The sequence below is a fragment of the Lepisma saccharinum genome, chromosome 21, assembly GCF_977018435.1.
Source record: "Lepisma saccharinum chromosome 21, izLepSacc3.1, whole genome shotgun sequence".
NCBI lineage: Eukaryota > Metazoa > Arthropoda > Insecta > Zygentoma > Lepismatidae > Lepisma > Lepisma saccharinum.
Window position 1 is genome coordinate 17,242,449 of NC_139249.1, and position 272,146 is coordinate 17,514,594.

General features: G+C 37.9%; 7 protein-coding genes and 1 non-coding gene across 12 annotated transcripts; 5 read left to right on the plus strand and 3 right to left on the minus strand.

Annotated features, from left to right (window-relative positions):
* Positions 1-262: 262 nt before the first annotated feature.
* Positions 263-5,034, minus strand: LOC146004467 (uncharacterized). The gene has a single exon (XM_083143322.1). The coding sequence runs from the start codon at positions 4,985-4,987 to the stop codon at positions 593-595; it is 4,395 nt and encodes a 1,464-aa protein (XP_082999448.1). The 5' UTR covers positions 4,988-5,034; the 3' UTR covers positions 263-592.
* Positions 5,035-13,952: 8,918 nt separating this feature from the next.
* Positions 13,953-38,402, plus strand: l(3)73Ah (polycomb group ring finger 3-like lethal (3) 73Ah). 3 transcript variants are annotated; one of them, XM_083142601.1, is made up of 7 exons: positions 13,953-14,017; positions 18,876-19,003; positions 21,560-21,676; positions 25,454-25,606; positions 26,701-26,846; positions 30,618-30,773; positions 35,446-38,402. In XM_083142601.1, the coding sequence occupies exons 3-7, from the start codon at positions 21,565-21,567 to the stop codon at positions 35,569-35,571; spliced, it is 693 nt and encodes a 230-aa protein (XP_082998727.1). In that variant the 5' UTR covers positions 13,953-14,017; positions 18,876-19,003; positions 21,560-21,564; the 3' UTR covers positions 35,572-38,402. The 3 variants fall into 3 exon arrangements, with proteins under 3 accessions (XP_082998727.1, XP_082998729.1, XP_082998728.1); XM_083142603.1 differs by having other exon boundaries at positions 30,618-30,761; XM_083142602.1 differs by lacking the exon at positions 13,953-14,017 and adding an exon at positions 14,021-14,071.
* Positions 38,403-68,497: 30,095 nt separating this feature from the next.
* Positions 68,498-178,182, plus strand: LOC146004510 (uncharacterized). Of its 2 annotated transcripts, none has more exons than XM_083143382.1 (8): positions 68,498-68,763; positions 143,009-143,155; positions 146,561-146,721; positions 155,163-155,316; positions 156,719-157,781; positions 160,207-160,450; positions 166,341-166,577; positions 174,979-178,182. In XM_083143382.1, exons 3-8 carry the CDS (start codon positions 146,571-146,573, stop codon positions 175,041-175,043), a joined length of 1,914 nt encoding a protein of 637 aa, XP_082999508.1. In that variant the 5' UTR covers positions 68,498-68,763; positions 143,009-143,155; positions 146,561-146,570; the 3' UTR covers positions 175,044-178,182. The 2 variants fall into 2 exon arrangements, with proteins under 2 accessions (XP_082999508.1, XP_082999507.1); XM_083143381.1 differs by lacking the exon at positions 68,498-68,763 and adding an exon at positions 121,844-122,178.
* TRNAK-CUU (transfer RNA lysine (anticodon CUU)) lies at positions 114,418-114,490 on the plus strand. Its single transcript has one exon. It is a non-coding gene; the product is annotated as a tRNA-Lys (tRNA).
* A 10,035-nt stretch (positions 178,183-188,217) lies between the features above and the next one.
* On the minus strand, positions 188,218-188,880 carry RpS12 (ribosomal protein S12). The gene has a single exon (XM_083143263.1). The coding sequence runs from the start codon at positions 188,680-188,682 to the stop codon at positions 188,260-188,262; it is 423 nt and encodes a 140-aa protein (XP_082999389.1). The 5' UTR covers positions 188,683-188,880; the 3' UTR covers positions 188,218-188,259.
* A 315-nt stretch (positions 188,881-189,195) lies between these two features.
* Srp72 (signal recognition particle 72) lies at positions 189,196-230,278 on the plus strand. The gene is made up of 12 exons (XM_083142648.1): positions 189,196-189,322; positions 189,572-189,689; positions 194,599-194,736; positions 199,260-199,377; positions 201,221-201,411; positions 211,996-212,266; positions 214,030-214,233; positions 219,384-219,545; positions 223,741-223,899; positions 224,804-224,964; positions 227,810-228,016; positions 230,027-230,278. Exons 1-12 carry the CDS (start codon positions 189,220-189,222, stop codon positions 230,166-230,168), a joined length of 1,974 nt encoding a protein of 657 aa, XP_082998774.1. The 5' UTR covers positions 189,196-189,219; the 3' UTR covers positions 230,169-230,278.
* An 8,102-nt stretch (positions 230,279-238,380) lies between these two features.
* LOC146004468 (uncharacterized) lies at positions 238,381-249,164 on the plus strand. The gene is made up of 4 exons (XM_083143324.1): positions 238,381-238,605; positions 240,871-241,080; positions 243,879-244,052; positions 248,922-249,164. The coding sequence occupies exons 1-4, from the start codon at positions 238,533-238,535 to the stop codon at positions 248,984-248,986; spliced, it is 522 nt and encodes a 173-aa protein (XP_082999450.1). The 5' UTR covers positions 238,381-238,532; the 3' UTR covers positions 248,987-249,164.
* A 4,521-nt stretch (positions 249,165-253,685) lies between these two features.
* On the minus strand, positions 253,686-270,603 carry LOC146003936 (uncharacterized). Of its 2 annotated transcripts, XM_083142448.1 has the most exons (3): positions 270,450-270,603; positions 265,344-265,487; positions 253,686-255,256 (listed from the first exon to the last, which is right to left on the minus strand). In XM_083142448.1, exons 1-3 carry the CDS (start codon positions 270,508-270,510, stop codon positions 254,013-254,015), a joined length of 1,449 nt encoding a protein of 482 aa, XP_082998574.1. In that variant the 5' UTR covers positions 270,511-270,603; the 3' UTR covers positions 253,686-254,012. The 2 variants fall into 2 exon arrangements, with proteins under 2 accessions (XP_082998574.1, XP_082998575.1); XM_083142449.1 differs by lacking the exon at positions 265,344-265,487.
* Between the last annotated feature and the right edge of the window lie 1,543 nt (positions 270,604-272,146).

The following is a 272,146-nucleotide window of genomic DNA, read 5'->3' on the forward strand; positions in this document are numbered from 1 at the left end:
ATTACTGACAGTCGATGGTCAGACTAACTCCCGATCGCTTGCCAGGCACGTGCGTCATTTCGTTTCCTCTCTATGAGCGCATGATTAATAGGACGTCAAAAATGGCAAGAACTTTTTTGGTTACCTTGTATCTATTCATTCAATAATAACAATACAATGTTAATTGATTTACATATTCTAATTAATATTTGTCTAATTTAATATAATTATGATATAATTATTTTAATTTAAACATTATTATTATTATTTCTGAGACATTTGCTTCACTCCCCCCCCAATATATATATATAGATACGTACCTATATATGAGCTAAACGTTTTAGTCCCCCTATACACTTGCAACTGGTTTAGTTCTCTTTTAAATGTTTTGTGCACTAATAAGAGAAATAGCTTGTTCAAAACAAACAATAAGAAATATGCAAATCAAATGCAACAATATAGATAAGCATGCATCTGTTCTTGTACTAAATAATAAAATTTATCATAATTGCCAGTGACAACTATCGAATGTATCAGAAGTTATTTCAATACATGACTACTTCCTGTTTTCATTTTATAAGTACTATTGTCTGTTCCTCCATTTTTTCTCTTGTTATAGATTTTTTCGTCTTCCAGAATTCATATCCTTTTCCCAAATTTTCTCTACCGCCAACTTTTTCTTGTTTTCTGAGCTCTTCTGCTTTTCCACATTTGTATCTTTTCCTCGACTTTTCTGTTTCGCTACATTTCTCTCTGTGCCCAAACTTTTCTCCTTTTCCCAATTTATCTGATTTTTCCTGTTTCTATCTTCTTTCCAATGTTCCTGCTTTTCCAGATTTTTCTCTTTTATCTTAGTTACTTGTTTAGTGCGTGGTAAATTTTTCTCTCCTTCGTTTTCAATATCATTCTTCTCTTTGTCTTCCTTAAATTTTTGCCTTTCCTTCCACATGTCAATTAGCTTCATTCCTTTGGTCTTTGCCCCTTGCAAAAGCATCTTTGAGATTGCAATGAATTTATCCCAGTATCCACTAGTTTCTTCAGTTTCGTTTTCGTCTGTATCCTTTTCATCACCTTCTAGAAGTTCTTCGGTCTCTTCGGTGTTTGGTCTTTTCCTCTTTAGTTGATTCTGCCATTTTATTATGTAGTAGGTGGCTGTCCCGACTATACCTATAACAGCGGCAAATATGAAAAGCAATACCAAGAGAACTAGTACCTCGTATTTCAATGGTTTAAACATTTTAGATGTTAAAGGGTCTTCCATCAGATGAGTTAGGATGTTCGGTGCTGATTTTACCTTCAACCGTAGCCAATTCGTAGCCCATGTAAAGTTGATAACAGATTGCCACACGATACACTCCCATACTCCTTCGTGCGTGTTGTTTACTTTTGGTATGACCTCTACATTGACTGCTTCTGGTGTGATATAGCCATAATCCTTCCACGTATCCCCATTCAGTGTCCACTTCTGCTGAAGCCTGCTGTACAAATAACCCAACACTAAGTTATTGCATATCAGCGTGAAGGGTTGGGTTTTTCGAACATCCTTCGTATAGCTGTCAGTTCTTATACTCACTGAGCTAACGGTAATCATAACTTTTCTCTTTTCCCCAAGTCTCAAAACACAAGCATACACTCCGGTGTCTGACTGGTCGGCTTTCTTGATTGTCAGTGCCTGTTTCTCAATTTTTAACCTGTCAGTATCTTCAAGCTGTTCTCCATTCTTAATCCAGTTTATCTGTGCTGTTTTGGACTCTGATGTGATCCTCTTGACTATATCCTCGCTGCATGGGACAGTTACAGTGTCTCCTGAACTTCCTTGAAGATCGATATGAGTTTTCTGCAGGTTCTTCCTTATTAGGAGCAGCGTGTCTCTGGATATGTTACCGCAAGGAAAGTCATTGCATGTGCCCGTCAAGGTGTCTGGCCCTTCGCAGCCAAGACCGAAGACATTTGGCTTTGGGTTGCTGCAGGTTCTCTTCCTAAATCCTGTTCCGCCACCACAAGAGACACTGCAGGACCAGGGACCCCATTCGGACCAACGCCCATTGCGAGGTTCGCCGTCAATATCTACAGGCTTGCAATTGGCAGACCAGGTCACATTTCCTTCGGCAGTTACTGAAAAGTAGTAGAACAGCAAAGGTTCTGAGTGGTTGTAATTCAATATCTCTTCTCCGTCTTTGATGACGACGAGCCGTGTTTCCTTGAAGCTTATTATGTATTTTGTCCACTTGTGTTCCAAGAGCAGGTTCGGTTTTGCCACGAAGGTGATGGTCTTAGTTGTGGTTTTCTCGTTCCAGATGAAATTCAGGTACTTCCCGAAGTCGTTTATGATTAAAGCGTAGTAAAGGCCTCCTCCGGGCAACAGAAGAAGAGGAACGAGTGCTGCTCCGGTTCCACGAACATACAGCGTCAACTGCCTGTGCGTCTTTTCAGATTCCGCATCCCACAGACCGATTGGAAGCACCTTCGTGATGCGATGGATCGTTGTTTGTTCAGTATGACACTCGTCACACTTGACGGTTACCCCGATGGTGTTTCCCAGAAGGGACTGGAAAGTCAAGTACATTGGCATGAAGGGATGCTTCTTGTCTACATACTCAAACAACGGGTTTTCACTGTCCTCGTACCCCAATGCAACATGACCATGCCTTGCTCTCACCCAGAATCCACCCCATTTCCCAATGGGTATCAAGTGTGGAAGTGTCTTCTCTTCAAGCATGGTTTCCTTATCCTTGACCCCGTAGAACATCTGAACCCTCTCATTCTTGTCCACACCAATCGCAAGCTTGTAATAGATATCACCACCAGTTATCGGGTGGAACATGAAGACTATTCCATCGATCAGCTCAGGATCCCATTCCTTAAGCCAAAAGTATAGTCCTTTCATTTTCCATTGCGGTAATACATATAGCAACCTTCCTCTACCAAGTCCGCGAACTAAAATAATGCACTTGTCTGGTTTCACACAGTCATATACATCACACAAATCCTTCTCCACCAAAGTGTCCCTCGTGTAACACCAGGGACCTCCAATGTTTCTTGAAGGATTACGGCAGAAATTGCTTGCGTTCTTCACTGAACGATCTGCATACAGTGAATCGTTTAAATATGTTTTCGGAACTGAATGTGGATGTGAAACTGTCCAAGGTTGACAATTCCTACCTGATCGAGTTGTATTTATGGTCCCCATATAGTCCATACCAACTCCTGACATCTTACAATCCCTGCTTCGACATCGTCGAATCTTACAATATTCTCTCTCAATCTCAGCCGAGATTGTGAAGCACCAAGGACCGTTCTCGTCTCGAGTTGGGTTACGACAATAATTCTTGGCCGCTGTACGACTACCGTCGAGAAAGAGTTTGTCTTTCTTTAACTTCTTTGGGATACGATGTGGCCCGGTAGCGTGTGTCCAGGACAAGCATGCCAGACCTGACTCCGTGACCCATTCATGTCCCACGTATTCTATTTCTGCCTTCGAAAGTGCGCACTCTGGAGGATATGGAGGTGGAGCGTTGGCAGATTCTGGAGGTGAACAGAAAAATGTCCAATGCGCCGTAGATGCACGAGAAGCTGGGCTGAACCAACGCACCTCTCTAATGATTGGATGCCGCACATTCAGAACTGTTTTCGTGCCAGTATCCCGTACCCAGAACAATTGAAGCCTGTCGCCAAAACACGAAATGGAAAACTCGTGCCAGTTCCAATAATATAAAATCCCCTTCACGTCCGTTTTCCCTAAAATCTCCGTGCTGTTTTCGTCAGTGGACACAGCCACATAAGTAAAATTTTCCTCACCAAGAACAACTTCTAATTTCGGGTACTGAATCACGGCTGCGATCCTAAATTCTAAGCACGCAGAATGAACCGCACGCACAAAAAAGTTAATATCGTTACCTGTGGACGTCTTTCGCAGCTTCCAGAATCTCGTAAATGTGCCGTTGATGGTAATATGCACTTCGCACTCTTCTAAGCAAGCTATGCTCCACAATGCCTTCCCATACAAACTGTAGTATTCTGGATGAACTATTATTTTATCATCGTCCTCGTGGATAAATATCGGTTCCTCAAATCCCTCTGTACCCAATGTCACATAACCTCCCACCCACTCTACCCAAAAATGTGTCCAATTCAACGACGTCAAAATTTGTGGTGTGATTTCATCGATTTCCATTTCGTTGCTGTCAATGTACTTTCGCAAACCCGACACTCTGTTACTGATAATGATGTCATACAGCGGGTCATATGGATTTGCTAAAGATGTCAGCACTAAGTGAACTTCCTCATTACCGTATGCATAGTCCCACAACTTCAAGCTAAATGTTAAATTGTTCACAGAGCTGTTCAACACTGTGTAATGTGACTGACCAGTACCTTCTGAGTATGATTCACAGAGAGGTTCATCACAAAAAGGTATGTCACAAAATTCAGAGCCAACGTCACTTACTCCCTTCTCAACATAACACCATGGACCTCCGGAAGAATCATCAGGATTCCTGCACTTACTATCAGCAGCTGTTCTGGACCCGTTCGGAAACATACTGTTGTCTATGCGTGGAACAGTTTCCTCGTCCCATGCAAGACAATGTATGCTCGAAACAGATTTCATAATACTTCCACTGTACTCGGCCCCAACAGCAGTGATTCTACACTCCCCAAAGTTGCAGAATGGAATGTCACAATACTCTCTTTCAACCTCTGGGTCCATGGTATAGCACCATGGTTGAATATCCTTGGTTGGATTGCGACAAAAATTTCTGGCTAATTTACGCGATCCTTCCGGAAAATCTTCATCTCTTATTGAGTCCAAAGGTTGATGAACTGGATTAGTTGCATTCCAGAATTGACATCTTCGTCTTGAATGGGTCTTCGAGATTGTTCCTGTGTACTCTAAACCTTTATGCGTTACTTTACATTTATTTAGATCAGTAGACTTTTGAGAAACGACTTGATCCAAAAGTCTCTGGAGCAGTAATAAAACATTCAACAAATTCACAAACAACAACATATCTATATCGAAATGATAAATTATGAGTTGCAATGAATTTTTAAGAAATCGCCTTTCAACTGCTTCGACGATTTTCCACACGCACATCTGTTACTTGCCACTACTATATTTGGACTTTGATTATTCAAACCAACAATTCACGTAATTCATAAAAAAACTATTATAAAATGTATTTATAATCAGCAATAATGTATTTGGAATAAGAATATTTGATGCAATTGTTCCTCACTTACATGATGGAAAATTTCTGATATTGGACAATGATTCATTTATGAAATGAAGCTTTGAAGAAATGTGTGCAGCTATTTATGAATAGTTGTTAAAAGATTAAACTGTGAGTACAACCCTTATTAGTTCTAATAACCTCAGTATAATTCTGCTGTGGTCGAACCACAAGCTCAATGTTCACGCTCTATTTAAAAACAAGATTTATACAATGGTATTACTTCATTGCGGGTAGAAGCACATTTATTGCTCAGCTTAAAGGCTTGATATTGCGTCATATTTACATCATAACTGGCTGGCTCCATGTTTCACTCAGACTTGACCGAAAATTGTTTTGTTGATTGATTGATTGAGTTGGCGTTTTGAGTCCACTTTATGCACAGTAAGGCTAATCGGAACTGGACCTACAGTTTAAAGTGGGAACCGAACCACTATGTGCCTCCACCGGGTATCGAACCCGGGACCCCTTCATTACAAGGCGACAACGCTACCACTACGCCATCGGGGAGGCCGAAAATTGTTTTGTATTTTGCTGTTGGCACCATCTGATGTGCATGAATAACAGAATCTTTCACAATGGTAGAAGTAATGACTTAAAAGGAATGATGTCTTTAGAGTATCGGTGAGAGTACAAATAATTTGAGTTGGAGAAGATTTGATAAAATTTTGACGGCAAGAGGCTACTTGTCTTGTACAGTGGGATCTATGAGTAGTACAGTGCAAATTGTCCATGACTATTTTCATTAATATTTCTATTACATCCTATGCGTTTTTAAGCAATGGATTATTATGTATGCTGGTGCAGAAGTTGTCAACAGCTTGTTTTGAGTTTTCTTTACATTCTTGAAGCTCTTATTGGGTCAAATAAAGTGCACGAACATGTTGATGGACAATTTGCACGGTAATACTCATGGATCCCGCTGTACTACTAAATATTAATTTATATAAATGATAGGATCTTTTTGACTGGGCCGGAGCGGAAGACGGACTAACGTATTTTGATTAATTTGAAATTTGGCATACTGAAAGGGCCACTTGAGATAGGAAAACATGCCACTTTGCAGATCAATTTTTTTGTATTTCCGAAATTACAGTGTTGCAAACTGTGCGATTTTGACTATTTTTAACATCTTGTTAAAATATTAACTTTAAATTGCAATATTTCGGCAACCAACCAGGGCACCTATAGAAGAGATTAATCCGGCGTTGGAAAGATCTTGAAGGTCTCTTTCACACGAGACAGGGCATACTCTCTCTTTGGAGTAACCAATCAGCTACGGCTTTGTCGAAAGGTACAGTCAACGGCAAAGATCAGTTGCGTGCATTCAAGGTAAGCTACCGAAGCGCTGCTTCGGTATTCAAATCGAATTTTGCATAACTCCCAGGATAATTGGACTCCCCAAAAGTGTCGAGAGGCATTTTTGCGGAACCCGTGAAAGACTAAACTGCTGCAAAGCAGTGGTATGCGGTGTTTTTATCAAGGCAAGCCTGCCCCTTGATGTACTATTGTTTATTTAAAAATTATATATTCAGTGCTTCGGCTATCTAAATGGTCACGGCACGCTACTGGCAAAGATAATGGTAGGCAAATTGTCCACCGCCATTTTCACTACTTTTTTATTCTACATCCTGTGTTGTTTTAAGGAATGACACTACGTTGGTTCGAAGCAGACATTGTTCTCTGCTTATTGACGTCTTTATTTCAATTCATTGTCATCAGTATTGTGTAATTCAGACCGAATGATAATGGTGGTGGACAATTCGCCTGCTTACAAAGTACAGACTTGAAGTATGGTCTTGACGGAAGTGACGTAACCTAATAGAGTTCGAAAGCACCAAGAACAGAAGTACGGAAGTGCACAGCTCGCTGTACAAATAGTTGCTGACTAGGTCACGTGGTTTTCGCACTCGTTGTTCATTTGTTTAAAATCACGGAGGTAGAAAGCCAGCCACACAAGTTAAATATACGTTATGGTCCCGCAAGTTGTTGGTTAAAGTTCTTCTAATGTGTGGAAATGTATGTGTACGAACATTTGAAAATACTGCGTTTAAAACGCGGGGAAAACAACGAGACGAGAGGTTAGGGACAGCATTAGCACCTTGGGAAATATATGCTAACAGCACCAAACCTGGCCTGCCTAACCTATCCACGTAGGCACATAATAGCAAAAATAACCATGTAAATAGGTTTGGTAAGTTATAGTTTGCTTATTTAAGCTATTGTATGCATACGAGGATAGGTTTGGCACTATTGGCATGTATTTCCTAGTTGCGAATGCTGTCCCTAACCGCTCGTAACAACGAGTACTCAGTTTTATCTACTAATCGTATTTGGCGCTGCAGTCGAAGTGCAATGGGACTGTTCATTGCCAAACTTTTCCGGTGGCGGCGTCACCCCTGTTGGGTCCCTAAATAATTTCGTTCGTCATTTGGTTGCCCTAAGGTTTACATTGGAGCGCGATGGGATGGCTATTCAAACATTATTTTCAATGAAGGCAAGAATTTCTCGTGTAAGTCGATAATAAAAATGTGTTTAGAAATGCTTTAAGATTATGTAGTCAGTCATAAGTTTCGGAAAATTACATTCTCCTGAACCTAAGAATTAATATATTAAAGCGTGACTAAATGGTTGCGAAAAAGAGCTAAATATAGTACGTTCATGCACAAAGATCACTAACCTTGACGTCATTTGGATCGTCTCTAGCTGCCATGGATCGATAATACAAAAATTTAGATTTTTACACCATGCTTTGCTTCTTTTCTGGTTGCGAGCATGTGTAATTCAACGGCGGGCAGGAATCGAAGAAACTACCAACATTATAAAGAAAAATGTATTAAGTGTGTAAGCGCATGATATATATTATTATACACTTTGACTGACATTATTCACTATCCGATAATTTAATATTAACGTATGTTTTCATTGTATTAAGCAGATATTGTTCCCTTGTATTTCCGTCCTTCTTTTTCTTGGTAACAACAATTTTAAAATTATAATTCCTGTAAATAAGATAGCCCTAGAGGTTACGAGACATGATCACAGAAGAGAAAATATTTTTGAAATAACTATTCTTGACGATAAGTGTGTGTATCATATTTACTAGCTACGTGGAAAAGTATGATATCAGGTTAAAAAAAAGTCAGTTATTAAAAACAACTTTAAAAATACAGTCGCACGGAATTATTATACATTATTCTTTACCGGATTCACAACAATAGATCAGTTAAATTGTGAAAATTTCAAGTGACGTAAAAAAAGTGCTGTGCGAATTTTAAGGCTTTTTTGAGTTCCGTTCCGATATATTTTCTGTTGTTGTTGTCGTCTTTTCAAAAGTCTTACTTTTACAGCACTGATTATTCAACTATCATGTTCAGACATCATTTCTGAGGTTAAGATGATATTAAACTTGCAATTTAATGTAATTCGCGATTAAAATTAACCGATATGCCATCTGCCGGGATTTTCAGGAAGTACTCTAAGTAGGATACGTTGTGTTGAAGTCGTTTAAGGCATGGTGAATATGCGAGAAAGTAAGGTCTACTGTTCAGGTTTTTTTTTTTTTTTTTTGCTCTAAATAGTTTTATGGGTCAGAACAAATTAGAAGTTTTCATGTGTTTCCACCCCGTGGAATCAACAAAATGAAATTTGTTAATAAATCAGGGAAAACGTAATTGACAGAAGATTGGTATGGGGGATATAACACTGTAATTCGGCAAGGAAATTACGAAGAATGCACGAGTCTGCTTACTTTATTTATCGAGAGATAAATATATATTTCCGTGAAAGTAAAGTTTTAAATTGTACTTTATAAATAAAGCTTTTTTTTCCGAAAATCATGAAGCGTCTTTTAACCAATGCGTCCATGCATTACCGGTGTTACGTATGTGTGAAATTTGGAACAGGTGCAAGTCGATTAAGAGGGAAGATGAAAATAGTTTGAGAATGAATTAATGTCAAATGTAACCAGAAAAAAAGTGGACATGCTAATGTTACTGTTTCATTCAGTACGATGTCCTTTTTCAGTAAGTATAGCCTGGTCATGAAATCGTGAATATTATTATTAAACCAGCCTTTCTCTTTCGAGAAAGAACTGCAACGATATGTTCGCAATTTTCTCCTGTCCCAGCTTTTCAAGTACAGGTCAATTTCAATTCCTTTATTTTCAAATAATTTCTGAGAACCCCAGTTACATGACGTGCAGATGATACAGCACTGCTTTGGACAACCAGTGCGTATACATAGTTTCGTCTGCATTTTCCGTGTTATTTTTGCCTATCATAATTAAATGCTTCGTTCTCAGTACAGCTTCACGTTTGTTAGAGTAACTGGAATTCACATCGCATTCGCAATATTTAAAAATAATGCGTAATTTAAACGTTTTCTACCATACCAGTCATGACAACACGCTGCTCTTTTGTACTACTGCTGAATGTAAACAAAGATCTATCCTACTTAGGGGTGTTGCACCATCTCCGCTTAACGTCTTATCCCCCACTTAACACCATTTTGCGGTTGTTCAATGTCCGCCTAACGTTACCTAGCACTCAAAGTCCCGTGTAACCTAAGTGGCGGTCAGGCTCCGCCTAACGCGTTAAGTGCCAGGTAAACATGGAAAAGCAGTACACTGTGCAGCCAACAGATACATGCAGCACCTAGTATAATCTGCGTTTACACTTTTATAGTTGATAAAATAGCAAAGTCTCGATCAGCTGATGCAAATTGCGAAAGTTTGCTGCATGTTTTGCATTACCAAATAACAGAAAAAAAAGGCGGATTTGTTAATTATCCCAGGAACGGCAATAAATAAAGCAACGTTTGTAAATATATGTTTAGAAATGAATATTAGATGGTCATTTTCGTGTGTGTTCCGAAAATGTTGTATATTGATATTAGCATTAGCAGTTTCACTGTAATTTCGTATGTAGGATTTGAGTGCATGCGGGTACAGGAAATAAAACCAGGTTAAAGTAATGCGTTTCATGCTTGCAAAATTGTATTAAAATGCCGTTCCAAATAAATGAATGTGTGTTTGCTGTAACAATTTTTTTCAACCAAACGCAATACACGAAATGTACACCATGCATCAGTTACTTTTTCGCAATCCTGGTAATTTGTAATCTTTAAGATTAAAACACGTGTAATATTATTAGAGTCACTTCCGTCGCCATTGCTGTGAATGTAACATTGCAAATAAACAAGTAATGTGTTGTTTCCGAATAACAACTGGCAAAATGCACGTATAATATTTAGCAGTAGCTACTCTTACCGTCCAGTTCATACATATGTACGTACAAGGAACAATTTCCGAATGGTGGTGTGTTTTTTACAAACACACACATTTACAATAATAACCTTGCAAGAAACTACATACCTAGTAGTACATAAGACGTAATACCAATCTTTTAACAAACGTATACATTGAATATGTGTGATTTTGTATGTTAACTTCCAAAATTGGCAAAAAAAAAGTTTACTGTTAACAAGCATCCTTACGATGTTGACATGCATGTACAAGGAACAATTTCCTACTGGTTTTGTACCTAACCTAACCAACCCTACCCTAATATTCATGGGAGAGCATAAGACGTAAATGCCAAAGTTTTTTTTCGGTATTTACTACTTAGAGGAAACGTTTTATGCGAAGTAACATATTTTTAATTACATTGTGCGAGATTTTGTACTTTAACTTTAAAACTGGCAAAGAATAATAATAATAATAGAGACAGGTACACCAGTATCTTTACGGCGTTGATACGTATATACAAGGAACAATTTCCGAATGGTGTTACGTTTCGTAGATACAAGGAAAATGCACCATTGTAATAAACCTTGCACGAATCTACATGCCTGAAGATGCATAAAACGTGCACTCAAGTTTTTTTCTGTTGTTTTTTTAACATTCAAATGCAATACAAATGATCTTGTATTTGATTTTTCAAAATAACTGGCCTAAAAAGACGAGCGGCTAGGGGCAGACCTTGGGAAATACATGCTAACAACACCAAACCTGGCCTGCCTAACCTATCCACGTAGGCATATAATAGCATAAATAAGCATGTAAATAGGTTTGGCAAATTATAATTTGTTTATTTAAGCTATTATATACATACGTGGATAGGTTAGGCAGGCCATGTTTGGTGTTGTTAGCATGTATTACCCAAGGTGCTAATACTGTCCCTATCCGCTCGTCTAAGAAGGAACACAGCTTGTACGTATGTACAATGTATATTTTCCTGGTGAATATTACTGTTTTTTGTAAAGAAATATATACGTTCTTGCATTGCACTAGCATATAACGTTGCACGAAACTACCTATCTGAAAGTATATACAGCCTGGAGTTTCTTCTTTTCTGTTAATAAGAATAAAACATGCGTACATACAATACTACGGTACTTTACATTACTATTTGATTCTTCCTTTTGTGCTAAGATGATAGTAATTCCTAAAATGTACCTTGTACATGGAACCGTTGATTAACGATTTTTTTTGTGCTATTCGAATTTGTTTTGAATACAAAAATTTAATTTTAATCTGCATCGTTAACCAACTTTCACAAAAGCTGCATTATAAACATAGAGTAGTTGTTATAAATAAAGAAGAAACGTATAAGATGGTCAACGTTGATAATACTAATACTCGCTATTCGCTAAAGAAGGGGTTACGGATTGATAAATTATTAACAGAAACGAATGATAAATTAGTAAGAGCAGAATAGAAGATTGCTCTTCTCATTCCGGATATTTACATAAACTCAGATGTCAGCCTTGCACTAAAAATTGAATAAATGTAACTTGCATTTGTTACGACTTCGTAAAATTTTGGTCACTGTTTAGTAGTGTTTAATATTTCTTAAAAAGTAACCGTATGTCTTACTGAAAGATAAGACGAGGAATATTCTTTTTTGCATTATGTTAATTGGAGTACGTGAAAAATAAATTGAAAATTTTGTAAACTTCCCACTACTTCGAAAGATTACGGGTTATATTGTATCATATAACATACATTTGATATTATATGAGAGTACGACACATGCATTACCTACTTCTATCAGCTGTTTCATTTTATTGCAATAAATATTTAGTTTTTTAAAACATATTTCAGTTGAAAAAGCATGCATTTGGAATTGACAAGCAGATATTAGCACGTAATAAACAAACAAAACACAATCGAAAACACAACTTTCTCCAGTTTCTGTTGCCAGGTCGTACGGCAAGCAGGAGAAAGTTCCACCTTACAAGGCCGAGGATAAAAATGCTTGGTGCAACCCACCGCCGCCTAAATCTCCCGCCTGTCGTTATCCAGCACTTTGTAAAGTGGCAGATTAAGTGGCGATGGTGCAACCGGCCCTTAGAGCGGCCATATTGGAAGCGACACTAGCGCTCAGGTGGTAATTTTAATCGCGAATAGCAGCACGTTCGGCATCAAATTCCCCATGTATTTAAAGGGGAGAACAATTGCCGATCAAAAGCGTGGGGACACAACAGGGCTGTTGCCACCTACAATAGTTTGCTTTGACCAGGCCCATTCGAAAGACTTTCACTTCCAGTCCACAATTTGACTTAAAGACCGCACTCCAAGACCATATTCGGAGGATCTTCTCTTCAACTACGGTCTTGCACCTTTCGGACACGCTACAATCAAAATTAAGTAGTGTGTGCTATGCCCTTCGAGAAATGGTAGACATCTCAAGCACCCAAACTGTCAAGTGCCTTTATATGGCAAACTTTGATGCTTTACTAAGATACGGGATTATGGTTTGGGGTAACAAGGGCCACTCCAATGTCCTTTTTATGCTTCAAAAAAGAGCTATAAGAATCATAGCTGGAGTAAAGAAAACTTATTCATGTAGAACTCTTTTCCGTAAACTTAATGTGTTAACTCTTCCCTGCATATACATTTATGAATGCTTAATTTATGTAAAGCAAAATATTTCCAACTTTGCCACAAATGAGGAAATACATGGCCTAAACACAAGAAATAAAGACAAACTCCACATAAAACACTGCCGCCTTAACTTATGTAAGAAAGGTCCCTTAAACTCTTCCATAGACCTTTACAATAAACTACCACAAGATGTGAGGAAAGAACCAAAATTGATGATATTCAAGCACAAGATAAAATCAATGCTTCTGAAGCATGTTTTTTATTCTATAGCTGAATACATGGAAGCAACTTTTACATAAGACAAATGTACATAATGCAGTATAATCACATATTTTTCTTGTAAAATTAAATGTCAAATGAAAGTGGATAATTAGTATCACCTAGAAGTAGGCTGCAATGTTCTATATCTTCTCATGTTATATTTTTTTTGTGATTTTTGACATAATACGAGAGTAAGACCTAATTTTTTACAATTTTTGGCTATATATTTTGTATTTGTAAAATCTATTAATGTAGTATTGTATTGTAATGTAAGTATTGACATGTCCTATATTACCATGTACTGTAATTTGTACACACCGGTAGTCCTTGGACGCAAATAAACTAAACTAAACTAAACTAAACTACGTCTATACAGTGGCATGCTACATGTTGCCTGTCGTCACTCTTCAGTCCATCGCCAGTCCCAGTTGACCTAGTCTATCTGTTCATAAAGATTACCTTATCCGCGAAAATTACATCCTTTGATTCATCTTTCCACGAATGTGTGTGACAATAGTAAATTTACGAATTATTTTCATGTGAACTTCTTTTCTCGGGGAAAGAATTTACACTTTAGTCTGAACAATTGTAGTGTTTCATCTGGCTACACTGCTCACGGAAAAGTGTCTGGCAGAATAATGGAGCTTCGGTGATCGTGGTAGGTAAAGAGTGATTGTTAAAAAACTAAGTTCTAAACTTCATAACTTTGCGAGTAAGCATTCAGCTTCTTTTACAGAATGTACACACTCTATTACTACATGTTATTGTAGGTGTAGTTATGTTGATTTTACCTTTTGTAGTAGTTGACGCCGTGTAATTAGTTAACCCATTTTTCCTGTACGTGAAGTTTCTTGTGCGTAAATTCGTATGTAGTACCCAGTTGTTTCTCCAAAATATTTGTCGGTTTCCGGTAAAATGAAAGCATTGTGATTTCAGCTAGTGGTAATCAACCACATGAAACCCAAATAGAACATGTATGTTAAGGTTTGTGACATAATGTGGCCACATGTGACAGTTGTATTCATTGTATTTTATCTTTGCTACAGTATTCTGGGCAGCATGATACATCCGTCTACCTTCAATTTACACCATGTTTTGCACACTTTTTTTTTGCTACAAAGAAAGCGTCTCAAACGTGGCCGAATGTGTTCTGGATCTTAACTGTAAATGCAGAATTTGATTACAATAAAGAAACTTTACTTTGCCAACATACATGTAAGTAGTACACATTAATAACTCCATTAATGCACGAGCCTCTGATGATCGGAACTGCAGCAAAGAACATCATCTGTAATTTTTTTTTATTATTATTATTCTTGATCATGAAAGTGTTCCTTTACAGTGCTACCATGTAACTTAGGCTTGTTAAAATTTGCCACAGAATTAAAGGTTTTGGATAAGATTTTTTAGGTGCACTTTATGCTCAGATAGGCTAATTGGTACAGGTCAGTTTAAAATGGGATCAAAACCAATGAAGCTGTGGTTCCACTGTGAATCGAATCCATGAACCTTTACTTATAAGGCTCAGGTTCTGATATAGGCTAGTGGCAACTCCTGATAAAAATATCTGAGTGACTATTTTCACCAGATTTTAAACTGCATGTTCATGATCTACAACCTGGCCTGCTACATGGATGTGTGTATTCTTTATTTGTTGATGTGTACGAAGCTTGCGTCAGTGTGCATTTATTTTCGTGAACAAGACAAGCATTTTTCTTTTTTGTATGACATGGAGTTGGAAAAATACCGCACAGTGTAATGATATGCACTGGTGCTCCTCATATGTCGAGTATGAATTGTTATTATGTTCCAAAATGCTTTTGTTGTTAGGTTAGGCAGGTCAGGTTTAGTGCTATTAGTAGGGACATTGAATTTTCGCGATGCGCGAAATGTGAAAAAAAAAAAAAAATAATGCAATTTTGAACATTCTGCACGTATCTACACCCCCAATGATGAAATATGCATGAGTTTTATTTGCGAAGTAATGCGAAATGTGTGCTTTCCACGAAATGAACGCTTTTTCGCGAAATAACCGTAAAATATCATCAAATTAAGTAGAAAACAAGCAGAAACTGTACGTGCAAACTGTCGATTTGTAACGAAACGTTTGCCTAAAGTTTCCTATCACTTGCAGCTGAAGAACGTTTTATCTTCGATCACATCAGGAAGATGCTGCAAATTGGGATTTCCCATGCACATAATCTCAGTTCGAAAACTTCTTCCCCCGAATGTCTACTAAACTTCCAATTTCATTGAACTTGCTAGCTTTCTTTGCCCCTGCACTATGGCCTCTAAATACTAAGCCTTGTCTAGCAAGAAAAGTAAACTATCCTTGTCCCACCCAATCACCGCTACTGGCAATAACAGTTTAAATCTAAGTACTTGTGTATGTGTACAGTACATAAAAATGAAGTAGTTTATCAATTTATAGCTCTTTGTATGTTGTTTCCTCTCATGATGAAAAGTGTGTGCCAATTATTTTTTTTCCACCGCTGGTATATACCGCTGATCTAACATTTTATTTACCGCTCTCCTCAGTTTTTATTTACCATAAATTTGCCTCCCTAGCATTAAAATTACTTTGGTAAATACTTCCCAACACATGATCATATTCCTGGTCTTAGGCACTTTCTGATATTCTCACTAGCTGGTGACAGTAGTAGTCACACCCATTTTTAATTTAAAATAATAACTTACCAGTAAGTTCAACAACATTGCCCATGAATATAACAATATAAGATAAAATACAATGTTATGGTTTGATTCAGGTTATTATTTTGCTGGTTAAAATAGCCACATAAGCTGTTCTCAGCACCTGGTGAAAATAGCCTCGCATACTATTTTCACCACCTAGTGAAAATAGCCATAATGTTATTCTCACCACCTAATGAAAATGGTCCCAGCCTAAAAATATGTAGTACCTGAAATAAACTTCTCGAAGTTCGAATGAGAGAGAGATTACTGTATTTAAAGTGTGTGTGTGTAAACAAATCAACATCATTAAACTTATAACCCTCGTGATTAGTTCTTTAAAGCATTGTGTGACCATCTTATACTCAAATAGATATTTCTGCAGCTTGTGTACTTAACCAAAAGTTTACTAGAAGTAAATGCTGTGACATAGGAGTCCTTGAAAGACTAAGGCCTACCAAGTGATATTTATTTGGATAAAGTATGGTCAGCACATCACATTATTGCAGTTTGCTTGCTTTCAAGACCTGAGTCTTCTACTATTGCTCCTCAATTGTCCTCATGATGCAGGATCGACACCGAAATTTAAGGGGTCCCAATGTGTTATTGAATCAAGGACAAGACAGATTTTAGCCATTTCATTGGAAGTAATAATTTTTATTCTTGTGTATATGTAAGATATTGGTTTGAGTTTGAGTTTTAAGTTCAATTTATGCACAGAAAGGCCTCCAACAGGTATTGAACCGGCAGACCTCTTAATTACAATTCTACGGCGTTACCACTGCACCATTAGGAGGACATAAATAGATGTATCATCCCTCCCCCAGTAACTCGAAGGTAACATTGCTGATGAACATCTATTATGTGTGGTTTTGCATCTTGAAATTTTTTTTATGTAAAACACTGAAGTCTGTTGATTAAAAGAAAAGTTACAATTTTCAATGGTGTACGGTTGATCACCAGACCCCTTTGTTCCTAAGGAGACGGAAAAGTACCAATATATATAATTTTTCTGTGCTTTCTCCATCTTTCAGCATGTTGCTCAGGCACCACAGGTGGAAGCATTTATATAATATTGAATGTATAAGTAATACTTTATTATATTGCCATAACATGCATAAAATGCTATGTGCACCTCCTCAAAGGAAAATTTACACATGCTGCATGTGTAAGTGGAGATGTCACCATGTTCTAGCCCTACAATAGTGAAGAAATGTTTGTGGTTTGGTGGAAGTAAGGTCAGTTTAGGATTTGTGGAAAATTCATATTAGAAAGAGTCCTTTGCATTTTAGTATTTAAGTAAATGTTTTAATTTTTCTTTGAGAGTAAGTCAGTGTGTATTGTTGAAAGGTTACAAGCTTGTGAAGGCATATCTGATGTTAATGTTCTCATACAAAACTTACACAAGGATGAGCCTATGTGATAGTTTATCGGTACCAGTGACCTTCTGTACCCCTGCTAAAAAGTTAAAATATTTGCATGGTTAATGAAGATTTTTGTTTATGAATGTTTTCTGTTGTTTATTTACCTCATAGAGATTTGTTATTGTGGAACAAAGTATGTCTGTTCCTTAGTCTAAAGCAGACCAGCCTGAAGGCTTCGCACGAGTGGATAGAGCATCCAGCGCAACAATCCAAAGCAAGATCAGATGGGATGTTAAATAGTGCTTCATAAGCACACAATATTTTTGTTAATAAATTTGCAAGAAATATTAATTATTTTATATTAAAATGGGTATGACTTAAGATGACCGGACCCCTCTCCGATTTTCTTCATATTTGACATACTTACTAATTGATGCCTGTTAATGATGAATCTGAAGTTAAAATTTGTCAGAAACATCTAGAGAATTGCAAATTAATTGCGAACCATTGACACTAGCCCCACGAACCATTGACGTGTGGTTAGGTTAGGCAAAGATAGTTAAAATTGCTGTTGTGGTAGTATCTGGAATATATATATTTCCTTGTGAAACAAAAAATTTCGTGAAAATACTGTTTCCATTGCGAAAACTAACATCTTATTTTCGCTTATTTTGCAATTTCTAGAAATTTCAGACAACTTTTAACATCAGATTCGTGATTAGGAGGCCTCAATTAGTGAGTGTGCCAAATATGAAGAAAATCGGAGAGGGGTCTGGTCATCTTAAGTCGTTCCATTATAATGTGTTATAAATCTGTTGTTTGTGCTTTCTGTGCCATGAAGCACATTTTATGTTGCATAAAACATCCAAAATCTATACCTAAATTAAAGAATTCAACAAATTCATTTTGCAGTACAGTTGGTCAAGAGACCCCCTTTCATCCTAGAACACATTGGAAATGCTTTTGTAAATAAACCAGTATGCAGCTTCCTAATTTAGTAGAATTGAAAGTTGAGAGTAGTGTGCAATTTGTAGATACTACAAAATAGTATTAAAAGGGCAGCAAAATTATTTACTGAACATGAACGTGTTGTTAATTTTCTTAGTTGCACACTTATTGACTTGAATTTTGTGTATTCTCTTGTATCGACCATTGAATACCGTCAGGTGTCAAGCCAGCAAGAGGCATTTATAGACCACTATTAAAATGTATTAGAACAAATTTACAACATTAAAGTTTTTAAAATAGACAAAAATCCACACCCGTGTCATGAAACAGACTTCTATTCAGATAATTAGTACACTTGGTAAGTTGAATTATTTGAACAGGAAGGTACAAACACTATTACTGACTTCCTCTCATGGTTTTCTGATAACTGCTTTTATGTGTAACTTACTAGTTCATTATTATTGTTCCTTTTCTTTTAATGTACTGTCCTTAATTTGCAAATTGTATTTACAGATAAATACGAAGACACATCCATCAGGAACTGTTTCAACCAATCCCAAGGTTTCGATTGGAACAATTGCCTCAGGAATAGATTAAGAGCAGTCCTCAGCTTTCCGATGGTGTTCATCCTTGCAATAAAGGTTTGTCATTTTATTAATATATTACAAAGTCTCACTAGAATTATATTATTCATAGGGAATGCAGTATACTTAATGCTTTGACAAAATTTTGTATGTGACTTAGTGAAGAGTTTTGTAAGGAATGAAAAATATGCTGTGTTCTAATAAACGGACGTGTGTTTTCGTAACCACTATTTTATCAGGTTTGTCATGATTTTTTAGAAATGTGAATATTAGTTAGTTATTTCTATACTGATATACATTTTTGTGTATTTCAACTTTCTGAATGCTGTGATTTTGTTCTTGGTTACATAGACTAAAGCTGATTTCATTCATGTTTTTATAACATATCAGCTTTTTAGAATTGGTTTATTTACAGGGTGACAATTAATGAACTATATGAAATAAAACGGAAATTAGTGACAAACCACGTAGTACACAAACTGTATTGCACATGTAAACGGCACTACAGACATTCGGATTTAGGTTATGACATGTTCGATATGTCTGCCATCTCTGGCGATGATGTGGGGCAGACGAACAGCAAAATTCTGCATGACCCGCTGAAGTGTCGAAACCGATGACCTCCTGAATGGCAGTTTTCAGCTCGGCAATGGTTTTGGGGTTATTTCTGTACACCTTGTCCTTAACATAGCCCCCTTCCAGTGGCCTCTGGGTACCCCAGAGCCAGAATGTGGTCCCCAAAATACTCCTCCAGGGCATTTTCACTTGCAAATGGCCGACATCAACACGTTGCGTGCACATACGCATACAAATTCCCATCATGCCCTGTGGCCAGCCACGCAGTTTGGACGTAATCACGCGAACCGTTCAGAAATTATGACTGTTTTATTTCATATAGTTCATTGTCACCCTGTAAATGTTGTATTTGGTTTTATTGCAGTAAATTGTTGAGTTTCTCTTGAAAATAATTTATTTCTCTGTACATTTCTGAAATGTAGAGCCACGTTGGCCTAGTTGGTAGGGCATCTGAGTGCCATGTGGGGAGACCCGTGGTGGGTGTTCTAAGGTCGGAATTTTTCTGGCCATGTCTCTGCATAGAGTGGTACTGGGGCTCACCTAGCCTCAAAATCAATGGGCACTTGGGGGTAAAGATGGCCGGAGTGTGAAACTGATCACATCGCCTTCAAAATGGCCGATTGTGTGACCTCACATGGTGCTTTGTGCACAGAGAACTTTTTTATTTATTTATTTATTTATTTAATTGAAACACAACAGGCGCTTCAGCACGTTATGCAGCACGACTGAGAAAAATGTTGCATATTAATTATATTATGAATATATATCATGGTTTGAAGTTGTTAAGTAATAAAGTTGGGATATTTTGAATAAATGTGTTGAAATAACATCAATAATACCTAGAAATTTCAGCGAAGAATGCAGGCTCGATCAGTACTCAAACTTGGGTCTCTGGCATACTGTGTTCTACCAACTGAAGTACCGAGCCAAACCGGCTTTTACCTGCTTTTTTACTTTCGCTGTTCTATAAGTATATCGCTAAACTGAATAAGAACTTTCCTAGGATTATTAATAATACCTGTGTTGAATGTGTCCCTGTCAGTGATATCACAATGGAATCTGTTGCCTTTGGAACACTGACGACATCAATCGTGTGGAAAGAGAGTAATGTCAGTATCTGGTAGACACACTAATGCATTCTTTTTTTTGACATAATTAATGAAATACGCAATATTGTTGAATAAAAGAGCTTAGCTAGTACTACTAAGTCTTAGTGCAAAATATTAATTTTGAGAGCGACTTCTCAATCTTCCTGTTAACATGGTAATTGCTGTTAGAGAACAAATAACTAAACTATGTACTTTGGTATTTTTTTCTTCTGATTCTTGCAGTGTCTGTGTGTGTGTGTGTGTGTTCAAGAAAAGTATTTTTAATATTATGAATATTTCTACAGTTGAGACAGCTTTATACGTAACCCAGTTCTGCATAATTGTATTTTAGATATAAATTACTTTAGGTCCTGGCAAAATATAATTTTAAAATGTGTTAAACCTTATTTGTATGTAATGCATTTTTATGTAATTCTGTGTTATACATACTGATTTTCATAAAATACAGTTGATTTGTACATAACCAAGCTACAACAGTGTCACAGAAGTATGTTTCTTGTTAAAAAAAAGAAAGGTTTCAAATACAAAACAGGATTGGCGGGCATTGCGGCGGTGGGTCTTGAGTAGTGAGAAAGAAGAGTGTGTCAATGCAGTTTCACAGAGAAGGCATGAGGCTGGAAACAAGAGGAGAAAGATTTGCCACAGTTTTTCAGAACATGAAACACATTTTCTTTTGTACGTAATCACGATACGAAAGTACTCATGTTAAAAAAGTGCCTGTAGCTGATGTTTGCCATCCTTTCATAATACATTTATAAAAACAAAACAGCGGTTCCTTCAGTGAACAGTTCTCAATTGCTACTGGTCTGTCATGTTGACTGTACAATTGGCAGTGCTGCAGCCTGTTGTTTTCCATGTTGACTGTATACACTTAAATAATGTTACTGTTGCTGTGATGTTCTTACCGAAGAATATTTTTGTTTTCCAGGTGTCATGGCTCTGGAAAGGAGAATAAAGTTAAAAGCACTAAATAGTCACATTACATGCAAAATCTGCAGAGGATACCTGATCGATGCAACTACTGTCACTGAGTGTCTTCATACATGTAAGTCTAGTGGTTCAATTAAGAGTTAATTTCATTACCCTCTGTGGTGGAATAACTATACCTTTATTTCAGGCATTAGTTAGTTGAGGAAGGGGAGTAATGAAATTCAATCTGCACTTGCATTGTATTAGGGTGTAAGGGGTGACATTTCCTGAGGCCTCCTAAGAGTCAACGTCACTTTCATGTAGTACATCCTCGACTGCATTTTGCAGACCAACCAGGCTGTAATCTGGACCTGCTGCCATGATATCCTCTGCGAGCGTCCCTGCATCCATTTCATCTTATTAATAATCCTAATCTTCGTGATTAGCAGAAATATGATAAATCAGTCAACTTGAAGTGTATTACTGGGCAGTGGCATGTGTGTGGTGCTAAATCACGTGTATACAAAGTGAGTATTCTAAGTACGCAGAGTTTTCTGTTCAGGGAAAGCGAAATGAAGAAGGTACTTTCTACAGCATGTTCAAAAAGTGACGCAACCTTATGGGAAATCTCATGAATTGTTCTTGTTTCGTTATAAGTGCTCAGATACTTATTGTAATATATGTTTGTAAACTGGGGCTGTTCAGGAACTTGTCGTACAGCCACTTGATGGAGGAGTTGCTCTTATGCGTCCCCTACACTTAATTAATGACATCCTGGTATGCGGCTGGAAGCTGGGCATTCTTTGGGGTTTCTTAATGCTTCAAGGTTGGTAACAGAAGAAAAGTTGCGTTTGGTGCCATATCACGTAGTCGCGTGTTCATTACATTCTTTGAACAGACAGAACATACCTCTGAACGGTATGTGACAATGGTTAGATGATTTGTTAACACATTGTCAGCTGAGAAGTTGGAACGCACATGGTTTCAACAGGACAATGCCACAGCCCACACAGCTTGGAACACAATGCGTTACTTGGAAGAGTGTTTTCAGTTCAAGGACGACTGATCTCAGTGGGGTTATGGCCACCATGATCTCCAGACTTCTTACTGTGGAGTTATCTTAAGGACTCCGCCTACGTTACTTATCCGCAACAGTATTCCGGAAGTGAAAGACAATATTATTAGCTGTGTTGGTAAAATCTCACAGATAACATTGAAAAGGGTTTTCAACAACATGGTTCGTCGTGTCCACTTGTGTGAAGAAAAAAAGGGCAGTCACACCAGCACTTAATGTAAAAAATGTGATAAGAAATGTTTTCCCATAAGATTGCGTAACTTTTTCAACACCCTGTATATCATACCATAAATGATTAAGATGTTCTAGTTAAGCAGTTGGTGTTTCAAAAAATTTCAGTTATTTTTCTTCTTTTTTTTTCACCTTTTGTAACCAACCTATGACACTTGGAACCTGGATTTGGTACGTGGAAGTTTTTACTGTCATCATTTGGTACATTCACTGCCTGGTTTTATGTCCTTAGGCCTAAATGTGTAGCTAAAATTGCACAGTGCAAGTTGTATTTACCATTCGGGAAAGAGTGTGTTCTGCACTAGAGAGAGAAGTAAAGTTGCAGAGCAAGAAAAATTCTGCCAAACAGTGTGTACTAATGTGGGTTCATTGAGTTAAGAAAAATGTGGAAAATATCCATGGGATAAATGCTTCTTTTGCATGAAAAAGATTTATCCCAATCGCTTTAAACCGGAGGTTTATCCCATAATTTTCCATGTGGAAGGGGATGGTGTAAGAGCCAAATGACCATAAATTTGGCCTTTGTGAAAAATGTTAGAGGGATGCATGGACGAATCATTCCTTTCAACTCTAGAAGTAAAATGATACTTTTTCAAAAACCATAAGGCTTTTTTTTTTATTTTTACACAGTATCCCCCCCAAGGGTTAACAAGTTTGCAGCCAAAGGGAGAATTTCTCCCCTTCATGCCCCTTTACAGATATCATCTACCGTTAAGTTTCGTGTAGGCATTGAATGCCTTTCACTATGTCAAATTTTGAAGATTGTGCATTTCCTATTATAGAATAGGTAAAATGACCAGAAAAAGAGTGTGTGGTAAACTACACACCGGACAAGAGTGTGTGGTTGTTTATCTACAGGCCTCTGTATGGTGTAGTAATCAAGGGATCCAAAGTTTGATACCCTGTGGAGTGATATTGCACAATGGTTTGGATTGCACTTTAAACTTTGGGTCCAGTCCCGATTACCCTGTCTGAGCATAAAGTGGACTCAAAAATAAACTAGCCACTGTGGTCATGTGGCTTTCACATTCTGATATTAACCGTTTTGACACAACATACTCTATGTGATCAGAAGTATCCAGACACCCACCTGAAAATGAAAAGTTTGGGCCGCCCTCCATCGGGAACACTGGCAGTCAATACAGTGTTGACCCACCCTTAGCCTTGATGACAGCCTTCACTCTTGCAGACATGCTTTCAATCAGGTGGCAGAAGGTTTCCTGGGGAATGGCAGCTCATTCTTCGCAGAGCGCTGAAATGAGAAGAGGTGGGTCGGTGTGGTTTAGCTCGAAGTCTGCGTTCCAAAACATCCCCGAGATGTTCTATGAGATTCGAATCAGCTTGTGCCGTGACATTGCCATGTAAAGCAACAAGGGGCCACACCCCATCCAGGAGAAACATGACCACACTGTAACCCTGCTGTCAGCACTATACAGGCTGGTAGAGGCCATTCATCAGGTATTCGCCACAACCTACCATCGGATTGCCACCTGTGTGATGGTTCATGGGCAGCTGCTCGGCCATAGAAACAAAGTTTCTGCACCTCGCACCAAACAGTCGTGGTGCTTGGAGTAGATCCTGATGCATTTTTGAATTCCTATGTTATGGTGGCGATGGATGATTGGTGATTATGCTGTACGACCCTCTTCAACACTCGATGGTCTCTGGAGGTCAACATGGGAAGTCGGCCTGCACATTTTTGGGTTGTACATGTCCCTTTGTTTCCACTTCACTGTAACATCGGAAACAGTGGACCTAGGGATGTTTAGGAGGGTGGAAATCTCGCACACAGACTTCTTACACAAGTGGCACGCAACCACCTGACCACATTGAAGATCCGTGAGTTCCTCAAACCATCCCATACTGCTGTTGCACGCTGTCTGCAGACTACTGAGATAGCTGACCATGTGTTCCATGCAGCAGATAACAGTACTGTGTCACCCTCTATGATAAACACACATTTCGCGGTTTGTCTGGATACTTTTGATCACATTGAGTATATCTACATTTTCCTGTATTGTGTAGTTTTTAAATGCTTATGGAAGCATGTGTGTGTTTCTACATTGTTCGCCGATTGTTTTGCTGCTAACATTTGATAATTCGGTCCATAACTTGCCCACTTGATGGCAGGAAAAGTGCCTTTTCTTTGTTTTTTTCTCTACTTGTACTTGTGACTTGTGTGCTGTTTATTTGCTAATTTGTCACAATGGCAAAGACGAGTGTTATTGTTTTAGGTTTGCAACACTGTCCAAATTGTAGCTCAGAATAAGGATAAATGTTGTTTTATTAGCATCAATCACTGAAGTTAACAAAAAAAAATATTTTTAGAGAACATTGAATTTTGATGGGATGGTAACACGTTTACTTGAAGTTTATTATGTTCAAGTTTTGTAAGTTTGATTGTAAACTGTAGTATTTTGTATTGGTAGACAAGATTTAAGATCTTTACAGTACATAGTAATGGATAAATTACTTTTCAGAAAGGAGTAAACAAAAGTTTCTTGTCTGTGATATTTCCATTTTCGTGCACCAACATTATGAAAGAAAACATGTGTAGGTATAATTTGTTGTATGAATGTATATGAAGCATTGTTTCTTACTTTCCAGTCTGTAAGAGCTGTCTGGTGAAACATCTGGAGGAGAACAACACATGTCCCACATGCCAGATTGTCATCCACCAATCTCATCCCCTTCAGTATATCAGTTTCGATCGTACAATGCAGGACATTGTATACAAATTGGTTCCTAATCTCCAGGAAAGTAAGTATACTGATTGTATAACTTGTTCCAAGTTTGTTTATGTGAAATGTCGAGGTATGTGTTAACTAGGGCTGAACCGATGTTGATGTATCTGTCGATACCCGGTGCTACTTTCCCGGCATTTTGGTCTTTCACAGACTCCGCAAAAGTACCAGTCAAATTTTTGTTGACTTAATTGTCGTGGAAATATAAAATTGGAAGTTTTAATTTTGTATCAGTTTTGTATGGAAAACATATTTTAATATTCTGATGAATTCTTGAATATTTTAAAGCAATAGTCTTGGTAAATTCATGCATGTAATTAGAGTGGAATTCATACTAAAATTAGTTAATATTTTGAACAAAAATTAATACCCACGTTTGGCGAGCCAGACAACTGCAAGATATATCTGAGAGGAAATAAGTCACTTCACTCTTCTGGCATAAGATCATCATAGTTTGCCCAATAATAATAACAAATTTCAAATATAAGAACATGTGAAATACTGATTACATTGTTTATGTGCAATCTGTTTTTTTCTCTAAATATACTGCTTTTTTATTGTCTGATGCTTAGAGGCACATAATTATGGTAAATAAAAAAATCAGTGAATTTCAGGTTCAAAATCGGTAAATAAAATAAAATTTCGGTGTTATAGCGGTGAAAAATCGGATGAAAACTGGTATATAAAAATATATTTTGGTTTTAAAATTGTGAATATAATCCTAAATTTGATTTAAAATCTACACTTATTACACAAAATTAACATTTTACTTCTAATAGCACATTTATATAGTTATCAGGATATTACGTTTATTTCTGTGTAAAGGAGTCAATTTTTGCATCTCCAATATTAATAGCAGAATTAATCAATTTTCCATGATTTGCATAACTCTCAGGATAATTCAGACCTAGAAGGTGTTGTAAACCCTAAATTTTGTGTTTTCGTTTATTTCACATCATTTTGTGACAAAACAGGGTAAAAAAATGCATCTCACACCTTTCAAAAACATGAAAATTTAACACTACAATGTGTTTTTTGACATTTCGTGTTTTCGTCAAAAACTAAACCTGCATGCCCCTACTGATGGCACTTTTTTTCTTTTTTTTCCAGATGAAATAAAAAGGGAGAAGGAGTTCTATAGGGTTCGCAGCATGCCGTATCCCAAGGATACCCCTCAAAATGCTGCAGACGCAGAAGAGGATAAGACTGTTCCCGACCAACATGCAGAATCTGACTACCATCGACAAGATGAGCAGGTCAGTTGCTTTGAATTTCTGCCTGTTTCTTTCTTTTAAATCAATCTATATCATAAAGGATACATGGTCAATAATTATGAAGTTAGGTTTTTTTCCTAAAATTCTGTGCTTCTTTTAATTCTGGTTTTATGCAGCTTGGTTCAAAATATTCTATGGGGTTGCAAACATTTATTACAGATAAACTATCGAACTTTCCTTGGTGAAACCAGTACCGTAGTTGTTTTTGTGTGTGTGCATTGTTCAGCTGCAGTTTACATTCCTGCTAGTTTGAAGTTTTAAGTTCACTTTATGCATAAATAGGCTGATCAGGACTGTACCTATATTTTTAAGTGGAATACAAACCACTGGGTACCTGAGATCTCTTGATTACAAGTTGATGATGTCACCATTATGCCATCGGGGGGGGGGGGGGGGGGCTACCAAGTGAGCACCATGGCTGCTATATGCATAGTGAATTGTCATGGTTTTTATTGAACTTTGCACTCGCATAAAGCGGCTCACTCAGCCTTAAATCAATGGGTAACTGGGGGTTAAAGGTGTCCGGGCATGATGCTGATCACATCATCCCAACTATGGCTGAGATCAAGCATATTTGGAGCTCTGCCTCTGCATCACTCCATATGCCTTTATGCAGGGGGTACCTTTACCTTACAGACCTATTAATGTGTAGTATCTCCTCCTCCTTCATGTTTGTCACAACCATACAGAAAATTAGCGTTAGCCTCCCACGTTTCGAGCACTATTGCTTTCATCATCAGTAAATGTAGAATTGGTTCACTTTGGATCCTAGTTTTCTTGTTGGCTGGTGTTGTGTTCTTATGGAAGTTGGTTCCAGGAATGACTGAGCTGGAGTTCCACATCCTTGTTGAGATTCTTGCTATCGTGCTTGGCTATGACTTCTTTTACTCGTTGGTCCCAGTAACCGGCACATTTGGCTATTATTTTGGTATCCGCAAATAAAATTCTGTGTGTCTCGGTGAACACCACAACATGACACCAGCCAGTAACAACACCAGGATCCAGAGCGAACCAATAAGAAGGAAAGCGTCCACGCTCTGCCCCATCATAGTCATATATTTAACCTTACACTGGTGTCCAATTCTACGTTCTCTGATGATGAGAGCATGTATGCACTCTGAGCCTTAGAAGTTAACTCAGATTTAGCCTGGCTGGTAACCCAAGAACAGTTTTTCAGATCTTGTTGCCAAGAAAACTACAATTCCTAGAACCAATTTTGCTACACTGTTTTGGGAGGAGTAATATTAATGTAGCTCTCTTGGCCTCTGCAGAGATCGAAATCCTATAGTTGTCCTGTATCAGGACACGAATCCAACACTTCTTCTGAACCAGTACTACAACCTTAGCGACAATGAAGTTCGACCAGTCACAAATATAGGAGTGCGTTGTGAAAGAAGGAGAACACATGCATATGTTGAACATATTTTATTCAGCAGGCTACATGGAACAAAGGAAAACGTAAATTTCCGCTGCAACGCAGCAATGTATGATGTCCACACAAAATAAAACATTTTCATCCATCTACACGTGACATTGAAGTTCGACCACTGTTAGAGGGGATCCTGTTTACCATGGTGTAACGCCGCCCCATTGGCGAATTACTGTGGCAATGCGTCGGGGCATACTGCGGACGAGTCGTTCAAGGTATTCCATATCGATGCGGTGCCATTCCTCCTGCAGGCAGGCGATAAGAGCAGCCACTGTCGTGGGTTCCCTCTGTTGCATACGTCGCTTAAGAACACGCCACACATTCTCAATGGGCGAGAGGTCGGGACTCGATGGTGGCCATGGCAGAGTTCGCACGTGATGGCGAGTCAACCATTCTCTTGTCAGCCGCGCTGTATGAGGCCTGGCATTGTCGTGTTGAAAGATGAGACGCCGCCTGTGGAACAGGTGCCTTCGCACTGTGGGAAGATGCCGCTCCAGTATGCGTGTATAGGCGTGTGCATTCACAATGCCCTCACAGACGTGTAGTGGGCCAACCCCAGATGCCGTCATGCATCCCCATACCATCACTGAGGCAGGTTTCTGTACCCGACGTGCATAACATTTTTCTTCATTCTGTTCCTCCTTCCGACAAATGACTGTTTTCCGTATTTTCCCGTACACAACATTGAAAATGGATTCGTCCGTCCGCAAAACCATGTTCCACTGCCGAAATGTCCATCCCCGGTACATCCGTGCCCACCGTAGTCGATTGCCTTTGTTCAACATGGAAAGGAAGGGTTTACGTTTCGCCTTGTACACTCGGTAACCGCATCGCTGTATGTAACGGCGAATGGTTCTGGTTGACACTTCAATGTGAAAGCATTCTCGAGTCCACAGTCGCAATTCGGCCACAGAAACATGATTGTTGGTCCGGATATAGCACCTAAATATCCGTAGGTCACGCACGCTCAGCAGGTGTTTTCGACCGGGGGCCTTACCTGTCTCTGTGGCACCCGTATTTTGGTGGTGTTTGATGATGCAGTGGATGGTTGACTTGGGTAAGTTCAGTTGGTGCCCTATTTCCCGTTCACCGAGTCCATCCCGTTGCAACTCCACCACTCTTCTCCTCACGGTGTTGTCAATAGGTTTGCCCCTGGCCATGGTGATGATTCACTGCGGTTCCTCGGTGCACAGCACGTGCTTATATACGGCGCACTCCCTTATCGTGTCCGTGACGTCATGCTTCCGTCGAATGCGCCACTATCTGGAATTTTCCGTATGGGTCTGGTGCCTGGTCGAAGTTCAATGTCACGTGTATAGTTCCCTGTTTTCGTTCTTTACGTAACCTTGGCAGAAACCAATGTAAATTAACTAACACCAATTGTTGATTCATTCAAGCAATCAGGATTGAAATTACAGTAGACCAAAGGGCTTCGCCGGTGGATGTACATTCCCCAGTGATTCACATCCCACTTTAAACTGTAGGCCCAAATGCTAGCAAATATTCCTCTGTTCCAAGTCAATCTACTCAAAATAATGCCATTTTCATTTTGAGGAACAAACTACATTTGCGGATGATAGTGAGCTAAGTAAGGAGATTGACACTAACATGCTTGGTGTTTAGCAAAAAGAAGTTCCAGATAATACTGAGATCTGGGTAGTTGCATTGTCAGAATGGAAGTTTTATACACAAGAAGTGCATTAAAAAAAAAATGTCTGTAATTGAGTACTGCATGGAACCACTTTTGCTTGCTCGTACTTGTTCCAGTCGCCCACGCTCGAATGTGCTTTGCTCAAACATTTAAAATGAAATATTATTTGAATATGACAATAATCGTGGCCACATAAATGTAAAATATCCATCCTGCCAGTTTCAGCTCCTGTGGTTACTTAAGTTTCAATTTCACTGGGTTTTTAACTACAGGATCCAAATTTGAGGGCCCACTACCAGAGACAAATTATGGTTCTACGTGTACTACTGGGCTTCGAGAAAGTCTTGCTCATTTTGCCTGTTTGAGCATTATTCGCTCAAGTGAAGAATCTCTCAGTTCCGTATGCTATTCGTGCAAACTATTTGGCACTCGAGCGAAATGCTCTCACTGCAGCATTCTTGTCAATAATATAAAATGTGTGTGGTTACAAGGAATTAACCTTTATCCGTGTGACATTTTAAAACTTTTTAATATGAAATGTTCGTCATTCTTGTTTTCTGTTCATGCCTTATTTTGATAGGTGTGAAGGCGCGGAAGAATTTATATACATAATGTCAGATTTTTTTTTTGTTTTTTGTACTTGCTATAAAAATACTTGTCCTTTGATCTGCAGGTTAATGTGTGTCTGGAATGTATGAGTGCCAACCTGAAAACCCTTAAACGAAGGTTTATTCGATGTTCCGCCCAAGCAACAATAACACACTTGAAGAAATTTATAGCAAAAAAGGTCTTAAATGGAACAGAGAAATACAGAGATGTAAGTAAAAATGTAAGCAATCCTCACTTTGTTACTTTTTTATATATTAATTTTACTTCTTAATTGCATGAATGCCTGTTGGGCATACACTTCGAAATAATAACAACATACACACATTGTTTAACGAGCACTAAGCTTTTCATCTTGTCAACCGATGCTAAATATATATACATATTTGGAATGATGAAATGGTGGATTATAAAGCTGAAATGTGCACAGAACAGCAATATAGCCGTTGTCAAATGTGTTTTTATTATTTTGAAGTATTGAAAATGTAGTGATTGTATGATCTAGGGTGGATGTTTTTCACAGATATGTGTCACTAATGGGGGCTGTTAAGTCAAAGATAATTACAGTGTCAGCTTGAAGTGTGATTATTGTATTAAATTATACATTTTACTGTGGAATCCATATTTACGTTCCTGGATTCTACATTTTCTCACATTATGCATCCAATTTTAATGATCGTAACACAGCAACATGTTATAAAATTTCCTGGATTCTACATTTTCCCATATTTTAAGCTTTCTGGGTCTCCTGGAAAATGTAAAACTCGTGGCTCCACTGCATTTAGTTTTAACCTTGTCTTGTGTCAGAACTTGGTAGTTGGATAATCAGTAGGAAAGTAAAACATTGTCATGGAAGTTGAGAATATTGGGACATCAGATAAATTAATATTTGTTCATCTCATTTGAAGTATTCAGCATTTGTTTTAGTGTTCAGAGTTACTATGTTAAATAATAGTTTATATAAAAATTCATGTGTATGCAATACGTTGTTCTGATTTATTTGGAGTGTTCCCCTGATTTCAATGCCAGTGTCAGAGTTGCTACGTGTCTGGAAAACCTGGAAAATTGAAATTTCAAGGAATTTGGTTTGTCAGGGAATTTTGCAGATCATCTGGAATTTACATGCATTTTGGAGTCGGCAAGAGAAAAAGTTGCAAAATGAACAATCGGTTCACTCTTACTTCTGGATTTGGTTCTTGTGATTCCACTCCCAAAAGATTGTTCAGAAACTTGTTTTTTGTTGTTATGATTCTCAGTCTTGTGCAAAATTAGGGTACCTTCGAATTTCTGTAATAAATTTTCACTTTTATAATATTAGATATTAGAATCAAAGTAAAACTTGCAGTCCAGATATCTGATTGATAACTAAAGTACATTGACATATGATCATAATTATCGGAAAAGTTGGTGAAGATGAGGTTATCGTCTATTATTTTATAGATCTTAGTCTTGTTGGCATTTCCTATAGAATTCCTATATGCAACAAAAATTTCTCCAGATGTTGTCTACTTATAAATGTAAGCAAAGAAAGCAGCATTTTCTACGACGCTATAAATCTGCCAGATAATGAAAATTTGTGTATGGTTTATGAACTTTTTCTGTTTTTGTATTGTGGGGATCTGTTATGGTCAAATAATGTACCTCTGTTGCCTTAGCCTGAAGGCTAGATGCAGGTGATTGTAGCACCCAATACATGTGATGCCAATTGTAATGTTACGTTTTACTATTCAAATTTTCACATGTTCTTGTGTGTGTGTAGAATGAAATTTGCTAAAATAAGTTGTGAAAGTGAATATTCGTAATAATTAATGAATTATATATTTAATTGAAAAACACAAGGTTCAAAATAAAAAATCATGATGATTAACATGTCTGGAAAAATTTCATTTTTGGACTGGAAAACCTGGAAATGTCAGGGAATTTCATAATAAAAAATCGTAGCAACCCTGCAATGTTAAAATATTGCATGCATGCATATCGGAAAATAAAAGAAAATGTGCATATTGTAGAATCAACTCTTTAGAATTATCAACCATGCAGCCGTGGATGACTCAAGGGTAGCGCAGATTTACTACTTCATTATTTACTAGAAATAGCTTCTTTTTTCCCTGAAAATTGTGTCATTATCCTGAAGGTTTATGTAACACTTAATTATTCAGTTTACCCACTACAAAGTAAAGTTGTAATTAGTGCTTTATGTAACATATTTATATAATAAATTTGATGAAAAGGTTACTTGAAAAACATGCATTGTGCTCCAATGTAAAATATATGGCCATGAAATGAATGAAACTTCCTTCAGACGCAACTGTCCTTACTCTTCCGTAAGGAAAGTTTCATGCTCAACAAACAAACCCCTTGTCTAGTTAATAATAAGAACTTTGCTTTCCATAATCAAATAAATCTTAATTGTGCACATTGAGCGTAAAAACAACATGCAAATTACATTCCAGCATGTTTTTTATAGTTTGGTGACATTTTAGCCCATTAATTTTGCAAGTCCTGTAACTGATATATATTTTAAATAAATGCAGTGTTTGGTGAGCATAATTTGTTTAAATTATAATGTAAGGATGGTGCAAATTGGTATTCAATCTGTATTGGCTGACGTAGGCACGTTGAAATATCGGAGAAACTGTTACTAATTTTAGCCTCTATTAACTTGGTGCAAAATTCTACCATTTCTGAAGTAAAAATTTAGAGGTATAATTCATTCACTTAGTTTGGCAATTTTATATCTGGTTAGTAGAATATCAACTACCAATATTGCTGAATTTACATCAATAACTTATCGGTAGCAGCAAAAATTTCTTGTCGGCCCATATATAAAATATTGAGAAGCTGTTTATTGTATTGAAAACCTAACTTTATTGATTATCATTTGTAATCCAGAACTCAAAATCTTCTGTGATAATAATTTGTTTGCATGTCCTTATATTTAATATAAAACTACACCAGGGGACATTTCTGTAGCTGCCAAGGATTAGATATGGTATGAATGTAAGCACATTGATGTTGCACATATCGTAGACAATCAAGAGATTTGAAGTTCTGTAGGTCATTTTGTAGAGCAACGTCATGGAATGTTTGAGCAGTAAATTTCACTGAAAATCTACTAAAGTTATGTACCTTAGAAGTATGTACAAACCACGTGAAATTATTAAAGGGAGAGTAGTTGCACTAGTAACAGGAAGATAGTTGTAGAAATTGCTGCTCCTTATCAAGGTAGAGACACGCACTCGTAGCTAGTTAACACACACTAGAAAAGTTGTACTTTCGTAAAATATGGATGCCCATGAAACTATTGAGAATAAATAGGCAACAACGAAAGCAAAATGCACAAAGAGCTCTAGAAAGAATTTTAAGCAAATTAAATTTTTTAGTTTGGAATACCAAAAAAGTTTTTCAAAACTAATAAAATTCTGAAATAGCTGCCCTGGCGTCATCCACAGGTTCAGAGGACCGTTAATTTGTATCAATATTAATTATTTGAAAGTTTTGATGCTGAATTTAACATGTATTTATGTAGTTGCCTATCTGACAAATTGCAAAATTAAATTTTTGTATTTTATTTTTTATTTTTTTATTTGTATCCATGCAACACAACCACAGGCATGAAGATTCATTGAATTCAAGAAACTGATGAAAGTCAATTTTTTCTGATTTGTGACAGTCATATATAACACATTGCTGATCAATATATTTGCACTTAAAATTCCTTGTCAGATAGGCGATTATACACAGTGTGTCTACAGACTTTTTAGACTGGCTTTCTAAGAAGTATAAATATGTAAGACTTACCATAAGCCTTAGTTAGTCTCCGATGTACATCCCTCCTAAGTCCACACACTTAAGTTGCACGGCTGTACAATTGCTGGATGCCCCTGTGGAAATCTTCTTTCGGGATTGTGTTTAGGTGCCTCGTCACAGCTTCATCAATTTCAAAAATGATGTCAAAACGTTTGTCCCTCAGGTGGAACTTCAACTTGAGGAATAAAAAGTAGTAAGCTGGTGCCAAAATAGGCAAATAAGGTGGGTGGTTTAACACAGTCACTTGTTTTGGTACCAAAAACTGTTAGCACATGGTCGTGTTGCAGGAGCCAAGCACGGGATTCAACCAGCTCTGGTCTCACTCGTAGCAGTTTCAGCTCCAAAATGGTTCTGTACACAACTGCAATCATCAGTAATCATCAGCAATTATGTTGAGTGACTGTGCACGGTTTTCATTCAGTTTTTGGCCCGTGATGGAGTGGTTAGCTCATCACTCTACGATGATGCCAGGTGTCCCGGGTTCGAATTCCAGCCTGGGCAAGGATGTTTCTGAGTGTCCTTCAATGTCATCATATCATCGCTCATCCCCATCTTCGCAAATTAGCCAAAAGTGGCACAAAAAGTGAAATAAAATAAAGCATATCAATCATTCAGTCTTGTCGAACCTTTGAAACATTATTGTCAGTTCGACTGGGGTGAAAGGACAATCCTCCCTGGGAACATCCTCCACATCTTCCCGACCATCACGGAATCTGCAATGCCAAATGAAAACATTAGCACGACAAAAGTCTTCATTGCCGTAAGTAGTTTTCAGAATTTCAACTGTTTCTGAAGAAGTTTGATGTAGTTTTACACAACTTAATCACTACTCTTTGTTCTGTTTTCAAATCCATGAGGAGGTTACAAAACACTGCACTAATTTAAAAGCTTTAACTCCCTCAAAAAAGCACTGAAACACTGGTTTCATTGCACGCTTACCCACATGTGACACTACGTAAGACATGTACCAAATGCCAGCATTTACCTTGTTACAGTGTTGCCGGTCTAAGAACTCGGTAGACACACTGTGTACGTCAGGCTATTGCCACCAATATAAAATTAACATTGACCTGCCGTTGTTCCAGATCGACATCTTGTGCAATGATGAGCTCCTGGGGAAAGATCACACTCTTAAGTTTGTGTGTGTGACGAGGTGGAGGTTTCACGATCCACCACTTAGACTACAGTATCGACCAAGAATAGACTTGTGAACTTTTGTGTATGTTTCAGTGCTTTGTTTATTTGTTGACATTTTGTACAGGAAGATACTTATGTGGTAAGAGGGAGTGAAAGATGTGCGGTTGGAAGAAAGCCATCGGTTTTTATTTCTTTACTTTTGTTTTTGATAATGTTTACCATTTCATGCAAGGAACAGGTAGGTAGCTACATTTTATCATTATGTCCATGCTTTCATTTTGTGAAGTTTTTTTTGCTGGATATTGAATAATTTGTTTCTTTGTGGTGAAACCAGTTGTATTGAACTCTATTTACATGTGAAGTCAGTGGCATATAGTTCATGGCAAGGTAGGAGTGCCTATATCTGATGTGAATATCAGCCAAAAATGGTATACAGGAATTAGCAAAAATCCTATATTTAAACCAATATTGCAAAATTTTGATCATGGGTTAGATATTGATATGTTTTGCATTTTGTATAATTCTCCTCTTAGGAAAATGTAGCAAATGTGTTCTTCTTGTGCTCTGTTTTTAGTAATGATTTCAAATCTCATAACTTTACCACTTCCCATAAAAAATGTGAACTGTTTTCTGTAAGAGTGTAAACAGTATAACTATACAGTAAAACCTCTTTAATACAGACTAATTGGAAGAAGAATAGACTTGTTGATAAGTTGACTGGTTTAACGGAAGTCTGGATTAACTGAAATAACCTAAAAGAACAGTAGCAAGTGCATTAAAACTCAGTTTATAGCAACAAAACATGTTTGTTATGGTGTATTTAAAGGGCATGGGCCTAAATACACTATACAGTACAGTACAAAGTCTGCGGGAAACAGAATTTCATCAGTGGTTGACTGCCTCTTCTTTGGGAAGTTCTCTTGTTGACTGGTAGCCACATTTAACCTTTACACAGCCGAGTGGGTTTTCGAAAGTAACCCCTCTTATTGGCTTTGGCATTTTGATTCCTGCACGGTTGCATGCCCTGATGTTTTACCTGCAAAACAAAAGTTACCCGAAGTAGATTGGTCAAATAGTCTGAGTTGTAACATTTTAGCCGGTTTCGCCGAAGCCTTTTGGCGCGAATTTTAAATTTGTACACTTATTTGACAAAAAATGTCATAACTCGTAGACTATTTGACCAATCTACTTCGGGTAACTTTTGTTTTGCAGTTAGAACAACAGGGCATGCAACTGTGCAGAAATCAAAACACCAAAGCCAATAAAAGGGTTTGGATGGGCCGTGGCCCCCATCTTTCAATGAAAAAAATCATAAAAATGGGGAGTTTTTTCACATATTCTATAATGTAATGCACCCAGGAACATGAAATGACTTTCATTCAGTTGAGAAAGGACCATTCTTTGAAAATAAGGCTAAAGTTTGCGTCACCATCCAAAAATGGCAGTGGAAGAGGGGACAAACTCCCCATTTTTATGATTTTTTCATTGAAAGTTGGGGGCCACGGCCCACCCAACCCCTCTTATTGCCTTTGGCGTTTTGATTCCTGCATGGTTGTATGCCCTGATGTTCTAGCTGCAACACAAAAGTTAACCGAAGTAGATTAGTCAAATAGTCTAAGAGTTATAACATTTTTTGTCAAATAAGTGTACAAATTTTAAAATTCGGGTGGGGAGGGGGATCCTGAGTGGGTGGGTTTTCTTCCACATAACATTTCAAAGTTTTATCTAAACATCTGTCAGCGTTTACAACCTCACATACAAGTATGAAGGTGCTAAAAGCACATGAACTTTTTAATCAGCATGATGGGTCACCAGTGACCCATCGGTCGACTACGCCTATATTTTCTGTGGGTCACATGTGACCCATTGGCCGAGTAAAGGTTAAAACCTTGCATTCTGGTTTTATTTTAATTTTTTTGCCTTTTGCCTGTGCAGATTAAGTGAAGTCTGCCTTATCGGGGTCTGGATTAACGAGGTTTTACTGTATTGTGTGCCTGTTACATAATCATGTATATTGCAATCGGCGTCAAGATCTGTTCAAAAAAATATAAAGTGCATTGGAATAGGTACTTCAACGTATTATTAGATCAAGATGACAGATTGATAGCTGTCTTATTTTTAGACAGCCCAGGATAATTTTGTATCAGATAACAGCTGCTGAAAAGAAAATTAGAAATGGGACTATTTCTCAGATGGATGAGTGAAATCTCCCTTTCCATGGTGTGCAATATATGTTTCATTTCACTTGCAATTAGAAGCACATAGATTGTTACCGGCAACAACATTGATATTGGAACATTTGTATTATTTTGGTTGGGGTACAGGCTAGGGGTTTGGAATTACAGGGTGAGCAAAAATCAGGTTACATAGAAAAACAAATATCTACATGCCAACATATGCGTGATTGAAATGCAGTAGTTATAATTACAGTAAAAGTTCAATATGCGCACCATCTGATGAAATGCATGATTCAATTCAACGAATTGTTCGAATTAAAACGAGTCCATTGTGTATTATTATTTTGTCAAGAATTTTCCAGATTGTAGGAGTTGACTGCTCTTTTGAACTTCTCTAACATGTGTATAGTTTGAATTTTTCTTTGCATTATAAGTACAATTTATCCTGAATACATAACCAACATTTAATGCATAACTTACATCGGAACAGCAAAGATTTTCACTTCATTAAATGTACTTAAATTTATGACAATATCAGTGACGATACGTGCAAAGCTGCAACTTGCAGCTGTTAAGCCTTTTAAGTCCTTTCAGTAGTAGTCACATTAACATAGGTCTCGGGCATATATTTGTTGACCCTCTAATATCATATCTTCTGTACAGTACAGTACAGCATAGTACCAAGATAATATGAATTCAGATAATGTTTCAGTCTAATACAGTATTATAATGTCGGGCCTCCCCCATGGCGCAGTGGTAGCGTCATTGCCTTGTAATCAAGGGGTCCCGGGTTCGATACCCGGTGGAGGCACAAGTGGTTCGGATCCCACTTTAAACTGTAGGTCCAGTCCCGATTAGCCTTACTGTGCATAAAGTGGACTTAAAACACCAACTCAAATCAAACCAAGTATTATAATGTCAGTGATGTAAAATTGGCATCTTTGAAACTTACAGAAAAAAAAGACCAGATGAATCTAATTTGGTTAGTGTGTGTATGGTTAATTTATATTCCAAAATTGAGATTTTGATGTTAGATATAATATTTTAATAATGGTGTTATGAATCTTCAGAATTTAAAGCCAGAACAGCAATTTGAAATATTTGAAGTTTCTTGTTAAGTAAGGAAACTATGATGATAAACACAATTTCAATGTGCAAACTGGATACAAAGATACACCCTTTGAGTATGTCACTAGGAGGAGGTGGTGTGGTGTTCATCTTGCTCCAACTGTCATGTTTCCCCCTATAATGATCCACTTGAATTCCACTTGTGCTTGACACAAGTGTAAACAGTTCTGATTTTTGCTCTCAGCATTTTGTATTCCTTTGTCCCTATTATGTATTTAGAAAGGTTTACCTGACCTACAGAATTAATGAAATATTAATGGTATATATGATAAATGTGGTAAGCCAAGACTAACAAGAACATGGATTGCTCTACCATGCCACTAGCCTAAGTGGTGGAGTGTGTTGACTGTCGGCTCATGGTCTGTAATTCATAAACTGTTGTTTTGAATCCCAGTTTGGGCATGCGAATTTCTAACGTGTGTGTATACGGGTAATCATATCTGGTTCTAAGGAACCTCTGCGTTCACAAATTGATAATAATTACCGTATTTGCCTGCATATTTCAAATATAAAGTAATATGTTTGTCTATTTTCAAGAAAAGAATGCATTTTATTTGTGTCACACATCGCAAGGAAGCAAACATTTAACTCTGAACAGAGAAAATTTCCACCAGAAATGAACAATGTAATCAAAAACTGAGTAAGCCACGTAAGACGCACCCGGTTCTTCAGTGCTATTTTTAAAGGGAAAATATGCATCTTATATGCTGGCAAGTATGGTAATTATAATTTCCAAAGAGAGAAAAGTTTGTAAACGAATTTACTGTCCAGTCATGTCAAGGCTCCAACTTGCTTGAGGTCTAGGGTTTGAGTCCTGGTTTTGCTACACTTTACCTTTACTTGCTAATCATTAGTGCATTTTATAACATTTCATCATTTGTCTCAATCATTTGTGTTACCACACTCATGGTGCATAGTTTAGCAGTAGTGGATTATGCCATTTTTACAAGTGCAATATGCATTAACTATATTTACTATTGGGGATATAATAACCAGAATGACAAAACTTCCTTTTATTTTAGTAGAGGAACGCATCAGCAATCTGAGCTACATAGAGTGATGTTCTATGTACATCAAGACGTTAATTTTCGCTGGTCTTCAGGAGTTTATATAATTTACCATGGGGAGCAAATTCCGAGACTAAAAACTCGGTGGTTAACTTCAAAGTAACCATACATTTGCAATACACATGGATGACTCATTTTGGCTTGTATTTCAACTTGCCTCTTCAGTTGATGCTTATTATTTTCAGCCTGAATCCTAGACTTTGAAAGAATCTTCAGTGCATAATCAATTTTGGATTTTTCTCCATTGCTAAGAAAACACTTCCTAAGTTCCTTTGCCTACATCTTTGATTATATCAAAATCTGACGAATTCCACATCATCTTTGACTCATTATCTGAGTGGGTTTCTTTCTTTGGCACAACATTTTTGTTGGTGGACAATGGATCATCTCTACTCGGAGTTCAATTCACGATTCTTGTCCACCACATTTAGACTAGGCTTACTAGGCACAACAGATAGCCCTTTCATTAGCCTCGGACAGGTTTCAGCCCGTGAAGGTGATTCTGTAGTACCTTGCACATTTAGCACAGCTTTGAGCAGGGTTTTTTTGTTTGTTTTTTACTGCTACTTCTGGCAACTGAGTTTCCTTTTTATTTTTTTTTTGTTTGCTTTTCATGTGGAAATGGTGGAAGATTGTTTTGCAAGAAGAATTTTATTATTATTATTTTATGTTCATCACCTGTAAAGAAATATTAGTAAACACGTATGTGTAGCTGTTGATTGTGTATCAATCTCCTCTAAATAGCAAATTTTTTTCACAAGTTGTGCTTTCTGTTTGTTACAAATCACCGTTTATATGCATTATGGCATTGACATGAAATGTTTTGAGGTCAAATTCTGTATATTTTTTAAAAAAGGAAAGAAAATCTGATGTGCTTTTTTCGTGTGAATGGTAAAATGAAATTGATGGTATATGTGTTAATTGTAATTGTGTTGGATATTATTTTTTCATTGTAAATGTTTTTTGAGTAACTTAATCATTTCAACTCTTCAGAGAGAAACCTCATTATGTCATCATCATCAACAATGTTATTTTTATTAATCGAGTGAGAAATAACTGTACAAAGGAAATAAAAGCATATTGAATACTTCCAGTACTAGTTTGCTTTTATTTTTGGAATGATTTATGAAAAGAATCCCCAAAGGGTTCTATTTATACTAATTTTTTTATTACTTACATGTAATACTGGACATTTTTGGAATACATAAAATGTATGATTGCTGCAAAAGATAATAGGAAATTCTGTATATTATAGAATTCTCACTTTTTTTCTGCAAGACATCTGATACAGCAGCTGCCTAAGATAAGTGAAATGAGAAACACAATTTTCTTGTAATATCTTAGCAACCGATTGTGCCTTCTAATGTCTAATGCAGAGGCATGGCGTGCATGTAGCCGGTGTTACCACAGGTAACAGCAAAATGTAATGAATTAAAAAGTTGTTTCAATAAAATGACAACATTGTTAAATACATTAATGAACACCGTTGCCGTCAAGTAGATATTGCCTAGAACATTTTTTCTGCAGCCGACAGAAGCGAAGAGGGAGGCCGTTCCGCTACCCTGAAGAGGCAACAAGGGAGAAGAGGATGCCAATGCAAGGAAAGAGCGGGGAAGGACTTTGGTGTATTATTCATATGCCTGTTAAGGGGCCCTGTTGCCGTTCAGATCCACCGGAGCAGCCAGTGTTGTCACATCGGATTGACAGAAAAGAGCTAAATCCTGCCTAAAATAGGAATACAATTTCTGTGAAGCAACCAGAGTAGACTGCAAAGCCAAGGCTGGATTGAACTACAACTGAGACCAGTTAGGTAATAGACGAAAATATAGTTCCTTGGTGAGATTCGTGATTTGGACAAACCTTGCTCCAAAATACTAAGTTGGCAACAGTAGTACGTACAGCTGGGTTTCCCTTCCACGAAGGAGCGGAGTTCTGTCGTCTGCTCAGTGCTCACCACACAAACGTCAAACTGACCTGAGAAAAGTGTGGTTCTTCTTCTTCCCCTTCGCACCTTATTGCAAAGAAACAAGAGACAGATGAAGAATTGACAAGGGTCTATCACCATTCATTTGATTTTCGTAGTAACTGTCTCATGAGTGGTAGTTCTTTCTAGGAGTGTTTGTGGCTAAATCACTGTGCTGATTGCAAAACAAGAACCAAATGAACAGGTATCTAGCTCGAAGACATGTTTTCTTTACCGAAAGGGTGGGGGGGGGGGGTTTGTAATAACGTCTAGCAGGCATAATTGTCGTACTGATAGCCGGTAACACTTTTTAAAAAGTCACGCCACGCCACTGGTCTAATGGCAACTTAAAGTGGGTAAGTTAAGGCTTGGCTGAACCTTTGGCTGACCCCAGTGAAGCCATTTTTTAAATTCCATCTTCAAAACTATAATATTCCAAAATTCTGAAAAATTACGTGAATTTTTGTGGACTTTGCTTTCTCTTTTGTGTATATATTCCCATAATTTATGGCTATGTAAGCCTATATGTGTAATATAATAACAGTGCAATGCTAATAACCATGGTACTTTTCAAATATAGAGCCTAAGGGCCTTGTGGATATACTTCGCACAGGGCTCCACGCTTCTTAGCAGTAGTCCTGACATGAGAGATTTTGAAATAACGTAAATGCGAGGTGCATTCAAGTTCTAAGGTCTCTGTTTTTCTTCATTACTAGAAGCAGTTATAGACGTGAGAGTTGTTTAAGAAGAGGCATCCATTCTTGAAGGTTGATGAGGCCAGATGACAGCACGAAATGGTTCATAGGAAGCTAGTGGCGCTATTTAATGAGACATGTTTTTGTTACTGGAAATGACATCACTTACATCGAAAGAACAACGTGTTGTTATCCATTTTCTTTCACCTGCGTGGAGTAACACCCATCGATATTCATCTTAAATTGACTGAGACATGCTGTGGTGGTGTCATGGACGTGAGCAATGTGCGTTCGTGGGTCTGATAGTTCAAGGAATGTCCGAACGTCGTATGAAAACAAACCAAAGGAGCTTCGCCCACGAACCTGACACCAGTGGCTCCATTGCTGAGAAAAGGTATTTTTTGGGACAGCGAAGGTGTTATACTCATGCAATGCTATCCTAAGGGTACCACAGTGATGGGTACAAGCGATGGAACTGATTTGACGACCAAGTTGCTTCCAGCATTGCGAAAGAAACTGCCGGAAATGGCTGAAGCTGTGTTCTTTCATCAGGACAACGGACCTTCTCATTGGGCGGCCATTGTTCAGCCGTTCTTCATGGAAAACAAATTTGAAGTGAATCACATGCTCCGTCCATACTCCCCTGACCTTGCACGTAGTGATTTTTGGCTTTTCCCAGTGCTGAAGGACTTTCTCCGGAGCCGCACATTTTCCTCTCGTGCTGCTATTGCATCAGCAATTTTCCAGTGGGGCAAGCAGACACCTAAAGAAGTGTTCGCGGTGGCCATGGAATCATGGCGTCGACGTTGCAAAAAGTGTGTGCGTCTAGAGGAAGACTATGTTGAGAAGTGAACGAAGTTTCATATCTGTTGTGTAAGTTTTTTATGAAAGAAAAAGTAGGAGACCTTAGAACTTGAATGCACCTCGTATGAGGGTGGATCAAATGAAAATGGAACAGGGGCCACAGAATGAAATCAACAAGATATATTTCAAACATAATCTCCTAAGTGACACAAGTACTTGTCCCAATGTTTCACCAAGCGTTGAATACCCTGCTCGTATAACACCTTTGGCTGAGATCGGACCCAGTTGCGAACATTGTCCAAGTGGAAGTGCAGACCCTTCAATGCCTTTTTCAGCGGACCAAAGTTATGGAAGTTGCATGGCAATAGATCAGGGATATACGGTGGGTGTTCCAGAACTATCAACCCAAACGTCGCCAACGTGTTCTTTGTAACAGCTGACATAGGTGTGACGGTCCTGTGAATCCGCACAATATAATTATATGTTTATTGAAATTATTAATTTCATATTATAAAAAACACTTTATATTAACGTTTAAAAAAATGTATAATTATTACTTTGTACAACGTTAATTATGTTTTTTGTTATTTATTGCACTATACGCTGTATAAACGAGATATTTGGAATTCTAACGTTCCTATAGCAACAAGAATCAATAGTCATTATGTGGTAGTGTGTCTGACAAAAATGGAAATATAGGTAATAGTGAACTGCATATTGCTTAGTTATTTCACTAATATATAGACCTATAGAAGTTGTATCTTCACCTTCGCGTTTTATTTCAAATATTTATGAACTAAATGTGATCGTGCAAATTATTGACTTGTGAACGTCACAGTATAATTGGTGGTCCAGTATTGTGGAACGTTATCAGCACGATCTTGAGTGATGTGTTTTGCGTAAGTGTTAACTTACACCATTGTTCTCGTGAGTCTAGTTTGTACATAAATTTATATTATGTACGCATCAAGTAATCCTTATAATCTGAGATCCAAAACAAGTCTTACAGCTAGATCTATCAATTGTGGTGATGAACCTGATGAATCACAAAATAAGAATGGTGCCATGAATATGGTGAAGTGCTGCAAAGACCCCGATAAGGAAAGGTTGGTAGCTTGTGAAAATTGTGGCCATTGGTATCATTTACAATGTTTGGGTTTGTCCGATAAGCATTGGGAATTATACCAGTTAAATGAAAATTATTTCTGTACAGATTGTGATCCTTCTTATGATCCGTTCAGTATTGAAGCTTTCGTGGAATGGAAAAGAAGTCAAGAAAATGTTCAAGAAATTGACATTCGTCCTTCTGTGTTGGCAGAGACGTCAACGGGGCAAAGTAATGTTCCTTTTCAAATGTTTGATCTACTTGCAGAGTTAAGGAAAATCAGCGAGTCACAACAGGTGGAATTTACAAAAATTAGGGAAACTCAAGATTCTATGAGGCAAACTCAAGAGTCTCAACAGCTTGAGTTTACAAAAATGAGGCAAACTCAAGATTCTATGAGGCAAACTCAAGAGTCTCAACAGCTTGAGTTTACAAAAATGAGGCAAACTCAAGAGTCTCAACAGCTTGAGTTTACAAAAATCAGGGAATCTCAACAGGAAATTCAAACTTCACAGCAACTACTCAAGCTTGACTTCCACGAATTGAGTACATCATTACGAAAGGAATTAGCTGAAGTTGCCGAGTCCTGCAAATTAGCAACACGTTCATTACATCAGGAAATGGAAAGAGAAGTGCAAGGACTAACAGAGAAAATCGAGGAAGTCAACACTACTTGTACAGAGAATTCTGATAAACTTTCTGGATTGAATGATCAGATTACAGAATGCCAGAACAATGTTTCAGGGTTGTCTCGGCAAGTTCAAAGACTTGAAGCCGTTGTGAGCAAGGACGAAATAACTAAGCGCGTGGAAGCATGTGAGGAAAATATTTCTAAGTTAACATCTAATATGTCGACTAATGTTGAATCAAGTAATCCTGTACAAGTTTACAGTTCTCATGTGAATAGTAACTGTCAACCTGGTATTCCTGCACGGAACCTAACCTCTCCTAAATCATCTGATTCTTCAGCGTGTGATGTTTCTGATGATGAACACAATCGCATTGCTTCACAAAGACACAAACGTTCTAGAAATAATCGAATGAGAACTAGTAATACTAACAAGTTATGTCCATCAACCCGTTCTTTATATTCTGATGGTTCTGGTCAGGAAAGAAAGAGGCAAGTAAACCAAAAGTCAGCAAATCCGCAGAATCATCGACGTGACTATCCTGACAATTATATGCGTTTGCTTACTCAAGAACCTCGACGGTTGGTAAGATTGAATGAACTTACTGTTCTTCCTAAATATTCTGGAGATCCTGAAAAATCAAGCCCACGTAAGTTTATTAAAACTTTAACGTCTTACTTAGACTTACTGCAAGTTCCTGACATGCAAAGGCTTGAATGTATTACTAATTGTTTTCAAGGACCTGCAGAAGGTTGGTATAATACTCATGTCGATTCGTTTACATCATACAAACAGTTTGTTGACGAATTTCTGAATCACTACACGTCTTATTCGTTAACTCAGGCTCAATTATCTGAACTTAGAAGTCGTAAATATGATCCTAAATCGACAAGTAGTATGGAAGTTTTTGCTATTCGTACGCATTCAGCATATTATAATTTAGTTGATCGTCCGAATGATGCAGAAGTTATTGATATTTTAATCAATCAGTTGCCCACATCTATTGCACAAACAATATTAGCTGCTAGATTAGTTAAAATGGATGATGTAATTGCGTTACTAAAGAGGTTGGATTTAGTGAATTCAAGATCAAACAAGAGTTTTAATGTTCATGATAATGTACGTGAAAAAAATTTCCGACATGATGGGAATAATTCTAAAAGTTTTACCGACAATAATAGTGCAAGGACAAAACTGAGAGTTCAAAGTGTTGCTAAAAGTTCATCGTTTGTGAACGATGATGAACCTAATGGAAATCAAGGTTCAAGACGTAACGTAAGACCTAATGATACTGTTCATTTTGTTTCTTCTAGCGATGAAAATAAAAGAAATAAGATTCCACGTACAGATGTTCCGTTTGTTGCTGAAAACCAACAATCAAACTCCAGCCAGAAGACGATGATATTTAATAGAAATAATAATTTTGGGAAACCTAACCTAACTAACAGACCATATAATCGTTACAGACGTAATGGTGCAGGAACTCAAAATTTCCGGCAAAATAGAAGTCCACAAAGCTCACGATACTTCAACAATAATGGTAGATTTATGAGCAACAGTTTCAATGCCAGAAACGAGCAAGAACAACAGCAATTTACACTGCGTCCTAACTCTCAGTTCTCTAACAATAATTTCCACTCATTCCAACCATGCAGTGTATGTGCCAATTGCGGATATTCGTCTTCTCAGTTGTCAACGGGAAACAGTTGCAATGCAACTGCAGTGGCGAATACTCCATTAAATGAAAATGCTCCATCTTTCGATCCAAGAGAAACTTCTTGTAAACAGTTCATTTCTTCTGTCCCTGAAGCAACATTAAACGAACGTCGCGGGTGAACGTGGACCAGTTTGCTCGCACTAACATAATGGAGGGTCCGTCTAAATCATATCGTAGTGATAATATAGGCACAACTTGTCAGTATGCTGTATTAAGTAATTCCGTTTTATCTGAAGTTGATCATTGTTATCCACTTTCAATATTTTTTCAATTAGATTGGTACGAAGATGAACCTACTTGGATTTTAAATGATACTGGTATACCTACTCCTATTACTGATCAACCTCTGATCACAGGAACAGTTTGCGGTATTACCATACAGTGTGTCATCGACAGTGGAAGCCAGTGTAATTTAGTCAGTTATGAATTATGGTGCAGTATAAAATCAATTATTCCGAGTGCCAAACTGGATACAGTGGATCAACTTAAGTTATTGCCGTTTGCAGGACATCAGAAGTTTCGTGTTGCTGGTCGGAAGATTATAAGTATTTCAATTAACTCGGAAGTTTTTTCTTTGGAGATGTTTGTATTGAAGCAACTGCATGCTGAATTAATTCTCGGAATACCATTTTTAAGGCAATACAACGCTGTACTCGATTTTAGAAGAAATGAAATTAGTTTGATGGCGTCTACTGGTTCCGAATTGGTTCAACCATTAAATTCTAGCAAAAGTACAACTGATAGGGATTGCTGGCAGATGCAGGAAGTTACTATAGTGAAAGAAGTAGAAAATTTACTTGTCGTTTCTCTAGATCAGATCACAACGAAGGTGCGGTCGTGTGAATCACTCAACACGGAGCAGCAGTCTCAGCTTGAGAATATAATAATAGAATATCATAGTTTGTTTTCTGATCGACCCCGATCTGCATTCGTAGAACCTTATCAAATTGAACTAGACACAAAGGAACCAATTAAGGCACCTATATACCCAGTACCGTTCGCCAAAAGAGCAGCGTTAGAAAAGGAACTAGAAAAATGGAAAGCCTGGGGAATAATTAGAGAGATGTCTTCGCCTTATTTAAACCCAGTACATATCGTCCCAAAATCTAATGGTGAGTGGCGTCCAGTGGTGGATTTTCGTCGCCTAAACCAACATGTAATTTCACCACTTACCCATGTTGAACCGATAAACGAGCTACTTCAACATTTTAAGGGTGCAAGATATTTTTCTTCGATTGATCTCTCCTGTGGATATTTTCAAATACCACTTACGCCCGACTCATATAAGTACACAGCTTTTTCGTATCGAGGACGACAGCACGTGTTTTGTTACTTGCCATTTGGTATCAAATCAGCTGTTTCTGTTTTTGTTGAAAGAATGAATAAGGTGTTTGGACCAGAGACTCATTCATTTCTGATGATATATGTGGATGACATTTTAATATTTAGCCCAACAATAGAGAAACATTTTGAACATCTTGATTATGTTCTACAGACATTGCAGAAGACGAACATGTCCATAAAATTTGCCAAATGCAAATTTTTCCAAACGGAAATTAAGTTTTTGGGTCATGTGGTGTCTGGTTCCGAGATTAAGGTCGATCATGATAAGGACTCAGCTATTCTACAGTTTCCTGTTCCTCAAAACAAAAAGTCACTTCGCAAATTTTTAGGACTGGCAAATTGGAGGAATCGTTTTATACATGGATTTTCAGATATCGCTAGTCCGTTATATAATCTTTTACGCAAGAATGTGCCATTTTATTGGACACCTCAGTGTCAAGAAGCTTTCTTGTTATTAAAGAATGCTCTAATTTCAGCACCAGCATTGAGTCAACCCGACTTTGAGTTGAGGTTTTGTGTTTCTGTTGATGCAAGCCAGAAAGGATTGGGTTGTGTACTTTGGCAAGTTGATAATGATGAAATTCGTGTCATACAATATGGCAGTCGTGCTCTTAGAGGAGCAGAGATTACATATAGTACACACGAATTGGAATGTTTAGCTATATTATTTGCTCTGGAGAAATTTGCTATATATCTTAAAGGAACTGATTTCAACTTATATTCAGATCATAAGTCGTTGTCCTGGCTTAAAACTGCACAATCACTTAATTCTCGTCTTACGAGATGGGCTCTCAAATTGCAGTGTTTTGATTTCACGTTATATCATGTCCCAGGAGTTTCGAATAATATTGCTGATACGTTGAGCAGATTTCCGCCTTGTACTACTTATTCTGCACTTGATGATAAATTATATATCAATCAAGTAATTGTGGAAGATTCACAAGATGATACTTCGTCTATTTGGTTAAAAGCTCAACGAGCAGATGAAAAATGCAATAATGTAATTTCTCACCTGGAAGATAGTACAACTGATAAAAACTTTTCAAAGTATCTTCTTCACAACAAAATGCTTTTTTATAAACCCAATTCAGATGAAATTTGTAAACTTGTAGTGCCACGTGAGCTTATACCTTTCGTATTGCACAAAATGCATGATTTAAATGGACATTTTGGTTATCAGAAGGTTTTAGCAGCTTGTAGAAGGGCATATTTTTGGCCGTACATGAGAAAATCAATTAGAAATTACCTGAAAGATTGCTTAGAATGTGCACGAACAAAGATTGTAGGTCGGCCGTTGCGTAGAGATGAATATCACGTCGTTTCTCACCAACCTCACGATTTCCTCTCTATTGATTTAATCGGAAAATTACCAAGATCACGTACATATGAATATCTCCTCACAATTGTAGACGTTATGTCAAAGTTTGTTATGATTTACCCGTTAAGAAAAGCGACTGCCAGGGAAATTATCAATCGTTTTGAAGAACAATATTTTAAACATTACCCTGTATGTAATGTATTATTATCAGATTGTGGAAGCCAATTTACATCAAATGAGTGGAAAGCCTACATGGATTCAAGGAAAATTAAGCATATTACTACCACTACATACAATCCGAAATCTAATCCTATTGAGAGGTACAATAAGGAGATTGTTAGATTACTGCGATTATTCTGCAATGATAATCACACCAGTTGGTATCCAAGAATAAATTCTATTATTCAGTTATTAAATCATTCATGCTCTGCAGTTACCGGATTATCTCCTAGTGAACTTTTCTTACATGAAGATATGAAGGACTCAATATTTGAAGAAATCAGCTGGCCAGAACAAATTAAATCTTTGCCATGGAAACGCAAATTGTTTTTAGCAGAAATCAGGACTAGACAATCTAGAAGAAGTAGGAAGATTAAGAATGCATTGAACTCGATCAAACTTCAAACAGGAGATTTGGTTATGATAAAAAATAGGCAAGTTAGTTCCAAAATTAACAGCCAGATTCATAAATTGTTCAACTTGTATATTGGGCCATTTCTTGTCAAGGAAATTAAGGACAATAATGCAATTCTTTACACAATGAACCAGCAATATTATGACAAGGTGAACTTTTCAAATCTTCGCGTGTTTAACTGTTCGGAAGAAAAGAGGAATCAACTCTTGTCTGAGAATTAAATTTATGAGAGTAGATACTTGAAAAATGAAACCATTCTGTTCATTATTTTGTACAATTGAATGTTGTATTATGTTTTGATTTGTTATTACCAGTTAGGCACAAATCTGTTTATGTGCACGTTGTTGTCGAATGTCAGATAATACTGTCCATTTGTAACTTTGTTGTAGTTATGTTGATACACATCTGACTGATTTCGAAAGAAACTGCCGGAAATGGCTGAAGCTGTGTTCTTTCATCAGGACAACGGACCTTCTCATTGGGCGGCCATTGTTCAGCCGTTCTTCATGGAAAACAAATTTGAAGTGAATCACATGCTCCGTCCATACTCCCCTGACCTTGCACGTAGTGATTTTTGGCTTTTCCCAGTGCTGAAGGACTTTCTCCGGAGCCGCACATTTTCCTCTCGTGCTGCTATTGCATCAGCAATTTTCCAGTGGGGCAAGCAGACACCTAAAGAAGTGTTCGCGGTGGCCATGGAATCATGGCGTCGACGTTGCGAAAAGTGTGTGCGTCTAGAGGAAGACTATGTTGAGAAGTGAACGAAGTTTCATATCTGTTGTGTAAGTTTTTTATGAAAGAAAAAGTAGGAGACCTTAGAACTTGAATGCACCTCGTATGAGGGTGGATCAAATGAAAATGGAACAGGGGCCACAGAATGAAATCAACAAGATATATTTCAAACATAATCTCCTAAGTGACACAAGTACTTGTCCCAATGTTTCACCAAGCGTTGAATACCCTGCTCGTATAACACCTTTGGCTGAGATCGGACCCAGTTGCGAACATTGTCCAAGTGGAAGTGCAGACCCTTCAATGCCTTTTTCAGCGGACCAAAGTTATGGAAGTTGCATGGCAATAGATCAGGGATATACGGTGGGTGTTCCAGAACTATCAACCCAAACGTCGCCAACGTGTTCTTTGTAACAGCTGACATAGGTGGCCGCACATTGTCATGCAGCAAAACCACTCCAGAGGACAACAGGCCGGGCCGTTTGGCCTTGAAGGGGGTTCTTCATGATCGAAAAAACATGCCAGCATCATTTTGCCAGTACTCTGCAAACATTCCGCTGCCGCAGTTGAAACACTGACTGCCTGCCTGGACGATACTACTGCCTGACCACATATGCACATCACGTGCTTATGGGCGAGTATTTAGGGCCAGTACATTATGCAGTAGGGGTTTCCTTCCGTACCTCCCGCTCTGCCTCTACACAGGGTTGACACCACACACAACATAAATATAACCGAATACATCCTCTGTTCAGTTTTAATTTGATCCACCCTAATACCATGAGCATATATTCTTGGCTACCTGCAAAACCTGATACTCGATACTAAAATGCTGAAAAATGAGCATAAAACTGGTCATTTCAATATGATAGTTAGCAACCTAGCAACACAGCTTCTGGCCGCGGTGGCTCAGTCGGTAACGCGTCTGACTACCATGCTCAAGGTCCCGGGTTCGATCCCCAGCCAGTTCAAATCCGGGAACTTTTCTAACGATGGAAGTGGCCCCGGTGCCCACCCAGCGTCGAATAACATGGGTACCTGGGGGAAACCCTGGGGGGTAAAGGCGGTCAGGGGCGTGATGCTGATCACATCACCCCACTCACGACCGGATCAAGAAAGTGTGCGGCGTTACCCCCACACCCCCTATATGCCTTCATGGCATGGTGCTATGCACATGGGGAGCACTTTACTTTTTTTTTTTTTTTTGCAACACAGCTTCTATGTAAACAGTGAGAATTAATAAAATATGTGTTTGTAAGCCAGGTTGCGAAATCCCAGGGGGAATTCCCCCCACCCCACCAAACTTTTCAGGGGGTAGGTTTTGCTCTAATGATAAACAATTAGTTTGGAAGTTAATATATTTTACTGGAATAATATTGAAAAAAACACAATGAATGGACAACAAAGAGTCTCATCTCTAAGAACACTGAATCCAGCAATACCCAGAACACAGAAATTAGTCCTACTTTTTATTTATTCTCCATTTCTCACCACCTTTCGTCAGCTACCACAAAGGATATAAATATATTAATAAAACACGTAATAGCATATAGGTGTGAATGTGATCTAGGAAACCATTATCTTCTTAATGTAGTATATTAAAATCTTCAATTTGCAATCTAATTTTGAGTAAAGGGCAGTTAATATGATATGTTGTATATTTTATAATATAATTTGATTATTTAATAATTGACACATATTTAATGACACCCCACCAATCGGCAGTGATTTTGCACCCTGGTGTAACCACTTGCAACCAAATCGCATGGATGTAGATTTCCAATTGAATACCCTTATTGGTGATGGAGTGGCTACTAGACTGAAATGATGGCTGTCAGGCTTGTTTTGGCAACTAAACGGTGTTCAAATTGCAACTTAGTTCTCTGTTCGATACTGTGGTAACAACCAATCACAGCCAACGTTTAGTCATGTGAAGATTATCTGAGAGTTTGGCAAGGAAACTTGTTTTTATTCTTTAATTTTTAGTGCTGGTTGTGGAAAGGGGTGGAATAGATTACATGCCTGATTTATGCATATTTATCCATATTTTTCTTTTTCTTAAACCTTTAGTTTTGGTAATTGTAAGTAAAATATCAGCTCTAGCTATTCTACAACGTTCTTCCTCAAATTGCTTATCCATCATTTTAGTTCTCTCTGTGCAGAACCTTGTGGAAACAAGAAGTTTGCCAACAAGTATGGTACCCGGGTTCAATACCTGGTGGAGGCACAAGTGGTTCGGAACCCACTTTAAACTGTAGGTCCAGTCCCGATTAGCCTTACTGTGCATAAAGTGGACTTAAAACACCTACTCAACTCAAACAAGTATGGTAACGAGTATCGTGTGAAGTGATTACTAGCCTAGTGTGATTCAGGCTTTAAACAGAGTTTGAGGGCCAGGTCTTCTTCGCCCCTTCTGTATTGCCTGGAACCATGTGTCATAGTGAGATAGTCCAGATCTTGGACTCAGCAGTATTTGTGTAATTTTTGTATTTGTATATTTTTTTGTATTCGTATCTAAGATTTTGTGTAAAAACTACTATGTGTTTGTATTTAGCAAATTGTAATCCCTATTGTAATTGGAGCATTCGCTCTGTCATAGGCGACTGGTTAATAAATAAATATGTCACTCAGTGAGGGTAGGTCAGTCAGTAGGTCACAAAAGTTAGATACTGACTTAAAGACCGTTTTTCTTTGTCAACATAATCTCCACCCACCTTGATACACTTTTCCCATCGCCTTATCAGTGCTCCAAAACAGACTTCATAAAAATGTCTTTGGGCTACTGTCTCAGCCAAAGTTGCATCTCACGTTCATCATCCACGAAACGTTTGCCACGAAGCTTTTCTTCGAATTGCAGCATGAAGCTCCAACAGAGCTTTACAGAATGATGCAACATTCACATCCCAGGCCAAGGAAACATTTCCTTGTGAATATTCTTTGCAGAGAGTCATTTTACCCGCCAAAAACTCAACAGCAAACTGCTCTTTTAATGTACGCTCCTCGAGCACGTTCGCCATTTTTAAACTGAGCTGCCCATGCGTGCATCTGCTATCCAACAACTGCTAATTGAACAACATCAAGCTGGATTGTGCTGCCACCTAAGACACCTTTAGAAACTACTCGCTACTACTTTCAGCTATCCTACTTCAGCTTGTGATCTATTTACTGAGTTACCCTCGTATGTACCTAACTCGTAATTGAACAAGTTAACGATATAACTAGAAATACGATCCTTCATTTGATGATTCAAAGATTTCTTGGAGAATGATGTTCTTGACACATGATTTAAAGGTTTTATGTGATTAAAACACTACTTAAAACGTTTTGTTTAATCATTTTGCTAATTCTGTGCGACTGCCAGCCAGCTGGTCATATCGAAAGGATATGACAATGCAACGGCGTAACGCACTGCTTATTAAAAATGCAATTTAAGTTTTGAGAAATCTTAGATCTGAACGAAAGAAGTATTGTGCACTTGGCATTAGTATTCCATTGTGTTCTGATCTAGATGGTGAATAAAATGTATGCATTGCAAGTTGCAACATTCCCTTCGCTGGCGTCATGTTCACAGCGAAAAATCGTGAAGACCGTTCTTTCGTTTCAGAGAAAGGAGCGCCTAATTGTACTGCACAAAGCCATACCGGGAAGGGGAAAGGGAGATTAACGCTCAATTGTATTGCCTGCATAAAGGGAATGTTGAATATAGTACCGAAGTGCGGTTTCGAGTTTATGGCAATCACTGCCATAAGAACATGCAAGCTTTCCGAAATTTACCTTCTAATTATGTAAATACAACTGTAACAGCGAAATTTGAACTACTTCAAGTTTTAGGTTTACACAGAATGTGAAGATGCACAAAAGCAGTGACGTGCCCAAAGAGGCGAGTGTCAATATCCTGTTTCACTCGACGTTCCTAAAAGAAAAAGTCAACTAATCGAATCTTAGAGGCGGAGATTTGATTTAGGAGACGCTGCAGATTCAACAGGTGGTGTTGCATTTGGTGATTTTGCTCAGGTCTCCACCACACTGGCGTTTGCAGGGCGGGAACTGATGAGGGTACAGCCATGGACGTCCGCAGGATTTTTTCCAGGGAGGGGCAAGGAAGGTATTTTTTTTCCAGGGGGGGTTCATCCCTCAAAAAACATTGCTTAAATTTGAATTTATCATGTTCGTACAATAATTAACACACATTATTGTGTCTGAAATTAAATTATATGTGAAATATGTAATTTTTTGTTCACTTTCGTTTTCCGGGGGGGGCACGGCCCCCTTGCCCCCCTTCCGGACGCCCATGGGTACAGCCCCTCCCTAAATTTTGAGAAAATCTCAAAATTTTCAAGTGAATTCAGTAAAGAACCGAAGAAACCAAAGTGTTAAACACGAAGTGATGGGGCTTCGCATTCTGATCTCGCACAGGCCCCGCAATATGTTGCTACGCCAGTGGATTACAATAATAATCATCTCTTCCGCTCTGGAACCCTAAAAAGAGCTAATCCCTAGAGTAGTGGTTCCAAAACGTTTTCGTTTCAAGGCGCCCTCAGTGTTTCAAAATTTTTTCGCGGCGTCTAAGTCAGAATGTAGGCCTATCTAACACTTGAAACGCTCAGTTAGTGCCTGAAGTTAGAAACAAAACACACATTTAAAATTCAGAAACATTTTGTATGTGAAAAGTACAAAGTAAGCACATATTTGGAACATTTGGTTTGATTCTATAACCATGTGAAGACTAACTAAGTATCATTTCAGTGAATATATTGGAACATTTCGCAGCGCCCTTGTAAGCTATCCACGGCGCACACTCTGGGAACCACTGCCTTAGAGCATAGTTGTCTCCTACTAAAAGACTGATATAGCTATTGTTAATATAAAACAGTGCGGTACCCAACTCTCAAAATTCACCCCTCACGACAGTAATTTCTGAATCCGTCACTCGTGGCATGCATGACTAGGGTGGCCAGACAACTTTCACTATGCGTTTCTGTATGGCCTATGTATAACTCGAAAAGGAACTGACCGACCTTCGTGGTATAGTGGTTAGCACAACGCCAGTGGTCCCAGATTCGAATCCTGGCCTTAGCATGGGTGTTCTTTGTGAGTGTCCCTTCATCATATCATCGCTCATCCATCTTCGCGATTAGCCAAAAGTGGAAGAAAATCGAAGTAAAATAAACCTTAGAAGGGCCCTCTCAATTGGAACATTTATTATTGTTTTTTGTTACAATGGTGCAAAATGTTTTTTTTATGATTTGTTCAAATTCGCACAGTCGTTAGCACAAGCTCTTTTTGTGAAAATTAATTAAATGACGATTCCCAGAAAATGTGAATTTCGATCAAAAGAGAATTAATAGTTTTTAATCGTTAACGCACTTTTATGTAGAAACTGAAGTGCTAATACAGTCTGCGCATTGTAAGAAGAAAATTGAAATAAGTTCACATTCATTGCCTATTTTAATGTATTTTTCTAATTTTAGGGTGCCTTTTTAAGTGCCTATTGTCATCATTTCAGAGGTTTTTAGTGCCTATAAATCCGCACCCTACTAATGACTCAGTCTGGAAAGTGATCGTATTCAACTCCCAAGATGCTAGGTGAGCATTGCTCAAATACTTAATGCGCCCCAAGTGATATGATGATCGTTATGTGTGGAAGCATTCTCTATGCAGCACATTTGCTATGGTATTTCCAAAAAAGGAGGACATTTATCGATTTCTAAAAAATCCGCCTGAACACCGGACAGACACCTAAAAAGGAGGACGTCTGGTCACCCTAGATGACCGCCATTACAAAAATATCTGGCGATGCCAATGGTGTAATCTATTCACTCAATTAATGACGCGCTTACAGAAATGCAACTGGGGATTCAAAGCACGCAGCCGAAAGGTCATGAAGCGAAAGTAAAACCGCTACTGATTTCGGGTTTTAGTTTCCTTCCTCCCACCTTCTAATCCGAAGGAACGTGAAAGTTGATAGCCAGGCGAACACGTTTGCTGCATTCGAATGGACTGGAATCAAAAATGCCTGCGATCCGAAGCAGTGAAAGTTTTGACGAGATGGTTATCCTTTGCGAACTCCTCCCAACCTTCTGACAAAGAATTGCTGTCTGTAATGTCTCTTCCGTGGCAGCAGGAAGGAAGTGGTTGAAAAGACAGACAATCCACTTCGTGAGGGAGTTTGCCATTACAATGATGGTGAGAAAGGAAGTCTCATCAAAAGGAATAAGAAAAGGGTTAAATTTTCCTTTTAGAGCGATGTGCTGTATTTGTGTCTGTTGTGTTCACCATTTTTTTCAACAATTTTTTTTATACTATGCGCAGTCACGTATCTAGAAATATAGGGTGTTCCCATAAAATGTGTACACATTTTGAATGATTATAACGTGAGTGTTTACTAAGATACAGTTCATTTTCAAATGTACAAGCATGAAAAATTTCTTCTTCCCAATGCCTGTTTTCAAACTTATGGCCGTTATGGTCCAGACACTGCTGAAAACGTGAACATAGGCGCCGACCCCATGGGGCTCGAGCACCCCCCCCCCCCCAATGTTAACGATGTGAGGGCAGAGCCCAGGGGCGGCGCCAGAAATTTTTCATCGGGTGGGCAGAAGCTGTATATTGATAGATTAGGGTGGGCAGGTATAAATATAAGGTCATATATATATGTATGACATATATCGTTTGCATATGTATCCCCTTCTCTCTTACACTCCCGATTTCCCTACACTTCTTTTCCCTTTACTTTTCATCTTTTCTTATATCTCTCTGCTGGTTACCTCTTTCTGCTTTTCACTTTCTCTCGTTCCATTCTTCGACTGTTTCTCTTAATTGGCACACACAAATGTGTGTGTGTTTGATGTCTTCTCTCTTTCTTTTCTAATCTATTCTCGCATCTTGTTCCACTTTTTTGTTTCCGATGGACACAATTATTTAAAGGAAGTGTTTGTGTGTGCGCAGCCATACGTTCTAATCACATTTTTTCATTCATGTCAATGTAGTGAAATAAATGTGAATCGGTTGCATCACATTTTGTCCTTCAAGTGCAAAAAATACAAGGCACATACTCAATTGTATATAGCTACCCGGCGACAGAGATAGAAAGTGTGATGGACAATGGTGAAGAATTAAATTACCTTCTCGTAATTTAAATGCATGTTCCTCATCATATGAATTTTTGGCTGAAACTTCGGGGTTAATGATCATTTTTCTTGGCTTACAGGGTTATTGCAACTGATAAATGTATCTGAATGTATGTTTGCAGTAACGGCGATCGGGTGCCAAAACTTGAGGGCAAGGACAGTTTACTTCTTTGGTAAAATAAATCTTAGCATTAAGAGGCCATAGTGCGGATGCAACAAGTGGCAAAATGTGGAAATGTGGCGTGGGGGAACTTTCACCCCTTGTTCCTCCTAATCGCCGCCACTGGATATTTGGATTAAAATTAATGTCTTATTGGGAATTTACACACACTCGCGCGCGGAAAAAAATTCTTTCTTCATTCTGCATAAAGTATCCCAAGGCTTATGAAAGGCTATTTTGACAAAACATCGCCAAAAAGTAATAATCAAATAATATTAAAAATCTCTTAACAATTGAAGAGATTATTTGCTAAGTTGCTATTCGTTTTCTGAAGTTAGTCTTCGTTACTCATACGGGAGAAGTAACACACGTATCGTTAGATGAACACATGCACTGAGGTAACAAATAGTTTACTTTTTGTAGAACGTGATTTTGGACAAGGAATTCATCGAAATTGATCACCATACCCGGTATTTTATCTCCTTTCCACAGATGACTTGGGTTGTATGGCGCGACCTCTCCGAAAGCGCTCAAATGTCAACCTCTATCCTGCCCAGCATACCCTGGAAACTTTAATCTTGCAGGTGAACGAATCTCTGGCACCTGGAACCACAGTCAAAATAATAATTTGTGGTGGGTTGTATTTTCAGTGTCTGCGTGTATTTGTTTTCGTCCTTCGTCACTTTCACCTAATCACCATTGAACCTCATCGTCGCCATTAGCCAAATTAGCAGAAAAGTGACTTCACATAGAAAAAAATCAGTCGAATCAGCAACAACTTATTCTTTCAAAAGTGGAGTTTCATTAGTTCATACCCTTCGAAAGTTGAGGTGGTAGTTTCAATTTCACATTGTTTCATTCTTGGATCAAAGCAGCTAACTCCGTGAACAATAACGTTGTTTTCCGAAAGTCTCAAATATTTTACTATGCCAACACACGCTCTTAATATCACACATCTTCTGTGGTGATAAAATGACACGTTTCCTGTGAGTTCTTTCTGTATATTTATTTTTCGAATGGCATAATGTTGTCGCCTTATAATGAAGAGGTTTTGGCTTCTATTAACCCCTCCCCTGGTGGAAGGACAAGGCACACTGGTTAAGACTCCACTTTAAACTGTAGGTTTAGTCACGATTAGCCTATCTGAGCATAAAAGTGGATCTAAAAACAAAGAAACAAAATTTTCTAATGGATACTTCGTGACACCTTTTTTCTTTACTTCATCTGCGTGCATCTACATATTTTGTTGACCTTTTCTGCTGAAGCTCTGACGCCTCTAAAGTTTAAACCATTCTCATCGTGATTGATTAGTTATCTGACGGCCTCAAAACAAAGCTTTCCTACCAACCCCTTTCTTCTTCTAATTCTACGTAAGTTAATCACAAAAAAAATCGCATCAATACGTAACTGAGACGCTATTATTAATTCAATAATTCTGTAGCTTTTTCCAAACCCACATAACTGTTACATCAAAACTTATACACCTCGGTATTGTAGTGATTATTGTCATTACTTCTTATTAGTACAAATACGAATACAAAGTTGTTGTTTGTATACCACTAGATATTTGAAGATGACATGTATGTAAAATTGTAATGAAATAAAGAAAGAGACATTTCTGGAATTTCAATGTAGACCTAATTAAAAAGTCGAAATAGTTTATTGTGTTGCTAGAGGGAGCAACGCTAAGATGGGGTTTTTATTTGTTTATTTAGAGATTATTTTAACCATGCGCAGGCCGGGATTTATATATGTGAAGGCCCGGAGCTTATATCACCAAGACCTCACCCCAATCCCCTCCACAGTTTCAGTTATAACTTTTCGCTAATCTACATGAGGTGGTTAGTTATACGTATTTCTACATTTTGTCATCACATCCGAAGTACTTCCTTCTTTTCTTTATGCAGTACTTTTCCAAGCAGTTTCCCCCGGTGATGGCCCAGAGCTGCAGCCCTGGAGGTCACCTTAAATCCTGATCTCATCTTGACCATAACCTGCATAATTTTGCATCTCCCAAGCCTACTCGCTGCTTCTAATCGTAGAAGTATTCAATTGATTACAGTTTATTTTGTTTCAAGTTCTGTAGTAATTCTTTTTGCTTTCTAATGACAAAGTTAAGACAGCTTTTTATGGGATGATGATATATGAACATTTCTAGTATAGAAAATATTCATGAGTAAAATATACATGTAATGAATACCAGAATATACTTATTTATTGAAACATACTTAGTGAATTTGATTGGGTGGGCAATCGGGTGGGCACAGGATTTTTTGGGTGGGCGCTTGCCCACCCGTGCCCACCCCTGTCGCCGTCCCTGGCAGAGCCCCCCAAATAATTTGCTTAAGAAGATCTAATGTATTACTTTGCTTCTCTTGTAAAGTTTACTCTGAATTGTGCCACATGAACTTAACTTTAAATACACATTTGAAATGTTCTAGACCAGGGGTTTCCAACTGGCGGCCCCCGTTGCCTTTTTCTGCGGCCCGCGAAGCCAGTTTGCAAAATACGTTAATTTTATTTATTTTTATTAAAATACGTTATATTTTTACTGAAGGAACGGAAGCTCTGTGAAGAAAGACCATATCACAGGTAGAATTGATTTTGCAGTCAATAATGACTTCCAAATACAGAAATACAGAAATTCAAATACATAAAACATGCAGATCGGGCTCAATTTTCATATTGAACACTTACTATGAAGTATTATTTGTATGGCGTGTCTTTAATTTCTTTCAATTCATCAATAAGTATTGGGTTTTTGTGAAATAAATTGTAATTATACAATTTTCATTTGTAATTCCATTGTTTTATTGCCTCGTTTTAGAAATTTAGGTCATGCGAAAGTACTACATTTTCAGTTCAGTACTTACAATTTTTGTAATTTGTAAGCCCCCCCCCCCCAAAAAAAATGCGGCCGCCTATCAACTGCTGGATATAATTTTGGCCCTCGGACCTTTTGAAGTTGGAAACCACTGTTCTAGACCATCAACGCTGGGAAGGCTGAGACCGCTAAACCATAAACTTTGGGGGGTGGGGGGTATGACCAGAGACAGCAAAACACACGACTTATTACTATATACTAACGTAAGTATATAATTATGAGTATTGTTAACATTTTTACTAAAAGAGTTTCAAAAGACGATGTGCATGAACTAGGGGCTACAAATGGCTCTCACATGACAGGACGAATTGAATTGAATTTAAAATTTTGGGTGCGTCAGCACTAAGGCTATTTTGCACCCGTCACATTATACGGGGTCCAGCCCCTTATCGTTACATATAACAACTCTAACGTTGCAGAACTAAAATCATAAAATATTAAAAATCTTCTGACTTTCGTCAAAAGCTGAGGCTGTAAAAGAGAACTCAGCACAAATAAGGACAAAACACAGGACAACACAAACAAAATTATACTGGCCATAGTGCCAGTCGCCAGAGCTTCATTAGTCTTCAGTCCAGGGTGTACTACGTGGAAGTGAGGTTGATTTTTGGGCGCCTACGTGGAAGGTACCCCTTACACCCCACATGACAGGACGAGATCGTTGATATATTAGGCAGATCTGTTGTGCTCTCCGTGGTAGCATATATTAAAAGTCGGGAATGTGAACAATTGACATTCTGCATTCGAACTGTGAATGAAATTTTATATTTTTGAGGAATTCATGGGCTTTTACAAGATTCCGAACACTGAGGCCAAAACTTAAAAAAAATGGAGGGAGGGAGTCATTCATTAATTTATTTCAGTGATCAGAGCCCCCCCCCCCCAATAATTTTGACAAGTCGGCGCCCCTGAACGTGAAGTAATGGAATCGCGAAAATCAAGGATAATTTATTTCGGAATTCGGGTGGAATCTCGATCAATGACTGTCTTCTATTCGTCGACTCTTGCAGGTTTTGTACCGTAAATGTTATCCTTTATGTATCCCCATGCAAAAAGTCTAGTGGCGTGAGGTCTGCTGAACGTGGATGATATTCTTCTGATTCTGAACCTCTTCGTCCAGTGCATCTGTTTGACACATCTTGCCAACTACCACTTACAAGTGCTGGTCTGGATCATTAGCATTGAGAGTGTAGTGGTAGCCAGCAGACGGTAGGTAAGCCAGGCTCCAATATTGGGCTACAGCGCTATAGGATAACTTTACTTGGTAAGTCTTTGGCCAGGGGGGGGGGTCCGGGCTCCCTGGACAACCCTCTATATACCATATATCGTTGACTGCGTGAGTGCCGCAATTCGTCTATATACAGCATTTTTGCCCAATATCAGTCGAACTGACTGCGACAAAAGTGTTGTATAAAGAAGCATATTGCAACACTACCGAGACTATTACAATCATCATAAAACCTCTTTGATATAATCTTTGTGGTCGACGTTGCAACCAAGATATCACGGTCACTTTCCTTGTATATGCCTATGGGTTCCTGTAGATTCAATAACCAAACATTCATATCCAATTTTTGTATTTTTATCCGTATTTATCTAATTTTACGTCGCTTTTCTATCTCTATAGGCCTATTCACGACGATGAGGACGAATGATGATTGGATGAATTTAGGTTAGAACGGGTGGTGGACTGAAGTTCGCCCCTCCCAAGCACCATTTGAGAATCCGCTACTGGCCGAAGTACACTCTTTTCTTCAGAGGTTTGGGGCCAAATAACTACATTCTAATGCCTGTGTCTGATTAATGAGATAATGAAGGGCACACAAAAATATTCGCTACTTGCGATTTGAATACAACTCTGGATCTGGCGTTCTGGGTTCGAATCCTAGGTAAGACATCATTTCATTAATCATCCACTTGTCAACATCGTTACAAATAATGAGCAAACAGAATAATGTTGTTGAATAACCATCAGTTTTGTGTGAAGTTTTAAAATTGTTTATTATTTATATAATATTATACTATTTTTTTGTATCCCCCTCATGCCCATTCGGTTTCTTGGCGCATTAAGTTGTAAACTTTCAATCGCAACACCGAATTTTCACATTTCGATTGATTGATTTGGTGTTTTAAGTCCACTTTATACACATAAGGCTAATCGGGACTGAACCTGCAGTTTAAAGTGGGATCCGAACCACTATGTACCTCCACCGGGAATCGAACACTGGACCCCTTTTCACATTTCGAGTCCCGATCTGGTCATATTGGTGTCCTTCACCAATTTAATATAATCATCATTCATTCTCATTGTCGCAATTAGCCAAAATGGCAGACGCGTGACGTAAAATAACAAAAATACAGATTGTCTGTCCTTCCTCTCAAAAGGTCATGATTGAACATCTATTCCGGCCGCCACTACATTTAAGAGTTAATTTAGCCACACAACAATAATTACGAATAAGTAAAATTTTAATATAATTTATTCATATTGTGAATGCTCAGTGTAAAGTCGGTTCTATAAGATGTAGTAATAAATAACTGAGTAGCCAAAACAATAAAGGAAAACTGACTGGGATCACGGAAGGTGAAAATCCTTCAGTTAGGTTTAATAAGAAAGATAACGGCAGCATTTGCTTCCTCGTGTTGTCTGAATTCCTATTTTATTGATTATCCCGTTAAACCATACGTTATTGCAACTTTCTATTTGCTGAGACCAATAAACTTACACCAGTAATAGAATAAGAAGTACAGATTGATTTCTTTCCACACTACAACTATCAACATTTGTAAAACTACCCAAATGCGCATGCGCTAACTGGACGAGTCCATTGCCAAAATAAGGGTGGCAGTTACAAGTGGAAAGCTGGCGGATAAGCCCATTCTGTGAAAATCGACTTCGATAACTGACCTTTGAAAGCAGTTGTCGTTTGTTACGAGTTGGAATAGGCAGGGACATATCCAGAAAGAAAATTTGGGAGGGGTCCAGCCAGGGGTGCCCTTGACCATGGGGGCCGGTTATGACATGGGTGTTTGTTTGTGTTAATCGACAATAAGAAAGCTGAGAATTGAATAAAAAGAAGTGATACATGCGAAAAGTGAGAAAAAGATATATACAGGGAAAAGTCCCGTTTAGGGGATTTCCCAGGGGGTACCCATCCCCCCAAGGCCAATGGCGGATTCCCCCCAAAATCATGCGTCCCCCCAAATCATATCATTCGCGCCCTCAAACCATATCATAATCCCCACCAAATATTTAATTACGACAGCGTGTCTACCGAAAGTAACCTTTTCCTTATCCTTACTGAACACTATACTTGATCTGCCCCTCCTCCCTAAACAGGGGTCCCCATCACTCAAGACCGCTCCTAAAGTCGTTCATCATAATCCCCCAAAATAGTTTGGATAAATATGTAATAATTGATGTATATTTTAATGAAATACCATGTTAAACTGTCCATTCTTTTTAATTGTTCGATTTTCGAAAAAACTTAAAGGTTGCACATTGATTGGTTAAATGTAGTAAATTAAATTATGTAAATATGCATATAAATAGTGTTAGTGAATGGGTTTATAAAACTGGCAATTTGAGTATTTAACACAAATTGTTACACAACTTAAGATAAAGATAGAAAGTTCAACCTTGGCAAACCAAATAACATGCTCCAGCCATATGACCGATTCAATTATTGTTTGGGACATTACAGAACCCTGGCTAGAAACTCTTCAGTTCAGGCCGATAATATAATACGGTTTTACGTGGATTTTATCTTCAGTGGAAATTTAACTTTTTAAATAAAACTTTTCCTGTCACAAGAAGTTAGAAATGCGGGTTCGATGTATTTTTGTTCCAAATGATGCACCTGCTTTAAATTAAGCAGTATACCAACACTAGGCATTATATGTTTAAGAAGCGATGTTATTAATGAATATCGAGAATATCGCTTATGTCTTGTAATGCAGCTATAGTATAAAACTTCACAATCACCTCAGCAAAGCGCCAAACACGCAATCTTGGAACACACCACTGCGAGCGAACCGAGCAAGAAAATTTTTACATCAATTTCTTTCCAGGCTTTCAAGAATATTAATTTAATGGGGTGTCAATACTTTCTTAGGTTCCCGAGATATTTAGTCTTTTCGAGCTTCTCTTTTAGCACGTTCGTGATCAATAACGTGTGGATACCATGTAGCTAAATACAGTCCCCAAAATTTAATGTTCGAACTCCCTTTTCACCACAGAAGTCCCTTGACAATCTAAGATTTAACACTTTATCAAGAGCTTCTTATCTCCCCCTTTAAATTTAATACTCAATCCTACCACAAAAATTTCTATGCCAATTGATATTAGAGAGTGGATATTGCCTCCTCCAAAACATTAATTCTCAGTCTCTACACCAGAATTTCCGCAACAGTCTGGGACAATAGTAATACACAAGAATTGGATACCCCCTTAATTTAATGCTAACTAAATCTAACTAAAACACCCACCATAATCTGAGACCTAGAGTTGGATACTGTCCCCCCCAACGTTTAATTCAGAACCCCCCCCCCCAGAACCCACGTGTCAATTAAGACCTAATATGTAAGAGTTGGATATTTCCCCACCCCCCTCCTTCGATAATACCCTTAAACACTTTCTTTTCTTCATCTAATGGATTATATGGTGCATTTAAGGTGTAAAATTTTTACATATATTTTGGAAAAATATATAAATGTTGAATTTTATATCATTTGAAGGGAAAAAAAATCCTCAAAAAATCTCGATGGCCCTGCTTGCGCCATAATTCTTCCCTCTGGGCACCCCTGGGTTGTCCTTTTAAATAAAAACAAAAGTGGTTAGCACAACACGCTATGACGCCAGAGGTCTCAGGCTCGAATACCGGCCTGGGCATGGATATTCTTTATGAATGTCCCTTCACCAGTTTCATCATATCACCACTCACCCTAATCGTCGCGATTAGCCTAAAGAGGCAGAAAAGTGTCGCTAAATATAAAAAATCAAATCAAATCAAAATCTTTTATCCTCTTTCTATCCTTGTTTCTCAATTTCTTTCGTTCTTTTTTCTCTATTTCTCCACTTCCTTCATTCTTAATTCCTTTATTATCTATCTATTTATTTTGTTCTTCGTCTATTTTTTCTGTCTCTTTATCCCTATCATTCAACAATCTCCCTTCCCCCTCTGTCTTTCTCTGGTACTCTGTCCTATCGCTTTCTCTGTATGATTCTGAGTCGACTGTGAATGATTCCCAAATTTACTTGTGTAGGGTATTTGGGGTGGGCGTGGGCTACAGCCCAGTGATGACACTTCCATCACGAAGATCTGGTAACAGTAACGGAAGGCACAATGGCGCAGGGTGTGACTGCACAACCTTGCTTCACACGATTCGAATTTAAATACTCGTGTCGTAGTCTTTGTCTCGTTTCGTTCGTTACCTTGCCGTTGGCGGAATTCGGAGCAAGGCCACACGTGAACAGGAAGTTTTGCTACGACCAGGCGGATGTAGAGGATCTCTGGGGTGTTTCAAGTCGTTTCGCAGGCGCGAGGAAACTGTGAGTATTTCCCTGTTCATTCTAACATTACTAGTACTTCAACTTCATTTATCGTATAGTTATGCCTGGAGGATAGAATTTTACCCTAAATGTCTTATTTTGTTCTGGTAAACGGATTCTAGATGGTCGTTTCATGCTAATCTTACTAGTATCGCAATTTGCTTCTTTTATACAACATTTTTGTTCAATGTCGCTCGAACTGCACCTTTGACAAAAGTGCTGTGTAAAGAAGCGAATTACGGTACTACTGCGGCGAGTGTTACAACGATCACTATAACTTTTAATATACCTAAAATTGACTGTTTTCTAAATAAGCAACAACAATCATAGGTGCCGAAACTCTTGTATAGGTGTCAGGCAAGTAATTGAACTTGAATAGAAATAGTAATAATATTAATATACAATGCTTTTATAAACAAACATAAACCCATTTTATTTCATTTTTTATTATTCTATGTTAATGTTGATATAATTTTCATTATTATTATATCGGGAGACCTCTATTAGATTCACCATATGAGTGAATATGCATTATAACTGTTCTCATTATTATTTTACATATTTCCACATATTTAGATTACTGAAAACCGTGCATATACGTATATAAATTTGTATACATCCCGTTCAAGTGCTTTGGATTAAATGGTAGAATATGAAAAAATTGTTCTTTCATTTTGTAGACTTCATTTTTTCGATTGAACGCATTTTTATTTTTCTCTCCTAATGTTAATAAACTGAACTTTATTTGTGTTATTAAGAATAAAAGTAACGTCTGTTTCTTTTTTAATTCTAACTCCTTCCATGGATGTACTTGTACAGTGGGATGCATGTAGTATTACCCTGCAAATTGTCCATGACTATTTTTATTAATTTTTTTCTTATATCCTATGTGTTTTTAAGCGATGCATTTTTATGTATGCTGGTGCAGAAGTTGTCAAGAGCTTGTTTTGAGTTTTCTTTTAATTCTTGAAGCTCTTATTGGGTCAAATAAACTGCACGAACATGATGATGGACAATTTGCACGGTAATACTCATGGATCCCACTGTACACTGCCCTGTATTGCAAAAGATGCATTCACGTTGTGAGTCACCAACGTATTACAAAATCAGGTCATTCACGCTGTACAAGCAAAGGTGACAAACTCTCGTCTATTATGCGTAAAACTGAATCGTTGTAACAGTTGTCTAATTGTGTTGTTGTACCTAATTTGTAACCAAAACACTCGGCGTTAATCACCGGAAGATGGCGTAGGTTGCAAAATGGATTCTTCGTTTGAACAGCGTGAAAGTTTCCAAGGTTGCAACAGCTGGTTCAAGTCAATTAATCGGTTTCTAGTGGGCTTCATTGAGTGCTGATGCTGTACACTTCTATAAACTTGCACAACAAGTCAGTGGAGACTAAAAAGTGGATCGGTACTGGACTCACAGTTTAAAGTTGGATCCTATTACTGCGTCACTTTTTTTTAGCTTTATTTGATCTGCTTCCCTAATTATTCCTTTTCTTCATCTAACGGATTAAAATTGGTGCACCTGGTAGCGAAAGTGACTTGGAACCAGCTAAAGTAAATGAGTTGCTAAGGAAATCCTGATATTCTGATTTCCCCCTCCCACCTCGCCTCATCGCACATAGTAGAGCATGGTGCTAAGGTGTAAACTTTTATATATATAAGTTAAAATATATATATATGCATTTTCATTTTGATATTATTATAAGGAAAAATCCACCACCCCAAATTTTGATGGCGCAACCTGCGCCATTATTCCCCTGTGTGCACACCTTATCTAAAACTTCACAACGCACAGCCCAGTTTTCACAACTGTAGTTCGGCACGAGTACTGAGGAAATGAAATCGTAAGGGCAAAATCTTTAGCTCCTCAACATACGCATAAAAAAGAGAGACGTTAACTAGCGACATCTTTGCACAAAACTTGGAAACAGGTAAAGAAAAAGCCACAGTCACTAAGATTATCTTCCGCCGAGGTAACTTCGCTCTTGGAAGTGAAAGGGATTTCGCCAACCTCGCGCCATCGCCTGTGCAGCGGTGAAATCTCACTTCCAAACAAGCTGCCAGTTTGGTTTCTTCCTTGTTGTGTTGAAGGTGAAAACATTGGAATGGCGCCGTGCGCCAGTGAGTTTTTTAAGTGTGTGGATTCTTGCACAAGAATTAAACCTAGCTGAACGCTTGGATAAAGGAAGATACGGAATAACACTTGGATCTCGTGAGCAGGTACGTTAATAAACCGTTTCAATCTGTTCATATAATCTTTACTTACATATTGACAGTTGTACTTTGACTCTGAACGAAATTATGCCACAGGAATTCAGAGAGAAAAATGAACCTGAAAACATTTTAACTGTTACAAACAGGAATTTACACGCTGCAGATGTTTACATTGTTATTATAATCGTCAACCTGCGTGACACCATCTGAGCATAATGTTACGTAACGTCCGTATTGCATTTTTAAAGCAGACTCGTATCACACTTCTGCAGCACACTATTTTATAAACGAACGGACTTTCGTGGTTTGTATTCCTGCGAAGCTTAGAATTGCAGACAAACTAGGAAAACAATCATTATGAAAAAACTGCCTTTGTTAGTGCGAGGGTGTGGGGTAGGATTAAATCCACTGGAATGCAATCTACGTAATGCAATTCCTTTATTTGGTGAACTGAGAAATTGTCGAATAAGAATCTACAGTTAATCTCGTTTTTTATTTCAGTATATGAGATCTGGCTTGTAAGTTTTGTTCTTCAGACATTTCAACACCATTTTCAGGACTTGATTTTAGTATATTTTCCATGGGATTTTTTATCTTAAAATTGTACTTACTTGTTTTAACTTTTGTTTTAGACTCATAAAGGAACTGAATATTTCATTTCCTTTTCATTAGTAGAAGCTGTATGTGTTGATTATAGTTAGTCTTCTACACAAAATGAAAATATATTTCAAGAACACACCTTTCTTTATGTAATAAATGTAATCTTAGGTTTAGAATCTTAAAATTACTACCCGTTTAGTGAAATTAGAAGCATATCTAAAAGCAATATTTTTCAAAAATATTGATAAACGTCATTAAATATTAATGACGTTTAAAACTTGGGCGAGTGGATTATGTCGGTCTGTCTTCAGTGGGGGGAGACCTTGGCGATTTATCGCCCCCTCTACGCTTCAATCGTCTCTGTATAATTTTAATTCATTTTAATCCATTTATTATAATAAAATAATATTATATTTTTACACTTCCCATAAAGACTATATGTCATTGTTCATGCACTTCGTTCATATGTATCCTACATGAACAATAAGTTGACATCAAAGCAAAAACTATAATTCACATGCTTACTGGCTGCGCCAGAGGAGGGGTCTGCTTCCCCTTCCACTTTGCCAGTCTTATCCTCAATAATAGTGATTGATTATAATAAGGAAAATATTAATGTAATATAATAAGAGATAAATTATTAAAACTGTAATACTATTCAATTTTGTGGCAGTAATACTGTCTTCTTCTGGTAGCTTCTTGAAATTTGTAAGTTAATTACAGTTACTAGTTTTAAAATATTACCAGAAAATGTTACTATTGTCAGGCAACGAGTAACAAAATTAAAAGTTACTTTTCTGCACGTTTCATCAGTAATGAGCAAATGTTAATCCTAATGCATATAAATTCTATGCGAGCAAACATTTTGCCTGTTTCGCAGGGGCTTATTTTGAAAATTAATTTTAGAAAAAAGAAGAAAGTACAGTCTGCTTGCGAACTCACAGTTACTATTTAAAGTAACAGTTTCTGTAACTGAGTTACTTCTTCAAAATTCGTAACTGTAATTGAGTTACTTTTTGAGATAAATAATTGTAAATCAGTTGCTTTTAAAAACGCTGTTGATATTACGCACGGTGCGTCAGAGCACTGAAAAATCTCCTTCGCAAAGTACACCCTGGAACAGCATTCTTGCAGGTTAACGAGTTTCTGGCGTTTGGATTTGATTTTTTTAGAAGTCCACTTTATACACAGATAAGCTAATCGGGACTTGACTTGCCGTTTTAAAATGGGATCCGAACCACTATGTGCCTCCACCAAGTATCGAACTCGGGGGTCCTTGATTACAAGGAGACGACGTTACCACTACACCATCGGGCCGGCCCCCGTGGCGGAGAGGTTAGCAGATCGCGCTACGACGCCAGGGGTACCGGGTTCGAATCCCGACCTGGGCATGGATGTTTGTGAGTGTCCATTCATCATGTCATCACTCATCCCCATCTTCGCAAATGAGCCAAAACTGGCACAAAAGCGAAGTAAATCAAAGCAAATCATTCAATCACTACGCAATCGGGGAGGCATACACAGCCAGTACGTAAAACCACAGACATAATACCCTTGTCTGTGGTAAGACTCTAGAAGATTGTGTGTTGTCCTGCGTCTTATTTGTTCGTTTTAAATCCACTTTCTCCTCTGATAGGCTAATCAGAACTGAATGTAGTTTTGAAGTGGGATTTACAAGGAGACGGCATTACCAATGTACAATCAACGGCAATAATAATGTGACACCTAGATCCTGAAATACTAGCGTCCCCGCATGGCGTTATGCGTGTTGCCTAACTCTACGCGTTGGTAGAAGTTGCAATTGAAAAATTGCTATTAAAATCCACTTATCGCCGGTAATTGTACGTGCATGTCCTGAGTACCACTATACAGCTTCAGCTTATACATGGCACGGTGATTTTTAGTTCTTTGGGGTGTTATAATTTGATGGTGGTAAGAAGTTGATATCCATAATTTACTGTAGTCCCAATATTCACAGCTTTAAATTACCTATAATTGCTTCTCGTATGGGGAGCAGGAAGCAAATAGGCTCAGTGCTGGCGTATCCACTGTAATTGTGAGTAATCTATAGAATATGTCAATCCATCAGTACACAACATATCATCTCATAGTAAGATCCAAAGCTGTGATGCGCCAAGAGGGGGTTACGTGACCTTTCCTTGAATGAGGATTATTTTTTGCCAATTCTCTACTTTATTTTATATTTTATTTGCATCCCCTCTTCTCTTTTTCTGTATCATCCTTCTAGAGTTTCGCCTTCCATCCTTAGTCATGGAATATATTTAATTTACTTCCCCTTTCTCGTATAGATAATTTATTTTACATCCTTTTGTCTTAGGTTTTTGTCTGGTTTTCTCGTTTACTTTTTATCGCTTCTTTCTCTTTTCTCTCACCCAGTTTGTTTTCTCTTATCTCTTTTTCCTCAGACCCCTTGTCTCTCTCTTTCTCTGCCTCCTTAGTTTTTTTCCTTTATTCCTCTCCATCTTTCCCTCACTGTCTGTTTCTCCTTTTCTTATTTATCTTTCTTTGTATTTAACTCTCTCTCGCTCTCTCCCTCTTTATTACTTCTTTATTGCTCTTTGTTTCTTTCTCACTATCTCTAATTTATTTTCTCTCAATCGTTCTTTTTTCTTTTTCTATCTTCTTCATTTCTCTCTCTAGGTCGCTCACTATCTTTATCATTCTTTCTGTTTTTTCTCTTTTTATCTCGATTCTCTATTTCTTTCACACATACACCCCCCTCTCTCTCTTTAATGCATCTTTATGGTTCTTTCTTTCTATCTCTCTTTTTCTCTTTCCCTTTCTCCCCATGCTTGTCCATCGTTTGTATTTCTTTCTCTGTATCCTTCTCTTAAAACATTCCCGTACTCGTAAATGTTCCATTACCGATCTCCGTGGCTATCGCACCGAGAAAAGGCCCAAGGGTCCCGGATTCGAATCCCGACCTGGGTATGGGTGTTCTTTGTGAGATTTCCTTCATCAGTTTCACCATATCATTACTGATTTGCGTCCCCGCGATTAGCCAAAAGTGACAGAAAAACCAAGTCAAATAAGTAAAATCAATGAATCCTATCTCACTGACTCCGTTCTCTATCTATTTTTCTCTCTATCCTTCTTGCTCTCTCTATCTATCTATCTTCCTCTCGCTGTATGTTTGCTTCTCTATTTCTCTTTCTTTGTATGTAGTTATCGCCTGTTTTTAAACTATTTTTCTCTTCCTTTCTCGCTCTCTCTAACTCGCTTCTCTATTTCTTTCTTTCTCATATTTCTCTCTCTCTTTCTTGCTTCTTCTTGTTAGCATATGCAGATGATGTAGGCTTGTTAGGGGATGATATAAATCAATTAAGAATAATGCTCAAATATTTTTCAAAACTGCTAAAGAGATAGGTTTGGAAGTTAACAAAGAGAAAACTAAATATATGCTTACAGGCCAAAACCAAGTGTTAGGTAATAATCAAAATCTAATTATTGATAACAACTCGTTTGAACCAGTTTCCAAATTCAAATACTTAGGAGCAATATTAACAAATGAAAATTATATTAAAGAGGAAATAAAAAGTAGGCTTAATTCAGGAAATGCATGTTACTTCTCTCTTCATAAACTTTTGTCTTCTCGTTTAATATCTAAGAAACTAAAAGTTAAAATATACAAAACAGTAATTTTGCCTGTAGTATTATATGGGTGTGAAGACTTAGGTGGGCAGGCCATGTGGCACGAATGGGAGAGGAAAAGGAGCTTACAGGATTCTTGTTGGGAAACCTGATGGTAAAGGGACCTGTAGGAAGGCCAAGACGAAGATGGAGGGACAACGTCGAGATGGACCTAAAGGAAATCGGTAGGGATGGAAAAGAGTATATAGATCTTGCTCAAGATAGGGACAGGTGGAAGGCCTGTGTTGCTGCAGCCATGAACCTTCGGGTTTAAGAAGGCTAGAGAGTTAGTTTGTTAGTCTTTCTTGCTTCTTCATGTCCCTTTCTATCTCGCTGCCTCCCTCTTTTCTCATTTTCTTTCTCTCCTTGTTTGTCTCGCTTGAAGTTCTCTCTCTACGACCCTCTGGAAACATTTCTTACTCGTAAACGTTTCAATAAGTCACGCAGTTTTCAATATCTGGCAAGAACCTGTTGATTTTCAGAAGATTGTCGTGCAAATACTGACTAGAAGTGTTACTTTCGCTGCTGCATAGGGTGCGGAAGACTCGAACGATGAACCAGTAGTGCGCAGACATCCTTATCAACATTGGTGCATGCATTAACACGGTTTCCTTATGATTCTGGGCTCGTCAATAGCATACGTGCCGCACGAACCAGCTGGATGGAGAATTCACTTTCACTGGGCGCCGTTATGTGGAAAGGGAAACTCTTCGAGCGGCCGCAGAAGAAAGCGGTCGCCTCAAGCCGAAGCTATTGACACCGCATTTACCGGGAAAGGATAGGCTGTACGCAACCTGCTAGACTCGTTCCCACAGTGGCGTGCCCAGGATTTTCGAAAGGGAGGGGTTATATATACTTTTCTTGGTAGTCAGCCCTCATTTTGTCATATTTTCCTACCTTTGACGTTCTTTTTTTTTACGAATACTGGGTCAAAGGGGGGGGGGGTTATATCCCCCATCAACCCTCCCCTTGGGCACACCACTGCGTTCCCAAACTAGCTTTTTTAATGGTCGTTTTTCTAAGCCTGTGCCTCCAACAAAAGTTGATTTTCCTTTGTTCTTGTAAGTTGTTTGTTAACACCTTTCTCGTTGATTTTTGCCACTGTTCAACCCCCCCCCCCCTTCTTTTCCTGATCTATGTACGGACGCGAGCAAGGTTGCCCACTCGTTTTTTTTTTTCTCAGGGGGTGCAGCAGTGCTCAAAGTGGGATGATACTATCCCCACAGTTAAGAAAATTCTCACAAAACATCACCCGCTAGGATAATTTGCATTGGCATCCCCAATCCACTCATCTCCATGTTCATCTATACAAGCATCCCAAACTGAGCAAAGGATCATCCCTTGCTAGAGTGGACGAGTTGTATCTTTGCGGGTGAACCTTGACCACGACTGGCTGCGCAGTAGCAAAGGGAGGAGCTACCGGCAGCCTTAGCCAATGGGTGTCATTCTCCTTTAACTTTGTAAGAGCTGTCGACCACTCAACGGCGAGTAGGTAGCATCTACGGACTTGTGTATCTGCGCGAATTAGTCAAGGTCGCCCGCAGAGATACAGCTCGTCAACTCTAGGAATCTCCACTCCAAGCACTGGAGGGTAGAGCACAGGGGAGATTCATGACGCGCTTGCGTCATGCGAATTTTTTTTTGGGGGGGGGCAGCATTTTATAGTTTATATACCAGTTTTACATACCTTTACACAAAAAAGGGGGGATCTTTTTGTTTGATTGACTTGCTGTGCTTTTTCTGTACTTAGTATTTTAATTTCAACTGCGGCGAAAGGTTTCGAATGGGACGAGCCCAGTGTTGCCAACAGCACGAGAGAAAAACGGGCTAAATCGCACCCAAAATGGAGCTAAAATTCACATCCAAGGGGCTAGATTTACAAAGGTGCGGCTGCGCACTGAAAAAAAACCCTGGTTCTTAATTCTTGGGTGTTTTGGTGCAAAATTTCTGAAACTCAAGAACCACAACTAATCAACTGTCAAGATGAGAGGCATACGCTCAACCAAATTAAATTTTCTTAACTTAAATAATTTATTTCCCCCTTAAATTGTGGTGCAGTAGATTACACAAAAGCATTACACATTTTCGGCATATTCCTCCTTCATATATATGCACACGTACACTCACACACACACACACGGCCGCACGCACGAACTAGTCTCTGGGTGAGCATCACTGTTAGGAACGATTCGTCGATTCCGCACCTCACTTCTGTGAACTTTCAAGGACCAGGTGCAATGCAACTGAACGAAGATTCGCATTTTCTGGAATCGACGTTATCCGTAATTCGCCTCGGGCTACACAGCATATTAAAACCAGAAACAAGGGGATAAAGTGACAATGTGCACTTGCTACCTGCTCCCCAGGAGGGGTCGCAGGACGAGCTTACAGGTGCAGAGGAGGGTCGGTTAAGTGAATTTTTCTTTGCAGTTTACTGAAATACCAAAAAAACATTTCATTACTGAAAGGGCTAGATTTGTAGCAAGATTTCTCTCTGTAGGGCTGAAAAGCCCCTTGGGGCTTTTGCTGAATTTTGGGGCTGAGTACGTACTCAAAAGGGCCAGTTCTGGCCCCAAAAGGGCCAACTTAGCAACACTGGACGAGCCTTTCGATTGTCGTCAAACAATGTCTGGAGTTTTATTTGTGGTAGTTCCGAGTCGGCTCGTAACTTTCGACATGTGAACTTCAGTTTTAGTGTTGAATGATTTTAAGCAGAATTTGTTACGCTTGTATGTATTGCTGTGCTACAATTTACTATATGATTGTAAAATACTGTCAGTTTTTCTTGTCTAAAGCTTACGCATTTCGAAAATTTATTTTTAAAAAGATAAATCAAATTATCGACATTCAAACAAAAATCAATTACTGCGTGTTTATCCAAATTATATTTGTGGGGATTTGATGGACAATGCTTTTGGGGGAAGCGTCCACGGCCTTGGGGGGATGGGCACCCCTGGTGTCATATCTTGGCCTTCAGTCATAAAATCTCATATTTTACCCTTCATTATTACTGTTGTTGCTGTAGTTGCTGTTTCACAAATCATAACATTGAAATTCAATAAAAAATACATGACGTTGTTCTCATGTTCAGACTTCAGTCCACTATTTAAATAGAAACTGGATTTGACTTCCTTCCTTTCCGTAAACATAATTTTTTGTATCGGGACGAGAAATTTTTTAAATCCCGACAGTCGGGACGGTAAAAATTCGCAATTTCCCGACCAAGTCAGAAACTTTTCGGGACGGGAAATGTTCGAAATTTCCCGAAGCTCTGGAAATCTCGAATTCTGCAAGTCATTTTCACCTTAAGTGATTGTTTTTGCATTTCAGGAATAAAACATAACAATTTCCGATCAGTTCCAGACACTTAAAATGCAGAAAACGTCGAGAATTAACGACTTTTAAAAATGACCATTCGGTATTTCCCGACTGCTCGGGATCCCGAAGTCGGGATCGGGACGGGAAATTTTTTTCCCAATCCCGGTCCCGACTTTTCGGGATCCCGCACACCCCTAGTTCTTTGTATGTTTGTACTCTTTCACGATGCACAGAGGCCACATATTATCCTGTCTTTCGTGGTACCCCTCATCCATGTTCACACGCTACAATTTTACTATTCGAATTATATGAATTTTTCCCAGATATCTCAGGGAGGCAAGTGCCCCCTGGTCCCCTCTGCGGGCGTCCTTGGATATCACCCCACAAATGAATGAAGAATACTTCCTCGTTTTCGGTATTGTATCGATACCGGAACATCACTGTCGTATTTACATTTTTTTAAATATTTTACGTTGCTTTACTGTTCACTTCTTTGTAACTACTCAGTGGTAGTTACCAACTGTATTTACAAAGGCGCCCGGACTCCACCCCCTTCCCCCCCAAACAATTGCCAAGGACTAAAATTAATTCTCTATTCTTATATTGCCTCCTTCGGTTCGGAACAGCTATTTATTCACACGCAACCACTCAAATACTTTCCAACCCACCATAAGTTTTCACGAAAGGCCAATTTGTGTAATTTTGGTACTAAATTAAACTTTATCCACCCCGCAAAACGATTACACGGTACACCTCTCAGATGAAAATTTCTGGACATTTCATACATAGGGAATTTCAGTTCAGTCACAGCAATTTGTGTTTAAGGGCGTTCCAGGAGCACGATAACTTCAAACTAAAGGAGGTTTTTTTTCCTTGGGGGGGGGGGGGTATTTGTCCTCCTTGCTTGCTCCGCCCTGGAAAAAGTCCTGTGGACCTCCATGTCCACAGGGCACTGATGTCAAAGATATATCCAAAAATCAGCCACAGAATATCCATGAAGTATCTTTCCTGGATATCCAATGGATATACACTGGATATCTCTTCGGTAACCATAAGTTTGGTACGAATATCCATATGATATATCCTGGATTGTGTGCTGCATGGATATAGTCCTGATGTCTTGAAAGTTCCCTGGTTTGAGACGTAAGCGTCGTTACCTTTGAATTTGTTTAGGTAACCATATATGTACAGGGTGATTATAAAGTTTCGATCCATTTATGTGAAAAACAGATATTAGAATCAAACCAATAATGAGAATGGATAACCTAACACTTAGTAACACATGATCTATCAAAACTTCTACAGATAATGTAAACCCAACCTCAGAGTAACACATAATCCATCACAGGTTGCAATGTACAATGCTAGGAAAGGTGTTTCGTGTAGCGATGCGTCGCTGGGAGTTTTGTGTGGACGTGAAGGGTGGTCATTTGGAATAAGGCTCAGTTCAACCTGTGATGGATTATGTGTTACTCTGAGGTTGGGTTTACATTATCTGTAGACGTTTTGATAGATTATGTGTTACTAAGTGTTAACCCATTCTCATTATTGGTTTGATTCTAATGTCTGTTTTTCACAGAAATGGATCGAAACTTTATTATCACCCTGCATAAACAGTAATTTTCGCAGATTAATAAGGGGACCACCTGTACCCTCCTCCCCGCTAATGTCACCGGTAGTTTGATAAGAGCGTAGATTACACACAAAAAGACAGTGGGATGTTACTGAACTTCGCCGTCTGCTTGCGATTGTGTGTTAATGTGCTTACGCAACCTACCGGACTTCAAAACAACTGAAAGCAAGGTCAGAGAAAAAAAATAGATTTGTGATACAATCTATGTGTACTGCTGTATATAACGCAGGCTTCATTACACAGATGAGCATTATGAATAGTCTATGCTGGTCTTTATACAAACATGCTTACAATAAAGTACATGTGAACCTATAGAGTCTGTGAACAAGGCGAATATCTATAGATGGCGCTCTAAGCCAAAATTTCATATTACAATCTTTATTAAATATCAGAGAAAGCAAAGTAAGAAAACAATATTTACGATATTTATTCATAGGAATAAATTGAAGAAAACTGGGTAAGAATTTACAATATAGAGAAAGTCTCCAATTTCGTTAATTTTCGGTATACTAACTAATTTTGGCCTCCTAATCACGAATCTGTTGTAAAAAACCGGGGGCCAAGTCTGGAAATTGTACATTTTGATGAAAAATTGTTTGTTAGCGTCAAAAACCATCCCCGGGTGGCCCCACGAACCATTCACACGAGGTTAGGTTAAGCCTGTTAGGTTAGGTTCGATTAGCACTCATTTCACCCCTAAATTCATCGAAAAAATTGGGATCGTACTAGAATTGAACATCATAAATCATTTTCTTGTAAAACAACGGCGTGTTTGGACACAATGACAGGAGATTACATTTTTGTTCGTAAAACTACGCATATACACCTACATATAAAAAAAAATTCAATCGACTTTTTTCAAATTTTCAGACGTGACCCCCGGTTTTTTTCAACAGATTCGTGATTAGGAGGTCAAAATTAGTTAGTATACCGAAAATTAACAAAATTGGAGACTTTCTCTATATTGTAAATTCGCTCCGAAAACTGTCACTTTTGACCTTGTTAATAATTTATTTCTAAACTTTATATTGATATACTTCTAGTAGTTACAATGAGGAATATAATTCTAAGGGCTTCATATTCAAATTAAAATCGTTACTATGTATGAATCGTGATAACAGACAGGAGGATACTTGACAAGTAACTTTTTAAGTGGATTTTAAACGGAACCCTATCTTTCCTAATTTTAACCTTTTTCACATAACATATGAAGTTGCACTTTAAGTAGGCGGAAGAGGGGGAGTTCGTGACATTAATGTCAATAATATTGAATAATATATTGATACTAATTATGGGGAAACAAAAACCCACATATGAAATGCATTATATTACATTTTACTTAGCTATATTTACTTACAGATATTCGAATATCAGAATGACCGGATAGAAAATTGTCTGATTTTTCCGGATTTGGCCATCCTCAGTTGACACTGAAACAATTGAAATATTAGAGGAGGAGAGGGAGGCACTTGCCCCCCTGAGATATCTGAGAAAAGTTCATGTAATTGCAATGGTAAAATTCTAGCGTTATTTTATTACAAAGAATATTGTTTTCTGCGATGTTCAACCTGTCAGTTACAACAATTAACTGCCATGGCCAACAAAATAACGAGAAAAAAATTTTACCAGACGTTCCAATCATGTTGACTGTCTTATCTAGTGGTGTGCAGGATGGAAAAGTTTTGGTCGCGACGGGATTGGGAATGAAATATTAATAATTCTGACGTTCAGGACATAAAATTCTTTATTTACCGACCAGATCGAGAATTTTTTTCCTGGTGCGGTGAAAATCCCGAACTGTACACATTATTTACCCTTCAAGCGATTGCTTTTGCACTTCTGGAATAAAAACTGTTCAATTCAAAAAAATTCAGACACTCTTACTGCAGAGAATATCAAGAATTATCCTCTTTTAAATACTGTGAGATCCTTTGGAATTTCTCGGTTGTTCAGGATTACCAAAAGTAGGAAAATCATTTCCCGAAGTTGGGGTCTGATCTTGATAATTCATACCCCGTCATTTTGAATTACAGTAAAACCTCGTTAATCCGGCTCCCGTTGAGCCAGACTTCGCTTAATCCGGACACGCAAAATGCAAAAAAAAAAAAAAAAAAACAGAATGCAAGGTTTTAAATGTGGCTAGAAGTCAACAAGAGAACTTCACAAAGAAAAGGCTGGATAGTGTATTTAAGCCTATGCCCTTTAAATACAACATAATAAACGTGTTTTGTTGCTATAAACGGAGTTTTAATGCACTTTCTACTGTTCTTTTAGGTTATTTCAGTTAATCCGGACTTTCGTTAAACCGGTCAACATATCCCCCATTAGTCCGGATTAACGAGGTTTTACTGTATTTTTTTACAGTACTTTTCGGCACATAAAAACATGGATCAGAGGTATTGTAAAGGACAGTAGATTAAATGGTCATTATTTGATATCTGTGCATTGTGAACAAGTACAAAAAGACAGAACTGTTCATCAACAAAGTGATTCCAGTTTCTATTTAAATGGTAGACTCGAGTCTGAACTTGTATACAACGCCAATGTAAATGATTTGTAAAGTAAAGGTAGTAGTTGTAATAGTAGCAGCAATGATAATAATAATCTCCCCTATTGCGTAGTGGTAACGTCGTCGCCTTGTAATCAAGGGGTCCCGGATTCGATACCCATTGGAGGCTCACAGTGGTTCGGGTCCCACTTTAAACTGTAGGTCCAGTCCCGATTAGCCTCACTGTGTATAAAGTGGACTTAAAACAAAATCAATTAAATCAATCAATCATAATAATAACTCCTGCGGGCACCCTTGAGTAGATCTACCAAGCGACGCAGTGAAACCTGACACCTAATCCTGCCATAATGAAAATAAAAGTTTATCTGCATGTGTGTGAGAGCATCAAGCATGATTATCATTGCTCTTTTTTATTCCTCATAACAGTGCACGCCACGCGTTCAGTGACTTCGGAGGTGTCGATTATAGCACGCATTTACACACGATCGTGAGCCTCCCTCGCGGTAACTCACACACTCGTTTCTCATTAATAAAGCAGTGTTTTCTTCTGCCGGCGAGTTCAGTGAACCCGACGCTTCAGGATTTTCCATCCGTTTCTTTCCCTTTCACTTCAGGTGCCTGGGTTTTCGCTCTTCGCCTCGCGTCTCTTCGGCCGTGAAAAGGAGGAAGACGCCGGGTGACATGGCGAGCCTTCCTGCTTCGCTACAGTCTCCCCTTTTTGCACTCTCAGAAAGTTCCCGTCACACTGCCTTCGTTTTCCTATTGTTCTGCCCGTTTCGGTGTCGTCGCAGGTGGGAGGCGCAATAGAGAGGTTGTTCTTAACATTTTTATTGGCGAAGTACCCAGTGCTCAAAGTGGAAACTGTTGGTGAGCTTTCAAACAGAAGCGACACGTGCGACTTGGAAACGAAATATAGGAAGGTAGAAGAAGAACGAAATAGAGGATCACAGGAAGAAATAGAGAAGCATAAGAAAAAGAGAAAAGGAAAGAAATAATGAGAATAAGTCTACCAACGCCCTTATTTCGTGAAAACTTTAATTGTCCGCCATTTTTCAATATGGCGAACTTAGCGTACGGATGGGACTTTTGGTATGATGTTAATTATTACTAGGGAGCGGAAGTTGATGAAATGTCATATTTTTTCTGACATCTCAGACACGATGCCCATTAAATATATACAATATTACACTTCGCCTAGAACCCAAAAAAGGTAATTTTAAAGTGCATTTTTTTGCATTTTTTGCCAATCTTCAGGTTTTAGGTCATTTTCTCCGATTTTCGACCGATTTTTTGCAATATTCGGTGTATTGTTTCATCACATTTTGGCACTTCTTTCATTTTGTTAATATTCTTGAGTGAACATAGGTATATATATATATATATATATATATATATATATATATATATATATATATATATATATATATATATATATCGCAGGATTGCAATTTAAGCAAAAGAAATGCTGAACTAGTGACAGTGTTTTTTTAATGCATTTTACACCAATTCATTCAGTGTATACGACTTTACGATCATTAAATTGTTTTAAAATTATTCGGTTATTATAGGTGCCTTTTTTTAAAGGCAAAATTGCATTTTGTTTAATTTCCTTTCATTTCAATTTTTAAACTGAAACTAACAAATTTAAAGCCGAGTCTGCTGCCACGCACGTGTCAGCAGTAACAATAAGCGTCAAATTTGCTGCTGCCACGTAATTCGTCTGCTAAGAGGATGTTACAAATCTTAAGAACAGATTAAGACGAGAGAAGTATATGATTAGTGGGAATAAATGTACAGGTAATTTAGAACCTTTTTCTTTAGAAAGCATTTAGCGATATTATTTTAATGCGAACAGAACTTAACCTAACTACGAGAGCATTTAGGTTTATTATTAGAAGAATGCTGAGGGACCTAATTTAAAACATTTTTGTGAAAGTAATCGCTACAACTTCACAGTATGTGTTACAGACGTAATTGCATACATAGCATGATGAAATCACGATAAAACAAAGACCGAGTCTACTGCCACGCGCATCTTTTTTGAGGTCCCAGCAGAAAAAAACGTGGCAGCAGACACTGCCCAAATTTAATGGTCATTTCTTGCATTTTTTACGTAATTTTTTTCCATTTTTGAGGACATTCTATAAGTCATATACCTATATTTTTTAGGCCATCAACTTCCGCTCCCTAATTATTAATGTTACAAAGATGTTATATACCAAATTTCAGTTGGTTATGAATTAGTTCCTTTATTTAGAAAAAATCTACTAAAGTGACTGCACTGTATTACAAATAAAAATCTTACTCTTTCTCTCCTAGTTTGATAACGCACTACCAAGTTCGTGTTCTGACATCAGATGCGGAATGCCTTCGTTGTTAGGTTATGTCTGTTAGATTTGGCTCTCCTACTGCATAAGTATACTGCAAATGTCTTATCTATGCTAGCATGAAAGCATTCCGAAAGCCGCGATGGTCTAGTCGGTAAGACGTCTGGCTACCACACAGGAGACTTTTGTTCAATTTTCCTGGGTGGCTGATATAAGGTCTTAACTCTTCCGGCCTTGTACGAGAGCAAATCGAAAGGTCTTTGCCCCATTTGTTTTTTCAGCTGAAATAATAAACATGCATCATGTTTATGATCAAAATATAGAAATTGTTCTACGCATTGCACTATTTTTCCGTATAGTCACCACAACGGTTCAGGTATTTGTCCCATCGCTCCACTAGTTTTGGAGATGCCGCTGTTGTAGAATTCGGTTGGTTGATCGTGGAACCACCGCCGGACAGCGGTCTTCGCATCTTCGTCTTAAATGAACCTCTGTCCTGCCAGGAACTTCTTCAGTGGACCGAACACGTGAAAAATCACTGGGGGCAAGGTCTGGATTATATGGTGCATGCTCCAGAATCTCCCTCCCATTCGAATAACTGAAGTTTGTCGATGGTCCTGTTTGGCGCATGCGGCCTGGCGTTATCGTGGAGGATAACCACATTGTCCACATCGAGAATCCCTTGGTGACGTGAGAGTGTACCACAGTAGCTGTCAGCGATGATGGTGTCACCACGTGACATGATATCCAGCAGGAGTGGTCCTCGGCGATTTCAGAAGACTGTGAGCAATGTTTTACGTTGTGAGCGAGGACAGCCCCAACCGCTCATTGTCATGATCTTCTCGGGCATTTTCGAACTCACAACACCACCGCACACTTCTCAAAGCGAGACACTTGTCCCCATAGGTCGGCTACATTTCCCTATGGATCTCGATGTGCGTTCGTCCCTTGCTCCATAGAAACCGAATAACACTTCGCAGCTCATACGACGTGGACGTGTTGAGTACTAATACAATAATACAAACTTAAAATTATTAAATGTAGCTATGTATAGAATCTTTATTTTTTCATTATTTTTTTTCTAATTGTACTTGTATTTGTATTTTATGCAAGAAATTTGAAAACAAAGACGAAAAGAAGGAGGATTAAATTCAGGAAACGGACATCCTGGTTTATTTATAGGTACCAGGATACTGGGGCGGAGACGGGCTTATTTCGGGGGTTCCCCCCTCTTTAAAAAAATGCTGAGTACTACAGCCATCTTTGCAAACAGAACCTAATATTTGGAATACAAGCCTTCCAGACATGGTTGAACCATCATACCAAATTTCATCCAAATCAAAAACTATGACCTGGAAACTTTTCTGAAGTTGGTCGATATTTGACATGGAATGGCCCATTTACCATTTCAATGTATAATATATACAGCACGAAAGGCACACCAAGCTACACCCTCTGTGATTGGTGCGCGGCGTATAAAATAGAAACAACTAATTTATATTCTGCCGTCCTCCTCTGTGGCCGTAGCCTAACGTGCTGTGTTTGGACTCCCGACTGCGGTTCGAGTCCGCCTGGATTCAGTCTCATGGTTCTCGGCCTGTGTATATGGCCGGTGGCAACCCAACATCGTGAGGAGAATGGGGAGCTACGAGTGAGTAGCGTAACCCGGTCAAGAATATCTCCTATAACGGCTGGGGGTTCAACGTGCTCACCACACACGTCACCCCATTCCTAGTTGAAGTTCTCCACGCCTCTAGGTAGGATTGTGGGAGGGAGACTGGCAGTAGGGAGATAGGCCTAGGCCCTTCGAGGGCTGTCGAGTCACGGGCTATTATTATTATTGTTAATTTATTCTTCCGCACGTGTACTGTATACGCTGTAAAGTATGAATTTAAGTAGTGCCATTGATTTGTACCTAATACCTTGTAATAGGAAACGTAATTCTTCTTGGTTGAACAGTTATCGGCTTTTAAAAATGTGAGGTGATGCGTTGTCCACATCTTACTCGGCCGCCATTGCACTCGTGACCTAGAGCTTGCTTCTGATTGGTTACGATACGGAAATAGGACCGATTCCATTCTTGAGAAATGACATGAAATATACCATGGCATCGGAAATACCATCAAGATTTTTCACTTTACACGGTAGAGTTTTGATCATGGCATCAATGTCCAGAAATATGCTTTCGTGTAAAGCGAGCTTTAGACGTTGGCAAAGGTATCATCACCCTGCTTTTATTTGCTCTCCATAAAAACAACAAAGTTGCCATATTTGTTTCAGAAACAGACAATAAAATTCCCCTTATGCATCACTCAGAATTGAACTTTGATCCTTCAGATTATTAGGTAACTAGAACGAAATGTACAGTCACCGTCAATAAAAATAGGACACCTAAATCCTGAAGTATTCGCTTCCCTGCAAGGCGTTGTGTGTGTTGCGCAATTTTTCTACCACCGCCGTAGAGTTATGCAACACACATAACGTCTTTCCAGGGATGCGGGTACTTCAGGATTTAAGTGTACATTTTTATTGCCGGTGAGTGTACAAGAAAAAATCTGCTGCACATAAACTCTGAAATTGCATGCAGTTAGAATCCAGTACATGCCGTAAAGCAATATAACAACAATGACTTTATTTACGTACAATGCATTCAACCGAGAGCAACACCAAAATAAAATCCTTTCATCTGAATAGAATCTTGAAGTTCTTGAACTTCTGAATTCACTTTAACTGCACCCACGTGATACAATTAATTATGCAGATATTCCCAACTCTCCTATTGTTAATCCCAAGGCCTTGAATAGTAGATTCACAATCGGCTCGTGGGACTGAAAGAAAGCAACGCTCGGCGAAAGCGTGTCTTTTGTTCGAGGGTCAGCTTTAGTTCATTGAGCTTCTCCCGTAGGTAACATGATAACACACGGACTGTGGTGTACCCCTTGACTATAGGTTGATGAGGGTTATATTGGATTGGATTGAGTTGGTATTTTAAGTTCCCTTTGTGCACAGTAAGGCTAATCGGAACTGGACCTACAGTTTAAAGTGGGATCCGAACCACTATGTGCCTCCACCGTTTATCGAACCCGGGACCCCTTGATTGGAAGGCGATGACGCTAGCACTGAGCCATCGGGGAGGCCCCGACAACGACGAGGGTTATAGTATTACCATTGACCAAGATTTCTTAGAACAAAGAACTCTAGATATATCCAAGCAATGCGCACGTTGAAATTTTTGATTTGGTGCATCCTGGGAAATATTCTTTCTTTTTGTAGCTAGTAAATACTGCAGCTAATCTCTTTCGTTAATCTTATTCTTCATCTCGTAGTTTGATAATTATTTCCGACCACATCAGTGAAGCTAACGATATGTACGTACGCTTCTAATGGAGTATAACGGTAAAGTTCCCCATGCACATTGCACCGTGCCATGAAGGCACATACATATATGGGGGGTGTAGGTAGTGACCACACATTCTCGATCTCGGCCATTTGTTGGGAGGTGGTGTGATGAGCACCACGCTACGGCGGCCTCCATTAGATCTCCAGGGTTGTCCCATTTGAAGCTGGGTGAAACCCAGAGTCGCTTTATGCAGGAACTATGCGGGAAAAATCCAATCTCAGATAACCCACTTCGGGAATCGAATTCGGGAGATCCGCATGACAGTCAGACATCCTACCGACTGGATCACCGTTTCTTTCTTAAACTGTAATGCCACTATTATTTTTTAGTTAACTAAATAGGAATTCTGGCAAATGAAAATATTGAGAAATGAACACTAGAGAGCGAAAACTGAAAAATTCCTATTAGGGAAATGCTTAAGATAGTGATAATTATATAGAGATGAACGATGGAGCAAAATAAAAGTGTAATCTTTAATATGTTTGTCCCTAAGGGCTTAATTTTACAATATTGTCCATTTACGTCTTTCACCGAGAAGTAAAAGCGGGCATCACTGTAAATTTTTGTACGTTATGCATGTATTTCTTGGAATTGAAGCCAGAAAATGTTCTTTTTTTAATATCTAAAAGGAAACATTTGAAATTTCTATTTGTAGATCAAGTCTACAGTACATTTCATTGCCTTGCTTTTTCTATATTAGAAATGTCGTTACTGTCTTCTTGTTTCCTTGAGATCCATACGTGTGTATGCTCGTACACGTATATGTGTAACACTTGAAACGTATATGTCTGGGGGTTGCATGTACGTGTGTGTGGCATGAAGTGCAGCTTTGCGATTCAATTACTTCTAAATTTTTAATGTTTATTTCTAGTTAGTAATTATTATTTGGGGGCTATTTTTTGGGACTCTGCTCCCGAAATCCTCATCTCACGGCACTCTGTACATAAAATACTTTACACTATGTTCATTACACAGGTATGTCAGGAAATATTTTATATGCGATTTTATATATATAGTTTATATGCCTACATGATTATTTCAACGTTGCCATTTCCATATCTGACGTTAAAACATACTTTCTATTTACAAATCGCAAATATTTTCCAATCTACGTATTTCCATGTTGTTTCGACGTTTTGGAGTTGCAGACTATACTTCCTCCATTCTTTTTAGGTGTATTGACCCTTTCCCCTTACATAATAATGACATTATTGTGATTTATAGTCTATTTATATTGGAATACACAATTCCGTAGTTGTTAACATGCATGCTTTCGCAATCTTCATTTATAGCGGTGGTGCGTGACTGAAACAATGAAGTTGAAATAGTTGAATGAACGCATACTTATTCATGCCTTGCCGAGAAGTCGAACGTTTATTTAATCATCGCCACAGCCTTCTGCACTGTAGAAGACTAGGCTATTGCTGATGTACAGTTCATTTCCTTGATAAGGATATCTTGGGAATAGTAACAAAACCAAAGTCAGTCGTTGTATGGAACAGTTAAGCTGGCATTATGCAAAAAATGGAATTGAAGAGAGAATATTCAGAATAAATAAAAAAAAAGTACAAAATTATATAGTTAGTACGAGCAACGTTTTTATATTCCATCACATTTAAAATTATAAATTTGAACAAGATATGCTACTATTTAGCACTGTACAAAGACGTTAAAACTATTTGTTTCTTATGATCCATTTGGGTATTTTATAAGCTACATTACTTAAGAAATACTTACTATCTATTTGCAAAGACAATACTTGATGTACAGAATCGTTCATTTTAGAACTTCTTTCCTGTAACGTAAATAAATCTGTGTTAAGCATTCGAAGTAATGATATTCATAATGATTATTTTTGTATTTCATGCACAGCAACATGAGAAAGAGTTTCTGTACAGGTTCAGATTTATTAAGGTGTCTCTTGACGGACCATAATTCCACAACCGCATTCTGAAATTAGACGAACTATTGTCTTACATAGATATATAATTTATTTATTTATTGAAGTTTCCAGTACAGCAGCAGCCATTTTAAACCGGAAAGAAACAACAGTAAAACAGTAGACTAGTGTTTAAAAAACACAAAAAAATAAGATAAAATGAACTAAACTAAAATAAACAAGCCAATACGAAGTTAAACAGATCAGTTTCGCAATAGCATTGCTTAAAGATAGTATTCTCATTTTCAAATACATGTACTTACATTCTAGTATTCAGTATATTTTTAATAAACGTAGTGCTTTGTTAAATATTAAGCTCTTGCTCTTGATTAGTTTCATTGTATATTTGAATTTGAATTAGAATTATTTTTTTTTGGGTGCGTCAGCACTGAGGCTATTTTGCACCCGCCAGTAGTTGAAGAATACGATAAGCTCGGTCGGTGTTTAATATTCAAAATTAATTTGCATGTAATTTAATTTTAATCATAATTAATTTGCCCTTAAATAGGTCATGAGCGCCATCCATGTAAATAAAAGCAAGATAAGATTGACAAGCCGATATATTTCGCAGATATGTACTCGATTTCGGAAAAGAAAACTAAAGAATGCAATAAAAACATTCGGCCTAATTATTATCATTGATACCGTTTGTTATCCGAAATTTTCTCACGAGAGTTTTGTTACGTTCTGATGAGGCTTTTTCTCGTTAAATGTAAACATTTTCTGAACAAATGACTGTTGCGTTTTCCTTCCCGCTTGGAAAGCAAGCCGGGCACACTGTTTATGTATGAAGAGCTGCGAGCTCGTCTGCGATGGGAAACAAGATTGTTTTGCCTTGACTCCCCTTGCACTCAAGTTTCCCACGGCTTCTGCTTTTACTTTCGCCTGGCTCGCTTCTCTGGGAGCAAACATTGTTTCGTAACACAGAAGCCTTCTTCTTGGTCTTCCACGTGATAATGAACGAGAATGTATTTATATTCACCTGCCGCCAGGGGCGCCGACTTGTCAAAATTATTGGGGGGGGGGGGGCTCTGATCACTGAAATAAATTAATGAATGACTCACTCTCTCCCTTTTTAAAGTTTTGGCCTCGGTGTTCGGAATCTCATAAAAGCCCATGAATTCCTTAAAAATATCAATTTTTTATTCACAGTTCGAATGCAGAATATTAATTGTCCACGGATGGATATGTCACAAGTTTCGTCAAACATAATAGCAAAATATTAACGACTTTTAATATCTGCTACCACGCAGCGCAAAACAGATCTCCCTAATATATCAATCATCTCTTTCTGAATGTCATGTAAGAGCCATTTGTACCCCCAACGTCTCATCCACTCTCCTAGTTCATGCACATCGTCTTTTGAAACTCTTTTTAGTAAAATTTTAACAATACTCATAATTACAGTAATAAGTCATGTGTTTTGCTGTCTCTGGTCACAGCCCCCCCCCCCCCCAAAAGTTGATGATCTAGATTCTAGAACATTTCAAATGTGTATTTAAAGTTAAGTTCATGTGGCACAATTCAGAGAAAACTTTACAAGAGAAGCAAAATAATACATTAGATCCTCTTAAGCAAAATTATTTGGGCTTTGTCCCCACATCGTTAACATTGTGGGGGCTCGAGCCCCCCCAAGCCTCATGGAGTCGGCGCCTATGCCTGCCGCACAGAAGAGTGTCTAGAGCAAGGGCGCCCGCAGGGGAGGGACAAGGGGGACACTTGTCCCCTCTGAGATTTCTGGAAAGAGTTATTGTAATTCGAATGGTGAAATTGTAGAAATATTTTCCAACAAAAAGTATTGTTTTTTGTGACTTACACGCCGCAAGTTACAGCAACATTTATTATTATTATTAGTATTATTATTGAAGTAGGGTTACATTTAAGCTTTCAGTCTAATCTAATATATAAAAAAGCTTCTTGTCCGACATGAAATAATATGTTAAGTATACAGTTATGCAAATATGTATAGATATACAGGATATGAAAATTATAAATGTATGTAATTTTTAAAAATATATAATAAGTAGTAGTAGTAGTAGCAATAGTAGTAGTAGTAGTAATAACAATAATAATAGCTATAATAATAATAATAATAATAATAATAAAATTTCTGACCCCCCACCCTGAGAAAATATCCTGCAGAGGGACACGTGGTCCTCTCTGGAATATGCCTTGTTATTGCCACCTTTATTTTTATCTGCATGATGTTTGGCAATTTCATTCTAATCCAAATGTATTTTCCACTGGAAGCATAAAAAAACTAAAAAAAAAACGCATATGCGGATAAGTTTGCAAGTAACAAGGTCTGTATTTTTCCAGTTACCGATAATTTATTTTTCTCATTATTTATTGCTCTATGCTTATGTCATAAAGGAATAAGATCATGGAATACACAATGATTTCTTGTTGGTATTTTTTCTCCTTACGTTAACGTCCTTGCTTCCGGCGACTGCGTATTGTTTACAGTTCGGTTAGGGGTTCAGATTTGGGACGACGAAACCGTTCGTCCTCACGTGCATGTTCTTTTCCCTATCTGCTTCGCTAGAGAATGCTCGCAGATACTTAATGCGCATGCGCGTGGCGCACCGCCAGAGACATCTCGCTGCAAAAGTCAAATTTCGTATCCCCGCACAGTGGCCTACCAACTTCACAATTATCACGAGAGAAAAAAGAAATACAAATCCGACTAATCAATGAAAGCAACGAAATAGTATTTACAATTGAGACGTGAAAACTACAATACGTAGATGTTAATATATTTATTCACTTGTGTTTACACACAGTGCGGCGTTCGTATCATCCTTACGACCACCTCTGTTCATGGATATATTAGTCGTATCTGTTCAGCTCATAATATGAGATCCTACAACTTGAATATAATCATGCAATTTTAATTGGACATTATTTGGACTCGGAAGTTGATGACCTAAAAAATCTCAAAAAAATGACCCATAAAATGACCTTAAAATTATTATAAAACGAACGAAACTGTTCAAAAAATTATCTAAAAAAAATCCACTCTTAAAATGAAATCTTCATTTTTCATATATATATTACAAAAGACTACTTTAATAATTTGATATAATCTGTTGTTTGGTAGTTTTAAAACTATCGAAGCAAAGGGGAAATTTATGAATTTAATGCTAATTTAGTTTTTCTTATTTTTTTTACTTCAATTCATGCTAACAAATGCATTTAAAATTCATGAAACAACTTGGAAGGAGAGAAAAGAAACTTCGAAATAAAAACAAAAAAAAGGCTTGAAAATGAAAGAAAAAGGGAAAAAAAGGAAAAAAAAAAAATATTTCCTGGTTGTAACTAAAGTGAAACGGACAACTTTCAGGTTTAGCATTGTCTTCAAAGTCCAGAAAAAAAATTCATCAACTTCCTAGCTGTAGACATTATCCATTGCCTGGTACTTCTAACTCTACTTATTTCAACATACGTTTCGAGACAGCGTCTCTTCTGTCGTCTTCCAGTGTACAATTTTTTTTTTTTTTTTTTTTTTACGGTCAGAATCTGTGATTTTACTATATATCCTGTGCAATAACACGTTGCACGTATAAAAGGACCGTCACAGTAAGACTTAACGTCGTTACCGGCTTTCGTAATCCGTTCTTGATGCGTAGGAAACGTGTTGCAATAAGAAGCTCTGCGTTTGTGATGTGACGTATTGTCCTGCCATCCTGTTTCACAGACATACGCGTGTGACTCTTTCTATGAATATGCGGAATGGATGCTCATGCATTGTTTGTTAATTGTGCGTTATCACTAGTGAGTAAAGAAAAACGTTCGTTTCTTGACCTTGGATTGTTTGATACGCTTCCCTTTATATCAACGTGTGTCGTTCTTAGATTTCATTCTGTCAAGTGGTTGAGGACATTGAAGCGTGTGTGTCCGTGTAGGTAACTTCCAATTGTAATTGGTGTCTCCCGGTTAAATCCTCACTGGAACGCATAAAGTCTCGGTTTTGAGTCTAGTTCATGCACAGATAGGCTAATCGGGACCGGAGCTGCAGCTCTGAATGGAATTCGAACGTCCACCCGGAACCTCTTGATTACAAGGCGACGATGATAGAGTCGAATTACTTTCGGAACATCTCCAGCGGACTGCGCGAGTCTGTCTAGCGAGCCTAGTGGGCGTGTAGAACCTGAGTAAGGGGCTTAGCGATAGGTCTGGGTTGAGATGACGTTAGCGGCTTGCTTGGTTACTTGGCTGCTTCGAGAGCTGTCACTCGTTCCGAAGCTTCAAATGCATAACTGCCAAAGATGTTACGGAAATAATCTCCCTCTACCAGTACGCCATCGGTTTTGATTCCAAAGTCGTCTCCTCCAACTCACAACTAAACGGAAGTGTAATATCGTGCGTAGTGTGAGTGCAATGTAAGATGTTATCGTCAGTCAACGTATGCACACTTACGTCGTTGGTCGCGACCAAAGCAGACGATCTATACACTCTTAAAAATATATGTTTCATGTGCATGTGGTACACCCCCGATAACTGCTTCTTGCAGGCTACGAGTCTCTGGCGCCTGGAACCACGGCCAGGATAACCCTCTGTGGAGTTGTGTTGCTCTGTGCTTGACCTTTGTGTGTTCTGTGTGCCCCTTCACAGCCTCGACTTTTAGTAGGTAAGGAGATTTTATCCTCGAAAACAGTATAGTTTGAGTTCTTCCACTAATATGAGTGTTAAGTGTTATTGATTATTATTAATAGAAGGCAAGAATTAAATAAAATTTAATACTTAATAAAACCATTTCAACAATTTTGTAAGCTATTGACATTTTGAACCACTTGGTAAAGGAATTAAATTGCTACTTTAAAGTAATATATACAGGGCTAGTCAAAATTATGTTACCAATTAAATGGGACAAAAACAATCCATTAGTGTTAACATAATTTTGACTAACACTGTACATATTAACGTATAGCAAATTAATTCCTTTGTGTAAATTTACTATTTTAATTGTTTAATAATTGACATACTATATTTAATGAAATTACGTACGTACGTACATACACATATGTATATATATATATATATATATATATATATAAATCAAATAAGGTAAAAGGAAACACTCACCGGACAGTAGGAAAATTCAAAATTTTCGCTAATTTATAGCATCATCGGTGTGAGAAGAAACAGAAGACGGAACCGGAAGTTGGGGTCCTGCAGAGTTGCCAGGTCCCCATTGAAGAAGAAGCGGTGCGTAGAACGAAAAAAACACTGTTTCGTCACCAGGCTCGTCGTAAACTGTGAGTGTGTCGACGAGCCTGGTGACGAAACAGTGTTTTTTTCGTTCTACGCACCGCTTCTTCTTCAATGGGGACCTGGCAACTCTGCAGGACCCCAACTTCCGGTTCCGTCTTCTGTTTCTTCTCACACCGATGATGCTATAAATTAGCGAAAATTTTGAATTTTCCTACTGTCCGGTGAGTGTTTCCTTTTACCTTATTTGATTTTTACTTAGCCCTTTTGGCCCTCCTTGCTTTTATCCATTATATATATATATATATATATATATATATATATATATATATATATATATATATATATATGTGTGTGTGTGTGTGTGTGTGTGTGTGTGTGTGTGTGTGTGTGTGTGTGTGTCGCTGCCTTGTAATCAAGGGGTCTCGGGTGTGATACTCGGTGGAGGCACATAGTGGTTCGGATTCCACTTTAAACTGTAGGTCCAGTCACGATTAGCCTTACTGTGCATAGAGTGGACTTTAAACACGAATTCAACCAATCAATCAATATATATATATATATATATATATATATATATATATATATATATATATATGAGAGAGAGAGAGAGAGAGATGTAGAGCATGTTTGGAATGGGAGATCAGATAATAGTTTGAAAAAATTGAAAGTGAGGCTTTTTTGTAGGGTATCCTGTTTTTTTTATTTTTGAAAGTATGGTCACCCTATTGAACGAATGAATTAGTTTTAAAAATTTAGTGAGTAAGTTTTTAATAGCCATTTTTTATTATCGTATTAGGGGGCCTATCCTCAATTTTGTTTTAGTTATGTTGCTTATCCCAGTATGCGTGACGGGAAAAGTAGCCTATGTGCTGACGTGCCCATAATATCAAATAAATCAATCAATCGTGTACGTGTAAGGAGGAGCGAGTTCTGAAGAGCTCCTCAACTGTCCCAGGCAGGCTGTATAATGCAGGAAACCCTTGTAAGTTTTGGTTGAATAATTTTCTTTTCATTAATTTTGTAACTTCGGTTGTTTTGTTACGTGATACATGGTTGCGTGCCATTTCTTATGGCAGCATCCTGTGCTACTTCCGGTACACAAAATAAAAGGCGTCGGAGGAGAAATCTTCCCTCCTTTTCCTTTTTTATTCGCAAGGGAAGGGAAAGTGCGAGAGGAAGGATGTCCATTCATCATTCATCTTCTTTTTACGAAAGATGCGTCATGGACGAGTTTATTTTTGCCATAATGTCAGTGATGCGTGATGTAGCCCATATTAATTTGCCATTTATAATAGAGCTGAGTATCGGTATCGGAAAGTATCGGTTGTAATTCATCTACCGATACCAACCGATACTTTTCCGGTATTTTGGTCTTTCGCGGAGTCCTCAAAAGCGCCTTGTGACACTTTTGAGGAGTCTAATTAATCTGGAAATTATGCAAAATTTGAGTATTTTAAAAAATATTGCACCAGTTTTGTGTCAAAAAACTGAATTATATGATAAGATAAAATGGAATTTAATATTCTGATGCAATTCTCAAATATTTTAAAGCAAAAATCTTGGTAAATGTATATACTGTAAAAAGAGTATACTTACACACTAACATTAAATTATAATTTTGAACAACTTAATTATTACAGTTTCCAAGCATCGGTATCGGTATCGGTGAGAGTATCGGCATCGGTATCGGTGAGTATCGGTATCTGTGGGAGTATCGGCATCTGTGAAAGTAGCGGCATCGGTATCTGTGAGAGTATCGGCATCGGTATCGGTGAGAGTATCGGCATCGGTATCGGTGAGTATCGGTATCGGTGAGAGTATCGGTATCTGTGGGAGTATCGGTATCTGTGGGAGTATCGGTATCGGTGAGAGTATTGGTATCGGTGAGAGTATCGGCATCGGTATCGGTATCGGTGAGAGTATCGGTATCTGTGGGAGTATCGGTATCGGTGAGAGAATCGGTATCGGTGAGAGAATCGGCATCGGTGAGAGAATCGGCATCGGTGAGAGAATCGGTATCGGTATCGGTGAGTGTATCGGCATCGGTGAGAGTATCGGTATTGGTATCGGTATCGCTATCGGTGAAAGTATCGGTATCTGTGGGAGTATCGGTATCGGTGAGAGAATCGGTATCGGTATCGGTGAGTGTATCGGCATCGGTGAGAGTATCGGTATCGGTGAGAGTATCGGTATCGCTATCGGTGAGAGTATCGGTATCTGTGGGAGTATCGGTATCTGTGAGAGTATCGGCTTCGGTATCGGTGAGTATCGGTATCGGTGAGAGTATCGGTATATGTGGGAGTATCGGCATCGGTATCGGTGAGAGTATCGGTATCTGTGGGAGTATCGGCATCGGTATCGGTGAGAGTATCGGTATCTGTGGGAGTATCGGTATCGGTGAGAGTATTGGTATCGGTAAGAGTATCGGCATCGGTATCGGTATCGGTGAGAGTATCGGTATCTGTGGGAGTATCGGTATCGGTGAGAGAATCGGTATCGGTGAGAGAATCGGTATCGGTATCGGTGAGTGTATCGGCATCGGTGAGAGAATCGGTATCGGTATCGGTGAGTGTATCGGCATCGGTGAGAGTATCGGTATTGGTATCGGTGAGAGTATCGGTATCGCTATCGGTGAGAGAATCGGTATCGGTGAGAGAATCGGCATCGGTGAGAGAATCGGTATCGGTATCGGTGAGTGTATCGGCATCGGTGAGAGTATCGGTATTGGTATCGGTGAGAGTATCGGTATCGCTATCGGTGAGAGTATCGGTATCTGTGGGAGTATCGGTATCGGTGAGAGAATCGGTATCGGTATCGGTGAGTGTATCGGCATCGGTAAGAGTATCGGTATTGGTATCGGTGAGAGTATCGGTATCGCTATCGGTGAGAGTATCGGTATCTGTGGGAGTATCGGTATCTGTGAGAGTATCGGTATCTGTGAGAGTATCGGCTTCGGTATCGGTGAGAGTATCGGTATCTGTGAGAGTATCGGCTTCGGTATCGGTGAGAGAATCGGTATCGGTGAGAGTATCGGCATCGGTATCGGTGAGAGTATCGGTATCGGAGAGAGTATCGGTATCGGAGAGAGTATCGGTATCTGTGAGAGTATCGGCATCCATCGATGAGTATCGGCAACGGTATTTGTGAGAGTATCGGCATCGTTTGAAAGTGGTACCGGCTCAGCCCTAATTTGTAATGCTTCCTCTTCTTCATTACAATCCAGGGGTTTCGGGTTCGATCCCCTGTTGAGTGACATTGCAAGTGGATCGGATCCCACTTAAAACTGTAGGTCCAATCCCGATTAGCCTATCAGTGTGTTAAGAGTACTTTAAACAAATCAAATTCAAAGTCGTCGTCATATATTTTAAATTTAAGTACAACCATCCGAGATTGTTCTTTCATTATGCATTTTATTGTCCAAGTCTCCATGATAGAGTAGTAGCTTACGTTGTCGCCTTGTAATAAATAGGTCCCGAGTACGATTCTCGTGCAGCTACTGTTTCACAGTGGTTCGGATCGAATTAACCTTTAAACTGTACGTCCAATTCCGATTGGATATCTGGACCTAAAATGGACTTTAACTTTGTAAACTTTTATGTGTGTTTGCATTTTTCTTAATGGTTTCTTATTCATATTTCCACCAAATGCGGGAATTAAATTTCTTTGTTTGGGGAGACAAATAGAGAGAGAAAAGATAACAAGGCACAGAGAGAGAGAGAGAGAGAGAAGAGAGAATAGACGGAGACAAACATTACAGAAAAAAGATACATTTAAAAAAAGACAAAGTAACAGAAAGGGTAAGAGGCGAGAAGATTTTTTTAAAAGGGGAGTCCACTGCTGAGGATTCTTTCTATTCTAATTTATGAATAAGTATTTGAAGCGAAATAATTGCCGTGTTCTATTTGCTTCAATAAATTAAAGTCCAAAGGGGTGTTTGTGACACCACTGCCTCTTCAGTGAGCCTATGGCCGATAGGAAGAAAGAGGGGAGGAAGAGACAAGCGGAACGGCAAAGGATCAGACAAGGAGAAACAAAGGAATTACAAAACAAAACACAAGGTATATGAACAGAAGAGGAGAAAAAGAGAGAGAGGTAAGAAGGGGCAAGAGGAAAGGATGGGAGATGAAAGTGAAGATTGATTTTGTTGATTTTACTTCGCGTTTTGTGCCTCTTGGCTAATTTTCGAAGATGGGGATGAGTGATGAAATGATGAAATTGATGAATGGACATTCACAAACAACCAAGCCCGAGCGGGATTCGAACCAGGGACCCTTGGCGTCGCAGCGCGATGTGCTAACTACTCGGCCACTGGGTCCGGCATGAAAATGAAGAGAAGGAAAGAATGAAATAGGCGGAGAGACTGAAGAGACAAGAGAGAGTTACTTTTAATTTTTCAGTTACTTTTCAATTCTCAATTTGAATAACAAAAATAAAATCAAGTAACTAAGGACTATACGAATGTATTGTCATGCCACCCTTTTGCTTACCACAACTTTATGCACAAAAAGGCTAATCTGGACTGGACCTACAGTTTAAAATGTGATCCGAACCACAATGTGCCTTCACTGTGTATTGAACCTTGGACCCCTTGATGCCATACTCATGAAAAGACGATAAAAATGGCACAAGTAAAATATCACTCCTCCCCCCCGTTATGGTCACCCACAAACCTTACGAAATCCGTGGACACGCCCACAAATTTATTTCGCTTGATAGAAATGCGTCATTCCGTGAATGGGCCTAACTCAAAAGGAGATTGCAACACTGTTTGCATTCACTTTCCCATGAGCAACCATACCAGACAGGCAACTCTCTCGTCCCGAGCTCGAAGAGTCCAACGGCACGCTTGCCTCATACGTGCGCCTAAAATATAGGTCGTAAAAAGCGAGAGCGAGTTTACAACAAGTAGTAAAAGCGCCATCACGAGTAAAACGGCTTGCTTTGCATGTTGCATCGGGAAATGCCGGACTCTTTTGCAAAGACACGAGTAAGTTTCATGTCCCATGCAGCCTTTGGACAAGTCCGTAGCCGGGATTTGTTTAGAGAGAGCTGGGGTGGCCCTTGAACATGGTTGTATGTTATTTACTTGAGTCAAAATGGTTTGTCCAAAGTTTAAATCGCCTTTATGTCCACATCTCAACACAGTTACAACATTTTTGGTTTTAAATTTCTAGGCAAGTCACATTTGCCCTTCATTATACAAGTCCTTACCCATTCATATATCTTATGTATCTGGTGTAAAGAGTTTTCTGTGTGCTGTTGCGTATAATATTATGCGATGCCATGTTCTGTGATACATTTTCCGCAACATAGCAGGCTTCCCTATGTTACAACAATGGTTTATACCGAAACTCGATGAACTTGGAATCAGAGATGAGGTTTGGTTTCAACAAGATGGTGCTCCGGCTCATTATGCCCTGTGTGTGCGTGAATATCTCAATGACACATTTTTTAACAAATGGACAGATCGTGGTTCTGAAATATCCCCGGCGCCTATAAAATGGCCCGCAAGAAGTCCGGACTTGACAACGTGTGATAACTCTCTTTGGGGATACATAAAGGACATTGTGTCGAAACAACGTTATAATTGCAATGATGAGTTGAGGGCAGCTGTTACAACGGCATTTGGAACAATAACCCCTGCTACGTTACGAAAAATGTCTCGCAGAACATGGCGTAACATAATATTATGCAGCGGGAATGAAGGACAGCACACTGATACGTTGGACACATAAAACATGTGAATGGGTATGGACTTACGGGCCACCCTGTAGATTTCAACAACAATAATAATAATAAATTCTTCATTTCCGTTGACCCATATCCTTGGGTATGCAAAAGCAGTGTCGACTTATGGCTTTTTTGGGATGTAGGAAGAAGTTATGATAAACCGAGGAAGGTTTGAAAAATTGTGTACAATGGCTTAACAAACAAAATGGGTTCAACATAGAACTTGAAACTGTTTTAGAAAATTTTCTGTTTACCCCAAACCTTCTACCTATTTCTTGCCATAAAATTTCCTCAAACAAAATCTGGAAGGATAAAGAAAATATAGAGGATGGATCGTGGCATAGTTGTAAAAAGCTTGTTGCTATGTAGACATATTCCCTTTTATTTGAAACATTTCAGCTGGTGAAGTAAAAATAAGATTTGGACCTAATTTTACTTTTTTCCCCCTGAAAACATATTCCTTCCCACTCCCAGGGACTCACGGTTGCAGATTATGCTATATTTTACCATTATGCCAAAAGCAAGGTGCTAGGTGCCAAGAAAGGTTTAGTACCATTTTGCTGGGGTTGGCACCACTGATTGAGGAAACCTTTAAAACCGCAACCTCCCCCCTGCCCCATTTCCACTCCTCACACATCTGTTTGTAGTGATACCAGCGCGGTTCCTCAGGCGGGGCAACAAATCCTGCGTGTCCATTGTCGTTGGGCTGCAGCTGGAGCGAGCGACAGTAGTCAACTCTTGACAGTGGCTAACTTAGTCAATTGTACGTACAGTGGAATTTATGAGTATTACCGTGCAAATTGTCCATCACCATGTTCGTGCAGTTTATTTGACCCAATAAGAGTTTCAAGAATTAAAAGAAAACTCAAAACAAGCTGCTGACAACTTCTGCACCAGCATATATAAAAATCCATCACTTAAAAACACATAGGATGTAAGAGAAAAAATAATGAAAATAGTCATGGACAATTTGCACGGTAATACTCATGGATCCCACTGTACATTGAGCTCATAATTTTATAAAGCGCATTATTATTAAACTCCTAAAGAGAACTGGAAGCGAGTATAAATGAACTGTAGGAAGTTTCTCACTTCCTACATGGAGGAATCGCCCCTGCGATTAATATGTGGGGAGTTGTTATAATATTTTATTCCTGCCAGTTGAAGTTTTTTATTTGAAAGAGCAAGTCAATGTGATTGCATGTGAAACTATTCTTTTTTCGTGTGTTGTACTGATGGACCCATCGAGTTTTTTGCATTCTACCGTGTGTCAGTACGTATGCGAGTATTATACTTTATAAACACGTATATAGGGAATATATAGTCATAGTATATAGTCATAATTTTGTTTTCTCGGAATGATTCTCTACATGAGCTTCCAATCTATACTTTATTGTTCTTTTCTGCAAAATAAGAACTTTCTTAGTGTGTTTGTGTGTGCATGTAAGGATATTATAAGTCGATAATAGAGATTTTGGTTTATTTCAAGTTGATTTGGAGGTGTAAGGGGTGACGCATAGAACACCCTGGACTGCATTTTGCAGACTGATGATGAGGCTCTATCGTCTGAACTCACGGCCAGCATAATCCTCCATGGGGCTCGTGTGCTGTGCTGTTCTCAGGGGTGCCCATCCCCCCCCCCCCAAGGCCAATGACGCATCCCCCCAAAATCATATCATGCGTCCCCCCAAATCATATCATTCGCGCCCTCAAACCGTATTCGTAATCCCCCACAACGTATTTAATTACGACAGCGTGTCTACTGAAAGTAACTTTTTCCTTAACTTTACTGAACACTATACTTGATCTGCCTCTCCTCCCTAAACAGGGTAACCATCACTCAAGACCACCCCTAAAATCGTTCATCATAATCGAGAATATAGCTTGTATTGTAATGCAGCTATAGTATAAAAACTTCACATTGACCTCGTTAAAGCGGCAAACACGCACCCTAGTAACATCCTAAGAAAATTTTGTCATCCATTTCTTTGCAGGCTTTCAAGAATATTAATTTAATGGGATGTCAATACTTTCTTAAGATTCCGAGATATTTAGTCTTTTCCAGCTTCCCCTTTGGCACGTTCGGGGTCGAAAACGTGTTGATGCCATATCGCTAAATACAGTCTTCAAACTTTAATTTTCGAACTCTCTCTCCACTACAGAAATCCCTTAACAAGCCAAGATTTAACACTTTACCAAGAGCTTTCTATGTCCCCCTTTAAATTTAATACTCAATCCTACCACCAAAGTTTCCAGGCCAATTGTAGACTTACTGTTGATATTGAAGAGTGGATATTGTTTCCACCCCAGAATTTCCGCAACAGTCTAAGACAATAGTAATATACAATAATTGGATACCCCCTCAATTTAAGGCTCAATCTCCCTCTAACTAAAATACCCGTAATAATCTAAGACCTAGAGTTGGATACTGTTCCCCCAAAGCTTAATTCAGAATCCCCCCACAACCCACGTGTCAATTAAGGCCTAATATGTAAGATATTTCTCCCCCCTTCGATAATACCCTTAAACACTTTCTTTTCTACATCTAATGGATTAAATATGGTACATTTAAGGTGTGAAATTTTTACATATATTTTGGAAAAAAGATATAAATGTTGAATTTTATATTATTTGAAGTGAAACCCCCCAAAAAATCTCGATGGCGCAACTTTCGCCATAATCCCCCCCTGTGGGCACCCCTGGCTGTCCTTGTGTGTTTGTGACTGTCCATTCAACCATTTCCTGTTATAAACATTCCATCGCGGTCTTCACGATTATCCAAAAGAAGCAGAATTGCGAAGTATAATAACACAAAATAATCTAGTTGATTTGGAGCGTGAAATCAGGGTAAGCACATTTATTAGTTCTACAGGGATATGTCCATTAAGAAAATAAAGTAATACAACATTAGTAAAACAAAACATCTATGGTAGGTATAGGTGGAGGGGCCACAGTGGCGTGCCCAGGATTTTCGAAAGGGAGGGGTTAGGTATATTTTTTCTTGGTAGTCAGCCCTCATTTTGTCATGTTTTCCTACCTTTTTACGTTCTTTATTCTTTTAATGAATACTGGGCCAAATGGGGGCGGGTATAACCTCCACCAACCCCCACCCCCTTGGCCACGCCACTGAGGGGACATTTCTCGTCCCGATTAATATACCTACATTGTTCTGGATTTCCTAAAAAAAGAATATACAGCAGGACTGAATAGGTAAAATGAAAGCTAATCTCCTCTTAAATTCAAATCCCCTCTCATATTATGAAATTTTTAGCTAGTATGATATATCGGATCGTAATATGTCTGATTTTGGGATGGTTCTACATAAATGAAGGGATAAAAACAGAAAGAAAGCACGTTTCCATATTTCTGTTGTTGTATAAGTTGTAAAAATATCGTGATATTTATTCCTCTACGCATTTTATACCTACCTTATTTAATCATTTGTTTTTGTATGCGTGATTTTTCTGTGAAAACTATTAACCTATAGGTTAATAGTATGTGTACTGACCCAATCACAATCATGTAACATCAAAAATTGCCAACATATTTTTGTATGGGTAATAGGCACAAAATAATCATATTTATACCCAAATGAGAAGGCAACATTCAAGTCCACTCGTTGCTTGTAACAATAATTACGACTGAAAGAATAGCTCGGTTGGCAATTTGAAGAAGAAGAAGATGATGATGATGATGATGATAATAACAACAATAATACATTTTCTTTATTAAGCGGGCGAGGTTCAGCCAATGCTCTGCCACCAGCATACAGCAACAGCTAGCTTTAATGGTTATTTAGCTAATACGTGTGGTTCTTAGGAAAATTAGAGCTTGATGTACCGGAAAGGCGTAATCCACTGTTTTTCTTGTTTGTTTTAGCTCTCGTGATTGGGAATATATACTCCGTCCCAGCTAACTGTGGAGCAGGCGAACGAAGTCTCTGCGCAAGTAGTGACGCGTGTCGGCTCCACCAATGAACACGCAAGAGGGAATCGCGTTGCGTGAAGGAGGGGGGAAGTGACTGCAGTTACCAGCCTTTGAGCAGCGTGTACAGCTTCGCTCTGCCGACTCGATTTCCCCGCTACTCTGGCGCTATGCGCGTCCTTACTCCACAGTTAGCTGGGACAGGTATATACAGGAGCGCTTGTATTCGATCACATCTTCTATCCACGCCAAATTCAATGCCAATGTAAACCTCCAATTACGAAGCAGAGCCTACTCATTGTTTAGCGCCGGCCCCCTGGCGCAGTGGTTAGCACATCGCACTGCGAATCTCGGCCTGGGCATGGATGTTTGTGAGTGTTCATCAATTACATCATATCATCACTCATCTCCATCTTCGCAAATTACCCAAAAATGGCACAAAAGCGAAGTAAAATAATGCAAATCAAGCAGTCATTGTTCTACATTCGTGTCACCCATCTTGTGATCTTGTAGCTACAAAATATATCACACAGGGTGTTAAGTGGAATACATATAGATTGCCAGTTAATTTGTCCTTTACTATTTTCATTCATTCTTCTCTATTGTCTATTGTCTCGCTTCCAAAGTCCCGGGGTCGAGTATGGTGATGAACAATTTGCCTCACAATATTTATACATCCGATTCTAACATGACAGTGGCAGCCTAAAATAGATATATGTTGATCTCGCAGTGAAGTGTTTCGTATATGGGTGTCGAGAGTCAAACTAACTTTCTTTTCCTACCAATAACAGAAGTAACGCAATTTAAACAATGCATACAATCAAACAGAAATGAATAAAGATATAACGAATTTAATAGCATGGATATACAGGTCATAACATTTAGGATGAACAACTGGAGCATTATGTTTGAAGGACATTTTTCAAATGACCTGTAGACAGCAGAGAAAATGAAATGTTGGTTGAATGGAGGAAGATAATTGTATGGGACAGAACACAATGGAATGAATAACAGAAGTGAACTGCTAACTGAAACAGAGATATAGACTTTTCATAAGGATGATTTTCCCTTCATTTATTTCTTTGTGAAATTCCAGCATTTATCTGCCAAATAATATAAAGTATTCTGTTCAGTGATCTACAAAGAGCCTTCGCTCAAAGAATATGCATGACAAACTTGAAGGGCCAAGCTTTCTAACCTATCTCTTCTGCTACTACTATCGGTAAAGGGATAGAATATTCACCTTCCTTTCAGTTTTATCCATTTTTTACACAATATTTACTAAATCTCTTGTTAAACGAAACACTTTCACTTACAGCTTAAAGTGAAAGAAAAAATTCTTGAAACTGAAGATCTTTGTACGTTTACCAAATACAAACAGAGATGGAAGAAATAAACTATTTTACAGACGAAAGGAACGTTAAATATTCCATTAAATTCTCTAGATCACTTTTTAGTTGGGAGAGAAGTTTGCTTTTGTTTTCGCTTTCTACTTGTAACAACGAAAAACTTTTTTTGTGCTTATGACCGACTTATGACGGCATTGACAAAGTAACGGTGGAATTTCAAGTGTCATAGAAAAAGTTGGCTTGCAGAGAATATTGATTGCCTTCACTTTTTTTCAACAGTTCTAGGTTTGAGCTTTTTCATCTCAATTTACAATTTCTTCGCATTTAGCAAGTACTATTGGAAGAGCGCATATACAGAGCTGTTGAATTAATTCTGATAAAGTCAGAAATATATCTTCGAGGTGTACATTTTCTAATACATCATTCGATACCCGGTGGAGGCATATATTGGTTCGGATCCCACTTTAAACTGTAGGTCCAGTCCAGATTAGCCTTACTGTGCATAAAGTGGACTTAAAACACCAACTCAATCAATCTAATACAACATTCAAGCGATTCGACATTTTCAACTTTTTTTCCTCGGGGATTACGTGTACTACATATCAAGTTCAAAAGTCGTGATTGATACGTACTTTGTTGTTATATTGTTTGTTAAATACACTATGTACTGATTTCACATTCCTGCTACAAGGCTCTCTCTCCTACAGCGGTCTCTTTACTATAGGCTCCTCCACTTATATAATAACCTGCCTGTAAATACCGATATTTTCATGTCAGAACACAGTTTCCGACAATCGCTAAGAATGTACGCGTAACAATTTCTTTTTTTCGTCTGCCATCTTGTATTGTCTTGTTTTGTTGTTGTTATTTTTATTTTTATTATTGTTTTTATTTTATTCTTGTTGCTACAGTTTCAGTATAAAATGGTCTTTCAGTACTGTATCTGAAACTTTACTTAAATAAAATAAATGATAATTCATTTAACCTTATTCTTGTCATATTATTCTATTTTGTTATTAACTTTTACATACGTCGCTCAAGAGAAAGCTTTGAAGTTAGGCAGAAATTTTAATCACGCTGGTTATGTTGTGTGACCTGTCACATAAAACTCTGTTTTGGACTTTTGAAAACTGTGAAAAATATGAAAACATAAACTGGTTCCTGTATTTTGCACTTACTTTTGTTTTTCGATTCGTTATTCTGTTTGAATAATAACTAATGATTTTATTCCCGTTTATAACCTGAAATGAACGATGCCAATTTCCGGGGGGGACCTGTTCGACCCCTCCCAAGGGCCATGCTTGAATTGAATTGCTTTGGTGTTTTAAGTCCACTTTATGCACAGTAAGGCATACATACGTTTAATGTACTTGAAATTTTTCGTGGTGTAGGCAGTATTGAGCTGCGTCAACCGATACTAAATGCTGAAGTGGGTAAACAAATAAAGGAAAGGTATGTGGCACAAGGATAGGCAGGTGAGAAAGTGGTGTCAAGACATCGCAAGGGATTGAATGTATGCAAGTGTTGGGTGAGGAGACCTTTTTTCTTGGTGTAAGGAAAAGAAAGAATTGCATTCAACAAGTATGACGCCTGACAGGCATTTCGGAGATTCTAGTGAAAGTTCCTAACCGTAGCTTATTCGTCGACCTTGTCGTGTACTTTCTTTTTTGTTCGGCTGCGTCTAGCTTCTTGGTTGTGTGTGCGGGAGCCGGGAGGTCATCTGTGAGTGGCAGAGGCGAGATAGGTGCAGCTCCCCCCGAGGTTGCGCGTTTTCTAAAGAGTAATGAGGTAAAGCACGTTCTATAGGTCGTTGATCTTCGTTTCTTTGATGCAGGCACGGTCTTCGCACCCTTTTCAAGATACCACATGCAATAATAACAATAATTGAATATGCCTAATAGTAGTAGTGTTTTTGTGAGTTTTGCATGCTTTCTATCTATCTCTCTCTCTCTCTCTCCCTCTCTCAAGATATCATTAACAGTTCTACACCAATAACAATACACGCACAGTGAAAGTAAGACAAGAATACAAGGTAACCAAAAAAGTTGTTGCCGTTGTTCTAGAGCAGTGATAAACAAAGAGCAATACAGCGGGCAGTACGTACCTTTAGGTTTCGAAGTAATCTCCATCAGCATCCAACACCTTTTGCCAACGTTCCTGCAGCTGCACAATACCCTGGTGATAAAACTCGGCGGGCTTGGATGCAAAGAAGTCCGTGAGTGCATTCCGCAGGTCTCCCTCATTTGCGAAGGATCTCCCACAAGGTGGTTGTCGAGGGAATGAAACAGGTGGTAATCTGTTGGTGCAAGGTCCGGTGAATATGGTGGATGGCACAGTGTCTCCCAGCCAAGTTGCTGAAGGGTCTCCCGGGTCCTCCTTGCCACATGTGGCTTGGCATTGTCGTGCAGGAACAGCACACCCTTGCGATTCACCAATGCCGGCTCCTTCTGCCGCAATGCACGGTGCACCCTTTGCAACTACTGAGAGTAGAGGTCAGCAGTGATGGTCTGACCAGGTGGAAGGAGCTCGTAATGTACCACTTGCCGACAATTCTACCATACAGAGAGCATAACCTTTCGTGGGTGCAGAGGTGGTCTTGAGGTGTGAGGAACAGGGTCACGTGGCGACAACCAATGTCTGGTACGCTTGGGAGTGTCATAGAGGACCCACTCCACCAGTGAGCAAGCGATCAAATATGGGTGTGTTCAGGTGCCGAGTGAGCAAGGCTGCCACTCGTTGTTCCTTGTTGGCTGCCGACAATGTGTGGGGTACCCACTTGCTTAACTTGTATGACTTCCCTATCCCATGCAGGTGCAGTCTGACTGTTTCAGCGGAAACATGGAACCTTTCTGCAAGTTCATCACACGTTAGACCACTGTCCTCCTCGATGGCTGCTTTCAGGGCCTCGTCATCCAACACATGTGGTCGTCCACTGCGAGGTTCATCCGAAAGGCTCACATCTCCCGAACGGAATTACGGCATTCTCCCCAAATACCTGGCAAATGCGGCAGCTGACAGGCCCACTTTAAAATCATACAACAAACAAACGCGAACAAGCTGCTCCGATACCTCCATTTCTCTTCGACACTGGACGAGCTATGACTGATGTGCGTGCGCAACGTGCCTGTATTACTGACAGTCGATGGTCAGACTAACTCCCGATCGCTTGGCAGGCACGTGCGTCATTTCGCTTCCTCTCTGTGGGCTCATGATTAATGGGACGGCAAGAACGTTTTTGGTTACCTTTATAAGACAAATATAATTATGAAATCTAATTCAGGGGTTCCCAAACTTTATCGTTTCACGGCGCTCTTAGTGTTTTTTAAGGGCGCCCAAGTCAGAATGTAGGCCTATCTAACACTTGCAACGCTGTTAGTGTGATTAGGTTACTTTCCTTTAGTTAAAAAATAAATTTCAAATACAGAAACATTTCATGTGTAAAAAGCACTAAATAAGCACATTTATTTGGAACAATCATATCATTTCAGTGAAAATATTGGAAAATTTCGCTGTGCACACTTTGGGGACCACTGACCTAATTAATTTATATTAATAGAAAGCAAATTTATACGCAATAAAACCATTTCAACTGTTTTGTAATTTTTCTTGAACCAGTTAGTAAAGGAATTAGTGTGTTACTTTATAAATATCTCATATAGATAAAAGAAACGACTTAATTCCTTTATATTTCTTTATAGTTCTCTGAAGTTCACTTTCTGCACGCGTAGGCTAATCGGGACAGGACTTACAGTTAAAAGTGTTATTCGAATCAGTAGTGACTCGTGACGTTTTCAGAGTGTAGGAAGAATTTATGGTAAACCGAGGAAGTTTTGAAAAATGCGTTCAATTACATTCACACGTATCGCTTGTACTATCCTTTGCATTTAGAATGTTAGCTGCAGGCAAGGTAGGGCAAGGGGCCCTTGCTCCTCACTTTGAACTATGAAATATTTATATGTGAACCTATAAAAACCGACGAAAATAACATTAACAATATTTCAGATTTTTCAAGAATTTCGATTTTTTTTCTCCCTCCCTGTCGTCGAGTGGATTCACGATAACAAAAAGTGCTGCTTAAACTTCGAAATTATGCTGAATGTTTCTAAATTGTGCTAGGATTTATCTACTTTTCTAGACTTTTGAACTTGCTTTACTTATTCTTAACAGTTATGTAATAGTATAAATTTTCCCCTAAAATTGTTTATAATTGTGCAACAAACAACATGGGTTCAAAATAGAACTTATAAAGGTTTGAGAAAATTGTTTACCTCCAAATTTCCACCGATTTCCTACCACAAAATCTCCTGACGAACTAAATCGGGCAGGATAAAGAAAATATAGAAGATGGATTGTGGCATGGTTGTAACAAAGCTCGCCACTGGATCGGCATACTCCGTTTCGTTTGAAACGTCCGCTGGTGAAGTAGAAATAAGATTTGGACATAATATTATTTCTATTTCCTGAAAACATTGAATTCGATTTTTCCTCTCCCATGGAGTGGATTTGCAGATTTTACCACTATGTCAAAAGCAGGGTTCTAAGTGCCAAGAAATATCAAACTGTGCTTGGTTTAGTACCATTTTGCTGGGGTTGGCAACGCTGATAGAGGAACAACTTACTGGTTCCTCAGTCCTCGCCGATCTTCGCAACCTCGACACCCCTCCCTTCACTGCCCCTTCCACCCTTCACCCATCTGTCCGTAGAATGACAGCCGTGGTTCTTCAGCGAGCGACAGAAAGCCTGTGGCCATCGTCTTTCGGCTGCTGCTGGTTCGTGCGAAAGCAGTCAACTCTTGACAGTAGCTAATCTAGTCAATTGTAAGTACATTGCGCTCATAATTTTATAACGCATTAAACTCCTAAAAAGTAGAGAACTCGAAATAAGTACAAATGAACTGTAGGAAGTTCCTCACTTCCTACATGGAGGGATCGCCCCTGATTCGAATCACCGGGTACCGAACTCGGGACCGCATGGTAACAAGGCGACGGCGTTAGAACTGCCCCATTGGGGATGCCCTGTCGGTGTTTTTCATAAATGTCATCCAGACATCACTCATCCTCATCGTCGCGATCAGCCCAAAGTTGAAGAAATAGGACGCATTATAACGAAATGAATAGACGCCGAAGAGATTAATGTCAAATTGGAGCTGACGAAAGTAAAGTCCCTGATCATGATATAATAATATTCATTACATTCAGTCCTTCTGCTACGTTATAGTCGCATTAATTATTCTAATTTTTATTATTGTTAACACCTCTAGGTAAGATTGTGGGAGATAGGCCAAGCTCTTTTCAGGGCTGTAGAGCCATGGGTACGGGTTAGTTAGGTATCATATTTTTCATAGACAGCTGCCAATACAAATTAGAACAAATTGGAATAATAAAGAGATACAAGAAAGGAAGAGGAGAGGTACAGACAAGCAGTCAAGAGACGTGAGCTTCTTTAGACGTCAAAGATTGTTAAGCGATTTATTACAGAAAGGGGGGGGGGCGATATCCAACCTCCCCCTCCTCTTTAACTACGGCTCTGCGTTACTCACATGAAATAATTATTTATCAAATAATTATTGGCAACATTGCAGTGCTCGAAGTGAAGTGGGCTCAGTGATTTATCTACACCCCCCTAACACCCCCCCAAATTTTGGTGAACACCCCCCAAGCAGAAAAGTGGAACACCCCCCTACAGGGGGGTGTAAATATGGATGTTTATATCAACAATAGAATGACAATACTTCAACATTAACAGAAAGGAATCATTTGTAGCTGAGGAAGCGTAGTCCAATGGACCTTCCGATCAACTAAAACCAAAGTGTCAAGGAAGGAGGGTGGAATGTGCAGCATCGTCATTTCCTGGAAACAGCAGCACCCTTGACAACTCGCCCTCCTTCCAGGGAGCACATTCCACGCACAGTGTTCACAGTTCAGCGTTTGAATACCTTATATATATTACAGATTCGTAAATTCAATTATTCAACCCCTGAGTCAATGAAATTTACATTTTCTTGCATTTTCCTTTCGATTCTTTCATGTGAAAAATGTACGATAAAAGTAAGGGAAGAAATTCAAAGATACAGGTTTGACTCCTTGAAGTGAATTCTGTTACTATGGTTAGCAACACTATTCTCTGTAACTTGGCGAGAAGAATGATTTTGGAATGGTAGAGAAAAGAACAGTCAAAATTAGGTCAGTCTCAGTGTAGCATCTCCGTTCGTGTGTTGTCGTTCTGTTTAGTGTATAACAATGTCTGAAACTTTACTGCAAAACTGTCTGAAGAAGATAGAGAAAATGAAAAACCAGACAGAAAGAAACCGAAAGTGGTGAGTAGAAAATCAGTGAACCGATATTCATAAAGTACCAATATAAAATTTACTCACCGAGTATTCGATATAAAATGGCAAGTATTTCATGAAGAACCTAAGTGATTCATTCAGGTCTATAGTTGATGACCATTTTTGTGGCTCCACGAGTTCTTACCTTTGTAAAAGAAATTATATACTATTAGAAAGAGAGTTGTAAAAGAGGGAGGGTCCACGTGGGGTGCTTGCCTAGGCGCTAAGTACAAATGTGGTGCCGAACAAGCAAAACAGATAAAAATAGAAAAACGTTAACGTCGTGGTGCCCTGTGAAATTACTGGCACCCTATTAAATTAAAGTTATTGTCAGTTTGCAAAGATATAGCTTTAGTAAAAATTGTATTTCTCTTTGTATCTAGTCGGTTCCCTGACATAATGATATGTTTAAGTTTATTCAACTTTTCAGAAGAAGCAAAGGAAGTGGAAGCAGGCCCGTAACTAGAGGAGGCAGGGGGCAACTGCCCCCTGAGAGCCTGCTTTGCCCCCCCTGTGAAAAATACAGAACGCCTAGAATTCTCACTAATCTTTACAATTACTCTAGCAACATAACAAAGACACTTATTGATTTTGTGATTTATGAACGTGTGGGGGATTCAGTATAATGTCGTATCAGGATTGGGAGGGAAAAATTTCCTTTTTGGTAACAGTGATTCATGTGGTAGAGAGGGGGAGTGGATATCTGATTTTTGTTACTTAGCGTTGCTTTTCTTCCACTTATAGCTAATTGCAACAATGAATGATGACGTGAAATTGATGAAGAGACACTCATAAACAGTGTCGTAACCACAGGGCGGCAGGGGGCATTGTCCCCCCTACCGTCCTGACCTTGGAAGGAAGTCCATTCTAGGGGAAGCAAACATTGAAGTAAAAAAAAACAAGACTAGAAGAATCTAAGAATAGCAGGACAATTGGATACTCAAGATGGAATTAGTTTTTACGAGATCCTTGAATTTTTATTCGAGACTGCCAAGGGCACTTGCAAGGGGCAATTACCCCCCTCTCGATTTCAAAATTTTATACAAATAAAAGTACATTTCGTAAAATTTTCTTGCTCGCTTCGCTCGCAATGCCTTCTATTCTTATTGTCCAAGTTCAAAGTCATAGCTATGGGGCGGTGGGAGTCGGTCCTGGGAGCGAAACGTTCTATATGAAAAAAGAAATGTTAAAGGGAATGTCATGGTGCCCCGTAAAATTATTTGCGCCCTATTAAAACAATTTCTTTCTATGAAACTTAATATGAAATATTAATTATGACACTGTAATCCAAGAAGTCATTGATCAATCAAGGGATTCCTATTTGTTTGTCAGGTGTCAAAACATGTATTTCAACTATAATATAATACAATTCACACAATATTTTGCAAAATTGTTAACGTAACCAGTATGCAATCATTGTCTGTAGTGATGCAAGAGTCTCCCCTTTGAAGGAAATAAGAGTCCGTGGTGGACACCCATATTTTAGCAAGTACATAAAAAAAGTATTACAAATTTTTACATAGTTCATCAAAGTGTAGATAATATGTAACCATTATTATTTAATTAATTCGATTTTTCTTGCCTAACAGAACACAATGGTGTTGTTGGATTTTCGTTAGATTGCTTTGTGCGGAAAAATCTTGCATACTGGAAACTAGAGGGAATCATTATGAAGCATGATTTATAAAGGGCTGCCTTAATCAGTTCTTCAGAGAGGCCCATTAATCGTCTAAATATCAAGTGTATACAGTCCCTATTAGCCTATTTATGTTAAACTTTATATTCTTTGCCAATCTGGAGAGGTCATTATCGAAAAAATGCCATTTGATGTTGATCGAAGTTTTTTTTTGTCCGTTGAAGTTTCAAGATATCATCCCTTTTCTGTTACTTATCTCTTTTGGAGGAGGTGTCAAGTGGCTCTGTGTACCCTGCTATATCTGCCAATGCGACCGACACAATATATTAAAAATTTGCCCCCTTCTAGGATTGACTTTGCCCCTCCTACAAAGAATTCCTGGTTACGGGCCTGAGTGTAAGGAATTAAACATAAAAGAAATTTAATTTTCATTAAGTCCCACAATTTATATCTGACCATAGGCGCACCAGTAGGTCACGACGGCCCTTGCCACTGCCTGCTGGAAAACGTGGAGAGAGAAAATTTGTTTGGTTCATTGTGCTCTTTGTGTTGGATAGTGAAATAAATGCTATTCAATTTTTAAATAATTGAAAATAATAAAGCATTGCCTCAATTTAGAAGTGAAACTTCCTTGTCTTCCTTTTGCAGTTAACATGCCATGCGTTTATTTGCACATGTTATTTCGTTTCCCTTTAAGGCAAAGAGGCACGTGGCTCCTAATTCCCTGGAGTCTCTCATTTAGTGTTTGAAAGATAAACTCTCAAAAGCGCCAAGCGTATTTTCTAAAGTTTTGTAAGGGTATAATGCATATGCATATTATTAATTAAACACAGCGACAGTATGATGTTTACTCTTTACAATCTTGCTTTGCTCGTTCGGCGTCCTCTTTACCTCACCACATGCCCCCTGCCCCCCTTCTGTTCTAACAGAAAATATGCATGTATAATTTTAATAGTTCTATGTAGCGAGTGAGTTCCAAATTCTGCTGGTATTTTCAAATCTCTGTTTAAACGATGATTCACAAACTGAAATAAAGTAATGAAACTCGATATATTTAGAGCATGACCATGAAGACGTTAAAATGTAGTGGAAAGTTTGGATGCACATTTGATAGATACCTGATATTGCTTTTGAATTAAATCGGTCAAGGAATTTCATATTGAAGTCTTCAACGAACGAGCAAAGCAAGATTGTAAAGAGTAAACATCATGGGATACTGTCGCTATTTTTAACTAATAATATGCATAATCAGTTTGCAAAGAAATAGTTCTAAAAATTTTATTGCTCCCTTCGCTGGCAGTGTCATAATTTATTTAAGTCATATTATATCTGCATTTATTACTACTACTTCAGACAGGCAAGTGCGTACACACCTATGCAATTCATTCTCACTGATATTTCAATTGGGCACCCCAAGATGAACTCAGAGTTACACCTAGGGCAAGAACGATACAAATACAATTAAAAAAAATATTGCGCAAGTGTTCCTAATTTCTTATAACTAGCTTAAGAATTGTATGAAATGATTCCTGGTAATATGATGTTAAAATTTTGTGTTTTTTAATGTCATCCCTTGTGTTTTGTCTAACGATTGATTAAATCAAGTACTGAACATTATCGGAAGGAAAGCAATACTCGAAACGTTAAACTGAAATGTTAACATTAATCTATTTTCCATCTTTTCCTGTATTTGACATATTTTTTCTTCTGAAATGTTACGTGAAGGGAAGGGAGGAAGGGGTTAATCTCTAGAAACATCCATGAAGAAATTGAATTAGGGTGAACATTTTTAAAACTGTCCAAAATATGCACTTAACTTCCCCAAACTTACACCCCCCCAAAATTTTCCAGCACTCCCCCCAAGGGAAAAATCCTGGATAAACCCCTGAGTGGGCTGCTTATCCCCTCACTTGTCTCATTGCAACCATATTAAAACACAGGAGCACACCCCAGTCATACCAAAGGGTCGACCAAACATTTCCCCAGCTTACAATTTGCACTCCTCCAAGCACTGCACCGATTGAGACTTTGAGACCACAGATATCATTGATAGAACTAGGTGTGCGAGATAATAACTAATCATCTGTGCTAAATGAAACTGTGCCCGGCTAGCTCAGTCGGTAGAGCATGAGACTCTTAATCTCAGGGTCGTGGGTTCGAGCCCCACGTTGGGCGATTGCTTTTTTTTTTTTTTTTTTTTTTTACTCTATACCCTACATCCTTAAACTAAAGTCCTCCTTCTCGGTCTAATTTTCGAGATAAACTTTTTTGAAACCAAATATTGCCAAAATTAAATATGCATGCAGTTTTCATTTTATATGAGAAATGTTACAAATCCTGCATTTTCTCAATATTTCCTAGCAGGAGTGAGTTTAGAGAGTGATTGCGAGACGTTCTCGTGCTCAGGAAGTCGAAGGTTCAAAATATGTAATTCAATGATACGCAGTTAGTACAGTTGAGTTCAAAGAAACGTGTACCCAAAATGTCTACCACATTTTCAGTTTGGTTTCAACAATGTGAGAATTGAAACAAACCTGTTAACTAAACATACTTCATCACTAACAGCACCGGTACAAAAATACTCTAAAGTAAGTGCATAGGATGTAAAATTATTAAGTGAAAATATGGCGCGCAAGTTGCATACACGATCTTTGAACTCGACTGTACTCACAGCATATCGTTGAATGTCGCACACGCTACTCCAAAAAGTATACACGGAAAGAGCGCCGAGTCCGCCTAAAAATGGAAATTACGCCGCGCATGCGCACTTCATCTCTCGAGGTCTGCGACACTAGCGACGTCGCACCTTAGGTACAGTGAACTAACATGCGCTCTACTGTTAACAAATGAATGCAGCATCGCGTGAGTGTATTCGAATTTGAAATAACGATTGTCTGGTTTCGTTGAGCTGCTACCGTTGACGTCGAACTAGAGTATCATAGTTCGTTCTAGTTCGGGTTAATGTTGTCAAAAATTGAAACTATGAAGATTGATAATTATTTGAAGCAGTTTGTAATGATGTTTGACCGAATATGCTGGAAAAAAGCGATGGATATACATACTATATAAGAGAGAGGTACGTATTTGTGTGTGTAGTTGCTTCTTCACGTGTATTTTAGTTCCTATGTAACAACAAATTAAGCAAATATATGATATGGGGATATATATACTTTCATGGGTGGAAAATAAAATGATGCTATGCTTTGGTGTGTGCACAGACAAGTGAGACCAAATTTATCATTGAAAGAAATGGGAAACCAAATAAACATTACAACGCACACGTGGTATTTAGATAAATTGACCACATAATTATACTAAAATTAAAAGTGCTGGTATTATTTTGAATCTTTCTGTATCTTTAATTTTTGTTTTGCCTTTATTTCCCAAATTATTATTTTTTTAAAGTTCAAGCTTGTGAAAGAGTGGTTGTCATTCACTAAATACATAGAGATATAAAATGTTATTTAATTTATATTATAGTATATACTGTGATTGTAAATGTATTTTTCTTTTTATTAAAATACTAAAATTTCGTGTTTTTTATTACAGATATTCACAGGTGTTGAATGGAATGGAAAGTCTGGACTGCAAGGACACATTTCGCTTTATCTGTGAAAAGAATACTCTGCCTGTTTTCTGCAACAATAATACTGAAAAATGTTTCAGTGTGGTCGATTTTTATCTTGTTAGTGAATCTCCATTGAGGTGAAAGGGGTCAATTCTGTTTATACGTACCGTACAGTGTTAGTGAATGAAGAAATTTTTATATAAAGATGATATATGATTTCATTGAAGATTGTGTTTCCAGACAGTGTATAGTGTTAGTAGTAATAGTATGTACATCAAAAGGGAGTGAAGACAATAGCATACTTTTTATGGTGGTTATGTGAATCTACACAAATGCAGGGAGCATGGTGATGATCTGTTTTGATTAGTGTTTATTTGTGGCTGCTTTGTGGTTTCATGTAGTGTGCTAAGATACGTGGTTCTAGTGTATACATGGATGGAATAATGAATTCTAAGAGAGTAATTCTATTTGGTTTGTTCTTTTTCCTTACTAAGGTGTAGGCATTAAACAGGAGAATATATTGGGGTGGAAATAACACAGGAAATATATTTAAAAGCACAACCATATATTATAATGGAGGGACTTGCTTCATCGCTGTGAAGCTAGCTTTCTGGTTATTTTCACCAGGTTTTAAAACTCTGCATGTGTATGATCTATGACCTGGCTTGGTCCTTTACATGGATATAATTGTTGATGTGAATCAAACTTAAGTTAGTGTGCATTTATATTCATGGAGTTTGAAAAAATACCACCAGGTATTCTGATATGGACTGCTGCTGCTATGTCAGTGAATGCTAATGTTGTTAGGTTAGGCAGCTCAGGGTCTCACTACAGAACATGGGCTGCTTTTTGCCTCTAAATAGATTAACAAAATTACGTATCTTCTACTTCCATTTTCCGGTGTTACTTTTCCGATTACTATTAGCCTATATTATTGCATGTAAAAAATGTTTTTACTGCTGCTAAAAGCAATGCATTTCTCCATTCGTTCGCGTCCATATTGTTTACACACAGTTGCTGTCATTTGTTTTGTTTTTCCTGCTACTAAAATATTGCATTTCTCTTATTCGTTCGCGTCCATATTATTTACGCAGTTACTTTATTTCGACGAGGAATGCCTACAAGGTTAGGTCTGTTAGGTTGGGTTCCAATAGCATAAACACAATGAAAAATGTTTTTCCTGCTACTAAAATAATGCATTTCTCTATTCGTTCGCGTCCATATTGTTTACGCACAGCTACTTTACTTATTTCGACGAGTAATGCCTACAAGGTTAGGTTAGGCCTGTTAGGTTGGGTTCCAATAGCATAAACACAATGAAAAATGTTTTTCCTGCTGCTAAAATAATGCATTTCTCTATTCGTTCGCGTCCAAATTGTTTATGCACAGCTACTTTAATTATTTCGATGAGGAATGCCTACAGGTTAGGGTTGGGTTCCAATAGCATAAATACAATGAAAAATGTTTTTCCTACTACTAAAACAATGCATTTCTCTATTCGTTCGCATCCATATTGTTTACGAACAGCTACTTTAATTATTTCGACGTGGAATGCCTACAAGGATAGCTTAGACCTGGTAGGTTGGGTTCCAATAGCATAAACACAATGAGAAATGTTTTTCCTGCTACTAAAATAATGAATTTCTCTATTCGTTCGCGTCCATATTGTTTACGAACAGCTACTTTAATTATTTCGATGAGGAATGCCTACAGGTTAGGTTGGGTTCCAATAGCTTAAATACAATGAAAAATGTTTTTCCTGCTACTAAAATAATGCATTTCTCTATTCGTTCGCGTCCATATTGTTTACGAAAAGCTACTTTAATTATTTCGACGTGGAATGCCTACAAGGTTAGCTTAGACTTGGTAGGTTCGGTTCCAATTGCATAAACACAATGAAAAATGTTTTTCCTGCTACTAAAATAATGCATTTCTCTATTCGTTCGCGTCCATATTGTTTACGCACAGCTACTTTAATTATTTCGATGAGGAATGCCTACAAGGTTAGGTTTTATTAGCATAAATGCAATGACAAATTATTATTCAGGCTAAGAGAACTAAACCTAGCTACCTAACAACGTAGGAATTTTTTGCTTTCACTAAATTTGTGCAGGAATGTGCACCACCATGTCACTTTTTCCTTCCAAGAGCACCCAACGTGCATGGGTATTTCTAGTTTTTTCAAAGAAATAAAATTTTCCGTACCTTCAAACTTACTTTTCCCAATTACTAACTACAAAACATTACCAAAAAATTATGAACCACGTTCCTCCTAAGCAGCCCATATTCTGCAGTCTTACGCAGCTCAGGTTTATGGCTGTTAGCATTAAAATTTCTTCCATAAATACTTTCAATACCTGATTGTGTAATTTCTGATCTTCAACATCTGGTGAAAATAGCCCAGATGCTCGCCTCGGTGGTGGAAATAATTCTCCATATTGAATATTGAAGACTTTTTTTTAGCAGTATAGTTCACATGTTGTGGTGAAGACACTTCTGACTTTACCAAGATATTCCATAGAAAACTTACATTTGGGGGTGGGGGTGAAAACTAACTAAAACAGCTTCAGGGTAAGTACCTCCATGTGTTTCAGCAAGTTTTAACAGTAGTGGCACATAATGCAAAGTGCACATCCAAGAGCTGTTGTGAAAAGTGAGTTCCAGTGTCTACTTATATTTATTTGGATTTTTTCCATATTGTTAGCCACCAATTTGCTACAACAGGTAGCTGCATGTAAGATTTTTTTCTTAAAAAAATAGGAGCCAACGATTAAGTATTTCCGAGAGGTCTTCCTTCTCACAGATGGCGATACCAACCTTGTGTTATGACGTCAGACGTGATATGCCTACGTTGTCAAGTTTGGTTCTCTTAGCATAAATACACTGCAAATGTATTATTTATGCTCAGAGAGCTAATACTAATAAGCCTAACCTAACAACTTATGCATTTAGCCTAACAATGAAACCATCCCACAGTGACTTCAGAACGCAAGGTTGGTATCATTAAAAACTTACCGAAATGTAAGTAAAAGAAATAGAACCATTACAGAATGTCCTGAAAATAATTGTTAAAATGTGGAAATGTGAAAATAAGTTTTAATAAAGTGAGCAGGGGATCTTCCGTGAGTTGGCATTTTAATGGTGGTGTCATCAGATTTGAACCCACATGTACTTCACATGTGGCCTCTTTTTTACTCTGAATTTACATGATTTTTAGTGAATTACACTTGTTTCACTTAATGAAAGGAGAGGAAGGAATGATTGCTTTTATTTAGGTATTATATAGACACTCCCATGTTCACTAATCATTTTTGCATTAAAAAATCTAGTGATTCTTTTGTTACACAAAAGAATTGTTACACCTTTCACTTGTTTAATGAATATACAAAGTAACACAATATGGGGACATAATACAGTAAGTACACTGTTCATGTAATGCAAATAAGATAACAAAATCATTATTTGTGCAGTCTCTGCAATGCATATGTTCAAGTAAAATATGTGCATACTTTTAGTAAGAATTAGCAGAATCTTACTGAAGAATATGTAACATTCGATAAGTTTTCATAGCTATTTATTTAATTTCTTATGTTCATTTATGTAATGAAGGGGCCACCAAAGTAAACTTTTTTTAAAACAAAGGCCTCCTCCTTGTGGGCAAATAGCCTGTAAATGAAAATGGCCAGTCTATGTATTTGGACTGCTTGACATCTTTATTGTTGCATGATAGTGGTGAAGTCAGTTTCTGCATTAATTTATTCTTGGGCACTTACTCCTTTGATGATTTTTTTTCATTGAACAGTAGAAACACCTGTAAGCGAACTGAATTGATGGTTTGTGTGTTTTTAGTTCCACTTATGCTAATCAGGACTGAAACTACAGTTTAGTAGGATTTGAACCACTGCTTCAACCAGGTATTGAAGTCAGGTCTAATGCACAGGTTTGGCCTTGATTACACTTTTAGGTTGTGAGGATGGGAGAGAGATTTAGCACCAGGTATGTTTTTAAGATGTATGAAAAATTCATGCATTCTTTATCTGCGCTACTCCTGCATGCATATCGTAGTCAACCATCGTTTTTTGTGTGTGTTGTTAGAAAGAGAGCACCCTGTGTTGCTGCATCTCCTCTTCCCTCCCGACCAGCAGCAGACATGATTAACTAACATTCAAAGATGGAAGTGTATGGGACCGTTTTACAACTTGGTTCCAGTATGTTCCAAACAATGTTTGTTAACTACGTAAATATTTTCAAAATACAAAATAAGGGGGATTTTTTACGTAAAAGTCGGTAAGTAGGAAAGTTTTAAAAATAAATTTGATTCATAATGACACTATGAAGTTGATAAGTAACTATCTGAATTATGATTATAGCTCAAATTAATTATCCAGAGTACTAGATTTTCTTCATATAGGATGAGTAGCAGGCTAAAAATTTCCATTTCTTGTTACCAAAAATGGACATTTTGCCAGTGCAATTTTCAGTATCTTGAAGACATTGTGCATACTATTATTACTTTAAAAAATATTTATAAGTGTGAAGAAACAACCTTTTTTCCCCTGTATACACCAGGGTACTTCAAGATTTTCATGCGTACTGCCAATGAGGCCGATGGAACAGTTGGTTGCAGGTCTTGTTGCATTTTTCTTTCAGCGAAGATAATACCTCAAAATAAAAATAATGAGGTTTCATAAGTACTAAAGTAACTTTAGCAAGCCAGAAGCAACTCTCAGGCTGCATTTTGGACAATCCTCCTATGTACTGAATGGTTGTCATTTATATGTTTTATTTGTTTATTTACTTGTGCTTTTCTACTGTTAAACAAGTAAATAAGGAAATACTGGTTTTAGTTTGTAGGAACGATAGGAGAGCATGGTTTCATGCACTAATTGTGCTTTTTCCCCACTCTCAAGAACATTCTCGACTTCGAATTTATATAGGTTTACAATTTTATTGCAGCTGCATGAAGTGTCCGAAATTGTGCCTAAAATTATGAAAAGACAATTTTTCGGGGAGCAACAAAAAAATACATAATAAAACTGATCTCATGGGTACAAATTAATTTACTCATATCATAGTGATAACTAGGGCTAGGATTTTTATGACCTAAAAATCACCAAAATATAAAAAATAAAATATGCTCTTATGACCCAAAATTTTACAAAATATGCCCTTATAACTGGACTGTTTCAAACATCAACATCTAAATGCAGACGTATTTGCACGTATGTACTATTTTTAGTTCACTTTATGGACCCGAGTTGCAATACACAATGAATACTTTCTCTAAATTTTCAAAGAAAAATGCAAAAGATCTTACTACAGTGGAAAAAAACTCGAGTGAAAATGGGAGTAAGAGCGAATCCACTTCAAAAATGACTATATTTGTTGAAAATTTAAAAATATGCTGAATATCACGTAGAAATGGCCAAATATGCCCTTAATAAGCACCTTAATTTAATTAGTTTCTTCATAATATGAATGTCTACATGTTCAGGGAACATAGCACCCTTACCCTAAAAAAATATTGTCATGAAAATGATCCTAGCCCTAGTGATAACTATTATCAAAATAGATAAGTATATCCTTCTTAAAGTATAGACAATTAATTGATTTTAATAATCGAACAACATATTTCAGTCCTTTAATGTTTTGCGCAACACGAAACTACTAAATTCAATATCCAATTGACTGTAGTGTTGAATCTGAAAGACGTCTGCATATAGCGTGCTTGCTGCGTTGCTATGGCAACCAACGTAGTTCGGTACCTAGACGGCGGCGGCAGCACCAGTCCACCTGCCTGTTCCTCATTGGCCAGTTTGTTTCAAAATTTCTGACGTCATCTCAAGCCGTCTGCTAAAATGTTTCCATTGTAGGGATAGGGAGTTATTTCTCTCCCCTAATCTTATTCTCTTTGACGCTACTCGCTTGTTTCACTGGAGTGACGTCACGTTCGAAGAGGAGAGGAAATACCATTGCATGCTGCTTGCTGCGCTTCGCTTTTGCGTAAACTAACCTCCTACAAACGGTTTGATTGTGAAGTGTATTTATTTTTCACCTGGAATGGCGTATTTGTGGTGATATTGTGCTAATATAACAGTATTGAAGTTTTAAAAAAATCTCAATATTGTTCTTTGTGATAGTAGTGAATGAGTGAGTGTGCGTCTTCAGAAGACAATGTGCAAAACAAACTGGAGAATTTCCTGGATGGAAGATATTTGAGTCTTCAAGACAATGAATTCGTTGAGCGTGTGACTTGCGATATCCAGTACTTCCTGCAGAATAACAAGGCCAACAGGTGAGGCATTTTAGAAGACAGTGAACTAACTTTTACTTTTGCTAGCACTAAAATGTGTCGACAGAAAACTAAGTTTATTTTGTTGAACTTTATGAATAGAATGAAAGTGATAGTATTTTTAAATGTCAGGTTGACTAGAAAAATATATCTGTTGAGGCACACGGAGAACAGATTTAATACAGTTCTGTCGAGTATACTAAGTAGTAAATTCAGATCGTAATAAATCAAACTACACCTTTGAGACTAACCATGGTTTCCGCAATTCGACATTCGTGTAAAAGTAAAAGTTAACTTTAAATGCCAGATATAAACATCTAAAGAGTTTCCTTCCGAACGGAGACTTGTTTTTTTCTTAATGCCAGATATATATATATATATATATATATATATATGATAAAATTACATAGCATTCACAAGAATAGGAATTTGTATTATTTTTCGGAGTGATTATTTTCCCAGGTAGTGAAGCTAGCTTTTGAGCTATTTTCACCAGATTTTAAACCCTGCATGTGCATGATCTACAACCTGGCCTACTACAAGTATGTGTGCATTCTTTAGTTGATGTGTATCAAGCTTCGTCAGCACACATTTATTTTCGTATGGACAAGTAATATTTATGCACATTATGAAGTTGGAAAAATACCGCAAGATGTTCCAATATGAACGGTCACATGACGTAAGTATGAAGGGCTATTGCATTCCTTAATGTTTTCGTTGTTAGGTTAGGCAGGTCAGGTTTAGGGCTGTTAGCATTCAAATTATGGTAAATGTCTGTTATATCGGAATTGAGTTTCTGTAGTATCTTGAAAGTTTTTGGAGGTATTTTCTCACCGTAGAATGCTGCACAACAAGAAATAAGCACTTTTGATATAATAACTTGCATTTTGTGCAAAGCAACAACATTATGCCATTGTTTCCATTATGTACCTGCAGATGGCGTGAGCGTCGAAAGTCATGTGGTCTCGCCAATGTTTCCAAACGTGCCTTTTTTTTACCAGAATTTTATTTTTTTTAACTATGCTAACCTAACCTTGCTGGAAATGGTTCGTGGGGCTATCGTGAATGGTTTTTGGGACTATCCGTCAATGGTTTGTGATAACATAATGAACATGAAAGTAGGTATTTTTCGGTTAAGAAGGTTGAAACACTTTTTACCCACTCCAAATCGACAAAATACAAGCATGACACGAGATGATCCACAGCTGTGCACGCCATATTGTATGTTCCGCGACGGCAGAAGGGACCCAAAAGAATTACTCGTAATGTAAAAAATCATAATGGCACCTTCAACTATCTTCTGCAATACACAATTGGTACGAACCATTTAAAACTGAAAATATCGGATAGAAATGTGTCTCCGATATAACAGACAATTACCATTTCTGGTTTTCAGCACTTTCTGTTATTCTCACTGCTTGGTGACAGTGAGAATAGCTTTCATGGAACACTGAAAATAGCAGACACAACCTAAAAGGGGAACTATGATAATAATAATTATTTTTTAACATTTCACATTTCCATCTTCTAAGTACAGGAGAGCATACCCCTGTGAACAATTTATATAAACACAAAATTTGCCTATTCATAAACAAAATAACAGGATAATTCCGGAGCGATTTTACAATACCGGGAATTTCTCCATTTTGTTTGAAATTTGGCATACTCACTAAATTAGGGCTCCTAATCACGAATCTGAAGTTAAAATTTGGCGCTCACGTGTCAAACTTGCAAAATAAGAGGGTCAGTCATCGCAACCGACAATGCACAATTGCTCATTATTTATCGCAAGATTTTCCGTTTCGAATTCTTAAAGAACGAAATATATATATATTCCTGATATTACTACGACCCTACATTTTTTTAACTATGTTTCCTAACCACATGCCAATGGTTCGTGGGGCTAGCCATAATTCAGGAATTTCTATACGTGAGCGCCAAATTTTAAGTGCAGATTCATGATTAGGAGACCCAAATTAGTAAGTATCCGAAATTTCAAACAAATTGGAGAAATTCCCTGTATTGTTAAATTATACCATAATTCCTATTTAGGACAAAAATAATATGTACTTCAATTAGCCTTTCTTGCCTTTTAGATTACACTATTCTAATCAATTATTTACATGGGATGTGTAAGTACTAAGCCACTTATGATCTATATATTTTGTAGATACCTAGTTAATGTGCTGTACAGATTCAGCAATAGTTACTTTTATTTATTTCCCCCCATTCCCCCTTCAAAACATAACATTAACGCTCATAAATCAGTTCAATTTGAACTGTACATTATACAACTCGTGGCTGTCGGGAAGGGCAGGGTTGAACAGGCCTGTCAACCCCACACTTCAAGTCACCAAAAAAGCAAGAAGATTGTTAGTTTTACAGGTAATTTGGAAATTAAGTTCAGTTAGTAACTTTCCTGATATTTTTGGCTGCTCACAAAGAACACAGCCATGTCCAGGCTGGATAAGTTAGTTCTTATTTGAACAGAATAAATGAAGTGAAACCTACATTAAATCGAGAAAATAGAGTATAAAATACAGGAACCACGTTGTACTATCATATTGTACCTTTTAAACCAATAATAAATGGTTCCACAGTTAAAGATTTTTATGGGGAGATCACACAACATAAACTTTATGAGTAAGTCTTAATGCTTTTTGTTGAAAGAGCTGCGTAAAGTTAATAACAAAATAGAAAAACTATATATTTCAGTTCGCTATCTGTATGAAATGTCAAAAATAATAAAGAAAAAGAGTTGTCCTGCATATTCACTTATCTGGTCAAGGATATAATAATAATAATTCATTTGAGAGGCAGGGGGGGGGGGCTTATGTTGATGTTAGCACTGGATCTATAATAATCTGTGGTGTAACAACCCCTTGAGGGCCAATGACTATCTACCTACTGATTACCAGACTTATTTCCCCCTCCCCCCCACAAAAGTGGAACATTATCCAACCAGCTACAGGGTGACATGGGGTCAGCACAATGAACACCCAATTGTTGTCGTAGGTTTCATGATCGGGTTACACTACTCATTACTAGCTCTCCAATTTCCTCATGATGGTGGATGGCCGGCCACTGATGCCATACAGAGGCCGAAAGTAAAGAAAAAGTTGTTACAGTTCTATCAATTGGAACCCAAAGCTTGCACCTTAGTATAGGAAAAGCGCTATTATTACTTACTTCGTAACTTATGTAGTGATTAATAGTTACATGTTATATGAAGTGTAGAGAGGAGAGAAAAAAAAAGAAGAGAGAAGTGAATTACTTGAAGTCATTTTCTGTACTCAGCAGGGTGCATAAAAATTAGGATTTTTATTTAAAAAAAAGATTTTTGTTGATTTTTTAAAATTTGGCCTAAATCTGATTTTTTAATTTTTTAAAATCGGTTGCTTGTATGTTTTTTTTGCACCATACATATAGATAGGGACGTGAAGTTTTAGTTTTATTTTCCCCTGAATTTTGAAGTTATTTTTTACTGTAATTCGGTGTTATTTTTCACAGCATAGGACAAAATTTGGTGTTATTAATTTAAAATCGGTTTATTTTTACTGTTCCTTCTATGCTTAAGATTTTCACATTGCTTTAGTTCTTCAAAATTGAGACAAATTTTAGTTTTAGTGACAAAGAAATTAAATGTAAGGTTTACCTTTGTGAGAAATGACCAAATTTCTTCCATTTGGAAAACTTTTTCATCTCATCAGCCACTAATTATGAAATGTTTATTGAATGTTATCACCCAAATATTTGAAAATAGTCATACATATCACTTTCTCCAACAAAGCCAAGAAAATCCCTCTGGGACCTCAAAATATCATTTTGTGTACACACACACACACACACACACACACACACATACAAAACTAACTCCCCGGAAACACGACAGGTGTTTCTCCCTGAAAATATTCCCATTCCTAACAAATTTCCCTTCTGGGAATATCCCTCCGAGCAAATTCATGAAGAGGTTAAACACTCAGTCATGTCTGCGCCAAACTGCAATAAATGAAGCGTGACAATTTCTATTGAATCGAACTTTCACCAGCTAGACCATAAACTGCAGATCAAGTAGCACTTCAGGTAGTTCTTTTTGAACAGAAGAATTGTTATCCCCAGTTTATATTTCATATTTCGCGGCATTTTTCATATTAAAGTGCAAAATTTGGTGTATTCTGAAAATTGGCATGGTTTGGGTTATTTCGTGAAACCTAAACACCGAAAACTTGCCTCCTTAACTTACCCACTTTATTGTGCTTTCCTCAACTTTTTGGTGTTATCGTTAAAACTAAAACTTCACGTCCCTATATATAGATATCTGTTTTTTCTAGTAAACCGCCCTGTAAAATATTTGAACAGTTTGATTAAAGCAATTAAAAAAATTATATGTAAATAAACATTTTTTGTTTCTCATACTGTACCTAGCCTATTATGGAAATGTTTGTTGAGTGTGTTAATGAAACTATAGTTATTTTCATTAACTTTTCTTCCAGGGATAGTAAACATTCTGGATCTGCTCTGTAAGTGTAACTAAAAATATTAACTTAAATATTATTATAGTCTTTGTACCTGAATTTTGGAGAATATTTAATGGTAGTTTCAAAATTATCAGCTGCCATGTTTATTTACAGTTTAATGATAATTTTTGCTATTTTTGCTTGTAAAAATTATTGAATTTTAAATCAAGAGAAATGTGTGTTTACATTTCCCTTCGTATGAGCTTCACAACATCTGTATATGTATTTTATTTCCTTTTTCCTTTCTTAAAGCCTAATAAACACCATTAAATGATTATGAGATTAATGTACTTTCACCAAAAGTGACTGATATCTACAAAATACTTATGCACATTATTCAATAAATTATTTATTTAAAGTGATTTAAATGAGTATTTTTTTTTCTTTTTCAAAACAATTACCTGATTTATATCAGTCCACCTTGGTTGTCAGTGTGGCTAGTCATGGTAATCTCCCTCTTCCCATACGGTGCTCCTTCAAATTCAGGAGGGAATTTTCTAATTTATATTTCAAATTGGGATATTTTTACATCACTTTCTACTTCTTGAATCAATCACGACTCTTGACGATGAGAATGAATAATAAATTGAAGAAATGAAAATATGATACACATATGCATGAACATTGGCAGATTTAGCGGTAGCGGCATGTTCCCCCTGCCAAAACTGATGAACAAGTTTTAAAAAATATTGAAAGCACTGTATTACAACAAGTGTTCGGACAATGTTTTTCCAGATAAAATAAAATTAAGGGGCTGTTTACCCACCATACCCCCTCAAGAATTACATTGAAATTTGTATTAATGAACAGATTTTGATGTTTTATATAATATAAAATTAGTTCCAGCATGCGGAAAACACAAATAACGGAGAGATACCATCACAAAGTATGACCTGCGTAAGCAAAAACCTGCCATTTCAGAGAGCTTTTGTCGCTTTTTATTATTAAAACCCTTTGTATGCACACTCAAATAGCGATAGGACACGTCGATAATAAGAATTGGTACCAAACCTAGCAATCGTAACCTAACTACGTAAAATTATGGTTGCTGTTGTGAAATGTTGTTTTGGGTGGTAGATTCACTCGTGTGAAGCCTTCGGACTGTTCTTCACGGTAAAGTAACAGACGTACTTTACTTCATAATATTACATTTCTGAGAGCTAAAATCAACCGAAAACGTTCATAAACAACAAAATCTTCATATGCCATGCAAAGTATTTCACTTTCTCTGGGGGGTGCAGAGGGTAAAGGGTACCAAAATTAACAAAGTTAAGCACAAATACTTTAATCGGGGTAAATTTACTAGAGATTAAATATGTCAACACCAGAAATCGAATCTGGGCCTTGTTCGTTACGAGGCAATAACTCTAGCTGATGATACAAAGCGAGGGCATTCTAGTTCAAATATTGCAGAGTTTCGCCTTCGGAAATGAATTCTGAAGTATGTCCCTTCCTGTAATCATTATTAATACATAGAACTAATACTATTTCACAAAATCCTAATAATACCAGCACCTTATCAAAGGATTTGTTTCCTAGTGGGGGTATGTAGAATGGTTCAGATTTCACTTTGAAGATACATTTCTGATTAATTTATCTGTATTTTTAATAATGTCAAAATATCTGCACGTCATATTTCCAGCTTAACATATTATATGCTTACAGCATATTCTGTGTCGCTCACAGAAAAAAATCTAGATCCACCTATGTGCCTGACGAAGCATGTTATGATCACGCATCAGGAGTGGAATTCTTTGAAAAAACTGTGAAAGTGGTCTGAAGGTAAGCATCAGTGTGGTGTGCATAGCTATAAAGCCTGTGTCTCCTCTTGTCCATAATTTGTAAAGCAGAAGAACTAAAAAAAGACTCGCCAATAACTCATGGACAATGACAGCGTTCTGAATCACAAGTAGGGTCACCATTGACCCACTGTACCCCCTTGAGAATTACATTGATTTTTTTTAATTGATAGATTGATTTGTTGTTTTAAGTCCACTTTATGCACAGTAAGGCTAATCGGGACGACCTACGGTTTAAAGTGGGATCCGAACCACTTGTGCCTCCACTGGGTATCGAACCCGGGACCCCTTGATTGCAAGGCGACGACGCTAACGCTGCGCCATCAGGGAGGCCCTTTTAATTGGTAGATTTTGATGTTTTACGTAATATAAAATTGGTTCTAGAGTATGGAAAACACAAATATCGGAGATATTTGATCCCATGTAAGTACAAACTGGTTGTATGCACACTTAAATTACTAAAGGATGCTTGCAAAGATCACACCATCAAACTTAGCACTCCTAACTTGACAAAAATGTTGAAAATTGCTATCAGAACCAAACCTGACGGGCCTAATGTGTCGACATAAAATTATAAACACCAATAAATTTGACACTCCTAATGATATTTTCACTTCTATTCAGTATAAAAGTAAGGAAACGTTTCTTTCTTTAGTAAATCTTTTCTTGTAGCTTTCCAACACTGCTCTAATAGTTCACTGACCTTTGTTTACAATGGCATATTTGTACCGATAATGCTGTCTTATTATCAGTGCTTGAAGTGGAAATTGTTAGGTGGAGGGTGTTTTCTTGAGCCTTGCGTTAGCTGGGGGATGCTTCCATGTTTAACATGACAGTTGGACAGCTGACGGGGTGCTTTGTAAAATTCTTCCTAGCTGCATCCTCCTGTACTTCAAGCATTGCCTATGATTGAACTCCCATTTAAATTGTTTTCATCTGCAAGAAAATTGTGCCCATTACTGGAACTGTCATCTTGCCCATACATTTGCTCCCCCAGCTGGTCAGATAAGAACACAAATTACTGTAAAGAAACAGATTGCGAATAGATTGAATCTGTTGAAGAAACAGCAGATAAATTCCGACCTGTATCAAATTCTGGCAACGGAGAAGGTGTTTGTTACCTTCAGCCTTCAAATCAAGTCAGATATAGAAAGATAATGATACTTGTGGGGCCCAGAGTAGCCAGACACTGGTACGTGACAATATTGAAGTTTCACACATAGTAATGTCTCTTACAAAATACATTGAGAGGGGAGTTGAAAAAGCCATCACAAACAAAATACTGATCTAAAACCTACAGCATTGTTTCATCTTGTTTCTACCAACCCCACTTTGGCCTACAGATGTGTCTTCTGGAGGGGTGTAATTTTTGACAAGGCACCCGGGTCAGTCTCACTTCCACGCAGTGCATGCTGGTAACTGCAATACTACAGGCTGAGCCTCCGGCACTCGGACTCTCAGTCAGTATAATCCTCTGTGGTGCTTGTGTTATGCTCGATCCATGTGATTGTCCCATCATCCATTTCGTCTTATTGCCATTCATTCCAATCTTTGTGATTACTCAAAAGTGGCAGAGAAGCCAAATAAAATTAAACAAGTCAGTCAATTGGCCTCTGGAATATTTGCGGCAATTAGATTAAATACATATTCTAGAAAAAATTAAGATGGATGATTGGGCTATATACAATATGAACATGGGCATTGAGAAGGAGTCCGACCTGCCAGTCAACCTCCCCCCTCCCCTGGAAATTGGCATCCTTCATTTCAAGTTGAAAAAAGCAACAGAAAGCTTATTTTTGTACTCATAATAACAGAAATAAATAACTTCCAATATTCGAACAGAACAACCAATGTAAAAGAAAATACTTACATAAAAAAATGAGCATAGAATACAAGAGCCAGGTTATTTTTACATGTTCTACCATTTAATTCAAAGAATAAATGGTCACATAGTTTTGAAAACTCCAAAAGGAGATTTTTATGTAAAATGTAACACATTTCTTTTTGACTAAAATTTTCTCTTAACTTTTCAAGCTTTTTCTTAACAAGGTGTATGAACAGGGTGGCTACTCGCTGGGAATTCTGGGAATTATGCGTGAATTTTTTTTTCGGTAGATGTGAAAATTGCCATTTTTTATTAATCCAAATCCCATTGAATTTATAAATAAATGCCTTGAGGCAAGTTTTTCAGTTTCGTTTTTATTTGTATCGAAGAAGAAAAAGAAAGCTGCCTGGAAGATAAAAGAGAATTCAATTGGTTTTACTTTGTTGGTGGAGTATAATTTATTAGACAGGTGGAATAGTATTGCAAGATAAGATATCTTGAAGTTGATTAGGTAAATTTGAGTTTGAAATCCTTGTACAGTGAACGGCAAAGATAATGGTAGGCAAATTGTCCACAGCTATTTTCATTACTTTTTTATTTTACATCCTGTGTTGGTTTAAGGAATGTAACTATGTTGGTTCAAAGCGTAAATCTCTGCTTATTGACGTCTTTATTTCAATTCATTGTCATCACATTGTGTAATTCAGACCGAATGAAAATGGTGGTGGACAATTCGCCGTTGGGTGTACAATTAATTGTAGATTAGTATATTATCCCGTAACATTTTGTGTTGTGACTTGTGCTTGTGTAGATATATTTCGAGCTTGAATATGTGAAATGGCAACTGTAAACTCCACCCACACTATTTTATTGAATTGAATTAGACTTTCTGGATAGGATTGCAATTACACAGACCCTTTATATTGTCAATATATTTGTGTGTGTATGTGTGAGAGGTGGTAATAGGTAAGATTGAAATAGAGAAAACATGTGCTTGTACCCTTGAGTTTTTGGAAAGTTCTCCTTAAAAACCGGGAATTGTACTTGAATTTTATCATGATCCTAGAGTGGTCACCCTGATAAAAGTTAATAACAACATATAATAACGGGCATTTCAGTACACGAACTGTATGCTATGTAAAATAAAAATAGTGAAAAACGGTTGTGCTGGATATTCATGTATCTGGTAGCTCGAGTAGACAGTCTTCCCAAAGATATTTATGTTAATAATTATATTTTTATAATTTATACAGGCAGTAATATGAAAAAAATAACTGTGTCATTTTATAATTGTAGTGATATTCCAGTATGGTGCGTTGAGTGTTTGTTCAGGATTAGCCAGAAGTGAAGAAAAGATGAGATAAGAAAATTGTATAAAGAGGGGTCGTGTCATTGTAGTGGCGCCCTCACTGTAATCGCTTTCTTCGATGGTGCATTCTTGAATAGTGTTCATTGATTTCTTATCTCTTGTAATGCAGTGCTACCTGAAACTTACCAATTTGTGCCTTGCAAACACATTTCACCAGCATTGTGGCTGCTTTTAGAACTTCCGTGCTATTGTTGTGCGAGCACAACTGATGTTTTTATTGTTGCTCTTCTTCGTATTCAGGAAGGTTCTTGCGGTGTGAGAAAAGAAAGTGAAATAAGTAGGCCGTGGCCGGGATGTTACATAAAATTTCCTCAGTATTCTTGTACCTCATCCACGCATGAAAGAGCAAGTAATCTGGTGACATAATAATGGCGAAGCTGAGCAGTAATGAAAAAAGAAAGAGAAGTTAATGCGTCTAGTGATGTGAGTGACCGTGATAATGCATTTCGACAGTTATTGGCGGAAGATGGTCGTTCATGAACATGAAGTGCTTTGACTTTCCCTTCAGCTTGTTGCAAATCAGCACTGTGCTTTTCCGTTTAAGCAATGATAGTTTTGGAGCTCGTTGTAGAGCATGTACCGCATAAGTATTTAATCCAGGTCTGTGGTGGTTTGGTTAGCGTATCGCGCTACGAAACCACAGAGTCCCAGGATCGAATCGTAGATAGGCGATGCATGTTTAATTGTGTTTATTTCATCAAATTACCATTCATCCTCACCTTAAAATTGAGATGTAAAATAACCAGGGTTGTTAAAGCTCCAGGATCCCATAAATTCTAATGGGTTCCGTAACAGGACCGGAAAGTCCCATTACCCCCTATGTATTACCAGTGACGTGCGGTGACGTCGACACTTGGGGTAGCAGTCAGTGGCGTGCTCAAGGGGGGGGGGTTGGTGTGAGTCACACCCCTCCTCCCTTTAGGGTCAGTATTCCTTCAAAAAAGAAGAATGTCAATAACAGGAAAAGATTGCAAAATTATGAATGAGTACTAGAAAAAAGTACACGTAACCCCCACCCACATTCGAAAATAAAAAACTATTTGATTTGACTCTAAGCCAGAGATCCTGGGTTCGAATCTCGGATTGGCCATTTGTGTTCTTTGTGTGTGTTCCTTCATCTATTTTGTTGTACCAAAGGTGGCGGAAAAGCGAAGTAAAATAAACCAATTTGAGCAATCAATCAATGATTTGATTTCATTTTTGTTACTTAGCGTCGCTTTTTTGTCACATTTGGTTAATTGTGAAGATGATACGATGAAACTGATGAAGGGACGAGCACAGGGAACGCCCATGCCCGGGTCGGGGTTCTAACCCGGAACTCCTGGTGTCGTAGCGCGCTGTGATAACCACTCCCCCGCGCTTGGTTGATTTGGTGACAGGTAACAAAACACAACACACTTTTTTGTAGTTTCTTCAATGATATTCATTTGACTTTTTGAGTTCTGAGATACATTTTTCATTCCAAATTATTTCATTATTCACTGCAACACATAGGACAAGAATGCGCACTCATCACGGGTTCGAATCCTGGCCTGGATTGTTCATATGAGGTCCCTTCACCAATATCATCATATCATCACTCAATCCTCATTTTTGCGATAACCAAATGTGGCAGAAAAGCGAAGTAAAATAAACCAAACCAACAACAATATGAACACGCGTTCTCTTGCCCAAATAAATACATCCATATTTATGACTGTTACAGGCCAATATATTAGTATATTTAAATAAAACACTACTAAAACGAGAGTCAGAGAGAGCCTGAGCACATATTTGTAATTTAATCATTATATATTCCATATTTGAAAAAGAAAAAAAGAAAGAAAGCATAACATTATTGTCTGCACATAACACGTTCCCATTTTATAAATAATAAAACTACATCCCATATTATACATACACACATATTGTACAACGTGTAAAAGGTTGTGTAAATACGGAGAACATAAGTACTGCAGAAAATTTTACCCTGTGTTCTTTATAGGATTTACAAAAAAATTATGAGAAACCAATCCCTTATCTGTCCTATAGGAGATAGACTGGAGGACCTGAAAGCCTGGGCTTTCAACCATTGCAGCGGGGGGCGTGGGGGCAAGGGAAGTAGAGGTAGAAATCTTCCTTTTCCTTGGGCCGGCCGTTTCTACCTGGAAACTGGCCTGGCTGAAGAAGAGCGAGCTAGGGTATCCAGCCTGCTTTGCCCGCGGAGAACACCGATGGACGAGAAGTGCGTGGAAAAGGTGTTGCATATGAGCTGTGGTGGCTTTAACAAGACAATAAATATTGTGATTTGAATATAATTCGAGATGTGAGATTGATTGATCTATCTCTGCTAGACTAGCTACTCCTCAGTGCACGTCACTGTGTATTACATAGATGTTATTGAATTGTTGTTTCTTATGTGCATTTACTGCCATCACGCCAGCAATGTTGAGGAGAATTTCCCATCGTACATGGCGGAGAATCATACTCTGTTATGAAAACGATGGTGTACACACAGACACTCTGGACTAAATCATAACGAATAGTCACACTACCTCCGAGTTGTCCTCTGCCATGATCTCACATTAATACAATGCGACCATCTATGACGATGTGTACACGCGATAGGGCGTAATGGGACTTTGTGATCACTCTGTAGATGCTAAACATGTACGAATATGTTTCCAGAAAAAATAAATGTTGTTGTCTTTGAAACCAGGACACCTCTTAGCTACATTTCAGCAAAAAAAAAAAAAATCAGGTCTGATCCGAAAAAATATTCCTGGGCCGTATTTAAATTGATTCGGAAAAAAGGTTCCTGGACCGAATTTAAATACTTTACAGATAAAAATGGTTCTTTACGGTCCAGAACACATTTACGCTTGCTGATTTTCTTTCCTGGACCGGAATTTAATTTATTTACAATTCCTGAACCTTTAAGAACCCTGAAAATAACTAAGAATACAATTCGGTAAGGCGTGTGATCACCACACAAGGGACTCAGGCTTTCAACAGTTCAATACAATTGCGGATAGGAAAACGAAACAATTTTAGGGGTGGGAACTCTGATTCCCTTCTTTGAGCCCGTGAAGGATACATTTGCCCTTCAATTTCAAACTTTTTCCTTCTCTGGTACGAGCTGAATACAGCATATGAAATGCCGGAGGTCCTGATTAGAATAGCGGATAGATAATATGAGTGTTCTAGTTTTATCCTCACTTGACAAGAAATACAGTAACGTTTTTACGTTTTTTAGTTTCAGCCACTGGTTAACTCGTCTCGTTGTGTATATCCCGCCGTTGTTGGGACTTTCTGAAAGCACGCTCAAATCCCTAAATTACACCCTATCCTGAAAAGGACCTTGTGTATTTCCTCTTGATGTTTACCAGTAACTAGCTTGCCTGCCAATAAAAGTTATACAAATGTTTGTGTGTTTTTTAGTGATTCCATGACAACGGCCATTTTCTCATGACACAGTACCCACCAACCAGTTCCCCAACTGCGACGCAATTAAGCGCCTTGGGCTTCATTAGCTTTGTGTGACATATGCTTGAGGCGATCTAAATATAAACACAGACTTAGAACAGATGATGTCGCTTTAGGAGTGAGAGGATGTATATATGCTTAAGAGCTATGGCTAAGAAAAAAATGTTGATAAGCTTTTTCTCGTCGATTCTTCCCTCGTTTTTTTTCTCGCGTGTACATTTTCTTCTGACACTGATTACAGTATACCGTCGTGTGTATATATACAGTAGCACAGATTGAAGAAATGGCGTAAAATTCACGTCACGTAAAATCATTTAATATAAATCTACTCTACAGAGGGCGGTAGTTATATCTATCTCCCTTTGCTTCGGACTAAACTGTTGCATAAGTTGTTTGTTTTGATTTGACTTTTTTGTTATTGGCGTCGCTTTTCTGCCACTTTTGACTAATGACAACGATGAAGATGAGTGATAATATGATGAAATTGATGAAGGAATACTCACAAAGAACATGCCAAGGCTGAAATTCGAACGCGGGATCCCTGCCGTCGTAGCGCGCTGTGATAACCACTCCAGCACATAAGTTGTAAACGATTAAGCAGATTTGAACAACATTCATGAAACTATCCTCTGATTGGGCCTAACCTAATTATATCGAATCTATTCTCCGTCCACTGTAATGTAAAAAATAAAACACACGACTTCAGAAATAGTTCCTCTCGTGCCTGTTGATTGCGGCGTTATCTTTCCCCGGATCGTAGCTGGGCAGCTCACCATATAAAGGGCCTCCCTGATAGCGTAATGGTAACGTCGTCGCCTTGTAATTAAGGGATCCCAGGTTGGATGGAGGCATCTAGTGGTTCGGGTCCCACTCTCAGCTGTAGGTCTAGTTCCCGATTAGCCTATTTGTGCATAAATTTGACGTAAGGACTCAAACTCAGAAGGTCACTCAACTTCAAATATAGCAGCTACATTGAGTGGTGTGCCTTTATTACAATCACTGTATTCTTACGAGCAAGATTCCTGCATATCAGCCATTCGTACAGTCATGGACACTGCTAGGTTGTAACGATGCAATTGAATTGACTTTCAATAGAATCGTTACAACCTTGAAGTTTTCGTGACTACAACCAATAGGACTTCTTGTAAGCCACGTTTATTTGTTCACACTGAATTTGTTCTTAACCATGTTGTTAAAGGATAAATACACCCAGGGGTGCTCATCCCCCCAAGGCCCATGACGCACTCCCCCCAAAAGGTAGAACATCTCAACCCGCTGTTTATGCCGAATTAATTACTCAAATTATTTTTGTCACAAAATTTGCGGAAAAATATAATACCAGAGGTGCAACCAAATTTTTTAGTCGTGGGGGGGCAAGTACCAGGATAAACGTACCAATAATAATAATAATATTATTACTACTACCAGTTATCCTCGTAAATTACGCAAAAAGAGGGTATAGTGGAACCACAAGCAAAACAACCTGCGCAGACCCGCGACTCCTGTGCACCATACTCCCGCGAGGAGGGGGTGGGGGGAGAGTGGACCATGCTTCCTTATGGCCCGAGCTGAAGGGAAGAAGGGAAAGCTGCGCGGGGATTTTACGGCCAAGGTTTTTTTCCTTGTGATCGATCTATAGAAGTCTATGCTAAAGCATTTGTTTGGAACAAACTATTTGAAATATTTTTTAAACACCGTCAATTTCACATTTGCTAATAATAGAAATCAAGCACACCCAAACTGTATTTTTGAGTGACAGAAAATGAATGATAAATGCATTCCGAAAATACATGGCTAACTTTCATGTACAACATATGTTATGCAACATGGAGCGACATAAAATAGAAAATACATATGCAACAAGCTAACACTAAATTGCGTACATATTCAAAGCTTATTCAATACAAATATAGAACACATATTATTTAAATACATTACATCACAGAAAAGAAGTAAAATGCGAGCGAAGCGAGCAAGATAATTTTTAGATCCAATTTTTGCAATTGAAAACAATATTGATTTAATACGGCGCAAAACATTTTACTGGACGCAATGGCATTCTCTCTTTTACAACTTCTTTTTAGATCATTCGGCGCCCATGGCCGACTCCCGCCGCCCCTAGCTACAGCTCTGAACTTGACGAAAACGAGAAAATCAGATAATGCGAGCGAAGAAAGCAAGAAAATTTTACAAAATGAATTTATATTGGTATAAAATTTTAAATCGAAGGAGTAATTGCTCCTCTGTGCACCCCCCTGCAGGTGCCCTAGGCCGGCATTGTTTATCCCCCCCCTTGCTACCCTAGAATTGACTTCCGCCGAAGGTTGGGGTGGGGGGCAATGACCCCCTGCTTCCCTGTGGTTGCGTCACTATAATGCAGACATATTTAAGCAATATAAGTTTACTTTAGATACTTTAGGCTCACTGCCATTCTTAGTCAACCTTATTCTGCACAGTTTGTCTGCTCGAATAACCTTGTATTAATGTGAATACCACGCCCCCCCTGCATCCAAACCGATTCTAAAGACATTAGAGGTGGTGTTTCATTTCAACCCTATCGCCGCGATCACCCACAGGTAGGTAGAAAAACTGTACATAAAACTAAAAATCAATAACAAGTCAATCAAACGATACGATCCCCCCATTTTTGTGTGAAGATGTATAGAATTGGTATAAAATTTTGTCCCCCCCCCCTCCCCTGTGGGCACCCCTGAATACACCATGTAGACCGCTTATGGAAATGGTTTCAGCTCCTATTTCCTATTAGCACACGTAAAGAAAATGGAATGGCTACGAAGCCAAGGTCCCGGGTTCGAACCCAGACGACTTGATCATCGGGTGTTCTTCATGAGTGTCCATTTTCATCATACCCATCCTCATCGTCGCAATTAGCCAGAAGTGGCAGAACAAGCGACGCTAAGTAACCAAAAAAGTGGAATTGTTCAACCCTGGATTTTGACCAGCAACCAGTCATGAATTAAACTCCCCTCCCCCAATTTCATTGTTGGCAGCAGTAATGGCCAAACATTATGCGTTTACCTGCCTCAGAAAAGGAACGACCTTCGCAAAAATGGAAAGTGACGTTCACACACAGTTTAATTTGACGAAGTGGTGTGCATGCAACTTCTTTCTTCGCCGCCGCGAAGAGCGCTAAACTGACGGTGTCATGTAAATAACACACAGCTTTCTATCCAGCACTGTTTACGTTCAGAAGATATAACCAGTTATCTCCTGCTCACAGCAACTCTGTAATTTCACTTTCAGCGTGTTGCCAGTGTGACGAAACCGTTACTCGAAAGTTATAGGCCGCCTCGGCATTTAAATGATTTGGGCGTGTGCTATTTTTAATACTTTTTTTTTTACGTCAATAAGATTAATTCTGAGTCTTGTGTTTTGTCTTTCAGTGGCTTCACCACTTGGTACGTGAAGTAAAATTTGACCATTGTGCTGATCTGTACTTGTGATGTTTTAGAAACACGGCTAAATGTTGTTTCTATTTTAACACTTATGGCTGATCGCGACGTTGAAGATGATATTGATGAAGGGGGACTCTCGCAAATAGCACCCCATTCCCAGGCTGGGGTAATAGTCAATGTTGATGTACAATCCAGTTCTCTGGATCTGAAGAATTTCTTTTTTGCTTGTGATGGGGATCTACGACACATATCGAGTCTCGCAGATGGCGCAGAGTGGTAGCGTCGCCGCCTTATAATCAAGGGGTCCCGGATTCAATACCCGGTGTGTACTTTAAACTGTAGGTCCAGTCCCGATTAGCCTTACTGTGCATAAAGTGGACTTAAAACACCAACTCAATCAATCAATCAAACTACGACACATGTTTTACTACCAATCCGGCGCGCCAACCAAAAACTTCGCGACGCTCCCAAAACTTTTGTAGTAGTAATTTTATGTTTGATTATATCTGGAAGCACTTTATTCCGTGAGGATTCGACAGTATGAATTTGTGACAAATAACCTGAACTGTCTTTTAGCAGCCTACAGAAACGTACACAGACACATATTTTATAAATTGTGATGTCACGGACATGTTGAAAGCAGCATTACGATATCCCAATATCCTTTTTAAAAAGACAAATCAAGTGTTGAAAATTCATAAAATTTTGAAGTTATCCTGCTTTTTTTATTTCATTTTTTTCTTTAAACAATTCGACCGAGATGCCCGTACAGTGAAGGCGTGAGAGAGAGGAGGGTGGGGGAAGCAACTACCCAATCAACCAGTTCACCGCCCCCTTAAGCAATGAAAATAGATACGTTAGCCCAAATAGGTATTTTATATCGTGCCTATAAGACTGTTCGGCGAAAGAACAAGCTTCAAAATTCTACTTGTCTTTTCCGTCGGAAGTCAGGCAGGCACACGACCGCTGAACCAGTCGGTTTTGTCCAGTTGCTGTGGGGAGGGGAAATTCTCGTGGTATTCTGCGGTGCCAGATTTTTCGTTTCGAGTCGTTTTTGAAACAGGTGGCACCTTCAAGAAGGTCAAGCACGGCAAAGCCTAATGGTTGCCGCTAGGGGTTTGCGGGATCCCGAAAAGTCGGAACCGGGATCGGGACAAAATATTCCCGAATTTGTCGGGCTCGTCCGACCCAATAAATTCTGTCTCGCGTAGCAAGCGAAGGGTGCATGTTGACAGCAAAAGGTCTCCTGTAGGACTGGACAAATATCAGGCGTGTAGCAACACCGCTCCCCCCCCGGCTTGAAATTCCCACAACTGGAGGCGAAAAGTCGGTTTCCTGAAGTTTATCCCTTGGGCGACCGAGCTTTCATTATTCATAAAATGCGCCAGCCTAAGTCTTCCCATTAATTCTCTGTAGACCTCAGTGTGTGTCTGTAATACTGTTTTGAGACGCATCGCATGTTGAATACAGCACACATTCATGATTGTCCTTGACCTGTTCTAGGCGTGTGAGTAGTACCGGTTAGTGGTCATTGTCAACAGCTGATAACATATAGAGAGTAGATCTGATTAAGTCGAAGCGAAATATTGATAAGCGAGGTTCACAAACTTGATATTTGCCTTGTGTGTTTTCTTCGGAAGAAAACACAGTTGCGCGCGTGTAGAATATATTGATTCATTAGGTTTCAGTTAATATCACATATAGATAATTGTGCCATCAATAATATTTTTTCCGTGTTACCCGTGCGGCTGGTAAGTGACTTGCTAGAAGTGAGGGTGTCGTCTTGATCGCGTTGTAGTTTTATGTAACGCCTGGAAACATGTAAATCAAGGGGATTCGACAATTGATTGAAGAAATGATTTTGAAGCTGGCTTGAAAATCGTTTCTGTTATTTTATTATTATTTCAATATTTCTACCATTTTGCTGTTGCTATCAGTGGTTCAAGAATCAGACACGGTAATTTTGATGGATAACATTGTAATAACATGAACAGTATGAGGTGGTGCGTAAGTGATAGCTTTGTTGCCGTGTAATTAAGGCGTCCTGAGTTTGAAACCCGGTGGGGGCACATAATGGTTCGGATCCCACTTTAAACTGTAGGTTCAGTCCCGATTTGGTCTTTTTGTGCATAAACTGGCCTTAAAGCAAGAAACTCAAACTACAAAGGCATATTTATATTTTTTTCAGCATGTATGATGTAATTTGGAGAAATTTGATTTCTTATTTACAGAGGCAAGAGTAGTTTTTCATACACAAATGACCCGTTACACAGACGTTTACAATATTTTAATTTTTTATTTTATTCTTGGGTCAAATTAACCCCTCACGTAAATATTTAACTGTTAGAGTGATGTAAATACATATTTTCTTTTCGGAAATCAAACAATTTTGGTTCTGAATTATCACTTGCTTAAATTACAATATGTTTTGTACAAATGGACGTTCGGAAAAGGGGGGGGGAAGGGGTCACGCCTTCTACTCAGAAAAAATGAATGTCAACTTAAAATTATACATTTCATGCATATAGTTTTATTTTAGTCACTCTAAATTATGTCAATTGTTTTTAAAAGGTGTTGCAAAAACATGATAAGTTTAAATGAGTTTTTTGTGGCTACACTATTATGGGGGATATGCCTAGTCCCCTCCCCTGGAAAAATCCTGCAGAGGTCCATGTTTGTACATTATTTATTTATTTATCTATTCATACCTTTGGGAGGGTAGTTGTCCCCTTGCCTCTAAAAGTCCTGCCTTTATCCATGTGGAACACAGGTTATAAAGTTCCTGCGAGATCTCCCTCCTCGTATTTCAAGTCAACTGTTTTAGGGAAATTACCGATAATGTAACCTAACTTTGCTTATAAAAACCTTAATTCATGTGACCAATATCTAAAAGTATAACCTTGGCTCAAAGCATCGACAGTTTTGAAATGTGTTGGAAGTTTCATGGAACATACACCTATCAGGGTGACTACTCACTGCGTTAATTTTCCCCTGTAGATGTGAAAAATTGCAACTTTTATTAATCCAAATCCCATATAAATGCCCCAAGGCAAGTTTATCACAGTTTAGATTTTATTTTTATTGAGGAAGGAAAAGATAGCTGCGTGGAAAATAAAACAGAATTCTCTCAATCTGTTTACGTTTGTTAGTGTCCTTTGCAGAACAATCTATCTGACAGACGGAAGATTGTTGCAATAAGATATCTTGAAGTTGATTAGGTAAATTTCACTTTGAAATTCTTAGGCAGTTAACAATTTTTTGTAGATTAGTATAACCATAACTACAGGCACATATTTTTGGTAAATAAAAAAGCAAAATTTCGGTACAAAAACAGAGTCAATTTCGGGTTCAAAAGTGGTAAATAAAATGAAATATCGGTGTCATAGCGGTGATCAATTCAAAAGTGTTATATAAAATGACATTTTGGTTTTAAAATTGTGAATATAATCCTAAATTTGATTTATAAACTGCACTTATTACTAAAAATAAACTTCTCCCTTCTAATATCACATTTATGTAGTTACCAGAGTATTAAGTTTATTCCTGTGTAAAGAGATCCATTTTTGCTTCTCAAATATTTACAGCAGAATTAATCAATTTTCCGTGAATTGCATAACTCACAGGATACTTCAGACTTCAGAAAGTGTCGTGTCGGTATATAAACAGTAAATTTTGTGTTCAAGAGTATATTTCGCATTTTACAGTTCATTTCGTGACAATAGAGGGTAGGAAAATGCACCTCACACCTTTCAGAAACATGAAAAATGAACATTACAGCATGTTATTTCATATTTCGTGTTTTCATCAAAAATGAAATTTGCATGCTTCTACCCATAACATTTGTGATTTGTGTTTGTAGATTTATTTAGAGTCTGCGTATGTGAAATGGCAACTGTAAACTCTGCACCTTAAATTAAATATATGTATACATATGTAACTTTAGTTGAATTGAATTAGAAATTTTGGATATATTGAAATCGCCCATACCCTTTATATTGTTAATATGTTTGTGTGTGGGTGGGGAGAGGCGGTAATACATCAGGTTTAAATAGAGAGAATATCTACTTGTACCCGTGAATGTTTTGAATGTTCGGTTTGAAAACTGGGAATTATACTTGAATTTTATCATGGTCCTAGAGTGGCCACCTTGCCTGTATATCAATGCTGCAAAGTTGTTTCAGGTTTATAGAAGGAGTAAGCATATCAGAATGTTATATGATAGATGAACAAGTAAATTCGATTTTATGTTTATGGACAGGATGTGTGTGTGTGTACACTTCCTCCCTCAGTGGCCAGGCACATTGAGTAATTAAGCCATGTTCTCTCTTCTGAAAGTCCTGGCTTGGGAGTGGGTGTTTCTTTGCGAATAATGTGCCTTTACCTATGTCATTCTATCATCACCACGATTAGATGAAACAAGAATTCTCCTTCTCTCTTTTCAGTGTTTTAATCTTCCCGCCAGTGAGCAACTTCAGACGTTTCCTCATCCACAAAGTTGTAGAGGATGCTTTTTCAGAGCTCAGCACATTCTCCATTGGCCAAGCAAATGATCGAAGAACAGTAGTGTGCTTTAAGGATCAGCTTGCGAGGTAAGATGTGTACAGGAGTGTACTAATTAAGTTATTGTTCTTAGATATTTATGAGTGAAAGAGTCAGTATTAGGGATGGGGAAATACAGTTCGGCCAGTGAAGAAGAAAGTCTCTGGAAAGGAGGATTCCAAATGCAAGAGGGGAATCAGGTAAAAGCACTCACCAAACTACGCTGTGGTATGCTTCTTTTGTTTATTATCGTTCACTGTGTTGTGTTTGGTCCACAATGCGTACAATACCGTTTCGAAGTGGAACAAAGAAAACATGATGTTTTGGTTCCTGTTACACATTCTCCAAAACACCCTCGTCGTAATGGGTGATTCCACAAACCATTCAGTTACTACGTTTTCTAAATTCATTATATTTAATAATACTTTGATATTATTAGTGAATACTATACTTGTTAATATTGTGTAAATTTGTGGTCATTATAATACAGAAGGTTGTTTCACATTGATGGTAACGATTTCGATCATCAAGGAGCAGCACGTAGGCATAGCACAGAGCAGAAAGAGCCAGTAGGACTTAAGTACTGTGTGTTGACTTGCAAAGACGATGGTTGGTGTGTGAGTGAGTGTTTATATGGCACCAAAAATTCCAGTCTTTTGGGAGGGGTACATCTGTGCCCTTTCCGACGTTGGTTATAGTTATAGCCAGACAATTAAACAGTGCCAAATGAAAGCATTCCATGTGTCAAAGAAGGGCATCAATGCAGTGTTGAATCATCGTAAAGCTTGCACTGTACCTGTTGCTGGAACCAGTCAAAGTGGGCCTCGGACATACCGGAAACCCAAGCGTTCCTCCGATGTTGTGCAGAAAGTGAGATCCTTGGTGCGATGTGAAAACCCTGAAACGCAAAGAGTGATTGCACAGGCAGTGCAATGTTTCCCTGCAACTGTAAATCGCATCATAGCTCAAGATTTACAACTTGTGCAGAAGAACAAGGCTCAAGTTCATAAGTTGCGTGCCTCACATGTCCAGGAGAGGAAGACCAACAGTCGGAAGCTCTGCGAACGCCATCTGGCAGGGGACCGCTGGAAGTATGTGGTGTCCCTGGATGAAGCATGGGTGTATCTGTCGGGATGTGGTAAAAAAAAGAGCCATCTACTATCGTCCACGTGATGCAAGAGGTCGATCTGAGTGGGTACGTGAATGTGCTGAAAGTTTTCCACGCAGGTTCATGGTTGTTGGTGGTTACTGCCATAACGGCAAACTTCCACTGCGCAGAGTGGAAAAAAAGTCTGAAATAAATGCAGCCTATTACCAGACGAATATTTTGGAGCCACTTTACAGACATGATATTCCTTCTCTCTATGGCAGCGACACATCTCGTGTTGTCATCCACCAGGACAAGGCTTCCAGTCATACGGCAAAGTCCACGCAGGCATACATGGATCGGATGGCACGTGAAACGGGCATTCATGCAATCCCCTTTACAGACATCCCTGTGAAATCCCCTGATGCCTCTTCCATGGATTTTTGTGGGTTTCCGTTGTTGAAACGAGCCTTGGGAAGCAGACGGCCCCGCACAATTGAGGGTCTTTGGAAAGCTTGTCAAGAGGAATATGATCATTTGGACCAATGTGTTCTTCAAGGCAGTCTCCTCCAATGGAAACTCCGCTGCAGGGCCATTGCTTCAAGACAGGATTATCACGTGGAGCACCACCGCTCGTGGCGTCACGGTTTTTCTTAAGGTGAGGTGGATTCTAACTTTGTTACATGGACGTGAAATGACCTTCTGTATTTGCCAAGAAGATAAATGTAACTGAATAATCTAAAATAAAGTTTCTGGATTACAAACAAGTTAATCTACATACTAATGCGATGTGGTGGACAGATATGTTCCGTTTGCTGATATAGTATATGGATGGCTCTTATTTCATTCTGAATCCTTCCGTAATCCGTAAACACTGCTGTGTGTATTATGTCGGCAATGTTATTACATTTGAAACTTCATTGTTGTTTCCACAGCAGATGATTTTCATGGAGCTAGCTTTCTGCCCAAAATGCACTTACTGCCGTCATCCCTATTTTGCCACTGAACACGTCCAGTAGGCGCATGCACACTTCCACCCTGCCAAGGCAGTGGACAGTATCTGTTTTTCTACATTCAGTTCAAGAGCTTATTTCATTTCCAATAAAAAAATATTCTACATAATGTTTTACTGGAGCAACAAATATTAATTTGGCAAAACTCATTGCATTGCAAGTAATGTCATTTTGAAGGTGAATTTTTATAAGTTTTAATGTGTTGTTTCTGTTAGTTCATGTCTGTTGCCAGCTTTTGTGACTGGAAGTGATCAGCGTAAAGTGCTATAAAGCCAGAGGTCCCAGGTTCCAGCCTCAGATAGTTATGGCATGGATGTATCATTGTGTTTGTCCCATCATCCATTTTATCAGTTCATTATTCATCCTCGTAGTTTACAATTAACCCAGGAGATAAAAAAATGCTGCATAAAATCATTGAGATATAAAGAAAGAAATCATATCTGTTCCAGCTATGTGTAGGTCAAATTATATTTTTACATGACTGAATGTCTGTAGATACTGTCTTATTGCACATAAGTCAATACAGTGGAACCTCGATTTTACGTTCCTTGATTTTACATTTTCCTGTATTATACAGGGTGTTCATAAAGTCCTGATACCATTACAAAAACATAGCTCGGAAACTACATGCAGTAGAACAATGCTGTTGATTGCAAAATGTCTATTATAACACTGATAATGACACTTTGTTTGTTTACTTTTGTTGCAGGTTATAATACAAATTTTACAATCAACGGCATTGTTCTATTGTATGTAGTTTCCAAGCTATGTTTTTGTAATGGTACCAGAACTTTATGAATACCCTCTACATTCAACATTCATGGCCCCAATAGAGCAAAATGTTATAAAATTTTCACCGATTTTACATTTTAAGTCTTTTCAGCTTGGGCCCCTGAAAAACATAAAATCGAAATTCCACTGCACTTTTTGACTCTCTTTGTATTCCCATGTCTAGTTCGTTACAAGGTGCACACTAAGTTGCCTATTTGCTGTTTTGATGTTGCATAATGTATTTCATCTTTGCATTGTTTGCACTATATTCTGGAGTGATGTTAGTGTTTATTGTATGATCATGTGGTACGTGCTAACCAATCAATGAATGTAGAATGGAGCAGGCAGGCGTTGGCTGAATTTTCCGACCTTGAAAACTGCTGTTCTTGCATGTAACATCTACTTGTTTGGTGACAATTTTCTTGCACCTGGCATGACACTGGGATGCACCTGCACTACACCCAGTGTAAAAAAGTTTACCGAACTAGACAAGACTTAAGATTACACATCATAAACATAGCTTTTAAATTTTGAACACCTGTACAACACTGTTTGTTAACACCAGTTTTTGCATGTCATTGCAGGCAGAAGCAAATGAGTGAGTCTCACGGAGCTGTAACATGCCTTTCAATTTCATCAGCAAATCCCATGAGGGTGGACCATCATCTTTCTGCAGGTGTCGGAAGTTCTTCAACCTGTAGAGATGTTGCGGCAGCATCTTCATCAAGCTCTATATCCAGGAGAGGTCAGTTACTATAGCAGCATGTCGATTCATTATTTTAAAGTATATTTACTTAGCATAGAAGAAAAGTGTTAAATACATCTGTCTTTGTTACCACATAGTCATTTTAGATGCAGTTTAATTTATTTGAAACATTAAAGCAATCAAAGAGAAGGAAAGTTAGTTGTTAATTGACTGTTCACAAAATAAGAAAATGTTTTGTAGACATCTTCATGTCTTGGTGATGTGCATGAAGTAGCAGTTAAAAATGCCACGTGCATTCGGTATGCGCCACGTTAGGAGCATCACTTAACCTTTTGCCGCCCAAGGCCTTTTTCACAAGTAAGCCTCTATTGCCCAAGCCGATTTTGAGTAAAATGCAGAGTTTCAATTAAATGAGTGTAGATCGGAGGCTAATTGCCCTAGAGAGATGAGTTTTATACCGTTGTACGCGGAATGAACCAGAGATTCAGACTATATGAAATTTTTGAAAATTCGGAGTATATGTGGCGGGGGGGATGGGGCTAACTCTCAAAATTCCAAAATTTCGGGAAAAAAAAAATTGGTTCCCCCACCCTCCCCCAAGAAAAAAGTACATGACAGTGTCGACATGCACATGGAAATGATCGCTGACATGTAAGGAACACAAAAATATTTGCATTATTAGATTGCAAGAGATTGTAAAAGATACCAGATAGATTACATACTGGTACAAGAAAGATTTCGAAATTGTTTGAAAAATGCGAAGACATTGCCAGGAGCTGACATTAATTCAGACCACATCTTGCTAATAGGAGAAATCAATCTTACATTGAAGAAGATAACCCGAAACCAGGTGAGCAAGAAACCCCACTTAGAGAAGCTAAGGGAAGAAGACGAAAGACAAAAATTTGCAGAACATTTCCAAGGAAACTATAATAAGTTTAAAGCTAGTTGTAACAATAAGGATGAGATGTGGGATGGAATAAAAAGCTGCTTACAGAAGGCAGTGGATGAAACAATAGGCTACAGGAAAAGGAAAAGTGCAAAGAAACCATGGATTACTGAAAGTATGCTGGAAAAAATGGAGGAACGGAGAAAATGGAAGAATGTAAATACAGAAGAGGGAAGACATAATTACAAGATACTGAATAACCAGCTAAGAAGAGAAACTGACAGGGCAAAAGAACAATGGATGAAACAAAAATGTGAAGAAATTGAAGAACTGGAAAAAAGAGGAAGGTATGACTTGATGTATCGTGAAGTAAACTGCTTGGGCTTCCAAAAGAAGAAATGGAAAACAATGTGGATGATAGAAGACGAGGAAGGATGTGAAATCACAGACAAAAAAGGAATATCGAATGTGTGGGGAAAGTACGTTGAAGAGCTCTACCAGAAAGAGAATCGCCCAGACAGTCTGAATGTAGAAAATGAAGACGACGTGCCTGACGATGAGAAAGGATACTATATCCTGAATGAAGAATTTGAGCAAGCACTCAAAGAAATGAGGAATGGGAAAGCAACGGGCACTGATGAAATTCCTGTTGAACTTATCAAATGCCTGGGAGATGGAAAAAGAGAAATACTGCACTTATGCAATGAAATCTATGAAAAAGGGGATTGGCCACAAGATTTCACGGAGACTGTTTTGGTACCTCTGCAGAAGAAAAGCAATGCCAGAAAATGTTCTGAGTACAGGACAATCAGTTTGATATCTCACTCGGCAAAAATTATTCTAAGAATTCTGAACAGACGCCTATACTCGAAGGTCAGTGGCGAGTTAGAGGGAGAACAGTTTGGTTTCAGGAAAGGAAGAGGTACAAGGGATGCAATTGGTTTACTGAGGACCATTGGGGAAAGATATTTAGAGAAAGGAAAGGAGGTGTTTGTAGTATTTGTAGACCTGGAGAAAGCCTTTGATAGAGTGAATTGGGTTAAACTTTTAGAAATTCTGAAGAAAATTGGTGTAGATTGGAAAGAGAGAAGACTTCTAAGCAACTTATACATGAATCAACGAGTTAAAGTGAGAACAGGAGACGAAATGACAGAAGGCTGTGAAATTGGAAGAGGAGTACGACAAGGATGCTGCCTATCGCCTACTTTGTTTAATATTTATTTAGAAGATATAGTGAAAACTTGTTTCCAGGTCACAGGAGGTGTCAAATTAGGAGGAAGAAGAATAAACTGCATAAGATTTGCTGATGACATGGCATTATTCGCTGAGGATGAAATAACCATAAATAGTATGTTAGAAGAGTTAAACAGCAGCTGTGAGCAGTATGGGATGAAGATTAATGTAAAGAAGACAAAGGCAATGGTTATAGGACGGAAACCAAGGAATATTAATGTGAGGGCAAACAGTGAAAGAATCCAGCAAGTGGATAGCTTCAAGTACCTCGGATGCACTATAAGCAGTGACATGAGCTGCAACCAAGAAGTGAAAATGAGAATCGCAATAGCAAAAGAAGCTTTCAATAGAAGAAAAAATGTTTTTTGTGGACCCATGGACATAGGTCTAAGGAAGAGATTAGTGAAATGTTTTGTGTGGAGTGTAGCACTATATGGTGCAGAAACCTGGACGTTGAGAAGAAATGAAGAGAAACGACTCGAAGCTTTTGAAATGTGGACATGGCGAAAAATGGAGCGTGTAAAATGGACGGACAAGGTAAGAAACGAAGCCGTACTGAAAAGAGTTGGTGAAAAAAGATCTATACTGGAGACCATCAAGAAGAGGAAAAGAAACTGGTTAGGACACTGTCTAAGAAGAAACTGCCTGCTAAGAGATGCCTTGGAGGGAATGGTTGAAGGAAGAAAAGTCCGTGGAAGAAAGAGATATCAGCTTATGGATGATATTAAATTAACTGGGTCGTATGCTATTACGAAGCGTAAGGCAGAGAACAGGGAAAGCTGGAGATTGCAGTGAAAAACCTGCCAATTAGGCAGAAAACAATGAATGAATGAATGAATCATATGACCAATGTAACTTGAGTTGTACCCCAAAAAGGCACGCCACTGATTCAAGCTTCAAAATGCAGCGGTACCTTGAAATGACTATAGCTCAGAAACTAAATGCCCTAGAGATATGAAAGATATACCGTTGTACGCAGAATGAATCACAGATTTAGACGATATATAATTTATGCACATTCGGCGTACATATGGAGGGAGAAAGGGGGAAATCCCCTCAAAAATACTTTTTTTTAAAGAAAATTGGGTTTCGCCCACCCCGCCCTCCGAAAAAAAGGATATGAAAAGTTGAAAATGCACATAGAAATTATCGCTGGCATGTAAGAAACAGAAAAATATTTGCATCATTGTCGTATGACCAATGTAACTTGAGTTGTACCCCCGAAAGGAATGGCCACTGATTCAAGCTTTGGGGAATAATCACCAAATCAAAGGATGTTGGCTTACCTTCTTGTTTATTCTAGACGAACACTACGGCTACACTACAAACACTGAGTAATACCGAAGGAAACACTGAGTAATAACGAAGGAGACCGCTCCCGTCGTTGTCCTCGCGATGCCTGCTAATCTCCCTCTCTCTGTTTTTCGTCCCCAGTCTTTCACCCCTGCTTCCAGGGGTCAAATCACCTCGCGTCTGGTAAGGCGGTTCCTTCTCCCCCCGTTAGGTGGCAGCAAAAGTCAGCGGCTTTCGGTGGCTGTCGCTACAAAGCTTCAAAATAGAGCGGTACCTTGAAATGACTATAGCTCAGAAACTAAATGCCCTAGAGATATGAAAGATATACCATTGTACGCAGAATGAATCACAGATTCAGACGATATATAATTTATGCACATTCGGCGTACATATTTAGGGGGAAAGGGGGGAAATCCCCTCGGAAATACTTTTCTTAAAAAAAATGGTGTTTCCCCCCGCCCCCCCCCCCCTGCCCCGAAAAAAAATGTCAAAATGCACAAAATGCAAAATTTATGCAAATTTGGTGTATATATGGAGGGGGAAGGGAGAAAACCCCCAAAAATTATTTTAAAAAATCGTCACTTCACCCAAAAAATGTCCTCGCACTTGGGCACAAAACGACACCTACGCACAACATTCACGGACGAAAAGCTAGAACGTAGTGACAAATGAGTGCCAATTCTTGCAGCTGCTTGAAATTCTATTTTTAGACAATGCTGGGTAACCCCTGTTGCCACTTGTGCTAAAAAAACAAAGGTTCCTTCAGCGCGCTTCGAAATTCCATCCTCACAACGCAGATTCAACAACCAGTCTTCCCCCTCCCGCCCCTGCTTGCGCCCTCACGGAAAACTTTCATTTTGACATCGGATACTGATAAACAAGCTTCCTTCGAATGCACCTAGCAAGAGGGAGTGAAAAGCATTGCTTTAGAACAACAAAGCCGGTCTTCCTTTGTCGGCGGAAAAAAATTGACCTTGAAAAGAGACGCAAAAGAGAAGTCCCTTTTCCCGCCTTTCCCCCTCCATTTTCATGAAGACAAAAAAAATGCAAAAAACCATTTCTGTTAAATACATGTGTTAGGAACAATATAAAAAAATAAAATCGAAATTCTAGCCAAAAATAGAAAAGTTATAACGTAAAAACTACGACCTTGACACAGCGTCTCGATCGAGACGCTTGGTGGCCGGAGATTTACTTTTGGGTATCTTGTTCGAGATGCTTGGGCAGCAAAAGGTTAATTATGCTACCTCTGTTTGGATGCATTTCTATAGCATGGCTAATCTCTAGGGTTATGGGTTCTTTCTTTAAGAATGTAAATCAGACAGCAGAGATATATGCCAATGCATATAGATAAAGAAAATATATATTCTGAAACTTCTACGATACAGCGATTATGTGCATTAAAATTTTTGTAGAGAATTTTTTTTTCTTTCTTCTCTGGAAAGATTATCTTCTTATTATATGGAAAGGTAACTTCTTCTTTCTGCTAGGAAAGGATTAACTACTTCTTTCTTCTATAGAAAAGTAACTTCTTCTCTTTTCTTTTGTGGAAGGATTAACTTCTTCTTTCTTCCATTGAAAGATTAACTTCTTCTATTCTTCCATAGGAAGGTTAACTTCTCCTTTCTTCTAGGGAAAGATTAACTTCTTCTTCCCTTTTCTTCTATAGAAAGATTAACTTCTCTTTCTTTTCTTCTATAGAAAGATTAACTTCTTTTTCTATTCTTCTCTAGAAAGATTAACTTCTTCTATGAAAAGGTTAACTTCTTCTTGCCTCTTCTTATGAAAGGATTAACTTCTTCTTTGGCATGAAGCCCAAATATAACTATCCATATTCAATGTACTTTGGGGCTACAAATATTGATATAGTGCCACCAAGATAACAACCAAAGGGACAACCAAGGATTGCGGTTATACTAGTGCTGCCTTTGGTCCAGTGCGACTAATGCAAAAAGCACAACCATAGTGCTTTGGGGCGACAAAAAGTGCCACCAAGGGGAACAACAAAAAATCTAACAAGAAGTTTCCTTCTCGCCAGACAGAAAAGACGCAGATTTGAATTAGCTGCTTGACTTCTTTATTCTCCTATATGTACAGCGTATGAGGATTATGTCGATCATTGCACTTCTTTTATTCCTTTGTTTGTTATTCTATATTTACAGCGATTTAATCTTTACTCATTATCTTTTATTTGTTTTCTCTAATTTTAATCACTTTCTGGTTCCTCCTGGTTCATTAGTAATTTACTTTCCGTTTTTCCACTTGTGCTGCCATCTATCATTGTTTTCGTCAACTGTTTCCACCTATGTAGGCACGTAACAAAAACTTAATGAATAAATGCAATAACTTACACAATGACTAGTGAAAGTAAAAGGGAATATGACATTAATAGTGGCAGAATGTTTTTAATAAGTATAATATAAATGAAAAATAATACAGTAATGATTTTTTTTAGTTTTTGTGTATAGTTTTGCTTAACCTTTGTCTCATTGCTTTATTCTTGTATGAATATGTATGTTGCAGTATGCATAATTTTAATTATTACTGCCCAGAATATTGTGAGGCATATTTCATGATTAGTTGCACTTTCTTTCAATATTGAGATTCTCATATGCGAGCCTGGGAATCATTTAAAGTATAGATCTGATAGCTTGATGCAGTATAGTAGCAGTCAAATAGTTATGTATTAATATTTATAAACAGGAAATGGATTTATATGTAATTGCATATCGTCATATGATGCTAAAATAAATGTTATATTCTGTTATCTTTGCAAATTGTTTTGGTCTACAAAATCAACTTTTGTGTCCAAATGTCCTCTGGAAAGTCTATATATGCTTCAATTTTGGATTGTATCGTCATTAATTTCTGCCTCCTCAATTGCTGTATAACCTCTCCAATTCTCCTGACATCTTACATTATCTATATTATCAATGCAAAAACCTATATTTCATGCTGCATCGCTGGATATCTCAGTAAATCGGTATGTGAGCTTGAAAAATGCCATTTTTATTTCCCATATTTTTACGTATGTACATTTTTTACGTAGTTTAGCTGTTTTTACGTATCATGTCAATATTTTAAAACATTTTCCAACACATATTCCATTTTAATACTATTACTACATTTTCCCTTCTTGTGTTAAATACCAAATGTTTTCTGTTCATCTGCATTCCGTACATTTTGTGCTGTCTGTTTATTTGAGATATGTGTTATTTATTATCTAGATTAAAAATATATTTGCATATTTAACACTTTTTGGTACATATAAATCCATTCCTTGCTTATAAGTATTCCAAACAAAAATTGTTACATTTTGTAGGTTTGGTGCGTATTACTCACAATTCCAGAATATAAAAAGACGTTAAAAGATTTTTAACGTTAAAACTTTACTTACGTATGCGAGTATGTTGTTCTTATTTTTCTTTCTGTAGAACTACGTTTCGGAGATTAACTATCTCCTTCTTCAAGATCGTCATTCACTAAAAAACTTGCACAAGTTGTATATAGTGATACATGCAGGTTTTTTAGTTTTTTAACATTTTTAACTGAGAATAGGTTTATTGTGAAAGTCTTTTAGTGAACGACGATCTTTTTATATACCTCAAGGGCGAGGATATAATATTTTAAATGTATCCACACCAACCCTTGTCCACAATCCTTGTATTACATTTCGACGTGGTACTATGCTAAGTACCTAGTTTTTTCATACGAACCTGAAGAAGGAGATAGTTAATCTCCGAAACGTAGTTCTACAGAAAGAAAAATGGGAACAACATACTCGCATACGTAAGTACAGTTTTTAACGTTAAAATTTTTTTAACTTTTTTTATAAAAATTGTTAGTCTCCAAGAATTGATATTTGTGGAAATTACTAAGAGTGTATGAGCATCGGTACATAATTGTATAGACTCAGTTGTAATAGATTCGGAATGATAATTGTTTGCATTTTCAGCCGAAGCAACACCCTCCTTAAATATCTACTGGCCTCCACCAGCTAGATGAGCAGAACAAAAGGACACTTTGCCTGTAAAGAACAGTGATGCTATGTTGATCTTGACAATATACAATGCATCTGTCATTCTAACGATCTTCTTAACAGTATAGAATATATGCTCAAGCTTTTGCAATGAAATCCATTCCATATTTGAAATATACTCCCATATTAAATGCATTTTTGGTATTCCCAGTGTAGGCACAAGTGGTTCAAATCCCATTTTGAACTGTAGGTCGAGTCCCAATTAGGCTTACTGTGCATTAAGTGGACTTAAAAACAACAAATCAATCAATCAATGCATTTTCAGTAAATATAAGTCTGTCTTTAGGGACAAAAGGAAGAAATTCATGTTTCAACACTTACAACAAAGTTTGACAATTCATTGTTTTGGTAACAAAAAATAAAGCATATTTTCTATTTGAATTTTGCATCATCATTAGGTCATGTAAGCTTAATACATTGTATTTAGCTAGACGAGCTGCTTGCTTATTGGAAATTACCATTTTTCACAATTGTAAGTCCATATTTAAGTCTGTATATTGATTAAAAGTCCCACGCCGTGGCCGTGTGGTCTAAGGTGTCATGCTTTCGGTTTCAGCTACGGGATGTGCACGTTCGAGTCTTAGGAGAAGCGTAACAACTTTTCTCCTGAGATTTCGGCCTGCGTATGGGACCAGTGGCTACCCACCATCATGAGAAAATTGAGAAGCTATGAATGAGTATCGTAACCCGATCATGATAACTTACAACAACGAGTTGGGGTTCATTGTGCTGACCACACGTTACCCCGTAACTGGTTGGAGACTGGCAGTTGGTAGGTTGGCGTAGGCCCTCAATGGACTGTTGCACCATGCGTTATTTATTATCGTGATTAAAAATATATTTGCATATTTAACACTTTTTGGTACATATAAATCCATTCCTTGCTTATAAGTATTCCAAACAAAAATTGTTACAGTCTCCAAGAATTCAAATTTGTGGAAATTACTAAGAGTGTATGAGCTTCGGTACACAATTATATCGACTCGGTTGTAATAGATTCGGAATGATAATTGCTTGCATTTTCAGCCAAAGCAACACCCTCCTTAAATATCTACCGGCCTCCACCAGCTAGGCGAGCAGAACAAAAGGACGCTTTGCCTGTGAAGAACAGTGATGCTATGGTCGCATCTGCAAAAGAAGGATCGTCGGATCTCATGTCTGAAACAAAAACAAAATCAAGGTAATTATTCTTTGTGTGAAAGATAAAAAGTTGCATATTCTGCACAGATTTCTGCTGTAAAGTGTATGAAAGTTTTGAATGCTGTTATCTTTTCTGAAAATAAAAATGGATACTTTCTATTTCCCAAGTGCAGAATACTAACATACTCATTTTATTTGTGTACTGCCATGTTGGGGGTTACTTCTGTTCTTGTTCTGTTCAGCAACCCCATCCCCCTCAATACCATTCAAATTTTATGCTTTCCACGTGTTTTTTTTTTAAATTCTTTATAATAATTATTATTTTTTTTTTACTTAAGAGTTCTAAATGTTTGTGTATTTTTGTTAGTGTCACTTTTGGCTAATTGCGACAATGAAGATGAGTGAAGATTGAATGAAACTGATGAATAAATACTCACAGTAAATACCCATACCGAGGCTGGGATTTGAACCTGGATACTTTGGTGGCAAGATTGAAAGTCGGCCATTTAATGTACTCGACCATTAAGCTAAATGTTTGTTTGTGTTTCATTCAATATTTCCAAAGGTCTTCATCAAGAATATTGATAACATGTCAAGAATGTTGAAAATTTTGTGAAATGAAGAGTGTCTCAAGTGTATCTGCTTGGTGCTCTCAGATTAAAAAAATGTATATACCGTATTAGCCCGAATATAAGCTGCACATTTTATCCAAATTTCAATTGTGAAAAATTAGGATGCGTCTTATATTCGCAACCTTAAAAAAAATTTGGCATTTCGTCAGTAGTGACACTAGTGATAGCGGTGAATAAGCAAATTTTGTTGCCTAATAAGTACTTTACCAGTAGTTAACAGAAAGCTATCTTTGAAGTAGGTATAGCACACAATTGTAACCTTAATTTTTCAATAATGATACCGGTACTGTATTTTGTAATCTTAATTTTTCAATAATGATACTGTATTTTGTATGTACTGTATTTATGATAACTTAAAATACCTATTTACCTACCTAATTATATTTCCCTAAATGTGCTGGTAAATGGTTACCGATATTTTCTTTTCGCTCCTTCAAATTGTAGGGTGCGGCTTATATGCAAGGGTGGCTTATATTCGGGCCAATACGGTATATCCTTTTTTTACACACTTTCCTTGATCCTACTTGATATCAAGTGCTATTTGAGGTTGAAATTTGGAAATCAGAAATAGTTTTCATTGAGACACAAAAATTATTTCAATTGTAGTTATTCTTATTTTAATATTGTTTATTGGCTTGTACTTTTTAAATTCAGTCAAGTTACAAATTTGCCTCTTCATCTTCCTGTCAGAATAGCTTCTCCCTAAAGCACACCCTTAATTCAACACTAAATAATTACATTTTATCTCAGGCAATTGTGATTATCTTTTTATTTATTTATTTATATATTTATTTATTTTATACATTTTAGACCCAGGCAAAGACGTCCTGATATTCAAGTGTATGTTCCTCGTCCATTGCGTGGAGCCGAAAGGGAATCAAATAGCGTTCAACGCTCTCCGTCACCAGCACCGAATGCAACATCCACTCCTATTCGCAGAGTCGCCAGTCCAGCTCCAACACCGAACATGCCAGCTCCTCCACAAGAACACTCAGAGGAACTGAAAGTAAGAATGCTCGGAAGGAAAGATGCAGCAGTAACTGTCAAGAAACCGTGCGAGGCGGATGGTGAAAAGGATGTGAAAGATAACAGCAATGAAAATTGGGAGCATTCAGAAAGTGACTCCCCGAGATGCCTATTGAGAAGCAAGGACGGAGTGAGCAGTGGAAGTGATTCGGGAAGAACTAACATGAGGAAAAGTAAAAATGATTCCGGTTTTGATGAAAGCATTGAAAGTCCATGCAAAGATAGTGTAAAGTGCAACAGTGTAGGAGATAAGAGTGTGTCTTCGCCACAGAAGATTAGTGAAAACAGTGTGGAATCTGTACTCGAATTAAGTAGCGAGAGTTTGAATTTTGATCATGAGAGCAGCATTGTGAATAATTTTAAAAAAACAACTGAATTTTCACATTCAGAGGGCATTAGAGGTACAAACTATGTGAAATCGATGGACGGTACTGGCCGTGACAGAGTTAGTTTAACGAAAGAGCTAAATGAGAGTGACGTGCAAAATAATGTGAAGAGAACAAACAATAAGAATAAAATAATCGGAGGTCGCTTTTCGTCTGACGTACTAATCATATCAGATCCTAAGCCGGTGTTGAAAGTCTTGCCAGAGAACAAACTCAAAAGCAGTGATACGTGTTCCCTTGAAATTCAGTCGCAGGAAACTCCAATTAAAAAGAAGAAAGTGAAGCATAAAGAGGATGACGTCAAGGTTGTTAAGAAAGTGAACAAGGAAACTGAACAGAAGGCGAGGAAGGACGAGAAAGATTCTGGACAGCAAAGGACAGACATTAATGTGGACGAGTGTTCGTGGGAGATGCTGTTTGATGAGAATGGTGACTGCCTGAACCCAAAGCTTTTAGAAGAAGTAAGTATACCTTATTGTCATATTTTAGGTGTATTTGTTTTATAGGTTAGGTATATTTTTTTGATCATGGATCTAGAATTTGTTGTTGAAGATTAACTGGCTACATTTCCTGTTACTCCAATATGTTTTTTACATCAAATTCTGTACATGTCTAGAATAGGTATGGCGAGATGCACATATTTTTGGTAAATAAAAAAGCAAAATTTCTGTACAAAAACAGAGTCGATTTTGGGTTCAAAACCAGTAAATAAAATAAAATTTCGGTGTTATAGCGGTGAATAATCACATCAAAAGTGCTATATAAAATGACATTTTGGTTTTAAAATTGTGAATATAAACCTAAATTTGATTTAAAAACTGCACTTATTACACAAAATAAACTTATCCCTTCTAATAGCACATTTATGTAGTTACCAGAGCATTAAGTTTATTCCTGTGTAAAGGGGTCCATTTTTACTTCTCAAATATTTACAGCAGAATTAATCAATGTTTCGTGAATTGATAACTCACAGGATACTTCAGACTTCAGAAAGTGTCGTGTCTGTATATAAACGGTAAATTTCGTGTTTAAGAGTCAATTTCACATTTTGCAGTTCATTTCGCATTATTTCGTGACAATACAGGGTAGAAAAATGCACCTCAGACCTTTCAGAAACATAAAAAATGAACATTACAGCATGTTGTTTCATATTTCGTGTTTTCGTCAAAAACGAAATTTGCATGCCTCAAGGTATGGCCAATCCGGATAACATTTTATCCCCAGATATCTATCCAGATTTCAAATATCCAGCCGCGGTGGCTCAGTCGGTAATGCGTCTGACTACCATGCTCAAGGTCCCAGGTTCGATCCCCGGCCGGTTCAAATCCGGGAACTTTTCTAACGGTGGAAGCGGCCCTGGAAGCGGCCCCGGCGCCAACCCAGCGTCGAATAACATGGGTACCTGGGGGAAACCCTGGGGGGTAAAGGCGGTCAGGGGCGTGATGCTGATCACATCACCCTCACTCACGACCGGATCAAGAAAGTGTGGGGCGTTACCCCCACACCCCCTATATGCCTTCATGGCATGGTGCTATGCACAGGGGAACACTTTACCTTTTTTTTTTACCTTTTTTTCAGATGTTAGATATTCTGATATATGGATTATCCATACTGTTTTATGGGCTATCCACATATTCTTTTATACATCATGTTTAAATTTCAGGAGCGAATTTACAATACCAGGAGTATCTTCAATTGCTTTCGGCATACTCACTAATTTTGGCCTCGTAATCACGAATCTGCAGTTAAAATTTGGCGGTCACGTCTAGAAATTGCAAAATATGTTGAAAAGAGTGGGTCAGTGATCAGAGTAAACAGCCTTGATTTAGGAAGAAAACAACTATTTTTTGCAATGATTAGCGTTTCAAAACTATATTTATGATGACCCTTAATTTTAACTATGCTTGCGTAACCTAACCTTACCGTGAATGGTTCGTGGGGCAAACATGTTTTCCACCTTTACGCAAGATGCCATTTTCTCACATGCAAATCAACACTCCATTCAACTGGTCTCACTTATTGCACAACACTTGAGCAACGTTGGTAGCAAGACCGTTGTGTGGAAAGGAAGGCGTCTTCATATCAGAAAACATGGTTTCCATGTTAGTGTATGGAGAATCATAGCGGTAATTGACAAGGTTATTTTGCAATTTCTATATGTGACTGCCAATTTTTAACTGCAGATTTGTGATTACGAGGCCAAAATTAGTGAGTATGCCGAATTTGAAAGCAATTGGAGATACTTCCGGTATTGTAAATTCATACCAAATTTCACTGTACAGATTTTCTACAAATCCTTCAACTCTTTACTATCTGGATATCTGAATTATCTGGATTATTCATTGCATCCCAAGCAGATATCGGATAATCTGTTTTCGGATTTTGTGATGATCCCTAGTCTAGAAGCACACTTATGGCATCTTTTGTGCTGAATTACTTTTCATTCTTGTGTTATTAACATATACATATTTCTCAGATACCAGCCATTTGTTGACTCTTGCCCTAAATAGTAATTCATGTGTACCAGAAAGTCATATATCAATGTTGTATGCATAACCACTGTTGGATTACAAACTAATAGTGTAAATGCTGTTATTCATCATCAGCGTAGAGAATCGTAGATTAATATTAGTAGAAAATTTCTTTTGACACCCGTACATAGGTAACTTATTATATAAGTATGGAAGAATTTGCGCACTGTTTCTAACAAAACTTAGTCCAAAAAAAAAAAAAAAAAAAAGGAATCTCACGGAAATGCAGCTTGTTATTAGTTTGGGAGCTTTATCCCCAAGTGACATTACACATCCACCAGATTTAGCGATTTCTCGCTAAAGTTGGCAACTGTCATTGTTGTCCTGCAGTATGTTAATGTATTTTCTCTTCCAGCTGACAGCAGCGGTTGGTGAGGTTAGCATAGAGAAACCAAAGTCGGATTACAACAACTACCAGACCAAGGAGTGGGTGATAGGAGACGAGGAGTTCTCCCACGTGGTGGAAATATACAACTTCCCATCTGAGTTCAAGACGCAGGATCTTTTGACAGTCTTCTCCCCATTTAAGAATGCTGGCTTTGAAATCAAATGGGTAGATGACACCCATGCCCTGGGTGTATTCAGTAGTTCCCTTGCTGGTAAGTAATCTTTGTTGATACAGGACGAACATGTTGTCTGCATAGGCAAATTATTTTTAAAAAAACGACAAAATGCAGTGGAGCCATGTTAATCTGAGCTATTGGAGACCAGTTGACTGGACTAATTGTACCTTAAACTTGTTGCACCATTCACAAATTGTCTTGTCTGTAGGTGCTTCTGTTCAATATTTTGTATGAAATCTCCCATTATACAGTCACAACCAACTCACAATTAGCAAATTCTAAAATGCAGAACACATGTTCGCCAGGTTTACATTAACTGCATTGTACTGCCACCTAGTGGCTAAATCAACAATTATATGATAGGGCCTATTAAAGAGTGCTTAGTTCTTGTACAGTAAGCGTTTGAAACCCCAAAGGGAATTATGAATCACCCTGTATTTATAGTTCAAGAGTGTATTATTCACAAGAAAAATGACGTAAAAAGTTGTTTGTAGGTTGAAAGGGATGTTTATCATCCTCACATACATTGTGTGGTAATAATTTGTCTGTTTTCCAATAGAGGTGTCAATGCCAATATTGTTGTTAGGAGTCAGGTTTTACAATACAAGTCAACTTGAGGAGAAGTTCAACTATTGAGAACTGCACTGACATTAATTATGCAGGTATTCTTGTCCTATTTCACTCTTTATAATGTATCGTACAGTTCAATACAGTTTCTGCATTGATTATATTGGAGCCGAGTGGTGGAGTGGTTATCACAGCATGCTGCCATGTCAGGGATCCCTTCATCTGATTATCACTCATCCTCATTGTTGCGATTAGCCAACAGTGGCCAAACCTAATTCAATCATCCAATCAGAGCATTGATTATTGCATTTTCTTTCGCAATAATAATATATGGATATCTTAATGTGGCTTTTGATGCACCCTGTACATCAAACACTCGTATATAGCAAGAAAGTGCCGCATTGTGGCTGGGGGATCTAAGGTGCAAGCTTTGGGCTGCTACGGGACAGGTTTGAGTCTCCGGGGGTGAAGCATAACAACTTTTCTCCCTAAGATTTTGGTATGGGATAGGTGGCCGCCCACCATTGGGAGACATTTGCATAGCTACCAATGAGTAGCATAACCCGGTCATGTAAAACATATGACAACGACTGGGGGGTCCACGGTGCTAACCACACGTCTACTCCTCACTCTCAGTGGGAGCGAGGCCGGCAGTTGGTGGGTAGGCACTGGCCCACGGGTTGTTACGTCGTGGGTTATTATACATCAAGAATGTACACATACAAGATAGGTTGACATTATCGTAGGTGCCAGCTGGTGTGATGTACTGTGTACTGGTTGGCATAATGAACTGTGAAGCCAGAAGTCCCAGGCTTGAATCCTGAGTAAGGTATCAATGTATCACTGTGTTTGTCTTATCATTCATTTCATCATTCATCTTCATCATCCCAAATAACCCAAGAGATATAAACAATACATTATTGTCAAACTTTTCATGATGTATAATTTTAAAGTTGGAAGAGCAAGCCTGAAAGTTTTATTTGGCAATGTTGCACTAGATTTCTGCACAATCGTCAAAATTTTCAAAAACTGTATTGAACAAAAAGAGAAAAATAACTTGTAAATAAATACATAATACTTTTTTTAGTGATGTTAGTTTTTTTTAAAACATCAAGTTTTGGAAGAGAGACCTTAATTTTAGAATTTTCATTATTCACAATATTTGAAGTTAAGTAAAGGTCACACTTGTGCCCGTGTTTTTAAGAATAAATACCTATAAGTGATTAATTTCCACTTATATTTTATTGGTTTTGGCACATTTGTTTTTTTTAACAATACACTGTTCCAGAAATAAAAGTGGAAAAAAATCACTGATATTATTTGTTCTTAAGACTATGTATTGCTTATTATGTTTTTTTTTGTTGTTATTAATTTTACTTCTCGTACAGTCTCTAATATTTGTTTCGAGGCTTTTTGCCTGCTTTTATGTGCAGAAATTCAGTTTCTAATAATACATTTGTTTTAAGTAGGTGCCTTTTCATATTCTGTGCCATGCCCAATCGTGACCTTTGTAATGATTTGTTTTTGTGTGAAAGTCCGTACATCTGTATATGTTGGTGAACGAGTAAGCAAGGTATAATTCATGATAATTTCGGTCTTGACCAACATGACTCGTAAATAGATATGTATAAGTAATAGGAGAAATGACGCCAGATGTCCACATATCTTTAATAAAAAATCTTGGAAAAATTCGTTAAATTTACTTTTATGAAAAATGAAGGTTTTTTTTTTGTACAACCTTTGTCAGAAAAGTACCAGGACTGAGCTCGTAAAAAATAATTTATTCAACTTAGGAACTAATGGTCCTAAGTTTTGTCAAAATAGTCCCCTCGGCTATGTATACACAGCTGCCACTGTTTTTGGAGGTTATGGAAGCAAGCAGGGAAAGCTCCATCTAGGATGCTTGTCAGCACATCTGTCACAAAACTGTTTGGATTGCTACCAATATCTTCATGATGCTTCCCTTTCAGCGGTGTTTGCACACGGGGAGACAAAAAAATAATCACACGGTAACTGGTCTGGTAAATATGGGGGATGTTGTAGAGCAGAGATACAATACTTGGCCAGATATTCCTGGACTGATAAAGCAGTATGTGGCCTTGCATTGTCGTGCAATAAGAACCACTGCCCAAATGCCCACAAATCAGGACGGCACCGCAGAATTGCTTGACGCAAATGTTTCAGGACGTCAATATAAAGGTTTTTGTTTATCGTTTGTCCTTCAAGCAGATATTCATGGTGCACCAAACCTTTAGCATGAAAAAATGGGATCAACATTGTCTTTGGATCATCTTGCACTGAATCTCTGCCCTTCCAAAACCTTTTGTGCCATTCAAAGATACGGCTTCTCGATAATGCCTTGTCACCAAATGCTTGCTGTATCATATTCCATGTTTCACTAGGGGTTTCCCAGCTTAACACAAAACTTAATGTTAACTCTCTGCTCGGAATGCACATCCATCACGACACTTGTGTAACTTCCAACTAAAGGTGCCAACGAGCCAAACAGTGGGCTCCTGCCACCTAGTGTGTTTACATGGAAACACTTCCAAGGCCATTTCTATTCAGAACACATACCAGGTGACTGAATAACACCCATTTCTTGTGTTTGAATATCACAGGTAAAGAATAAAAAAACAGTCCTGGAACTTTACTGACAAAGGTTGTAGTAGAAAAGCTCTTACAAGAATGCTTAAAAACCAGTAACAACAGTGGACAAATTCATTACAATAGGTGTTCTCATCCAATGAGAAACATCTGAAAAAGTGACGTCCATTTTATCTGGAGCTAATGTTTTCTGCTCTCCATGTTAAGCTTAGATCTCTGCCCACACGAAGTGCTCTTTGAGTGTCATACCTTGACTCATCATTAAGTATAGATTCTGAAACATATTTTTACACTGGGTTTAGATTACTTTGAAAACCTGTCTTCTTAATTACAAACTTTCTAGTTAGAAAAGTTACATTTTAAATTTGTTGTGCACAAAAGATACTACAATTGGATATATTTACCATTACCAACAGTTCGAGTAAATAATTTTCTAGCAAAATTGTTCATACTATGTAGAAATCTATTACCATAAGCAGTTATTGATATTTACTAGGGCTGAACCAATGCTGATTCTCATACCAATGCTCGAAAATTGTAATAATTAAAAGTTGTTCAAAATATTGATTAATATTAGTGTGCAAGTATTCCACTCAAATTGCATACACAGTGTGTGCCATAATTTTCTGGACTAGGATGAGAAAACAGGAATCACATGTGCAATGACACTCCTTGGTGTATATTATTCAAAATACATCCCTTGTGCTTCAATACACTGAATGCAACGTTCATACGGCTTGTCAAAACAACTTTTAGAAGTCTAAGATGGGAAGAGTGTTGAGATACTCGATTGAAGCTCTCTGAATGTCTGCAACATCATCAAACTGGGTCCCTTTCAGATGGAATTTCGGTTTCGGGAAAAGGAAAGAGACAGATCAGGAGAATAGGGGGATGGCCAAGCAGAACAATCCCCTTGGAGGCCAAAAACTGATGGACAACCATTGATTGGTGACTTGGTTCATTGTCAATCAAGAGTGACCATGTGCCCTGTTGTCGGTATTGTGGGCATACCCATCGAACTCATTCCCACAGATGCTTCAAAACGAAGGTAGAACTCCCCTGTGTCCAACTTGTCCATTGGGAACAAATTCTCTATGAATGATACACATACATCGAGTTGAAGAAGGTGACTAGCATCATCTTGATATGTACGGTGCAGGCGAACTTTCTTGGGTTTTGGGGACCCTTGGCCCTTCCACACTGAACTCTGACACTTTGTTAAAGGCTCATGTTGGAAACACCACATTTCGTCACCAGTCACAATAGTTTTCAGGAAATTGGAATCCCTGTCCGCAGCCCTTATCAGGTCTCGGCAATGTTGAAACCTTTGGGTTTTCTGGTCATTTCCGACATGGTGACCTAGGGAGGTGTTGCTTATGTTGCTGTAACTTTTAAGAGGATCCTTCCCCTAAATTCAGATTTACCAGCAAGAGAGAGAAAACATCAGGGTAATTGGAGAAGGGGTGTTTATTCAAATCATTCAATATGTAAATGCACTACATCAGTCCAGAAAATTATGGGACACACTGTGTATATATCAATTTACCAAGAGTTTTGCTTTAAAATATTCAAGGATTACCATATTGGCTTGAAAATATGCAGCACCCTAGAAATTCGAGGGAGAAAACAGAAAAAAAAGCAATACCCAGATATAAGCTGCACACTTAGGGGAAAAAGGGAAAAAAGAAAATAATCCGAGAGATTGAGGAAAGAGAAATTACCGGTAGCAATTTCATTCTATATATCTAGTATTTGGAGAACAATATGTTCCTATAGAATTTCCCTTCAACTTACTTTTTTGTTAGGCATGGTATCAATCGTTCGTTAACTTCAGTAGTAACAAGTATGTAAATTTTTGTTATGCTGCCAGTTTTGTTACAGACGCTAGCTGTATTGTTGCATTATTTAAAAATGAGAACAAGTATCATTTTTAAACAGCACACATGATATGATGAACTGTTGTGAAAGACAAGGTCGTGAATATAAGCCGCAACTTCACTTTTAACAGTTAAAATTTGTATAAAAAGTGCAGCTAACTTTCAGACCAATTTGGTACATCAGAATAATGAAATACATTGAAGAGGTTTTCTCGGGCAGGTGATTTTCGACTAGGCTTCCGAGAGCTAACGTCACTCGCATCTTCAGGTATTGAAGTGCCGAGATAAGTCAGGGTGAAGTTATAAGTATTTGTTGTGGGAGGGGTCCGGTGTAGGTGGCGTTTCTCCGACGTATATAACTTCACCCTGACTTATCTGCACTTCAATCCCTGAAGATGAGAGTGACGTTAGGTCTCGAAAGCTCAGAAGTACATCTGGAAATCACCTGGCTGATTGCCTGAGAAAACCTCTTCAATATTCGCCACCAGGAAATCTTCAAGAATTGTTTAATTAAAATACATGTTTTGTAATCACAAAAGCCAATTCAAGCAAAACTGGTGCAAACTAAAAAGAAGCTTCGAATTTTGCATAAATTCCAGGATAATGAGACATTAGAAAAGAGTCATGCAGAATTTTTGTTGACCCCTTAAAGGTGAAAGTGCTGGTATTGGTTGATACTGATACATCAGCATCGGTACCAACTCAACCCTAGTATTTATCATTCTCTTGTTTCGATATTTGGTGGATTACAAATCAGATAATGTTTTTACAAAATTGTAGACACTATGACTGGTGCAGAAACATGTGTTTATTGATATAATAAAGGAAATACAATGCTATGGGAAGTTCATATGCACTTTTGGAACTCATTTTAGCATCTGAGGTGTTGGCTTCGCAGCATCCTTTTGTGAAAACACGACCCTTGTCGCAAGCAACCCACGAGTCAAGGATTAAGGCTCGTCGTACAGCAGAGTTCCTGCAGCCGTACCGTCCAAGACCTGAAACTTGCATGGCCATGGCTAAAAGACTGGTAACAGGTGCCCTTGGGGTGCGGTTGAAACAGAGCCGGGAAGAGAGAGAAGCAGAGAGGAAGATCCTGAAGGAAGCCAGAGGTAAATTTCATTCTCATTCTCATCGGTATCCGACCTATTAGTGGTAAGCACAGCATGCTATGACATACAGATGCCAGGTTCGAATCGTGGCCTGGATGTGGGTGTTATTAGTGTCTCTTCATCAATTTCATCATATCATCATCACTCGTCCTCGCCAATCAATCATTCATTCTCATCAGTAGCGAGACTATGCATACAGACTAGCATGGATGTCCACAGGATTTTTTCCATGAAGGGGCAAGCAAGATATTTTGGTAAATTTCTCGTATCGGACAAACGGATTTCTTCAACTTTACAGCAGAAATTACTTACCGACTGCAGTTTCTTTATACTTCTGGAAGTTTGGGGAAGTGTTTTCTCGCATTGTTCATTGAATTTTGACAGTAAATCATCTATTTTTCGATACAAATGTGTGACCAATGCATGGAAGCTGTTGCATCCATTTCCTTCCAGCCGAATATGTTGCCTCTGTGTGATGATGCCGGTCAGTGTTTCCAAACACGTGTTTTTGGAACTGAAGAAGGTACGTTTCCGCAAATGGTTTGTGGGGCTATGTGTCAATGGTTCGTGGGGCTATGCGAGAATGGTGTGTGGGGCTACGCATTTTTTTTCTAAACCAAATTTTAACTATTGTAACCTAAACATGACCCTACCTAACCTAACCTTACCAGGAATTGTTCGTGGGGCTATGTATCAATGGTTTGTGGGGCTACGTAGGTATTTTTGGGTTCAGTGGGGTGGAAACACTGCATGCCGAGTACAGTAGTGAATAGTGACCGTCATTTTGCATGTTAGAGTACAACACACATAAATTTGCCGTTGCGTAGATACCAATTTTCGTTTCGTCTCCCTGTCTCTTAGTATCACGTGTTCTACCCTGCTCGAAAACCTTCGCTATTGTTGCCATATTGTCATTCCATTCCTGGACACACTCGCGCAAACATCATTGAAAACAATTGAATAGCGCTCCAGCTCGCGGTTCACACCGTTCGGCAGGGACGGTAATGTGACAATATAGCACGGCGTAGTGGTTGCTTCTTTTATGCAGTGCATGTTCATTGGCTAGCTAGTAACTAGTGTTGCCAACTGTAATAATGAAGCACTATTTCTGTCACGGAAGGGGAAAGGCAGGTAAAATGACAGTGAGTTTTGTTGGATTGGAAGCACCATATTTTTATTTCATACTAAGTATTTTACCGGTTTGACGTTGTGTGCGTGTATTGCGTGTGTGTATGTGAAAGTGTGTGTTTGTTAATGAACGTTCAATTCCATAATGCCTCCAGTTCTGTCAAAGTTGAAATCAAAAACCTTGCATAGCCAAGCTCGGGAAATTCTAAGCAACGTGCACGAGTTCATGAAGGAGGAAGCCAGTGAAGGTGTTAGCATCCCAATACAGTATTTTGGCAAGAGAGCAGTGGCTGCGACTGGAGTTCCTGAACGAACAATCAGGTCTATCATGAACGAAAGACAATCTCTTGAGATGTCAGAAGGCCCCTCCACATCATTCCACACTCCCGGGAAAGAACGACAAAGACCAGCGACCAAATCATCAGTGGACGCTTTCGATGAAAACGTTATCCGTAGGCGCATATACGACTACGCTGTGCGTGAAAATGAAGTGCCGACATTGAAAAAATTGCATGTCAAATTACAGGTGGACATACATTTTGCGGGAAGTCAAGAGAGTTTGCAACGTTTGCTGGGAAAGATGGGATTTAGGTGGAGGAAGAGGAGGCTGTCATTTTTGCTGCTTAATGCGATGCATATTGTTTTCTGTGTTAAAATTGCCATGCTTTGATGGGTGACCAAGTTCATAGCAGGGCCGGCGGAAGGGGAGGGCGAACCGTGCCACCGGCCAGGGCGGCAAAATTTGAAGAGAAGAAAAAAATAAGCCTATTGAAAGCTGTGGTCGAGCGAGATATTCTTTTGCGCTTAATAGTATTGAAATAGCATAAGAAGTCTCATTATTTATTTTATATTTTGATGTTTTACTTAGGAATATATTGATTTTCAATTTCCCGTTGGGGGGGGGGGGGGTGTTCGAAATGGAGCGGCATCTACCGCCACCGCCCAGGGAGGCAAAATGACTAGCGCAAGCCCTGGTTCATAGCAAAAGAAAAAGCCGCGCAGCTTATCGTCTAGTGGCAGTATATGTACTTGTTATTGTTGTGGAAGCCGGCATCGTTTGTAAATGTAGAACAAAGGCAACCGACTTTCGCCGATCACAGAGAGGAAATAATAATGCTGCTTGAGGAGGAGTGTTGTGGTCCAATTGTCGCGGTTTAACACGTTGGCATGTTATCTGCCGTTGCAGTTCCGTACCAGTGTATACGGGTTTTGGGAGTGAACAGTTAGAACGCCACCAGTGCATTAATGCAATGAAAAATAATATATTTTTTTTTATTTTGTTTGAAATCACTCAAATAAGGAATCGTATGAAGAAGTCTTCTTTGCAGCATTTTTGGTAATTTTACGTATGTGTTAGTTCATATTTTGCGAATTTTTAGTCCATATGTATGTAGCTACATACAAAGCCACCTGTTAGTACATATTAATCCTAGTCCTGGTATAATGCATGACGTTTAAAACTCAATGTTAGATAGACCTGAATTCTCTAATTTCCTTGTTGTACGTAACAGCTGTGCATCGGCGCACTGCAGCGATTTTTCTATCTGCTCCATTAGCAACACTGCTTCTTTAGTTCTGTCGCACATCGCACGGCAGAAATATCTGTGCTGGACTCTACACAAGGCAAGAAGAAACTAAGAAAACTTACTTGATATGTCGCAAATAGAGCTTCTTTCCATGAAATAAGCGAAATGTTTCTCAATGCAGAATATGTAAGTACGAATATTGAAGTGGGGCGTTACCCCCACACCCCCTATACGCCTTCATGGCATGGTGCTAAGCACAGGGGAGCACTTTACCTTTACGAATATTGAAATGAAAAGAACTAGCAAGTTTCAGCCATTTGTCCGATATGAGAAATTTACCGATATTTTTTTTTTCCAAATGAGGTACATATTCATGATCGATGCAGTAAACATGGTTTTAATATTTCATACACGGAGTTTTGTGTTTCCAGGTTGCGAATTTGATGTTTTATATTTTATTTTCCAATTAATTTCAAAAGCTCTGGGATGGAGATGCCACATCCTCTGTTAACCTTTAGCTGACGGACCTCTCGCGTGCCTGTTTTCTCGTTAATGCTGGTGCATTTTCTAGCATGTGCTTTTGAAACTTGCCGTGAAGTACAAATAAATCGTAACTCAAGAACTAATTGTCGTAGACAGGTGAAATTTCTGTTGTTTTCTTAAGGACAGGGCTTTTAGCGGAAATAAAATTTATACATTGTGCTTCCAATTAGTGTTAAATGAAGAAGAAGAAAGTTGAATTTCTTAAAAAAGTTGGAGTACTGCTTGCCCTGTACCCCTTCAATAGATCGAAGTGAATGAAAAATGTAGTATGTAGCGGTGGTACATTCCTGCAAGTGTGCAAAGTTTGATTGAAATCAGACTGATACTTCTTGAGTAAAGAAATAATAACCTTATATAAAGCGCCAGTGTTTCCAGCTTCGTGACAATGTCCAGAATTTCGCTTCTAGAATTGGCCCTATGGACACCGGATGGACCAAATTTAGAGGAAAGCACGCAAAAAAACACTCTATAAGCATATGTCATTCACAATTCACGAGGCGATAGTTTGAAAAAAAAAAATGGAAATTACCAGGTTCGGAAATTTTGCATAATTACTTAAAATTTCTAACTTTGGGCCTTTACCCCTGCTTCCCCCCTGGACCCTTAATTTTAGGATGTTACTTAAAATGTTGCTTTTTACTCATTCTTACATTTAGAATTTAAATTGTTCAAAAATATGCAGTATTTCAGCAGTTATAGCCTCACATCTTCAATTTATCCCATAGTAACAAAAGGAAAACAAAGGGCTTTTTCAAACGGTGCTTGTTAGTAATAGTAACAATTGATGTATTGCTTTGTAATTTCAGTATATAATACTGATGAGCAAAAAGACAGAACTGAAATACAGTGTATTGTTTTCAAGAAATAACACGTTAATTGCTGCCATGTGCTAACACATGGTTGGGGCAAATTTCGACAATCGGACCTTTGCCCCCACATCCCCCTTGGAATCCTTAATTGTCAGACATAGCTTAAAATGTTGCTTTTTAATCATTTTTTCTTGTAGAATTCATTTTTTCAAAAAGATGCTGTAGTTTATAAGTTAATAGCTACTTTTAGAAATCTACCCCATAGTAATATTGCTGGAAAAAAAGAAAAAAGGGGAACAAAAGACTTCTTCAAACTTCGCTTATTAATAGTAGTATTGTTTTGTAATTTGAGTATGCCATACCTTCGTATGTATACTAAAGATAAAGAAACACAACTAAAATATTGTGTGTAGTTTCGGTTGAAATATCGACCACCTGGTGTTAAGAGGTTCACATGGAGCAGTCGGAATTTCGACCGTCAGTCAGCTAAAGGTTTATGAAGGCAGTGAACCTAAAAAAAAACAACAAAAAAACAACATAATGCAGAAACACACAACTCTGCATATGTAGGGCACATATTCTCCCAAAATAGTGTTGTCCCCCCACAAAAAGCATCCATGCAGACTAGTTCAGTGATTACTAACAGAGTGTGCAAAATCTGCTGGGGCTATATAGAGATTTACGCTATGAATACTTTGTAAAATTATTTTTTTCTGCGTTTGTGGCAGTATGTTGGGTGGTCAACTCCAAGATCAAGCCCTAGTCTCCAGTCCCTTCATGCTCTATTGGATCAGCCAATGTAATGCACATTGAATTCTCATTGGGCAACATATACAGTATGTAACATTCTTATTCGTACACACGGATTTTCAAAGAAAATGCTTTAATATCTGAAAGGAAATACACTCTTTTGAAATTGTTTCTTTGCAATTCAATAACTAATATCATTACGAACATAAAATCTTACCCAAATTCTGTATAACCAATGACAATAATAAATTAAATGAAACTGAAAGAGAAACATGCCATTTTTTGTACAACTTTTCTATTCGTACACTTAATAATATAAAAGAAAAAGTATATTCAGAGCAAATTGACTGACAGTTCTAATACTTTGATGCGTATCTTTTGGCTTTAATTACTGCTTGACACCTGTTCTTCATAGAATTAACCAGTTTCCGACATGTTTCAGAGCTTATTTTATTGCACTCTGCTTGCACAACAGTTTTCAACTCTTGTTTGGACTTGACGCCTGCTTTATGGACTCGCCTCTTCAAAATTGCCCATAAATGCTCAATGGGATTTAAGTCTGGACTTTGAGCTGGTGTTTGTAGTAGTTTGGGCACATTCCATATTAGCCAATTCATGTTAACTCGGGCCTTATGCTTACTGTCATTGTCTTGTTGGAATCAGTAGATAGGCGGCATGTCCATTGTTTGGGCACTATGCTTTACATTGTTCTTCAATATGTCCAAATAGACATATGCATCCATGATACCATCAATAAACTGGATGGTACCAACACCTTTGGACGACATACAGCCCCAAATCATTAATGACCCACCATCGTGTTTAACTGTTGGAACTGTGTTAATGTGATCATTGTTTTTATATTTGATTTTCTCCAGACCCTATTTATCCCATCTGACCGTATATATTAATCTTGGACTCGTCTGACCACATGACACTATCCCAAAATTCCTGGTCCTTGTGTATGTGTTTTTCGCGAATGAAAGTCTATTCCTGCGATTCACCTTATTTACATACGGCCTCTTTCGTGGTATTCTGCCATGATATCCATGCTTCCACAAGGCACGTCGGACAGTTTGGTCAGACATCATCTTGCCAGTAACATTTTCTACTAACGGTCGTAACTGAAGAACACTTAGTCGAGGGTTTTCTCGCACTCTTTTTAAAATAAAGCATTCATCACGTTTATTCAACCGTCTCTCTTTTGGTTTTCTCGGCACATTCTGTGTTGAACATTCCTCTCTAAATTTGTTTACTATGTATTGAACTGTGGATGTGGTTTATTGACTGTTTGTCCAATTTTTCTTACGAATAACCTCTAAGGGCCACATTTATAATAACATACTTCAGATGGGAAAAAAGTTCCTTCACCTTGCCCATTTCGAACATGCTGATAGATAGACGATAGGCCTACAACAATACCTACGCCAGCATTCCGCTTGACGGGGAGCGCACCTGCATGTTCAAACTTGTTACGAAGTTGCAAACTACACAAAATCGCCCGAATAGCGGTGGCTCTGTATGCGAGGAAGATTGAAACTCTTGCCTGTACGAATAATAATGTTGCATGAAACAGCGTGTTTTTCTCTTTTCACACAAATTATATGCTCTGTTTATACACTTTAAACATACATTTTTATTGACATTTGTTGGTGAAACCTTCAATAACATTAATTTCCAGGTACATATGAAAATGATTATATTTACTAGTAGATATGACATTCTTTCCTCGGAAATTCTATGTGTACGAATAACAATGTTACATACTGTACTTTGGGAATGTCCATGGGGAGAGGAAATATTGTTTGTTTGTGTTTATTTAGTGCACTGGCTTTTTTGGTTACTGGTTTGTGCACTAGTTTGATGTTGAACAGCCTCAGGGTCTTGTCAAGGCAACTGAATGAGGTATGGTGGTAAGGGAACACAATCCATTTCATTTTATTGCTGCTTGTTTGGATGTCGGATCTGGATCTCTGTTTTACTGCACCATGTTGAGAGTTGGTGCACTGTGTAACCATTATTTAGGTCTATGTCTGTGATTGTGATAACTTCTTTCCTCAGATCATCTTTACTTGTGCGGCTAGAGAAAGCCCTTAACTTTTTGATTGGGTGGATGATAGGCGAGAGCTTGAATATACTGGTTCCATGCTCCTGGTGTATACTGTGGTTTTGTTGCCCCTTCTTTTGATGGTTAGAAGGTAACATTACACTTAACCTTCCAACCTTAGAGCACCCACTCCAGGAATTGAACTCAGGTCTCCCACATAGCAGTCAGACACCCTATCAACTAGACCACCGTGGTTCCTTGATGATCTAAAACCACTTTTCTAATAAAATTCCTATGTGATTTTCCGTTTCTTTATGCAATTTATATGATGTCCGAACTGTAGATTTACAATTTCTTTCAAATTCCTCTCATACACTAGACATATAAAGATAACATATCTAACTGAGACGTGTGCATACACCCTAACACATATCATGGTCATTCATCAGTGCTTCCTAGTCCATCTCCTTCCATCCATGGATTAACACACTCTGTATTGTCGTTTATATTTTAACCTGACTTAACTTCACATGTTTTAAACTTTTGACTATTCTTGTCCCAACTCCTGAAGAAACCGCAAAATGTGGAGAAAGCTTGAGTAACTGAAAAGTGACATGACTCAATTGGACTTCAGCTATGTAGTGGCATGTGGTGTAAGTTACGCTTTATCCAAAACTTGAAGTGTTTAGAAATTCTCCTTTATGCCACAGATCAAGGCATTAATATTATATTAAAGGCTACTTTACATTGGTTGAGTGGGCTGGAGAGGTACCGGGACGAGTTACTGATCTCTCTGCTCGACTCTGACCCTTCTTTGGCGGGCCTCCCCTATGGTGCAGTGGTAGCATCATTGCCTTGTAATCAAGGGGTCCCAGGTTCGATACCCGGTGGAGGCACAAGTGGTTCGGATCCCACTCTAAACTGTAGGTCCAGTCCCGATTAGCCTTACAGTGCATAAAGTGGACTTAAAACAACAACTCAATCCAAACTAAACCCTTCTTTGGCGAGTAGCTGCAGTTGTTTGGTGCTCTTTTTAACAGAATGAACCCATTCAAAATCTGTAGTTGACAAGTAAAAAAAATGATCTGAAACTGTTTACACATTCTAATTTTAAAGAATATATCTTGAAGATATGTCGACAAAGAAACCTGACTTCCTTGGTTTTTATATTTTCAATCGTTCTTGGTTGTATGTAAAATGTAAATTCTTTATTTTTAACGTTACTTCTCCTATGCCAAATGCATAAAGTCCCATCTCCAGCACTATGACCTCATATGCTCCTTGTTTCCTTTGTGTGTTCCTATAATCGACACCACATAAATTCCAGACACACGATACAGTTCTACAAACTTTATGGTATTGCACTCAAGACACCTCATATTCATGGTTGATTTTACTTTTTTAAAAAATACAATTAATAAGCGAACTGACAACTTGACCAGTGTAAACCAGGCTTAACACATGTATTGATCTCTGCCCCTGCAAAGAACCATTCAATGATCTATCCATGCATTACTAAAGCGTACAGTTTCTCATTGTATTCTTGTATGTGAATCAAGTTATAGCAGTCTACCATATTATTTTTTTTTATTTTTCAGAGAAGAAACGACTGGCAGCCAGACAGAGAGAGGAAGCGTGGGAAGGAACAATAGGAGAGAAGTGAAATTCAATTTGGAAAAGTGGATCAATACATTTTCTCTCCATGCATTATAATCCAAAGATAGATATTTTGCATTATTTCTCAAGACATTGGACAATTGGGCATTGTGGCTTTTACATATGAACTGATCAAATGCATCAAGGAAACCATCTGTAAATGAATTTTAGAATTACTTTTTTGTTCACTTCAACTATTGACCAATGAGAAAAGGATTATATATGTATATACACACGATAGTTGTATGTTCTAGTGATAAAAATACATGACTGTTTTTTTTTTTAAATAGTTGTATATAATACAGAAATTAGTTGATGTTTTATGTTGTGAATGAGAAAAAATGTTTTATTTTTCAGTGCTAATAATGACTGGACAGAAGTATCCTCTCTCTACGTTGTTTCATAGTTGTGTGTCATTGATCTTTTCAATGTCATTTCAACGAACTTTTAAAGATATATTTGTATACTTAGGATTTTTCACTAGTCAGGGAGTTTTCTGGTGTTAGACCACTTACGGGGTGTAACGTGACGTAGGTTTTTATCTCTGGCGATAGACTTCTTCTAGTATTCTCTCCCGATACTTTGGGAATGATGTTTGAGTGAATTTTCCAGGTGGTGGTTTGGTGTAGGAAATAACTGTTTCCAATCATAGCTTTCCTAATTTTGAACTTATTCGTTTGAGTTGTCATCATAATAATTTTTAGTTTATGAAAGTGCATCATGTGAGAAATAATATTAAAAAATATCCTATTGTTTTTATTTTTGGTCAGTAGTAGTTGTAACATCTTGTGTATTTTTGAAATTTGCAACTGTAACAAAGTATATTTATTTTTATTGAGAAAATGTGTGAAATGATTGTGTTTTTGTTTGTCTTAATCATTGTTTATTTTAAAGTTTAGCATAAGAGATGTTCAAATAGAAATTGTTCCTGAGTTAAGTAGCAGAGAAAACTGCACAATTCGTTTAAACAAGTTTACAGTTGTCTTCTATTCCTGAGCATTTTTACTCAATCGCTCCTCAAGTATAATGCAAGTTATATCGATTAAATTATATTTTCATAGAATTATTCAGGCAATTTGAAAAACTGTTTTTAGTAATGTTACAATAGAATGGTCTGAAAGACAATCAGTCCAAGGTGCATTAGAGAGTTAAATATCTTTAAATATTGTGCTTTGAACTGCATAATGTAGCAAGATTTGTTAACATGTGTATTTAAAACTTTGCACTGTCAAAGAAGGTGGTAGATAGGATATAAAAACCATGCTCTGCCTATAAAATAGTTCCCAAAAGTCCATCTCGAGTCATGTGGATTCTGTTGCCGTTTCATTTACATTGCACAAAGGGGGCCTCTCTAATGGCATAGTGGTAGCGTCGTCGCCTTGTATTCAAAGGGTCCAGGGTTCAATACCTGGTGGACACACGTAGTGCTTCGGATCTCACTTCAACTGTAGGCCCAGTCCTGATTAACCTATCTGTGCATAAAGTTGACTCGAATCAAAACTTTAACTCACTCCAGAAGGAAGCAAGAAAACTTTGCAAGAATTTTATGCACGGTGCTTTTTCTAATGGCTTTTGCACATTCATCACCCTTGTATACGAAAGACAAGCTCTTCTATTTTGTAAACCTTCCAGAAGCACTACCAACACCAAAACCAACAAATCTTCCATGTCACACACATGTATTCTATTTTGAGCCACATAGTGCCAGTAAGAGGATTATTTACCCTTTTAACAGGAGTGCGGCAAGCTTTGGCAATGACAGTGGATGGTTTCACAATGTGGTTGGATTTTGACACAGTCCTGTACTATTGTCTGCTGGTTTAGCAGAAAGCTGGAACATTTCAGCTTTTCGTGTAAGCTAATGTGGTATAATGGAAAATTCTTCCGAATGTAATTACACTTAAAAATGTAGCTCTTCTACGGTCAAAAAAAGTGCCATTACCATGGACTTGTTTAAAAATCACAATGAAATTCGTACAAGTTACTTCCTGTTTTCTCATCCTGCCTCCCTAAGGGCATAACTTGTAATGAAGGGGTCCCTGGTTCGATACCCAGTAGAGGCTCATAGTGGCTCAGATCCCACTTTAAACTCTAGGTCCAGTCCCAATTATCCTGTGTGCATAAAGTGGACTTTAAAACAAATACATCCTGTATTTCTTTATTTTTACAATCACCTGGCTTTGTCTGCTAAAAAAGGGGTTGTTTGAAGGATATCATAACAATGGCAATTTTCTCGTACTGTATTAGGCCTGTAGCTTCAGCTTCCCCTACATCGTAGCTAATCCCTCCCTGGCATTTCATTTGATTGTCTTTCTCAATCTCTTTCCATGAATTTCTTAATAAGTAGATGTAATAAAATGTTATTTTCTGTTCGCTGATGGACAGTGAAGAAATTATTAATATCCTTATCATCTCAGGTGTCCTGTATATCCATGGTGGCTTGCTGGTGGGATCAAGATTCCTTCTCTACCAAGAGTGACACTTTTACACTTTTTTCTTCTTCAAAATATTGAAAATCATTTTAACAGTTGATTTCCTAATTGATCAATGCCTGTGTGCAATGGAGTGTTAAATTGTATCATTCACATGTCCACAAAATTACCACATTACACATTTGCAGTCAAATTATTCTGGAAGTTATGCAAAATTTATGATTTCCATTGATTTTGCACCAATATTATGTGAAAAACTATTTTCTGATTACATAACACACTAATCTACCACCTCCTTTTACAAAACCATGCTGAGATTGAATATGTTAAGTTTTTGATGCATTTTGAAATTTACAAGGTACATCTATCATGCACAGTGAACTTCATTAATAATTTTGTATGAATTATGAATTTTATGCAACTATATTTTTTTCTTTGCATGGTGCATCACAATGTAAAGTATTTTCATTTATCAGTGTGACACATGCTTTTTCATTGTTTTCAATCTGTATTGTAGAAAATTTCAGGTAAATTTTCTCAGGAATTGTGTACTAACATGTCTTAGAAAAAAATAAAATTATCTCAATATGAAATATTTGACAACAAATGCAAGAAATGAAAAAGTTCCAAGAACTTAAAAGGCCTAGCAATCGTAGCATAATATGTTTCTTGTGAAATACTACTATTGTGTCAATAAATGCATATCAACTGTGATTCAGAATTTATTCCATAACCTGCCTTTTAAGTAAAATTCCAGGAAAGAACCATAAATTTCAACCAGGTACTACCGGGTGATCCGTTTGAGATGTCAGAAAAGTAAACCTTTATACACAAGAGGTTAATGTACTTATCCCCGAGCAGCTTGTAATATAACAGGGTGGGTACTCACCGGGAATTCTGCACGAATTATTGGCTCTGGGAATTATGCGTGAATTCTGCTAATTTTTTTCTCAGGAGACGTGAAAAATTGCAACTTGTATTAATCCAAATCCCATTGAACTTATACATATTTATAAATGCCCTGAGGCAAGTTTTTTACTTTTTATTTTTATCGAGGAAGGAAAAGAAAACTGCGTGGAAAATAAAACAGAATTATCTCGACTTGTTTACTTTGTTAGTGCCCCCTCCAGAACAATATCGGATAGACTAAAGATATCTTGAAGATGATTAGGTAAATTTTAGTCTGAAATTCTTACAAAATTAATAATTTTCCGTAGATTAGAATATAAACCGTAACATTTGTGACTTGTGTTTGTAGATGTATTTCGATTCTATCTCTTGAGTATGTGGAATGCCAAATATAAACTTCGCACCTTAAATTAAATATTTTAGATATATATATACCGTTTAATTGGATTGAATTAGAATTTATTGATACATTGGAATCGCACACACACACACTTTATATTGTTAATATACGTATTTGTGTATGGGTGGTGAGAGGCAGTAATACGTAAGTTGAAATAGAGAAAACATGTGCTTGTAGCCTTGAATTTTTGGAAAAATCTAAGAGTAGCCACCCTGTATAAGCAGAAAGGATGTAAGTTTTAAATGAGTAGAGGTTTACTGACTTCAGCCACATGGCGGCGCTACTGTGCATGGTAACAAAGGTGGTGATCACGTCGCAACAGCACACAGTATGTTGTATCGTATGCAAAATTTTCGAGTATTCCATGCATGCTACTGCTGCCACGCAGCTGAAGTCTGTAAACCTCCACTCATTCGAAACTTACATCTTTTCTGCTTATATTACAACAAGCTGCTAGGAGATACGTACATTGACTTCTTGTGTATAATAAAGGTTTACTTTTCTGACTCTCGAATGGATCACCCGGTAGTTGAACACAAGAAGGTGTTGTTGGGTCGATGGGTAGAATTAATATTATGATGAAACTGTTTGTTGTAGATGGTGCTGTTATTCAAGGAATGTTTGTGCTCCTGCACCAGATACAAAGTGTCGCAAGTCATGGCATAAACCTAATTTCTGGTTCTGTCCATGTGATGCTACACTGGTTTCTTGTCGGGTTAAAAATTATAGATATTACACTTTGGGCTCCAATTAAAAATTAATCAGTAGACCTACATGAAAACCAGTTACATCAAAACTTGGCTTATTCAGTTCTGTGTTAATCTATGCTAACCAATTATTTTTTTTTTCGAGTATGCCATCTACTTTGTATTGTGAGAACAACAAAAGTGCATTTTTTTAGTTTTGCAAACAATCACTGTCTGAAATTCTATAACTAAAAAAAAGGATGGTCTGATGGTGATGAAATTTTAGTACGGTGCAGGCAGAAAGATTTTAAACATTATTAATTTTCAATTTTTAAAATTTGTCAAAAAAACTGTTATTTTCAATTTTGGGAAACAACTTGTTCTTAGAATTGGGTAGTCCTGCAAATACAATATTGGTCTTGTTTTGAAGCCCTTTGCATCTGATTTTAAAATCTATTGTCATTGTTAATTCACATTGTGAAACCGATTTTATACAGATTTTTATTCAACGCAGTAAAGCTGTATGCGGAACATTGCAAGACTGCAAGCATTGACTCACAGTGACAGCCCACAGTTTCCACAGTTCAATGGACATCGCTGTGCGCTCTGTTGCCACGTTTCATGTACATCTTTCCTACATTGGATAAATTTGAACTACCAAATCCTAAGAAAACTTTGTTTTGCAAAATTGAAAATAACAGTTTTTTGACAAATTTTAAAAATCTGAAAATTAAGAAGTATGTTTAAAATATTTCTGCCTGCACCGCATTAAATTTAATCATGATTGTACCACCCGTTTTTTATTTATAGAATTTCGAAGAGAGCGATCGTTTGCAAAACTTAAAAATACCGGCATTTTTTTTGTTCTCAAGACAATAACAAATAAAATCATACTCGAAAAAATTTGGTTAGCATAGATTAACGCAGAATTGAATAAGCTAAATTTTGATGTAATTAATTTTTATGTAGGTCTACTGGTTAATTTTTAATTGGACAGTAATTTGACTGTGTGCAGTTATGGTTATTTTTGTTTTGTTGTGGCAAATTTATTAGAAAGCAGATCAAAAAATTTTGGTGATGCATTAAATAAATGAAAATATGAAATGACCAATACAGGTGTTTAGTCAAATTGAGCAATACGTATGCCAGCGGCACCCTGCATGATGGGAAATCCTGCTGAAAGAAGACATGTTCCGGCAAGCAAGAGTAAACACAATGCACATGAAAACAGACCCGCTGTTTTTAACATTTTTGGTGGTCTTATTGAAGTGGGGATTTTAAAATAAACTTCCAGTTTTGTGAATTAATGCATTTTGTGTGCCATTGTTTGTGTATTGTGAAAGAAGGTCATACCTTCATACAGTTTTGTCAGTGGGTAAGAACATCATTTTACCAATGCAGGTGAAATATAAATCTTATTCGAAAGGCAAGTACTGTGGGTATGTCTGTCACCACCACATGAAGTTTATGCTACTCTTTGTACCCAGATACTTTGTAACGCATATGGTTGCTGCAAGATCTGAAATGACGTTCACAAAAAAAAATCAGTTTATCAATTATTCGATGCATTTGCACTAGGCGTATATTTGTATAGGTACAGTCTTCAGTAAATCTTTTATGCCTAACTCAATACAAATGCAAAAAGTGACAATAGTATATGTTGCTGCATTAAAAAGTACACAATCTTGCAGTTCACAAAATCTCCGACTGATCATTTTCAAGTTTGTTTGTAATTCACTTTATGCTCAGATACATCGGTACTAGACCCACAGTTTAAAATGTGCCTCAATCTGGAATCAAACACTAATTACATGGTGACAGCAATAACCCACGTGCTATTCCAGCAGCCAAATTTCCACAAGAGAAACAATATAATCATTATATTTGTATCTTGAATCACAGCCACAAACACAATAGCATATAGCAGCATGCATGATTTCATGCAATGAATTGTGGGAAAGTTGTTCGCTGAATATCATCCATCCATAAGGCATCTGCGCACATATGTGATCCATTTATTTAAAAACCATTTTAGGGAAAGTAATTTCCATACTCCGTATGGGCTACTGCACACGTGCAAATCCATTCTTCCCCAGCCTGCCTCCGTGGCGGAGTGGTTATCATAGCATGCTTCAATGCCAGAGATTCTTTTCGAAACCCAGCCTGGGTGTTTTGTGATTGTCCCTTCATCAATTTCATCATATCACCACTCCCCATCTTCATGATTTAGCCAAAAGTGGCAGAAAAGCAAAGTAAAATAAATATGCCAAATCATTCTTCCATTCACCTGCATGACTTTCACCTTAGCAGGTCCCTGTGTTCAAGGTCAAAAAAGGAAGCTTTATGCAGAGAATCCAATCACACTGGTGTATGCATGTCTCTTCATTACAATTTGAAACGCACAGATGTATTATGCATACATTTTAGTGAAAAACACAGGCTTGATCAGGACTTGAACCTGGATCTCTGGCATACCACATGCCATTGCTGTACAGAGCTACCGAGCCATTCCTGATCTCGCCTGATTTTTCACAGGTAAAACAGGGACGACACATCAAAATTGGTAGAGAAGTGGTACAGTATTCCAGAGTCCTGGTCCAGCATGCATTTTTTGCTAAGATTTACATATGGCTCTGCTGTATGATTATTATTCTGAAATTGTAAAAACTTACCCTCATTTACTATGCCACACATGTTCCTTCCTTCAATTACCAGGGTCAGCTGGCTCTGTGGCTGAGAGTGCTAAGTGGTAGACGATCTTAGCACCAAAGTTCTCCCAGGTTGAATTCCTGGGTGTTCATTGCAAGTTATCAATTTCATCTATCATCACTTACCCTCATTTGCAAACAATAGAAATACAAATATTAGGAAGGCCTTTATCGTCAAAACACAAGTACTACTTAGTTCATTTTTCCGAACAATTTTTTGATGAACTGTATGTGAATTAGAATGGGATTACCTCTTCCCGCATAACTGCCAAATGGAGGTCTTTATATACAATGTAACAAATAATACACATACTGCATTTGTCTCATCATCACTTGCCATGTTGACTGGAAATGCCACTACAGAGTACAAGGCAAGACACTGTTGTCTTCCTGCAACAGCATTCACAGAAGCCAACACAGTTATCCTTAATGCAGTATAAGGGCATTCCACCAAGAAATTAATCAAGAGGCACCTTTGAATCTCTCATTTTTTTTTTCCCACTTGAAATTGGCATGCTGAAAGGGCCATATATATGCAAAGTTGCAGGCCCATATATTTTGTATTTCCGAAATTAAAGGAGTGCAAAATTTGAAATTTTCACTATTTTGTTATTTTTTAACGTGCAGTATTTCGGCAACCAGGGTACCTATAGACGTGATTCAGAGGGAGTCGGAAAGGTCTTTAAGAGCTCTTTCACAAGATGTACTACATTCCCACATGAGCATGTAAAAGTTCTAAAGGTAATGCAATCAAAATTTGGTAGCCAATTTCTCAAAAATGGGTCTTTTCCAAAACTTACATGCCATACATGCTATTACTCTAAAACTGCACAAAATTTGAATATGTTATACCAATGGGATCCGGAGTTACGTTTATATTTAAACAGAGTTTGTTACAACCTGGCAATTGCTAGACATTTTCGGTGCCAATGAGAAACGAGGAAAAGATTGTCTGCAGGCCAGCAAGGAGCGAATGGAAGCCAGAAGAGAGGTGCTTACACAGATGCTGTTGCAGTATAACTCCCATGTGTGTGTGTCTAGAACAAGCTTGTTTTATGAGCGTGGTGTTGAATTTGTGCATCCCAGCATATCTTATGCACAATCTGACCGCTGCTTACTTCAATGTTGGGGCTTACTTTGTCTACAGCAGCTGTGTGGTTTCTGCTAGAAATGCCAACGATCGGCAAGCATGGGAAATGTAACAGGATGCACCGAACGTGGTATAGGGTAGGTTATGCATGATAATATATTTTGATAGATAAATTTCTGTAATTCGAAGTAAGTGTCTTGCAGAAATGAAAGGTAAATTATATTGTTGGAATTAATGAATATGAAGCTGATATTTAGATTCTTAGAAATTCAGGATGATTCCAAAGTCTGGTCCCATAGGCAATTCTGTTATTACTGCACATCATGAAAAAGGTAAAGGGGGTAGTTATTGGAAATATGAGAGTTTCAATCTAAATTTTTGAATGTAGTATGCACTGGTGAGAGCAGCAATAGCCAAAAATTCTCAATGTGTACAGATGGCTTGTAGCAACTATTATAGACATGTCCACCAGCCTCTGTGGAGGTATGCGATATGTATTTCTCTCACTACTCTAATTAGGACAAATATTAGTGTAGAGTAGATGAAAAAATGTAATAGGAAACAAATTGTCCATTGCCATTTTAAACCTTTAAACACAGTGAATGAATATGCTGATGGACAATTTGCTGACAGATGTTCTTACCTTCTTTGTCCTTCATCAGCATACACATTCTGTGTACTTACATTCAATTTTCCATTAGCTTCTACATGCATGCAGAACAAACAGGCCGAGGTAGCAAAGAGGAATAATTTTTCGAACGGTGATTTCAGAGTTTGTTTCAGTGAATGAAAGAATAGCCACATCGCTATGAAATTCCAGTACACTGAAGTCAAGAAATATATTGTTTTAAAAGACTAAGAACAAGTAAGTGAAACAAATGAAAATTCTAATGCATTAAGCCAAATACATGTAATTTACATTTACATTAATACATTTAATTTAGATCACACATATATGGTGGGACCCTAGCCGAATGCAAGATTTCGAAAGACCTGTGGCTTCGCACGCGCTGCCCATCACTAAACTTACTGAAATAAATGGTTCGCTTTTTATTGCACGCATTAAATTCTGACTGACAAAACGTATACTTCCTACAACCAATACAAACACAGCTAGCACCATTCCCATGTCAAACACGTATTATATTTAGCACAAGCGTGGTCGCAGTTACAACTCGCAACAGGCAGAGGTCACTCACCCTTCCAGAAGGGTGCAGCGAGCTAGCTGTGGCAACCGGGCTCGCTTATCCGCGGACCTGTTTGGTTCTCGCACACACACCCCATACTGTCATGCGCTGCAAGCCCACGAAGCGATCTTTTTAAGGCCTTATGGAGTATAGCACAGTTAAAACTTCACTAAGTGTTACTCGAGAAATTTATGATTTGGAAGTCACATTAATATCTCAATTATATTGCACTTTTCCCTAGTAGCATAGATTAATATGTGCATGTAAAAGAACCTTCAGTGATCTGATTTTTGCAATGTACATTTTACCCAATATAATATTTATATGGTGGTACAGAAAGCATCACTAGTCTATCCTACGCAGTGAGTAAAAAAAACTATATGCATTTTGCACAATAAACAAATTACATTCTAACATGCACTAAGTCTGTTTCACATTTTTTCTTTTATAATATATATTTTTAACGAAATATTTAATATTTTCATGTATTTCTCTCATCTTCACTGCGATGTGTCTGCAAGTAGGCCATGTTTGAAAATAAACTAACACAGATAATTGATGTTAATTTCAATTCAGAACATTTTGGCAATGATTTGCTCTATTTATGTGAATGTTAACATTTCATTATAAAGTTCTCGACAATTAACAGTGCTGTATTCACTCTAGCAAATGCTTGGTTACTAAATGCTGAGAAGTTGATAAGGAGCAAATAGGTTACTTTATTAATGGGACTTGTTTAAAAAGTATTTTGAGATTTATTTTCTTGCTTGAGTGCCGGTCCTGAGACACCTACTGAAGAGAGATCTGCTTGTAAACTTAAAACATAAATACTTAAGAATCACGTAGATATGTTGCAGATATGAAATATGAAAGGTAACAGTTCTGATTGCTTTATGATTTTTTCAAATTATCCTAGCAAGAAGACTAATTATCGTACAATTTTGTCAATCATTGTCGCACGAAATTTGAACCTTTCTTAAAGTAGCGAGCACTGTTTGGATTTCAAAAAAAGTTATTCATGTTGAAAAAAACAACTTAAATATTATCTTATACAAGCATGCACGCTTCCCATGGACAATGTATTTTCCATTGACAAGCGAATGTAGGTATCGTAGACTAGTGGGAATTAATGTAAAAGTAAATCGGAACGTTAGTAGAATGCATTTAGGACTTTGTTTGAATGCTAAAAGAACCACACCTGGCCTACCTAACATAACTACAAAAGTATATATTGAATAAAATCTGGTAAATGTCTGTTATATCGGAGACACATTTCTATCGGATATTTTCAGTTTTAAATGGCTCGTACTTACCAATTGTGGGTAACACTTTACTATACCAGAGACGGATTTCTTCAAATTTACAGGAGAAAGTACTTACGCAAATCATTTTCTGTAGCGTTGCTGATGTTCAGGAATGTAGTTTTGATCCATTTTAATGCGAATGCATGTGGTTTTGTACGAAAATCTATTTCCGACGCCCTATTGCTGCTGCCGCCATTTGCTTTCTGCACGAGAGTACAATACGCTCCGTATATGCTAAATTGAACGAAAGGAGTGCTAATGGAACCTAACCTAACCTAGTAGGCATACCTTGTCCCCGTGATGGTTCGTGGGGCTATCGTGAATTTTTGGCTAATGTCAATGTTTTTTGGGGCTACCCGTGGATGGTTTGTGGGAAATAAGGAACAACAGTAAATACTCGTTAATGTAAGAAATAGACATTATTTTCATTATAAATTCATTATTTCACCTAAATAAATGTTCCGTAATGCAGACTAGTACGTTAGCAACGTAAAAAATTGCAAAATAAATCATTGATAGGTGTCTCTGGTATAGTAAAGTAGTACCCCAATTGTGTATTCCGGAACATAGTTGAAGGTGGCATTATGCTTTTTACACTAAAATAACTTCAATTTTTCACATTACGAGTAATTCTTTTGGGTCCTTTCTTCCGTTGCGAAACATACAATATGGCACGCACAGCTGTGGATCGTCGTGCTTGTGTTTTGTCGATTTGGAGTGGGTGTGCAGTGCTTCAACCTTCTTAACCGAAAAATACCTACTTTCATGTTCATTATGTCATCACAAACCATTGACGGATAGTCCCAAAAACCATTCACGATAGCCACAAAAACCATTCACGTTAGCCCCACGGACCATTTCCAGCAAGGTTAGGTTAGGTAAGCATAGTTAAAAAAAAATTCTCATAAAAAAAGGCACGTTTGGAAACACTGGTGAGACCGCGTGACTTTCGACGCTCGCGCCATCTGCAGGTACATAATGGAAACAATGGCATAATGTTGTCGCTTTGCACAAAATGGAAGTTTATTATATCAAAAGTGCTTATTTCTTGTTGTGCAGCATTCTACGGTGAGAAAATACCTCCACGAACTTTCAAAATACTACAGAAACTCATTTCCGTAAGTAGTTTCTTCTGTAAAAGTGAAGAAATGTGTCTCCGATATAACAGACATTTACCTAAAATCTTAAGTAATTGTATGTGTTCACAGAAGTAAATCGAAATCAAACCATGTTAAAATTGCACTTGTAGCATTGATGAAATCTCAATAAAACAAAAGGAACTTGGGCCAAACCATTTTACATTGGTACTGTCTTGGCTAGTTTATATTTTGTGTGTGTGTTTTTTAGGTAAAATTTTAGTATTCGCCAAACGTCTGAAATTCCTTTATTTTCTTATTTTTTACATTGGTACTTACATATTCTGCATTGTTAAGGATTGTGGAAGGTGGGATTTAGTTTTTTTTCACAACAATAACTTCAATTTTCCACATATCAAGTAATTATCGTTCGTTCATTTTCCGGTTGCGTTACACACAATATGGCGAGCAAATCTTGACTAGCGTTGTCCATGATCTCTGGGTGGGCAGTGTTTCCAACCTTCTTCACCAAAAAATACCTACTTTCGTGTTACTGATTTTGTATCTTTAATGGGTTCGAAACCCCCACGAACCATGCAAGGTTAGGTTAGGCAAACAGTTAAAATTGTCTTGAAAAAAAAAAACTGCATGGTTGGAAACACTGAATCATCGAACGCACGCAGCATTTGGTTCACGTAGTAGAACATAGACACAACAGCTTTCGTGCATTGGAGACACATTAATCTTCAAAAATACATGATTTACCGGCAATATTAGTTCAGCGATGGGGGAAAAACACTTCCATGACCTTTCAAAAGTGTACGGAAAGTCAGTTCGGTAAGTAATTTCTCCTGTAAAATTGAAGAAATATGTTTTGCAGATACTAAAATTTTACCTTTTGTTTTAACACTAGGCTAGTGAAAGGTTTTACTGTTGTTTCTTTCCGGTTTAAAATTGTTTCTGCTGTACTGGAAATTTCAATTTTTTTTAAAAAAAAAACTGGTATTGCACAGCTTTGGTTCAACTGAATTACTTTTCACTCTACTCAAAAAGATAGCGGTCTTGATCAGGTTAATCTCAATTTGTGATATTACAATAGCCATAAAATGCTTAGTTCGAGATTACAGAAATCTGTTTTCAGAGTATATTTATACACCTACCAACTACATGCAACATCTTGACTACACGTGCAAAAACTGTTAATTTACCAGTTAATTATCTTGTAATGTGCACAGCTAATGAGTAAAACAAGCTAATTAAAAGCAACCTGCTATCATATTCACTTGTTTATTGCATTAACAAATTGGATCTGAAGTAATATTTTTAAAATAAATTCATTGAGAGAGTGTCTCACCAAAGAGCAAACCTTGCAAATATGAAAGGCAAATATTCCAATTATTCTTTTATTACATCCTTCATCAAGTACAAGGTTTAACGTTCATGGGACTGCTTCAGATATTCTCGGAGTACATCACATGCCTGAGTTTCTTCTCCCCAGTCCTTAACGACGACACAGGAGCATCCAACCACTTTTCGAGCCTTTCCTGCATTGTCTATTTTGCAAAGACCAGCCCATTCACCAAGCTTTTTGTTGTTGTCTACTTTGATGAGAGGAATCTGGTGCTCATTGCAAAGAGCTGACACAAGCTTCTTGTACATAGGTTCGTCGCAATTTTCAGCCAAGACACACAGCAACGCTTGCCTCTTGTCCAAAGCTTTAGCTGCCTCGTGAAGCCCATGGGCTAACCCATCGTGGATCAAAGCGGTCTTCAGTACTTCTTGAAGAGCCGTATTTATGTCCATCGAACCACCAGTAGCAGCAGAGGGAACATCATCGCCTTCGACATCGGACATCTTGCAGGTTTTTTCCTCTCACAAAATTACACAGTTAGGTATCAACTTAATTCTGTGTGTAATTGCCTGTTCGTTTGCACTAGAATATGCACAGATCACACTTTCTGGAACAAGGAGTTCACCGATAACTTCGATCTTGTCACCCCAACTACAAGTTTACAGCCAGACAGGGATGCGTAAAGGCGGAAATACAAAAACGGAAGTCATTCTACTTTTCAGCACTGGTGCAAATCATCTTCCTGCCTGTTTTCACTGCTTCACAGAGGTTGCATTTCATTTAACACTTTTGCTAGCATAAATGCAACGAAATGATTCCAAAATTCTTGCATAATTTTTTATAGCATAGGAACATTTCATGTAACATTAGCATTGCGATAATCGTGTAAACATTTCAGTTTAAACATTTTTATAACTTTGTGGGAAATGGCGTCACCCAGATTCAGATCTAGTCGGGGAAATGACTGGAATTATCTGGCAACCTTTACTTCCTGTCAATTTTCATGATCTCATTACAGGTGGCAGCAGCAAAGTGCCAACATGGCTGCGACCAAGGAGTCGAAACTTGGTGCATTATATGCCGAATTAAGTCGCTACGGTCAAAACGGCGAATACGAAAGAGCTTTAAAAGCTGCAAACAAACGTAACGTAATAATTTATTTTTCAAATGCTTTTTGCGTAATTACTTAATGTTATGTGACATCGTTCTTTTATATACCATATGTCAGAAAGTTATATTGTTATGGTTGCTAATGCATTTCTATTACCTGAATACGAGTAAATTCACTTAAATATGCTACTAGAATGAAGTATATACAGATTGCATGTTGTTGAGAGACAGATAATTCTTGCTACATTGTTTACATTATTTTTTATCCATATTTTCTTTCAGTACTTCAAGAATTCCAAGATGAAGAACAAGCATTTCATTGCAAAGTGGTGTGCCTCATTCAGCTTTCTCGATTTAGCGATGCTTTGCAAGCAATCACCAAACAACCGAAAATGTCATCGTAAGTAGAGTGATGTATTTCGGATTTTAGTTTGTTGCAATTTTTAAAAAAATCATTGTCATGATCTGAATAATTTTACATTCGTATTGGGTACTGGTGCGATCTCGCCCAAACACTTTTCACTCGTTTCTTTCGTCATTTTTAACATTCGTACTTACCGATTATGCATTGCGAAAGGTTCTTGAAGGTGAGATTTTGCAGTTGTGAAGAAAATAACCTCAATTTATCACATAACAGTAATTATTGTTCTTGTTTTCTTCGTTTGCGTACCACAAGATGACGGCTACATCTTGAATAGCGTGGTGAATCATCAGTGGGTATGCAGTGTTTCCAACCTTCTTAATCGAAAAATACCTACTTTGGTGTTACTAATTTCGGATTTTTCCCAGGTTCGAACCCCAAAAAACCATTCACGGATAGCCCCGAAAACCATTAACTGATCGCCCCGAAAACCATTGACGGATAGCCCCAAAAGCCATTTACGGATAGCCCTATGAACCATTTCCGGCTAGGTTTGGTTAGGTTAGGCAAGCATAGTTAAAATTTTGTTCGTAACACAATGTGATACAGCTTTCAAAAATTAAAAATAAAAGCTAAACAACAGCATGGTTGGAAACACTTCAACGGGGTTACGGCATGAAACGTACGCGACATCTGGTTGCCGGAGAGCGTCGGAAAGATACTTTTCTTGAAAGATACATGAATTTGCAGTCAAATATATTGCACGATGGATAAAAATACATCCACGACCTTTAAACAATCTATAGAAACTCAATTCCGTAAGTAGTTTCTCCTGTAAAAATGAAGAAATTCATTTGTTCGAAATTGCACCGATACCTAGTATTGTGCCAGACCCTGGGTTTTGATACAGATGCACTGATGTGTATATTCTAACTCTCCAGGCCTCCCAAACCCGAAGGTTTATGGCTGCAGCAACACAAGCCTTCCATGTGTTCCTATCCTGGGCAAGATCAATCCAATCCTTACCGATTTCCTTTAGGTCCATCTCAATGTTACCTCTGGCAATGTAAATTATGCTTGAAATTGTTTTGGGTCAGGTACCCTATTCTACACCCTCGAATTTTGAAATTTTTTTTTTTTCATTATGAAGATTATGTGATGCTATTTGTGAATTAAAAAAAATTGGAGCGCGGAAAGAAGTATTTACGACTGTACAGCCGTTTAAAGTTGCGATTTTGTCATTTGAAATTGTTGAGTCCAAATTTCTCACCGGTTCCGGGCTCCGCCCCTGGGGTAATTGGCTTACCGCCCCCTACTGCTACCGCGGCCCCGCCTTTATCTATAGAGTCCCTTTTAAAGGCATGTTAGAAATTGGCCGAAGTCACCTGCCCCCAACACTATTTCTGGGATTTCTCACTGTTTTCCGCATTGACACATGAAGATACAAAAAATGAAGGCTAAAATTAAACCAAAGAAGGTAACTTACCTCTTTTTACCAAGGACAGGTATTGAATTGTGGGTCGAAGTTCAATTTGTAATTCCAAAAATGAAGTAACTGCTACATTGAAAGTCTTTGTTGTCCTTTTCCACAGAATACCAACCTCCACTCCCTTCCCATCATAAAAATTCGAAGTCGCAAATTATCCCATCCCACAAGTCATTTAGAAAAAACAACCCTCCCCTTTACGGCATGCAGTTGCAAAAAAAAAAATAATTATTTCCAATTTCTGAAGTCGCATAAATGAAATCCGATGTCTGAAATGTCCAATCCGCCAATATATCACACAAATATCATATCGCAATCGCAAATGTTCCTAGTGCACAAGTCAATCATAAGAAGAAAATCAGACGTGCGCCTGTGACATCACTCGATCATCCGAAATCTTCAGACTTCCGCCTGTGACATGAATGCATCATTCGCCATCATATAGTTCTGAAAAACCTTTTTGACGTTACGCAAGGAATTTTAATTTCATAAAAAACGTAAGTTTCGTAGCACGTAGATCTGAAAAATTACCGCGCTATTTAGAAACATTGTTTATTATGAAGAACTAATTTTTGTAATGAGAATATTTGAAATGTGCGAAAAATCGAGGGTGTAGAAAAGGGTACCGGAGCCATTGTTTTTTCCATGGTCTTATTTAACCCTGGAGAGCTAAGACTTCGTCAAAATGACGACTCGTAGATAGAAAAAGGTAACCCCCACACTTTCTTACCACATGATGAGCTTGGAAACTGTGAAGGAAGTGGCACTGTATGGGTTAAATTGCTGTCCAGTTGACAAATTATTTTATCTGCGTAGTCGTTCTGATGAGGCATTAGGTTTAGCGGTATGATTGCACAATATAGAAAATGTCTCCAATTTTGTTAATATTTGGTATACTAACTAAATTTGGCCTTCTAATCATGAATCTGGTGTTAAAATGCAGGGTCACGTGTAGAAATTTTAACATTATCCACGGGTAGCCCCACAAACCATTTCCGGTAAGGTTAGGTTAGGCAAGCTTAGTTAAAATTTTGTTCGTAAAACAATGCGATACAGCTTTAAAAAAAAATCAACTTTTATTACCTTTTTTCCTGATTTCCACACGTGACCCCCTTATTTTAACAATAGATTCGTGATTAGAAGGCCAAATTTAGTTAGTATACCAAATATTAACGAAATTGGAGACATTCTCTATATTCTGCATTCGATCTGCTTTAGCGTAACCAAATTTGCTACATCCATTTTTTGTTTCAACAAGAAAAAAAATTGTGTTTTGCAAAAGAAAACTAAAAAAAATGATTTTATTGCTTTAGACAACTCTTGGCACAGTATCCATCTATCAAAGTTCGGAATAACCTGTGATAACCATGAATGGAAAAGAGGATGACAAAAGTAAAATGCAGCCATCGTTCCAAAGCAATATGTGGAGAATACCAAACAAATTGCTATTTTAAATGTAACTATGAACGTTAAATTATGTTAGTAGCCAATTTTAATTGCCGATAAAACACTTTATATGAAGCAAAAGAGTAAGGTCATCAAAATCACTATGCCTTAGCTTTAGCATTACTGATTTTCCACCTTAGCTCTCTCTAGGATTAAGGGTAGGATTTAATATGTCCAACCCATCTTTTTTGTTGATTTGATATGGAGACAAAGTAAGAAGTAAAATATGTTGGAAAGAGTCTGTGAAAGAACAACAATGCTGGAAGTGATCAAGAAGAGAAAAAAAAAATTGCTGGGATGCATGCTAAGTGAGATGGTGGAAGGAATGGTTAGCAAGTTTTAAAACCACGTATTGCGATAATATATATTATCTCGGATTCCTACTTCTTAGTCTAAATTTTCTGTTACGAGAGACAGCCGTTTCATTGTTATCAACGAAAGCTGTGCATTTGTTTTTTTTTGTCATTTACCTGCTTTCTAAGTCATTTTGTTTCATTAAAATGTAAACATACCTTTAATAGCAAAGATTTCCAAACTACCCACCCACTCGAATTACAGATTTGTGTAAGACGACAATGTCTGTTGGTTAGCACAGCATGCTATCATGCCAGGGGTCCTGGTTTCGAATCCTCGCCTTGGCATGGGTATACTTTGTAAGTGTCCCGTCAACAATTTCATCATATCATCTCTCTTGCTCCTCTCGTGTTTGTCCAAAAGTGGTAGAAACGTAACTGTAATCTAATGTAATCATTGTTTCTTATGCTCATTTTCATTTTGACATGAACAACATTTACACCATCTTCAGTTACGCTTCACCTACAACTGTAGTTCTTCTAGAGAATGAACAACTCCATAGACTTTCCCCAACTCGAACAAGATGTAACTACTCCTACTATTTGATGAGTACCCAAAACGAGATCTGTAAATGACCAGTAAAAGTAGCAGCTGTAGCAACTCTAATCTGCTTCTTAACTGTCACATTTGTGTTGGTTTGGTTAATTAATTTATGGATAACTTTTGGTATGACTTAAGATGACTGGACCCCTCTCCGATTTTCTTCATATTTGGCATACTTACTAATTGAGGCCTGCTAATGACAAATTTGAAGTTAAAATTTGTCGGAAACTTCTAGAAATTGCAAAATAATTGCGAACTATTGACGCTAACCCCACGAACCATTGGTGCTAGCCCCAAGAACCATTGACGTGTGGTTAGGTTAGGCAAACATAGTTAAAATTTCGTGTCGTGGTAGTATCAGGATCTAGAAATTGCAAAATAATTGCGAACCATTGACGCTAACCCCACAAACCATTGGCGCTAGCCCCACGAACCATTGACATGTGGTTAGAATAGGCAAACATAGTTAAAATTTGGTGTCGTGGTAGTATCAGGAATATATATATTTGCTTGTGAAACAAAAAAATTTGCGAAAATCAACTGTTTCCATTCTGAAAACTAACACCTTATTTTCGCTTATTTTGCAATTTCTATACATTTCTGACAACTTTTATCTTCAGATTCATGATTAGGAGGCCTCAATTAGTGAGTATGCCAAATATGAAGAAAATCGGAGAGGGGTCTGGTCATTTTAAGTCGTTCCTAACTTTTATGTGCTCCAGATATTAAACACTTGCATTACTGAAACAACATTTTCTGTGAGCTTTCAAAGTTGCATGACGTGAAAATCTCTAAGGATCTGCACAGTTTTGACCACCCCTCCATACAATCGGCATGGATACGTGCTGTAAAAGAGGACATAGGGATGTTTCTGGCAAAATTTGGATCTTGCAAGTTGGTAAAAAAAAAAAAAAAAAAAAAAAAAAAACACTAACAAGAAAATTGGCCCCTCTAGTTGTAGTGTGATTGGTAGGTAAGTTAGTAAATCATTGTGCACCTAAATTATGGTTGCATTTTTTTAAAGTTACCATATATTTTCTATTCTAATGCATGTCAGTTAATATAATAGAAACATAAATGTGGTAATAATGTTGGTATTATTGTTCCCATAAATTTCAGGGACTTGGTCTTCGAAAAAGCTTATGCCCAGTATCGTCTCAACCAACCACAAGAAGCCTTAAAAACTGTGAGTGCAACACCAAACTTATCTATGAAGCTAAAAGAACTCAAAGCACAAATCTTGTATAGATTAGAAAGGTACGTGCTCTTGTTTTTTGTGTGTGTTGGAGAGAGAAAAGGTACTTTAGTATTATATGGATTACCTGGTTAGGTTAGATTAGATTTTGTTGATCCTGAAACTGGGGCTAATACTCCTAAGCTAACCAAACCAGGTAGTCCATGTAATATACTAAAGTACTGAAAAAATATGGAATTTGCTGCATGCAGATAGTGCAGGGCTTGAAAAATCCCGATCGCCATGGCGACAAAAAATTTCAGCCTGGCGACTGTGATCTTTTGCTATAATATGTACGAAATTTTGATGATTCTAAGTTCAAATTGGCGTACATCGTAAGTTAGTAAATGATTTTTTTTTATCAACATTGTGAACATTCCATAGAGTCCGTAACAATTTCTTACCCTTTGTCCCCCAAGACTCCATTTCCTGCTTTCTCAAATGATTTAGCGATGTTTTGAATACTGCGATGCTCAGCATCTTATACAGTGTGTTTCAAATATTGCACAACCCAAACTTTGGAAATGTATATCATGAAAACCGTAAGAGATATTTACACTGGGTTTTCTGCATTATAGAGCCTCATCCTCTGATATATTTTTCAATGCTTAAAATTATCAGTTCACCCCGTACAGAAAATTATATAAATTAATAACTGACGGAAAGCAGCATTCAAATTTTTCCAGAAATGAACTTCTGAGTAAGAAAAATGTGTAAGAAATTATCGAAGGGTCATAATTAGACATTTCATGACTGATGCCATGTCAGTCTGTCATTTGTGACCAATGTTGGTCATGTGCAACATTTGATGACTTTTTGATTGGTGATTTTATGAGTTGAGTGAAAAGTGCCATTTTTGGGACATATCTCCATATATGGCAGGTCGAAATATTGCCAACAGTCGCATGCAACATGTGTCTAAGTATTGGTTCTACATTTACGTGAAAAATCGTAAATCAAGATTTTGTGCCGAAAATGGACTCTTTTGAGAGAATCCTAGGCTGCCCCTGGTTACATTGAATTCTCTTCGCTCATTGTGCCTGTTTTTTTAATTGATTCAGCATGGCTTATTCATTGGAGCAGTGCGTGTGCATCGCTGAAGAGTATTTTACTACTCATGTGCAAGAGGTTTTCAAATAAAAATGCCCTGCTTCTGCTGTACCTCACAAAGCAACTGTTTTACAACCAGTCAAACACCAACAGATGATCCCACAATTTTTTTATGAGTTGGAATTTATTGTTGAAAATCGGTTCCCAGATGTTTTCAGCAAATGAACAATGTTTTTTAAAATAATGTAATTGCTTTTATTTAGATAAATGCTAACATAAATTTATGAACCCAGTGAAAGCCTACAGGATTATCTTAGTCCAGAAACCCGGTATGAATATATCTTACGATTTTCATGGTATACATTTTTAAAGTTTGGAGTGCGCGACTTTTGAAACATACTGTAGTATGCACAATTGCTAGTAGGTGGTTTCCTGGCACCTGATATTCAGAGCTGGCACCTAGCTTTGAAGAAATTTTTTCGAGCACTACTTATATGAAAGTTTGATGGCAGGCTATTGTAGCTGAGGTTTGCCTTCGCTTCCCTCAGTCATTTATGGTAAGACCAGAGATGCTGCCCACCCCATTTCTTCACCATTTTTCTTCCATCAACCTCTTGGTCCTTACCCTCCTGCATAATAAAGTTCTCTGTGCATTTTGCACCATGTTATATGGAGTTAAGGTCCCGCACATTCTTCGATCTCTGCCATTTTGAAGGTGATGTGTACAGCACCATGCTCTGTCTGCAATTACCCCCAGGTACCCATTTATTTGAGGCTGGGTGAGCCCCAGAGCCACTTTATGAAGGACAAGGCTGGAAAAATTCTGAACTTAAATCACGCACCCCAGAAATTGAACCTGGGTTTTCCATGTGACAGTCAGATTCCCTACTGACTATATCCAGTCCCAGCTAACTGGAGCTGGGCCGCACATAGCAGCAGAGAAGGAGGATGGAAATCGACTGGCGAAAGAGCAGCGTTGCCAACCGTAGGGCCCTGATCGTATATGTACGGAGATACGGTCCAGACCTTTGTCCGTATGCGAAATGTATGGCTAGTCAAAATTTCCACTTGCTGTTTTATCACTAATATTTCCATAACAAATTTTTAAACCAAGCGAAGGGACCTGGAGACAAAAATACGGTCCGTTTGCCTGTGGGTACTTTATTATCATTTTCAAGTGTTTCCAGAGCGAAGGAGACAAAGCGGGTAACTCTAGTTGTTCATTATGAAATCCCGTTTCTGTCATTGTTAATTGGTGGAGCCGTCTCGTGTCACTACTTGCGCAGAGACTTGTTCTCTTTTTCCTGGTCTTCAGTTAGCTGGTAAAGGGTTTTGACCTACACCTACATATTCTACACAAAATCAATGTGTTTAACACTGAACGGTTCTGAACGTGCAGTATGATTTTGTTCCATCCTGCTTCTATAGGAACATAACTTTGTTTCCTTCCTGCCAAACGAGCAGACTACAATTCGGGGACTGTGTCACGAAGATCCAGCAACATACTGGCAACCAATGATGCCAAAGCTTGCCGCACCCTATTGTTTGATAGGGTTAAAGGCCTCTGCATGTTACAGCGTTTTTCCATGGTGACATGGCAGATCTTTATTTCTTATTTGGCAAAACAAATAATGCAAGTGAATCATTAACAGCCAAAGAATGGACTTGGAAATTTTATCTTTTCTGTCGAAAGCGAGGGAGGGTCACATGACCTGCTGAACAAATTGGCTTTGTCCAGTTGCCGTGGTGAGGGAATATTCTCGTGGTATTCTGCGTTGCCAAATTTTTCGTTTCGAGTCGTTTTTGAAACAGGTAGCACCTTCAACAAGGGCAAGCACGGCGAAGCCTAATGGTTACCGCAAGCGACTGGATCTCCGATTTCATTCCTCTCCCTGAAAGGTGAGGTAAGGGTGCATGTCGACAGGAAGAGGTGTCATGTACAACTGGACAAAAATCAGGCATTTAGCAACACTGAGTTTCCCCCCTTGAACTGGAGGCGCAAAGTTTGGTTTTCCTCAAGTCTGTTCTTTGGCCGGGCAGACTTTATGTGACTTAACCACTCAGTGGCAAGAAGCTGAGACAGATTTTTTCCTGGCTTGGCAACACTGCCTATGGTTTTGGCACTAGTCGCGTCATGTAGGATGACTCATTCTGTTTCCGTAGCAAGTTGTCACATGTTGCGAAACCACGTTAGTGAGCAGCTGTGTTGATTTACATGGAACGTGTTATTTTACCCCTCCAGGTAACTCCATTGCTTTTCGCGATGAGTATTCAAGATGAGCAGCGACATGCCATTAAATTTTATTGGCGTTTAGGGAAAAATGCTGCGGAAACATATGCAATGTTTCAACAGGCATATGCCGATAAAGACAGACTGAGTAGAGCCACAGTATTACCAAATACTCATTGAGCAAAAAAGAGGCCGCAAATGAAGATCTCCTTCATATTGCACCACGATAACGCACGTCCGCATATCGGGCGTGCTTTTCAGGATTACGCGACGAAGAGAAAAATATAAATTTTCCAGCATACAGCCTGGACCTTGCACCCTGCAACTTTTGGCTATTTCCACTTTTAAAGGCCGCTTTGCGTGGTCGTCATTTCATGACGAACAAAGAAGTGATCACCGCAGTGCAAGTTTTCTTCAGTTCGCTACCTGAACGAATTTTCGAAGACATTCACAAAGTGGCAAGAGCATATGGATGCTTGCTTAGCTGTCAATGGTGCCTATTTTGAAATAGATGTACGTCTACTCGATATGGCTGATTCCGAATAAAAATTTTGTGATTTTTTTGTTTCATTTTAATGATTCTTGGAGGGGTACATGCTTGTCTTTTAACTGCTACGCAGTCACGACATTTTGACCTATTGTGCTCATTTTTGTCTCAATCGTCAGCTAATGAACCAAATTTGCACCCTACTACATTGGGTAGCCAATGGAGGTCGCTGTTTTCCTATACAGGAATTAGTGTCACCTTCTCTGCGACAGCCTTTGTGTATATATACCATTTAATTGAATTTAATTAGAATTTTTGGATACACTGAAATATCACAGACCTTTTATATTGTTACTAAATTTGTCTGAGAGTGTGTGGGTGGTAAGAGGCGATAATAAGTAAAGCTGACAAAGGAAACCGGGAATTATACTTGATTAATGAAGGTACACTCACAAAGAAAAACCATTCACAGGCTGGGATTTGAACCTGTGACCCCTGGCATTATAAGATGCTGTGCTCTCCAGTCCACCATGGAGGTTGGCAAATTTCTAATTAAAGCTGCAATTTAACTCAAATTTAGTGTTTGATAAGTTTGTGTTGCAAGCTTAGAATGCTGGTTCATTGTACTTCAGAGTAATATTATATTTTTATTGTGTATATGTAGGAATTTACAAAAATACTACCTCGACTGTAGTGAGAAGTAGAAAAAATTATTTCTGAAGATTGAAATTCCAATGTTCATTTCAAAATTTACATCCGATCTGGCATTGTTTTCACAGGTACGAGGACTGTTTTGATGTTTATCGGGATGTTATTAAGAACAGTACGGATGACTATGAAGAAGAAAGGGAAACCAACCTTGCAGCTGTGGTAGCCAATATGTGCCTGGAAAGTTCCGTAAGTAGACCAAACAGGAAGGCTGAATGGGAAGGGGTGGTTGCATAATTTGCTACTGGGTTTTTTTACTCAAATGTGAATTCATTCTATGATATTGTTTGATACCTTCTGAGAGGCAGGTAGACAAATACTACCTACCTTAACATGTGTTTAAGTATACAACAACATTTGTGTGTGGACATTACCCATCACCATCTCTTCCACTTTTTGTCCAATGTGGAATTATTGGAAAGTAACAATTGACAAGTCGGAAGCTATGTAACTAGTCCAAATTCCATATTTGGAAATTCATATGAAATCTCTTTTTACTATTTGGAAATTGTGGTGCACAACTTGTGTACACGTATCTGCAAACTTGACTGTGCATCTGAGTAAAGTAATAATGATGGATGCTGTAAACGCAGTTTAAGCATTACGTATGTGAAATTTCGTGTTTCCATGTTGCACAGTTGGATAGCTTTTTTCAGATTAATTTCGAAGGCTCGCTGCCTTCATTCACTAAGGGTACGGCGTCTGGAGCGGAGATAGTACACGTCACTACTTTATTCATTCCCTGGTGGCGGTAATTGCATTTTCTCCCATCTGGTGGTGCTGGCGTGTGTTTCCTGGCTTGTGTTGTCTGCTGCGCTTTCTGCTTTCCGTCGTCAGGTGACTTTGCCGCAAGGTGGTTGAGAGGTTGGGTCGTCTGTTTCTTTGTGATGCTCAGTGTGGTGTAGTGGCTGGAGGGAGGGTGAGGAGGGGGATTGCATTTTTTTTTTCGTGGTCTGGAATTGTGGGTGTGCCTGTCCATTGACTAGGTTCAGTGCTGTAAAAGATGCCATACGAGGCACACTTGTTTCTGGCCTTTCACAATACCTCCGCACCACAAACCACTCCATCTCCTCCACATCCATACTTCACTCAACTGGCTCTATCATAGAAAACACACTGAAAGAAACCCACACCATCTTCCAACAGAAACCAGAACTGAACCTAGACAACGGGCAGGCACACCTGTGGGACAGAGGTTGACAATTGGGTACATTTTGAAAGGGCCATCCCCTGTGCCTCAACAGGAGAAGTTTTACATCTGAAACCCTTTTTGTTCCGTACTATTATAGGATTTGTGTGTTGCAAAGTACAGTAATGAGAATATGTTAAACATTATGTACAGTGTGATATTTGAGATATTGCTCTGTTGGTTTGTCTGACTTTAAGCAGGGTGAGAATGCTGCTAACATGTTTTTGATGTTATGTATTTCTTACTTTTTTCAGTAGATTCAGTACATATTTTTTGATTTGTAATACTTTTATTACCTGCACAAGTTTCACAAGCTGCTACATCCACAACAGTTGTTCAAATTGGCATCCCCCAGCTTCCCTGCAGGCATGACATCGTCGCACAAAGTTTTGGCGTACCCAGGCAGCGAGAATTCTTGCGAGGAGATCCTCTGCAGTCTCGCTTCCTGTGACATTGTTCGAACAACCCTGGCCAGAACTTTGAACAACTGTTGTGAATGTAGCAACTTGTGAAACTTGTGCAGGTAATAAAAGTATTACATCTTCATGCACCGATTTTCGCTTATAACTTTCAACTAAGTCATTTCCGGACAAGGGTTCCTTATCTCAAATACATACATGTGCCCTTCTCCATCATCCCTGAAAGTTTGTATCATCAGCCTGGAAACACCCTGTATATATGTACATATTTTACTGGTTTTAGTTTTAGTTATTACAAATGTTATTTTACAAACAACATATTATCTGTTATTCATAGTGTTTGAAAAATGGATAAAGATTTGTATGTAAAGTATGAATATGCTATTCACCTATCTAATGTATTTTTCATTGTCTTTTGACTCAGACTAGAGAAGTTCCTCAGCTTCGCGAGCATACGTATGAATTATCGTATAATTCTGCTTGCCAATTGATTGGAAGGGGCCAGTTTGGGGCAGCTGAGAAGAAGCTAAAGGAAGCCGAGAAACTGTGCAGAGAAACTCTAGAAGATGATGGAGTAACTGAAGAAGACATAGAAGATGAACTAGGAATAATAAAGTATGTAAATGCTTAGTTTTTTTAGATTTTCTATTAGTTTATTCTTGGTTTCAAGTTTCGTGAATTATTAAAGGAAATATAACAAGTTAGCTAATACAAATGCAGTTTTCAGATTAATTTTAGTCACTCACTCACTCACTCTCTAGCATTCTTAAACCCAAAGGTTTATGGCTGCTACAACACAAGCCTTCCATCTGTTCCATCCTGGACAAGATGAATCCAATTTTTTCCATCCTACAGGTGTCTTACCAGCAATTTTCCCAACAAGAATCCTGTAAACTCGTCTTTCCTCTCTCATTCGTGATTAATGTTACTAGTTTTAAAATTGCTATGAGTGTACAAGAATGATTTTCTCTATTTTTCTAATTGCATTGCAATTTTTCATATCTTAGCAGTTATTGTAATCAGTTTGAACAGGAAATGATGATTATCAGCTCAATGTCACAAGAAATCGGGGACTTTTTATGATATTTCTTTCTTATTTAGTGTTAGATTTAAAATAGCAATAGTGTTTTAAAAATAACAATAGTGTTTTTTCATGTAATTGGTGCAGCATTATTAGAAATAGTCATTCATGGTTGTGAGTAATTTTTGATGACAGATTGTGGCCAGGTTTTGAATGTAAGGTTAATGTGCGTTAAGTTTTACTAAAGTTATTTTCTATTCATCTGAGTGAAAGGTGTGTGAATGAGGTATATATGGTCCTCTGAAAACATGTGTGATTGACAGCGAAGTGCATCTGAGACTCATTTGAGTTGATGATTAAGAAAATGGCAGGACCGTGTGTGAATGTTTGTGTGCGCATGTGTATTCTCCCCCTCATAAAAAGTCTCTGCGATGATCAAATTTCAGTGATCTGAAGCTAACCCGATTCTGTCGAACGTTAAATGTTTGCTAATGATGAGCTGTTTTATGCACTCTGAGTGTGGCTAATCTTCCCGTGACTTGCTGGCTTTGAACTAGCACATGACGGGTTGACTCCATTGGCGTATGGCCTTTGTGATGTCTCTGTCATTGTTCAGTTTCTGATCCTGTTAATTAAAGATCATTTATTGCTGCTAGAATCTGAATAATACTTAAACTCCATACCAGTTAACAGTAGACCAGGCGAACGAGAACAAGTCTCTGCGTAAGTAGTGAAGCGAGACATCTCCACCAATGAACAGTGAGAGAAACAGGATTGTGTAATGGGCGACAGGAGTTACCCGATTTCCTGTAAGCATTGCAAACTTTTGAAGAGGATAATACTGAACGTACATGGCAAACGGACCGTATTTTTATCTCCAGGTCCATACGATTGGTTTAAGAATTTCTTAGGGAACTATTAGGGCTCAGAGCAAATTTTGACAAGCCGTGCATTTAGCGTACAGACTAAGGTCTGGACCGTACATCAGTACATGTATGGTCAGGACCGTGCGTTTGGCAATGCTGCGCTTTCACCACTCGATTTTCCTACTCCTCCTCTGCCTCTATGCACGGCCCTACTCTACAGTTAGCTGGGACAAGTTATAGTTTGATTTTTTAATGGTTTAGGCATTCAAAAAGTAATGATGAACATGTATGGTACACCCACTGGCAAACAAGAAAGAAAGGAAAAAAATGAAACCTAACTCCTGAAATACTCGTCCCTGCAAGGTATATGTGTTGCCTAACTCCACAAGCGATAAGAGGATTTTAATAGCAAATTTCCAATGATAACTTCTAACACTACCATAGAGTTTGACAACACACACAATGCCTTGCAGGCAAGCAAGTGTTTCAGGATCTGTGTCCTATCTTTATTGCAGCTGACTGTACATTCCAAGTTTATCATGTCAATCCGTGAGTATTGTGCGTTGAACCTTGAGCGGACAGCTATTTTCAAATGAAAATATTTGTGTGTGGTATCAATTCGGTTCATTTATAATTGAGGGATGGGACAGATAAGTTAGTACTCTATCGGTATTGGCTGATATAGACATATCAGTGTATCAGTAAAATTACAGATTTTTTTACCGATCCAATATATCTATAAATACAAGGGTCGTTCAAGGTTGACCTGGACTTTTATTTCTGCAGAGGAAATAGGTAGCAGAAGAAACACCAAACTATGTCAGTTTTTCAAAGTATTCGCCGTGCGCGCCGAGGCACCGTTGCCATCGTTCTGGCAGCTCCCAAATTCCTTTGGCGTAGAAAGAACTTGGTTGTTGTCGTAGCCACTGGAGGACATCGCTCCGCAGTGCTTCGTCTTTCGTGAATTTCTTCCCTCCCAGATGGTCTTTAAGGGGTGCAAACAAATGATAATCACTGGGGGCTAAATCCGGACTTTAGGGGGGATGGGGCAGAACTTCCCAGCGCATGTCGGCCAGAGTTGTTGTTGTCACATTGGCCGTGTGAGGGCGGGCATTGTCATGGAGAAGAATGACATTTCCAGACAACATCCCAGGTCTTTTCTTTCGAATGGACTTTCGTACAGCACCACTCAACAATGTGGAGTAATACTGGGCATTAATCGTGCTCCCTTTGTCCAGAAAATCCACATGGATAACGCCCTTCATGTCCCAGAAGACACTTGCCATGATCTTTCCAGCGGACGGCTGCGTTTTGCTTTTCTTGGGGGCGGGGAACCTTTATGCCGCCACTCCATGCTGCATCTTTTGGTCTCTGGGGTTGAATTGTGCAACCATGTTTCATCACACGTGATGATGGATTGCAACAATTCATCACCTTCTGCTCGAAACCGATTCAGAAGCTGTTCACAGACCGTCCTGCGTGTCCACTTCTGATCGAATGTCAGCTGGCGGTGAACCCACCTTGCACAGATTTTGCGGAAGCGTAAGTGGTAGTGAATGATTGTCTCAACACTCCCGACACTGATATTCACCTCGGCAGCAATATCCCGCACTGTTACTCGCCGGTTCTCAAGAATCATTTGCTCAACACGTGCGATATTCACTGGTGTGACTGCAGTAGGGCGAATGTGTCCATGCGCTTCATTTGTCACCAGCTCCCGTCCTTCGCGAAACTGCTCACACCATTCGTACACTCTTCTCTGCGACATCATTTATTCACCATACTGTGCTTGCAATCGTCTGAAAATCTCAGCTGGTTTCCCTTTCCCCTTTACGAGAAATTTGATTACACACCGCTGCTCCACAGCCACAGACACACTGCTTGCCGCCATGTTCGCTGCAGCTGCTGCACATGCGCGAAATTCGTCATGCCGGGTGCTAGTTACTCGCGAAGGAATACATTACGTCACCCGCACGTTTCATCATGATCCGGCTATTCATCGATTTTTTACGTACAAAAATCCCGGTCAACCTTGAACGACCCTTTTATCTTAGAATTTAGTACAAAATTTTGCTATAATTTTTATTGATAATCTCGATGCCTTACTTTTTAAGAAAGTAAATGTCTAAATGTGCAGTTTTTGCATTACATTCACCTGGAAACACATATACCGAGTACTTCAAAAAATGTATACATTGTAAGATGATAAAAAAATTGTATTCCCACCTGGGTAGATGGAATATGGTAAAGATGTAGTGTGATGTTTGCTCAATAGATGGCAGCAGGTACCAGGGAGCTAGCGCCAATACGTGGACAGTTAGTGATTCATATCAACATGGCGGAAGTACCGTTGAACTTTGAAGAGCGTAAGAATATGTTAAAGTGGTACTGGAAATTTGAGAATGTGGTTAATGGATAAGTAAAGTATAAGGTGTAGCGCAGGAAACCAGATAACCGAGACACACTTTGGGATGATATTAAAGCAGTAGTGGTCTATACTCAGAGATGTAATGATGCTGGGGGCCATCAGTTTGAGCATTTATTGTAAACGTTTAGCCCGGAGAGTGCATTGAAATCTTCAAACTGACTTGCAACCTTAGTTTCAGGTAAATACACATCTTTGTATGAAGACGTTTTAACAATTTTTTCTTCTCCTGAATTGTGTATACATTTTTTTGAAGCACTCTGTATTAAGGAGGTCAATGAACCATTCAGGTTCTTCAAGGACCTGGAACTTTATATTCGATTGATAGAATATTGGTTATCAGTATCAGAAAATTTCATATCGGCCCATCCCTAATTGGAGGTGAAACATGCTGGAATGAAAAACAAAATATTTAGTTACTATTTTTAACAAATCCATTTTAAAATTTCAATTTTTTTCTTCTCCATAAATTATCCAATGTAACTTATGAATAAAGTATTACTCTACAAACATTGTTTCTTGCTGATATGTTTACCTGCAGGAGATGTTAAAAAGAAAAACTTCTCTTTGAAGTTGTAGTGCTCGTGCAACGATCTGTACCTGTCCTACCTGTAATTATCAGTCCTTTATAATAAATGATGCAAATTCTTATGACTCCAATGAAATTATGTGTGTGTGAAATATATAATTTTAGGCTGATATTAATTTTCGAGGGGGGAGAGCAGTGGCCCCTCCTTATCTCCCCTCTGCTCACCACATTATAAATACAGAAAATACTTTCCTTTCATTAATGACTTCAATTATCTGTAGACATTTTGGTGTATTACACACACATCTTAATCTTCACATTGAAGTATGCCAGCTTGGTTGCAGAGTGCATTTAGTGGTTGACTGTAGTTCACAGGTTTGAGTCCTGTTGTGGGCATAGGTTTTCTTTGTCCCCCTTCATCAGTTACATATAATCAACACCAGGGGGAGAAAAAGACAGGGTTCCCGGTCACCATCTACGACAGATCTTGGTAATTCTTTTAATTGTTATTGAAGTTTCAGTGAATCGTATCAGGTTGCGTACTTTGCTCAGCTAATACCTAAAAAAACGATCTTGCCCTCGAAAAATTCTTATATTTAAGTCCAATTAGTATTGATACTGCCCGTGTGGAGATAAGCCCCCAACTCCATCTATTAGCTGCCAACCTAAACTATCCATATAATTTTGAGCAGATCTGCATGGTGCTGCCATCTAATGGGTAAATAAGAAATTACACTGGCAGAGGGATACAATAGGAATATAGGACGAAAGAAAAAGGAAGAAAGGGAAGAGTAAGACAGCGAAAAGAGCAGCATCGTGATCTGGATTTTGCTTGAACTATTGCAAAACTTGTGTTGAGATATAGGATTAAAATTGCCAACGTATGAACATGTATGATTAGTTCATTGCTCAAAGTAAGGAGCACATATGGTTTTACCTTTTAAAAAAGGTGTTCTGGTGAAGATAAATACAGGAAACATGATGTGTGTCTGATACGACATTAATGGGGACTGTTGTAAGAATGATGAAGAAAGTGTGTGTTTCTTGTGTAATAGTGTAGCAACCGTACAAAATACGTAAATACAAGAATCTAGTGCAGCGGTACAGTGTGGAGCGTAAGCAAAATACTAAGAAATGAGTGATTTTATCATCTGCCTTCATTATTGATTGAATATCGTAGCTGTCTTTCTGACACTTCGTAGTAAACAAATTTGTTCTTATACTAACCAGCGACATTGAATACACAGCAATCTCCAAGGAACTTAAACTTGCTTATCTGGATACTTGTATTGTCGAATTGACACCCAATATAAATATTAATTATGTAAGTCAGTACTGTTGTTATTATTCACGAATGAATCTGCTTCACCCTGCAAATAGAGGTCAATGCTAGTTCACTCCTACTAGAAGAAATATAAAATAAAAAGAAATACATACTTCACCATACTGATGGTGATACATGCCACCTGAATATTTTCACCTAATGCCTGAATTTTCAAATCAATATACCTAGTTCTGCTATAAGTTCTGATACACATGCCAGGGAGTAGAAATAAAACACAGTACATGTAGGTTGACAACTGAAAGGTCAAGGAGCTTTATTGTGCGTATCAGATGTACAGTAATACAACATTCACTCGAAATGACCACCTTTTGCCTTGACAAAAGCCAAAGTCTGTCTGGCCATGCATCTATTGTGGCACGGATCACCTCCATCGGAATTTCAGCAGCAGCTTTTGTCAAGGTCCGTTTCAGACTTTCCAAATTAGGGTGATGCTTTTGACAGACCTTGCCTTCCAACACAGACCAGAGTTTGTAGTCAAGTGGGTTCAAATCAGGACTGCTTGAGGGCCAATCATCAGCTGCTATGGAGTGGGGCATATTGTTCCTGGGTGGTCTTCGCTTTGTGTGCCGGGGCCTAGTCTTGCTGAAATGCCAATCCTCTCCATGGAACAATGTTTCGTTGAGGGGTTTTACCACAGGCTCTAAGATGGTATCTTGATACACTTTTGCAGTGGTTTTAAGCCCTATCTCGCAAAAGTGCAGCTGTGTGATGTCTTCAAAGCTAACGTCCCAGTACACCATGATCGATGCAGGATAATGGGAACACTGCGCACATTTCTTCTTCTGCTTAGCTTCTTGAGCACTTAACACTTAACAAGTAATCTTGCTATAATGGATCAAATGAAACGATGGTCTGCTACCAAATTTTGTGATGGTATAGTGGGGTTAAGCCACGATCGCGCGGGATGTTTAAGAGGAAGCGGCTGTGCGACGATCGCAACTTCAAGTTAAAGCAAAAACCCACACTATATATCACAAATACAATTTTTGTGTCACCCTTCTCGCACGACAATGCAGGAGTCTACAAGCAACGTCGACGAAAAGCACGAGACAAAGCCCTGTAATAAAAGCACACCCTATATATATATGTATATAATGCACACTCAAATTAGAGGGTCCGTCAACGAATAGCACTCTGTGCCTTCTCCGTTGAATTCATTCACTCTCTCAATTACTATATCCTCCACTCTTATCTTTTGGTCTTGCACTCACGTAAATACAGTATTACTCAATAGTACCTTTGTACCGGTCTATGGTTACCACGTGATGCGTATCTCATGCACGTTTTTTATCTGCTGGCGCACGATAGATTTCTAGTAAGATTAAATTTACAATTTGGTATATTCAATCATCGACAACGTATTGCTTTGCACAAATATCATGTATTTCAAAAACAACAATCAACACGTAAAAATTGCCCGATATCAACAGGGTCTATATAAGCCCAATACTAGTTTCACAAAAGGACGTGCGTCCACGCCCAAATTCCAAAAAAAAAACACGTCCTGCGTGTATAAATTTAATTGACTTCAACCATTCACTTCATTAAAAATACGTATTTAGTATATTGATCTTTCCCTCGACCCATTCAAACATAAAGATTTAACAATTAACAATACACTACAACCCATGCATTCACTACAAGCAAGTTTTCTTTTACCTCACGCTGTTTTACTTTTACATTAACAAGTTTTGGCATTTAAACAACATTACCCCCAATTCTCCTGATTCTTAATGCTACCGTGGAAAGGGGTGGAAAGGTGCAAATGGAACAAACGTCCCGAATCAATTAATAAAGGGGGGGAAAACGAATGTTCGTAAATTTTGCGTTGGCGACGAGGACTTCAATTCGACGCCCCTTTTTGACTATCAACTCAAATCATCACACTCCAGCCTAAGGAACGTATCACAAGATCGGCAAAAACTGCAATACTCGTTCGCTGCACAAAGTGTTCACTTGTTAATAATTGGTAGCGAAAACCAGAATCCTTGGTAAAAAAAATATATTTTTTTTTTTTTCGGAGTCGGGGGGAATTTGTAACGTTTTTATATCCACATATCACAAACGCTACATTTTTGGAAAATTTCACGTAAAATATTAGTTTAATTTTCCGCCATCAGAGGCCGTTGGTCCTCGATGGCTCAGTGACCAGTGCTGCCTCTTTACACGATCATTCTGGCGGTTCTAGGATTCCTATACATCATTTTTTTTTGTCTGTAGAAAGAATTCTTCTGTGGCCGTTTCGACCATGCTGGTGCAAGAGTGCCTTTCCTTTCAGCTGTCGCTTACGCTTTAGGTCTGCTGTGAGGAAATGCCCAGTTGTTCGTCAATAACCTTTGAGTCTAAGGTCTTCATTAATTATGCGGCACATTGTTCTTGTCGACACATTCATCTGCTTTGCAAGGAGAGACTTCTTGCGGCAGGGATTCCATTGAATTCGCTCCCTGATTGCTTTGACGAGAGCTGGTGTTCGGACTTACCGCAGACGACCACTTCTAACATGGTCAGCAATTCCATTGGTATCAGCAAACCTTTTGATCGTGCAGTAAACAAATAATCTGTTAATGCCAAGATGTTTTAGGTCCTTGAAAATCTCAGCAGGCATCATCTTTGTCTTGTACAAGGCAACTACTGTTGCACGCTTCTGTTCGATGTCCATTTTACACACTTTCGAAGCTCTTACTGACTACACCAAGCTTGAACAGGCAACACCTATATATCTACGTGCTTTTTACCATCTGCCACTAGATCGTGCTGGGTTTGCAGTGCCAGCAGATGGCGATCACTTTGTATCTGAACTTAAGGCACGACTGGGTATTTCTTAAATATTTCTACTTTGCTTATGGAAAGTTCCTTTACCTTTGTTCTAAATAATGAGTGAAGTATGTGTTTTTTAATGTTTGCATGCTTTCTGTATCATGTGTATCATTAAATCAGAATAATAAACGTGCCATTATAATTGTTTACACTGTTGAATTTTAAAATATACAGCGATTTTTCTTGCTTTTACCAGTTGAGCCTTATTGAGGAGTGCCACTCTGGTGCAAGAATTAATTACTTTAATCCAATCTTGTATTAATTAATAAATTAAATGTTTTAATATCATATTTCAAAATGTGTAGCTTTTTCTTAGTTGGAGTCATGCCTTTCTTTGACCATATTTTCCCCTCCACAAAAAGCCTGCCTCTTGAGAAAAAGGGGCTTGCACCTGAATTAGTTTTATTTTTTCTACCCCTTATCATTATTTGTGTGTTAGCAGATACCCACAAAGTACTTCATATGTTTGTGAAATCAATTTATTTTGAATATTTTAATCCAACCCTGATAATTACTCATCCTCATCAATGCAGCTAGCCAAATGGGTAAGGTATATCTATTATTATTTATTATCTTAATGGGGTTTCAGTTAAGCCATACTACAGGGTGGGAAGAAAAAACTGATGATTTTTAAAACAATACAACACAGTAATTAAAAAGAGTTTGTCTTTATTCATGTGCTAGCCTTACAGCCATATGTATGCCATTATTATTGAGGAAAGAATAAAATCTTGCAATGGCACACATTTTGGCCGAGACACTGCTGGAGTTGCTCGCTGAAACTTTTATTTTCTGGGGAAGAAAAATCCTGCTGATTGTTGTTTTGTTATTGTGTCACGTCACGTGGTGGGGTCATGGCTGCCATTTCAGTCACCATGGATGCAATGCACCGTGCTTTCATTGTTGAAACGAGTGTCATTGGCAAGATGTTATTTTCCGCACTTAAGGCAAGGAGGGACAATTACGCATTAGTTGTGCATTTATTTCAATATCGTCGAATTTGGTACTGCTATTTAAAAAAGGGCTTAGTATGCAAGAGAGTAGGAATTTCTCTCCACGTTGCAAGTGGAAAGTGTTTATCAAGTTGATATTAGTAATCTAGACACAGTGTTTGAAAAATATGATTAATAAGTATTTACAGAATCCCATGTATTCCTTATGGGAAATGGACTTCAACTTCAAGTTACGGCTAATCAAATGCGAGTTTCGACTTTTCCGTCTACTATGACGTAGTTCAACTTGTCCTTTTTCCGTCCAAGTATTTTTCTACGTCATTGGATGTTTGATATTCCCGAGAGAACAAATAAAATAATGGTCCCATAAACCTAATGCATTTCTCCTTGCCTCATACGGCCATCTTGGCAGTGTTGCCAAACCTGATGTGCATAAAAGAGCTACATTTCACCATTAATAGAGCTAAAAATGACTTTCAAGGGGGTAGATTAACAAAGGCTGCATAAAGTGCCTCCTAGGGTAATTTTAGGTGTCAGAGGGGGTGGGGGCACTACTATTACAGTTAGCTTTAAAATTATGGCAATTTATTCTTAGTTTTCACCGCCTAGATTTGGTGGCATCACCCATCTCAATAATCCAATGATGTTCATATGAAATCGAAAATAAAGGATTCCCGGATAATAATGTCATCTTCACCTTAGCCACACCGCTATATATAAAAATACCTGGGGAGGAAAGAGGGCGTGGTAGATGCAGCCTATATTTGAATATCACGTCACGTGCAAAATGTCCACGCATGGCAAAGATTGGTCTTTATGGGCCGGAGCCAGTGGTGGTAGCATCATGGTGGGGCAGAGGGCGGGTGCCACAGTTCACAGTCAATCGAGTGCACGAAAGAGCCAGATCTGGCTCCAAAAGAGCAAAGTTGGCAACAGTGATCGGCAGCTGCTCCAGCGAGAAAGACCTAGGGAAAATTGTCCCTCCTTGCCTTAATGTTGGTGTAAATCTTTTTTTTTTTTACCCAATAAGGCTAGCACATGAATAAAGATGAACTTTTTTTTTGTGTTGTATCATTTTAAAAATCATCAGGGTTTTTATGCTCCACCCTGTATATTTCCTTGTGAACAGTGTTAATGCATTAAAGTCCATTTTTGTAAAGAGTTGCATCAGATATCGCCTGTGTTTTTGCAAGTGTGTGAAAGGACATTCACATGAATGTTTTACCCCCTTCGTTTGTTACAGAGTGCAATTAGCCTACTGCCTGCAGAGACAGGGAAGGGAAAAAGAGGCACAGGCAATCTACAATGCAGCATTGAAACAGAAGCCGGACGATGTGGGCCTTGTGGCCATAGCTTCAAATAATATCGTTACCTTGAACAAAGACCAAAACATGTTTGACTCCCGGAAGAAGATAAAGAATGCCACCCTTGACGGACTGGAACACAAGTTGACGAGTCGGCAAAGAAGGAACATCACGCTCAATCAATGCCTTCTCAGTGTCTACACCAATCAGGTTTGTTTGAAACTTGACAGTACGGTGGAAGATTTTATGTTTTTAAGGGGAAATTTAATAACATTTTGCTCTGTTGGATGTATAATCGCATAATAGCATGAGTGCGAATTACTCACTTGAGATAAACGAAATAATGTCTTTATTAAAAAGAAAAACCTTTTTTTCCTCTAAAAACACTAAAATTGCTTACTTACGATTAGCGAGTAGTCCAATGTTGATTAGAGCAACGTTTCGGGGTAACTACTTTACTTCAGGCTTTTCTTGGGATTGGAATCATGCCACGTCACTTATTATAAAAAAGCAAGGATTGGTTAAAAGGTGCATATGGTTAAAAAATGATTTGTGAATGTAGTCTAAGCCTTAATGAAACTCCCATATTATGTATCCCTCCATTAAGCAACCCTGGAGGTGCAATATAAAAAGTCTACTCCCACACTGTTAAATGTTACCAATATGGACATCGGTCGGTGAGACGTTTATAAGTATGAGACATGCATAAGTAGTTTCCTCGAAATGTTGCTCTAATCAATATTGGACTACTCGCTAATCGTAAGTAAGCAATTTTAGTGTTTTTGGATGAAAAACATGTTGTTTTTTCTTTTTAATAAAGACATTATTTCATTTGGATGTATAGTGTGAGAAAATGTGAATACAGGGTTTCACTGAATTTGCACTGTGTTTTTTAAAACTTTATGATCTATCTAATTGAAATTAATACAATCAGTCAATATGTAGGACAGACGTGTGATTTTACTACGAATCACGTGTGCTAACCTACTACTCTATGGAATAGAGTGGAGGATAGGAGGTGTTCTTTGAAAATGTATGATAATGTAGTAGCAGCACTAGACGATGAATAATGTCCAGTTAACATTGTGAGCCACTATACTTCTTGTTTTATCAATATTTCAGTACATTCCAGTCATACATACATTCATAACAAAGGCATAAAAAAAGTAAAAATGCACTGAAATATCCTTAAAGTAAGAACTATAGTACTTGTTAACAGTATTTGTATGTGGTGTTTGTGAATTGTAAGTTATGAGAAAATCTGGATGAATGGGAACCCTAACATAACCATAACTGTTATTATTCTTACCATAGCAATGTCAATTTTGCAAAGTACATTGTTATAATGTTATTCAAATTCTTGTAGATAAAGGAAATTTCAAACCTTTTACGTCAATGAGGTTAGCACAGCATACTTCTTACTAGGATTACATGTTTATGGTGAATAAAAGATTAAGATTTCGATAAAAATTCTGGTCAAATTTCTGAATCAAAAGCATAAAAAGGAATTTTGGTTTTAAAATAGAGAATATACTCTAAAATTTGATTTACAAACTATACTTATTACACAAAATAAACATTTCCTTTCCAATAGCACATTTATGTAGTTATCGGAGTATTAAGTTTATGCCTGTGTAAAGGAACCCATTTTGACTTACCAAATATTACCAGCAAAATTAATCAATTTTCCATGACTTTGCATAACACTCAGGAAAGTTCAGACTTCAGAAATTGTTGTTTATCAATAAACTCAAAAAAACTGAAAAAAACAACAACTTGATAGCAAAATGGGCCTCACATCGTTCAGAAACAGGAAAAATGAACATTACAGCTTGTAATCTCAGATTTCTTGTTTCCGTCAAAAACAAAATATCCATGTGTCTATCTATTACCATCTGAGCTGCCAAGTGCCAGTTGTAAAGAATATGTGTATGGTTCTATATAATCGCAGTATTGGTTTCTTCCTTGTTCAGGGTGACCAGTGCCAGCAGCTCTGCGAACGACTGGTGCAGACGTACCCAGATACAGGCTCCGAATCTTCGTTGATCCAGGCTGTTCAGTTGTCGCGGGAGGGCAAAGTGAAAGAAGCCGCCGCCTTTCTTCAGAAGTATGGTACTTCCCACAAGGACCAAGAGCTAGAAATGAAACTAGCATCCGTGCAGCTTTTGCTATCCGAGGTAATCATACTCTATGCTTTTATCCTATTTTTTTTTAGCTGTGTGTAAGGGAGGGGATTGTGATTTAAAGGGACTAGCTTCAAGAGAATTCAGTTTGTTGTGAAATCTGTCATACCACTTTAGCTGCATTTTATGTTTAAAATTTGTTATTAATGATAATTATTCTAATTACATCACTTTTATTCCAATTACATTAAAATATTAATTAATTACACCTATTTTGCAAATTAAAATAGCTATACTTTAATTGTGAAATTTACTTATGTCTCACAATATTAGTGCATAATTAATGAAATTAAGTGTGTAATTTACAAGATATTAAGACTCCATGAAAGTGTCTTGTGGTTTCAGAATGTATCAGTCAGGGTTAGCAATATTTATATCACAGGTATAGATCAGTACATCATAATGTGTGTGTTGGGGGGGACCGGACCATAAGACATTTTTGCTCATGCTGACAACACTGGTCGACATTTTGACAAAAATGTTCGGATGTTTTCAAATCAATAGGTGTTTCTGGAAGTATTTTCAATGTTGATAATGGAAATAACATCCATTTTTTCCCATTACATCAGAATTTTTCACAATTTCACAATCAAAATTCTCATATTTCCCATTATATTACATTTATTACGTAACGCAACAAGAGGCAAATTTCAGATCTTTCAAAATCAATAAGTGATTCTGGAACGATTTTCAAGTGGTATCCATTTTTTTCCCCATCGTGTCAGGATTTTTCACAATCAAGAATCTCATATTCGACATTACATTACACACAGAACGCAACAAAATAAATTTATAGAAGGAAAATTTCGGTTCACAAACCAATAGGTGATTCTTTCTGGAAGTGTTTTGCACATGCCGATTTTTCACAATTTCACATTCAAAATTTTCATTCGCCATTCCATCACACCTATTACAGAATGCAACAAAGTAAATTTATACAAGGGAAATTCCGGTTGTTTACAAACCAATAGGTGATTCTGGAAGCATTTTGAATTCTGATAACGGAAATGACGTCAATTTCTTCCAATAGCATCAAGATTTTTCTCCACGTCACTAAGTTGAATCAACCCACCAGATTGTAACATTGAGTATTGGACATTTTGTGAAGGAAATTTTCATAGGGGTTTTGAAAATGTAACTACATAATCAAATTCCATACAATTTTCATGCCAATGTATCATGTGAAGATGGAAGGTGAATTAAATGCATACAATTCTACATGCATTTATGGTTCCAAATTGGAGGATTTGTATTGTAGAAAATCAATATTTTAGCACCATCTAAACAGAACCATCTATTGGTCAAATAATGGAACTACACATTTTATTGTAAAATTAAGGCAGTTAATATGTTGCTGTTTTCTGAAAAATCTTGATGTGATGCGTAAAAATGTATTTTATTTTTTGAATCTGCATAGTGAAATTATTCAGACAGCAGTCATTTGCGAGACATCGAAACCCATGTCGATGATCCTGAATGCCTCATTCACTTCCTGCAGAAGGTTGTCCAAGAATTCCCATCAATACCAATACTTGAACATTGTAATGATTTAATGTTGCTCAGAATATTTGTAAATGCTTTATTAATCCCCATTGCATTAAACATTCCCATTGCAATCATACCAAATTAATATTGCCAGTGTGTTGTTTTTTTAGATATTCAAAAGTGTAGATACAAGATAATCAGAATATTATATTAGCTGCCATTTAATTATGAAGTCCCCCTTTGCCATATAATTAATGCAAATTGTTCATTTTTCATAATTTCCATGATGATAAGACTCCACTAAATTGACACTTGGAGTTTTGCAGACCCCACGAGATCCCCAATCTGGCTGGGATCAATGATGGAAATTTGAATTGATATGCATTGTTTTTTTTAGTTCATTTTGTGTTGAGAAGTTAAACAGAAATGTATGTACAGTGTAAAATGGGATCTGAACCATTGTGACATATGCCTCCACTTGGGATTAAACAAAAGACAAAAGCATTACCAGCATGCCAATGTGGAGGATTCCTGATAAATATCTAATTGGAACAAATTAATTAAAACTCTGGTTAGGATGTGGAATTGCAGCGAGAAGAATGTATGATGAATTCATCAGATATTTGAAATAAACACAAATATGATTTTCACACCATATCCGAGATTTGAATCAAAGACTGCTCGATTCGTAGCTTGGTATACAAACTTTACAAAATTTACCGATACCGATAACCGATATTCTACCGATCCGATATAAAATTAGAAATGATACATGAAGAACCTGAAATGTTCATTGATCTCCTTAATAAATGTGTGTTTCGAGGTGACTGCAGTGCAAAAGAAGTTTAATATTTAGACAATTACTTTTCTAAAAAGTAGGGCATCGAGATTATCCATAAAAATTACAACAAAATGGCAGAATTTTGCAGATAATTATCGATATATCAGATCGGTAAAATAATCAGTAATTTTACCGATACACCGATATGCCTATATCAGCTGATACCGATAGAGTCAACATACGAGGTTTGTTCAAAAATAAATCAAAATAAATTTATTTACTTTGTACACAGCTTAATCGGATTTATCACCTTCAAAGTACTGTCCTCCATTGCGGATACAGCGGTGCTTCCATTTTTGGAATGCGTTCTGAAATGCATTTTGGGGAATAGCCTGCAGGTCCCGGATCGAATTTTCAGTAATCTCTTCTATAGACTGGAAGTGGCATCCTTTCAGGGTGGATTTTAACCTGGAAAACGAAAGGAAGTAGGCAGGTGGCAAATCAGGGAATTGGGAAAGCTGTCGTCCTCACTTGCTTAGTTTAAAAGATCGATACTGATGTTTTTTTGTTTTTGTTTTTTTGTTCATCGGTCAGCAACCATGGAACAAATTTGACAGCAACCCGATGTATGTTGAGTTTTTTTCAACTAAATTGTATGACATGATGTTTTGCTTATTCCCACTTCTGCTATTTCACGGACGGTCAACTGACTGTTTTCCCGCATCACAGCATGCATTTGCTTAACATGCACGTTATCACACGATGTTGATGGACGTTCAAGCTTTGCATCGTCTTCAATGGATGTTCTGCCTGCTTCGAACTGCTTATGCCACTCATAACTAGGGGCGTGAAGCTTTCGTTTTAACGATAACACTGAAAAGTTGAGGAAAGCAAAATAAAGTGTTTAAAATGCATTTGGGTGGGTTAAGAAGGCAAGTTTTCGGTGTTTCGGAATCGCGAAATAACGCAAAGTATGCCATTTTTCAGAATAACACCCAATTTTGCACTTTAACGTGTAAAATTCCGCACAATATGCAATATAAGTGGGGATAACACTGCTTCCATTCAGAGAGAGTTAACTGAAGCGCTATAAGTTATTTCATGTCTAGTCTAGCTGACGAAAGTTCAATTTAAAAGAGATTGTCATGATTCATTTATTGCAGTTTGGCATAGACATGACTGACAGTGCTTTGACCTGGGGGAAATCTTCTGAGAAAAGTTTCAGAGAAACAAACATTTTCAGGGAGAAACCCCTGTTGTGTTGCGGGGGAAAGGGATTAGGTGTGTAGGTGTATGTGTGCACACAGGCCATATTTAGAGGTCTGAGAGGAATTTTTTGGCTCTGTTAGGGGAGTCAGAGTAACAGGCTGCTGTCTGACTGTGTCTGTGCATCGTCTTGCATTTCCATTTCCTTCTGTGGTGTTCTTCGCAGCATGGCAAAGCCAGCAGTAAATGCATTAGTTTGCTTCTGAAAGACTTTATGCTTCTGATAGAACTACATTATTTTGTAGTCACTGCAATTGCGCAATAAAATGGGAGCAGAAGGATTCCACGATTGAGCACAATGGAAGTAAGAAGCACAAGGAGAAGAAAAGTTGCACATATGCACAGTAAGGCTAATCAGGACTGGACGTGCAGTTTTAAAGTAGGATTCGAACCACTGTGGTGCCTCCACCGGGTATCGAACCTGGTACAGCTTGATTACAAGGTGACGACGCTACCACTACACCGTCTGGGAGAAAAGAAAAGCAAGTGAAACAAGATGGCAACTTTGTGTCGTTGAAGGTTTCGAGAAGGCTAAAAGAAGGAATGACAAGGAGTACATCGCACTTCTAATTAAAGCAATCATTCCATTGGAGTGAATGGAGAAACCTTCTTTCTATTTAGAAGTGCATTTTGTAGAGGAAGTGTTGTGTTGTTAGTAAATACGGTGAACATTTACTACGTACCATCTGTGCGTGGAAAATCATCAATACTATTGTAAACTGAAAAGTGAATTTACGAAAACAATTTTGAAATGTTTATCCTATGAAAGTGAAAAATTGGAAATATGATTGTATTAAAATATTTGGGTGATGTCCTTCAATAAACATTTCGTATATAGTGGCCAATGAGATGAAATAGTTTTCCAAATGCAATAAATCTAGTCATTTCTCACAAAGATAAGCCTTAAACTTATTTGCTTAAATTTTCCATAACTAAAACAAAGTGAAAATCTTATGCATAGAAGAAACAGTAAAAATACATGTAATAATAAAACCAGTTTTCAATTAATAACACCGAATTTAGTCTTAAACCGTGAAAAAAATAACCAATTACAGTAAAAAATAACATCGAAATTTAGGTAAAAATAAAACTAAAACTTCACGTCCCTACTCATAACATTGTTTCCGGCTCATATAGTCTTTCCCATTTTGAGCATTTCTGTAAACATCTTGCCAAATTTGAAACAAAATTTGTTGCACACGCGTTGCTCTGCAAGAATTTTCATTTTCTGCGTTTCAGAAAATTGCTACACGACTTCACTTAACTGTTCACAGGATGAAAACTAAACAATGTAGACTGGTGTCCTCAATGGCGTATTACTGAAGAATCTTTCTATGTGGCGCTAGTAAGTTGACCAACGTGGATTGTTTCATTGGTTCGGTTTCTTTCTGGACATACCTCGTATTGAGGTGTCGCCTGAGATTTTCTTTTTTACCCATACTTTGTTTCCCTACCAAATTGTTTTTATTTACTGAAGTTAGATCTTGTTCTGTATACTTGGAGGATATGCAACAGGAACAGCATGTCTTCCAAAGATGACATGGGCAAGGTCAGAGACTAATGTAGAATTCCTAATTGAAGATAATTTCATTAATGTGTTTTCTGATTTCAGGGTGAACGGAAACAGTCTTGTAAAATCCTGCGTAGTCTAGGAGATTCTACGTACAAGCCTGGAATAGTAAGTACTCTAGTGACCCTCTACCTCGCCGATGGAAGTTGGGAGGAAGCCTCTGTCATCCTCAAGGAAGCTGTGGAATGGTACAGGAAAAACAAGGTCAGTAAATGTAAGATCTCCAAGGTAAACCCAGCATCTCACCAGTAAGCGCCTGAAGAGGTATCATTGAGCATGTCCCTTTTTATTTATTGTACTTACTGTCGTCTTAAAAATTGTAGATACTAAGTTTGGACTCTAATTAAAAAAATAAAAAATACAGTAGACTCGCGATTATTCGAGCTAGTTGGGACCTAGATTACCTCGGATACGGAAAAACTCGGATAATACGGAGATATGTGCTAATAGGTCGTAAATGACGAAACAACACTTACAACTGTATAGTAATTATTTATTACTAGTACAACATAAATGAGAAGATTACTTTTTCCGCTTAGAATAGGCCTACACAGACTTAAACACCACCGTAACAATCGGATACACCGACAATGTAATGAACAAGTGCAGCGGGGACGGTGACCTGACTCCATAAACTAACAGGGAGGTGCTTTATGAAGTAACTCCCTCGGTTAACTGAGAGCCTCAGTTAATCTCGAGTCTACTGTACATGAAAACGAGTTACATCAAAATTTAGCTTATTCAATTCTGCATTAATCTATGCTAGCCAATGGGTTGTCTGATCGTAATGATATTTAGTATGGTGCAGGTAGAAAAGTTTTAAACACAATTTTTAAATTTAAGATTTTAAAAATTTGTCGAAGAACCGTTCTTATCAATTTTGCAAGAAAACTTTTTCTTAGTATTTGAACACGTCTTGTTTTGAAGCTCTTTGCATCTGTTTTTAAATTCCATGATCATCGTCAATTCACATTGCAAAACCGATTTTATACAGATTTTTATTCAGCAGAGTAAAGATGTACATCGAACGACGCAACATGGCACACAGTGATGTCTGTTGAACCATAGAAACTGCAGGCTGTCACTGTGTCAGTGTGTACGTTGTTGACCCGTTCCACGTACATGTTTACTCTCTACCTGCACCATACTAAAATTTCATCATGATAGGGTTATTCATTTTTTATTTAGAGAATTTCAAAGAGCGATCGTTTGCAAAACCATAAAAAAAACATTTTTTCTCATGCTGATAAAAAATAGAAGTCATACTAAAAAAAAGGATTAGCATAGATTAATGCAGAATTGAATAAGCTAAATTTTGATGTAACTCATTTTCATGTAGGTCTACTGGTTAATTTTTAATTGGAGTGCAAACTCAAGTATCTATAATTCTTAATCTGACAGTAGAACTACTGCTAGATCTGTGGTGGCATCCTGGCCGAAACCTCAACACCCCTGAACCTCAGAATCAACCGTATCTGCTCCTACACCCAAAAAACTTCTATTTCACTTGTACCATCCATCCAGACAACCACAACACTAATTTAAAGATATTTGAGTAGCTATCATCCTCCAGCAACTCCTGGTGCTAATGATCCTACATATTAGTTACACATGCAACCATACCCCTTGACTGAATTCAGTTGCTCATTTAAGCACTGGTGAAAGTACTTTTTCACCTAACAACTGTTGCTACTTTCTCCCCTCGACTGGCTACACTGAAGTGTGACAGCATCCTTTTTCTCCTAATTTAGAATGCAGCGAAATATAGAATCACTGTACAGGAGAGTTCTGTTCCCTGAATTGGTTCTTTGGTGTAAATTCAACAATTCATATGTATTTGTGTGTGTGTGTTAATAGTTGCATGAAAGAGAGGGCAGGGGGAGCTAGTAAATCTTAAAAATATGAAAGAAACAGGAAGAAGCGAGAGAGGTTCATTATTTCAGAGCCTTGCTGCACTATCCAGATCCGTATTGAATTTTCCCAGTTCTTGGTTGTATTTACTGTACCTCGCCCTTTAAAAAGACCAAAGGGATCTGATTACAAGATTTCACATTAGTTTTAGGATAAGTTATTACTAATGTTGGTCTCAAAAGCCAAAAAATGGTAACAATGGAACACGATGCAAAACATTCGATACCCAGTGGAGGCACATAATGGTTCGGACTCCACTTTAAACTATAGATCCAGTTCCAATTAGCCATACTGTGCATAAAGTGGACTTAGAACACCAAATCTAATGGAAAAAACAATGCAAAACAGCTTGGCATGGATTCGTGTGCCACCACGCATGGTTCAAATGAGGTGGTGTGTGTATGCAAGTTTACAACAAAACTATATTTAATGTTAAATTGAAATAATAAGTACAGTATGTGTAAAATCATTTTCTTAAAAATATGCAAAATTTGTTTTAAAAAATGACGTAAGAAGGAAAAGATCTCGTGTGACCAAGGGGAGATGTCATTCCTCATTAGCAGAGCATGTGGTCTGGCATAATCGTAATATCTGTAACAATGTTTCCAAGACTTCATCAATTTCATCCAATTAACGTGCAACCAAAGGCTGATCCAGATTTTTAAACTTATTTTTAGAGAGGATAAGGATAAATTAAGCATCAAAATGATCTTGAATTGAAGTCTTTGACTGGGCAATTCACAGCCTAAAGAGAGGGGGGGGGGAAGTAAGTAAGAACAATATACAGTAGACTTGTGATTAACCGAGGCTCTGGGTTAACCGAGGGAGTGGTTGGAAAACACCGCGCTTCATAATGCACCCCCCTGTTTGTTTATGGAGTCAAGTCACCGTCCGCGCTGCACGTGTTTGTTACATTGTCGGTATATCCGATTGTTACGGTGGTGTTAAGTCTGTGTAGGCCTATTCTAAGTGGAAAATGTAATCTTCTCATTTATGTTGTACTAGTAATAAATAATTACTATACAGTTTTAAGTGTTGTTTCGTCATTTATGACCTATTAGCACATTATCTCCGTATTATCAGAGTTTTTCCGTATCCGAGGTAATCTCGGTCCCAATTAGCTTGGATAATCGCAAGTCTACTGTAATTCACTGCCTAGTTGAGATATTAGAAAAGTCTCATAGTGCTTTAGTGTTTTTAGTTTTATTCCTTGATTTAATTCCATCAAGAATATGATACTGTGCACTGAGGTTTTTTTTAAAAAAAATATATATATTTATAGAAAGGCTGTTTTCTATATTATACATGTGTTTTAAAAGTTCTGCTACTGTTTTTCCTTAGGTGTTAACTTTTTCTTTCCTATTTTTTGGATATTATAAACAAGAGTAACATGTAACTTCATGAAATGTTAATTTAACTCTTACTGGGTCTCTAACCTACACTCTGTTCACTCCTTGGTTTTGACAACTTGGCTCTTTGTGTAACTTTATATATTTGTTCATATGCTGCAACATCTTGTTGCTATTGAACAAGTACTGTCTCATTGCTAGACCCCGGATTTTTATGTAATATCAAAGAACAAAATATGTGCATAAATATGTAACAATAATTGATAAAATATGTACCTAAATATGAATTATCAAAAGGATATGTAGCATCAAAAAATATGTAATATTAATAATAATTGAGTATCCAAGCAATTTCAAGACTTCTGATAGATATTTATTTTATTTGAACATATTCAACATCATTTTAAGGACATAAGTTGTTCAAATTAAAATTGTTATAAAATTTATCAACTCAAAAAAGCACATCAACATGTACATATTTAAGAAACCAATTTTATCAACAATTAATGACTTTACACATCGCAAATTATTATATAATATGTAAATATGTAAGACAGCTCTTTGTAACTTTCTAAACAAATTGTAAAAAGAAACATCTACAGACAGAACAATTGAATGATAATACATATCTACTTTTGTACTTTTTTGTACAAGAGAACATATCGTGTAACTCGCTACGTACAGGAAAGTAGCTTTCTTGTCCACCGATGCCAAGTTTGACTAAACGTGAAAGTGAGGTGAAAATATGTAACCAAAAGGAGGGGGGGGGGGGGAAGAAACTCCAGCATCTTTTGATAAATAACAGTTCCATTTTTTTTTATTAGCCTGTCTTTCGACTTGCACTAAGCATCTCAATGGTTAGAAAATATGACATCACATGGGCTACAAATTTTCTTCATGTTTCAGAGATCGAAAATTATGAAAAAAGATTAAGATAGGAAAAAAATTACCGAAATATGTTGTTTTATGTAAAGTAAATTAGCAAATATGTAAAATCCTGGCAAAATATGTAAGATAAAACTTATGGAAAATCATGTCAGTTATATATATAATTAGTTGACATTTTCCTGTTAAAGGTATGTATCTAGAAAGGAATAGAAGATGTAATTACATACAAATCCTGGCTCTACTCATTGCAGATAAACACAGGTGACTTGAGTATGCTGTGGAGGCAGGCAGCCGATTTCCACTTGCGTGGCGGGGAACCAGCTGTGGCAGCTCGTAGTTTAGAAGAACTCCTTCGTCTCAATCCAGGAGATAAGAAGACATTGGCCCAATTAGTTATAGCATATGCACAGGTAACGTATCTGCTTACATCTTGAAATATGTATATTACCATCAGAGTTTGTGTTCTTACTTTTTCGTTCAGGATATCCAGGTTTGATTTACAGGGTGAGTTGTCAAGATGTCTACCAGTCTGTCTTTGGAAAAGTTGGCATGTGAAAGTGTATTTTCTGCTTAAATGGCAGATTTTATTCTATTTTGTAGGGGTGTGCAGGACAGAATTTTTTTGGATCGGTACGGGATCCTGACGGGAATTTTTTTAATCCCGACATTCAGGATGGGAAAAATTTGCAATTTCCTGACAAAGTTGGGAAATTTTCGGGACAGGAAATGTTGAAAATTTCCCGAAGCTCTGGAAATCTCGAATTCTACATGTCATTTTCACCTTAACTGATTGTTTTTGCATTTCTGGTACAAAAACTAACAATTTCCGATAAGTTCCAGACATTAACAATGCAGAAAACATCTAGAATTAATGACTTTTTAAAATGACCATTCGGTATTTCCCAACTGCACGGGATCCCGAAAAGTCATGAAGTCATTTCCCAAAGTCGGGATCGGGATGGGATTTTTTTCCCCCTATCCCGGCCCTGACTTTTCAGGATCCCGCACACCCCTACTATTTTGTAAGACTACTGTAAATCAAATATCTGGTTGCAACAGAATACTTACATTTTAGTATTTTAACTATTTTGAACAATTTAAAAATGCTACAGTGTTCAAGTGCTGATACTAGTATAAAAAAGCAAAAAGTATTATCAGCGCATTGCTATTTCTAAATATACTTTTTATTAGTGATGAATATGAGTGATATTAACATTCCACAAAGTTTACAATTTAGTACACTTACCATTGCAGTGAAATGTTATTCAATATTTCTTTTGAAGATGTTACACATGTATATTTTTCCAATTATAGTTTGATCCAAAGAAAGCCCAAAGCTTGAGCAAGGAGCTGCCACCTGTGGATCTTCCTCAGAACATTGACGTAGAAACCCTCGAGTCAACCAATTGGATGATGGGATCGAAGATCATTAAAAAGACAACGAAAGTAGAGCCATCACCTGGATCTAAAACAGGGTTAGTAACCATGTAGAGGATAATTTAATAATTTCAGTAACCTCTAATCTCTTAACATGTATAGTGGACAGATATACTGCACTGTAATGTGAAAAAATAGGAGCTTACAATTATTATAGGCATTACCACAAAAGGTCAGTCATATTTTTGTCATTGTAAAAGACAATTTAATTTTTTCAAAATTAAATTTTTAGTAAGGATGGGTGTGATTAATTGGTAATCCATCAGTATCAGCTAATATAGACATACTGTTAAAATTACGAATAATTTTACCAATCTGATATACAGTAAAACCTCGTTAATCCGGACTAATGGGGGGATAAGTTGACCAGTTTAACAAAAGTCCGGATTAACTGAAATAACCTAAAAGAACAGTAGAAAGTGCATTAAAACTCAGTTTATAGCAACAAAACACATTTATTATGGTGTATTTCACGGGCATAGGTCTCTGTATAGTATACTTTATAGTAGAAAGTCTGGGGGGAAACATCATTTCATCAGTGGTTGACTGCATTTTTTTTTTTGCCTGTCCGGATTAATCCAAGTCCGACTTATCGGGGTCTGGATTAACGAAGTTTTACTGTATCTATAAATCTTTCAATTTTGTGTCATTATATGACTAGAAAACTTCTTACGTCACGTGCCGGCAACATATTTGTTAAAACACTAAAATCACACACAAACAGCACGATAAAAAACACTTTGGAGTTCTTTCAAGCTTTCGACTCCTTCACGGAGTCATCTTCAGGGCTGGTCGAGGAAAGACTGAGTGCACGCGGAACCTTACACTGTAACGACAACCACGTCTACTCAGTCTTTCCTTGACCAACCCTGAAGATGACTCCGTGAAGGAGTTGAAAGCTTGAAAGAACTCCAAAGTGTGTTTTATCGTGCTGTTTGTGTGTGATTTTAGTGTTTTAACAAATTTGTGTCATTATGTTTAAATATTTTAAAGATATAAACCCACAATCTCCACTCCATTTTATACTTTTTTAAAAGTAGATATCTTAATATGCCACTTTCCCTGCATTGCAAAATCTTGGTTCAAGTAGTAGCATACATTTATGAAGGAGGTCAGTGAACCAATTGAAATTTTATGTCAGATTGTTAGAATCGGTTATCATTATTGGCAAATTTTCTATTGGCACTATATTTATATTGGCCAAATCATCATATCATCCCATTCCTAATTTTTAGTAACTTGGATGCAACATGAACTGGATTAGAGATAGGACAAATACTCGTGTATGTTAATAAGACTGATCTGATATCAATGCTGATGTATCAGAATTTTTTGATATGAGTGGTATCGGTAAAGTTCCCCATGCATGAAGTTCACCGTGCCTTAAAGGCACATTAAGGGATGTGGGGGTAAGGTTCCAAATATTCTCAATCTCTCCCATTTTGGAGGTGATGTGATCAGTACCATGCTCCAGCCACCTTTCTTCCCAGGTGTGCACACAGGTACCCATTGATTTGAGGCTGGGTGAACCACAGGTGAGACTGGAAAATTCCGACCAGAAAGTATTGATCCAATTTTAATCACATATGCTGACGATAAATTCGGGAATCTCGGCAGGCGTACAGAATTGCCACGTGGCACTTTCAGGTGATCCAAATATCCTGGAAATTACACAAAATGCATAATTTTAATTATTTTGGCAACAGCATTATCGGGCAAAATCAATTTTGTGAATAAATATTGATCTTAGGTGAAACTAGACTGATTTGTTATGGTTCCACTTACAAACTATGTATATTAAAATTTACAAATATCTTTTCAACTGCTTGAAATTATTTCAAATTCCAAGTATCCGCTTTGGTGTCAGTATCGGGCCAAAGTGGTATCAGCTCACCCTTGACTCATAGATCTCTAAGTGATTTGATAGGGGCATAATGTTTTATACTAGGCTGCCTCAAGAAATATTTGTTTATTTTCTAAATGTTGCAGTGTCAGTAATTTGGTGTAAAATTTATTTTCTCCGGGTTTATTAATTCAATTTTCAGGTGCATTTTTCATTATCTTAATATTTATTATAATTTATCAAATCATCAAAATTGCAGTCGCAGACAACTCGAGGTAAGTCAGGGAAATCAAGATATGAGCAAAAAAAACAATTGTGGAAAAGATGAAAATACATTCAAAAATGTGCTTGCCAAGATTTGGAAATGAAAAAAAATGTGTTTTAAAATCATATTCTTGATAGGAGATATTCTACATGCAAATATTTTTATAGCTTAATTTTGCTAATTTTTTTTAATGTTGTTGAATAAGCTTCATTCTCTTGAATAACAAATGCAATTAACTCTTAAAACTTTGATATTAACATTACAAAATTTATTTTAAAATTGCTTGGAAAACCTGGAAAAGGCAAGGGATATGTTTTGCTAGAATAAGTTGGAAACCCTGAATCAGTCTAATCCCAAGTTTACAGTCAATACAATGTGGAAGTAACAAATTATTAGAATTTTTTTTAGGTGAATGAAACAACAGTAATAAACTTGTCTTATTTAGAAAATATTTTGAAATGTTCACGAGCAAAATTTGAATTAAATGCAGTCACCAACACTTTCCCCTTCTTTCTCGATACTTGAATTACCTCACCCTCCAACCTTATCAGGAATCGGTTTTTGGACATTAGATATCTACCATTAATGAAGCCAACCATAGTAACAAAAATATTTTGGGTGGTAGCTTGTGGAGGGTAAGGAATTTCCACCAGGTTCTTGTAGTTATTCATGTAGTAAACCCTATTGTAAGAGTTGTGTTCATGTATTTGCACTTGGACACGACAATGGTTTACAAGAAGTTGTCCTATAAATTACATTCATGCATATTTTGCAGGACGCCAGGAGGTGAGCTCATTCAAAAGAAGAAGAAGAAGAAGAGGAAAACAAAGCTGCCGAAGAATTACGACCCTAGCTCGACACCTGATCCGGAGCGGTGGCTGCCTCGACATGAAAGAACAGGATATCGTAAGAAAAAAGACCGAAGAAATAAAGATGTTGGCAAAGGAACACAAGGGGCAGCAGCGGGGGCTAGCGACACATAGTAAGTACTCAAATGTACTTAATTTTGTGTTTCATGTTGTCTTTCACTACTCTCCCATGTAACCATATATGTTTCCTTGATTAGTTTTCCTGTATTTTCTTTATTTCGTACTCTGTAGCATGTTTACACTACACGCTACACAATTAACCTTTAACAGGTGGGACCTTTTCTAGCCTTATACTCTATTGGGATAGTGGAGTGGTTTTCAAGTGTGTAGGGGATGCAGAAAATATGTAGAAAGATAATTACTTTACTTTTATGAAAATTTTCAATTTTTTCCCTCCTCCTTAACTTCATATTGCTATAAAATTTCCCTACATCGAGGGAATTTCCCTCCTGTTACAGCCACTGAGTAATATTGTCTCATCCCTACACTGTGAGACACTAAAAGGCAAGCTTCAAGGTCAACAGTCTCCCTGCTCCTCTCTCTGCCCCTCGCCTGGCAGCATTGCCTCATTTGTCAAGGCACGGGCAGTGCTTTGATGTCAGTGATTCAGTAAAGTGGTCTGTTACTTATACCACGAGTGACAATAATATTGCTGATGAGTATGAAAATATCCCTTGCAGGGCCGGATTAAGATGAAATTGAGCCTGATGCTGCATACAGTTGATTTTTTTTGTATACAACTTAACTTTCAAGGTGAAAATTTTACTACCTGTGTCTAGGCATCCGAAATTGGGGCTCCAAATTTCATTCTAAGATTTATTTTCAGGTTAATATAGCAAAAGAAAACTGTTCAGCTTTCGGCAAATTCTTGTCTGTGGGCCTAATGCTGCAGCTTCAATAGCACCCACCTTAATCTGACCCTGATCCCTTGTGCACCATAACAACGAGGGAAACTATTTGGCAGACATGCGTTCAATAAACAAAGAGTATTATTGCACATGTGTTCTGCTTTTATCAAACATTAGCGTAATTCCAGAAATGGCAAATATTATTAATTTCAAACAAGTTCAACAGTTGACTTGAGACTGGGTAGTATGACTGTTCAAAGCATTAAAAGAACCATAGATAATATGGCACGAAATGAGCCTACTTCATAATGCCATGTAAACACTACAAAAGAGGGAAGAATATAGCCTGATTGGATGAGTTTGAAAAGGAAGTACCGGGTAGGCCTGTTTTTAGTTTTTATGAACTGCTGAAAAACTGAGACTTGATTCGGCATAAAAATGAACTTTTGGGGTTAAAACTCATTTGTGTTACGAATTCTGCTCAGCATTTTAAATGTTTCCTACATTTGTTAACGAGTTTCTGTTGTTCTTTCTGTCATTTGATATTTGACGAAAAGTATAAGAAGTAATTGTGTAAATGTATGAAATTGTAATCCGAGTGAGAGACAGTTAACCCAACAGTACCGTGGCTATGCATGACTGTGAGGCTTGCATTTTCGTGTTCCTCAGTATGGTTGTTACACAGGGTGGGGCATAAAAACCTGATTTTTAATATAACACAGTAAATAAAATGAGTTCATCTTTATTCACGTGCTAGCCTTACAGCCATATGTATGCCATTATTATTAGGAAAAATAATTATTTACACCAACATTAAATGCGGAGAATAACATCTTGCAAATGGCACCCATTTTGGTCCACACAATACTGGAGTCTGTCGCTGAATCTTCTCTTTTTCTGGATAACAAAAGAACTGTGGATTGTTGTTTTGTTATTGTGTCATGTCATGCAGTCATAGGAGAGGAGATGGTGTGGATTCCATTCCTCACTAGCTGCCATTTCAGTCACCGTGGAGCCGTGAAACGCAATGTGCCGAGCTTTCATTTGTTGGAATGCCATTTGCAAGATGTTATTTTCCGCATTTAATGTTGGTGTACATCATCCCCCCCCCCCTCAAATAATGGCATACACATGGCTGTAAGGCTAACACATGAATAAAGACTACCTCTTTTTATTTACTGTGTTATATCATTTTAAAAATCAGGTTTTTATACCCCACCCTGTACATACAACATAATTAATAGTGTGTAATATTTTCTTTTTCTTTTCCTGTAGTGATATGAGCAAACTGCAGAATCAGCAGCAGCAAAAACCTTCCCCAGTTCCTCACAGCAGTCCAGCGCCAGAGCAGTCTGGCCCTCGCCACCAGCAGAGGAAGATTCAACAGAAGAAGAAGAAGAAAAGTGGGAAGTGGTAACGTCGTGTGAACGTTCATTGTAAAGTTTTGGTTCAGAGGTAACAGCATGGGGACACCGGTTCTTGAGTTGGCGTGCAATGTTTTGTTAAGAATAAACTTGTATATAAAAATTGTTTGTATTTGTTGCACTTAAATTATACCTGTCCCGATACCACTCAAAAGCAATACCAATACTTATTGCCATACGTGAAAATTGTAACAAGTGAAAGTAGTTCATGATATTAGTACTTTTTTAAAGTAAGTTTTCCATTATACCATAGCAATCTGACAGTTTGGCTTTAAAATATTCATAATTTTGCATGAGAGAATCATTTAACCTTTAGTTTTGAGTGTGTTTGTACTTTAAGTCCAGTTTATGCACAGACAGGCTAATTGGGACTGGACATACAGATTAAAGTAGAATCCAAACCACCAGGTATAAAACCTGGGACCCTTTGATTACAGATTACAAGGCAACGGTGTCACCACTACGCCATCAGTGAGGCCCATTTAACCTTTAGTGGACGGACCTGTGCACCTGTCTAGCCTCTCAAGATAGGGCTTTTCAAACCTGCCACGATGTACAAAAAATAAATGTTAGCTGAAGAATTAATTGTTGTAAAGAGAAGAAATTGTTTTTTGTGATGTTTTTTCAAAATGACAACAGAGGTGAAATTTATATATTACACCTTCACAATAATAAATGTTAAAGAAAGAATAAAAAATAATAGTATTCTGCAAGTCCCTGTGGCCACCACAATAGACCAAAGAGAATGAAAAAGATTTAGTATGTAACAGTGCATTGTACATTCCTACAATAATGCAGTTAGTTGAAAATGGGCTCATACTTCTTGGGGGTAAAAATGTATATTGATGCTGGATGGACCAAATTTTCAGGGAAGCATGACAAGAAATCACTCTTTGAGGATATATGAAACATTTTCGGAAGCTTTAATTTTTGGGTAATTTTGAAAGTTGGGTCTTTGCCCGCTAGCCCCCAAATTGTTGAACGTTCCTGAGCATGTTCCTTTTTCTCATTGTTATATGTAAAGTGAAATATATGAGTGATTGAAGAGTTACAGCCCATTTTATATCCACCCCATAGTACTCGGAGAACAGACATTTCAATTTCCACATGGATATCTTGTTTTGTTATTCGAGTATGTCGTCGTACCTTCATATGTATGCAAATGAACAAAGTAGACAGAACCATGTGTTTTGAAGAAGTAGTGCATTAATTGCTGCTGGGAAGACAGTTATCTAAACCGTCTGGAGCAGCTTTACATGCAGTGGGAAGAGCTACTCGTGCCCATCTGATAAAGGTTAATCATAAAATTCATATCTCCCTACAGTAGTGTTGCAGAAGTAGTTTGCATAATTTCCGGGATATTTAGACTGCAAAAATGTTGCAGTATATAGAATGACATTTTGGTTTTAAAAATGTGAATATATTACAAATTTTGATTTAAAATCTGCACTTACTACACAAAATAAACATATCCCTTCTAATAGCATATTTATGTTATTACCAGAATATTAATTTTATTCCTGTACAAAGGGGTCCATTTTTGCTTCTCAAATATTTACAGCAGAATTAATCAATTTTCCGTGACGACGTGAACTGAGTGAGGTGGAAAGAGGGATGATCATTGGATCCCACAGGTTTGGGCATTCGACCCGTGAAATTTCCGACAAATTTCAGATACCCCGGTCGACAATGAGTGATGTTATCGTGAAGTGGAAGCGAGAGGGGCTCATGACATGCCGACCCAGACCCAGTAAACCGAAAATATTAACAGATCGTGACCGTTGATGCTTGAAACGTGTGGTGAAGTCAAACCGGAAGGCGTCATTACAGATGGTGGCACAGGAGTTTCGATCGGCTTCCAGTAGTGCTGCAAGTGATCGTACTGTCCGCCGGGAGATAGTCGCACTTGGTTTTCATGGTCGCACAGCAGTTCACAAGCCGCATATCACAGCCAGCAATGCGACCCGTCGGTTACAGTGGTGCAAGGAACGCCGCCATTGGACTCTCGAACAATGGAAATCCATCCTATGGAGTGATGAATCGTGCTACCAGATGTGGCGGTCCGATGGACGTGTGTGGGTGTGGCGTATGCCCAGTGAACGCTGTTTACAGGACTGGATCTTACCCACAGTGAAATTTGGCGGAGGTGGCATCATGGTGTGGTCCTGCTTTTCGTGGTATGGTCTTGGTCCTCTTGTTTTAGTTCGGGGAAACATGAATGCCGATACGTACCAAAAAGTTCTGGAAAATTCTGCGCTACCAACATTGTGGGAACAATTCGGTATTGGCCCATACCTGTTTCAGCACGACAATGCTCCATGTCATACGGCAGGCATTATCAACACGTGGTTCGAGGACATGGGTGTGCAAAAACTTGATTGGCCAGCCAAAAGTCCAGATATCAACCCCATTGAACACCTTTGAGACGAGTTGGAGCGCCGCTTGAGATCCAGGCCATGCCGCCCAAAAAACACCACTGAGCTGTTTGCCGCTTTGCAGGAGGAATGGGGCAAGATTCCCGTCGACACGTATCGCTAATTAGTAGAAAGTCTTCCTCGAAGGGTTTCAGATGTCATTGCAGCGAAAGGTGGCCCTACACGATACTGATGTGGTGCTGCGACCGGATTAACATACTGGTATGGGGTGTCCGGTGACGAATGGCAACATAGTGTATATAGTAGATCCATAACATTATCAGTAATTTTACCAATAAACTGATAACATCAATATGCCTGTATCAACTGATATCCATAGAGCACCAGCTAATCTGCCTCAACCCTAGCTTTCATGTACACATTGTTATGGAAAGAAATTATATTTAAATTTCATACAGGTAATCTTCTCACACTGTGGCCCTGTGGTCGCTCTGAACAAGAGCGACAGCCTCCATTGTCCTCTGGCATTAATGAGCCGGTGTTGACACACGGCTTGACGACGTGTTGTTCTTTGTCCATCGTTGCACCACTCTCGATACATGCTCACATCAGCGGCATGAGAGCAGCCAACAAGCTGGTAACAAGGTACCGTGTCGTCACAATTTGACCTCTATCAAACTGGGAGAGATCTGACGCTGGAGACACTACTAAGAACGAGCCTGTAGACCTATTAAATATATACCATGCTGCCAGCATGTCACGTGTTACTCTCCATGCTCCAGGCATGTTAAATATGCCCGGGTCGGAGTGGTCATAATGTAATGGCTCATCGGTGTATGTAACCTGTGTTAACAACTTACTAAGTTGTATACATGATATTTAAAGTGAATTATCATACATATAAATTTATTGAACTGGTGGTTCTGGACATAATTTAGAGATGAAGAAAGTAATGAAACTGTCGGTAAATGTCTGTTATATCGGAGACACATTAAAATCGGATATTTTGTGTTTCGGATGGTTCGTACTTACCAATTATGTATTACGGAACATAGGTGAAGGTGCCATTATGCTTTTTACATGAAAATAACATTGATTTTCCACATTACGAGTAATTCTTTTGGTTCCTTTCTTCCGTTGCGGAACATACAATATGGCACGCACAGCTGTGGATCATCGCGCGTCGTGCTTGTGTTTTGTTGATTTGGAGTGGGTATGCAGTGTTTCAATCTTCATAACCGAAAAATAGATACTTTCGTGTTTATTATGTCATCAGAAACCATTGACGGATAGCCCCACAAACCATTGACAGATAACCCCAAAAATCATTCACGATACCCCCACGAACCATTGACGGATAGCCCAAAAACCATTCACGATAGCCCCACGAACCATTGACCGATAGCCCCAAAAACCATTCACGATAACCCCATGAACCATTGACGGATAGCCCCAAAAACCATTCATGATAGCCCCACGAACCATTGACGGATAGCCCCACGAACCATTGATGGATAGCCCCAAAAACCATTCACGATAGTCCCACGGACCATTTCCAGCAAGGTTAGGTTAGGTAAGCAGTTAAAAAAAATTCTCGTACAAAAAGGCACATTTGAAACACTGGCGAGACCACGTGACTTTCAATGCTCACGCCATCTGCAGGTAAATAATGGAAACAACGGCATAATGTTGTCGCTCTGCACAAAATACAAGTTTATTATATCAAAGTGCTTATTTCTTAGTTGTGCAGCATTCTACAGTGAGAAAATACCACCACGAACTTTCAAAATGCTACAGAAACTCATTTCCGTAAGTAGTTTCTTCTGTAAAAATTAAGAAATGTCTCTCCGATATAACAGACATTTACCGAAACTGTCTTCTAAATTCTTCAAACAACACAAAAATGTATGTCCTATATGTTACCAAACTTGAAATGCTAATTTTATTGCTATAAACATTATTATGCTAACACCGTGTTCTCGGAAACTTTGGATTTCCAGGATAAATAAACAAAAGTAATGTGTGCCATTTTTGTGGACCCTACAAAACACCAAAATGTTGGGAAAATAACAACCAGTATTGTTAAATAAAATCCAACTGATACTTTCTTCAATACCGATATCACTGGTATTGGCTGGTACATACCAGTACATCAGCATCAGGCATTCTAGATGTAAGTTATGGCACCATATTTCACCATATCAATAATGTTGCTGAGAATTTGTAAGGGCTAATGTGGCTTATAAGGGTGTCATATTTGAATCTCTTTTGGAGTGTCTATTATCCTGTAAACAATTCCCCCAGGCATTTTTTTTCAATGTCTGTATATGGAAGTTAATTGTTCAAAAAATTGTATGAAACAAATAAAAGCACTAAATATGTGGCTGCACGAAGCCTTCTCTTCTCCCTCCAAGAAAGAATATAGGTTGCACCACTGTGTTGAATTAAAATTGAATTATCAATTTCTTCTTCCAGTTATCAAAGATTCATATCATCCTGGTTTAGTTTCCAGAAGCTAATTGCCTTATGTATATAATTTTAACCAAAGAAAAAAAATGGGGGTGTAGTAATATTAACAAAAATTGCCAGCTTGACTAGGACTTGAACCTGGGTCTCTGGCATACCATGCCATTCATTAAACAATTGAGGTACCGAGTCAGCCCTGGCTTCACCTTTTTTCTCTCTCTCTCTCTCTTTGTCCTCGCTGTTTTACCTGTGTGGAATTGTCTTTGCCAGTGCTATCACAATCACAATAGGATCTGTTGCCTAGTTTTTCCCAGCATAGGCAAGGATTGTAAATATACCTTAAGGTTTGTCACACACAGATGTACTATACAGAAAATGTAGCAAAAGATGCAGTCATGCATAGGCGCCAACTCCATGGGGCTTAGGGGGGCTCAAGCACCCCCAATGTTAACGATGTGGTGGTAGAGCCCTCCAAATAATTTTGCTTAAGAGAATGTAATGTATTATTTTGCTTCTCTTGTAAAGTTTACTCTGAATTGTGCCACATGAACTTAACTTTAAATACACATTTGAAATGTTCTAGACCATCAACTTTTGGGGGCTGAGACCGCTAAACCATCAACTTGGGGGGGGGCATATGACCGGAGACAGCAAAACACATGACTTATTACTATGTACTAAGTATATAATTAATATTTACTATTATACATATATTAATCAGAGACATAATGAATTTAGCCAATGACCTGTTAAGATTGTTTGAGAATCCCCTAAAAGAATGCAAATATTTAGGAATATTATTGATGTAAATGAGAAGGCTGGCCATTTTGGACTGCGACCACTTTGCCCTCGTCGGTGGACATTGAGAGCCTCCAGTATGCAACAGATCTTAAGGAACTACGAAAACCTTCTCAATTTTTTTGAGAAATTTTCTGAAGATTCTACTGACGCAGCATCAAAATGTGCTGGATACCTGGAGACAATGCTTCACTTCAAGACATTTTTCTTTCTCTCCCTCTACTGCCATGTGATGGGTCCAATAGAAGAGGTAAACTGTAAGATTCAGTCTCCACGCATTGGTGCTACAAAAGTGGAATAAAAACTAAAATATTTGACTGACATCTTTCAAAGAAAAGTGAATGGATTTTGAGCAGTTCTGGCAGAAATGCACAGGGGGCAAACCCAGCCTCTTTGATGAGCCAGAATTGCCCCGGCAACGTCATGTCCCTAAGAGACTTGAAAATCCTGATGCTGCCAAACCTCACAAGTTCTACACTCCAAAATAGTATTATAAATCAACATACACTGATGTGTGTGACACTGCAAAATCATGTGTTAATCAAGAACATGAATCTACAGGAGTACAAAAAGCCTCCACACTGTGCCAGTGACGACAGCCACAGCCGAAAGATCATTCAGTGCTATTCGCCGAGTAAAGACATATTTGAGATCTACAATGGGGCAGAAGAGACTAAGCAGCTTAGCGGTACTCCATATACATCAAACTGTGCTTGATAATTTGGACCTGAGACCGCTCATTAATGAGTTCATAAAGAAATAACCCAGTGTGTAGAGAAACTTTTGCTTTAATTTTAAATCATGTTCATATGTTTTTGTTGTGTATGTCACTTTATATCTTAGTGTACATGCTATTTTTTTTATTATTGCAAAATTAAATTTAAAAAGTAAAATATTGTAGCAAGAACAAAAAAGTAAAACTATTTTCCTGCGATTTGTGTTAGCATTTATGTAATAAATAAATCTGTTAAATATTGCAGATATTCGGTACTTTATGAGTACGTCAACACTAAGCTCCGCGACAGGTTAAGTTTGCAGCAGATTTTATGTATTTGTCCACTCGAGAATGGCACTCAGCATCTCCTGTGCCAGTCTTGCCTCAACCACCAAGCTGTTCATATCCCAGACTGTGAGAAAAATCGCAGCGTTACAGCTCAACTACATTCTGTGCGCACATTTTATTCTATATACGCGATAAGTTGCTGCAAACTTAACCTGTCGCGGGGCTTAAGGTTATTTGCAACCCGTCACATGTCTGTTGCGGACATTAAAACACACACATGCCCTCGCCGGGACTCGAACCCGAGACCTCTGGATCAAAGCGAGTTGAGTCAACCACGCAACACGCTCGGCTACTGAGGCCGGCATAAAACTGTTCCGTTTGCCTCTTAATGTAAATACATACTTTTCAATAAAAATGTTAATTATCTAAAAAACAAATGAGCAGACACAAAAGACATGAAGAGACTTTGAACCATTTTCTAAACGTTTTTCATGTTACATTTCATTTGCATTAGGAATATAATAGCTGCTTAAAGACTGCTATACGAAGACGTAATTTTTATTTTTAAAAAATGGAGGGAGTGAGTCATTAATTCATTTATTTCAATGATCAGAGCCCCCCCCCCCAATAATTTTGACAAGTCGGCGCCCCTGCAGGCATGTATAGTAGAGAAACTACAAGTGAAATATTCTCTTCAGTATTACATGTAATACTGTAGTGTGTCTAGCTCATCATGTTGGCTCTAAATATAACTTTTCATTTCTCCTGATTAATATTTTTATTTCTTATCTGTTTGAAAATCTAAACGAAGAAGTTTCAAAACACAGTACAGTAGAGAAACTACAAGTGAAAATAGTTTCTTCAGTGTTAATATGCATTTAGTGTGCTTGCCTTAAGATGTCGGCTATAAATATTATATTTCATTCCTCATGGCTTTGACAGTTTTACCCAATTTTTATTTATATCTGAAAATCTGAACACAGTAGATGTCTCAAAAGTCAAAACAGTAGACAGGATTTTCAGCAGGGCAAAGGAATTAGTTTCTTACTCTATAAATATCTGATATACTATGTAAAAATAACAAATTAATTCCTTTATATGTATTAAATAATAATGCAGTTCACAGTGGCGTGGCTAGGATTTTTGAAAGGGGTGTTATGTGTACTTCTGCGGGGGGGGGGGACATAATCAAGAAGTTTTATACTCCATGAAATTAGCGTGGACTGTCTTGTTAAATAACTGTTACATTTGTGAAATCATAAATACTCATTACTTTACCCCTCAGGTCCCAGAAGGTCAACAAAAGTACCATTAACTTGGAAATTCTAATAAACCTGAAAATTTTGGGTGTTGCAAGTTCCCCTTCTCCCCGCCAAAGTACACCTATGATTTCGAACATTATCTGACCAGCATATCATAATTAACGGGCGAGCGACTCTGATCTGTGGAAGACAAGACATTTTAGCAATAAATCATTTTGTGAACATTTGAAGCACAAACTTTTGTCACATGCTCCTAGCTACTGCGCAGTGACAATCACGTTGTATAAATAATAGGAAATCAAATCAGTCACTTGAACGTGGTGGTTGTTTTAAATGGGAGTGCTAGTCCTGTCGGTGGTTGACTGAAGTAACTGTGAAAACTGACGTTTTTTTCAGATAGTGCACAAATTAAAATTGTGTTTACTACTTTATCCTTGATTTGTTTTAGACAAAATGTCTACATATATGTTACCGGTGTTGGATAAAGAAAATGCTGGTTGCGAAACACCATTGTTGAAGTCGTCCGGTAGGTTGACTTTTTGGTAACAGTATGGTATAGTGAAAACACATTTCAATCGTTTATTCCTAATTATTTACATTTGTACTTGCCTGTTATGCATAGCGGAACATTTTTAAACGTAGGATTATGCTTTTTTCACGGAAAAAAGCGTAATTTTTCACATTACAAGTATTTATTGTTCGTTGCTAATTCGCTTTCGTTACACACAATATGGCGGGCAAATCTTGACTCACGTTGTCTATCGTCAGCTGACATGCAGTGTTTCCAAACTTAATAACCGAAAAATGCCGCACAAACTATTCACAGAAGGTTTATAAGCGAAAATTGATCCACAAACCATTCACGGAAGCTTAGGTTAGGAAAACATAGAAAATTAAATTTGAAAAAAAAACAACAAAAAAAAACAGCTCACACGTCATCTTGTAGAACTACCGCGTTGTTGCTACACTATCACTTATTAACCGAAAAATGCCGCACAAAGTATTCACAGAAGGTTTTTAAGCTAAAATTGAACCACAAACCATTCACGGAAGGTTAGGTTCAGTTAGGTTACACAAACAGAAAATTAAATTGGGAAAAAAAAATGCTCACACATCATCTTGTAAAACTACCACATGGTTGCTACACTAACAGGGGTTTACATAATCGAACGCATGGAACATTTGTTTCACGTAGTCGACGGTAATGGTGGCAAGAGCTATCGTGCATCGGAGATACATTAATGTCGAAAAATACATGATTTACCGGCCGATTAAGTTGAACGAAGGGAGAAAACACTTCCACGAGCTTCCAAAAGTCTACAGAAACTCAGTTCCGTAAGTAGTGTCTCCTGTAAATTTGAAGAAATGTGTTTTCACTATACCATACTGTTACCCAATTTTTGAAATTAAAGTTTTTCTTAAGGTATTGACTAAACAACCACGTGTTATTTGATATATGAACTAGACATAGATTTTGATGCCGTTAATATATATCTGCTTAAATAGGAGCACCATAGGTACGGTAACTTGACCTACATTTCGGGAGAAATGTCAAAAGTAACGGTTTGAGCAACTTAACCACATGGATATTGCCTTTTACGGTTAGTGTGGAACATACAAAAAAAGAGGGGAGCAAATGAAGAATATAGAGAATGTCTCCAATGTCGTTAATTTTTGGTATACTAACTAACCTTCTAATCACGAATCTGTTGTTAAAATGCTGAGGTCGCGGGTGGAAATAGGGAAAAAAAGATGATATTAGTGGATTTTTTTACAGCTGTCACATTGTTTTAAGAACAAAACTTTAACTAAGTTTGCCTAACGTAACCTAACCTTACCGGAAATGGTTTGTGGGGTACCCATGCATGGTTCGTGGCAACATATATAGACATGTAAGTGTACCATTTTTCACGTGAGCCCCACATTTTAACAACAGATTCTTGTTTCCTGTTTCAACTTCAATTTCTTTCAATCACCTGGCATCTCTGCTTGCTCTCAGGTGCAAGCTCGACCCACTCTTCAGTTTGGTTCCAGTGCTAACTTCTCATCTGTAGAAGTTATCCACATATGATAGTAAGAGGCAAGGAAGTATATTTCAGAAGGTTACCATTAAGATAGTACAATTGAATTGTTATTACAGTGTATCAATAAACAGTTGGTGCAGTATGTTAATACAGGAAAGTTAATTTTCATGGTGTAGCTGTAATGGAAATATCTATTTAAACAAAAGAAAAGTCACTACTAAGAGTGTGTTGCAAACTCAGACAGCTTCTACATTGATTTCACACTCATTCCAGTTGTACTGATACTTTCTTACTTTCTTCTTCCCCCTGTATGTGTAAAAATTGTAGCATGTGGTAGTCACACCAATTTTTTTTCACTTGCTAATTTTGTTAATTATGTAGTTGAAAAATAATTTAATTGCAGTTTTAAAAAAATTGTGCAGGATGTAGTGTATGTAGTCTTGGAAAGTAATGCATATTAGAAATCCCAAAATAATAAAAACATTAGTCTTACCAGCACTACATAGCTATGCTTTCTGGTTAGGTTTTCATATTTTACTTGAAAAACATTGTGCAAGGTGCTGGTTTCACCCAGTAAAGAAATAAGACACTTGCTGTTATTTGTGTGTTAGTGTAAACAACCCCTGTGCGCTATTGAAAGAACAGAGAAGACTTTGATTACAAAATGAATAAAATTTTAACAAATGTACTGCAAACCATTGAATATAATAATACAATCAATTTGATGCTTTTATTTATCTATTTGCATATGCCTTTTCTCCTCTCAGGAGTGGATGGGGTCATGCAGAGCAAGAAGACAATTCAGCGTGAATCACTGCTTAAAACACCTTTCCGAGATATAAGCAATGCTCGGAGTTCTGGATTCAAGAAGGACTCTGCACTGAACAAACCAAAAATGGCCTTCAAGATTATGGAAGAAGTACCTGATAAAATCTGGCCTGAACCAGAATACATACCACCAGAAGATAATTATCAAGGTTTGTACATTTATCTAATGGGGTTAGAGTTAAGTTTACATCTTACGTCTGACTACCATGCTCAAGGTCCCGGGTTCGATCCCCGGCCGGTTCAAATGCGGGAACTTTTTTAACAATGGAAGCGGCCCCGGCGCCCACCCAGCATCGAATGACATGGGTACCTGGGGGTTAATGGTCAGGGGCGTGATGCTGATCACATCACCCCCACTCACGACCGGATAAGGAAAGTGTGGGGCGTTACCCCCACACCCCCTATACGCCTTCATGGCGTGGTGCTAAGCGCAGGGGAGCACTTTACCTTTCTATCTGCTTAGAATTTCCTCCAGAGCATTTATGTGAATTTTAGTGTGGTTTGTTTTTGCTGTTGGTTAGATATTTCGTGGCCACGAAAAACTATTCACCTCACACCCACAGGCCGTACATCCACATGGTTCAGTTGAAGGGGAGGGGTGGGGGCTTAAATTAAGTATAGCTGACTCCCAATCCCCTGATATCTATGAAATAGTGGCATGTAATTATTTTGTAAAATGGACATGGATAGAAACCTGCTTATTTTTAAATTTATTCTCAGGAGAAATGTGTTTCAGTTTAATATATGTTAAAGAAAAGATAATTGCAAATTCAGTAATTTGTGAAAGAATTAGATAGCTCAATAATGTATGAATTAGATCTCTTGTCTTAGGTAAGGTAATGGTAAAGTTCCCCATGCATATAGAACCATGCCTTGTAGGTATATTTAGGGAAAGGGAGGGGGGGGGTAGGGTCTCGCATATTCTCGATCCTGGCCATTTTTGGAGGTGATATGATCAGCACCCCACACTCTGGCTGCCTTTACCCCCAGGTACACATTGATTTAAGACTGGGTGAGCTCCAATTCTGACCCTGGGAATCAAACCTGTCTCTCCCACGTGGCAGTCAGATGACCCACCGAATAGGCCACAGTGCCTTCTTGTCTATTGTAACTATTTTGCCATAGTATAAGAGACCCTGAACTTGCCTTGTTTTCGCTGTGTAATTATTTTGCTTTGATGTCTAAAATGTATCTATCAGAACTTGTGTAAACCTGATTTTAAATTTTCCTGCATTTTTAGATTTTTTTCACGTGGGTTCCTTGAAAAATGTACAATCGAGATTTCGCCATGGTATATATGTTTTACTGTAATGGAAAAGCAGTCAATGGAAGATGGTGAAGCATCTGTCTTCTGGCTTACATTTGTATGTAGAATATGTGCAGGTTGCAATGTACAAAACTGGAATAAAAAACGAGCATACCACAGTATATTTTAATAGATTTAGTGGTTGATTAGGACCTGTCCGATGCATTGTGACCACTCAAACATGACTTGTAATCAAGGGAGCTCGAGGGTTCGATCCTCTGTGGAGGTATATTAACGTTCCTTGTGCACATTGCACCATGCCAGGAAGACATGAAGGGGAATGTGGAGGTAAGGTTCCACACATTCTTGATCTAATCAGTTTATTATTATTATTATTATTATTATTATTATTATTTGTAGGTGGTGATGTGATCAGCACCATGCTCCAGCCAACTTTACGCCCCATTCTCCTTTATTGGAGCTATTTTTATGCTTAGACAAAGCCGGAAAAATTCCAACCTTAGCATCTACCCTGGGAACCAAAACTGGATCCTTCATGCGGCAGTCTGATAACATAAAGACTAGACCTGTCCAGTTCCCATGGAGTCCTATTGCACAGTCCAATTTAGCTCATCTCAGTTTAAAGTGTGCCAGCCTCTGTACAGCATGCTATGATGCCAGAGGTCCCAGGTTCAAATCCCAGCCTGGGCATGGGTATTCTTTTTTGGGCAATTGTAAGCCACCCTGCATCAGTTTAATCCCATCATCACTCATCCTCACTTCGTGATTAGTAGAGGCACATATTTTTGGTAATTAAAAAAGCAAAATTTCGGTACAAAAACAGAGTCGATTTCGGGTTCAAAAGCGGTAAATAAAATGAAATTTCGGTGTTATAGCGGTGAATAATCACATGAAAAGTGCTATATAAAATGACATTTTGGTTTTAAAATTGTGAATATAATCCTAAGTTTGATTTAAAAACTGCACTTATTACACAAAATAAACTTCTCCCTTCTAATAGCACATTTATGAAGTTACCAGAGTATTAAGTTTATTCCTGTGTAAAGGGGTTTATTTTTGCTTCTCAAATATTTACAGCAGAATTAATCAATTTTCCGTGAATTGCATAACTCACAGGATACTTCAGACTTCAGAAAGTGTCGCGTCGGTATAGAAACGGTAAATTTCGTGTTTAAGAGTTAATTTCGCTTTTTTCAGTTCATTTCGCATTATTTCGTGACAAAACATGGTCACAAAATGCATCTCACACCTTTCAAAAACATGAAAAATTGACACTACAATGTGTTTTTTCACATTTCGTTTTTTCGTCAAAAACGAAATATGCATGCCCCTAGTGATTAGCCAAAAGTGGGAGAAAAGTGAAGCAAAATAAGCCAAATGAATCGATCAGTATAAAGTGTACTTGAAACAACTTTGACAAACATTTCATAATGATTAATTTTACATTATTATGATCAGTGTCAACATAGAAAACTGATTTACAAAGAACACTAGTTATAAGGCATGTAAATAATTGCACATTTAAAAATCTTGCACTTTCCCCACCTAATGTGGCCACACCGGTGATAAGATTAGTCATGACTGGATGCAAAAACCTTTCTTCAGAATATTACCGAAACTTCCCAAATCACATCACATGCCATACAGTGTTTAAAACTTAATGTAACCCTTTTCTTGCAGATAATTTTGATGATATATTGCCGAAGCATGAACGCTTTTCATCTGACGATATATATTATCTTGTCAACTTCTGGGAGAAGTGCCGCAAACGTCCAGTGACGGAGGATGACTTGGATCCTTTAACATTGGATGAAGATTATCCATCATTTGACATCACTGAAACTGGTGATCCAGGTTTGTTTCAGAGCAGTATATGAGTTTTATAAGAACAAACATATGTGGTAATTGTGATATAACCTTACATTCATGCACGTTATTATGTAAATTAAAATTTTGGCAACAAAATGTTTAGTGTAGGAGGAAAATATATTCATAACAGAAGTGCTCGAAATGTTGGGGGATGGTGTCCCAACAGCTGTCTCCAGCAACTTTTTATCTATCTTCTGTAATTGGAGGTTTTACCTATGTTGAGCACACTAATTAATTAATTAAAGAAGTAATTCATAATTGGGAAAAGAGACACGGTAGTATATAAATACGGAGAAACTAGTACTCACTTTTATCTGTGAAGCTGTTTTTTTTTTTTTCGATTAATTTCAGTGGCCACTGCCACTAGCGGCAGCCAGAGAACTACAAACAAAAGACGCACGCCAAACAACAGTTAAACTACAACCGCATTCCTGCGTTAGCACCATGGCATTTATCTGTGATGAATTTCAGCTGCTTTTGGGAAAATATAGATATATCTGCTATATTTATTGAAAACTGGTAGAAAGTTGTGACCTGTAACTTGAGTTCAAATGCAGTCCAAGCCACATACTCTTTAGTTGGTTATTTAAATGGATCTGTTTCCATTTATATTTTGTCAAAATCCATTATTTCCATTATTCCTTATTAGGGTTTAGTTTTGGTATATACTTATCTGGGGTAAATATTACTAAATTTTGCTATAATTATGTATTATTTACAGTAGTTATGAACATTAGTCAGTATGTAGGAGGTATCACATAAAAACTCACCACTGAAACTGGTGGGGTAAAAAAATGAAAGTTGAAATTTTTAATTCAATGGCCCACAAAGGTGCCCCTGGCATTTCTTACAGTTCCCACAAAGATAGGTTTTCATTCCTGAAAATTTCTTTCTTCGGATGGCTATAAGGGGTGAAGGGAGGCCATAAATAAAAAAATTAAAATCTTGGAAAATTTTATAACTGCTGTGTTGGGACCATCAAGATTGAATATACAGGGTGTCATTTTAATGGCGCAACAACTTTTCTCAGTAACATTTTTCTTGGTGCTACAGTCATTCAAAAAAACTTGTTTTGCCACCTAAATGCTGGCAACCACACACAACATTTGATTGCATTTGTGACGTCATATCCCGTCGTGAAGCGATGCGTTCCAGGGTTGCCAGGAACACACATATTCTGTGAAAAATGACATAGCTACAATCAGCCACATTATATACCATAAAAGAAAACGAGAAAACATGTTCTGTAACCTGACAGGAAGTAAACAAACGATACGAAAAATGATAGAAAGGAAATAGAATTCGAGTGTAAGTGGTCATATCGAATTTTGTCTCAGCTTACATGTCAAATATTTGCAAATCTAGTTACCAAGTTGGCATCTACAATTTAGTCTATTCACTTCTTCCTTCTGATATTAGTTGTCTGTGACTCACTGAACAGATGACAAAATAGAAATGAAAGAACTCAAAATTCCAAAGGTAAGCAACACATACTATAATGTATATTCAGGGCATTATGAGGCAAGTGGCAAAGATTGTTGAAAATACAGGGATATAAGTAGTACAGGGTGTCCCACGAACGGCGCAACTGGGAATTAAGAGTGGCGTTACTTTGTAACCGAAACCTGTACATACATAAGTCATACACCAAATGTTAGCCCTGTCCAAGTAGATATTTTTAAACATAGAAACAACAAACGGGGTGCAGTGTTGTTCATGCAGTGTTGCCAAATGGAAGTGAAAGTGTAAATTTATTTTTCCACAAAGCATGGAAAATTGCATGTCAAACATTCGTATGGAAATTTGGACGTCAATTTCCACCTTGGGTAGGTGGACTATTTCGCCATCTATAGTTCAGAGAAGAAAACCGATCGTTTTCGCATATAGCCAATCCTGAAATGCCCCGTAAAGGCGTACCGGTCCAAATGGGTGTTTTAAAAAAATTATGAGGTACAGTGGCAACAAAAGGTGTGTTTAGTGATGGTCTATGACATGGAAATACTGGAAACAGAAAAAAAAGAAAATGAAAATTATGGTCAAAAAAGTGTTACTTACCTACTCCTGGCAACCATGCAATGCGATAAGAGCGCCCACCGAACGAGAACAAAAGAATTAGTTAGTTGTGTACTCAGAACTGTTTGAGCCGTGCATTTCGCATTGTTCGTAGGGGAAGATTAGAATTGTTCTGTGAAATGAAGTACTCTTTGGAAGAGAGGGTGTTCATTGTGGAACATTATTTTTGTTCAAAATCGTACGCTAGTATAAAAACTGTGTTTCGCAAGAAATATCCGAATAACAGTGTTCCAGAAAATTCGACGATATATTAACTTGTTTCCAGATTTCGTGAACAGGATCAGTTAATGACAAACCCTACCACAGACAACCACCAGTTTTGACACAAGGTGTGCTGCAGGATGTGGAGCAGAGAATATCACAATGTCCCAGGAAATCTGTTCGTAAACTTGCTGCACAGTCAGGTGTATCAAAAACAACAACTCCTCGAGCGTTAAAACAATTGCACCTACATGCATATAAGGTACAGGCTGTGCAAGAACTGAAGGAAGCAGACAAAGGTGCACGTGTAAGATACTGCCAGTGGTTTAGAGATTTTATTAGAGACAATGGTGTGAATATTTTGGATAAGGTTTTTTTCACGGATGAAGCATGGTTCCACTTAAATGGATATGTCAACAGTCAAAATTCTCGACACTGGTCAAGTAACAATCCCCATTTGTTACATGAACAATCACTTCATCCACAAAAGATCGGTGTGTGGTGCGCGATTTCGCGGAGAAAAATAATCGGTCCATTCTTTTTCAACACAACAGTTGACGGAATAGTTTATCGTGACCTTATCACACAGTTTATTTCTCTGTTGGAACGTGATGAACGTGATTGTTGGTTTCAACAAGACTCCGCAACATGTCACACGTCTAATGAAACTTTAGACATGTTGGCAGAGTTTTTTGGCGATCACATTATAAGCAAAAACTTATGGCCCAGTTGCTCCCCGGATCTGACGTCTCCAGATTTTTTTCTGTGGGGTTATTTGAAACAAACAGTTTACATTAATAACAAAGAACACTTGATGATCTAAAAATAAACATTTGCACAGCCATTAACAATATAAACCAATCAACCTTGCATAAAGTTGCTTCCAACATGATAAAACGTGTTGATGAATGCCTCAGGGAAAGTGGTTGTCATTTTCAACATCTTTTGTAAAGCTACACTGCCTGTTACGTGCATTGCATGGTTGCTTTTTTGACCATAATTTTCATTTTCTTTTTTTCCTGTTTCCAGTATTTCCATGTCATAGACCATCACTAAACACACCTTTTGTTGCCTTCAAACATCAACAGTGTTGCCACTGTACCTAATAATTTTTTTAAAACACCCATTTGGACCGGTACGCCTTTACGAAGCATTTCAGGATTGGCTATATGCGAAAACGATCGGTTTTCTTCTCTGAACTATAGATGGCGAAATAGTCCACCTACCCAAGGTGAAAATCGACGTCCAAATTTCCGTACGAATGTTTGACATGCAATTTTCCATGCTTTGTTGAAAAATAAATTTACACTTTCACTTCCATTTGGCAACACTGCATGAACAACACTGCACCCCGTTTGTTGTTTCTATGTTTAAAAATATCTACTTGGACAGGGCTAACATTTGGTGTATGACTTATGTATGTACAGGTTTCGGTTACAAAGTAACGCCACTCTTAATTCCCAGTTGCGCCGTTCGTGGGACACCCTGTACTAATACAAGCTCTAGGCCGACTGTGTTTATCTATGCACCAGATACACATGTATAGTTTGCAACTGTGAACAGGGCAGTATATTCGCTACTGATTCATCATTAGATTGTTACTGTGGTTGTATGTGTTTTAGCCGTAATGTAACAACGTGAACCTCGGATACTTTCGTTATCAGCACAAAAGTGCCACAAGGCATCTGGGCACAAACCTGTAGATATTAACCTTGCAACGAGATTTGCAAATATTTGACATGTAGCTGGGTGTAAACAGCCACATGTAAGCTGCAAGTCCAATAAAATTTATTGTTGTTGATATTTGACATGTAGGCTGAAACAAAATCCGATATTGACACTTCATTTTGAATAAGTTTTTTTACAATTTCTCATATCGTTGGTTCACTTCCCCCTTCCACTAAGATGACTGCTGATCTTCTGGTTGGTAGGCTATGATGTTCTGTCTACTGGAGGTGTGTTTCTTGCTTCGTTTTACAGCTAATAATGTGGTTGGTAGTTTGTCATTTTTAACAAAATTTGTGTTCCTTTCAACCCTGCTGTGCGCTGTTTCACAGCAGGAAGTCACAGATACGATCAAATGTTGTGTTGGGTTGCCAGGATCCAGGCGGCAAAACAGTCTTTTTTGAATGGCTTGACGCACCAACGAGAAAAATGTTACTGGGAAAAGTTGTTTGTTTTGATGTCCTCTATACGAATCTGTGGTCCGTGGGTGCCATTAAAATGACACCCTGTAAAATGTGGAAGTGCGAAATATGGAAACGTAAAATCGTTTCGTCTTCTTCTCCGACATCTTCAACTGGATGATCTACTTTTTGCTGCCAATTTAACAATTTTAGTTATTATTTGATTGTATAGGTTCACTTTTATAATTTTTCCCTTACCATTATGCTCTTAAGGTGAAAATTAGATCATGTTATTCAAGGAATGAGTGGGGAATTTAGCCTGCTCAGTCATGTTCAGATAGAGTGGTACAGTTTTTAACTTTATTTAGTGTGTAACTTTGTCTGAACAGGAACATACCATGTAGATGATATTATATCTAGATAGATTGTATTTTTTCTTTTTTTTATTCCTTAGGATTAATCATGTCACTTGTGGACCTAAGTGTTCCAGATTTAGCTGAGCTACCACTTCCATTTTAAGTGTACACTTACATCGGCCACAAATATTGTGAAACAACGCTGCTAACAGTTCTTATTTTTTAAAAAAACAATTCTTTGACAGACTCTTAGTAGCTTCTAAGCTTTCAGTTTGTATATATCTTGCCTCTAGTTCTGTGCTGTACTGTGGAGTTCAATAAATTTTTAAAGTTGCTTTGTATATTGTGTATTGTTTGTTACATTTCATAATGTGTACTAATCAGAGATGGCCAAATCCAGATTTTTTGAAATTTCGAATCTGGATTTGGGATTTCTTTTTGCCTGTACAAGCAAATTCTTGTGAGCACTTTGAGTCTACAGAGTTGTGAATGCACTCCTGAGCAATGTTTTTAAGAATTCGTACCTATGTCGCCCTGTGTGTGGTAATTACACAGGCTCTTGTGGGATGAGGTATTGATTACGTATTTTTATGTATTTGTTTATTTACTGTCATTTTTTTATATACCTCCACAGTAAACTAAAATTAATTACATCATGTTAATAATTTGTCTTCAAAGATGTACATTCTTGTACAACATAAGACAGTCATCAGCACAATAACATTTGCTTCATGTCTGAAAACTGACACCGTGTCTCGGTCATGAGGTGTCTCGCTGGTGTGCATCACTGTCTATTTGCAAGAAGCCACACGATATCGTTGCAACCTCATGGCATCAAAATTTTGACCCAACCCTCTAGACTTGAAATTGTTCCGACAGCAATGGTTCACCTTGAAAGTGATTTGTGATTCTACTAGCAAAAAGTAATGTATTTGAAATTGCAAGAAGCATTACATGTAGTGGCAAGTAGAAAGCTCTAGATTGTTCTGGGCTTGAATTTAAATGTATACTGCGGTACAAACAAAACCTAGTATGCCTACATGATTATGAAATAAGAAGACACATTAAGAGCTTCATTAACATTAGACCTGAAAAAAATATGGACAAATTATTATGAATCCTGATTTCCTTTGAAATACAGATGGTAAAGTTTCTGGAATCTGGATATTTTTGGCCATCCCCAATGTCAATGTAACTTAACAACATAACCTCACACGGCTAGTCATTCTACACTACTACACTGGTAGAGTGACCAGCCATGTGAGGTTGTGTTGTTCTATGTGTAGCTTGAAAAAGTTCTGGGAAACCAGACTGAAATGTCGCAGATAATATCAAATAAAAATCACTAAAAATAACTGTGTTAGATTATTTTGCATGTACAAAAAGTGATTATGCAAACCTTCAAGAAGAACATTGATAGTCATTCCAGATAAATATTGATCAGTTCGCTTCTTTTCTATCCTTGTACGGAGAGAGATTTTCTGATGCATCACATTACTTCATTAACCTTCGAGCGGGCACGCCTGCGCAAAATTTACGCCAAAAGTAATTTTCTTTAATTTTCTTGTGTTTCCTTTGAATTCTTCGGCCTATGCTTTTTATGTATTCCTCAAAGAAGTATTTTGTGTTGCATATTAGCAGTCATTGTTACTAATCCATATGTTATACTCTGTCAATTGTTGTTTATTTCAGATCAGAACACCGTGTCATAAAGTTTGCGCTGCGCGCCTGCTCCTGTTCTGTAATTATTTCGTCAGGTCATTGTTGAAAATGAGTCGACAAAACGTAGACGTTAGCGAAATTCAGAGTATCCTTCAAGTTTCTCGAATAGAATAGATCGATTGATTTCAATTTTGATTTTGTTTTTGAGTCCGCTTTATGCACAGAAAGGCTAATCGCGACTTGACCTACTTTGTTAGCTAGGCTCGTTCCCAGGATGTTTTGAGGGGACGGACATATCCGAAAATGTGTTGAGGGGCCGGACATATCTGAAAATGTGAAAGTAAGTTCTTATTATTTGGTTTATTTTACTTAGTTTATACGATATATAGTGTGTGTGTGTGTGTATGCGGTGAGGGAAGGGGGAGGCGGGAGTGTGTACACAGGATATTACCATAGACTGCCCATAATTTTTCATATGACGTAGACAATTTTTACTCGACTCGGTCCCTCTTGAACTTTGAATGTAAAGTGTTTGTACATAGACTTGTAACATTTAGGTTTTCAGCAGGAATGAATATCTGTCGTAAAAAGTAATACTGATGAAAAGCGTGGTGCGCTATAAATATGTAATAAGTTACGTAGTGTTTTTTTTCTTTGTTTTCAGCATTCTAACTTGTATTTCAATATGTTTCATTTATATTAACCTCAGATATGATATAAATAAATGTAGACCCAAAAACATTTACGTTTATATTATGAAAATTCTTGCTCATAATGAATGATACAAAATGACGTAAAAAATGCGTCATGCGCCCGCTGGTGACACGATTATGAACGCGCCCGCTAGAAGGTTAAAGACACAGGTGCACCCAGAAACTTTTTAAAGGGGAGAATATAAATGGCTGAAAAAATATTTCTTGTTAAGTTGTAGGATTCCCACTGACTTGGAAAAGTCAGGGAATGGAAAATATATTCAAAAGTTGGGGAAAACCAGTTTTTTTTTCTGTTCTTGCCAGCATTTAGTACATTGGCCCATTGTGTAGCACAGGGATTGTCAAATAGTCCATTGCAAGCTACCAGTAGCCAATGGAGAGGTTTTTGAGTGGCTTGGAAAAAACTAGATTCAGGTTAAAGTGATTTGTCGACAACTTTGAAAGTAGTGAATGTGAAAATTACATTTAAAAAATCCTCGTCTGTCTTTCTATTAAAAAGAAAAATTCCATTAGAAATTAAGCTTTTATGGACCAAGAAATTATCATAAAGAAATTTAATCTCTTTTTGATAGCCTGTGATGCGCACCACAACTGTCAATGCACATGTCAAGGATGTACCAGTGGCATATTCTGAACTACTGCAACAATTCTTATTTATTATGTATATTTATTATATACAATATAAATAAAACAACATACAGTCATGCAAGTAAGTAAAACAAACCGCAGAAGTCTGACAAGTTCAAATTTTCCAGCAATTTCTATGTGAAAAAAGTTGGTTTACTGGTGGTAAACCTGATAACATGGGAGAATATGCCACTGGGATGTAGAGACATTTGGTTTAGGTTAGCATACATCTCAGAAATGTATATTTCAAACATTGCATAATTTGCATTAAGGAAACATGGAGCAACAGGAAATTGATAAAAATTGGCTCTTCAGAAAAGGATGCTAGAAAGACACATTTAACAGTGTTATTGTCCACAAGTTTGGGAATTTTGTACTCAAGAAATTGTCAATTTAACATTAACATTTAACACTTCCACTATGAATGATCCATGTCCTACAGTTTTTGGAACATTGATTTAGTTTATTTTATTTTGCTTTTCTGCTACTTTGGTCTAATTGCAATGATGATATGATGAGATTGATGAAGGGACTCTCTCAAAGAATATCCATGTCCAGGCTGGGATTCGAACTCAGGACTGAACGCTACCAAACCTCCATGCCCGTTCAATTCCTGGGTATTCCGCTACATGCGGTGTTTTGCAAATTTTTGTGTTGATTGGGTGGGTGCACTATGCTGCCAGAGGTCCCATTTTCGAATCTTAACTTCGGTGTTCTATGTGAGCGAGCATCCCTTCATCAATTTCATCCTATCATCCAGTGGCGTGCCCAAGGGGGGGGGGGTCATAACTCCCCCTTTGGCCCAGAATTCCTAAAAAAAACATCAAAGGCAGGAAAATATGGCAAAATGAGGACCGAGTGCTTAAAAAAATAAATGTAACCCCTCCCTTTCAAAAATCCTGGGCACGCTACTGCTATCACCACTCATTATCATGTTCGTGTTTAGCTAAAAGTGGTAGAAAAACAAAGTAAAGCATATTGCCTACTGAGACGCAGGGAAACGTGGCAACAGAACTTCTGTTGTCTGCTTCTATTGAAATCAAATGGTGTAACGCCCGCTACAGAGAAACTCGTGGAATTTCGGTTTCAGATGTCTGCAGGTTTCTAAAGTGGAAAAGTTCTGTTTGCCGCATCTCCAAATGCCCTCTTGTGTAATTCCACATCTCTTTATTTAGCTCCGGCAAGCTTCATGTTTGGCCTCGCTGTAGAAGAGCATGGAAAATTCCGCTGGTCAGTGTGGCTCGGCACGTGGCGGCACAGCACATGGACAGACTACCCTCTGAAAAGCACATGAAATTTTCCATTCAGGGGTTCAGAGTGGCACATCTCTGGCATCTCAGTGGGTGTTAAGATTAAACCAAATCAGCTGTATAGTTTATATTAACAAATTGAACAAAAGGAATCCTAGTCACAATGCTAGTCTAAACAGTAAATGATGATGTTTTCACTAAAACTAGTAGATGAAATCAAATGGAGCATTATTCAAATTATTCAACACATTTATATTCAGAAAATTTTACATTACAAAATACTTTGCTTTCTACTTGCATGATTACAAACTCCACTTATGACTAAACAAATTTCCACTTTTAAGGAAATCATACTTCAATGAAGGATTTCCTTTAGCATAATACCCTGGTGCGGGACACACTAAATGTTTTTTCTTTAGATATATTTAGGCAATAAACAAAAGACAATGTTTCCTCCATATAGATTATTACAATCAACCACAAAAAAACAACTTCAGATTTTTATATTTCGACATCAGATACAGAAAGATAATGATGAACTGAATGTTTCTAATGGGAACTTAAGGAACAAAATATTATAGAGATCACTGCAGACTTTGTACAAAGAATTAGTACATGTTTTCTTTTTCAAACGTACATGTTGAAACCTGTACTTGAGAACTAATCCTTCAGTATTAATTTCACATAATGCATACTCATTTTTAAATTAGCACTTACCATTAACAATATAACATTAAAGATTATTGCTTAAAATACAAAATGATTTTATAAATTTTAGTGCCGCTCTATCTTATACACATATTTCTTTTAAACAGTTTGACAAGCAATATCCACAGAATAAGATGAAATTTTAGAATAAAATATACCTGCATAAAACACTTTTTGAAGACACAAGAACGATATAAAAACGAATTCTGCATGGTAGTTGTCTTAACCCTTACATTTGCATGATCTGTATTGGCGATAGAAGAGAATCATCAAATGCTCCGACTGATGATACATTGCCAAATGATACAGGACTAGAAAAATCTTCGCTCATGCCTGAATCTGCCGACACTGGCTGAGAGGAGCTATGGTCCGATGGAGTGGAGTGAAAACATGGAATTGTACTTGAATTCCCAACTGAAATTGAAGTTTCGGTAACTGTTTGGTGCATGGCAATTTCAGCTTCTTGAATTGCTGTATTTGTATTGTTACATTTTAGAGCAGAGACTCTACCATTAATGTCCACGAAGCTTACATTTTCAGTCTCTTCCTCCAATTGTAAAGTTGCCGTCATTCCTTCCGGAGTCATGTTTAAGACCGTCTCTGAACTTGTTACGGTTGAGCTCCGTTTTCGTTTAGCTGAATTTATGGTACTGTTTGCGGTGAAGAATTCTGAACTCAGCCGCTTTCTCTGAATATTTCTTTTGAATGATTCAGATTTTAAATTCAGTTGTTTGTTCCCAGTGGAGCAGCAGTGCGTTCTTGATTTTGGAGTTCCTGGTCTTTCAACTTGTTCTTCTACTTGAGGATTTTCCGTAGGTGACGGATTCCGACGCCGTTTACATGTTGAAGCTACAAGGACAGGCTCAACCTTACTTCTTGTTTGCCTTCGTTCTGGAACTGGTGAGTAGTGGAGCGATCGACGCACTTTTGGCTTACGTGCATTGTGTGCACGTTTTACTTGAACGGGATTTAGAAAAATATCAGTCATTGCTATCATTTCAGTGCTGTCTGATTGAGTTGTCACTGTATTATCCACTGGAATTTCATCATTAATTTCTCTTGGTGCTTTTTGTAAACTTGCATCAAGCTGTTGCTCTTCCATTTGTTTCTTGATCATGTTGCAAGATACATGTTTACCAATAGAGTCCGGCGAGCCTTGAGCTTCTGTTGCATCATCTTCCTGCATCTTCCCTTCCTCAGAAGATGGGGTTTTCTTCTTCGTTCTTTGAAATTTTTCCTTAAGCTTGGCTATCCATTTAAATTTGAAATTTGCTTCCAATTCATTCCCCTGACAATCTTCTTCTTTGCTTTCTGCATCGACTTCATCATCATCGTCGTCATCGAATGCAGAAACATAAGGTCCTGCTTGACTTGTGCCAGTCGATTCTGACCCCTCTGGTTTCTTCTTTGGTGAGGTTACTTCAGTTTCCAGCACAGACATCTCCATGAAGTATGGAGGGGGAGCCTCAATATCTATAGAACAAGTGAAGTTGCATTGTAATTAATTTTATTTTGACCATGCAATATTTATTATTGTCTCAGTCCAACTCAATACAGGGTGTTTCTGGGCTGATGATACAAACTTTAATGGATGATAGAGAAGGGCACATGTATCAATTTGAGATAAGGAACTGTGGTCCGGAAACGATTTAGTCGAAAGTTATAAGCGAAAATCGGTGTATGAAGATGGAATACTTTTATTACCTGCACATGTTTCACAAGCTGCTACATTCACAACAGTTGTTCAAAGTGGCGTCCCCACTTGATTTCCTCTTGTGGGGTCATGTGGAAAGTCTTGTGTACGAGACACCTGTCGAGACTGAAGTGGATCTCCTGGAAAGAATTCTCGTTGCCTGTGACATTGTTCGAACGACTCTGGGGTTGTTCCAACGGGTACACCAGGACTTTGTGCGACGATGTCATGCCTGCAGCGAAGCTGGGGGGACTACTTTTAACAACTGTTGTGAATGTAGCAGCTTGTGAAACTTGTGCAGGTAATACAAGTAATACATCTGCATACACCGATTTTTGCTTATAACTTTCGACTAACATAAGTCGTTTCAGGACCAGGGTTCCTTATCTCAAATTGATACATGTTCCCTTCTCCATCATCCCTGAAAGTTTGTATCATCAGCCTGGAAACACCCTGTATAAAAAGCTATATTCTGTTAAGAGTGGAAGAGTTGTTAGCATAGTGCACTATTATGCCAGGGGTCCTGGGTTCGAATCCCAGCCTGGACATGAGTGTTCTTTGTCCCTTCATCAATTTAATCATACCATTACTCATCCTCATCTTTGCGATTAGCCAAAAGTGGCATGAAAGCAAAGTCAAATAAACCAAATCAGTCAATATACAATATTTCACTGCATAATCATCAAACTAAAAATTGGTTTATAACCTTTCATCGTGTAATTGTTGCCTCAGATAACAAAAGCAATGGTAGCGGCACAGAATCTTCACACACTGATGATTTGATTATTAAGTCTAAACTTCCAGTCCTGCACTAATTTTTTTTTTCTCAAGCATAATATTTCAACTATAATGTACAAATCATGATAATGTGTTAACTTTTTTTTTCTGCCTGCAAAATATTTGCAGAACTTTCACGAAGAAATGATGTGTGTAAAATCGGACTTCCTAATCTTGCATGAAAGACAGTTCAGTAATAAATGATTTTTAATAATGGTAATATCGGCACCACATAAGGTCCCACCCTACATTTTTGCAAAAAAAAAAAAAAAACATAGAGTCTATGATTATGTGGTCAAATATAGTATACTGTCACGTTTTTCAAGACAGTTTATATTCCCTACAAGGGAAGAAAACCAATCCACAAATTGGTGAGCTTCGTACTTTTACTTTTGTAACAGAAATATTGCACATGGTGAAGAATGTGTGTTCTGTTCAATATACTGTATAAGTAACCACTTCAATAAAATTATGAACTGTTACTAGCTGTTCACAATTAATTAACTTTGGATGAACTCTTAAATTGGTGCCTTGTCCCGACTTACGAAGATGCATGAAGATTGACATTTCACAAAATTATGTTGTATTTACATTGTATCTACAGATATCTATTTGGCGGTTATGCGGAGAGAGGTAATTTACTCTGATAAGTTTACTTTTTATTTTTCAGTGCAAATTTTCTTTACGATCGATTTCGGCATCCATTTGGTGGTTTCGTCAGGCATGTACCACCAGATGAGTAGCGAAATCAATTGCGAGGAAACGTTGCACGGAAAAGTGAAAACTAAACTTATCACGGTAAATTACATTGTATTGTTTATTGGTAAAGATTTCTTCTTTTCATGGCACACTTCGGCAATGTTATAAGTAGGGGTGAATTTATATGCACTAAAAAAGAAATACCAAAATATGCATTAAAAACAGCAGGGTTGCTACTCATCTGGAAAACAGGGAAATGTCAGGGAATTTTGCAGATCGTCTGGAATTTATGTGCATTTTGGAGTCATGCAAGAGAAAAAGTTGCAAAATGAACAAGCAGTTCACTTCCACTTCTGGATTCGGTTCTTGTCATTCCACTCCCAAAAAAGATTCAGTTTAGAAACTTGTTTCTTTCGTTCTTATGATTCTCAGTCTTGCGCAAAAATTATGGTTTCTTCGAATTTCTGTAATAAATCTTCACTTTTATAATACTAGATATTGTATTATACTCTGGAGTAAATGGAAAGGGGCAATAATATCTGCAGCTGAACAAGTGTGTGGAACATCTAGAGTAGGAAGCAAGAAGAAGATAACAAATTCGTGGAATCCAGAAATAGAAGGAATGGTAAAAGAAAAGAAAGAAAAATGGAAGAAATACCTGTCGGTGGGTACTCTGGAGGCATTTGAAGAATATAGAAAGCAGAGAGATAAAGTGAAGAAAGTGGTTCAAGAGGCAAGAAAGAAATGTGGGAGCAATTTTGAAGAAATATGGAACAAAATCATAAAGAAAATCGAACTTTTCTACAAAGTTTGAAGAACGTGATTAAAGAAAATTTTATATATGATGAAAATAAGAAAATATTAACAAATTCTGAAGAAATAATGAAAATATATAAAAACTACTTCCAAAAATTATTAAGTGAAAATGAAAGAAGAAACGTACCAAATGAAGAGGAGGAAAGAAGGCCTGAAGAACCAGATATCCTAGATGTAGAACAAGAAGTAATTACACGGGAAGAGTTAAAGAAAGCTATTGGTAGAATGAAACTAGGAAAGGCAGCTGGTCATGATGGCATTGCACCAGAAATGATCAAGTTTATGGAAAAGGAAGGAGAAGATTTGTTGCTCAGAATAGTAAATGTGGCATGGAAGGAAAAGAAGATAGTAAAGGATTGGGAAATATCAATACTACCTAGTCTGGCCATAAATACTGTTACAAACTTTCGGCTTGGACTGTACATTTGGTAGTCAGGCTCATGAAGCATGCTTGTGCTGAAGTTCACTCCTGACCATTGTGTGTTCAGCTGTGAAAGAGCAAGCGTTTATCTTCTTGTGCTTAGCATCGAGTGGGGAGAATATGAAAACAGAGTAGCCGTAATTGCTCTGCATATGGTTGGGAAGTCACTCACTGAGATTTTCCAGCCCCTAAAAATCCGAAGATCAGCAAAAGGTTTGTGTATCAGACAATCCAGAGATTCACTAATACTGGTAGCATGAAAGATCACCCAAGAGTTGGTCGAGTTCACACCGTATGAACAGCTGCGGCTGATAAAGCAGTGATCCTCGCATCCGCCGAAATCCCATCCGGAAGCAAGTAATAATGGCACAGGAGCTGAACATTTCACAACAATCAATGTTCAGGGTACTTAGTGAAGACCTTGGAATTGGAGCTTACAGGTGGAGTACTGGAATTTCCTGACGTCACAAGTGAAGAAGCAGAGGGAACTGAAAACGAGATGGCTCTTGCAGTGGCACGTTGCCAATGGTAATTGTAGGATTCTCTTCACTGATAAGAAATTGTTCACCACTGAATGAAGTTTTAACCGTCAAAATGAAAGGCTGTATGCTTCAAACTCTCGAGAATTTTGTGGGAGAGTTCCCAAAAATCAGAGATGCCACCAGCCCTCCTCAGTCATGGTTTGGTGGGGGGTTGAGCTATGAAAGATTCACCAGGCCTCATTTTTGAGAAAAGGGCTTAAAAGCCGTGCAAAAGTGTATGTGGAAAGTGTCCTGGACCCTCTCGTGACACTGTTGAACCAAAAAAATGTTTCACAATGAATCCTGGATGTTCAAGAAATATTCTGACCCAGTTCATAATGCAAGGATGAGGCGCCAGTGACTGGAGACCAGTGTACTCGATTTCATCTCCACTTTTAATTGGCCATCTGATAGCCATGATCTCAGTACCTTGGACTACAAACTGTGCCCAGAGCTAGAGGGGACTGTCTGCAAGAAGAGGCACCCTATAATTGAAAGTTAAAAGCGTTCCTCGATAGCAGCAGGGGCGGACTTTCCCATCAAGACCATCCATGCTGCAATAGATGTCTGGCCAGGGAGACTTCGAGCCTGTGTGAGGGTGAAAAGTGTAAATTTTGAAAACTGATTGGTGCTATTTGTGTGTAATATATGGAAGTGTAACATACTAAAAGAACATTTAAAAATCTGAAACCATATTCAATGTATTCACAAAATAGTGTGAAACAGTATTTATACCCATATATAAGATAGGAGATAACATGGAATGCGAAAATCACTACTCAGTGTGCTAGCAAAGTCTATTCCAGAATTTTGGAAAATAGACTAAGACAAGAAATAGAGGATACATTATAGGAGAGACAGAGTAGATTCAGACCAGATAGAGGTGTCCAAGATCACATATTTACAATAAGGCAAATAGAGAAAGTTATAGAATACAATAGAGAATTATACCTATGCTTTATAGACTTGGAAAAGGCTTTCGATAGGGTGCCATGGCAAGAGCTAGATATGGAAAACACTAAAGGAAAACAATGTAAACAAATAATTAATAGAAGCAATAGCTACAAAGTTTCTACAAAACAAACAGATGCTATGTCAGAACTGGCAATAACAGATCAGAGGAATTCATAACAACAGGAGTAAGACAAGATGGTTCTGATGGATGATGTTCTGAAAGAAATAAAACCAAAGATGAGAAAATTCAAAGTAGAAAATTGGAAACTGAAAACTAACTGTATCTGAACTTTTATATGCAGATGATATTGTATTGTTTGCAAATTCACAAGCAAACTTACAAAGAAATTTAGAAATAATAAATGGTAACTTGTCAAAGAAATATATGAAAACAAACAAAGATAAAACAACTGTGCTACGGATAGGGAGAATAGAAAAACCCTGCATAATAAGCCTTGAAGATCCAGAGCTAAAACAAGTACAAAGTTTCAAGTATCTAGGTGTTCAATCAGTAGTAATGGAAAAATAGATGAAGAATTAAACACTCGAATAAAGAACACAAACAGATTATATTATGCCATAAACAAAGGATTTTTAGGGAAAAAGTAAATAAGCCAAAAAACAAAAATGATTGTGTACAAATCAACTTATGTACCAACATTGATATATGGAAGTGAATCCTGGATAATTAATGAAAAACAAAAACAAAATTTACAAACAGTAGAAATTAAATATTTGAGGAGAACAGTGGGAAAGACCAGAAGGGACAAAATCAGAAATCAAACAATCAGAATAACATTAAACACAAAACCAATATAGGGTGTCTCATAAGTACTAGTGCAAACTGACACAGGTCAAAGTACACGATAATAGAAGCAAAAAAGTCTCAGTAAACATGGGTCTGCGAACGAGCCATTTTTGAGATAATCGCGAATGTGTGATTACAAGCCACCACTTACTTTATTGTTTGTAAACATCGTCCTAGTTGGTAAATTGCTAATAATGTGTGCGAATGTGTGGTTACAAACTGTCATTGATTGCATTTTGTAAACACAGAGTGCTTTACTCCTTGCGCGGTCCGAGGTTTGCTCTGTTTACAAAACAACATTTCCGACAGGTGGCGTTGTAATCAAACGGAACATTTCCGAGAGTTGGCATTGCAATCAAACATTACAAGCCGTCTTGTACAGTGGGATCCATTAGTATTACCGTGCAAATTGTCCATCACCATGTTCGTGCGCTTTATTTGACCCAATAAGAGCTTCAAAAATTAAAAGAAATCTCAAAACAAGCTGTTGACAACTTCTGCACCAGCATACATAAAATCCATCATTTAAAAACATACAGGATGTAAGAGAAAAATTTATGAAAATAGTCGTGGATAATTTGTCGTGCAATACTACTGGATCCCACTGTACCCACACATTACAAAGGCCCCTGATAACCCATGAACAACAATGGATCTGAAATTGGATATCAAAATCCATAGCATTGAAGCAATCACTTCCCAAATGTAAGTAACTGATATGATGAATTCTCCGTAGAAAGATTTCTCAATTACAGAAAAGGTGAGTATCTTGTAGATAGATTCAGTCGTGTGTTTTTATTACTTGTTTTTTTTCCTCTTAGTGGGTTGACAGTAGTGGGAGGAATAATTTCGAAAGTGCGATCTACATGACAAGTCGACAACTTTTGTTACACGATCCATCCCCATTTGATGATAATTAGATTGATCGATTGGTTTTTGGTAACGTTTCTGCGTTCAATAGGTGCCTGATTTGTGCTTTGCACATGATAAATTGCATAAAGCTGCTCCAGGGCTCACCCAGCCCCAAATCAATGGGTTCCTTAAGGGGGGAGGGGGTAAAGGCGGCCGGAGGGTGGTGCTGACCACTTCACCTCCAAAATGGCCGAGATCGAAAATGTGTGGCGCCCTTCCTCCATATTCCCCTAAATGTGCCTTCCTGGCACGGTGCTACATGCACAGGGAACTTTACCTTCACATGATAAATTTTATTTGCTGCTTAAGATGCCTAATGCATTTTTAAAATTTATCCAGTACTAGTAATCATCAACCCTTCTCACAAAGGGTCTTGCCGAGGAGAATCTGCTATGGTGAAATAAAGCAACAATAAATGTTGGGGAGCGGCGGGGTGGCGGCATCCCCTTTGCGCACTGGTTCAGACAGATAGCCTAATACTCAACACCTGTTGGGATGCCCCTGACTTAGGGTGACCATCCGTACTGATTTTCGCAGTACAGTCCTTTTTTTTTTGATGAGCTGTCCTGCAGAATGCGAAGCCATGTATAAAATTAAGATATGTCCTTTCTTTCACATATGTCCTGCGAAATGTCCTGATTTCTACTCCGGTCTCCGAAGTCCAAATATTTATTTTCTATTTATATTTTCTTTGTTTTTTCTATGTCAACAGTTTATGCACTACTTTTCATACTTTTCTGTTGTGGTCGAGCTGGAGAGAATGAACATCCGGTTAGAACAATGCGTAGTTACCACGGCAGAGAGCAGGTTGTAGACAGTTGGGAACGAAAGGGTCAGGTGGCGCCGATCTGTCCAGTTGTTGCGGGGTGCGTAGATTGGAAGTCTCGTTCCTGAAGTGCACGTCTTGTATTTCAACACTGTCGGGTGAAGATGCCTCCTAGGAGGAAATTTGCATTTAATTCAGAACTGAAATCTCTTTATCCATTTCTTAAGAGAGGCAAAAGCGATAGTGATGTTCACTGTGAAAAATGTTCAGTGAGTTTTCAATTGCAAACAGTGGAAGGTCTGAAATAACACTACATCTGCATGTCAAGTTTTAAGGAACAAGTGCGTTCATTTTATTCAACTTGTATTGAATATATTAAGCAGTGGTCCTCTCCCCTTTCTGAAATGACTGTGTTGGATTGGGTAAAACTGGATTCGATGATCGAATGGGACAGAGTGCAAAATAGCGTACAATTTTTCAACAAATGGTCAGGAAAGCAACTTAATGATTCTTATCTCTTTGATGAAATTTCAAATGTAAGAGTGTATGGTACTCTTGAAAAACTGAAAGCATGGAACACTGCTCAAATGAGAGTAGATGCAGAGATGGGTTGAGATATTCAAATATTTTCAGGAAAAATGTATTTCCTTTTATCAGGTATTTGATATTGTAGAGTTCAGTTTGTGCCTTCAAGCCACAAATGCACCCACTGAGAGATTTTTATCGTTAATGAATAGCATGTGGACTGCTGAGAAATCTCAATTGAAAACTGAAACTCTGAAACACCTAATAATAACTAAATATAATTTCAGTTGTACCTGTAGTGAATTCCATGATATGACTATGGAAAATACAAAGTTATTACATGCTATTCACTCGAAGCAAAAGTACAGAACCATTAAGGATGATACTTAAATATTGGTACATTTGATTATGAAATATTTGTTAATTTGAAGTTATTGGAATTGTTTTCAAGAAGTGTAAGTGACATGTTCTCAACAAAATTTTGCTCACAACTGTAGTTTCTTTAATATGTCAAATTTTAAATACATTTAGTTTTCATTTTTGTTTTATGCCACTCATATACTTTGGGGATTCGTCAAATAAAAGAATAATTATTTTTAAAACTTATGTCCTTTATGTCTTTTTTTTTAAGAAAGTTTGTCATGGTATGTGTGTGTACTGTTTTTTGCTGGTAAGGATCTGGTCACCCTAGCCTGACTGGCGGTGGGGCATGTAAAACACTTGCATTTTGACTTAATACAATTTTACCCGTAACTTTTTTGACGATTGGTCTAATTTAATTATGTTCTTATTTAAACTATCCGAAGAGCGGTTTGTGATTTTCTCACAATCCGAACTCTTTATTACGTAGTGCATAATTTATTACAAAGTATTTTACTTCGTTCATTCTGTATGAGGAACTTACATGTATTTTGAAATATTAAGTGAAATGCTGTGCCGCTTTTCATCCACTTTGAACTAATCGTGACGACGATGATAATATTATGGGATTATTGTGTTGATAAAAAAAACACTAAAATATTTTGTAAAAGGAAACAAACATGTCAATGAAATTTTAAGTCTTAATATTGTTTTTTTATAAATTAGTCCTAATTTGCGGAATGGAACTGATTAATATTGTCAACTTTAAAATAACGGATTTATTCCCGTCCGCTAGCTTTCTTCACAGCCTTCAGTGGCGTGCACAGGATTTTCGAAAGGGGGAGTTTACGTATACTTTTTTAAGTAGTCGGTCATCATTTTCCCACCCTTTTCTGCCTTAAATGTTCCTTTTTTTAGGAATTCTGGGCGAAATGCGGGGTTATGTCCCCCCAACCCCGCCACTGACAGCCTTTAGATTAAAATGTTCTGGAATATCAGCTGTTATCTGTTTGTGGTCTTGCTACTGTGAATAAAATATTAAATCAACTTGATCAGGACAACCTTGCAACCACAAGTTGTAAGTAAACAAAACAAAATCAATCTAAACATACACAGACTTCTGAAATCCCATACATTTATTCATACAGTCTCTACATTCCGCGTCAAACACTCCTTTTCTGTAGCTTTTCCACGCGTCATTTTTTTCTCTCTCGTCCAAACTGGTCATGGCAACAACACAAACACTGAAACCCACTGTAACATACTACGCTACGAACTTATGTAATGAAATGAATCAAACCGCATCTATGTCTCTGCATTCGTTTTCTGCTGAGACGCTGGCACAACAAATGTGTTGAAATTTTTGTATCTCCCTCCTCAATCTTACATAAACAATGACTCATTTTTCACAAACAATATTGTGAAGTGAAATTGTTTAGTTTGAAGTAACAAATAACAGCTTAAAGTGGGATCCGAACCACTGTGCCATGTGCCTCCACCGGGTATCGAACCCGGGACAACTTGATCGATCACAAGGCGATTAATAATACTAATCTCGTCATTCTTGAAGGTAATAAAATTTTGCCCGGGAGAGTGAAATCAATTCCTCCTAGCACTAACAAAGGAACAGCCATGGCCACACCTGGACTCGAAGCCGGGCCGTCGGTGGAAGGATCTTCAGTCCGCCACGCAATGCGGTCTGCCGCGGGGCAACAAAATTACCTTTCGTATTTTTATATTAATTTCTTGCGTCACTTTTCTACCTCTTAGGATAATCGCAACGACGAGGATGAATTATGACAAGACAAACACAATGATAACATCAGGGTTTGATCCTGGAACTTCCGACTTCGTAGCGACTTATGCCAGCCATCGAGGCAGACAACTTCTATGAAAAGTTATGCAAAGGATGTTGTTGTTATGTAAATTTACAAGTTTCGTTTTAAGATATTCAAATTCTCTAAATGTGTAGTGTATCCTCAACTTTAAACGTTCTTGAAGCTCACAGCTTACAGTTAGTATACTACTTGATCTTACACAATATATGCAGCCACTCGAATAATTTTTATTCAAGGACCAAAGGGCCACAAAGAAAATAAAACGAACCATTACATTCAGTAGCCAGCTTTCGAACATTTGTGTGTGACATTCACATAGAATAAACAGTTGTTCAGATCATAATGCTTCCCTGAAAGCTGTGAAGTTCAAAGATCTTTATCAACAAGGCTTGACTACAAAGCTTGCAGCGAGGGTGGCAAACAGCTTACAAGCTAACATGAAACTGAAAACAGTGCAAGAGAATACTTACTAAGTTCCTGCATCATGTAGTAGAATTCTGCCATGTCCTTAAATTTGGCTTTTGCAGATTCTGAAAGGTTTCTCCACTCTTCCCTAGTAAAGAATGGCCGAATATTTGTATAAACATCCACTTCTTCCTCATTGCTCATTCTTGCTGCAACGAAGCAAATCAAACCGATCCATGACAGCACATTGTCGTTCTGTTTTAAAACAAACTGGTATCTCGCAACTCTGGGCGAATTCATTATTGAGAACTGGAGGGGAGGAAATGTGTTTATACTACACAGTACACATCGCAAACAGGTCAAAGAGTAGGAGCAATTACTTAGTGAAGAATCATAAGAAAGAAATATCAGTCCAATCTAAGATAATCTCAATTTGATCCCAAAGCTTGATTTATCATGTATACTTTGAGATATATAATGAGGTTTACTGACTTCTCTTCGTTATTAATCACATATTCAAGAGAAATTGAACAACGAAAATATTCGTTGTTTGTGTATTCATTGCATTTCACTGCACATCTTCGAGAAGTTTCACACGCTGTCAAAGACATGAACCTTAATAATTGGGGGGGGGAGGCTGGCATAAACAATATTCATTGATTGATTCATTTTACTTCGATTTTCTTCCACTTTTGGCTAATCGCGAAGATGAGATATGATGAAGGGACACTTACAAAGGACACCCATGCCCAGTCCGAGAATCGAACCCGAGACCGCTGACACTGTCGTCTTTAAATTCTATATGAATTGTGAGAGGGACGCGCCATCGGTCTTGGGAGGGGGGGGGGGGGGTGCGCGCCATGGTAACGCCAGTAATTATATCCAGAAATTATTTATATACTCGTGGCTGGTACATATATACTCGTGGCGCTTTTGCTACATCGCTGTTCGTAATTGTATTTCTTCAGAAATTACAACAATGTGTATATATTCATGTTCTGCGGCCGCCTTCATAATTTACTTAATACAAAAGTTTCATAAATGTTTGTTGGAAATATCAGTAATTACAAAGTCAATGCATTAGTAGTGTGAGCCAGGACTTCGTCGCATACATTCAGGATAAAGGTAAGGTTTTCGAGAGTTTGTAGCGTCCAAACTAGGGATGGACAGATCCGGATCCTAGCGGATCCGAAATCCGAATCCGGTTGGTTCCGGATCCTAAGGATCCGGATTCTGAAATTTTTCGGATCCGGAATTTTCAGATCCGGATCCGGTACTCTCGGATCCGGATCCAGAACTTTCGGATCCGGATCCAGAATTTTCGGATAAGGATCCAAAACTTTCGGATACGGATCCAGTACTTTCGCATCCGGATCCGTTTTGCCATCCCACATGCGCTTCTTTGGAAAGTAAGAATGTGCTTTTAACATATTGTTACCTGCTAATATACATACATACATACATACATACATATATATATATATATATAATATACATACATACCCATATATATATAGTGTGTGTGCGCGCGTGCGCGATTTGTAATTAATTAATATACTTACAAGGGAGGTCTAAGTCTCCCCCTCCGATTTCCATGAAATTTGGCAGGTGTATAGAGGCCCCCCCTCAAATGTCAAGATGAGGAGAAATTGGAGTGGGGATCTTACCCCGAAACCACGTAAATATGGCATAGGAAGAAACAGGGGGCATAGGGCCTCTCTATACACCTGTCAAATTTCATGGGAATCGGAGGGGGACACAGGGCTCAGATGATCCCCACGTCAATTTGTCCTCATCTTGACATTTGAGGCGGGTTTTGTCCCCTAAAACAGTTTTTTAGCCGAAACAAAAAAAACACGTATTTCTTCCTTTGAGCCCCTCTATACACCTGCCACGTTTCATGGAAATCGGAGGGGAACACAGGGGTCAGATCCCCACTTCAATTTGTCCTCATCTTGACATTTGAGGGGAGGTTGCCCCACTAAAACAGTTTTTTAGCCGAAACAAAAAAAGCACGTATTTCTTCATTTGGGCCCGTTTATACACACACCTGCCAAGTATCATGGAAATCGGAAGGGAACACAGGGGTCAGATCCTCACTTCAATTTGTCCTTATCTTGACATTTGAGGGGGTTTTGCCCCATAAAACCGTTTTTTAGCTGAAACAAAAAAAAAACACGTATTTCTTCCTTTGGGCCCGTTTATACACACACCTGCCAAGTATCATGGAAATCGGAGGGGGACACAGGGGTCAGATCCTCACTTCAATTTGACCTCATCTTGACATTTGAGGGGGTTTTGACCCCTAAAACTGTTTTTTAGCTGAAACAAAAAAAATACGTATTTCTTCCATTGGGCCCCACTATACACCTGCCAAGTTTCATGGAAATCTGAGGGACACAGGGTCAGATCCTCACTTCAATTTGTCCTCATCTTGACATTTGAGGGGGTTTTGCCCCCTAAAACAGTTTTTTAGCTGAAACAAAAAAAAACACGTATTTCTTCCTTTGGGCCCCACTATACGCCTGCCAAGTTTCATGGAAATCGGAGGGGGACACTTAGATAACCTCCCTTGTTAGTCTTACACTTTGTAATTATATAACACTGCATATATTATAATGTTTTATTTTAATTTGTAAAACTGTAACTGTAGAACAATTGTATAATTTTTGTATAACATTTCTATCTTGTTATATGTGTTAAAGGTTTCATACTGGAATGGAATGTCTCACATTTATGTGTGTTTTCATTTCCAATACATTCGAATGAATACATATTCGTTTCAATGGCATTTACAAAGTCACCTCTGAAATATGTTAAACAAGTAAGATTATTTTTGTGAACGAGTGTGTTAGCCGATGCGTAGCAAAGTATTTTAGGAACAACACTTGAAAAAAATTCTTGAAGGACTAACTAATGAAAAATTTATTTGTAATCGAAGATCATAATACCTTTTAAGGTGTGGTAATATTATAATGGGATTGAGATACGAAACTCTCGGATCCATCCGGATATGGAACTTTCGAATCCGGAACTCTCGGATCCGGATCAAGATCCGGAACTTTCGGATCCGGATCCAGATCCGGAACTTTCGGATCCGAATGGATCCGGATTTATCGGATCCGGATCCGTTTGGCCATCCCTAGTCCAAACGAGGCATAAATGAGAAAGGTCATTAATAAGAAAATGTGTTTCTCGGTAGGGCGTTTGACTGCCACGCGGGAGACCCGGATTCGATTCCCGGAGTGGGTGATCTAAGGTCGGAAATTTTCCGGCCTTGTCCCCGCATAAAGCGGTTCTGGAGCTCACCCAGCCTCAAATCAATGGGTAACAGTAGTATAAGCCGGAGACGGATTTCTTAAAATTTACAGGAGAAAAGACGAGAAAGTACTTACGGATTGCGTTCTTGAGGACTTTCTGAAGCCGGGGAAATTGTTTTTTAGAATCGTGCAACGTATTTTGCCTGTAAATAAGGTATTTTTCGTCAATCATGCATCTCCGTTGTACGATAGCTCGTGCCGCCATTACCGTCGACTACGTGAATCAAATGTTCCGTGCGTTCGGTTATGTAACCCCCTCACAGTGTAGCAACCACGCGGAAGTTTGACAAGATGACGTGTGAGCTGGTTTTTTTTCAATGTAAGGTAAGACTCTAGTTGGAAAGCTTATTTTATAAGGAATTCAACAACGTAAATCCCAAAGCGAGCAAAAATTTCCTGAAGGAGTAAATCGAGAAAAACCGATGTTGTCCGGATATGCGCAATTGAACGTAATGGGGAATTTTTTAGATGATGAAGCACATATTTAGGGGTGAAATGAGTGCTAATGGAACCTAACCTAACAGGCATAACCTAACCTCGTAGGCATACCTCGACCCCGTGAATGGATAGTGGGGCTATCGTGAACAAATCGAGAAAAACCGATGTTGTCCGGATATGCGCAATTGAACGTACTGAGGAATTTTTAAGATGATGATGCACATATTTAGGGGTGAAATGAGTGCTAATGGAACCTAACCTAACAGGCCTAACCTAACCTCGTAGGCATACCTCGACCCCGTGAATGGATAGTGGGGCTATCGTGAACGGAAAGTGTAAAAAGAAAAAGGTACTTACCCGAAGAGATGCCGGGTGCCGCACCATGATCGCGCACCGCGAACGCAAAGAAGCAATCACCATGCAGATAAGGACGTAAAGTAGAGTCTAGCCTCAATTTTCGCTTAAAAACCTTTTGTGAATAGTTTGTGCGGTATTTATCGGTTCATAAGTTTGGAAACACTGGACATCAGCTGACGATACTGCATATCAGCTGACGATAGACAACGTGAGTCAAAATTTGCGCGCCGAATTAGCAACGACCAATAAATGATTATAATGTTAAAAATAACGCTTTTTTCATGAAAAAAAGTGATCCCCAGCTTGAAAAATCTTCCGCTATGCATATGAGGTAAATAGCAATGATTTTTATTTGAAAACAAACGAGTTTAATGTGTCTCCGGCTTATACTACTGTTACCAATCAATGGACGAAAGGGGGGGGGGGTTAAGGTGGCCGGAGCTTGGTGCTGATCACATCACCTCCAAAATGACCGAGATCCAGAATGTGTGGGGCCCTACCACAATCAAACTACAATCCTACCTAGGGTGCCAAAATATCTAGCTACGGAGCTGATGGCATTTTTGACTTCCTTGTGAAGGGGCGAGTAATATATTTTACCCTGTTTTTAAGCACTTTACTTTCTGCACCAAAGTTGCTAAAAACACCTCCCAAGCCCTTGTAACGTCTAGGTAGGCAACCATCCACTAATATTTTAATTGAATGAAAATGCCCATTAAGGTCCGATATGACGAATTGTACGTATAAAATAGTAAGTGTTTTTGTAAAAAAGTGTAATATTAATAATAATAATCATAATACATAAAAACCCTGCCCTCATAAATTTGATAAGCAGATCTGAATACGCCATAAAAATACTATCAGAAACATCCTTTCAGACCAATTTAACATTTAAGAAGTAACATTTTATGGACCAGTGAGATACATACAAGTCAATAAGTGTAAGTCTTTGGCTCGGTGTTTCTGAAATAAGTATTTGTTTATGAAACAAGTTATGCACGGAAGTGCCTATCAATGTACCCTTATTTTCTGAACTATATGGAAACAGATTCCTACCTACAAGCCTTGCCTTCATTTTCGGTTTTCGCTTTGTCTTCATTTGTCCTTTCGTCTTCATGTCTGTACATTTGAGGTAATTTGTTCATGAATTAGCCTTTTGCTTTCCTATTTTATAGTTTTCAAAAAATGCTCCCCCTTAATTTTGCATCTGCTATCAACAACCTGGATGCAAGATTTATGAAACAAGGTTCAACAACATGTAGGAGCCTATTAATTGGCTGCACAAATGACGTCACTTTTGGCAGTGACCGTCGACTCCTTCCTGGAAATTAGTATCGTTCATTTCAGTTTTTTGAAAAAGCAGAAAGCTTATTATTTTTATTGTTAATAGCAGAAATAAAGTTATGTAACCGAAGATTTGTGTGAGAAGTCACACAAGATAAACTTCAGAACTAAATCTTGCCCCTGACTTTCAAAGCCTTTTTTTGAATGAGATGTTTAAAAAAAATAATTAAAAAAGTTGCGCTAGATATTTACTTATCTGGCGAATCGAGTATAATATTCTCCTCATGGACATAACAGTAATATTAGTAACAATAATAATTTTAAAAAATCATTTTATCACTTCCTAATAGTTATTATTTAATAATAATAATAACCATGATAATTATTTTTATCATTGTTGTTATTTCAGTTTTGGATTTTTTTGGGGGGAGTTGCCCTCTTAATCTTCCCATGTCTTAACCAGACAGTTTCAGAAGTGTGGATTTGGAACTGTAGATGGGAGACGGAAGACTGGACCAAGTTTTTTAAAGATAATTTTGCAAATCTATTTACTATTAGTTGCACAGCACAATGAAACATGTTAGGCCTATCAGATAATAACTGCAGAGTACTTTTGAAGTTTTGTTATTTTACGTCGCCTTTCTGTCACTTTTGGCTAATCGCGACAATGAGGATAAGTGACGATCAGACGAAATCGTTAACGGGACACCGGCAAAAGAACACCAATGACCAGGCCAGGATTCGAACCCGGGATATTATGTGCCGCACATCAAACTCATCTCAATTCTCTTTTTCATTCAGGACAGGTCGAAGCGCGCTGTGTTAACAACTTCGCCACGGAGCTAGACATCCACTGTAGTGGAAGAAAAACCTAATTTTGACTTTTAGTGTAATTCTAATTTTATTTAAAATGCGTAGAGAAACAATTCGAAACAATTCGAAACAAACTTGGGGGAAGGGACGGTTCTTATGCTCCTTTAGTAAATTATCGATATGGGTAATAATCGATACGTTCCACAATGGTCGAGTTTCTTGTCTTCCCCTTCACCAGATGGTTCTGTCTGTTCTCACGTGTATTAGTATTTGATACAGTGGGAAGCATAAGTATTGCTCGGCAAATTCTCCATGACCATTTTCATTAAATTTTCTCTTGTGTCCTAAGCGTTTTTAAACACTGGAAAGTATACATGGTGATGGACAGTTTGCTTGGTAATCTCACTGTATTTTAGTCAGAAAAGGTGTTCTTACACAAAAATATATTGGGGAAAATGTTGTACTGTCCCATTCTTGTATATATTATTTTTGTCTGTACATTGCGATGCATAAGTATTGCCAAACAAATTGTCAACGGCCATGTTAAAGCACTGTATTTTAGCTAATGAGAGTTTCAAGGATTGAAACAAAACGCCAAAAGCTTCCGAAAAGTTTTGCGCTAGCATACGTAAATAAATAGATTCCTTAAAACCACA

Excerpts from the sequence above, each read along its gene's own strand:
- LOC146003936 (XM_083142448.1), bottom strand. The coding sequence starts at position 270,510 with ATGAAGACGAAAGGACAAATGAAGACAAAGCGAAAACCGAAAATGAAG. Across the intron at positions 265,488-270,449 it reads AATGAAGGCAAGGCTTGTAG|CAAGAATGAGCAATGAGGAA; the intron begins GTAGGAATCTGT and ends GCTTCGTTGCAG. Across the intron at positions 255,257-265,343 it reads CTACATGATGCAGGAACTTA|ATATTGAGGCTCCCCCTCCA; the intron begins GTAAGTATTCTC and ends CTTGTTCTATAG.
- LOC146004468 (XM_083143324.1), top strand. The coding sequence starts at position 238,533 with ATGTCTACATATATGTTACCGGTGTTGGATAAAGAAAATGCTGGTTGC. Across the intron at positions 241,081-243,878 it reads ACCAGAAGATAATTATCAAG|ATAATTTTGATGATATATTG; the intron begins GTTTGTACATTT and ends CTTTTCTTGCAG. Across the intron at positions 244,053-248,921 it reads CACTGAAACTGGTGATCCAG|GATTAATCATGTCACTTGTG; the intron begins GTTTGTTTCAGA and ends TTTATTCCTTAG.
- LOC146004510 (XM_083143381.1), top strand. The coding sequence starts at position 122,030 with ATGAGTGAGTGTGCGTCTTCAGAAGACAATGTGCAAAACAAACTGGAG. Across the intron at positions 143,156-146,560 it reads TTTAAGGATCAGCTTGCGAG|GCAGAAGCAAATGAGTGAGT; the intron begins GTAAGATGTGTA and ends ATGTCATTGCAG. Across the intron at positions 157,782-160,206 it reads ACCCAAAGCTTTTAGAAGAA|CTGACAGCAGCGGTTGGTGA; the intron begins GTAAGTATACCT and ends TTTCTCTTCCAG.
- LOC146004467 (XM_083143322.1), bottom strand. The coding sequence starts at position 4,987 with ATGTTGTTGTTTGTGAATTTGTTGAATGTTTTATTACTGCTCCAGAGA.
- RpS12 (XM_083143263.1), bottom strand. The coding sequence starts at position 188,682 with ATGTCCGATGTCGAAGGCGATGATGTTCCCTCTGCTGCTACTGGTGGT.
- Srp72 (XM_083142648.1), top strand. The coding sequence starts at position 189,220 with ATGGCTGCGACCAAGGAGTCGAAACTTGGTGCATTATATGCCGAATTA. Across the intron at positions 223,900-224,803 it reads TAGTTATAGCATATGCACAG|TTTGATCCAAAGAAAGCCCA; the intron begins GTAACGTATCTG and ends TTCCAATTATAG. Across the intron at positions 228,017-230,026 it reads GCGGGGGCTAGCGACACATA|TGATATGAGCAAACTGCAGA; the intron begins GTAAGTACTCAA and ends CTTTTCCTGTAG.